Source organism: Sarcophilus harrisii, chromosome 4 (genome assembly GCF_902635505.1).
Source record: "Sarcophilus harrisii chromosome 4, mSarHar1.11, whole genome shotgun sequence".
Lineage (NCBI taxonomy): Eukaryota > Metazoa > Chordata > Mammalia > Dasyuromorphia > Dasyuridae > Sarcophilus > Sarcophilus harrisii.
In genome coordinates, this window is record NC_045429.1 from 31,460,065 (window position 1) to 31,698,463 (window position 238,399).

Sequence of the window (238,399 nt, forward strand, 5' to 3'; positions counted from 1 at the left end):
CACTGATTTCAACCTCTTTCTGACCCACTTGATTTACAGAATTGCAGCAAGTAGGAAATTAATCTCCTAGAGGTCAACCTGAGGAATCTTTTCGACTTTAACTAGGATGGTTCCTGAATGAGAAACACAGAGATTGAACTGGTCTTTCTAGCCTGGTAGCTTCTTCCAGAGCTTGTGCATCAGGGAATGTTGGAGGAAATGCCTGGAGCTGAGAGAGGAAGGTCTTGTTCAAGGAACAGCAAGGAGCCCAGTGTTCATGGATGAGCAATAAAGTATAAGAAGGCTAGAAAGGTAGGAGGGGCTAGGATATGAAGGGCTTTAAATGCCAGACAGAGCATTTTGTATTTGATTCTGGAGGTAATAGGGAGCCATTGATTTTACTAAGTAGGAGAGTAGTAATCAGAACTGCACTTTAGAAAAAAATCACTTTGGTAACTGAATAAAGATGGAGAAAGTAAGGATGGACTTGAGGCAGGTGGACTCACTAGTTGAATATTGCAGTAGTCCAGGTGTAAGATGATGAAGACTGCAGCAGGTGGCAGTGACATGTCAAAGGAGAGAACAAGATGTACTTGATTTATGTTGTAAAAGTGAAAGCTCCTACAATGAACCTGGCATTGTGCTAAGTTGTATAAATATTGTCTCATTTGGTCTTTATGACAGCCCTAGGAGGAAGGTACTATCATTATCTCTGTTTTACAGATAAGGAAAATTAAGGCAGACAAAGATCAAGCCTCTTGCCCAGAGTCACCCGGTTAGTCTCAGGTTGGATTTGAATCCAGGTCTTCCTAACACTTAATCCAATGTTCTATCTACTAAACTATCCTCTCCCTCTTAGTATACAGATATGGGGAAATGAGAAATATTAAGTGTTATCTCTCGAGATTTATGACAAAACTGTAGTATCATAACTCATAATGTGGTATCATTAACTTGATAACATCTAATTCAAACGCTTAAGTTCACAAAGGAGAAAACTGAGGTCCAGAAAATGTAAATAAGTTTTCCAAAGTCCCAAGGATTTTAAGGGCAGTCACACTTTGAAGCCAGGTCCTCGGACCCCAAAGCCAGTGCTCTTTTCACTGCCCCATGCCTCTCAGTATCTGCATCCTCTTTGTGGGCTACAATTTTTTTAAATGAAAAAGAATTTAATGAGAAATACTCTTGGAAGGGGAGAACAGCATTTTGCCAGTCCCCTCTGGCCTCTATATTTATTTAGAGACACCTACAATTATTGTTCTTGGCCAGCGATCTTGACTAGAGTTCCTAGCAAAGCTTTTGTGATGGAAGTGGGAGATGAGATGTATCTTGAAAACCAATGGTAGGATTAGGGATGGGATCTCAAAGCCCATTAGCTCAATGAAGAAGAAAACTAGGCATTTCTGGAGCTGAATATCATAAAGGCAGAAGAGTCAGTAGACTTTCCGCTCTTCCCTAAAGAAACATGTCACCACCTGCCCAACTAGAAGATCCTTTCAATGTTCAAGAAGTTACATTTTCCTAAAATGGATCTCATGTTCAAGTTTGCCAAGCAAAATGTCTCATTTCCACCTTTGGCTTTCTTTGCTTTCTATGTTATCCATCATCATAAACTTCTTTAATTCTTCCATCAGCATGGCAAGCCCCTGCAATGTTGCACATTGGAACACCAAGACTGGTCATCCTAAATAACTCTCATCTTTCTCCTCCCACAAATTTATTTAAGGAAATCCACTCAAGATGCCAAAAACCGTGCTTTTTGTTGGCACCACAAGAATACCATGGAGATGGAGCCAAGATGGCAAAGTGAAAGTAGGAACTTGCCTGAGTTCTTCCCCATTCCCCAGGGTCCCCCTGGACCTTTCCAAATACCATTAAATACTGTCTACACGTTTTAGAGCATCAGACCCCCCCCCAAAATGGAGGTAGAACCATTTTCCAGTCAACGACGACTTGAAAGGTTGGCAGGCAGAGTCTGTTGCAATGGGTTGAGTCTGGAGCACCATCTGAACAGGTACCAGCAGCACAGCTTGGGGCCCACAAAACAGGAAACAAGCAGTGGGGCCTTTGAATCTATGCCAGTGGAAGGGATCTTCTGATCTCTCAGCCCATAGAGGTCAAGGACAACTCAGCAGGAAAGGATGGGCACATTGGGGTATGAAGGGAGCCCCAGCCTGGGATCGGGCTTTGGAAGCCAGTGAATCAGAAGTGGCCACAGCACTTGGGCAACAGCAGGAACTGTGCAGCAACAGCCATTGTGACAGTTTAGTGGCAGCTTCTGGAGATCTCAGCTCACAGTTATGCCAAAGGTTATAAAATCATGCATATTCTTTGACCTAACAATATCACTACTAGGCATGAGTCCCAAAAAAAGATTTTTAAAAAGAAAAAGAATATATATATGTTATTATAGCAGTTCTTTCCTTAGGGCAAAGAATTGGAAATCGAGGAGATGTCTATCCGATGGGAAATGTCTGGATAAATTGTGATAGGGGATTGTGAAGGAACATTATAGTTCTGTAAGAAAAGAGGTGCAGAATGCTATCAGAAAAAAACCTGGAAAGTCTTCCATGAGCTAAAGCAAAGCAAAATGTATATAGTAGTGTATGTAATAATAGCAAAGTTGTGAGATGGTCAGTTGTGAATGACTTTGCTACTCTCAGCAATACAATGATCCCAAACTTCTCTGAAGGACTTATGATGAAGAATGCCATCCATAACCACAGAAAAAACTGATTGTGTCTCAATATAGACTGAAGCATACTTTTTTTTGCTCTTTTTTTCTTGAGGGATTTTTTTGGGGGTAGGGGAAATCTATGTTTTCTTTTGCAACATGATTTTTATAGAAATGTTTTGCACAACTTCACATGGATCTTCTCAATGTGTGAGTATGGGGAGGAAGGGGCAGAATATGGATCTCAAAATTTAAGAAACAAATGTAAAAAATATTTTACATATCACTGGGAAAATTTTGTGGGAAAATAAAAATGTTTAATAAATATAAAAAAGGATAACATGGAATGTCTACTGGTTATGTCCAATGATCACAATCAACAAGCATTCATCATGTAGCCACTGTATTGGACCCATGCTAGTGAATGATGAAAATAAAATAATCTGTGCTTTCAAGGAACTTACAATTTATGGTGGGTGGGGTGGAATATATACTATATAAGCAAATACAAAATATATACCAAGGAAATGCAATTTGGGAGAGCAAGAACAGCTGGGATGATCATGAAGGAAATGATACTTGATGTAAATTCTGAAGGAAGATTCTAAGAGGAAGAAGTGAGTAGGAAAGCCTAATTAGAATGTGGAGAACAACTCACTTAAAGTTACAGGTATGAGAGATGGAGTATCATACAGAAGAAAACCTGGACCAGAGAGTTTATGAAATTTGTTTTTTTTTAATTATCATCTATGATGTGCCCTCCCCCTCCTTACACACACAACTGTGATTATAACCCAAGATTCTCTCTTTGATCCTCTTCTTTCTCTACAATTTCTCATTTGGTGATCACATGAGCTGCCTTTGGGTTATAATCTCTATGCAACTAATCCTCAGACTTATAGATTTACTCTTAGTCTTTGTATCCAGTCCTGCATCACCAAATGCTAATGGGACATTTCCATCAGGATGACCTGTAGCCATCTCAAACTCAACATATCCAAAATGGAATATATTATATTTCTTCTCACATTCAAAGTGAATTTTTGTGCACATTCCTATTTCTGTGAAGATCCTCACAATCCTTCCCAATTCCCTAGACTTCCTGTAACCAATCCGCTGTCAAGACTTTTCAACAAAACCTTGACAATAACTCTCCCACCTATTTCCATATTCCCCCTCAGACCTTTATCACCTCTCATTACAACCACCTATTGGCCCGTTCTCTTCACAGCTGCCAAATTGATTTTCCTAAAACACACAGTTTCATTTTCCTGCTCAATGGACTCCACAGGCTCCCTATTAACTCCAGGATTAAATATAAGAGAAGCCTTTCCTACTCCCTTTAATTGTTAGTGTTTTATTCCCCCCAAAACATCCTCTAATTATTTTTCTATTTATATTTTGTTTCCTGCCCCTTGTCAACTATAACTTCTTGAAAACAGAGCCTGATATTGTGTTTTTATCCCCAGCACCAAGCATAATATCTTATATATAGTAGGAGCTTAATAAATACTTGTTGGATTGAATCAAATGAATGTCATTTCTTTTTAGGTAATAGTTATAGTTATCTATTGAAATTCAGCAGAGGGTCTTGTGTCCTCTCTTTGCATCTCCAGTATCCAAATTGCACTATACAAATGGTACTTTTATACTTAATATATTGCTTAAGAACTAGGAGAGACTAATAAAATTGTTCCCAAGCAATCATAATATAATTTCATTTTATCATCACACAGCCAAAGCCTGTAGAGGACATTTGCTTTAACTTCCACATTCTACTGAATTGGAATGACAGTGTCTTCCAGTCATATCACTGACTGGCTCTGTAGTGTTAGAAAATCCCAGATTGGTTCATCCCTAAACTGGAAATTCCCAGCTCCCTAAATTCTGTATTTGTAAATAAAAAGACAAAAAACTAGCTTTACAATCTTTTCAGCTATCTTTAAGGCAAGGCTCCCAGCTCTGGATCCAACCAGATAAAGAGTCTGGCACTGGAAATTGTTGAAGGGGAAAGAGAGTCATAATCTATTTGCACAAAAGCATAGTAGTCATTTATATTTGTTCCCAGTGGCCTGCTCATTGCCTCTCTCGTTCCTAGAACTGCTTTCTTAGCATCGTTAGGCTGTAATGGTGGAAATGCTGGTAACAGATGCCCATTTTACTTTAGGATTGAGACAATATAGTGTATGTAATGGAATTTTCAAAAAGTCTTTACTGATGCATTTGGTTTTACATCATAGTAAACACAATTTTCCCCTTAATCGCATCCGCCCCTTTCCCACTGAACCCTCTGGATGCTGTAGTAGATTGATTTCTGGCCCAAGTTTGGATGTTTACTCCCTGTGAGCAAATTCCTTCATCTGTCTGCCTCAGTTTCCTCAACTGAATAAATGAGGTTGTGAAGACCAAATGAGATACTTGTCAAATACTTAGTACATGGTAGGCACTTAACAAAAGGTTTTTTCTTTCCATCCTTCTTTCTTTTGAACAACAAAAATAGTTAAACAAAGTCGACAGATGCAGCTATGCAGACAGATGTGTTGTCTCTATTGAGAGGAGAAAAGCTTTTACCTCATCAGCTTCTTGGCAGTGACATTGTTGCTTACCATTCAATCATACATAGTTTTAAACTTATTTTTTAGACTTTGATCTGCCATGGTTCTAGAACTAGTAGATTATGCATGACCACGACTGCTACAAAGGATGGAGTAATGATGGACTGGTTAGGGCTCCCTCTTAGATTTGCCTGCAGTGACTAGTGACAGAGAACAATCAGCACAAATATCATCGACAATCCTCAACTCTGACTAACTTTCAGGTTGGCACTTTCTGTCATGCTGTGGCTGTTTAGTCATTTTTCAGTTGTGACTGACTCTTTGTGATGCCATTTGAGTTTTTCTTGGCAAAGATATTGGAGTGTTTGGCCATTTTCTTCTCCAGTTCATTTTACAGATGAGGCAAGAGAGAAAGAGAGAGGGGGGGATAGAGGGGAGGAAAGAAAAAGGGGAAAGGGGGGGATAGAGACAAAGAGAGACAGAGAGAGAGAAAGAGAGAGAGAGACAGAGAGACAGAGAGAGAGAGAGAGAAGACAGAGAAAGAGAGAAAGAGAAGACAGAGAGAGAGAGAGAGAGAAAAGAAAGAGAGAGAGAGAAAGAGAGAGAGAGAGAGAGAGAGCGAGAAAGAGAGAGAATACACAGCACTAGGTACTAAGGCAGTCCATTTTTTTTAGAGAACAGCTCTAAGGGGTATGAAGTGTCCCCTTGCATCAAGCATTCTCTAACTCCACGCATTCCATGCTTGTAAGGGAAATCCACTTCTTTGCAATCAGATTGTAAACTCTTTGAGGGAACGGTCTATCATGTTTTATTTTGGATCACAGTGTCTTGCATACAAAAAGCATTGGCTAACTGTTTTGCTGAATTGAATTAAATTATGTCTGAACTGTCTTCATATTGAAGCAACATTATGTTATAGTAGAAAAACACTGGAATGATAGTCACCTGATCCATTTTCTGGTCCTAGTTCTGCCAAGATCTGAGATTTTGAGGAAAAACAATGAACTCTAGACCTGAAGATGCTCTTCTGTTAAGTGAGGGGATCGGACCAGACTCCTCCTGCTCTAGAAACAGGAATCAGATCATAACCACGATTCCTAGAAAAGACATATCAATTACCCTATTTCCTCTTAGACTGTAAGCTTCTTGAAAGCAGGACTTTTTTTGTTTTTAATTTTTATACTCATCTCTTAGCACAGTGAGTGGAACCTAGAAAGCACCCAATAAATGTGTTTTCTCATCCATTCATTCAAAGGTCCCTCCTAGTTTTGAATTTCTATGACATGGATTTAGATTTTAGAACTGGAGAGGACCTCAGAAGTCACGGATACAAATGTTTTCATTTTAAAGATAAACAGACAAATGACCTGGAAAGGTAATGACTTGCTTAAGATCACACAGCAAGTGTCCTACGAGTGATTCAGTCCCAGATCTTCTTGACTCCATAAGAGAGATTTGTTCAGCACACTATGGAATCAGCTTTGAGTTGCATAAGAGCCTAAGACGACTTCATGCAAAATTGCTAAAATAATGAAAGATTAGTCATTAATTGAATAATTAATAGATGTTCCCAGCATTGGCTAAATTTATCAATGATCATGTGTCAGAAATAAATGTGAATTAGTACTATTGTCATGGGGGTAGTGTGGGGCTGTTCAGCAGAAATCAGGATGCTTGACTGATGCAGTCTCCCACCGGAAAGAGAATGGGGAGAGGCTGCTTCTGGAGGGGGTGTGACATGCATTGTGGGTACCTTGGAAAGATTTTGGAGCATACACAGACATTCTCTAACTAGTTCTGATCTGCTGGGCACGTGATGAAGGGAAGCTTTTTTGATTGGCTATGTGTCTAGAACTGGGACTCATTTAAAAGCTCAACCTGACTTACACCTTTTTGTCTGACAAACAAGTCTTCCTAAATCCAGTCTGGCTCACTATCCCTCATACTATGCTATTTTTTGGTCTTAAAGAGAAGGGTAGTCACATATATTTCAGCAGAAATAAACTGTCAGGAACCAACACCCCCTCCTTTAACAATCTTTGTTCAGGTGGCCTTCTCCCCTCCCCAAAGGCAACTGCACTCTTAGTTAAACACACCTGTTTGAAGAAGAATGCTTTTAGAGCACAATGATTCGAGGGGTCCCAGGAAGAACATTAACCACAGAGCACAATGACCCGAGGGGTCCTAGGAAGAACATTAACTACAAGGACCATGTGAACTTTGACACAGGGATAATGGTCTCACGTAGCAGTATAGCATAAAAACAAGACCCTTTGCATGAATAAAGTTGAGCCGTGACAAAATTTGCTCGGTCTCCCTCCTCTTTCTCGCCCGTTTCTCTTTCAGGCTGGGTCCCCCTCGATCCCCCGAATAACTGAGTCCCGCTGGACGGGACAATAAACAGCGTATCTAAATATAATTAAAGCAAGCAAGTGCATCTTTCTTTTGGCAGATAATTTGTCTTTCCTGCTCTAACATTTTGAATTCCTTATCTGCTTCAGAGTAGCCATGGTGTATTAATGAGAAACTGATCCAAAAATGGGTTACCAATATAGATTTAAAATGACATGCTTTAGAGTTGACATGCTTTTTACTGACACAAGCAGGTCATGGTGAAATCAGGTCAAAAAGAAGATAAGATAATGAGTCGACCTTCCACAGTAAGGATGTAAATAGATTTCTGCCAACACAAATAAAGCTTTGATTTTACCCAAGAAAAAGTCAAAATCGCATAGTTTTCTAGAAGAGTGAAAGTAATACAAAGTGATTGGCTCACTTGAATAATGTGACTGATAGCTTGTGGAACATAATTATTTCTGTTCCCTGGGAGCCATAATCCTGGTTGGGAGGTGGGACCCCCCATTCTGAAATGCCTTAGAGAATCTAGAAGGGGAAGAGAAATGGAAAGATGGGTCTAGTTTGGGGTAATATCTATGTGGTAGTCCTCTGATCAAGGGAAGAATTTAATTCAACATCATTTGAACAAAATAAATATAGGTGTTTTACTGTATCTTTCATATTTTCTTTCAGCTTGTATATTTAAATTGTAGTTTAATATTTTTTCTTAAAAAAAACTTTCAAAAGAAATGCAGAAGAGACAGTTTGAAGTAGTTTATTAAAACAGAATTATAGGATTCAGATAATTTATGTAATTAAAAATCACTTAAATTCAAGACATTCTTTTTTGCCAAAGAGAAAATCTATGTGTATGTGGGTTAAAAAAAAAAATAACTCGAAACCTACTATATGTACATACATGAATACATGGTTAGGGCTTCATGCATATATGCATGTATTTGTATGTATCTATACATGCACATGTCTTACATAAATGCACATACACACATACATTGTATGAGTATTTCTATATGGTAAGTATAAATTTTACATAGATCCATAATATATAATTTATATATCATGAATTATAATTTTATATTATAAATTCTATATTATAAAACATACAAATATGAAATTTATATATTTTAAAATACAATATTCCGTAAATGTGTTATAAAATATACCATAAGCTATATATATATACACACATATACATGTATGTGTGCATACATACTTATATTCATTTATCTATATGCATGCATCATGGATCCTTCACATACATTGTCCAGGCCTTTAATGATTGATGATGAAATTCCATGATTAAGATTCAGAAACAAGTTGTTAAAATTCTAGATCAAGATTCTCCGATACTGTCCCCCAAATGTTTGAAAATATCTCTTTTCTACATTTAAATTGTGAATTACCCAGCATGCCTATTGTCCAGATAAAGCAATGGACTGGGTCCAAAACTGAACAGGAGGGAGAGAGTCTTTGTCTTTGGCACTGTCTTTGGGACATTTTATAGATCTTTTCAGTACTCTTGAGCCTCTCCCTGAAACAAAAATCTATTTTATTTAATGCCAGAATTCAAGTAATGAAGAATCCATGTCTATGAACCATTTCCACTATCTAAACTTCCTAATCCAAGGAAGGCTAAGGCGGTTTACACTATATCATCTTGCTTCTCACTAATCACAGTCAATTTGTCAATAAACATTTATTAAGTGCTTACTGTATACCAAATGCTGTGCTAAGTTGTTGGGGATACAAAGAAAGGTAAAAACTTGGTCCCTGACCTTAAGAAGCTCATATTCTAATAAGGAAGACAACATACAAAAAACCCACAAAACTATACATACAACATAAATATAGTATGTATGGCCAAAGAACTATAAAATTGTGCATAATCTTTGATCCACTAGTGTCACTATTGGGTCTGTATCCCAAAGAGATCATAAAAGAGGGAAAAGGACCCACATGTGCAAAAATGTTTGTAGCAGCCCTTTTTGTAGTGTCAAGAAACGGGAAACTGAGTGAATGCCCAGCAGTTGGGAAATAGCTGAATAATTGTGGCACATGCAAGTAATGGAATATTATTGTTCTATAAAAATGATGAACAAACTGATTTTAGAAAGGCCTGGAGAGATTTACATGAACTGATGCTGAGTGAAGCAAGAAGAACCAAGAAAACATTGTATACAGCAACAGCAAGATTGTGTAATGATCAATTAAGAAAGGCTTGGTTTGGGGCAGCCAGGTGGCACAGTGGATAGAGCATCAGCTCTGAAGTTAGGAGGACCTGAGTTCAAATTTGATCGTAGATACTTAATGCTTCCTAGCTATGTGACCCTGGGCAAGTCACTGACCCCCAATTGTCTCAGCAAAAAAAAAAAGAAAAGAAAGACTTGGTTCTTCTCAGTGGTTCAGTGATCCAAGGCAATCCCAATAAACTTTGGATGGAAAATGCCATCCCCATTCAGAGAGAGAACTATGGAGATTGAATAAAGATCAACACATACTATTTTCATTTTTTTCTTCATGGTTTTTTCCTTTTGTTCTGAAGGAAGGGAAGGAGGGAAGAAGACAGGAAAGGAGAGAGGGAGGAAGGGAGAGAGGAAGGAAGGAAGAAAAGTAGGGAACAGGAAGTAGGAAAGAAATCCCAAATGGGGTTATGAAGAGTCAGATACAACTAAAAAAAACAGGAACAACCACAACATCAAGGATTATAACTGGTTAGTCATAGGACCTGGAGTAAAAGCCAGATCTCCTGAAAAATCATTCAGTGCTCTTCGAACAGTAGGTACTGTATCCTAGGAAATCGCCTGCTGCTTTGAGGCTCGTAAATCCATTATTTATTGAAATAAATCCATTTGTCCCTTTGAACTGCTATTTAGCTATCTTTTATAGAGAAGGGTAGAGAATAGCGTAGACCCAGCTGCTAAAACAAAAAGCAGATTTTCAGTTATGTTTCCTGGATTCAAACCAGACAGAACATGGTAGAAGGAGCCCAAAAAGAGCAAGCTCTGGGCCTCATCTGTAGGTGAGATGGAGCAAAAGTAGAATTGGAAATTTCAACGAAGAAGGAACTTCACGAGGCCTTCTAGTTGAGTCCATTCACTTTACAGATGAGGAAACTGAGGCCCAACGAGCCTCATGATAATTTGCACAAAGAAGCCCCTTAGCTTGGAAGGAGCTCTTTCCTATAGACAGACTCTGGTAAAGTAGGTTTTGCCTAAAAAGATCCCAATTTCACTTATTGTTGTTTTATCATGTCTGACTTTTTTGTGATCCCATTTGAGATTTTCTTGGTAAAGATACTGGAGGGGCTACCATTTCTTTCTCCAGCTCATTTTACAGATGAGGAAACTGATGCAAATAGGGCTAAGTGACCTGCCCAGGGTCACACAGCTACTATGTGTCTGAGGCTGGAATTGAATTCAGATGCCCCTGGCTCAGGCTGGCCACTCTATCCACTGCAGCAGCACCTGGCTGTCTCACTCTTCCGCCACAGCTTTGCTTAGAGAAGTCAGGCAGTCAGGAGGAAAACTTAAAAACATGAAAAATAACCGATTGAAGCAATTGCCTAGAATCTATCAGCAAATATCTTTTGTCGACCTCCACAAGACCCTTTGTCAGTAGTCATCCAGAATCTGCTTGAATACCTTCAATGATGGGAACTCACCACCAATCCCCACACACAGGATTCTAGACTTATTTCTCTTTACTCCTCATCAGACACTACTGTGTTCCAGAAAAATGAGCTTCTGACTGTTCCCTGAATGCAACATCCCACCTCTCATTTCTAAACCTTGGTAAGATTTTCCTCCATATCTGGAATGTTTTCCCTCTTCCTCCCTGTCCTTTAGAACCCCCAGCTGTATTAAAGGCTTTGATCAAAGACAATCTCCTGAGACTTTTCCTGGTGTTGGGATTGTTGGGACTCCCCAATCCCTAACTAGTTGTGTGCGTGTGTGTGTATATATATCATTATACGATATGATATTATAGCCGATAAGATGTAATGTGATACGACATGACATGTCATGATGTGACATGTGATGTTATGTGATAAGATATGATATGACCTTTTTATATGATATGGTATGATATGATAAAATAATATATATAATATTATTATATATTATATAATATGTGATATAATATATATAATATATAATAAAGGAAATATAAGTATTATCCATTGGAAACGAATTATATCCATGTTCTTCTTCCTAAACCAATATGAATTAGTGATGGTATTGAAACCTACTTCTGAATATTGATTTGTTATATCAAATTGCTTGCTATCATAGAGAGGAGTGAGGTGGGGGGAGGGAGAAAATTTAAAATACAAGGTTTTGCAAAGATAAATGCTGAAAGCTATCTTTGTATGTATTAGGAAAAATAAAATATTAATTTTTAAAAAAGAAAAAAGGTAAGGGGCAATGATGAGAAGTAAATCTATTTGAATGCATCAGTAAAGCATATCTACGGATACCTATCTCATGTTGCTACCTGCTCAGTAAAATTAGCTGAAGGTGACATTGCCCTCAGGATGTAAATGTGGGGAGTCACCAGGAGTATTAATAGAATCTCAACATATAAATTGAGGTAGAATTATAATACCCTAGAATGTGGAAAGAGAGAAAATATTGGGAAAAATTATGAAAATGATGATTTTTAAAAGTATTTATTTTAACTGTCCTCTCTGGTGGTATTTGTTGCAACAACTCTCATGCCTACCATTGGTTTTCCTCCCTTTGGGAAAGAGAAGAGAATAAATAAACCTTTAACCTGCCTTCACACCAGACCCGGGGAATGGCAAACAAGGACACCCCCCGAAAGCACCTGGATGACAGGTCAAGCTGGTCTCCTGAACATTTGCTTTTTATTGAGGTCAGGGATAGAAACATTTCTTTCAATTTAATTTTTATTTGATTTGGTTTTTTGCTGTTGGGTTTATCTAATAACATTGTAAAACAGAGAGGTTAAATAACCAATGGTCCAATTCACAGAAAGAAAATCTGATTTTTCAATAATTGGTTTGATCAGAGATTTAGTGATTTGGAGAGAAATCAGAATACCTGGATTCCAGTCCCTCTTCTGCTACTGCCTTTGTGACCTTAGAAAAGTCCCTTCCTATGTCCCAGTTCTCTCATCTGTAAAATGAAAGGGATTGATTAAATGACTTCAGAGGTACATTCCAGACCTTCATCAATGATCCTATATTCCTTTCAAAAGTTATTTATTGTTCAGTCATGTCTGATTCTTCATGACCTTATTTGAGGTTTTCTTGGTAAAAGATACTGGTGTATTTGCCATTTCCTTCTCTGGCCCATTTTACAGATGAAGAAACTGAGACAAACAGAATTAAGTGACTTGCCCAGGATCACACATACTTCCTTGCCTTCCTTGCCTAGGAAGTATTTGAGGACATATTTGAACTCAGGAAAATGAGTCTCTCTGACTCCTGCCCCAGTACTCTGTGCACTGTGGCACCACCCAGCTACCCTTTCAAGAGTGAGCACTTGATACATGTTTGTTGGCTGACTTTCAAAGTTGTTAATACTTTTGTTATTGTTGGATTTATAATTTTTGGAAAGAGGTACTAAATGTCTATGTATTTGTATCATCGATGTATTACTTGCTCTCTCAGTGAGTGGAATGGAGAAGGGAAGGAGAGAAAGAATCTGGAACTCAAAAATTTTTTAAATGAATGTTTAAAATTTTAAAATGCAACTGGGAAATATTTAATAAAATAAGTTTCTAAATATACTTTTAAAAGTCTCTGTTAACCTCTCCTGTTTCTCAGTCCCTTAAGGATAAAATATATACTTTTAAAATTCTTAATAAAATCTTGATTGATTAAAATGAAACATTTTAGATTATAATTATTTATTCATAATTACCTAAATTAATGTGAGGAGGCTTTAAAAAGTCATTCATCCTAGGTCTTCGTATTCAAAAAACATTGGCTCTCAGAGATGAGATGACTATACTTTTCATGAATTCACTAGAGTTTTAAAGAAGACTTCTGGAGGGAGAGGTGTTTTTAGAGCAGAGACTTTCATTCTGCCAAACCTGGGGTGGGGAAGAGGATGGCTCCCTGGAGCTAAGCTGTCTGCTGTGTCAGGGAGGTAGGATTTCAGGGGCCAGATCTTCATAGATAAGTCAGGTGGGTCAGAATTATCTACCCAGTTTGTTATGTACTTTTTACCTTCCTGTTAAAAAAATAAAAAGAAAGAAAAGTAAGTTGGATGGGTCTTGTACTGACAGCAAAATGATGAAAGGTGGACAGATAGCTGCTCCTAAAGTAAATTTACTGTTGATTCCTTGAATGGAGAAAATTACTCCCAAGGCCAGAAATCTCAATGGTCTCTACCCATTATACTTTAACTTTGAACTTGATTTCACTCCTCCTAGGGACAGTTTACTACAGAGGAGAGAGTGCTATTGTAAATAGTACTATTATCCCCATTTCACAATCGGGAAAACTGAGGCAGACTGAGGAAATCAAGGCAAATTGAGGTCAAGGTGCTTGCTCAAAGAGACACAGCTAACAAGTGTCTGGGGGTGGACTTGAACTCAAGACTTCCTAAATCCAGACCCAGTGCTCTATCTATTCTTCCACCCAGTTGCCACTAACCAAAATAGCACAGAAGAGAAAAGGGACTAGAACAGATCCTCATGGACACTCACGGTTAGCAGGTGTGACCTGGATGATGACCCAGAAAAGGATTAGGAAGACGGGCTCAACACTTAGGAGCAGAGCCAGGAGAGAAAAGCATCACCCAAACCCGAGGGAGAACAGAGGGTCAAGGAAAAGCTAACGATGGACAGCGCCAAGAGCTGCAGAGAAGTCAGGAAGGTGGAGGATGGGGGAAAGGCCATTGGTTTGACAGTTGAAGAGCTCTTTGGTGACTTTAAAGGCAGCAGTTGCTGAGAAACGATGAGGCTGGAAGCCAGATGGATGAGACTGAAGACATGTGAAGATAATTTTGATCCCCTCCTCACTCCATTTAATTAGCACTTATTCAGTTCATTGTGATTTGATGGGTATCAGTAATTGTATTAGTGAATAAAGCAGAACAGAATTCAGTGTAAAGCAATCGTATTGGTTAATGTTGTTAGGATAAGCCTTATGAATGATTAATCCACCATGCCTTCGTGATTATAATAATTATATTTGATTTATTAGAGAGATTCATTCTGTTAGCTAAGGATGTAATAAGGATATAATAGCTGTGTTTCTCCCTCACCCACCCTCCAAGCCTAGTGCTTGGAGTAAGAATCATTTGACCCTCCACCCTTATGAGTCATTATATCGCAGCCCTTAGTAACTTTCTCTCCAAAACCACAAGCTTCTGGGTCCCTAGGAAACACTCTATCAGTGCTTGTTTGCTTGAACCCCGGAAAACTGTGATGGAAGAAAGCCCCTGCTGAGGCAGCCTATACCTGACAGCTATTAGCTGATGACTTAAAGCTAATGACCTGTGAAAGGCCTGCTGACAAAGTGACTGTGACTGATGGATATTGCCCTTAGCTAATAATGGGAGCCGCTCCATTTTTGAAGGTTAACCAATCATAGGCGTCTCCCCTCTTCTGAAGGATCTGCCCAAAGACTCTCCTACATCTATAAAGTCTCTCAGCCCCTGAGCATCAGCATCTAGATCATGAGAAAGGTCTTGGATTTGATAGTTTAGGGAGTACATGCCCCCCTTAATAAATCAATTACAGCTCAGAACCTTGCCTCGATGGTATTTTGTTGCTGATTGGGATTTTTTGACTCAGAGATAAAGCGGAAGAACCTTAGATTATCTTTGTCTAAGTGTCTGGCAACAAAAAAGGCAAAAAAGATATAAAATGATAGCCAGTGGAGATGGAAGAATGAAGTAAGAGACTTTTAAGGGTGAGGGAGATATGGGCATAATTGTAGGCAATAGGAAGAGAGAGGGAGATTTTGAAGATTCGTGAGAGTAAGGATGATAGAGGAAGTAATCTTCCAGAGAAAGTAGTATGAAATAAAATCAAGAGTGTGTGTAGAAGGGTCTGTCTTACTGAGGAAAAAAGCTACTTCATTGTATAGAGCAGGGGTGAAGGCATCTTGGGAAATGGGGAATGGGTTTTTTTTCTAGAATAACCTTATTTATTTACTTATTTATTGAGAAATAGGTGGCAAGATTTTCAGTTGAGAGAATGGAGGAACCAAGAGAAGTTTGAGGAAGGATGAAAAGATTTGAAAACCACTGTGATGGGACACCAAATCAATGAGAGGTATAAAATGTCTGCCTGTTGAGATGATATTTGTAATAAACCCAGGCATGTGAATAAAGGCAAAGGCAGAAGATGGTGGGAGTGATCCAATGCTGAGACAGAGTGCTGATAAAATTAACAATCGGTTCTCTCTCTTTTTAAGTGAGTACATAACACTTTCAAATTTAAATTCCTTTATTAACATTTTCTTTATCAAAAAAATTTTTGTAATCATTTTCTTAATTTCACACAACAAAAAAAATAAATGAACCAAACCCAGATTTTTGTAGCTTCTGACAACTTCTAAAGTGGAAATGCTCACAATGAAAATTTCACAGTTAGCTTTAGTGACCCAGTTGGAAGGCATCTCCAGGACACCATGGGACTTGGGAGAGCAAGTCTGGTGAGAGAAAAAGGGGACGAAGAATTCCAAAGAAAAGAACAATGTAGAATTGGATTCTTTTGCCAAGGAGACAAGATGGGAAATGGAGGAAAAATGATAGTGGGCGCAGGGGTGATGGCCTGGAAAAGCACTGAGGAGTGGAGAAATTAGTAAACATTTGTTGTGTCTACTATGAGCCAAGCACTGTGCTAGTGATATAAAGGAAGGCAAAAGACAGTTCACGCAGAGGGGGTCAGGAACAGATTGCAAAACAAACAGGAAGAAGCAGGAATTGGTAAACCTTATTTTCAAACATAGGGGCGGCTAGATTGTCTAGAGCACTGAGCCTGGAGTCAGGACCCGAGTTTAAATCAGGGCCCAGATCCTTCCTAGTTGTATGAACCTGGATAAGCCACTTAACACCATTTGCTTCAGTTTTCTCATCTGCAAAATGAGTTTGAGAAGGAAATGGCAAATCACTCCAGTATCTCTGCCAAGAAAACCCCAAGTGGGGTCACAAAGGATCAGACAGAGCTAGGACTTTTACCTTTGCTGGGACTGATGCTTCATTTGTAAATAGTACAAAGGGCCCCAAAGGCAACAGGGTGATAATTATCCTCCTAAACCCTCTGTGGCAAGCACTAACCTTTCTACTTGGAAAAATCTTAGCTCTGCACTGCCAGAGCCTGGCGACAGCAATTCCTCAGAAGCTGCAGCTCACCTGATGCTGACTCTACAGTATATTTTAGCAACTGTTAACATACCTGTTTTCTATGTCTCCTCTGCTGGTCACCTTACCTGAAGATGATCAGCTAATGTCCTCCTTAAACATGTCTGTGAACCCACTTTATCAGGAAGAAGATAAATAGTTTTAACTTTCTATTTTGTTTTTAATTAATTCCTATCCAATGGAAGGATGCTCTCTTCCATTTGCTTAGGAAATACCATGACCCTCATGATAATCCCAAATCCTCCACATCTCTCTCTCTCTTCTCTGGTTCCTATCAGCACAGAAGTAAGTCATTCCTGCTTTTCCTCTGGAAACTCAGAGAACTGACTCATTGCAGGTAAAAGACATGGAAAATTGGTTGAGTTTTCTGGGTTCATGGTACTTAGAGTTGAAGAATCTGAAGAGGAATCTCCCCTAAAGTGACCGGTACACCTGGACATGTGTGATTTGTCAATTTGTCTTTGAGAAGAAAGGTGAGGGGAGTCAAATAATGAAGACTTTTTCTTCAGTTCTATTCAAATACTTGTTTCTACATAGTGTAGTTGGTAGGATATTGTATTTAGATAGAGAAACTGGGAGATAAGTAGTTTTCAGTCATGTCCAAGTCCTCACAATACTATCTGGTGTTTCTTTGACAAAGATACTGGAGTGGTTGGCCATTTCCTTTTCCAGCTCATTTTACAGATAAGGAGACTGAGGCAAACAGTGAAATGACTTGGCCAGGGTCACACTGCTAGTGTCTGAGGCTAGATTTGAACTCAGGTCTTCTTGACTCCGGTTCAAGTACTCTATTTACTGCTTCACTTATCTTGAGGTGAGGAATATGTAGGTTCAAATACAATTGTATGACCCTGACTAAGCATTTAACTCACTGTGCCTGTTTCCTTTTGTGTTAACTTTGGAGGGATGGACTCAAAGGACTCTAAGATCTAGGTCTAGGATCCTCTGAACATCCATCTCCTTTCTGTCTTCTCTGTTCTTGCTTCTTTCTCTTTCTCTTGAGGTAGGGAAATTAACCAACAGGCTATTATTGTATTCCATGCATAATGTGAGGAGAATCTCTACAGGTTGAGAAGACCGAAAGGAATACATATAAGAAATGTTATGGAAGTAGCATCAACAAGACTTGGCAATTTGATTAGATATGAGGTTGAGTGATGAGGTTGAGTGTGATCTTCCCACTTCCCCTGCCCACAACCTTCCTGCTTCCCTTGTCCACGACCTTACTTATTCCCCTGCCCACGACCTTACGACTTCCCTCTTCAAAGTCACAGAAATTCTGCTGGGACTAGTCTTGAGGAGAATGAAAAGTGATGTAAAATCACCGACAAAATTTATACAAACTTAAATGGTCTGACATTCTCTGGAACCAGGAAGAACCTCCAGAGAATGTCTCTTTTCATATACAAACTCAAGTGGTCTTGTGTATTCTTAGGTTTCTGTATAAGGTTGGCCTTCAGAAAAGGTCTCTTTGCAAAAATCACTTCTCTCTTGAGAATGCTATTGCCCCATGGAAGCCCTTATCTTGGCATCTCTCTAATAATAAAAGCCTTTTTATCACAGCTTTTGAGTAAGCGAATTTCCTTCTTTAGGAACCTGCACCTTGGAGAAGAAGGATGCTCCCCTACTCTTGCCACACCTCTCCTCCCTCCCCTGATGCTCAGTCTGACCTCATCAGTTCTCCCAGGTGCCGGGAAGGAGAGCAGAACTGAAACCACATGTGCTCATCTCTCCCTGACAAAGACCGTGATGGCTCTGGCTTTCCCCTGTTTTAGACAGATGCTTCTCAGCAGAGACCTCCCCCGGGCTTTTGGTGATTTTTCAACAAAGACCGTGATGGCTCTGGCTTTCCCCTGTTTTAGACAGATGCTTCTCAGCAGAGACCTCCCCCGGGCTTTTGGTGATTTTTCAACAGACCTCTCCCATAGTCATCTCTTCAAGATGGGGCAGAACCAAGTAATGGCCATTTGCCCAAAGACAATCAGGGATTTCTGGGATTCCCTCGCTCTAGTTTCTTAAATTTTGCTTCTCTTCTTGAGCCAAGCAGATGAAGTGGGGAAAAAAATGGGTAGAAACAGGATGTGAATACTCCCTGACTTTTTCTTATGCAAATGAGTTACCAGAAATTTTCTACTTTTTAAAACTTGAGTGGGGAACTTTTTTTCAGTCAAGGGCCATTTGGATGTTTATGACAAAATAGGGCCACACAAAATTAAAGTACTTACTTAAAGAGCTCAAGCAGCGGGAGCTTGTTCCCGTGGACTTGCTCCAGGTTCAGTATTCTATGTGTCTCACTGAAGGGCATATCTTCTTCTCATGAGAATCCCTGAATAAAGGATTCTTCTTTCACCCTCCAAGAGTGAGAAACTGCTCCCAGATCAGCTTGTCCCAGGCTTACTCCCAAACTTTGCTGAGTTCCATGGAGTCTTTTGATAACAATAGGAAACAGGTCTTTCTCAGATAAATGATACAAAGATTTTTTTTTCCTCAATGAGCTGCTTAATTGAGAAAATCATTGTTTCCCTTCTGATTCTATGAGCATGGATTTTGTTTGTGCAAAAGGTTTTCGATTTTACATAATCAGTATTGTTTATTTTCTCCTCCAATGCTCTCTATCATTTGGGCAGGAATTCTTTTCCAAGCCATAAATTGTGAAAGGTATTACTTCTACTGCTCCTGTAATTTATTTGTGATGTGATTTTAAAAAATATTTGTCATGTATGCATTTGAAAACTATTGCCATATGGTATGAGCAGCATTGATCATAACCAGTTTCTGCCAAATGGTATTCTTATTTTTTATAGTCTTTTGTTTTGTTTTGTTCTTAAATAGTAAGCCTTTGCCACAGCTATTGAGGTCTTTGGGTTTATTGATTACTATGCTCTTATATTTGTTTGCTACTCAATAGTGTTTCTGCTAGGCCACAGTGCTGCCACCTCCACCCTCCAGGGCTTTATCCTTACAATAGAGTCTTCAACAGTTCCTGCTTCTACTTCAGCTACAATCCTCAACTGAGATATTATTATGGTTTTTCAAACAGAATAAAGATTCTTATTATAGGGCCAGCAATAACTAAAGTGACATTGCCCTCATTTCTTACTGACCGAGATACAGGTACACTCAGATAATTTAAGTCTCTACAGCCAAAGGAAAAAGTGGATCTGAAAGGTCCCCATCCTGGTACAGGTCCAGTAATTGGACAGAACTATTATAAAAGTGTAGCACACAACTCTGCCCCTCGCCTTCTATGCAGAGTGGTGGGCTTTGGTCTATTAGACCAGTTGCATCTGGAAATGACAGATATTGGAGGTGTTACAGGATTTCTTTGGGGAAAGTTAGGGAAGAGATGCAAGGACAAAACAGTGTCTTCCACTGCCCCTGCTCTAAATGAGTTAACAGAGACCAGGATCACTTAGAAGCCCCTCCCAGAGACAGGGGAAGAGGTTACCCTTCAGAAGGGCTAGTTCCTACCAATATCCCAGGCCCTAGGCTAAGCCAAAAGCCAAGGTCAAGTTTCAGCCTTCATCTAAAGGTTGGTCTTAGAAGTCTGAGCCTAGCATCATCAGAACTCCATTACCTGTTTCCAGAAGACTGGTTGAGGGAACAAAATGAAGCCATGTGTTTATTTCCTAAAATTTCTGCTTTTTGATCAAAACTTTATCTAGAAACTGTTCAGCATCCTAAGAGAGGTTTTGGTTGTGTAACCACTTGATAGAAGCTGTATTTTGCCTTATTTTATTAATGGGAGGCTCAAAGGCCATTTGCTAATTCTCTTCATTGGCAGAGATTGATTATTCAGTGTCCCATCCCTGCCGGAGGGGCAGAGTGGTGAGAGCTGGAGAGAGGAAAAATGCTAGTCTTTTGCTTTTCCATTTTAAGGGGAAAGACATTGGGTTCTAGATTCTCTTCCTGAAGGGAGAAAAGACTCTGGGGGAAAAGCCAACATGTGGAGAAGCTGCCATGTTGATTATGTCACTATCTCCAGCCTAGTAAACTAGAGGTTTCTTTTCTTTTTCTTTTTTTTTTTTAAATATTAGCTTTTTATTTACAAGTTATATGCATGGGTAATTTTACAGCATTGACAATTGCCAAACCTTTTGTTCCAATTTTTCTCCTCCATCCCCCAACCCCCTCCCCTAGATAGCAGGTTGACCAATACATGTTAAATATGTTAAAGTATAAATTAAATACAAAATAACTGATTGTTATGGGAGCCACCTGCTAGTGGCTGCTGGTGCTCTCATTCTGACCAGCAGAATAGATCCCTTCATGTGAGACAGAGAGGCAGGTGCATTCTCTGACCTCCCTCCTCTTCCCTCTTGCCTCAGATTTATTCCATTCCCACTTCACAAGCCACATCTGGGTCAGTAAAGGCTACTTTGCAGTTCCTTCCGGTGCATCATGATTCATAGCTGTGGGGGCTTTCGGAGAACCAACTGGCCCCTTAATGGTCCCTTTACAGGCTTTCTGTGTTCCATACTTTAGGTGTGATTCTTAACAACTGACATTTTGTAGGAAGAAAAGAGAAGGGAATAAGCACTGATACAGCTCCTACTATATGTGTTAAATGCTTTACAAATACTATCTTATTTGATCCTCACAACAATGAGGTTGTGAGACAGGTGCTATTATTACCTCCATTTTGTTTTTCTGCATTTTGCTTTCTTTCTCATTTTTTTCCTTTTTGATCTGATTTTTCTTGTGCAACATGACCTTTGTGGAGATATGTATAGAAGAATTGCACCTGTTTAACATATATTGAATTACTTGCCATCTAGGGGAGGGAGTGAGGAGGAAGAGAGGGAAAAAAATTTGGAACACAAGGGTTTGCAAGGATGAATGATGAAAATTATCTATGCATATGTATTGAAAATAAAAAGCTTTAATAATAATAAAAAGATTGTTAGAGCCAGCTGTCTCCTGAAATGACATTCCGCTAAAGATTGTGGGATACTGTCTCACATCATTCTTGGGGGTGAGAGGCCTAGAGAGGTCCAGATCCTCAGTGATGGAGCTCAGTCTTCTCCTTCAGCTCCTGGTTTGGACTCTGGTTCCCACAGACACAGGCTTTGTCAATGGAGAGATTAAGGCAATTGTCATCAGGAATGATAATAGAAGAAATCTTCTCCCTCAGATATATTCAGCTCCTAAATAGTAGCCTTTTCTTTTCCATCTTCTCCTCCTTGGGTTGACACCTGCTCCCAATCCTCTTGGGGACCATGTCCATCTTCATCTCCACCATTTGTTATCACTACCATCACTTCTGAACAATGGGTGACTTGCTGGCTTTGCTGTCTGGCCTCTAGTATCTTCCTGAAGTCCTACTCTGGAATGGCCCAAGTTCCCACGTAGGGGAATGAAGAAGGGACAGGAGTTCTAGAAAAAGAGAGAGGAAAAAGAGAGGATGGAGGTGGGGAACAGAAAGAAGGGGATGTGCTTAAGGAACAGATATGCCATTGGACAAAGGCAACAACAAAAGAAGATCTATATCTTCTATCTATCTATCTATATCTATAGATACATGAGTAATTTGTGCTTTATAGGTAATGAACCAGGGGTTTTATTAAGAATTTATTTTGCTTTTAAAGGAGACATTTTCAATTAGAAGCTAGTTCAGATCCAACCCCAGCCTTCTCAATACACATTTATGCAAATCTTCTGCCGCCTGATGGCGGAAACGTATATTGCAGGATCATTATGAGAGATTTTAACTTCTTTTATCATTATTCCTTCCTTATGTTTTCAATCTAAATTTGAACATCATTATTTGGGGGGAGGGGAACAATCAGATATACGGATATATAAATGCATGTACGCAAAACTATAAAATCTGCTTTTTAGATTTGTTTTGTCTTTAAAAAGTTTATGAAATTTAACTAGATGCTAATGATAAGTATCATTTATATAGTATTTTAACATTTGCAAGGTACTTGCAAGTCAGTAAGTATTCATTAAGCACATATGTGCTAGGTCTGGGTACTATGCTAAGCCTGAGGGTTACAATAAAGGCAAAAACAATTCCTGCCCACAAAGACTCACGTTCTATTTTAGGAGACAACATGTAATTAACTCTGTATGAGCCAGAGATATACAGGGTAAATTGGGGGTGATCTCGGGACAGGAAGTGGGGGGGAGACACTAGCATCAAGAGGGATCTGAAAAGATTTCTTGCAGAAGGTAGGGTGTTGGCTTTACATACATATTATCTCATTAGTTCTTCACAATAAGCCCATGAGGTAAATGTTATTATTATCTCCATTTTACCCATGAGGAAACCGAGGCAAAAAGATTAAGTGACTTTACCTGCCCAATATGATATAGCTAGTAAGTTTCCAAGTTAGGATTTGAACTCAGGTCCAGCATTCTACCCACCAAACCAAGTGTCCTCCAACAAAATACCCTCCTTTTTTTCTTGACTTCTTAGTTGTTTGCTTTTCTTTTTAAAATTCTGGACTGTTTAATATATACTAAATAAAATGAACATTTCCACATAAAAAGTAGAATAGGAGAAGAAGATTGTGCATGAAACTGTGAATCTCTATTGTTTTCCCCTTTTAGCACATAATAAATTCGCACGTGCCTTTCAAAAGCAAACTGCTTGAACCAGGAGATGTAACGGCAACAACAAAATTATGTGATGATCAGTTCTGACGGACGTGGCTCTCCTCATCAATGAGATGATTCAGACCAGATGCAATGGTCTTGTGATGAAGAGAGCTATCTGCACCCAGAGAGAGGACTGAATGTGGACCACAACATAGCATTTTCACTCTTTTTGTTGTTTGTTTGCATTTTATTTTCTTTCTCATTTTTTTCCTTTTTGATCTGATTTTTCTTGTGCAGCAGGATAAAAGTACAAATATCTAGAAAAGAATTGCATATGTTTAACATATATTGGATTACTTGTTGTCTAGGGAGGGGTGGGGGGAAAAGGAAGAAAAAAAATTGGGACATAAGGTTTTTCAAAGATGAATGTTGAAAATTATCCATGCATATGTTTTTGAAAATAAAAAGCTTTAATTTAAAAAAAGGTATCCTGCTTGCTTGTGTAAATATAGGTAGGGGGGATGTATGAGACTAAGTGAAAAGGTTAACTTCCCAAGAGCAGAATGAATTACTTCACTTTTAGAGCATCCTTGCATTAGAAAGAATTAATAACAAAAGATAGCACTTTTACAAAGCCTCTACCTTGTGCTAAATACTGGATGCTATCTCATTTGATCCTCACAACAACCATGAGAAGTAGGTGCTATTATTATCCCCATTTTAAAATTGAGCAGACTGAGGCAGACAGAAATTAAGTGACTTGCCTACATAACTATAAGATGTCTGAGAGCAGATTTGAATTCAGATCTGTCTGACTCTGGGCTTAGTTTTCTATACTCTGTACCACCTAGTGGGTCCAAGAAAGCTTTAAGTCATCTAAGTGGAATAGAAACCTTTGATGTTCTGGTTTACATCTGTAACTATTGGCCTGTGATGGCAGGCTTTGGCAAACCTGAAACCTTTAATCTTTTAGCATCTTGACAGTAAGCATCGGGTTCTCTTCTGAGATTTTATTCATGTTGAGCCTACACATGGTTTCCTCCGGAAAATGCAGAGACTATGAACCCATTGGAAAATGAGCTAAATTGATGCCTTCTTCAAGACTGAGGCACAGCCACAAGATGGCAATGTTCTCTTGTGTAATGATGAATGCTTTCACATTAGCAATTTTGCAGGATAAGTAGGTAATATAATGTAGCATAATATAACTATGATGTAAGGTAAATATGATATAACAACACAATATAACTCAATATATAACATAGTTATAACAACACAATGCAATATGTAACATGATAACAAAGAAAATGAGTTATAAAGGTGCACACTTTTCTGATTGCATTTACAACCTCAAATTTAAGCGAATCCTTTATACTTTAGAAAGGATAGGAAGCTTTCACGAGGGTCATATTTATTATCCACAGCTATTTTAAGAGTTATATATGTTGTCAAGTCTGAACAGGTATCTGAAAAAGAATTATCTCATCAAATTTTAAATTATTTGTATTATTTCACAGGTATCTATTATACACCCTGGAAATTAAGACTGCAAATTACGGGCAAATTGTTGTTCTGCTTGAATGAAGAGGATTCTTTACTGAAAGTTCCCTCTAGGGATGAAATCACCGGTTTAGATACCGCCCCTCCAAAAAAGAAAAAATGATGGGAGCAGCTAGATGGCACAATGTACTCTGACTTCATCTACTTGCAGAACCCTAAGCAAATCACTTAACCCTATCACTTAACCCCAAAGGCCTTGAAAACAAAATAAATAAACCAACGAAGCCCCAAAAAATCATAAGAGTATTTCCTATAGGGACAGCTAGGTGGTGCAGTGGATAGAACTAGCCATGAAGTCAGGAGGACTTGAATTCAAATGTGACCTCAGACACTTAACACTTCCTAATTGTGTGACCCTGGGCAAGTCATTTAACCCCAATTGCCTCAGTTAAAAAACAAAAAAAGTAAAAGTAACATTTAAAGAAAAACTATCTCCTAGAATTCAGATATAGAAAGAACATCCAAGAAAAGAAAAAAGTTTTATTAAAACTTTTTTCAATATAAAAAACAGTCACTCCTGGGTTAGTAGAGAGCAAGGCAGTCAATTCTGTTATCTAACATGAGAAGCTGCTGCTGCTGCTGAGAAGAAAGTGCTTTGTGTCATTCTTTTCCTGCTCTGTACATGTGATTCTCTACTGAATTCATTGCTACAGGAGCCTTCCTCTAATTAGGATGATTAAGCTCCCTATTCTCACACTTCTCTGCTCATTACACCCCCATCCTAGCACCCCAGGGATGATGATGCTTTTTGGTTCCACCTCTGGGCATCCCAAAAAGAGAAGTGGGAAAAGAGGAAACTCAGTGTACAAAATGAATCGGATATGAGACAGGTAATTTATTCTTACAGAGGGAAAGATGCTAAGCATAAAAGAATCCCAGCAAACATTAACAGAATGATGAAAAATCAGGAAGGAATTGAACTAACAATTATGGTTACGATCTATTAGAAGACTAATGTTTGAAGACTCATCAGAAACACAAAACAGTTGACCAATATGTCAGGTTATCTATTTTACATTTCACCTTGGCTTGTCATTGTCTGATCATCCCTGTCTCGTGACAGTGACTGAACTCTCCAATGCAAAAGCTTTCCCTGAATTCAGACATTGCCAGTTTGGTGATGGTGGAGTTGGGATTGGTCCTTCGTTCTCAGAAAGGACCATGACATCAGGGAGATGATGCAAGTCAATTGGATTTCAATGAGGGAGGGCTGGGCGAGGTCACCTGCCTCACTTTCCCCTCTGGAACCTTTTGGGTGCAGTGACAAGACAAAGATCAGAATGACTGGAGATGGTTCTGCACCACTCTTGTGTTTGATGTAGTTGATTATACTCTCAGACTTCCCAGGACTGTCGTAACTTTTGGAACTCACAAAAATCAATGCCTGAGTGAAAAAAACTACTTCTAATCTACTCAAGAAAAGTTCAAAAGAGGTCATCCAAATTTAGCTATGTTTATGCTTGCCTAGTTAGAACATGAACTCATAGCTGTAGAGAGGCTGGGTAGAATATTTGGGCTAGTTACTCATACCCCACCTCTCTCAGGAGGCAGCTCAAAGCATCGCCTATCCTCATAAACTGAAAGGATGAGCCAGAATTAATTGTTTTGAATTAATTATTGTTCTGGAGTTTGAGTTCTAGATCAGCAATCAATTAGGGAGTTTTTCCTCATCTATTATTGCAAGACCCTAAATCATACATGGCCCAAAGTGGGCTCAATCCAAGTTTTCACATGATGAGTGAGTATGCTCTAAGGTATCTGGAGAAAAGGACTACCGATAACCTGGTATGATTTTCATTATAAATTTCTATTAGCTGGCTCATCCATACTCAGCAATACAATGATAATCGATCCCGAGACACAGCAAGTTTCCAAAGTGACACTGTAATATTATTTTTAAAAGAGAGAAAGATTAAATCATATTCATTTTCAGTATTAAGTAAATGTTTTCGTATTTTTGGTCGGGGAGGTAGGCAACCCTCATATGGAAGAGGCTAGGGAGCCAGCTTAAGGAAAGGCAGAATATGGGTAATGGCATTGCCCTGCTCTCCCATTTGAAACATGATTAGTGGATTGGAATCCCTTACAGGATACCTATGGATTCTCCAAATCAGAGAGGAAGGTACTTGTATACGATTCATAAGGCCTTTCTGGAAGGATTCTCTTCAACTCCTCCATATAGAGATTTCCCCAACCACAATTACACTTATTTTTGGAAAAGTGATGAGTTATTGCTGTTGTTTTTCCTTTATTTCAAAAAAGGACCAATGACATCACAGGCTTATGTCTCGACTCAGGGATAAGTCATGTTTAAGCAAGGCAGAATTGCCCAAAGTTGTCAGCCTCCTCTCTTCCAGTAACAAGACAAAAGTCAGAATGACTGGTGATGGCTCAGGATGCAGTGGATGACTTTGACAACTTCAATGTCTGACTAGGTTCTAAGAGTTCCACAGAGCCTCCTTCAGCTGCTTTCGTGCTCATTGGAACAAATTATTCTCATCCATCCATTCCACTGGGGGAGTCTTCACATCTTTGAGTTAGACATCCCCAACTCTTCAAGGAATCTGATGTCTATTGGTTACCTCAACTTGGTTTAGCCTGTCTGCTAAAGTGATTTACCAGGGTATGGCCACTGTATATACTATAGCTTCTTGGAGCTACAGATAAGAGTTGGGCGCCAGGTAGACCTCAAAGGTAGATGAGGAGCTCTGAAAAGGGCTCAGCAAGTCCTTACACCAGAAGTGTTAGTCTTCCTTGAACAACACACACACACACACACACACACACACACACACATACACACACCATAAGCATGGCAATCAGAATAGTGTCCTACCTGGCCATGCTAGGTGATAGAGCTTACTATATAGTCAGTCTCTGGAGCATGAATTGCCGATTCCAAAAAGTACAATGTTCAAATATTTGTCTACTGACTATTTGCTTGTAGGAACACTCAATTCATATATTTACTTACCCTTGGAATATCAATTGCTTGGGTTATGAATATTCATTTCTGTTACTTTTCTGTGGTCCGGAACCTGTTGTTCAAACAATGCATTCTTATAGAAATACTGTGATGGTAATATGACATTTTCTTCGTGTGCAGGTGGCTGATATAACCACAGTTTGATAAAGAGAGGAAATAAAATCCCAGCCCAATTTCCTCTGCATTGTTCGATTTTGGAACAGTACCGGAGTCCACCTGGGAACATCTAAACCAAGAACACTGGATTCATCAAAAGATACATCAACCTAGCCAGCTGTCTTTAATAGCTTGCAATGGTTCATTGGGAGGTTGGAATTTTTTTTTTTCACAAGGAAGCATTTTTTAAGAACAAGTCAGGCAGATTTCCATTCATTTTCTCTTTATCTCAATGATTCATCCTGGGCATAAAATTATGGCAATTCTTTCTCCATCCCAGCTCCACTCCCTTTTCTCTTCACTGCAGTGGATTAAAAGCTCATGAAAATTTTGGTCTGAAGGCTCCAATGTGAATCTATCCAGCTACGTTATGAGCACTGCATCCCAAAATTTTAGCTAGGAGCTGCCAAGGCCTGGGGCAGAGATGGAAGTCCATAGTGGGGAAGCATAAGCCTAGGCTGGTATTGGCGTGATTCCTAATGACAACAGAAAATTCTACAGAGAAACACCACTGTGGAAAATTACAACTGATAGGAAAGTCAAGTCTGATAAAATCGGAATCTCCTACGTGAGAAAGATGCAGTTATGACAATGTCAGCTCTTTCTCAATAGTTGCTTTCTATCATCTCCAGGATCAAATAGAAACCCCTCTATCTTCAAAGCCCTTCACAGCCTGATTCCCTTCTACTTTTCCAGTCTTCTTGTACCTTATTCACTCCAATGTCCTCTTTGATCCAATGACACTGGCCTCCTGGCTATTCCTCACACAAGACCCTCCATCTCTTGGCTCTGTTCATTATCACCAGCTGATCCCTAGGCATGGAATTCTCTCCCTCCTCATCTTTACTTCCTGGCTTTCCCATAAGTTACACCTGAAATTCTACTTTCTACATGAAATCTACTCTGATCCCTCTTACTCCTAGTGCCTTCCCTCTGTTGAATATCTCCAATCTGTAAGTATCTTGTCTTTATATAGTCGTTTACATATTGTTTCCCCTTCTAGACTGGGAACTCTTTGAGGGCAGGAACTGAGATTTTTGCCTTTCTTTGTATTCCTAACAATTAGCACGGTACATAACAGACAGGGCTTAGTAGATATGAACTGACTATCTATGAATAATGTAAATGGTCCTGGAAATGGAATCAGAAGATCTGGCTTCAAATTCTGTGTAATCTTGGGCATTGTCTAACCCCACTATATCTTATCTCTAAAATGGGAATAAGAATATCCATATTACCCCCTCATATGGGTTTGTCAGAATCAAATGAAATAAAAATAGGGAAAACATTTTATAAACCATAAAAAAAAAACTATGTCTTAATTATTATCATCAAATAAGACCATATGTCAATTATTTTGCAAGCCTTAAAATGTAATATATGTATTAGTCACTTATTATTATCACTACTAATAGTAAGTTTTACCTTTTTATTTTTTAATTTTTTATTAAAGCTTTTTATTTACAAAGCATATGCATGGGTAATTTTTCCAACATTGATTCTTGCATAATCTTTGGTTTCAAATTTTCTCCTCCTTTCCCCCACCCCTTCCCTTAGATGGCAGGTAGTCCAATACATGTTAAATATGTTGAAATACATGTTAGATTCAATATATGTATATATCTTTATACAGTTATCTTGTTGCACAAAAAAATCAGATCAGGATGGAAAGAAAAAAACTGGGAAAGAAAACAAAATGCAAGCAAATAAGAGAGAGAGAGAGAATTCTATGTTGTGTTCCACACTCTGTTCGCATGGTTCTCTCTCTGGGAGTATATGGCTCTCTTCATCACGGAATAAGTGGAACTGGTTTGAATCATCTCATTGTTGAAGAGAGCCAAGTCCGTCAGAATTGATCCTCATAGAGTATTGCTGTTGCCATGTATAATGATTTCCTGGTTCTGCACATTTCACTTTAGCATCAGTTAATGTATTTCCAAGCCTCTTTGAAATCCTCCTGCTGGTCATTTCCTACTACACAATAATATTTCATAGCATTCATATACCACAGTTTATTCAGCCATTCTCCAATTAATGGGCATCCACTCAGTTTCCAGTTTCTGCCACAAACATTCATGCACATACAGGTCCCTTTCTCTCCTTTAGGATCTCTTTGGGATATAATCCCAGTAGAAACACTGCTGAGTCAAAGGGTATATACTGTTTGATAACTTTTTGAGCATAGTTCCAGACTGCTCTCCAGAACGGTTGGATCCATCACAGTTCCACCAACAATACACTACTAATATTATTAACCCAGGAATGATAATGCTTTAACTTAATTCATTCAATCCATGACTTTTTTTGTGAACATACTCCAATTCATTTCATGCAAATATTCTTTAATAACAATTTTTTTTAAATCTCATCAGAGTTTGAAGGACTTAGCAATGCTTCCAAACTTTTATCTTAGGTGAAAAAATAATATAGGGTTTTCTAGTCTAAATGAAGAGATGATTTTAAAATACAACTAGGTGTCATTAAATCACTCATCTTTACTCTCAGAAAAATCTCTTGTAACGGTAGTACTGATACATTGGAAAAACATGGTTTAAATGATAGCCTCTATGAGCCAGTTCAAAATTTTCCTTATATGAAGGATGCTGTGGGTTTCTCTCACTGTAAAAAAAAAATCTCATCAGCCCAGAGAAGTTAACAAAGTAACTCAGAGTAAAAGAGTTTCCCCTAGACCAAAAAAACAAGCTCACATCTCTCAAGTTTTTGTTCCTAGTCCTGACCATTCCTAAGTGCAGAGACCTGAGGGATGCAACAAAATGGCACATTAACTTGTCATTGCTCCTTTCATGTTAATGCCCCTAAAGAAATATATTTTAAAATACATTGTAGAAAGGAAAATAATTGGCTTTTCAAAAAGAGCCAGAGAGAAAAAAGCATTGCCCTCTGAATATCTAAAACTCTCTTCCCACTAGGAGTCTAATAAACTAGTGACTTCAAAAGAAGCAATTTAACAAATTAGAGTAAGGGTAGACCTTCCAAAAATTGAAGCAGAAGCCTTTATCCTAGTTCTATTTACATCTGCCTCCAAGAAAGGGCATATGCTGAAGGTCAAGGAGAGACGGCCAGCCCATATGTACCAGAATTTTAGATGTTTGAGATGCTAAGAGACCGAGCAGGAGAGAAAGACAGGTGTGGCTGCACATCTGGGAAGATGACCTCTGTAGCAGGCAGGGTGCTTGCCAGCACTTGGGGGATGAGCATGCTGAAGAGCCTCATTAAATAATCAGAGGGCTGGCTGGCTGGCATGTGGGTAGATATAGTTGGCAGCTGGATCAAGTGCCAGGAACACGAGATGAGAGACAGTCTGAGTGGTATTAGAGCAGAATAGAAGTCAATAGGGAAAAAATGGTCAATGTTTCACCTATTATGTGCCAAGGATTTTACAAATATTATTCTATCTTTACCACCTACATATATAAGTAATTTGGGAGAATAATAGCATGTGAACACAGAGGCTTGGAGCTCTCAGCTACCATGCTTGCCCCAGAGCTCATTCATGATCTTGCTGCTAGTGCTCTCCTAATGGCATTTACCAGAATGGGGTGAGCAATGATGAAAAGTGAAAGAATAGATTTTCATCTAGATTGAACTAAACTCCCTTCTGGGTTTCCATTTCCAAAAGTGTGTACTTGGGAGGCTAGAGGAGTCCTAAGCCTTTCTCCATCTTTTAGTTTTCCTCCAAAGTAATGCTGGTAGCTTATCACCAAGGCATCCTCCTTTGTCCTGGACTTCATGGGAATAATAGCCATACTATGCCAGGGATTTTTTTTTTTTAAATATAGTTGTTTCATCAATGTAAGGAATTTTTGTATGGGAAATTTCCCACGAATCCAAATCCACGTTTTTTTTTTTTTTTTTAATTGAGGTATCAATGAGCTATCTGTTCAACCACTTTGATCTTGACAGAATCAGTTATAACACTGTCACCAGTCTTAAAAGCCTTCTATCTCCAGTCTAATTCTATTCATTCAATCAATAAGCACTTTTTTCCAATAAGCATTTATTAAGCACTTACTCTGTACCAGACACTAAATCAGATACCAAAGATACTGAACACTAAGAACTGTAGATTCACCAGGAATTATCTGGAGAGATTGATGTGAACACTAAGAACTGTAGGTTCACATCAATCTCTCCAGATAATTCCTGGTTCTTTCCCTTTATCAGAATTGTTTTTCTTTGTGCCTTCAGGATTGCATTCTTAAATTCCCAGGGGACGATGTGGGGTGAAGGAGGAGAAAATCTGAAACACAAGGTCATGCAAGGGTCAGTGTTGTCAAATTATCCCTGCATATGTTTTGAAAATAAAAAGCTTTATAAAAAAGAAAGAAAGAAAGAAATTCCTACCAGTCTTCTAGTAACTTTGCCCATAGGGTTTTTTCTCTTCTCCTCACTACTGCCTCTGTTCCAGGCAGTTGTTAACTTAGGATGGACAACTTTCTGAGTTCATCATTCTTTTGAAATTGACCTAAAAGAAGTTACTATTTATAAGATACAAAAAGAAACAGTATCAATAAAGCAATAATATATGAAAGAAATGCATAAGTGGATACAAATAAACAGGACGGTTTTGTCACTATCTGCCGAAATTAGATACTTTACAGAAAACTATATAAGAGAAATTCATAGTTTCATATAAATTTTATTGTTCTTTATTTGCATCTACTAGTAAGTAAGTGGGCAAATAGGTTTAAGAGATTTGCCCAGGTCACAGAGCTGGGAAAGATCCGATACAGAACTTGAACTTAGGTCTTCCTGACTCCCAACACTCTATCCACTGCCCCTGGCACATAACAGACATTGAATTAAATGATTGTTGATTGATTGATCCTTGTTGGTTATAATTCTATCTATTCCCAGCTTCCCACGGGTATCCTCTATTCTACCTTCCCAATATAATTAATATACATACATGTCTCATAAAACAATTATGATCAATCATAGTTTTTATATTATGCAAAATCAGGAAATAGAAATAGAGAAGAGAAAACCATACTATCTCTCTAGGACTAGAATTCCCAGAATTGCAAAATAGGTTTCAGAATTTTTTTAGTCTCTCTTGGAGTAGAGAAAAAAATACCTTGTCTCTTTTAGAAAAATCCCCTCTTTTCTTTTTTTTTCCTTTTTTAATTTTTTCTTTATTTAAAATTTTTTTATTTTTTTCATCCCTATGTGATGTCAATGTTACATTTGTATATGGAAACGTTTGTGTTTGTTGCTAATTGTGAAGTTCGTAATAGATTTTTAAAAGAAATTCTCTTGAGTAGAGAGAAAGAAAAGGGAACCTGAACAGTCAGGAACCTCACAAAAGTTGAAAAAAAAAAAAAAGATGAGAAAAATCACTCAAATTTTTAACAGGCAATCTAAGAGACTATAAATGATTATGATATACTTTCAAGAAAACTTTAATTAGAAGCACAAGTAAAAAGGATTATAATTGACTAGAAAGGAAGAAAGGGATCAAATTATAGAGAGCTTTAAAACCAAACAGGATTTCATAATTTAATATGGAGGTAGTAGGGAGTTGCTGGAATTGATTGAGTGGGAGTGGGGAGTGACAGTCAGACTTATACTTTAGGAAGATCATTTTTTTTTAGTTGAGTAAAGAATAGACTGGAGAAATTTGAGGCAGATGGACCCACCAAAAAGCTATTGAAATAATTCAGACATGAAGCACTGAATGATTGTTTCAAGCTCTTGGTAACGTCAGAAGAAAGAAGGAGACATATAGAAGAGAAGCTGAAAAGGTAGAAAGGCTGGGACTTGTCAATAGACTGGATAGGAGGAGGAAAGGAGAGTGAGGAGTAAAGGAAGACACCCAGGTTGTGAGCCTGGGTGATAAGAGAATGGTGGTATCCTTCACAGTAAAAGGTGTTGTGGTATAGATCAAATGTCTAGATTTGCGGTACCTAAATGAAATTAGGGTTTAGTTAAGGTCTAGTGGCAGGTTTGGGGTACAGGGAGTCAGAGTTCCCCTGCAACCCCCTTGGATTCAGCGCAAGGATATGGCGGTATATGAGGTCTAGTAGCGACGCAGAATTCCCAATAAAAGCATTTATTGGCCCAGAGAGCTAGATTGATAAAAGAGGTTTATTACTGAGTTTAGAAGTAGGAGATAGGTAAAGGTAGAGATAAGGAGGGTCCAGTGGACAGAGGGTCCTCACATGGCTGCCATGTTTGGAATCTCTGCAAAGAGGGGTTCCCAGTGTGGCCCTTTTATAGTAGGAGACTTAGCTCAAGGGGCTTTAGGGTGTAGCCCCAAAGTTGGCTCAGATCCGGGTGGGGCTGGGACAGGTCCAGATCTTCTATTGGAATTCAAAGGGACCAGGATTTGTGAGTCAAAGGGTAATTTACATTAACTAGGGGGGGGTTGGGAATCAAAGATTGGAATCTTTCCCGCATCAAAGGGAAAATAGGAAGAGGGTTGGGTTTGGGGGCAACACTATTAGTTTAGTTTGGACATGTTGAGTTTAAATCTCTATAGGACTTTGAATCAAGATGTCTGAGAGGAAGGTGGAACTGTGAACTGGAGGTCAGAACAGAGGTTAGGATTAAACAAATAGACATTTATGTGGCAAAGGTCAGACTGTAACACCGAAAGGTGAAAGCCAAATCCAATGCATAGACACATCATGTGAGTTCTAACAGGATTTACTGAAGGATCCATTTCAGCCAATGGGCCATTGGTCAGACAAGTAATATGGGAAATGTGAAAGCTCCCAGGGGCCCGTTGGGTATTTTTAGATGAAGAAACTTCTCTTACAGACCTGTAACACCAAACACTGACATGCCAATATAAGCACCATTGTTCATGTAAGAATCATAAGTATTTGACAGTGATGCAATTAAAGACTGGACTGTTTGTGATGTTTGGGTGGGGGGGAAATTGTCTGCATCCAATATAGTTTGCTAGAAAATATTTCATATTTGCATATTCATAAATAATATCATATTCATGAATATAGATCTTGAAGATTTGGGAGTGCTAATTGATCAGGATACAGATTCATGGATGATCTTCTATATTCACGATTGATTTTTTTTTTTTTTTTTGCTTTTTTGCTGAGGCAATTGGAGTTAAGTGACTTGCCCAGGCTCACATAGCTAGGAATGTTAAGCATCTGAGGCCAGATTTGAACTCAGGTCCTCCTGACTTCAGGACTGGTGCTCTATCCACTGTGTCACCTAGCTGCCCCTTCATGATTGATTTGAGGCAAAATTCAAAATCTTCAGGGTCCTCAGAAATGGGCAAACATTTCATGGGAGGAAATTTATAACTAGCAGTTTCTTAAAAATAACGTAAGGATGACACATATTCAGTGACCTTTGGAGGCTGCTGTTATTTCAGAGTAAACACAATCTACCCAGTTCAAGTAACTAATTATTATGAGAGTAACTTTGAAAAATCTAGCATTACCTTGGGGGAAGGGGAAAGGAAAGGGCTCCTTAACTTCTTGAAAAAGTTGTAAATAGAAAAATGTTGAATTCTTAGTATGCAAAGTATGAGTTTACAAGACTGTGTGTCTAAGAAAACAAATCTTAACATACAAATAAAAATGATCAAGAAGGTCAAAAGCAAAAATAAAGATCACACATACATCATAATATTTATAGCTTCTCTTTTTTGTGTATGGTAGCAAAGACCGGAAATGGCTAACCAAATATAACTGCTATAAGAAACAATGAATAAGATAAATACAGAAGGAGCACCTAGAGGATAGAGTACTGTCCCTGGAGTCAAAAGGACCTGTGTTCTAATCCAGCCATAGATACTTAACATTTCCTAGTTGTGTGACCCTAGGCAAGTCACTTAATCCCAATTGTCTCACAACCAACAAACAACAACAACAACAACAACAACAACAACAAACAAAGATGAATACAGAGAAGTAGGAGAGGATTTACATGAACTGATATAAAGTGAAATAAGCAGAACCAGACAATACTACAATATGACAATGAATATAATAATGTAAATAGAAGGAGCAATAACCACCACAACAAAAATAATCTACAAATTAAATGCTGTAAAATTACAATAATCAAGCTTGGTCACAAAGAGAACATATGAAAAGTCACCTCCCCTGTTATGTTGAAGAGATGGGGGACCCTGTGGGGAGTACTGTACTGTACATAATGCCACATATTTTGGATAATTTGGTTAGTTTTGATAACTTTTTTTCTTTTTTGCTCTTCTTAATTCTTTATTACAATATGTGGCTATCAGTGGGAAGTGAGGGAAAAGAGAAGGTAAGAGGTAGAAAATTTAGATGATCTTAAAACCAAAAGCATCTAAGTGGTGCTGGCACTGGAGTCAGGAGGATCTGAGTTCAAATCTGATCTCTGCCACTTACTAGTTGTGTGATCCTGGGAAAGTCACCTAACTGTTTGCCTCATTTTCATCATCTGTAAAATGAGTTGAAGAATGAATGGCAAATCACTCCAGGATCTATGCCAAAAGAAACACTAAATGGGATCACAAAGACTCGGTCATGACTATATATGTGTGATATGATAAAAAAAATTTTTAAAAACACATAAGGCAAGTGGTTATGATAATCTGTACTTATTTGAATGGGGATGTATATATAGTTCTCATAGACAATGGGAGATAAAAAGCAATGTCTTGTTCTATATTACTCCATAAGAAGAGCTTCCCCACCCCAGACCATAAAGTACATGCCAGAGGTTGAAATACAACAACCAAGTCAATAACTTATTCCAGTTCAGAGTGGGAAAAAGTAGTAGGCTTTGACTCCAATTCCTCCGGTTCCACCAGTGCTTTCACACTTATTAAGTTTTATTTTAATAAGCAAAGACCAACATAACAGCACATTAATCCATTAATTGACTTATTAATCCATTAATAACTAATCAGTAAGTCAATTAAAGATAAGAAAGCCTATCACCTGCAATGACCCAAACCCAAACAGAATTGATAGGAGGCTGGTAAAACAGGGGAGGGAAGAGATGGGGAAGCAGCATAGGCCAAAGGAGGAAGAAAGGGCTATAACGTGTCTCTCCCAGCCTTTCCCCCCACCCCCAAGGCTGCCAGTAATCCATTCTTTGGGAGTTTCTGTAAATATGTATCCATCTATATAAATATAGGTTTCCAAATCTTCATGATGCTTTTTTTGACACTAGAAAGTGACTGTAAGATAAATGCACATCACTCCTCAAGGTCATGTCCTCTTGGAAACAATTCCAGGAACATTAACTGAGAGCCTAATGAAATTGTACATTAAGCACATTTTGAATTGCCTGACAAAGTCTTTGTCCGGTAAACCGTTCCTAAAGGAAATGCTCCACTTTTGGAAGCATCTGATAGGTGCTCCCGATGCACACCCTTTCTGAATTGATGCATTATTTTACAAAGTCGGATTTTTTTTCTCCTGCCCCCCTCCTCCCTATTCCATATTTCCTTCAGTGTGTAGGCAGATTTTGCTTAGCAGGTGGTCTATAGCTTGCAATTGATAGCACTTGCCTGCTGTTGAATTTACACATAGTTCTAATTTAAATGCTTAATTGCTCTCAAGACTCTCAATTTACAGCTCATAAACCCCTCCTAGATGGGTGCAAACCTCCTTGCCTATGATAGATTCTGAAGCTAAATGATCCAAATTGTCCCTGTGTAGGAAAGGGGCTCAATAATTTTATGCTCCTTGAAAGGGAGTGAATAAGCCTTTATTAAGCACCTAATATATACAGGCACTGTGCTAAGCACTTTACAAATATTTTCTCATTGGATCCTTGAAAGCTGAGAATGTGTTTGTCTGAAGGGAGAAGAATTTAATAGTTATAGCAAATTTGGGGGCTAAATATATACCTTTGTCCTTTTGTAGATGACTTGATGAGACCCCTTCTCAAAAGATACAGATAAGCAGGAATTCTTTGTTGGTCCCCATGTATCTCTATGCATAGGACAGGGCCAAAGATGATTGTTGATTGAGCCAGAAAAAAACTGCCCACTTAGGCTTTGAAGGTAACTGATGGGGGAAAACTTCCCTCACTACTCTCTCTTTCTTCCTCTTTTTTGAGCTAATTTGGAACCAAGCTATATTATGCTACCTGGATAGACGTACAGGGGATAGTACAAATGATATATTTGAAGAGGGAAAAGAGTAAAGCTTGCTCTTTATAGTAATGAACTGGATGCAGTGGTGGAACCTTGTAACACTTTTCTTTGTTCTCAAACAGCAACCAGGCCTAGGGAACTGGGCTTTATTCAGGAAGGGCACAGCTGGTAATCTTGGAAACCTTCCCTGTTGTGGGTGCATCCTTAAATATCTCTCCTCGTATGCAGCCCCTTGGGAAGGTAGCCAACGTGTATGTCTGTCTTCTCTCCCACCAGAAATCCCATGCTGTGTCTATGCTTTGTTTCTTCAGACAGGATAGCAGACAGTACTGGGTTTGTGATTTAAAAAAAAAAAAAAAAGTTCTGATGAGACAGAACTCATGATGAGACAACATCTCTGTTACAGAATCTTCTGAGATTATCCTGCCCCATTAAGACTCCAGTCATTCTGAGAACCCCAAATATAAATAGCAGGTTCTCAGGTAAGAAGGTATTGTTCAAGATAGAAACCTGGAAGTCAACTAAGAGTTTGGTGTGTACTTTACAAACCAGCCCTTTTGTGTTGTTTCTGATGTCGACATCAGCTGTGGTGAAGCTGAAAGGCACTGGCTTGTTCAGCACTTGAGTGGTGGACAGCACTGAGCACTTCACTGCTGAAGGGCCAAGAGATCCAATCCTAGTGACCCACTTTGATGCATCATGAAATTGTTCATAGAATGCAAATAAGATGCAGGTGAGTCTTTGGGTGTGGGAAATGTACCTCTATATCTCTGGTTTTCCAAAGAAGTCTCCCCAGGATTAGCATGTCTCTTCCCAAGAGTACAGATTCATGAGGATGTATAACATGCCCCTTCTCTAGGTGGCTGATATATTGTGAACACACTTCATGCTATCCATGAAACGACAAAGAGATTGTCCTAATGGCTGCCATGAGTGATTCAGTAGAAGTCATGTGGCAGAATGGACACTTGAAATGAGATTAGTGCTGGATTCAAATTCTGGCTCAGACACTATGAGTAAATCATTTAACCTCTCAGTTTTCTCATCCATAAAAGGGAATAATAATAATAGCACTCAAATCACAGAGCTGTTGGAAGGATCAAAAGAAATAAATTATGTCAAGCACTTTGTAAGTATAAGCCATTATTAAAATGAATGTCTGAGTCTATGATGAGAAGGTTTTTCAAACCTTGGCTAAACTCTTTATAAGGCATTTTCTGGAAATACTTTCCAAATCACCATATGGCCATATTTTGAGAACTCAAACATAATGCCCTGTGAAAATATTGATTGTGTCATCCTTTGATTTTTGTTCTTAGGAGCATAAGATATTAAGCCACTTTGCATTAGGGGATTAGTGACTTGCTAGTCTTTCTCTGATCAGACCAATACAAGCTCAGAGTGCTCAGCCACAAGATGGACACAAATAGTCCCTACGAACATTTGGGCTGGCTTCTCTAATTTTGCACTTCATGTGTTTCTTTTGGGCTCATAGAGCATAGCACCTTCTTTGATGAGGGTAAACCATGCTGGGCTATTTATCTATCTACCTATCTCTCTATCTTCTTATCTGTCTATCTATCTACCTATGGATAGATATCTGATCTTCACAATAACTTCACAATAAAATATATCAAATGAGATATATAAAGCACTTCACCAACCTTAAATATAGCCTTTAAAAAACTGTGTAAATACAGCTATCGTTATCATTATTGTACCTACTTCTCACTGAAGATCAAATGAGATTATATAAGTAAAGTGCATTTCCAACCATAAAATGCTTTATAAATATTACTTGTTATTATTATTGTATTTAACTTGGAACAGATATTTAGTGAATATATAAACATGGCCTTCAATTATCTGAAGGGATATCACACAGAAAGATTAGAATTGTTTGGCTTAAACGAGACAGCAGATCTAGAAACAGGAGAATTCATTGGATGAAGAAGCCATCCTAAAATTAGAGCTATTGAAAAGTAGAATGCACTGACTCAGGAATTAATGGGCTTTCTCTCAAGGTGGCTGAATAACCATTTATTTGGTATGTTGTAGAAGGGATTCGTGTCTGGGTTTTAGGTTGAACTGACTAAAATAGATCCCTTTCAATTCTAGAGTTTTTTAAGTGCTTCATTTCACAAAGATGAAAACTGAGACCCAGAGAGAGGCCAGGACTCAAGTCTCTTCTATAGAAGTAAGTATTGGAATTTCTAGGACTCTGGCATCCTAAAGAGAAAGAAAAAAAGAAACAAGCATTTATTAAGTACCTACTATATGCCAGGCACTGTGTTGAATCCTTTTATTAATATTAACTTATTTGAATCTTACAATAATCCTGAAAAGTAAGTACTATAATTACCCCCATTTTCCAGATGAGGAAACTGAGACTAACAGAGGTTAAACAACTAGCCTGGTCACCCAGATGTAAGTATCTATGCCAAACTGAATTTAAGTGTCAGGATGGAGGTGGGAAATCATATACCTTGCTTGGGATACTCTCCATAATTATCTTCTGACACCAGATCTTTGTAAGAGCCCCAGTTCTTCCTATTTAAAAGTGTTATATGAATATGGATTATTATTTGTAAGTGACCCCCAAAGTAATATTTATATAGCATTTTAAAATTTTCAAAGAACTGTATATAAAGTAGTCTCATTTAAGTCCCACAACATGCTAAAGTTGGTGCTCTAATATGAAGGTACCATGGAAATTATTACCCTCATTTGCCCACAAGGAAACTGAGGCTTAGTGGGGAAGTAACTTAACTCAATCACAAAACTAATTAAATAGGACTTTTAAGATCTGATCAGCACTTACATACATTATCTCATTTGATTCTCACAACAATTTTGAGAGGTATATACTATGGGTATTCCCATTTTACAGATAAGAAGCTAAATCTCAGAGAGGTTAAATGCCAGTAGTCACACAGTTAATGTGTTGGAAACAGATCTTAAACTGTCTTTTTAACTCTTAAGTCTGGTACTCTATCCATTATGTCTCACTGGCTTACCAGCCGCTTGTGAATTATTTCCAGAGTTTGGGATGCAACACTGCAGGTGAACCCACAGATGTCCTGTTCTTTGTGCATATCATGTAATACTATTCATATAAAACACCATTAAGAAAAGGGAAGTATTGGTCAGGGTTTCAGGTGGTTGCCAATTTGAGTTGCTAATGAGTCAGTCTGATGAATGTCTGGGTCTTAGTAAAAGAAATGGCCATGGCCAATGTGGGAATTTATTTTGATTATGAATATTTGTTACAAGGGCTTTCGGTTGCTTCTTTTTTTCTCCAAGGAAAAGGTGGGAAGCAAAAACAGAGTAGGATAGGATTGTTCCTTAAAGAAAAACCAAAGAGGATCATCAAAGTATAATTTTAATGAACCAAAGGGAGCAGAATTAAGACCAGAAGGAATCACAGACAAGCAATCTAGCTTTGGAAGTTACATATTGAATTTATTATATATTCAAAAAAGAAAAACAAGCGTTATATAATAGTAGAATAGCAGAAGCCCTGTTCTAAACCATCTCCCTTTAATTTCCCTATTTCTATAGCACCACAATTCTCCCAACAACCGGGATCACAATTTTGGTGTCCTTACCTTCATTCTCACTCACCCTCACCCTATATATAATCAATTGGCAAGTGCTGTCAATTCCACCTCCTGTATGGGTTTCTTCTTCCTTCCTTCCTTCCTTCCTTCCTTCCTTCCTTCCTTCCTTCCTTCCTTCCTTCCTTCCTTCCTTCCTTTTTTCCTTCCTTTCTTTTTTTCTTTCTTTTCTTTCTTTCTTTCTTTCTTTCTTTCTTTCTTTCTTTCTTTCTTTCTTTCTTCTGAGGCAACTGGGGTTAAGTGACTTAAGGGTCACATAGCTAGAAAGTGTTAAGTGTCTGAGATCAAAGTGTCCTCCTTCAGGGCTGGTGCTCTATTCACAGACCCACCTAACTGCCCCTATGGGTTTCTTTCTTTCTACTGACCCCTCCCCCCAATCATCCTAATTCAAGCCCTCATCCTCATCCCTTCTTATCCAGATTATTGCAGTAGCCTCATACTTGACTGCTCTGTATCCCATCTCTCCCCTCTCCACTCCATCCTCCACAAAGGTATTAAACTGATCTTCCTAAAGTTCAGATAGGTCTGCATCACTCTCCTGCTCAGAAAGCTTCAGTAGTTTTTATTGTCTTGAGGATGAAATACAAATACCTTTTTTAGTCATTTCAAGCCTTTTATAATCTGATTCTCTTTCCAGAGTGATTACACATTAATCCCTCTCCCCCATACACTCTGTACTCAAACTCCCTGCTTTGCCAGTAACCCGAACACAATTCTACCTCCTCCCACCTCATGTCTTTGCACAGATTATCCCCCAGGATTTTAAATTTCTCCCTCCTCATCTCCATAACTTGGAACTTCTTGCTCCATTTCAGGTTCCCCTGAGGATCACCTCATTTAAGGAACCCCACCGTGGATTAATGCCCCTTCTCAGCATTGTATTGTTTTTGTATATTTACTTATCTATGAACATGTCACATCCTTGCTTCTGCCTTTCCACATGGTAGAATGCAAACTCTTTGAGATAAAGACGCACCAGCACAGTGCTTACACATGGTAGGTGGCTAATAGCGACATATTGATTGAATGACTGAGCATGTAAACATAAATAAGTCACTTAGCCTTTTCACACACTATGAAACTGCCAATGAAACCAAATTATAGATGGATTGCATTGATAAAAGAAAGCTCACAGTAGGACAAAATCAGAAAGCTTTGAAATATGATTACCTGCTGTGAGTTCCAGGAACAACAGCTTAGCCAATAGAGCTCCCACTAGCCATGATGTGCACACAGCCTCTCTTTTGCTCACTTTACAAAGTTCAGTCTAGACCAAGCTTATGCTAAAGTACTTGAGATAAGTGCCCACGTTTTCCCTCACTCAGTACTAGAAGAGGCTCCTTGTAGCACGAGCTCTGTTTTATAAAGGTTGGCCAACACGAGGATACCTCAACCCAAGTCAGTGTTTCCATGTCGGACTCCAAAATCCTCCAATAGGGAGCTCTCCTCCACAATAAATGTGTCCACCCATGGGCTATTGAAACTAAGAACTATGACAGCAAGAATCTTACCTTCACTCAATTGGTGGAACAGTCTTGGGAGCAAAGCTTGCAGTGTGCTAAGGGTGGGATGCATCCCCCGCCAAAAAATATAGATAAATAAATGATATATATCTCCATAGGTTGATGGATGGATGGATAGATGGATAGATGGATAGATAGATAGATAAATCTAGAAGATAAGATAGCTACACAAGAGACTAAGAAGGACTCTGATCTAGCTGCCTCCAAAGCAAAGGAACATCCTTGAAGGCTGTTGTGTTGCTTTCTCCAGTTTCTACTCAGATAAAAGGTCAAGGGCAGAACTCTCCAGGCTTTGACACCAAAAAACTTCCATGGTACAGAGTACCATGCCAACAGCTCAGTGTAGTATGGGTAGGACAGTCTGTAGCAATATTAATAGCTAGTATTCCTCAGTTTACAAAAGCGTAGATAGGAAAAGTGAAATGATTTACACACAGTGTGAAAGTCTAAGGCAAGATTTAAACTTTTATCTTCTTGACTCTAAGAACAACATTCTATGAACTACACCACACGTCATCCAACAAGGAGCCAACAACAGAGGAGGGGGTCTTCCAGCAATCAGGAATATAACCTGCCCTAAAGTGAAAACCTAAAAGGGACTCAGGTCACTATTGGGTGGTTGGCCATTTAATCCATTCTCTCAGTTTACAGATGAGGCAGCTGAAGCCAGAGAAACTTAAGAAATTTTCTTTTCTAGGGATGGAAGTATCTTATAAAGATCATCTAGTCATAAGATCATAGATATAAGGATAAAAAAGATTCAGTGGCTAACTAGTCCAACCCCCTCATTCTACAGATTGCCTGAGGTCACACAGTCAGGATTCTGTCTTAGGTCCTGATCCTTGGAAAGGTTTCCAATTCACCACTGCTACTTTCATTCTCATGTCTGAGGTAGCCCCAAGGTCATTGATATCTGGTTGCAGTAGATCTGTTGCCTCCTTCTCTTCTTACCACACACCTTTCTTTCTTCTTCCTTCCCCCTTCCCCCAACTCCCAAGTAGCATTCCCTGCCCTAGGTATTACCCCAAATCCTAAGAACTTAAGGCACTCCAGTTGTCCCTTCCCATTGTCTCCCAAACCCATGGACCTCTAGGCTCAAGTGGACACTACTTTTCTAGATCACCTGTTGCTCCCACATCTTCTCCAGCAAAATGGGGAGTGGAATATTCCAGTACAGAGGGAAGAAAGGAAACTTTAGTCAGAGACATATACACTGGGAAGGAGTTAAAACAGACAATCTCTAAATCCTCTAAATACCTAAAAAGTAGGAGCTTATTAAATGCTTGTTGATTTCACTCTAGGGAACCTTCCAGATTTAAATCTTTTCTTCCTCAATCTTTTCTCTTCTTCTGGGAGAAGATGGATGCCCTGCCCCTATGTCTTTAAGTATTACAAATACTCAAATCAACTACATCGGACCTGGAGTCTTAGCTAAAATGCATGATTAGACTAGACAGGGAACTAGAATCATAGCCATAAGTCATTTCATGTATGTAAATATTGCAGCCCTATCTAGTCACAGTTCCTCTTATTTCTAATGCCTTCCTCCATTAATTATTTCCTAATTATCCTGTATATAACTTCTTTGTATTCCTAAAGAGAAGTGGTGGTGCAGTGGATAGGGCATCTAGCCCGGAGCCAAGACAACCTGAGGTCAAATTCCACCTCAGACACCTTCTTAGATGTGTGATCCTCTGCAAGTCACATACCCCTGTTTGCCTCAGTTTCCTCATGACGTGGAAAAGAAATGGCAAACTACTGCAGTATCTTTGCCAAGAAAACCTCAAGTGGGGTCTCAAAGTGCCAGACACAATAAACAAATGAACATCAGCAATAAAATAGCTTGTATATACATATTTGTTTGCTTGTCATTTCTTCAACTAGATCGAGAGTTCCTCGAGAACAAAAAAGACAGTGTCTCTTCGGCATATCCATTGCTGAGCAGAACGCCTGGAACATAGTAAGTGCTTAATAACTGTTTATTGACTGACTGATTTCCATCACTGAGTAGATGGGTAGAGTGGAAAAGGAAAGTATCAAGTTCAACAACAATGTCATCCTTGTGGGAAGGGATATTGTAGGCTATGTAACCAGTGTACCAAATATTCTGAAGATTGTCCTTTCAAGAAGCTAGCAGGAGGGGAGTACATGGGCCCCAGGACAGCTGTTTTCCCACCCCAGAAGCAAAGAGTAGAAGGTATCTCCTTCTTAGGGGTAGTTAGGTGTGGCAGTGACTGGCAGGAAGACCTGAGTTCAAATGTGACCTCAGACACTTACTAGCTGTGTGGCCTTGGGCAAGTCATTTAACCCCATTTGCTCCAGTCTCCTCATATGTAAAATATTTAGAGAGGGAGAAAAAAAAATGGCAACCACTCCAGTATCTGACAAGGAAAACCCCAAAAGGGGACATGAAGAATCAGAAATGACTGAACAACATCTCTCTCTTATCTCTAGTCCCCAGTATTTAGACAGAGACAAAGAGAAAGAGCATCCAAGCATGGAGGGCAGCCAGAGAAAAGGATTTTAGTGATAGACATTGTTTACTGAGAAGCTTGATTAAGCATTAATTAGTTCCTCCTTCAGATTAGTCCGAAGCCTTCAGACCAGGATGATTTTTAAGTGTTTTTTTAGTAGTTCTAAAAATAACTGGGGAGGAGATAAGGTGATCGGTCTGTTTCCATAGAAGCTTTGTCTTTCTTAAAGCAGTTCAAGGTCACATTAGGTTTTTTGGCTACCTCCACTACACTGCTGCCTCATCTTGAGCTTGTGGTCCACTAAAATCCCCAGATCTTTTCAGATAAACTGCTGTCTAATTAGACCTACCTTCTTTTGTACTTGTGAAATGGATTTTTTTTTTTTTTGCAGCTAACCGTAAGACTTTACACCTACTGCCTTTCACCTTATTAAAATTCAGCCTAATGTTCTAGCCTCTTTGAGATCTTTTTGGATCCTGCTTCTACAATCCAGTATGTTCCCTATCTTTGCCAGCTTCCAGATATCTGCAAATTTGATGAATGTGTCATGTAGTTTATCCAAGCCATTGATAAAAACACTAACTAGCACAGATCCCTCGAAGATGCCCCCAAGAGAGACCCTATCAAGTTACTATCAAAAACTGTTAACAATTATTCTTTGATCATGGCAGAGGTAGAAGGCTGTGGGAGCATAATATTGCTTATACTATCAGCCCATCAATATGTTGGCCAGTTTGGCTAAATTTCTTCCCCATTTAAAAAAAATTGTATTAGAAATCCCTAGAATCCTTCTAGGGAGAGGGATATATTCAGACATGAAGATGATATAAAAAAAACAATATTAATAATTGTTTTTATACCAATTTTTCCTTAAATCCAGTTATTTAATCATTTCTGAATCCATCTAATAACATATCATCTAATCCATTTTTCTCCTTATTTTCCTCTCCCTGGATGACCAATGTTTCCATGTATGCATGGACTTAGTGTATGTAAATTTCTCTATCAAGAAAAAAAATCCTAGATCTGTCCTCCAATGGGTTGTCCACCCCGACTTCTAGTAGCTAGCACTGGTGTATCAATTTAAGGTTTGCAAAGGCTTTACAAATGTATCGTTTTGTCCTCATAACAGCTTTGAATGGTATTAATATCCCCATTTTACCAGTGATGAAATTGAGGCAGATAGAGATTAAGGGACTTGCCTAGAATCCTATATAAGTGTTTGAGTCTGAATTTGAACTCAGGTCTTCCTTAATCCAAATCTGGTACTCTATCTGCTGTGCCACCTAGCTGCCTCTATTGGGTCTGTGTCATCCACAAATCTAAAAAGAATGATATTTTTACTTTATCTAAATCATTGCTAAAGGTAATTAATCAACCTAGGGTCAAAGACAGATGGGTAGGATATCACTCTACTATAGTAATGGTAGTTGTTGTTTAGTCATTTTCAGTCATGCCCAGCTCTTTGGGAAGCCTTTTGAAGTTTTCTTGGCAAAGATACTAGAGTGGTTGGTCATTTCCTTCTCCAGTTCATTTTACAGTTGAGGAAACTGAGGCAAACAAGGTTAAGTGCCTTGTCCAGGATCCCACCGCTAGCATTTCAGTTGAGATTTGATCTCAGTTCTTCTTGACTTCAAATCCTACAGGTAGCTTTCCAAATTGACATTAGACCATTGGTGGCAATTTAAATTCATCCATTCAATTAAATTACAAATTCATTCAACTGTACTATTATCCAGCCTATATCTTTCCATGGCATAATTTTGGGGGGGCAATAAAAAATCACCATATAACTACTTTCCAATATTTCTCTGGCTTCTAGATAGGACTGGGGGATATATTTTAACCTCCCTCCCCTGCCTTCAGCACATTATGCTTTACATGGCTTCATACATATAAAGAATATTATAAAATTTCTTCTACAAGGTGAGGAGTGGAGGAAGAGGAGAGAGAATTTGAAACAGAAAATAAAATCGAATATTGGTCTTCAAGTCAGAAGATAAGAATTTGTATCCCAGCTACAACGCCCACTAGCTGTGTGACTGAGCAAATCACTTTCTGAGCCTCAATTTCCTTATTTGTAATGTGGAAGTGTGAGAAAAGAGCTTCCTAGACTTGAATATACAATATTTCTCTTCCCTAACCCATCCTTCACAGCTTCTAACTGGATATTTCTTGTTTCATTCATTTTTAACTTAAAGATAAAAATGAAAAAAATCATTTCCATGTTCATAGCACAATTCAAAAAGAGGATTCAGTATGAAACCATGAATCTCCATTTCACACTTTACTTTTTCTTAGAAAACAAGGTAATACATATTACATATAATTTTCAAAGCTACCCTCCTTTTCTTTTGCTTTCTCTTATGAACTTTTTTTTCTCCCTTCCTCCCTAGCCCACATTAGGAGAGGCCAGCATTAAACACAGATGTGCATACATATGTAAAACCATACTATGCATAACTTCTAAATCTCAGTTCTTCCTCTGAAGGGGAATAGCAGCTTCCTTCATAGATTCTTTGTAATTGATTTGAGTATCTGTAATACTCAAAATAGCTTAGTCATTCACAGTTGTTCTTCCAACAATTTTGCTATTACTTATTATATACAACATTCTCTTGGTTCTGCTCATTTCCCTCTTCATTATTTCATGCAAGTTTCCCCCCATTTTTCTAAAGTCATTCATCTCATCATATATGATAGCATGATGATATTCATATATCATAACTTATTCAACTATTCCACAATCGATGAGCTAATCCCCTCGATTACCACAAAGAGAGCTGCTATAAATATTTAGAACACATCAGCTCTTTTTCTTTCCCCCTGACAACCTTGAGAAACAAACTTAATAATGATATTAGTGGTCCAAAGAGTATACACAGTTTAATAACATTTGGGGCATAATTCCACACTGCTCTCCAAAATGGTTGATTATTGGTATGGTATATTAGTGTCCCAATTTTTCCACATTCCCTTTTGTCATTTACTCCTTCCATCATTTTAGCCAATCTGATAGGCATGAAATGATATCTCAAGTTGTTTTAATTTGCATTTGTCTAATCAATAATGGTTTATAATATATTTTTCTAATCAATAATGGTTTATAATGAATAATCAATAATGGTTTTTTCCATATGACTATTTATAGTTTTGATTTTTTTTTTCATGAAAAAACTGTCTTGGTCATATCTTTTGACCATTTATCAATTGGGGAATGATCCATATTCTTACAAATTTAAGAAAAGTTCTCTTTCTATTTGAGATATGAAACCTTTATGTGAGAAGTAAATGGATACGCCTAAAATAAAGGTCTGACCATTTCACTCCCTACTCAAGAAGTCTATTTGGGTCCCTCCATTGCCCTTAGGATACCATACAAATTTATATGTCATTTAAAGCCTTTCACAATTTGATCCCAGTTTCTATTTCTAGGATGAATGATACCTCACTCCCTCTTACATAGTCTATGTTCCAATCAAACTGGTTACTTACTGTTCCCCATATATGACATCCCATCATCCACCTCCAGGTTTTTGCAAAGGTCGTTTTCTATGTCTGATGCACTCTCCTTCCTCACATCTACCTCTTGAAGCTCCATGTCCTACCAAAGTTCTACTCAGGACTAGTTCCTTCAAGAGGCCTTTGCTGATTTCTTTTACTTTTTAGCAATCCCTAATCATTATTTATTTTATATAGGTGTGCATACAAATATACATAAATGTGTATACATAGAGGTTACAGAGTGTGAGGGCTGATTGAACCCTTTTCAGAGATTCTCATGCACCTTTGGTACCTGACTGATTCGCCCATCTCTCACTTATTGCTCCAAGCAGCTGTGTATATCCTGTGTAGCAGCTATACCTCAGTAAAACACTCTCCACAGATGGACTGAGTCATGTTGAGGGTATAACCAACGTGCCTCAAACTTGTATGTCAGGTAGGGGGATGTCTACCCCAAGCACAGGAAAACTTCTGGTGTGGCGGGTGGATGAGAACATTTTTTCCAATGGCTGAAACAGTGCTTAGAGTGCTTAGAGTGAATGAAGTACTTAGAGCTTGATCAGATTTTGAAGACTCCACGGTGTCTTTCTGGGCCATTCTTGGTTGTTATTAACTTCTGTCTTGCCGCTGGACCTTAATGAGTAAGTAATGAGAATAAAGCTGACTTTCCACAGCTCTGTCTCACTTAAATCCAGTTCACCCACATTGATCTTCAAAAATGAAGGGCAAACAATGACAAATACATATGGTTTGTATTCATGCTTGTAGAAAGAGAGATAGAGAAAGGTTAGGGGTCCTTTTCTCATCCTAACATTCAACCTGAATGAGCTTGGTCCCCCAAAAAAGGCTGACTATCTTTGTTCATCTGTCAGGATTCTAGAGTTAACTTTAAAAGTTATAGGGATGAATTTCAAACACTGTTGACTAAAGTCCTCATTTCAGTGTGTTTACCCCAGTATCAATCCTAAAATAGAATTTTGATATCATCTAATCAATGCTAATTAATATCTCCTCCACACAATAGCATTATCATGCCAGTATCAATTAGCCAGTTTATATCAATTAGCCTTTACCACAGGGATATTTACTGAAAAGATGCAACAAAACCAAAAGTATAAACACGTATCCTCACCCTGAACAGGTGCACGGCCTTCCCTATAGCATCTCAGTACCTGAGGACGGTGGGCTCAAACTTTTAAGTGGCTACCACAAAGCATTCTTCCCACCAAATTAACTTGTGAATGTTGGACAGCACTGATATATAAAGTTGCTTGAAGAAAGCAGCACACCCCAGCATCTAAAATTTCCCTCATTAAAGTTATTGCCTTAGGTTAGACAATGAAAGCAGGGAGATTGTGCGTGTGTGTATATACACACATATATACATATATGTACATATGTATATAATAGATGCGTGTGTATTGTGTGTGTATGTATATATGTTTTTATATGTGATATATGTTTACAGATAAATTTACCTATGTACTCTCACTAATTGCACTCCATCCTCTATTTCATTGGGTTGAGCAAGCCGGTCAGACCCTTTGCTCCTCGTTATTCTAGCATGGACTCTTGTCCCTAGACATCTCATGGACTCTCTCAACATTTCAAAGTTCATAAAGTTGCAATCATATTTATTGCTCCACCATTTAAGCAAAGGACAGCAGTGACAGAAGAGCAACTAGGTAGTGCACTGGCCCTGGAGTCAGGAGGACCTGAGTTCAAATACACCCTCAGATACTTAACACTCTCTAGTTGTGTGATCCTGGGCAAGTCCTATAACCCCAATTGTCTTTCCAAAAAAAAAAAAAAAACCAATGACGGAAGCAACAGTATGGTTATGTATTCGCCACTGCCAGAGGACTGAGACCTCTTCCCAACCTAGAAGCCTACAGCAGGTCCTCTTCCTGACTTGGATCAACCAGTAAGGAAAAACAAGTTCACTTGGCTATCTAGCAAAATACCTGACACCTACTAAATACTTAATAAATGCTTCCAGATTAATTAATTGATTGATGTAAGCTTCTCATCTTAATTAATTTTCTCCAAGTAAATTTCTAAATAGGGCATCTAGGAGGCACACAGATACAGGCCTGGAGTCAAGAAGATTTCTCTTCCTCAATTAAAATCTGGCCCCAGACACATATTTAGCTGTGTGACCCTGGGCAAGTCACTTAACACTCTCAGCAGTTTGCTCCTGGCTGTTAGGAGTGGTACACAAAATCTAGAGCTCTTTACACCATACCATGAGACTTCCACAAAGAACAAAATCTTCATTCTGGTAGCATCTATTTCCGGCCACTGGGGTCATCTTTGTCATCCATTTTCTTTTGACCGCACTAGTGTTATTCTGCTGCTCTCTGGAGAAGAAAGAGGGGAACATGACCTTGCGTTTTCCCCAGTCATTTCAGAATCAGACTGGATTAGATACCATCCCCAACCTGCCCGTGATTCAGCCCTCTGAGAGAATAGAATTCCAATGTCAATTTCTATTAATACCACTTTTCCATGACAGTGCTTGTAGTCGAATGTGCTTCATCAACTAAATCGGCCGAAACTCACAAAATATATGCTCGATTCTTTGAGGTTACGGAACAATTTTGCCGGGCCACCAAATGTCCAATATCCACTCCCGTGGCAATAAGCTGAAGTGACTGTGCTGCAATTGCCGGGACTATTGGGGAGTGCTCGCAACATTTAGCACAAGTTTGACTTGCTGATTGCATAATTTGTTTAATGCCTAGTTTAATCATTTTCAGGCTGGAGTCTTAGGTAAAATGCATGATTAGACAAGACAGGGAACCAGAATCCCAGCCCTAAGTCATTTCTGGGATCTAAATATCGCAGCCCTCTCTATTCACATAGCCTCGAACTACTTAGAGCTAGCACTTCTCTCGTGTGCAGAAAAGGATGAAGAGGAATGAAATCTGAGGCGTTCTGCGTGACCTAGCACCGTTCTCCCCTTTGTCACGACCAAGATTGTATCAGGCACATTACAGGGGGAAGGCATCTCAGAGCCCTGAATCAGAAGCGTGGCCAGCTGCTAGATCTGCAACACAGCCTGGGCACAGAGGGGCGGCCCCTGATTCTGCCCCGATCCACTTGTAGTACAACAACAAAGGGAACGGGGACGTATATGGCGGTCGTCTTCACGGAGGGTCGGAGCGACAACGGAGGTCAGAAAATACCAACATAAGTAAAACTGCCTCACAGGAAGATCATCAGAGCCACGATTCTCCACTGGCCGATGTCGCGTCCAGGACCATCTCTCATTCCTGGCACAGAACAGCTGGAGCAATTTGTGGTCAGTCTCAATCACTAGTAAATATAGATACTCTGTCCTAGTCTTAAGTGTCTCAGCTCTCCACAGCCCCTATGTATCAGACAAGTGGCTAAGTCATCTGGGAAATGGCCTCCTGCTTTCCTTTTACCTCCACTGTTGTACCCCAGGCTCGCTGGATAGAGGCCTTTCTACCTGGCCTGAAATTTCCCTCATTAAAGTCATTGCCTTAGGTTAGACAATAAAAGCAGGGAGATAGTACCTGTGTATACACACTCAGATATACATATATGTACATATATAATAGATGTGTGTGCATTGTGTATGTATGTATATATGCTTTTTATGTGTGATATATGTTTATATATAAATTTATGTGTGTACTCTCATTAACTTCACTCCATCCATAACAAAGAATTCACAATTCCTAAACTTTAATCTGTAGTCTGGACATCCAAATGATATTCTCCAATGCCTTTTTTTTTTGGCTGAGACATTTGGGGTTAAGTGACTTGCCCAGGGTCACAACCAGGAAGTGTTAAGTGTCTGAGGTCAGATTTGAACTCAGGTCCTCCTGATTTCAGGGCTGGGGCTCTGTCCACTGCGCCATCTAACTGCCCCCTCTCCAATGCCATTTAAGAAACCCGCTGTTTATTTTTCTAATTATGTCCCTAAGATCCCAATTTCTTGCCTAAGACTTCATAATTCCTGGGAATGCTTTTTTAGCCTCCTTACAAAGGTATGATTATTCCCCAGGTAAATCATCAGAAGATTATTTAGGCTACTTATTAGCAAGGTAAGCATTGCTAGATTTTTAAAATTTCTGTCTACCAGATCCTATATATATATATATTACATAGCCTTTTTCAATATTACATGATTAGTTTATACAATTATCAAATTGCCCCTGGAAGGCACGTAAGACCCAAACCCAGAGGATGGAACATAATTGCAATGAGTAAAGCAAGAAGTAAAAAAGGTAGTTGGGGAGGGTTTAAAGGTGCCCAGAGTTCTGGACTAAGAACTTCAGGGCAGATAATGTGGCCTGGGAGGCTGGGAGAAGGTCTGATGCAAAGGAAAGTATCCCAAACCCACCTCATCCACTTTACAGCTCCATTTTGAGTAGCTCCTGCATTGCTTTTTGGTGGGGAATTGGAATGGCAATGTTGAAAAAATGTGAAAATCACCCATCCAATTAAAAACTAGAAAGCACTTCAGTGGTTTGTTTGGGATTTTTGTTTTTAATGGTCTGGATTTCTACTTTTACTTGTGAAATGCCCATTGTATCTAGTTAAATGAAAATCATAAAGTATCCTTACTTTGTTGGAGAATTTTCCTAAAGATCTGATACTATTACCATTTGACTCTCACATCAATAAACTATTCTTTCAACCATTTTGTAGTTGTTCAGTTATTTCAGATTCTTCATAACCCCATTTTACCGTGTCTTGGTAGAGATGCTGGAGTGATTTGCCATTTTCTTCTGTAGTTCATTTTACAGATGAGGAAACTGAGGCAAACAGGGTTAAGTGACTTGTGCAGGGTCACCCAGTTAATAAGTATTTGAAGCAAGATTTGAATTCAGGAAGATGACTCCAAACCTGGTACTTTATCTACTGTGCCACTTATCTGCCATACTCTGGACTGAAAATATCACCTAAATAGTTCCCTGCACTTTTGCTCCATCACTGAATGTTGGAATCCTAGTGTCAACAATGTTGGAATCCTAGTGTCAACTACTGAGCTATACTTTTAGTAGATAAATGTGATGATTTAATAAAATTTGGAATAAAGATTCTACTTTGAAGCAAAGCAGACCAAAATGTAACAGCTTAGATGCTTTTCTTAGAGTTTAAATTGAATAGGATCTCACACCTATCACTGACTTTTTAATGTGATAAGTACAAAGTGAAAGAGTCAGAGGATGTAGTTCAATTGCCAATAGAGGAAGTTCTTTCATTCATCCTTTCTTTCTTTTCTTTTCCTTTCTTTCTCCATTTCTCTCTCCTTTTTCCTTTATGCTTTTCTTCTTTCTTTCTCTCCTTTTTTCTTTCCTTCTTTCTCCTTCCTCCTTTTCTTTCTTTCCTTGTCTTCCTTTTTTCCTTCCTTCCTTTTTTCTCTTTCTTCTTTTCTTCCTTCCTTCCTTCCTTTCTTCTCTTTCTTTTCCTTCCTTCCTTCCTTCCTTCCTTCCTTCCTTCCTTCCTTCCTTCCTTCCTTCTTTCTTTCTTTCTTTCTTTCTTTCTTTTCTTTCTTTCTTTCTTTCTTTCTTTCTTTCTTTCTTTCTTTCTTTCTTTCTCCTCTTTGTTTCCTTTCTTCCTGGATAAATCTGTTGCTAGGCTATACCAGATCCTTAAAGAACACATGATCACTAGAAAGATTTTGCTAGATACCCTCAGTTGGGTCTTTTATCTACTCATTTAGGCTTGTTTCTTTGTGGCAGCAACAGACTCCACTACTTCCCAGTATGGACTCAGCTGAAACCCTCCACTGAGGCAGCACTGTGCTCTTTCAAAAAGGTCAGATACTTTTACCCAAGGACTGTCTGGAGCCTTGCCAGTACTGTTTCTCTAACAGGGCTCTGAGGCCACAGGAGTTAGTGCAAATCAACTACTCAAAGCCTCACATTATCTGTCTTGCCAATTATAATGTACAAAGTTTCCAAAATTTGAAAGGAAAATGTGTCTATCTTATCTGTCTCTCTCTTTCTCAGTCTCTCTCTCCTCTTTCTCAACCTTTCTCTCACAAACATACATATTTATTGACTATAGTCATAATTTAAGGAAATATTCAATTTTAGTTACAGGTTAATGAAAATAAAGATGAAATTGTTTTCCTCCAAATCTATGGGCTCCTTGATATCTAACTCTTGGCTCCTTGGGAGTCTGTGTGACCCAGGTTAAAAACTCCTGATCCAGAAACAGTCCATCTTTATTGGGTGAGTCTTCCTAGAGGCCAGATCCACTGCTAGTGCCTGTGTGGTGCCTTTTCAGTTGGACCCAAGTCACTGCTAGTAAGTGTTTGCTGTGCTGGCAGTGTGAATACTTATTTTAGACAATGTCCATAATCATCAGAATTCTCTCCACCCACATAACTAAGTGAGAAACGAAACTCCAATATTAACCAGGCAAAAAGAGATAAAAACCAGTTCCCCTCCAAGGCCTCTAACTGATTCAATTAGCTTTGCAAAAATAAATCTTCGGTGAGAAACCCAAGCTGACTAAAGTATAGCAAGTGAACTCTGCATTGGCCCCAGTGGACCACACCCTCACCAATTATTACTCCATGACTCATCAGCAATTTGCTGAAACTTCTCCTGCAATTTCCCAAGATCCTCAGTGATGAAAACCTTTCCATTCTTCAACCTACCTGTGTAAAAGTCACCCTAAAGAAAGATTGGAACAAACTAAACCTGAGATTCTCTTACTACCAGAGTAAGTTCCAGTGCTTACCCTCATTCCTGTTCTCATTCTCTTCCCTTATAACTCTAATCTCAGTGGAATTCAACACTTCTCTCCCAAGACTTCTGAGTTGAAGGTTATCTATCCCTCTTGCATCCTTGGTCCCCTTTCCCATCAGAATCACTCCTTTCATTTGTGCTGCTTTTAAGTCTATATGTTGCTCCTGTTTTCAAAACACTATTTTTAAAAACCAAAAACATTCTCTCTTTCTCTCTCTCTCTCTCTCTCTCTCTCTCTCTCTCTCTCTCTCTCTCCTCTTCTTTTCTCTTCTCTCTCTCTCTCTCTTTCTCTCTCTCTCCTCTTTTCTTCTCTTCTCTTCTCTCTCTCTCTCTCTTTCTTTCTCTCTCTTTCTCTCATTGGTAAATGCACACAGTTTATTTTCATTTCTTTTATACTAACAACCCAGATTTTGTATTATCATTAGTAAAATCCATTGAACCCTAGTTCTCAGAATACCTTTATGCTATCAACCTGCGGAGATACAAAGGAGGTACTTATCTTACAAGGTCAGTGGGGTCTCGTTCTTTACCCCACTGAGAAAGCAGCATATGCCGCAGAAGCTTGGGAGCCATGCCAGACTCCTGTTTCCAATCATTCAGTCCCTCAAGGCTACCCTTCCTCTGTATCACCCTTTCTCCATTTCAACCACAAGGTGAACTATGAAGTCATTCTGATCAAATGTTGATAACTAATGCCAAATGTTCTGGATTGGAATGCGATGAGACTTTAGTGGACCATAAAATATTTAATAATGAGACAGTTACTCCACCCAAAAAAAGATTAAATAAGGAAACAAAATTGACTTAAGTGGACACGGCTTTCTTCTGCTTCTGTATCTGTTGTGGTAGCAATGTCCAACAAGAGAGCTAAATTGGCTCATACAATCATGGGGATTCCATTAAGCCTGAGGAGGCCTAACTTCTTAGGCTACTTTTTATATATGTCAGGTAATCAGGAAGGTTCAGTAATAGTGCAAACCTTTAGCATCCAGATCAGTGAAAGCCCAATTATAGTTTTCTCATGGTGAGTGGAAACTTGGCCCATCCTTCACACATAATGGATCCCACTATTACATATTGTTTTTTCCAGGTTTATTTTTAAATAATCTTGGATAATATAGTATAACTGTATCTAGAAGCAAGGTTTCTAGAAACTTGCTTTTCCTTCTACTCATTCTCAGTGTTTTATGAGGTTATTTAGTCAATTTCAGTCATGTCTGATTCTTCATGATTTCTTTTGGGGTTTTCTTGACAAAGATTTAAAAGTAGTTTGTCATTCCCTTCCCCGGCTCATTTTATAGTTGAGGAAGCTGGGACAAATAGGACGAAGTGACTTGGCCAAGGTCACATAGCTAGTAAATGTCTGAGGGGGGATTTAAATCCAGGTCTTCTCTATTTCAGACATGGGGCCCTTTCTACTGTGGCACCTAGCTGCCCTAAGTGATATTCTCCATAATCTTCTCATTTAATAAATAAGTTTGTAGCCTAAACCACTGTTGCTCTTGGCTGCTGTATTTCTCTTCTTGGAAAGAGATCAAGTGTTTTTTGTCTGAGGTGGTTTTCAATTGCTTTGGTCTCTTTGTGATGACATTGGTTAAAATTGCTTAGAAATGGTATGAATAGACATGAATGATGTCTATTCTTTTTTTGTTTGTTTTTTGCTGAAGCAATGGGGGTTAAGTGACTTGCCCAGGATCACACAGCCAGGAAATGTTAAGTGTCTGAGGTCAGATTTGAACTCACGTCCTCCTGACTTCAGGGCTGGTGCTCTATCTACTATACTAGCTAGCTGCCCCTTGATGTTTGTTTTTTTATCCATTTCCCATATTTGGGGGAGGGGATCTCAATTCAGATTGGAGATTACTTTATATATATATATATATCTCATAATACTTTTTCACTTTTTGTCTTTATGCTAATTTACTATTAACTCCAATACTTTTGCTACCAAGTCAGTTATCTAACTCCTACCACACCCCATTGGTAATTAGCTATTTCCTATTTGTTAAAATATAATCAATTTCATTTTTGGTGATGTTATTCAATACTTGCTATCTCCTGTGATTCCTAATTCTCTTCTTTAAGAATATGTTCATGATAAATAGGTATAAACTTCTACATAATCTACAAGCTTTTGACCATTCTCATTTCTTACTCCTGAACTGTTTTCCAACATATTTTTCATCATCTTCCTCTATGCCCTCTTTTTCATTCAAGTCACCTAGTATTAAAATATATGTTGACTTAAGTTGTAAGACTTTTTATCACATACTTTCATAGAGTGTTTCTATCTCATTGTTCCCTGCAAGAGATGTTGTCATGTAAGCTCAAGCTAAACAAGTGTCCCATAAAATGATATTTCTCTAGTTACATGATTAAAACAACCCAATATCTCCTTTATTTGTCTTTCCAAGGAACACACCAAAACCATCTGTCTCTTTAGCTGCAACTTCCTTTGTCTCCTAACTTATAGCAAGAATATCTAGACTGACAAGATTAAGTTCCCCTAGAGATATGTTCACTCTTGGTCACTAGATAAGAATCATGTTTATGATGCTATGTTAATAGCCATGTTAATAGATGTTAATTTGTCTTGGGCTTTTTACTATGATTTCATCAATGTAGGGAGCTGACCAGAGTACAGTAACAATTGCTCTAGACATTAGTCTTTTTATTTTTTGGAGAGGCAATTGGGATTAAATGACTTGCCCAGAGTGACACACCTAATAAGTGTTAAGTGTCTGTGGTTGGATTTGAAATCAGGTCCTCCCAATTTCAGGGCCCATGCTCTATCCACTGCGCCACTTGGCTTCCCCTAGACTTTAGACTTTTTTGCCAATTATTTTTTTAAAGTAATAGTTTTTTTTTTTAATTTTCAAAATATATGCAATTAGTTTTTAACATTCACCCTTGCAAAACCTTGTGTTCCAAATTTTTTCTCCCTCCCTTCTTCCATCCCCTCACCTAGACAAGTAATCCAATATTTATTTAGACATGTGCAATTCTTCTATAGATATTTCTATAATTATCATGCTACACAAGAAAAATCAGATCAAAACGGAAAAAAAATGAGAAAAAAAAGCAAGCAAACAATAACAAAAATAGTAAAAATGCTATGTTGTGATCCACACTCAGTTCTCACAGTCCTCTCTCTGGGTACAGATGGCTCTTTCCATCACAAGTCTATTGGAATTGATCTGAACCACCTCACTGTTGAAAAGAGCCACATCCAACAGAACTGATCATCACATAATCTTCTTGTTGTTGTGTACAATAATCTTCTGGTTCTGCTTACTTCATTCAGCATCAGTTCCTGTAAGTCTCTACAAGCCTTTCTGAAATTATCCTGCTGACTGTTTCTCATAGAACAATAATATTCAATAATATCCATATACCATAGCATTCAGCCATTCCCCAACTGATGGGCATTCGCTCAGTTTCTAATTCCTTGACACCACAAAAAGGGCTGCTACAAATATTTTTGCACATGTAGGTCCTTTTTCCCTTTTTTATGGTTTCTTTGGGATATAGGTGCATCTCAAATTGCTCGATCAAAGTGTATGCTGTTTGATAGCCCTTTGGGCATCATTCCATATTGCTCTCCAGTATTATTTGATCTACACAACTCTACCTACAATATAATAGTAGATTTTAGTCTTAAAGAGTTTTGTGCCCATGCAGTCTCTTTAGAGAGTTTAGAACCACAGAGATAACATGAGTCAGAAGCCAAGTCTTCCCAACTTCTTGCCCTTCTCTTTATTCATTGTGACACATTGCCTCTAATATTTATAGGCCATCTTAAAATAATGATCTTTAGCATCCTTTACCATTTTTCCTCCTCTCTATCATTGTCACTGAAGGAATAGAAAGGGAAGCTCCCTCCAGCAATTAGCACACTACCTGGCACCTGCTAGGAGGTACTTAGTGGTTAGTTGGTTGGTTGGTATCCTCCAAGAGAACTGGGATGACATCACCATGTTGAGATCAAAGTATTGTGCGTCCAATTGTGGCTGATAAAACCAACATGAGCTCAGAAGGCTCTACCACAAGTCAAACACAATTAATAAATGTTTAATGATTGATCACATGATCCTAAGAATCACTTTGTATTTTTCTTTTTTTCCCTTGGGTTACATAGCCAAACATTGCATCAACTATTGACCAGTCTACTGGAAACAAGTTTTTCTGTGGTTAATTAGTCTAGTCCTGAGAAGACAGACACATTCTATTGCCAAAATCAAACACAAAGTCTTTCCAACATGGTAAAACCCTCCTTTTTGGTTACTTTGACTTATAAGAGTCCAGGGTCACCCACCATGACACAACATGACCTTTAATTTAGAACTTCATAGGAAGAAAAATTAAAAATACGTTTTGGAAAACAAAATTGTATACTGCTGTTATGAAGAGTCATTCTTTGTCTCCTGCACAGCTGTTAGCTAACAACACCACCTCTCTGTTCTCTGAAAAGAGGATATAAGCAGCTATTTAAAGCTTCGTCTCATCAGAATCAAAGAAATCATCTTCTCCTTTTCAGAGCCACTCGTAACATTATGAATCTCAAACTTCGAGCTTTATGCATCTCTGTTTTCCACATCATTTAAACTTCAGTTTCTGGGAACACTGTCTTTTTAAATCCAGGACAAAACAGACGAAAGCTGACATTTTTTCATGAGATTCGTGTTAGTCAGCACATTTTTCATGTACGACGTGGTAAAACAGGTTGACCATAAATCTTTTTCTTGGCCAAAACATTTTTATGACCCTAGAAGGGTTTTTGTTTTTGTTTTTTTTTTTAAAAAAAGCTCTGATTTCAACTGCAAGCTACAAAGATCATTTGTAGAGCTGACAGTTCCCTCGGCTCTGCACCAAAAACAGGAGGGAAGCAGAGGGAAAAGAGAGAATGAGGGCACATCCTCAGCCAGGGAAGCTTAACATCTAAGCCAGACATTCAGCTGTGAATCCCAATTTCCTTCTCTACCTCCCACCTCTCCTGAGCAAAGATGGCACCTGGCAGGTGTTTTAATTTCGACATACCACAAATCTATTGTAGCTCTTCCATTCCCCAAAATGTCACATCATTTTTAAGCCAAGATAAATGCCAATCTGTTCCCTTGAATTAGAGTAATTGGTTCCATGTACAAAAGATCAAGCAATTTTTTCTGTATTTAGAAACTAGTTAGCACGTACTATCCTTTGGCAGAAATGTCTCCTGAGATATGTAGTATAGGATGATTAACAGCCGGGTTCGAAGGGGCAAGGATCAGGGAGAGGAAAATGCTTTGGGTTCTAAGGTTCCACAATTCTAAGAAAGCGTTTGACTCACCTATCTCTTCCTAAACATGGCTCCTCCAACCCCTGCACTTTCCCCCATGCCCACCTTCTTCACTCCATTCATCTGATACTTTAGGAAGAACAATGCTTTTCATCCTTGATTTCTTGAAGAGGACCAATGCCATCATGGGGTGAAGTCCTGACTTATGCATGAACTGGGTTTAAATGACTGGAAGGACAAAAGAAAAAAAAAGTGGACTGAGGTGTCACAGTTACCCTGTATCATGAATGAAAGATATATTTTTCTATCCCAAGTACCAATGATCCATAAATAAGAACCAAGAACACAATGTTAAAAACAAAGTTGTTGTAATGTTTTAAAGAGAGATGTTTCATTCACATGCTTATTAAATTAAGAATAAAAAACCATAAAATTCTATTTTAGTATAATGAATATAATTATGAGTGTTATAGTTATTTAACTAGATCTTTGGTTTCTTATTCTTAATTCTATAGGATGGAAGTATTCAAAAACTTAAAAAAAAAAAACCAAGCAAACAAAATTCTAACTAAAAAAGATGACACTTTTGAATGATACTTTCTAAAATGGAGCCATTCAAAGGGAATAGGGAACTAGACCTGTGATTTCACTGGTATAAAGAAAACTCCCTTTCCCTTTACCAATACAGGTCAGTACCTTCTCTACACTGAGAAGTTCAAAGACTTATTCAAACTAACACAGCCAATATGTAACAGGTTTTGAGAATGGCTTCCTATCTACTATGTTATGCTTCCTCAAAGTATTTACATGCTTTTAAAATTAATAATAGGGAACAGAGAATTATTCCTAAAAATATAATGCTATATTTCTAATTCTTTCCTTTTTTCAGCTTTTTCTCTTTTTTATCTCACTCTATGAAGGTATGAGATGAAGTAAATAATATTTTTGAGATATATACACATACATGTATATATGTATATACATATACATAACTCATGGTTCCACATTAATGGACTAATTCAAGAAATATGTATGCGTGCACGTGTTTTATGTGTGTATATGTATAATCTTTGGGTTAAAGGACCATTTGCATAGAGCTATCCTCATTGGTGGAGAATGATTGCCCAGTGATCAATGTTCAATGTCTGCATGAGGTTTGAAGTCAATCAGAACCTGTGAGAAGAAAGATCCTGTTCTTCCGGCTTCTAGCTTTCAGAAAGAAGACATGAGACTCAAACACTCTTCCAGTCACACAGCTAGTGGGTGTTGAAGCTGAGATACAAATTCTTATCTTCTGACTTGAAGGAAAAATAATATTCTGTGAAGGAGTTGACATGGAGACAAGCCGGAAGCCTCAATCATGTCAGCTTCTTCCTGACCTAAAATTGAGCAATCAATATCCACCATGCAAATGGTTCTTTGAGCCAAAGAATTATACGTTTATGTGTATGTACACGTATATATATGTGTATGTGTATGTATATTAGGTCTCCCTAGTTCACTCAGGAGGGAAAGGTGGGCTTATTTATAGCCCAATCTCACTCTGGTCACTATGGGTAATTTGATCTGTTATTTCTAACATAGTTCAGTTCATCTTTTCCTAGGACCCCTAGGACCTTCCCCTCTTCAGGGTTCACCATATTAATGCCAACCTTGTTGTAGATACCTAATTGGCTTGATCTATTGCAACTCAGAATTTTTAAGCTCAAAATTTCTATTAGCTTAATCTCCCCAAAGCAGAGATTACAGGGTAGTACAATAACACCTGCAGAATTATATTTATTAAATATACTTTTCTATATTTCCTTTTTAATTGTAAAAGTACATGGGTTTTATCTATATATGTATATAGTTAGTAAAGAAGCATTCATAAATTTTTAAAATTAAGTATTTTATATAAAACATGCTACTTAAATATTTTTTAAATCTATTCTAATTCTTCTTATTCTTGTTTTAAAAGCATATCAATACATTCTATAAAATCACAGACTATTAAATTTGGATGCGACTTAAGAGGTTATCTAATTCAACACAAATTTAAGCAGGAATTTCCATTCAATGTTCCCAGTAAGTGCTCTGGTCATTTGATGAGACAGAAAGTGGAAAAAGGAATGTGGAAAGAATAGGAATTAAAGACCACTTTGGGAAATGGTCGCATAAGAGGTTGCATGTGTCCTAATGTTCAGTATAGATTCTCAAGAACAAAAATTGAAAATTTCCAGAGAAACAATTCTCTAAAGAAAATCGGGGGTGGGAGGAAACAATAAAAGAAAGGAATAAAAGAATTCTTGCATCATGAAAAAAAATTTATCAATTCAATGAAGCAAAAGCAAAAATTCCAGAAGAAAAAAAAATTACTTAAATAATATTCTCAGAATTGGCATTAATGAAACTGTGTCTTTTTTTTAAAAACTATTTTTAACTGTAAACTGTTTAAAACTGTAAAAAAAAAAACTGCAGTTTTTTAAAAAAGACACAGATAAATTAGTAGTAGAAAGATATTACAATAGTCTACAAAATAGAAAATTTTGATTATATCAAATTGAAAAGTTTTTGTACAAACAAAACTAATGCAGGCAAGATTAGAACGGAAACAATAAACTGGGAAAACATTTTTACAGTCAAAGGTTCTAATAAAGGCCTCATTTCCAAAAATATATAGAGAATTGACTTTAATTTATAAGAAATCAAGCCATTCTCCAATTGATAAATGGTCAAAGGATATGAACAGACAATTCTCAGACAAAGAAATTAAAACTATTTCTAGCCATATAAAAATATGCTCCAAATCATTATTAATCAGAGAAATGCAAATTAAGACAACCCTGAGATACCACTACACACCTGTCAGATTGGCTAGAATGATAGAGAAAGATAACGCGGAATGTTGGAGGGGATGTGGGAAAACAGGGACACTGATACATTGTTGGTGGAATTGTGAACACATCCAGCCATTCTGGAGAGCAATTTGGAACTATGCCCAAAAAGTTATCAAATTGTGCCTACCCTTTGATCCAGCAGTGTTACTACTGGGCTTATACCCCAAAGAGATACTAAAGAAGGGAAAGGGACCTGTATGTGCCAAAATGTTTGTGGCAGCCTTGTTTGTAGTGGTTAGAAAATGGAAAATGAATGGATGCCCATCAATTGGAGAATGGTTAAGTAAATTGTGGTATATGAATGTTATGGAATATTATTGTTCTATAAGAAATGACCAGCAGGACGAATACAAAGAGTCTTGGAGAGACTTACATGAAGTGATGCTAAGTGAAATGAGCAGAACCAGGAGATCATTATACACTTCAACAACAATACTGTATGAGGATGTATTCTGATGGACATGGATTTCCTTGACAAAGAGAAGACCTAACTCAGTTTCAATTGATCAATGATGGACAGAAGCAGCTACACCCAAAGAAAGAACACTGGGAAATGAATGTAAACCACTTGCATTTTTGTTTTTCCTCCCGGGTTATTTCTACCTTCTGAATCCAATTCTCCCTGAGCAACAAGAAAACTGTTCGGTTCTGCACACATACATTGTATCTAAGATATACTGTAACCTCTTTAACATGTATAGGACTGCTTGCCATCTGGGGGAGAGGGTGGAAGGAGGGAGGGGAAAAATCAGAACAGAAGTGAGTGCAAGGGATAATGTAAAAAATGACTCTGGCATGGGTTCTGGCAATAAAAAGTTATTTTAAAAAATAGTGGAAAGATGATGAACAGAATTGTCCAATCACTCCAATTTTGTCCCCTTTACTCTATAACTGAATCATTGACTAGAAGAATTTCCTGGTATAAATATTCTTGTTTATGCTTTGGTAAGTTTTATCAAAGAATCCATAATTCTCTATCTTTTTTTCAAATCCAAGTCCAAAGGCATATGCAGCCCTGACAAAAATTTAAAACTTCAGCATCAAACTTATTCTCCCTGTTATCCCTGTGTCTAAAATGATTTATCATTTCAGAGTGAAAAAAACAGAAGCAAAACAATATAAATACTAAATATAACTATATGGCTATAATAGAATCTGGAAAAATACACAAAATAGAAAAAAAACCTTTTTTTTTAGGTTAAATATGTGCAATTCATTTAAACATATTTCCATATTTGTCATGCTGTACAAGAAAAATAAGCTCAAAAGGGGAAAAAATCAGGAGAAAGAAAAACAAACAAAAAAGATAAAAAATACTATGCTATGACCCACATTTAGTCTCTATAGTTCTCTCAGGATGCAAATGGTATTTTCCATGCCAAATTTGTTGGAATTGCCTTGAATCACTCCATTGTTGAAAAGTGTCAAGTCCATCACAGTTGATCATCACATAATCTTGTGGTACCGTATATGATGTTCTCTTAGTTCTGCTCTCTCAGCATCAGTTCATGTAGGGTTTTCCAAGCTTTTCTGAAATCAGCCTGCTTATCATTTCTTATAGAACAATAATATTCCATAATATTTATAGACCATAACTTATTCAGCCATTCCCCAACTGATGGGCATCCATTCTGTTTCTAGTTCCTTGCCACTACTTAAATGATTGCTACAAACATTTTTGCATATGTGGGTCCTTTTCCTCCTTTTATCATCCCTTTGAAATACAGATCCCATAAAGACATTGCTGGATAAAAGGGAATGCACAGTTTTATAGACTTTGGGGCATAGTTCCAAATTGCTCTCTAGAATGGGTGGATCATTTCACAACTCCACCAATAATGCATTAGTGTCCCAGTTTTCTCACATCCTTTCCAATATTTATCATTATCTTTATGGAAAAAAACTTTGGAAAGAAATATAGAAATAAACAACAATTTGTCACTATTTTACAAATATATATATATATATATATAATCTATATATAATGTTTTAATTTCTAAAAAATTATAAATAACAAGAATTTATACTTTGTGTACCATCTTTTATCTTTGTTTTGAATGTTTGTTTCAATGGCTGTTAAATTTGTGACAAAAATAAAATACAAAAATGAAAGGTACAAGTGGATGTAAAGACAACATTATCTGCCTGACAGGCAAAGATCTCAAAAATGTATGAATATTACATTTAAAAAGTTAAGCAGCAACATTTGTTCAAAAAATTTTATTGCTATCGAAAAATCAGATTATAGACATTTTTTACATCTCCTCTTCTTCCTTCAAAACAAAGTAAGCCCTTTATGTCTTGTTGTGGAAAATAGGTACTCTCAAATAAGAAGTCAAAGGCAATTTTCAAAGGAAAAAACTCCAGGCTATCAACAACCATATGAAAAAATATTACAAAATTACTTTAGCTTTAGGGCCTTGTGGTAAGCTACTAAACTGCTCTCTGAACAGAGCTAGTCACTTCCTCTTACTTGTTCTTACTTTTTTGTAGCTTGGGTTATACTTTCCCAAACATTTCTTTGACTTCTCTATGGAAGAATTGTTTTCCTTTCAAACTGAATGGTTAACACAATGGGAAGGAAAGTGGTCATTGATCCACTTCCCAAAGGCAGCCAGCTCATTATTCCTCCTCTCTACCAACCCAACAAACTTGTTGATCCATTTGCCCAGAACATTCTAAGGCTAAGTTTTCTTCTTCTCTGGAAAATGTATAAAAATTGACATAATAATTCTCTTTCACTCCCAGCCCCCAGCCTGAAAATTAGAGCTCCAGTAAAACACTGGAAGTTTGAAATCTATCTCTCTTCCTTCCTGTGTTTTCCTTCTTTGCAGTGTTTGCACAATAGCACACATGATACTTAATGGACAAAAATAAACAGAAAGATGGTTAAGAAATGGAAATTCATCAGGCAGCTTCCCACTGGTCTCATGTGACATGTAGTCTCTCATTAATTGACCACAGTCACTCAAAACTGACTGGAAAGCAACCAATGGGATTTTAGACATATTATTCAACAATTGTTCATTGGCTCCAGAGAGGGAAGAATGATTGCTAACAGAGAAAGTCTATCAGTTTTTAAATAGTGACTAGTCAACAAACAAGACTAAAATAAGGTTTATTCAATCATCTCTACAGCTTTGATTTGTTTTAATGAGCAACAGATCATTTACTCAATTTCTCTATTGGCATTTTACTACCGGAGATAGGTTGCACTGTGTCTCTGAATGAGGTGAAATAAAACTTGGCTCTGGAGATAAGGACAGTCCATGAGTGAAATCATCACTCAACAGCACAATGTCTTTTTTCTCAGATTAGTAAAAATTGTTGAGAGTGCCAGAGACCACTGTTCCTGGATTACAGGAAGTATTTTGGTTGTGCCTTACAGTTTTAGACCACAAGAACCTAATGACCCCAGTCAGAGATATTTCTGTTTCTTTGAGAATCAATATTTTTCATTCAAATCAACAAAAGCTGGCCCAAAAAAAATAGCCAAAGAATGTTTTAGCATTAGGATTGTGAGGGTACAGAATATAAAGAGATTTTAAGATTGTGGGAAGTGTTAGAAGGTAGGACTCAGCCATGAGTCTGTGTTATCCATATTAAAACTCATTTGAGGTGCTAACAATTTATGCAAAAATTAATGATCTGTGACCCTCTTAGGTGGAACAAAGATATATACATTGGAGGGAGAAAGTACAGGGAATGAATATTTATGTATGTGTATGCAAATTTTTAAACTATGAAAATTGGGCATGATTATTTTTTCTTTTTCTAACTGAAAAGCAATTGTTTACCTAGTTATTAGTGATATAAGAAGCAGCAAGCTGTCTTCTTAATGAAAATAAATCCCCTTTTGCCACACAGATTTAAGGTTTGTGAATTCTTTTGCAAGGATCTGCGACATTTAAAAGATAGAGATCTTTTGGGGGGAAGGGTTAGAAAGGCCCTGATGTGAACTGTATCCCCTTTAATCAGTGGGGGAAATGTGAGTCAGGGTCTCAAACTCTCCTGTAGAAGGGGCACACCCTTCTGTCCATAAGGGAAACTCCCAAGATAAGTAATCTCAGTTTTGAAGTGAATTGAATTGAAAATCAGTCTCTCAGATTCATCCAGAGATTAGGTCCCCTGCTCAGGGCCAAAGATCAAAGCAGATCCGATATACCTAGCACTCTGTGTCCAGACACCTTTGCAGAAATCCTAAGGATTTTGCCCACTGATGAAGATATTTTCTTCACAGTGTTAACCCACCTTTGCAAAACTAGGACCTTGCCCACTAAGAAAGCTGTATTCTTAGCAGGCTATCTTCTTAGTGAAAATAAATCCCCTTTTGCCACACAGACTTCGGATTTACAAATTCTTTCGCAAAGGATCTGCGACAGCAACCAGAAGGGATCTCTTACCCTCAATTCTCTCACCTTATCATTAGGAAAATGTATATTTTGTTATATTATTACTATGTGAATTTTTTGGGAAAAAAGTGATATTGAATTTTTATATTTTTAGTTGCTTTTTAAAAATCACTTTCATGTTAATCACTGTAGTATTGAAAACACCTGTGGTTTAAGAAATATTCACTGAATAGTCCAAACACTGGTAGGTATTGTTGACTGTTGATTTTTCATTGTCACTGCTGGACAGTGCCCTAAGGTCACAGGCAAGTGGTCACTGCAAGTTACTTGCAGAAATGGTTCACAATGTATGTTTGTGGAGCTGTTGTCACGTTAGAATTTCAACTGGAGTCTTTCTCTGAGATACTAGCTCTTTCCAGTTAAAAAAAAAAAAAAAGAGAGGGTTCTATCATCCCTACTATCAAAATTTCCCTTCCACTAGATAATAGAACGTATAGAGATGAACATGATGCAAAATAATTTGAGAAGGAAGAGAACCTGAACAATGGGGGAGACAAAGGACATTTTTACGAAAGCAGTTAGGTGGTGCTGTGGTAGAACATTGAGTTTAGAATCAGGAAGACCTGATTATGAATCCTGCCTCAGTGTGGCCCAAGGCAAGTCACTTAACATCTCAGTTTTCTCAACTGTAAACCTACCTCATAGAACTGTTGTGAAATTCAAATGAGATAACAAATGTAAGCAACTTTGTAAACATTAAAAAGGAATATAAATTCCAGGTTGAATCTTAAGAGAAGATGCAAATTCTGAGAGGTAGAAATGAGAGTAGAGTGCCCAGTTTATGAAAATATATGAAAGAAGAAAACAAAATTACAAGATTAAGTAGTGTTCCCCTCCAGGTCTCTTTCTTTAGGCCTTTGGTCCCCTGTTTGTACTTGGTTATTTTTTTCCATGCTTTTATACAAGAATTTAAGTTGCCCAAAAAAGAAATCCAAAAAACTTAGGTGGATATGGATTGTGTAAAAGGAAGATTGGCTAGAAAGGTTGGCTGGAGTCAGATTGTAGGGAGCCTTAAAAGCTAGACTTTTGAAAGAGTTCATGTTTTTATTGACTTGAATCCCTACTCCCAAACCTGGGGAAATTTCCTCACTGGACAGTCAATAAGTGAACATCTGCTCCCCACCTGTGAATGCCATGAATGCAATGAAACAAAAAAACAAAACAAAATACATACATCATCAAATACTCAGAGCATTAAAAAGAGAGAGAGAGAGGTGTATAAACCCATTATATGGCCAATAATCAATGTTTATTGAAAATAATGCATTAATGCCATCTTTTCTGGCAATAAGCTCATTTCTTTTGAAAGTACCATTACTTCTGTTCATTGATCTTCATTCAAATGCTTTCAATATGCTTCCTCTCTCTCAGTCTTGGCTTTCTTTTCGTGAATTTATCTTCTTAATATGCAATGCAGCTCCATTTCTCTTTTTATCTCTTCTGTCCCTTTTGAATAGAGCATGCCCTTCCATGGCATTTTTCCAGTCGTTTGTCCTGAACCATCCAATCCCAAAGATATCTGCCGTTCAACTTGTTTACTCGTCAAACTTTTAAATATTTGAAGCCATGTGATTTATTGATGGTGCCTTTTGGAATTTTGTCTTTTGGGTATTATTAAGCAAATTCCCATAAGAAATAATACCTGGGGTGACAGCACTAGAACTCTCTTGTTGAGGTATCTCTAAGTACCACAATGTACCCCAAGTACAAGTCCACAAGTAGCTGTCTTGCTGTGGAAATACATGTAGACCAAAAGCTATGGAAGATTTTCTAAGTCTGCACTTATCATCCAGTGCTGAGAATATGCTCAGTACTTAAACCTAGAGTGGAGAAAACATTATAGAGTCTATAATTCTCAGCCTGAATTGTGTTTTAACAGTCACCCTTGCACATGATCATTAGTCTAATATCCTTCTTCAGATTCAGAGTCCCTGAAAGGGGGGTTCACTCAACTTGAACAGACTCTCTGGCCTGAGGTGCAAACCAGCTCTCATATCTCCAGGGTTTGGGAGGGTGGAAATACGAAGGAACCAAATGGGGCAGCTGACCCTGCTTAGGGACAGTTAATGTGTATTAACATGTATTTCCAAGTGTCTTTCAGTAAAAATGAAAACTAATCATGAGTATCTTCCATTCATTAGATAATGGGAATGTTGGAAGCCAGTGGCTCAGAATAAAAATACCTTTAGCAGAAAGTCAGTGATCACCACACCCTCTTTCTTTGGTTCCTGCCAGGGATCCTGTTGTTTTGCTCTTTAGACTCTAGGAACTGTGTACCTTACAGAGCCTGGGTCTTGCCATCCATCCTACAGTGGAACTCTTAGAATATCTAGGCTTTTCTATCCACTCTGCAGCTTAATCCTTTTATATTAGGATTAGTATCTCCAATGAAAGCATGTCCCTTTGATGGGGGGAACGCTGAAGCTGTCCTCTGACTTTGGGGGGAACTCTTGAGAAACTCTCCTTGAACTCTGAGAAACTCTCCTCTGGGACAGGCCCACCTCAGGGAAATCAAGATAAAGTGGTTTCATTCTGCTATCTTAGCTATACCCTCTATTGAGTTGAGTCCAGGACCACTCCTACTTAGCCTGAACTTAAGTGGTCTCATTTATCTGGACCTGATATCTCTATTGAGCTGAAAATTGGCTCAGGACCACTCCCAGTAAGTGGTCTCATTCAACCAGAAATCTAAGCCTGGGGGCAGTAACAACATTGGAAGTAATTTCTTTCAATTGAAACTTCAGTCTCAGATTTCCTATTTTAAAGGGCAATTTTGGGGCTCATTTCTTTGCAGAGGCCCCAAAGCAGGACCATACCAGGCCAAGGGACCTCTCCTTGGCATAGCTGCCCGCAAGGACCCCTTGCCCACTAAGGAGACATTCTTTTCTCAGGATTAACCCCTTTTTATCTCTCTCTCTCTCTGCTAGGATTTCTCTGCTAGACATTTACTTCTCTCTCAGGATCTTGCCACTGAGGAAGTAAGCCTCCTAGCAAAAGCTGACTTCTCAGTGTCAATAAATTTCTTTTTTGCCAGTCTAACTTTTCAGGTTTGTGAATTCTTTCACGTTGGACCTGCGGCGACCAAAGAGGGGTTACCACAACTCTCCGCACTACGCCAAACCTCATCACCTTGATAGCAAAGATTGTCTCATTTTTTTTCCAATTTGTACCTTCCACAACTAATGCAGTTTAAAAGTAGCCCTAGGCTCTCAAAGGCATGCCAGGGAACCACAAGTTCTAGCATTACCTACTAAAATGAAGAAGCTCTTTCCCACAAAAATCTTGGGCTCTGTTCTTGGGAAGCCAGGCTCTGATAAGGGTACTTTCAATATATTTCCCAGAATCATGCCTCCATGCTACTTTCTGGCAGCTACTTCCTTGTACACTTGTTTCATTTCAGTCCCCAATTAGAAAGTAGACTTCTTGAGGGGAGAATTTGTCTTGCAAGATTGTATTAGTATCTCCAGAACTTAGTACTGTACCTAAAATGTAGTATACACTTAATAATTATTCTATCTAACCAAGAGAACATTGTACATAGCAATAACAAGATTATAGGATGATCAATTCTGATGGGCGTGGCTTTTTAACAGTGAAGTGATTCGGGCCAGTTCCAATGGCCTTGTGATGGAGAGAGCCATGTGCACCCAGGGAGAGGGCTGTGGGAACTGAGTGTGGTTCACAACACAGCATTTTCACTCTTTTTGTTGTTGTTTACTTGCATTTTTTTCCATTTTTTCCCTTTTTGATCTGACTTTTGTGCATCATGACAATTTGTGGAAATATATATAGAAGAACTGCACAAGCTTAACACATATTGGATTACTTACTGTCTAAGGGAGGGATGGGAAGAAGGAAGGGAGAAAAAAATTTGGAACACAAAGTTTTGCAAGGGTGAATGTTGAAAACTATCTCTGCATATTTTGAAAATAAAAAGCTTTAAAAAAACAATTAATGCAGGATTTGATACATGATAAACTCAATCAATGCACTTTCATCCATTTGTTCATTCATTTATTTCTCTCTTGACTTCACCTGTGTGTTTAGACTTAATTCCTTGGAGCACAAAAAGATACTCTCTCCCCAGTGCAAGAGGAGGCAGCTACAAGTGGATTAACATGAAGTTAAACCTTATATTTTAATCTCTATAGCAGAAGATAAAGTAGAGAAATTTTGCAGTTTGACCAGATAAGCCAAACCAAATTAACATATAATTTGATACTTACCTATGTCAATGTAAAGATGAGCACAGAAAAGATGATGAAAAACACACAGGACAAATGTGGTTTGGAATTAAGAAATAAAAGGGGCTCAAGATTTATTGATTACTCTGAAGCCTTCTGACTGTATAATCTGAATGTTTTTAATGTGAAGAGTCAGAAGGCACTGTTTGTGGCAAATACCAGAAAATATCACACACAAAAGAAATTGACAGGAAATGATTTGTCATAGCATGAAAATCATTCAAAAGAATCAACGGCATGTTCATCAATCATTTAAACCACAGTCCTAGTAAACATCAAGTAATAACCTGTTCAATATCATCTAAGCTACCCTATGGTGTCTGACATTTCCATGTTACTATTCAGGACATGTGGCACATTATAGCCTAACTTCATGGCTATCCTGTTTTTCCTTTTATTGATGAACACAAATATGCCCTAATTTTTAGGAAGGGCTTGGGGTGGGAGGAGAGGAGAAAGTCTTGCAAATTAATCCCTTTACAAAATCACAAATAGTAAAACAGAATTAAGACTGAAAAATTAGAAGAGGTTTTCTTTATAGATCAAAGAGGAAAAGACATATCAAGAATACAAAAAGCAAAGAAATTAAAAGGACAATTTGGAATAATCCAATTTTTAAAAATAATTTTTTTTTAAATTTCAAACAGTAAGGTCAATGGCAAAACCGCTATAGTCAATTAACCAGAAACATTGTAGGTTAAAAAAAAAAATACCACTCCATAAAAGAAATATCAAAAATACCTAGTTACAGTGGATAGAACACCAGCCCTGGAGTCAGGAGGATCTTAATTCAAATCCAGCCTGAGACATTCAACATTTACTAGCTATGTGACCCTGGGCAAGTCACTTAACCCCAGCTACTTCACCAAAAAAAATTTTTTTGAAACAACAATATATGGAGATACAGACAAGGGTATCATAGCAACAAAAATTACTTGAGAGCTGGATTTCAGGCCAGAAGACCTACTCAAAATTTGCTGGTTAGTAGACTTTGGGTCATTATTTGGAAATTTTTTAGCTGTAAAATGGAAATGATCATATTTTGCCTAACTTATCTCACGGGGTTGTTTCAACAAAAGAATTTTGTGAACCTGCTGCACAAGAGTGCTTTCACATAGTAGGTGCCAATGTTTATTGATTAACTACATAAATGTAGATTATTCTTATTTAAAAGTGGTAAGCTAAGATTATAATAGCTGATTGGAATTTATTTATACATTTTGCTTTTAAATAGCTTAGATTTTTCCCTGTATTCCTCCTGTTCTCTCTTGGACATAGCTTGGACAGCCAAGTGGCCCAATGGAGACCTGGATTCAGGAAGACTCCTCTTGCTGAGTTCAAACCTGGCCTCAGATACTCGTTTAACCCTGAGCAAGTTGCTTAACTCTGTTCTCTTCAGCTTCTTCATCTGTAAAATGAGCTAGAGAAGGAAATGGTAAACTACCCCAATATCTCTGCAAAGATAGCTATCCTTGACAAAGAATTTTTAAAAAAGAAAAAGAGGAACTAAAGACTTTATTATTCCCATTTTGTACGACTGGAAACTGAATCTCAGAGGTCTGGCAACTTGTCTAGGATCATATAGCTAGTATGTGTCAGAGGTGCAGTTTGAACCCCCTTCCATGCCAGCTCTCTCTCCTCTTGTCTCACTCCCCCCCCCCCAAAAAAAAAAACAAACATCTAGGGCTAAAGCTATAAAATCTGTCACAAAACAAATAGACTCATTAAATGTTGAGAGAAAAGACTGAGAAGGAGGAAAAGCCACTGTGGGCCGCCAACAGACTTCTTCGGGCCCATTCTCATTCCCTATCATTTGGGAAAGAGTAGAATTCATAGGAACTGAGAGACACTCAAGACAGGCGTTTCCAGTTCTCGGACTTGGAAGGTCCTTCAGGAATGTCTGACAGGTTTCCAGGTCTCAGAATGAGTAGTTTGTGTTTTCCCCAACAGGATCATGGGGAGCAGCTAAGTACAGGGAATGATAAGACCTAGAGCCAACCCAGCAGTAAATCCACCCTTTTTGAGAAGATATGGTAGACAGCATACCAGTTCCAGGTTCATCAAAGGGTCTGGGCCTATGTGGGAGGGTTCTAAAATATATATTATTTATATTAAACTCCTCAGAGTAGGAGTTCTAGGAGGCTCAAGGAGTTTAGTATAAATAATGTAATCTTTTCTCCTGGTATCATTTCCAAACTGATTTCAGACCCCTACAGCAAACTCCTAAGCTAACAACATTGCCCCGTGTACCAGAAACCACAAGTAAGTCAAAACTGGGCTCATCTCAGACTTAAGGTGTAGTCCAAGCCTACTTCAACTGAGATGATTGTCTTTGGGCTGGTCTTAAACCAAGCATTCTCTAAGAGCGTAGATTTGGACTAAGACATAGCTTGGACAGCCAGGTGGCCCAATGGAGGCCTGGATTCAGGAAGACTCCTCTTGCTAGGTTCAAACCTGGCCTCATACACTTATTAGGTGAGTGACACTGAGCAAGTCACTTAACCCCATTTGCCTCAGTTTCCTCTTCTGTAAAATGAACTGGAAAAGAAATGTCAAAACACGCCAATATTGCTGCTCTAAATGGAGTCACAAAGAGTCAGACACAACTCAGAAATGAGTAACAAAAGGACAGCTTACCAAGGCATTTGTCTTGTCATAGGCAAGTTGACAGGAAGTAAGGAATCAATACATCTACGTAAATAAATACGCATAAAAACTGGTTTATACTTGAGCTTGTTTGCTTAGTCACCTGAGTTCTCTGTCAGGGAAGGTTAAAACAAGGAAAGAAATGCACAATTGTTGTAATTGTCGTGTTCTTAAGCCTTGTTTATCTCTCCACTTCTCTTCTAGAATCAAATTGGACTCTATGAAGCCTTTTCCATCACTCCTACCGTATTGATCTCTCCCTTTTCTGAACCTCAACAGCATTTAAATCAGTAATTAATTCAGCACTTAATCACATTATAGGACTTTATTATAGGACTATATCCTCTGCATTTTTGTTTTCTGCCAGAAACAACTCTATTTTATTTAACATAAGTCTAATAGCCAAATCTTTTTAGATTTGAAAAAGAAATGGCCAAATTGGCATCATCTGCCCACTTCCCATCTTCTGAGGGCATTTCTCCACCCCTGGACAATTTGAGGTAACATTTATAGGTATTTTGAAAAAGAAAAAAGTCATGCTCTGTTAACAATTTAGGTTAGCATTTCACCACAAATCACTATGCAATTCCTTCTTTGAGCCCTACCCCTTCAAGGGTTGAATATATTCACTTCCAGTGATCAATACGACAATCCTAGGTGAATATCAGATGGAGAATACTTCCTGTGGCTGGGTCACAGGCCAATCACTCCAAGGAACGGGGAAGGATCTAAACAAGACAAAAGATAGTTTGGTTATGAAATTTGGCCTCTGTTTCAGAGACCTTGGCCTTGGTCCTTGACCTTACATATATTCTAAAGGGGAAAGTCTAGTAATGATTTTAGGCAAAAGAAAATATTGATTTCTTAATATTCCTAATTGGACAAAAAAAGAGGTTTTAATGTGCTTCCACAATATCCACCAAGAAAATATTTGAATGGCTGATGTGAATGAAATACTGGGCTAAATATTCTCATAGTCAATGTCTCTTCCCTGTTTCAGTCCACTAATTAATGGATAAGGATAGAACCTCAGAGCACTATGCCTTAGGCTAGAGTCTAAGGAAAGAGTAGACTTAGAAGATTTCTCATCACAATCTACTGTGGCTTAACTAGGTCCTCCAGCCCCCACACAAACACACAGACCAGAGTCTTTAATCTAACTCTATTCTCTGAGATACACAAATGACAAGATATATCTTTTCTGTACCAAAGGCAGAACCAACGGTCTTAGTCAAGAGTAAAACAAATGCAACTCACAATAATAGGGGGAACAGAACTAAAAACCAAGCACCACGAGGATGGGATTCCTTGGTACATCCTTCAAAAATATTGTCTACATTACAGCTGCCTGAACTCCAACTCTGAAAGGGCTATTGTAAATAATACATGAAACAGCAAGAAAGAGAGCTGGAATTGGCCAGAGTTAGCAGCATAATAGGGAGAGGGGACATTCTAGCTATGTAACAATGGCTAGGAGAGAAGGGAATGATAGTTGCCCCATATATAGGAAGGGAGTATGTGGCAGGGAGGGGGGGGGGACGGCAAGTGTACAAAATTGACAATTCAGCACCTTGGCCAGCAGCCTGCTTGCTGTCTTAGACTGGCATTGGAGATTTATGATGCATAAAATCTATTTCCTACCACCAAGGACCTTGCAATTTAGCTAAAAAACAAGACATAGCCACAAAAAAATAAAATGGAAAAAATAGCAGCAAGGTATCATGGAAGTGAGATGAGAGCACAATATCTGGGGTAACAAGGCATCTTAGGTTCACGTTCTAGATCTAACAATTGCTAGCTGTTCAGTGTGACCCAACAATCATTTATTAAACATATTTTATTCTGAACAACACTGTTCTAATACTTAAGAAAAATATCTCTGAACCTGTTTCCTAAATTGTACATTGGGGATAATAACATATATTGTGAACCTCATAGAGCTTTTCAGAAGAGGAAGACATTGCAAGTTTTTAAGTACTATATAAATGTGAATTATTAGAAGGTAGCATATACTTATGAATTGCATGGATATTAAATGCTCTGAAAGTTTGGAATGGGGGAAGAGATTACTACATGCTGATATAGTCAGGAAACACTTCACAGGGAATGAAGAGTTTGAATTGGATCTTGAAAAAAATGGAAAACTGGGAAAAAGAATAGAGGACCAATTCAGAAAATTCAGAAAAGGGACTAAGGCAAGAATGAATAAGAAATATTAAGAAGAGTATATAACTCTTAGAAACTTAGAAACTAAGAAGAGTTTCTCAGAAGACAGATAAGAATATAGTGGGATATAAGATTGTAAGGGTATCAAAGAATCACAGAATTTTAGAATTGGAAAGGAATTCAGTATTCTTCCAGTCCCAAGCATATATAGAATTCAAAAAGAATTTTTTCTACCACATATCCAGAAAATCATCATCTAACCTTTCACCGAAGGGCAACTAAACGGCATGATGGAGTGTTGAGTTTGGAATAAGGAAGATTCATCTTCCTGAATTCAAATGTGGCCTCAGTCACTTTAATCCTATTTGCTTCAATTTCCTCATCTGTAAAATGAGCTAGAGAAGAAAATGGCAAACTACTTCAGTATCTTTACCAAGAAAACTACAAATGGGGTCACAAAGAGTTGGGAATGACTGAAACTACTGAACAAACTTTCACTGAAGATCTCAAATTAGGAAGAATGCAGTATTTCCTGGTAGGATAGGGTCAGATTTTGGAGGTCTACACAATTTGGATTTGGACCTGGAAGCAATTCAGAATCATTAAAGGGTTTCATTAGAGATATGACATAATCATTGAGATATTTTAGAAAGAAGAATCTGATGATGATGCACACCACACATTGGAGGGAAGCCAATTAGAAGATGATTGTCAATGGTCTAAGAATAAAATGATAAGGTGTTGGCAGGGGAATTGAAAAGAAAATGACAGATGCTAGAAAACATTTTGAAGAAAGAATAGATGGAATTTGATAACTAAGTGGATTATCATAGAGTTAGAGCTGGAATCAATCTAACCTCTTCATTTTTTTGTTGTTGTTATTTTATTTTATTTTTTTAATAACTTTTTATTGACAGAACCCACGCCAGGGTAATTTTTTTACAACATTATCCCTTGCACTCACTTCTGTTCCAATTTTTCCCCTCCCTCCCTTCACCCCCTCCCCCAGATGGCAAGCAGTCCTATACATGTTAAAGAGGTTACAGTATATCTTAGATACAATATATGTGTGCAGAACCGAACAGTTCTCTTGTTGCTCAGGGAGAATTGGATTCAGAAGGTAGAAATAACCGGGGAGGAAAAACAAAAATGCAAATGGTTTACATTCATTTCCCAGTGTTCTTTCTCTGGGTGTAGCTACTTCTGTCCATCCTTGATCAATTGAAACCGAGTTAGATCTTCTCTTTGTCGACGAAATCCATTTCCATCAGAATACATCCTCATACAGTATCGTTGTTGAGGTATATAATGATCTCCTAGTTCTTCTCATTTCACTCAGCATCAGTTCGTGTAAGTCTCACCAAGCCTCTCTGTCTTCATCCTGCTGGTCGTTTCTTACAGAACAATAATATTCCATAGCATTCATATACCACAATTTACTCAACCATTCTCCAATTGATGGGCATCCATTCATTTTCCAGCTTCTAGCCACTACAAACATAACCTCTTCATTTTTAAAGGGTTTTTGTTTTGTTTTGTTTTGCTGAGGCAGTTGGGGCTAAGTGATTTGCCCAGGGTCACACAGCTAGGAAGTGTTAAGTGTCTGAGGTCAGATTTGAACTCAGCTTCTCCTGACTTCAGGGCTGGTGCTATATCCACTATACCACCTAGTTGCCCCCTAATCTCTTCATTTTTACAAGCTAGCATTTGAACGTTTACAATTACTTTACTTTATGTAAAGTAATTGTCCACGTCACAACCTGTGAAGCCAGTGATATTATTAGCCTCATTTTCCAATGAGGAAACCAAGGCTCATATTGGTTAACTGACTTGTTCAGTCTCATAGCTATTAAGTTGATACAAGTAGAATAATCAGAAGAGAAAGCTGGTTTGGGGTAGGGAATGCAGTAAATGTCAGTTTTTCCCAGCACTCCAGCTCTAGGACTTGAATTTGATTCCACTTCCTTATTTCTTGCAAAGAAACTATTAAAGATAATTCTAATAGCATGAGAAATTAAGCAAGAAAATGGAAAAAATTGACAATTCTACTCTGACTATGGGCTTTTGATCAGTCACATCTAAAGGCTAAAAACAGAGATCTCACAAGTCAACCAAAAAAAAAAAAAAGAAGAAATTTTCAAGATTCTTTGAAATATGGATTTATAATCCACTATTATTAATAATGACCTTCACTCTAAGTGAATATCATGCCTTGAAACATTAGCTAATAATAGTATGAAGTGCACATAATTGGCAAGGCATTTAAAAACTAAGCTTCTACTGATAAAACCAAGTTTACTTACTAATAATTCTTTATTCATTTAAAAAACTTAGAAACTTATAACTTGTTTAAAATTTTTTGAAATGAAGAGTTTCAGGATTGTTCTTAAACTTGAATTTTAAAAATATAAAAATGCAACATCTAATTAGTTTACAAATCAACTGATCCACCAGAGAAAATAAAAAGTTTACTAGGTAAATTTCAACAAAAACCTTGGCAAAATTGATGAACAGGATTAAAAAATGAGTTGTTAAGATTTAGTAAGGCCAGACAATGATGTAGTTCTTTTATTTGCATGTGTATATATGTATGTGATGCATATACAAGTATGTGTATATAAATATAGAAATACACATGTATACAAAATATACTTGTATCTATATTTCTTTACATGTATACATATGTATATGTACATATATTTAGTAATTTATATTTTTTAGCTATAACAGGCATTAAAATCAATTAGCATGACAAATTGAATAAGGAACCATATCTGTACATTATGTTATCACTATATGAAACCAAAATGTTCAAAAATAGTGAGGGATAAAAATATAAATTTAGAGCTAAAAGTGATTTTAGAACCCCACTTGGCCAGTCTTCTCACTTTACAGATGAAACTAAGGTTCAGGGAAGTGACTCAGGTGATAAGAGTTAAAGATAGGATTTGAACCTAAGTCCTGAAGCCAGAGTTAGTGTTCTTACCATTCTACCATCTTGCCCCACTGCATTCTTATGAAAAAATATTAATAGTTATAATAGTATTTCATGAAACCAAAGAGATTATAATAATGCATATAACGAAAATGAAATATTCTTCATTTCATCCTTTTTATTTATTTTTATGTAAGCCAACTTATAAGTCAATAAGTAATAAGTTTATATATACATATATAGAGATATAAACAAATAAATTTAAATGCTCAAAATTTTTCTTTCTAGTAGTGCATAATCAAAAAAATTTAGGGACCTAACCCCTCCCCCCCCCCAAAAGCATGGACATCTGGCTATCTGGGTCATAACAGTTCACTACCTTGACTTGCTTTTTGGTACCCATGGTATTCCTTACTGCTACTCAGTCTTTGGCCAGTTCCTTTACTTGTCTTTTTGGAATCTGTGTTCTCAGCTTGACTGCTTGTCAAATTTTTAACAAAATACTTTACAAAGGCGTCCCGTATCTGTGTGTGATTTCTATCTACTTGATTGACACATTTGATAACTATTGCTTAACCTAAACCATCAGCTTAACTTAACTTTCTGTCTGCTACATTTCCATTTTCCATCTCCATTGTCCATAATCTCAATATTCTGAGATTCTGTCTGGGAAAAAATATACATCTCTAACTCCTCAGAGCATGTTGATTAAGAGGCAAAAGTATAAAACATGAAGTTATTTATCTGGGCAGAAATCTCAAATCTCTTGTTTCTCCAGAAGCAAGTATTTTTTTCCAAGTCTCTGAGTCCTGATTTGGGGAATTGTTTTGGGGCAGTCTAGACTGTGGGAAGATAATAGTTCGATAATACGTCTTCCAATGACAAATGAAAGAAGTCCAATCTGTTGGGTATAGGATGTCAGAAATCTAGGAGATTGACCATTCAATAGAATGTAGGTTGCATTGACTTTCTAATATAGAGAAATTTGAGTGCTGAAGAAATTACAAAAAGCAGGGAGAGAGTGGACTCAGAAACAGAAAATCAAGCCCGAATTAAATAACAGTTCATTTCCTGGACTGTTTCCTGGACATAGGTATAACATAACTGGGAATTAGCAAACAATGAAAAAGATCAAAATGGGGAAGATAAGGACACAGAGACCAGATCAACTCTATGTATCTGGAAAGTTCCCAGGAGCAGAGAAAGGCAACAACAACAACAACAATAAGAGCATTTATATAACACCTACAATGCATCAGATAGTGTACTAAGCACAATACAAATATTGTCTCATTTGATCTTTGCAATAACTCTGGGAAACAGGTACTATTATTATCCCCATTTTACAGATAAGGAAACTGAGGCAAATAGTTTTAATGACTCACCCAAAGTTTCTGAGGTCAAATTTGAACTGAGGTCTTTCTGACTTCAGGAGCAGCTGTCTATCCACTGCCAATGTCCTGTGCAGATAGACAATCAATATCTAAGATCTAATCAAGCAAAATGGCCTAATACATAAGCCAGAACCACATGGAGAATTCTGGCAGAAGACAGGAGGCAGAAATCTTGACATAAAGTTGGTCTAAGTCATATCCAGAATCACCTCAAAGTCTCAGTGTAGGATTTCAGGTGAGGGGGAAATGAGACAAAACTCCAGTTCAAAATGAGCTGAAATATTGACCAAAGAATAAAGGCAGGGACTCAAGTCTAATGGGATAAGGCAGGAGCTCAGGTCCTGAACCCTACTTTGTATGGCTGGGAAAGAGAAGGAGAAAACCAGCTGTTCAGTCAGCTAGACTGGCACTACCCTATCCCCACCCACACTATTAGAGTATGTGTAGATAATAATTCAAACCTTTAATTTTCTAGGAACCCATCTAGATTGCTAAGGTAAAAGACTAAGCCATGGACACACACTCAAAAGCTCTCACATTTGGGACTTCCAATGTTTTCTACCTCTCCCTGTTTGTTTTTTATATAAAATGTGTGAAAAATCAGCTTCTTGCAAAAATAAGCAACCAGGAATTATTACAATATTCTTGCAGAAACGTATATAAAATGTATGTTATATAAGATATGTATATCCACATGAGTTATCTAAATATATGTGACAGACATATATACTATAGATGTACATGCATATATGTACAGACATATGCACATATACCTATATATATTCACACTCTATACATTGATAGCTAGCTTTGGAATCTTGCCCACCCTTCTAGAAGGCAGAGTGTGATTCTTGCCTTGAGGGGAACAGACGGTATCCCAGGCTGGCCACTCTGTTCTCTAGATGCTGGGAGAGGTAGTGGGCTAGAATTACATCTATTATATATGTATATGTAAATTAATATAATAATCATAAATCATAAATCATAAACACAGGTATAATATAAATTATATTTATTGATATAAAACATTAACACAATTGTAATAAGGTTAGTTTAATATTTTGATATTGTGATGTTATTTGTTATTCAAAATTATAATAAATTTATCCTAGTCTAATATATTACTTTACAATCAATAGTTATCTAGTATATTACATAATTTATGCATAAATACTAATCAATTTGTCCTATTCTAGTATATTAATTTACATATCTTATATAGTCATATTGTATCATATTGTGTCATAGTATAGTATAATATATAGTATAGGATAGTATAGTATGGTATGGTATGATATAGTATATGTTTCCCCTGAATTTAACTGGCCTAAGGGGCACAATTTTTAGGTTTAGAACAAAAACTATTTTCCACTTATATTCACTAATTTGCTTTCTTTTCACTAGGTACTCGTTACTCAAATAATAATAAAAATAATATTGAGTCAACACATTTAACCAAATAAAACCAAAAACAGCAATTGGAGAAACTAAACAGAATAAAAACATAGCAGACAATACACAAGTGTGAACAAGATGAAGTCTCAGCTCAACCAAGAGAGGGGCCCAATTCTCCCTTGGGGGAAATTCTCCAAATTCTCCAGGAAGCTCAGCTGGACGTGAAGGACATGAGGAAATAGCTTCCAGTTTCCTTTATGTGTCTCCAGCTTCCAAAGTTTTTTCTTTGTTTAAATATTTGGAATTGGTCACAGAGTCGGCATCACTCACACCAAGTTCTATAATACCTTTGTAACCTCTTCTTCTCTCTGACTGCTAAACTTGGTCTAGACCTTTACCACTTCGTGCCTCAACTATGACGATAGTCTTTTGGTTGGCATCCTGGGCCATCGCCAGTTGTCTTGCCACGGACCCGGGTGACTGGAGAAGGGGATGAGACTGATGACTTTGCATAGTTCTGCCTTCACTTAAATCTAATTCATGAGCAAATCAAGACAATACCCTCTGATGTCATTGGTCCTCTTCAACAAAGAAGGATAAAAACAATAGCAAGCCTTTTGCTGGTTTCCACACAACAAGTCTGATCATGTTCTTCCCTATCTGATAAATTCCTTGGCTCATTGTCATTTCCAGGATCAAATATAAAACCTCTGCCTTTTAAAGTCCTTCATAACCTTAGCCCATTTTCCAGTCTTCTTATACCTTTCTCGCCATCATGGATTGGTGGATTCAGTAATTCTGGAGTCCTTATTGTTTCTCCTGCAAGATACTCAATCTCTCAGCAATAGGTGTTTTCTCTGGCTGTCCCCCATTTGTGGAATTCTCTCCTCATCTCCACTTCTGGATTCCTGACTTCCTGGCTTCCTTCCAGTCCCAACTAAAATTCCATCTTCTCCAAGAAGCCCTTCCCAATCCCCCTTAATACTATTGTCTTCTCCCTTGTTGATCTTCTCAAATTCATCCTGATTATATTTATACATCATTGTTTTACATTATCTCCTGTGAGTTCCTTAAGGTCAGGAACTGTCTTTTGCCTTTCTTGGTACTCTTAGTACTCTTAGCATTTAGTAATGTGTCTGGTACATGTTAGGTGCTTAATAAATGCTGATTGACTCAAAGAAGAAATAAATGTATCTGATTCCAATTTGATCCCAATTCTGCTCTTCCTATAGGCACACAGCATTGCATCAGCATTCTCTCTACCAATCCAGACTCATACGTATGCAATGCACTATACATCACAGGTTTAGTTGGAAGCCTAGGTTACACTGAGGTCCCCACAAACTTAGAACAGAATGAATCCTTAACCAAGGCTCATTCATTGATTTATTAGGTGGAATCAGGCTCATTGATGGATCTGTATCAACCCATAATTTTTGGGCGCCAAGGATCCTGTTATTTGGCAATTTTATCAATGATTTAGATGAAAGTGTAGATGCTTATCAAATATATATAAGAAAATAGCAGGAATAGTGTATTTTCATGCCAAATTCAAAAAATATATATTAGTAGAATGGAATGATGGATTTTCGATTCAATTCAATAAAAATTTATTAGGTCTCCTACTATGTGCTATCTTCTATACTCAGCACTGGGGATAAAAATCAAAAGAAGCCATTCCTGTCCTCATGGAACTTACAATAAAAAAAAAAAAGGCAGCTGAGATGAGGGAGAGAGGGGAGCAGAGGGTAACTGGCATGAGGGTATTGTGTTCCAGTGAAGCTGAAATCCAGCAGAGCTGCGGATGGAAACTAGAATTACAAGGAAAGTTGTGGGACTATTTAGCTCTGTCTTCCAGCCCTCTAATGCCAAGAAGCAACTGAGGTGAGTTATAAAGGTATAAAGTATCAAAATCTGAGGCAATCTGCATGGTAATGAGATTTCATTTTATGAGAGGGAGAGGAAGGAAGAACAGGATGGACAGAAGCAATATTATTTCCTGGAATGGAAGTCAAGCAGAGCTGCTGATAGAAAAATGAGTAGTATAATAAGAAATATAAAGGAATAAATGCAATATAAGCAGAGCTGCTGATAGAAAAATGAATGGTATAATAAGAAATATAAGCAGAACTGCTGATAGAAAAATGAATAGTATAATAAGAAATATAAAGGAATAAATGCAATGTCCTAAACCTAGGATCAAAATATAATCTGTACAAGTACAAGACGGGGGAGGTATTGACTAGTTCATTTTTTTTTTTTTTTTACAAATGTGATCTGGATGTCGGTGAATTATAAGTTAATACAAGTCAACAGTAGAGTATCCAGAACAGAGAAGATGATGATTCTGGTTTATTTTGCCCTGGGCTGACCACATCTGGAGTATTACAGTTAGTTCTGAGTACTATATTTTAAGGACAACATTCACAAAGTGTATGTCCAAAAAATGACAGGCAGTCAATAAGCATTTATTAAGCACCAACTACGGGCCAAGGACCATGCTAAGTGCTGGAATTACAAAGAAAGGCAAAGGATAATTTCTACTTTCTAGAATTTGTAATTCATAATTTAATGGGGGAAATAATGGGGAGACATATATGTACAACTAGGATATATGCAAGATAATAAGAAATAACCAACAAAGAGAAAGCTCTAGAATTAAGATAGATTGGGAAAGGTTTCCTATAGAAGTAGGGATTTTTAGCTAGGATTTTAAAGGAATCCAGGAAGTGGATGAGAAGTGTGAGGGCATTCCAGGGATGGGGAATAGCCAGAGAAAATTCCTAGAGCCAAAAGGTAGACTACTTGTTTGGGGAGCAGCAAGGAAATCATCATCACAGGATGGAAGAGAAGGAGGGAGAGAGATAAGGTGTAAGAACACTAGAAAAGTGGCAGGATTGACTATGTTATAGAGGGTTTCGAATGCCAATTAGTATCTCGTATTTCATTCTGAAGACAATTGAGAACCATTGAAGTTTATTGAGTAGGGATGTAACATGGTCAGACCTGCCCTTCAGGAAAATCAGGATGAATTAGAGGGGAGAAATCTGAGTGCAGGTAGACCCACCAACAGCTATTATAATAGTCCAGAATTGAAGACATGAGGGTCCTCCCCAGAGATGTAGCAGTGTCACAGACCAGAAGGGGACATATTTGTGAGATGTTGCAAAGATCAGATTGGCAGGTCTTAGCAATCAATTGAATATGGGAAGTAAAAGAATGAGAAATCAAAGATGATACCTAAGTTTTTAGCTTAGAGGAGTAGAAGTATTGTCCTGAAGAATAAGAGAAATTTGAAACAGGGAGAAAGGAAGGCTTAAGGAAAAAAGATAATGAATTTGATTTTGGACATATTAAATTAAGGTTGCCCATGGGACATTCAGTTCAAGATGTCTCAAAGATGCAAGTCTAGAGGTCAGCAGAGAGATTAGGACTGAATAATTAGATCTGAGAATTATCAGCTTAGAGATGGTAATTAAATCAATGGGAACTGATGAGATGACAAAATGAAGTGGTACAGTAACCCCACCTTATTATATCCAATTAGATGTCACCCTCCCCATTAAATTCCCCCTATAAATCTCTCCATGGCCTATGCTATCTTTTCTGAATCCCTTTTGGGTTAGTCCATCATGGCTTTCTGGCTGGTGGTGTTTTTCTTTTCTCCCTCTCTCTTATATCTCATGATGTTTACTTTCTGGAGGTCCTCCAAACAGGCCTTAGTCTCAGCAGGATAGACACTAAGAGGATAATCAGGAATAGAGTCTGGAGTCTTTATTGTCTCCTTCACAGTCTGTTTCCTTTACAGTCTGTGTTTGTCACAGTCTTGATCCTAGTGGAGGAGTGCAGGAGGTAGGAGGGTCACCAAGAGGATGGTCAAAGATGGAATGTCTCATTTTTAGTACTCTCAGCTCTTAAATACCCTATTACATTTATATCATTACAGCACACTGAATATGTGGGAACTAGAGAATCATTACATCACCATACTAAGTATTAAGTATATGTGAACTAGAGAACCATCATCTCATCAATACCATTGAGTTAACACTTTGTTGTAAGTATCCTTGTTTCAAGTATACTTCTCCAGAGTTCCGGCTCTCTACATTTCTCCTTCTTATAGGGAAAGGGAAAAGGGTCCAGGACCCTGTGGACATAACCTGGATGAAGATCCAAAAAAAGGAGACTAAAAAGGAAAAGTCAGATAGATAGGAGATAAACCAGGGGAAAATAGGGTCCTGAAAACGAAGGAGGAAGTGAATATTAGGGAGAAGAGGGTGATTGGCGGTGTTAAAGGTTATAGAGAGGTCAAGTAGAATGAAAATTGAGAAAGAGATCATAGGTAACTTTGGAGAGAGTTAGTTTCAGTGATGATAATGATAATGATAAGATTAGAAGCCAAAAGAGCAATTTGGAACCATGCCCAAAAGGCGATAGTGCAAAACTGTTCAGGCCCTTTGATCTGCAGTGTCACTGTTGGGTGTATATCCAATAGTGTGTATCCCAACGAGATCATTAAAAAAGGAGGAAACTAAAAAAATAAAAAATTGACAAATAAAAATAAAAAAAGGGAAGTATGATTGACAGAGCTCTTTTCAGCAATACAATGATCTGACACAATTTCAAAAGACTCATGATGGAAAATACTATCCGCATCCAGAGAAAGAACCATAGAGTCTGAATGCAGATTGAAGCATATTAGTTTCAGGAATTTTTTGGTTTTTGTTTTTGTGGCTTTCCTCTTTTGTTCTATTTCTTCTTTCCCAACATGACTAATGTGGAAATAGGTTTCTATGACTATATATGGATAACTTATATCAGATTGCCTGCCATCTTGGAGAGGGGGATAGGAAGGCAGGAGAAAAATTAAAATTCAAATCTTATAAAAATAAATGTTGAAAACTATCTTTGTGTGTCGTGTGTTATTGAAAAAATAAAAGAAAACATTGATGAGGTTCTAGGGCTTTAGGTGGCATTGGCAGAGAAAGCCTGAAGTACTGATAAGATTACTCCTTGAGGGGGCAGCTAGTTGGTGTAGTAGAGAAGAGCACTAACTCTGAAGTCTGAAGGACCTGAATTCAACTCTGGTCTCAGATACTTAATAATACTTCCTGGCTGTGTGACCCTGGGCAAGTCACTTAATCCTAATTGCCTCAGCAAAAAAAGAGAGAGAGAGAGAAAGAGAGAGAGAGAGAGATTACTTCCTGAGGCAAGCAAGGAAAGGCACTTATGGGGCCTCACCTTACTGTATCCAATTACATTTAACTCCCCCCCTCCAAAAAAATAAAAATTTCCCCTATAAATCTGTCCATGGCTTATGCTCTCTTTTCTGAATCCATTTTGGGTTAGTCCATCATAGCATTTTACCTCTCCTTTTCTCCTTCTCTCCCATACCTCATGGTGCCTTTTTCCTTCTCATAGCCAATTAATTCTTTAGGATGCTAAATTTCTCCATGGATTTAGCCTGCAGGTCAATGGCATATTCCCATCTCCTGGTTAGTTGTAAGTTCCACTGGGAAAGTTGTCTTTTCCATTAATTGTTAAAACCCCTTTCCTTGCTAAAAGAATATATGGTCTCCCATATTTACCATTCCTGGTGCCTACTTTACTTTTTAATTTTGTCTGAAACTTTTTCTCATAAATAAATGTACCTTTTGGGAAAGAGAAAGGCCATTGTGAATTTATCACATGATCAAACCCCAAACACCAAATATTGGTGATTTTACACCAATCTCAAAGTCCAGGAGAGATGTGGGATTATTGTAAGCAATAAGGAAGCTAGCAAGTAAGCCGTGAAAGATTAAAGATTAGTTAAGAGAAGGGGAATTTAGAGGGGCAATCTGCTGGAAGAATAGTCTAATTGACTATCAACTGTGAAGGCACAGTTGAATTTATGTAACATAAACTTGAAACAGAATAAGAACGATTTTGTTATTTTCTCTACTTCTGTGCAGCAGCACATGTGTAGGAATGAAGGTGGTAAGTGGTGGGAGTGATTCAAGTCTGAGGAATGGCAGCACACAATAGATGATATTATAAGGGGGTCGGGAACTCCAAAGAAGAGGACAATGTAGTGTTGGGACGGTTCAGCAAAGGATCAAGAAAAGGAAAAACAGAGTGGTCCATGAAGGCACGATGGCCTGGGAGAGAACTGAGGAGTCAAAGAGCTGGAGATCATGATTTGGTACTGGAAAGGAGAGGGAGAAGGAGAGGTTGGAAAGTCAACAGACTGAAATCAGAATTTCAACCAGGAGGCAGTTAGGTGGTGCTGTAGTGGATGGAGTACTGGCCCTAGAGTCAAGAAAACTCGAGTTCAAATTTGATCTCAGACACTTGACATTAGCTGTGTGATCTTCGGCGAATCATTTAACTCCAATTGCCTCCCCATATCCAAAAAAAATCAACCACGCTGGCAAGAAATCTAGAAAACACGCCCCCCAAAATGGGTCAGGTGAAAGAGATGGGTAATTGGGGGAGGAGGAATGGCTGAGAAGATAGCTACACTATTTTCAATTACTTAAAAAGTTGTCATTTGGATGTTGTTTGTTCTGGAAGAGGACCATGACATCAGGGAGGTGATACCCTGACATGCAAGTGAATTATATTTAAGTGAGGGAAGGTATGCAAGGTGACCTGCCTCGCTTTCTCCTCCAGAGCCATTTGGGTCCAATGGTAAGATATAGATCAACTGGAGATGGCCCTTTGAAGATTTACCCTTGCTCTGCTTATCTCTACCTCTGTGACCTGAGAAAAAGGCCCTTTTCTAGGACTCTTGGTTGGTGTCTCTAAAATTATACTCCTCTGAAAGTTGAGAAGTAATTTATTTCCCAAAGATTTTCATTCAGGATGGTTAAAACTAAATAAACCATTTGTTGGTGGTGGTTCCGTAGAGTGAAGACTTTCTCTTTTAGATAGCTTTAGAAAAAAAAAAAAAAAGGATGGCCTCTGAAGCTACTTCCAACTTTGAAAATTTGTGAGTATGATTAGGAAGGTTGGAATCCAGTTTTGATATTTAAAGGAATAAGCTTCATAGCTCAGTAATTCTTGATGAAGAAGGCATTATTATAGCAAGCTTTTTGGAAAATCTTGATAAAGATGTCAAATCTCACTAACACTTTCAAAAATGACAGCCTTAATCATGTACAATCTTCTAGTATTATGCTTTGGGTATCTATTTATCTTTTGAAATCAGTCAGGAAACCCAGAAAATAAGAAATGTACGCCTAACTACTACTCTAAAGACATTCCCCTGAGTCTGCATTTCCCAGGTACTTCCGTACCCTTGTTGCATCTACTGAGTTGGTCTTAACATTTATTCAAATTGGATCTTGCTGGAGATTATCAGTGAGGAAACATCTGGATCCTCTAAGATCCTTGCTGGCACTTGAGAGAATTAGTTGTTTCCTGGATTCAGATAATCATTCTGACTTTCAGGAGAATCGGGAAATGCTCAGAACTCTGTCTCCTGGAGGAAAGAAGTGATCATCCATCGATCAGTACCTTTCATGAGGCTGCCGAGAAATATCTTCTGGCACCGTGTTTTATATCACTTGGCTACTCTGTAGAAAGTACCCATGTATGCAAGGAAATAGGAGGGGAAAGAGCCAAAACTGTACTGACAGGAGCTGTCCTTATACTAGGATATCAGCAGACATTCTGGGCAACCCCCTGAGACTATTGCTGAATCCTAGAAATATTTTCCACATGCCCCAGAGCAAGTGCATGACCCATTTGATTATGTTCATAACCTACTCCAACAAGTAACTGCCAGAGGGAGAGGATTCACACAGCTTTCACTCTGGTAGATAGACTGCAAGTTACTTTGAATTCTTCATAGAAAGCAAGCCTTTGGCTTCAGATTCTCATTAGGGACATTTTCAGATTAATAATATTACGCTTCTGGTAAGGCTAGCTCTGGTATCAAAGTGTTAGAAATGATTCCCTTTCTTGGGAATTGTGCCAACGTGAAGAACATCCCTTTCTTTAGGGTATATACAAATAAGAAAGAGGAAAGGCATGAAAATTATGTCATTCAAGATTCTGTTTTTCAGACTGAATTTGCTTTGAGTTAAAGACATTTTTGTACCTTTTTCCCTAATCCTCCTCACCTCGCCCTTTATCCTCCCTGCAGTATCTCATCAGGAATAACAGTGATGAGCTGGAGAGCCTAAAGAAGGAATTCCAGAATGATGAAGTGCCTAAACATTATGGCATGTGGGAAATAAAAGGAACTGAGGGGATAAGAAGAGAAGATCTGGGGGTGGAGGGAGAGATGCAAAAGCTGTCTCAAGTCAACAAGCATTTACTGTATTGTCAGGAAGCATTTATTAAGCTCCTACTAGGTGCCAGCATTGTGTTGAATCTAAGGATTCAAAGAAAAGCAAAAAACAGTTCTTGTCCTCAAGAAGCTCGTAATCTGATGGAAGGGACAATGTACAAACAGCTGCATGCATATAAGATGTATACAGGATAATTGGAAATAATGAGGGAGGAAAGACACCACCATTAAAGGAGATAGGGAAAGGCTTCCTTTCACGTATTTAAAGGGTTGTCAAGTGAAAGGAGGATTAAATTTGTTTTGTTCGTCCCTCATGGCAGAAATAAAAATAAAGTTTAGAAGCCAGATTTCAATTTGATAAAAAGAAAATTTTCCTGACAATTAAGAGCTATCCCAAAATGAAATGGGCTTTAGCAGTGTCAGGTTCCCCACCCCCGCTCTGATGGTGTTTGGGCAAAGGGTGGAGGAGCTCTCAACTAGAGATATTTTTGTTGGGATGTTGTTAAAGATAAGTTAATAACATCAATGTTCTTAACATTGGGCTACATCAATGTTGGGTTCTTAGCCAGTGACATGGAACACTTTGGCAGTCCAGTGACACCTCTGGACCCCTTTTTCAGAATCATATTTTTCTTCTAAAAACTCATAATGGAAAGAAATACAAATTTTTCAGTTACACTGTAGTGAAAACACATATTCCCTATTCAAGTTTACCAACAACCTAACTTTTTCCCAATTCCTGAAATCTAATCATTTCACCTTACCACTTTACATGTATTTCTTTGAATCTAACTAATATCAATAATAATAGGCATATTTATATATGCTTTATGGTTTCCAACACAGTTTCCTTAAAACATCATTGTGAAATAGGCAGAAAGTGGTTTATTATCCTTGTCTTCTAAAGGAAATAATCGCAAATTCTACAGTATAGATAAAGGGAAAGGATCTTTTCTTCACCTTTTTAGGTATAAAGTTTCCAGGAGCATATTCAAATGAGAATCCCAAGGCACTCCTATTAATTAGGCCAAGAGATAGTTCTCCAACTCTGTTCCTACCACCAATCTTTCTCATGTTCCATTCAGAAGTTGCTCTTTTCAGTAAACCTCAGAGAAACTACTGGTTTTCTCAATTTTCTTCTTTGCCAAAACACTGTTTCCCTTCAGTAGTCACTTCATCCATATGGTCTTCAAATGTATTAGCCTAATCAGAGAGAGGGAAGCATCGATCAGATACACTACAGAACTCAGGAGGTGTTTGGTACCTGTGAGGGGCATCCCATGGTGATTCTTGATTATGAAAGCATGAAAAAGAAAGTGTTCTTATTTGGAGTGCTTAGGTGCATTGGTCTAATTAGAAAAATTTTATCCCAAAGCTCTTGGGTTGTAAATGACTTTTTCTTTCCAAGAGCTGCTCTAGCTACCTGTTGGCTCATTCTCCTGCTGCGATAGACTATCACTTAAAAATATTTGAATGACTTGTTGAGATATTTGGGTCAACTGAACTCTTAACTAAAATATTTTAGCAATTCAGGAGCAGGCATGGAGGTTGACAAGGAACTAAGGAATTTCAGATGGGGTCAGCTTGAACACACAAGTCTCAGAAAAGGGATAAACAGTATTTTTGCACTTTGGCAATAAGTATTTATCATAATTTGGGTCCTAATACCTATAATAACATGACTCACTACTATAGGCCTGGAACTTATTATAACATAGGCCCAAGACTAATTCTAACCAAAAGACATAGGTGGGACTTGAGGGGTGTTTTGGGGTCCTGCCTGCCGGAATATAGACCCTGCTTGACATTTTCTCCAATCTTCAGTAAGTCACCATTAAAATATACATTTTATATTAACATCTATGAACACATGATCATGTATTCGCAAAGTAGATTTAGTGCCTGTAACCTTGAAGTACAGAATTCTAGAGCTCCAAGGGTATGAGACATCATCTTGAAGGAGCCAGGAATAGACTAGAGAATAAGGCAGCCACTGTCCAGAAGAGCTTCTTCAATGTAAGGGGTGAGGGCAGTGTAACAGAAAAAGAAGTAGGGAAAAGACTATTGTACATAATCAGCACGGGTCTGTTTGGGACCCACCAAAGAAACTCAATAGTTTCAATGACATCGGAACTTCATCTATAATACTCATCAAAGAAACCTCAAGGATAGTTGTGCAACAACATTTCATTGTATTCTTTCAAAGTTTATGTAGCATCTCATAATAAATCTGAACTGAAACAAGATTTGATCCCTCCTCTATGAACTCAGGGCTGGGGCTCTATCCATTGCACCAACTAGCTGCCCCATCATGTTACCTTTCAAATTAAAAAGCAAAACAAAATGTTCCTTCTTTGTGCATTTCTCTAAACCAGACTAACACTAGGAGGCTGGATAGCCCCCACTAATAAGTTTCTCCTTAACAATCTGCCAGTAGATACTTCTTTGCAAAAGCTTTTACTCAAATAGCAAAGCAAGAATAGTAGTTACAAAGTATTTCCTCCGGAAATCTAAGGCATACCCTTCCACAAATATGCTTAAAGCACAATGGTAGTGAGGCACACAAGTAGGGAACACGTGTGGCCAAGGCAACTTACAACTGAGTGCAGGACTTCCTTGAACATAGAGAAGAAATGGAAAACCATTCCAGGATCTGTGCCAAGAAAACCCCAAATGGGATCACAAAGAGTCACAATTGACCAACGACAAAAAACAACAACAACAAAAAAAGAAAAGAAAAGAAAAGAAAGAAACATTTTAACAGAGGCCCACCAAGGGAATCTGATACAGTGGAAAAAACAGGAGCTTTGTATTCAGAGGACCTGAGTTCAACTCCTACCCCTACTTATGACATATATTATCCATGAGACTTTAGGCAAATCATTGAGTCTTCTTGGACCTCAGTTTTCTTATCTGTAAAGTGGAGGCCTGAGCTCTAGATTCCTTCCAGCTCTAGAGCTATGTATGATCCTATAATGTGTCTAACATCCCAAATCTGATGGGGGAACAAAAAAGAGGGAGAATTTCCCACTCCAAATCTAACTCCAAAACGATTCCATTTATTCTTTCTTTTGTTGTTGATGTTGTTGCTGCTTTGAGGTAATTGGGGTTAAATGACCTGACCAGAGTCACACAGTTAGGAAAGGTTAGATACTCTATCTACTTTGCTATCTAGCTGCCCCAGTTCCATTTATTTACCCTCGAATGTTCTCCCCAAACTTGCTGGGCACGGAGTGTCTAATAACCTTGGGATTCTATATTCTAATAACGCATGGGATTCCTAGTTTGAAATTCTAACCGAGATGAAATATTTTAATTTAGAGGGATGAGGGTTTGGCTAATGCCTGAAATCACTTCTTAAGTCACAATGACCAGGGCCAACAGCCCAGTGAAAACGGGATGTCAGTAAGAAAGGAAATTTAGCCTAAGTCATCCGCCACCAGCAGCTGTCACTCCCCATTGTTGGGTTTTCCCTTATTTGGACCTCTCGGCCAAATTGGAGGCTGGTGCCCCGCCCTGCCTTAACGGTGCCACGTCTTAGGTCTGTCTTCACTTCTATGTGGCTGAGTCATGTTTCGTGCCCCCCTTGGGGGGGTTAATTATTGCGGTTGGGTGCTGTGGCCAGGATTTCTGTTCCTGTCAATGGTCTCCCTGAAATGAATAAAAAAACGTCTTAAATTAAAAAAAAAAAAAAAGTTTGAGACCGCCCGCTCTACCGCTTCTGGATAACTGAAGGTTTGCTGAACGTGCCCCGCTAGCCCCGCACTTCCATGCCCGGGCTCCCAAAGGAAGGGGGGCCAGTGCCCAGCCCAGGAGCAGCTCTGGCTGCGGCTTCCGAGGCTCGTCTCCGGGATGGTGCCCCCGCCTCCAGCACCGCGGGCTTGGGGAAGGGGGAGAGCGGCTCCCAGGTCCGCTCCTCTAGGCTGGGCAGCGGACCTGAGGCTCCACGTCCCGCGGGAAGGCTCTGCCCCCCAAAAAAGGCTCTGCTCCCCGCGGGAAGGCTCTGCCCCCCAAAAAGGCTCTGCTCCCCGCGGGAAGGCTCTGCCCACCAAAAAGGCTCTGCTCCCCGCGGGAAGGCTCTGCCCCCCCAGGAAGGCTCTGCCCCCCCCCTACAAAGGCTCTGCCCCCCCAGGAAGGCTCTGCCCAGCATCCTAATTCATTCAGCTCAGACACGTACGGCGTGAAGTTAAACGAAACGAAGACGGGCCGGGGGTGGGGAGGACGCCCGCCGCCAGCCCGGGCAGCTGGCCAAGCCGGGGGTGGGGCTGTGGGCGAAGGAGGAGGATGGGGCGAGGGGGCAGAGGGAAGGGCGCACGTGCCAGGCGGGCTCCTGCAGCCGCACCACCCTGTCTCCTCCTCCTCCTCCTCCTCTTCTTCCCTTCCTCCTCTTTCGATCTTCCTCCTCCTTCGCTTTCTCCTCCTCTTCTCTCCTCTTCCTCCTCCTCCTCCTCTCCTGCTTCCCCTCTTCCCCTTTAAGAGCCCAGGCGCAGTCGGATTTATGTCGGCGGAGGGGCGCCTTTAAGGCGGTCTGACAGCTGCGGCCGCCGCTGCCCGGAGGCCGGCGGGAGGGGGTGGGGGCGGCCTGTGGGGAGGCGCGCGGCCGCGGCGAGGGCGCGCGGGGCCGGCCTGCCCGGGAGGCGTGCGGGGGCGCGCGGGGGCGGGCCGGGCGGCGGCGGAGGGGGCGGGGAGCCCGGGCCGCCAGCGCTGGCTCCGGGTCCGCCTCTGACTGCGGCGGCGGCGGCGGCTCGCGGGGCTCGGCTCAGCTGGCTCGGCTCGCACGGCGGGGCGATGTGTGAGTGCCATGGCGAGGAGTCTCTGTGCGGGGGCCTGGCTCAGGAAACCCTACTACCTCCAGGTAGGCCGGCCTCCGCCGCGGGCGACCCCCATCCTCCGGCCGCTGCCCCCTCCCCGGCCCCGCCCGCGCGTCTGTCTGTCATCCCCTGCGCCGGGGGCCGGAGCAACACGTCCCGATTCCCCCTCCTCCTTCGTGTGCCCCTCCTGGCCAGTGTGCTCCATCCTGCCCCGTGTGCCCCTCCTGGCCAGTGTGCCCCTTCTGACCAGTGTGCTCCATTTTGCCCCGGGTGCCCCGTCCTGCCCGTGTCCCCTCCTGGCCAGTGTGCCCCATTCTGCCCCGTGTGCTCCATCTTGCCCGGTGTGTCCCATGCTGCCCCGTGTGCCCCTCCTGGCCAGTGTGCCCCTCCTGGCCCCGTGTGCCCCTCCTGGCCAGTGTGCCCCTTCTGACCAGTGTGCTCCATTTTGCCCCGGGTGCCCCGTCCTGCCCGTGTCCCCTCCTGGCCAGTGTGCCCCATGCTGCCCCGTGTGCCCCATACTGCCCCGTGCTTCCCTCCTGTCCCGTGCCCCATCTTGCCCGGTGTGCCCCATTCTGCCCCACGCATTCCTCCTACTCCATGCCCCATCTAGCCCCGTGTGTCCCATCTTGCCGCGTCTCCTCCTGCCCCGAGTCTGCTCCTCCTTCCCTGTCTCTCCCTGTCCTGTCCCATGATTATCCCCACTTCCCGCTCGCTCTTATTCCCCAGTCTCTCCTCCTTTCCCCCCGAATATTCAACCCCAGCCCGCCCCTCGCCCCCAGTGGGAATGGACAGTTCCAGGAGGTGCTCAGGGCGCTGAGGTTGTTTCTCCCTCTCTCGTGGGTGCTGACTATACCTGGAGTTCTACTCCTCCCATCCCCGTCCCTCCCCATCCCACTCTATTTCCTTAGGGCTCCTCTCTCCTGACACGCGTGGTAGTTGGGTCTTGCTCGGTTCGATCGCCGCCCTCACCTCCCACTCTGTGCATCACCTTTACTCATTTCTCTCCCTCTAACTTCCATTGGCTGCTGATCTCCCGGCTCAAGCCTGCAAGGATTTCCCATTATTGGCTGGTTTATTTCACTGTGAGATTAATAGCAATCAGCTTTTATTAAGTGTCTACCTAGACCCAAGGGACACAATCCCTGCCTTCTAGGAGCTGCCATTCTATAGAAAGAACAGGTAGTGTGGAATTCTCCCACATTTAAAAAAGGAAACTGTCCAGAGTACATCTTGGCCGATAGTTTTAGTTCCTTTTTAGGGTCATAAAATCGAAGAGTTGAGAGGGAACTCAAAGAGCATGTAGACCTAACTCCACCCAGTAATGTTTTGAGTTATATACGTTTTCAGAGGAAATAATTGCAGGGAACTGCTTGCTGATTGTGTGTGGGTTTTTAAAATGGGTACTTAGTGACTCTCAGAAGGAAAACCTGATGTGCTAATGAAAAAAAAAAAAAAAATGCCCACACTCTTAGCACTACCAGTTAATTTGATGATAAGACCTGGAGTGAATGTACAGCCTCCTGTCAGAGATTACTGTGTGCTTTTTTTTGGTCTGTTTCATGACATGATGATTCCTTGTATGTGCTGTTGGTTTCAGGGAACAACTACCAGGATGTGGGCCAAAGTCCATCATCACTGGTGGAAAAGCAAATGTGATTCAATACTTTTTACTTGGCCAGATGGGTCATCTAAGTGTACAAGGACAGCACTTTTAACATAAGGAATTAAAGATGTTAAAAGTTCAAAACTCTTAATTGGTGTGGGTGTCTGGAAAGTCTGAGTAAAGGTAAACTTGTATGTAAATACAATTAGTATTTAGATGGGGCCATAGGAGTTGGGTAGGTGGATATATAGGGTTTTTTTTTTTTTTTAATCCAATAGACATTGAAGAAAAACAAGAGGTTTGGACCTCTAGTGAACTTAATTGTATTATTTTGTATTGTAGTGACTTGCATTTGTGCTGTTTTTCTTTGCTTTGCCTGTGCCCCCATAACTGGCAAGTCAAATCAACAGGCATTTATTAGGTTTTTACTGTGGGCCAGGTGTAGTTGAAGTTAGACTTAAATGCTTATTTTAGAAGAGTATCTGTAGAGGATGAAATGCTAGATGTAGATTTCTGATCTCATCCCCATGAATACTCCTTCAGGGATGCTGACCTCAGTTTATGTAGGCAATCAAGGACCCTCTGCTAGTCCTGCTCAAGTCAGGGTCCAGCTCACTGGCTGACCATGAACATTCTCAGCCCAAACTATGGGGACTGATGGACATAGATAGGGCTGCAGGGCCAGCTTTGTACCTTCGCTAGTTTGGGCAAGAGTCATTCTTCCTTCCAGTATGGATAGATTATTGTCTAACCTCTTTTGAATAATGATGGGTCTCTTTTAGGGAGTTCTGTGCTGTTCTAGGGCTTAATGCAGTCAGTATCAGTATAAAACAGCATCAGTGATATCCATGAACTGGAAGAAAACGAGCTCTTGCAGTCTACAAAATCAATCAACAAACATTTGTTAGGTACTTACTATATGCCAAATCTACACTAGGAACCGTGGCTATAAGCTAGTCTTGGAGAACTTAATTTCTACAAATGCATTTCCCTCCTGAGTTTGCATATCCATCTCTCATACCCGAAATGTTTTCCAATGACCTCTGTCTTTGGATTTTTCTGGTCTCCTTCAGCGCTCGAAACTTACCTAATGGACACCTTTCCTGGTCCTTCCTAATTTCTAAGTGCCTTTTACCTACTCTATATGTATCTTGTTTTTACCCAGTTCTTCACATGTGAATGTGAAGTACCTTGAGGGCAGGGGTTTTATTTGGGGGTACCAACTCCCTGTTAATTGTTTGTTCTTTCACTTCTAATCCAAAGGTCCTTCTCCTTTGCAGAGGGTACAGATTAAACAGCTCTCTTTCTCTCCAATGTCCTATCTACACTAAGCAAAAGTCTTATCTCTTCTTTAGTTCTCCTTTTTCTCCCAGTATAACTTTTTAAAAATTAATTTTGTCATTTTTTAGCTTCCTTTGACAACTTTAGCATTCCTGACACCTTTTTTTTTTTTTTTAACAAAAACATACAAATACAAATTCATGTTCATTCTGTTAGCCAGCCTTGCTTCCATCTCTATTTATTTATCATAAAATCTAAGTTAAGTGGTTGGGTTTCCTGTGTAACCACATTGATCTCTTAAGACAAATTCTCTTTTCTCCCTCCTCATTGCAATTGTTTCCCTTTCTGTTCTCGGAATTTTATTCCTTCCTGGGCTGACTTCCTTCCGCCTGAAGCATTTTTTCCATGGAGTTCTACCTATGAAACCTTTGAAATCTGCTTTCCCAGTATGCAGGGTGCATGTGAGACTATATTTGGATTTCTTTCTTCTTTATTACAACCTCTAGGATAGATAAAACCAGGATAGAAAGGATATTTTCCCACTCTGGGGTCCCATCATTTCCACTGTAGCAACTGGTCCCTGTGGGAACCAAATCCAGAATAGAATTCCTTGTTGTTAGTTTTTCCACCTGAAAGAAAGGATATAGAGAGAGAAAAAAAAAAAAAAAGACCCACAGCTAGGGGCTGGCTATGAATATCTCTTATAAAGGATTCTGAGAAGAACAGTCAGATTGGAGAAGAGTTTAACTTGAAATGTCTTTAAAAAAAGAGCTGGTATTTTGTTGTAGGGGCAAATAAAAATCACATAAGCTTTTTTAATAGGGGGAGCAGCAAGGATTTCCTTTTTTAATAATAGTTTTTTTATTTTCAAAAAATATGCAAAGATAGTTTTCAACATTCACCCCTGCAAAATCTTGTGTTCCAAATTTTTTTCACTCTCTCTTCCTTCTCTCCCCTAGGCAGTAAGTAATCCAATATATGTTAAACATATGCAATTCTTCTATACAATTTTCCACAAATATCATGCTGCACAAAAAAAATAAGATCAAAAAGGAAAAAACATGAGAAGAAAACAAAAAGCAAGTAAACAACAACAACAAAAAGATGAAAATATTATGTTGTGATCCACATTCAGTCCCCACAGTCCTTCCTCTGGATGTAGATGGCTGTTTCCCTCACAAGTCTGTTGGAATTGACCTGAATCATCATCTCATTGTTGAAAAGAGCCAAGTCCATCACATTTTAATCATCACATAATCTTGTTGCTGTGTACAATGTTCTCTTGGTTCTACTCATTTCACTTAGTATCAATTCATGGAACTTTCTCCAGGCCTTTCTGAAATCATTCTGCTGATTGTTTCTTAAACAACAACAATAATATTCAAGGATTTGTTTTTCATAAAAATTTCTATATGTAACTTTCTGTGATTAGGCTAAAAACATTGAATAGAGACTTTTAAAATAATTTTAGTCATGGGGAATTATATATTTATATATGACTTTCACATATGTTTATCTGGGTTCTTGTTTGTCATTAGGACACTAGGACTTTCATAAAAGTTTTTTTGGATAAGATTGTGGTATCATGGAGAGGTATAGTTTCTGAAGAATACTATATTCTGAGAAGAGGACCAACCCCATTTTAAAAATAAAAATACTTCTTAAAAGTTGGCTTTGATTGCAAAATAGTAATGATATACATAAGCAAAATGAAATAAATGCCAAATATTCTTCACTTACTAATTGTTATAAATATTCTTATAATAATTATAATTGTTATAAGAATGTTTCAAAAATAGTATTATAGAGGAAAATTTTAAGTAGATTATTAATAAAATTCACAAAATAAAGATAACTTTAAAACTTTATAAAGATAATTTTATTATAATTTATAATATAATTTAAATGTTATATTGAGCATCATTTTGAAGAAATTAACAACCTCATTCATAGAAAGATTTTCAGGGAACTGGCTTTTTAAACATATTCATAGATTGAATTCTTAATCCTGTGTTGAATTTGCTCTTACTGTTTATCACTCATCCCTCTGCTACAATTCAACTGATAGAAGAGGCCTTAAAATTGCCCGGCTTTCATCTTTCCTCCCTTCCTTCACTGCCCAAATTTTCTCACCATCTGCTCTTTACATTTTCTTTCCCACCAGCTGCTTCAACTTTGAAACTGTGCTGGACAAAGTCAAAATGAAATCACATTTCTAAGACAAAATATCATCCAACTTCTTCTCTTGGTATTGATAGAGAAGTGATATATAGTGGTCCCATTGTTGTTGTTCTTGTTAATAATGCTGCTGCTGCTGTTGACATCATTGTTTGCTGGTTAAAGTAGGAATAAAACCTTGGAGTACCTGGAGCCAGGGCAGCATGTCAGAACCAGGGACTTGGATTCTATTCTCATATGTTTCACTCCTTTATTGAGATCTTAAGTCATCCTTGAACACTTTTTCATAACTTAGTTTCTACATTACAAAATTGGGGAAATAATATTTATGCTACTATCTTTGCCATTGGACCTTAATATGAATAAGTTTAATGAAGCGATTTCTCTTTTAAAAATCTACATTGTGAATTCTTTTACTCATTTGTCCCTTCAACCAAAATATTCTTAGTACAAAAATCTGTATGAATGAAAAATACTGCTTGTGTGAAATGCCTTGTGTTCCTTCAGTAATGTAATGGTTCATATTAAAGATTATCTCTTCTTCTTTCTTTTCTTCCTCTTTTTCCTCCTTCTCCTCCTCCTCCCTCTTTTCTTTCTCCTCCTTCATTTTTTAAGTAAGAAAATTATTCACACAATACAATTAAACATTGCAGATAGTCACAGATTTCCCTTCTTTACATGCCAGGTTGTTGTTTGAATATGTTTAATTATAATTGATAGACCCCTGAAATGTATTGCATACTTCAGATGATACCAGATTTTGAACAAGTTTTGGAGACCAAGTTATCCAATTTGCTCATTTTTACAGATGGGGAAATTAAGATATAAAGAGTTGAAGTGACGTGTCCAACCTGAACAAGGTAGTAACTGGCAGAGTGGTATTTGATTGCAAATGCATCACTCTTCCTATTTATACAACCTCCACTACATGAGCCAAGATTTCTGTGCTTTTGCAGTTCTCAAATGCAAGATTAAGGAGTTTGCACTTTAGTGTATACTTAGGAGCTAGAGAAAGTATTTGACCATGCAAATACTATTTGCCCAGACTATTGTATTAAGAAAAGTCTTCATGGAGCAGCTAAGTGGTGCAATGAATGGATAGAGCACCATCCCTGAAGTCGGGAGGACCTGAGTTCAAATCTAGTCTCAGACATTTAACACTTCCTGGCTCTGTGACCCTGGGCAAGTCATTTAACCCCAATTGCCTCAGCAAAAAAAGAAAAAGAAAGAAAAGCCTTCATGTAAATTGGAAAATGAAGGATGTCTATCTATTAGGGAATGACTGATCAAGTTGTGGTATATGATTGCATTGGAATTCTATTGTGCTGTAAGGAATGACAAGGAGAATGGATTCCAAAAAACATGGGAAGACTCATACGAACTAATGCAAAGTAAAATAAGAGAACTAAGAGACTATTGTACACCATAGCGGCAATATTATAATATTGACCAGCTGTGAAAGATTTAACTACTCTGATCAAGATATAATGATCCATGACAGTTCCAAATGATCCATGATGAAAGATGTTATTCACCCCTAGAGAGAGAACTGATAAACTCAGCTCAGATTGAAGCACAGTTTTTTTTTTTTTCCTTGTCCTTCCATGGCTAATATAGGAATATGTTTTGCATGACTTCACATGTATAATAGGCATCTTATTGCTTGTCTTCTCAATGAGGCTAGAAAGAGAGAGAGAATATGGAGCTCCAAAAATAAGTGTTAAAAAAAAGTAAAAATTATAAAGTAAAAAGAAAAAAGAAAATCCTCCTTGCTGCTATGTGCAGGTGTTTTGGAGCAAAATGTGCCAGGAGACATGGAGGCTAGTTAGAAATTTAGCAGGGTAATCTAGGGAAAAGTAATGAAACTATGATGAAAGAAGAAAAAAAACCTTGATAAATGATTGTAGAGGGTTCTTAAAGAGAAAGGAAATAATTCCAAGGTTTTCAGCTTCAGTAACTAACTTAGGAGGTTGGTTATTTCCTAAAGTAAGGAAGCTGAGAGCAAAACCAAGAGCAGGTTTTAGGGGTGAAGATGAAGTTATATTGAGTTTGAAGTGATCTCACCCAAGCAGAGATATCTGGTTAAGCTCTGAATTTTTTTCTTTTTTCCCAAGAGTTTAGGCAAGCCATTCTGGAAGACAATTTGAAACTGTGCCTCAAAAGCTATTTTAAAAAGCATACCGTTTGACTCAGAAATACCACTACTAAGTCCATACCCTCCAAAATATATCAAAGAAAGATCAAGAAAAACCAAGTATACAGAAATTGTTGTAGTGGCTCTTTTTACAATAGCAAAGAATTAGGAATTGAAAGGGTAGTCACAATTGGGAAATGGTTGAACAAATTATTATATACATGATAGAATCCTATTGTGCTGAAAGAAAGTATAAAGGATGTGGTTTCATAAATACCTGGGAAATTTTGTATGAAGTGGTGAATAGAACCAAGAGAACAGTTTATATCATAACAAAAATATTATAAGAACAAACAACTTTCAGATTATGATCAGCACAGTGTCCAACTACAGTTTCCTGATGAAAAATATTGCCCCCTTTCTAACAGAGGTGAAGGACTCAGAGAGGGCAAATTACATTTTTTTTTACATGACCAATATAAGAATTTGTTTTGCTTGATTATACTTGCCTATAACTGGAATTTTGGTTTTTCTTGCTTCCTCAGTGATAAAGGTGGAAAAAAGGAGGTATAAGAGGTCAGGGAGAAAATGTAGATCTTTTGAAAATGAATTTATAGTTTTGCATAACTTTACAGCTTTCTTAGAAGGAGGTGGGATGGGGAGGAAGAGAGAGCATCCAGAACTCTAAATTTTAAAACAAATGTTAAAAAAAAATTGTTTTACATGTAACTGGGAAAATAAAATGTTTTTTAAAAAAAATTATAAACTAATGGAACTCTGGACAGTAGTTCATGGTGAATATATAAATTTTGGAGTCATGTACTTAGAGGTGATAACTAAAGTTCTAAAGCCAAGGGAATAAATCATTAAGGGAGGAAATATGGAAAAGAGAAAAGAACTGAGGTCAGAGTCTTGGCATAAACCCAGACAGAGAAGGTTGGAGTACTGGGACCCAGTGAATAAGAAGCAATCGCTGAGAGAATTGTGCCCTGAGTCATAGGAGAGAATGATCAACAGTTGGAGATATCATAACATTGAGGAGCTTGAGAAATGTGGAAAGTCATTTGTTTAATTTAGCAATTAAGTCACTAGTGAAATTGAAAAGAATAATTTCAGCAAAGTAGTGGCCCCATTGCAAGAAGAAATTGAGACTATGAGTATTGATTTTTTTTTTTTTTTAGTTTAGCAGTGAAAGGGAAGAGAACTATGGAATCATAACTTGAGGGGACAGTGGAGTCACATTTGAGATTTTTGTTTTTAATCTTCTCTTAGAGAAACAAACAAGTATGTTTGTAAATAGTGGAGAAAAATCAGTAGAAAAAAAAAGGGATGGAAGTTTAGGAATGGGGAAATATCAATTAATGGAACAGGTTTCCAAGAGAAATGTGAAGAGAGAGATAGGATTAAGGATATAAGTGGAATATAAATCATGAATAAAATTGGACTAAATAAAATAATGACAATTGGTTTTTTCTTAGTCCTTCTGCTGATTTACCTCAGTAGCAGATGATTTTGTTGGCTGCATCCTTCTTGAAACTTTTCCCCTCTAGTTTCTATAATATTTCACGATCCTGGTTCTTTTATCCCTCAGTTGTGAACATTTATTTGAGATTTAGTACTTAAGTCTTTTGTGTTGCTCCTTGACTTGAAGATGACAACCCCATGGCTTCAGCTATAAGCCCTTCATAGGTTTTGGTAAGCCACTTGGTTATCCGCCTGTCATTCTACACTCAATATGTTCTAAAACCATGCCTTTCTTTTCCCTGATTCTCCCTCCTCACTGCCCTATTACGTCGGCCAGTCAACAAGCATTTATTAAAAGCATTTGCTAAGTGCCAGGCATATGGAAAGTGCCCGAGTTTGCAGACCAAGAAGAAAACAGTCCCTGCTCTTAATGACCTCATGGTCTAAAGGAGAGATAGCATGCAACTATGTACAAACAAATTATATGTAGGTTAATTTGGAGATAGTCAACAGAGAAACTGGCATTAAGGAAAATCAGGAAAAGCTGCATGTACAAAATGGGATTTTAACTAACGAAAGCCAGGAAGACCAGGGGACACGGTATCTTGTCTGAGGAGCAGCTGCTAATGGTACCACACTTTTCTCAAACTCAAAACTTCATAGCTAATTTTGGTGGTGATTGTCATACCCCGTGGGATTTCACTTCAAATGATTTATAAACAGTTTTTTAAAAAAACACATCTGACTTAATTATAAAGGAGATCCTTTAGGCTATTCTTGTAATACATGATAGATTGCATAAGCTAGGAGGTAGAAGATGAGATGCTGTGTACATAGAACAGCAATTAAGGCAACTGATACAGGAAATGTTTAATAAGTCTGGAAAGGAGGCAGGAGCAAAGAGTTTGTGTGTTATGATAGAGATCACAGGAAGCCAATGAAGCTTCTTTAGCAGGGGAGTGACATAGCTGAACTTGAATCTTTTTTTGGTGAGTATGTCAAGGAAACCAGTTTGGAGGCTATTAAAATACCAGGCAAGAGGAAGTAAGAACGTGAGCCACAGTGGTGACTGTTGAGTGAAGAGAAGTAGTTGCAAGAGATGTTTTATAGGTAGTATTGATAAAAATTGCTAATTAATTGGATATGGTGTCAGTGAAGGAGAGGGAAAAATCAAAATACACTTAGAGAGATTGAATCTGATTGACTGGAAAGATGGATTTGAGCTTTACAAAAATAGGTAACTTAGAACATTAATGGGGAAAGATAATAAATTCTGTTTGACCATTTTGAGTTCGAAATGCTTATAGAATATAATCTATATGGAAATATCCAACAGGAAGTCAATGATTCATGGCTAAATCTAAGGAGAAAGATTAGGACTGGACATATTATTTGAAAGTCATTTGCTTATGCAAATCTAAAATTATTTAGAAAAACTAAAGGAAGAAAAGAGAAGGTGGCTCAGGATAAAGTCCTAGAATATACCCATGTTTGGCCTAATTCCCCTATTATTCTATTAGCCAATATTAAGGTCTCCAAATCATTTTCTTGCTAAATAGGTGCTTCTGCTTCCTAGCCATCCTGGCTAATCTAGCATTACATCACTCCTCCACTATCTCCAATTAATTTAACAAAACAGCTTCTAGTTATTTTTTCGTTCTCATGATCAAATTTCTCTCTTAACTTTCCAAGCATTAGTGCTATCATCTTAGCATTATACTCTCTCCATGTACTAATTATAAAACAAGGAAAAATTAACACATTGTCTAATCCCAGTTCTTCTTTTATAAAACATGTCCTTATAGTGAGAATATGCTCTAATAATCTGCAATCCATTTCTGATTTTTTTTTTGCAATTCCTATTTTATCCTTATTTTCCAACTTTTACAAAATTGATAAATTTGCCAACTAATACAAAATCTGTAGTTTAAAAAATAGTCTTCTCCATTAGACTAATACCATGACAAATTTACTGATCTTTATAAAGATGAGTTAAAAATTAAGAATTTCCAAATGACAACCGTTTTCCTTCAAAAAATTCAGCTAAAGCTTCAACTTAGACTTTATCATCTTCATCTCCATAGCTTTACTTGCTGTCATATTAGCTATTCTAAAACTTTTACCATGATATACCAACACAGATTTGAACATTAATGAACTCCCTACTTCCTTTGCTTTTAACAATAATGCTGTTCTCTGGCAACAGTCTCTTCCAGGGATTGTCACTGGATGAGAAGGTGTTGGGATTATATATTGTCAATTCAATGATAGTATTCAGGAATAGTCACTAACAAGGAAGGGGAAAGGAATAAGCATTTCTTCAGTATCTATTATGTGCCAGGCATGTGATGTGCTATGCACTTTTATAAGTATTATTTCATTTGATCCTCACAACATTGCAAAGAACGTGCAGTTATAACTCTGTTTTTACAGTTGAGAAAACTGAGGGAAATAGAGATTGAATGATTTGTCCAGGATCACACAGCTAACTAGGAAGTGTTGGAGGTCAGATTTAAATTCAGATCTTCCTTCCTCCAGTCCCAGTACTCTATTCTTTGCTGCTTCTATCATAACAATACTTCCCAGAGTTTGCTATAATCGAACTGGATTTTATACTTTATACTAGTTATATAGTTTATACTAACTATAGCATGGTTATCAAGTCCTAATAATATTTGAGAATTTGAACCAGATTTTAAAACTAAAAGTGATGCTCTTTTCCTTTTAAGTCTTCTTTTTCCAGACCTTGCAGACCAAACTCAATTTGGACTTTACCCATGATCTTAACACTGTTGAAGAACTTTCACCCTACTTCCTTCAAGCACATAGTGGTAGCAAGGATTTTATATTAAGTCATTTTCATCTCATGTCAGAAAAAAATGTGATCTAAATGCTTGCTCTCTGTTTAGGCACTCCAGCAACCTTATATGCCACCATCTTTGCAACTACCCAAAATAAAACAACAAAAACTGTAGTCTTTTCCTCCTGTAGCCAGCCAGGGTTAATCATAATCACTATTGGACTTAATTAGTTTCACTTAGCAATTCTCCATGTCTGCATTCATGCCTTTTTTTTGTTTTGGCCCAAATCAATGTCATTTTTAGTTCTGCATCTATTATTTGTGGTCTAAATGAGAAACAGGATATTTGAGGGAAAGAAGGCAGCCTGTTTTACCCCATACCATGATCCTGAATAACTAGCAGCCTAACTTTGACTAGATTCTCCTTTCTTGAGGGCTTTTTTATTTTTTAATAAAAGAATTTATTGTTGAAACTCTAAATATGTAAAAGATGGATCATGTTCCAGGACAGGAAACTGAGAAGGAATAGTCAGACAAGAAAGAGGAGAACCAGGAATGTCCTGAAAACTGAGGGAAGACAAGAGTATCTTAGAGAAATGGGTAGTCGATAGTGTTAAAGTCACGGAGGTGTCAAGACAGAATAGGATTGAAAAGGGGCCAGTGGATTTAACAACTAAAGATCACTGGCACGGAAAGCAACTTCAGTTCAGTTGGGTTGGAAGCTAGAATTCTGATGCAGTTTCATTGTCTATTTACTGGGCCATCTAGCTATTTGAAAGCTAGATTTCAAAATGGAAAGAAGTGAATTAGAGGTGAAGAAATAGAACTGTGACAAAAATCATATGAGGATTTGTTCATAGGTACTGTTGCCAATAATAATTTCAAAGATGCAAAGATAGGGGAAAACTGGTCTATTATACTCAGAGTGCAGACATCATTGTATTCAAAAATCAATTAGCCTAGAATATCAAATTCAACAGTGTTATATAAGTTCTGGTTTCAGAGGTAAGATGGGTACAAAAGAATTTTGCAGAAAACAGAATGGGAAGGCAATGATTTACACATTAAAAAATATATGGCAGAAGGACAAGACCAGGTAAGTCAGGCTACCAGTTAGTAAATATTAATGCTATAACTGCTATTTCAAGCTGGAATTGGAAGATAGAACAGAGATTAATTAGATAATACTAGATTATAGTCAATGTCTCAACTTGATTTTACAGACTCTTGATAGTTAAGTGGTCAGTTTATTTTAAATAAATAGTGTTAAGAAAATTAAGTCAGAAATTCTCTTAGGACAATCTCCACTTTGATCATAGATTACATCATACATTCATCTTTCCCACCTTCTTATACATCCTATTGATCTTCTCTCTGTTACTTGCTATTTCCACATGCAAATTCAAGCATTGAGAATAGAACCAATAAATTATTAGTATTATATAACATTCTTGGCAACCAAAATCAAATATTGTAGTCACATACCCCTTTATGTTTGATCTTTTTTAGACTCTTTCCTAACTCTCTAATGCATTTCAGATGCTGGGTAATATTAAGAGTTTGTATCGGATACATATGTGCAACATTCAGTTACTGTTTATTTAAACAAAAGATTTCTCATTTTATTGTCTTAGGCTTAGTTGCCCACTGCATGAAGTCCTCTGCTTCTGGGAAACATTATCTCTTGAAATTCTGCGTCATTGGGGTTTGTTCTTGACCACTATCCAGTGTGGTCCACACAAGCTCAGGAACATGAATTCCCAACACAACATCCCAGTGCCATTAGCTGGGTTGTCAATTGCTAACAGTTCCTGGAATGGGCCTTGTTTCTAAGGCAGCTTTTAAGAGGAATTTCTTTCAGTAGATTGATTTTTCAAATTCCAAGCCCCTCACGGAAGTTTCCTGAGTAATGCTGCTTAAATCTCCTAGTGATATGAATTAATATGATTTAGGCCTGATAAAACCTAATCACATTGGTCTTCATGTGATGAAAGCCAGTTTAAACTTTATGAAGTCAACTTAATATAAACCTCATGGCTCTAAGAAGAACAATAAATTAGGCTACCTATAATTCATCGGAAAGGTTAGAGAATTTCATTCTTTATATACCACTTATTCTTTCTATTTTTACCTGAACTCTGCACATATTATGGATAATTCTGTCTAGAGGGAAGAAGAAGAGGAGAAGGAAGACTGTAAAAATAAGTCCCTTTTTTGATAAAGAGCTCAAAAAGGAAAAAAAAATCAATCTCCCATTTAAGAAAATCTCTCATTTTGTAAGCTCTAATAAGATATATATATATTTTAGTTATTTGAAGCTTTAGTAAAAACTTAGCTACAATATTAAAACCTACTCTTTATTTGTAACTCTCTAAAGTTGCCCTAATTTTAAAATTATCCTTTTAACCAAGCAACTAAACCACACCACCGACTTTTTTTTAAATTTCTATTTAACCATCTTGCATATACTGACGTACTCTGGAAAATCATCTGATGTATAAGCTTCAATAAATTAAGATAAACTTTTTCCTAAAGCTAAATGTTTTTAAGATTATGTAACTGTAAAACCTATTTTACGTTTTGACAAGAAGCCATATTTCTGATCATCTTGAGGACCAAGAGTATTTCTCTTCTTTCTTTCATAATATGTGTTCATTTAATGTTTGTATTCCCCAGTACAGTAGCTTAAGATTTGTTTTTTGTTTTTGTTTTTTGTGAAGGGTATGGGTAGCATTCATTCCTTCTTATCTTTTCACTCTAAAACAAAAATCATGGTTTAAACATTTCTTGACAAGTAATTATAATAGTTCTAGATGAGAAAGACTTTAACTTGAGATTTCTTAATTATTAAAACAGATCCAAAGACAGTTATTAAAGCATATCCAAAGCCTGCGCATTTAAGTATCCAAATGAAATGTTCAAGTGAACCTGAAAGAAGTTTAGTAGTTACCTATTACCTGCAGAATAAAATTTAAAACATTAAAAAAACTTGAAAAAATTTTAAAAATTTTACTTAGCCTTTTTCATTGTTTTGCACTGGCATAATTGCAAATGTTTTAAAGCTATTAGTATAATTGCAGCATAATTCTTTTATTCTAGTGAGAACTTTTGGAAGTCAATCACATACATCGCACTTCTCAAATGAAAACAATTTAATCTTGATATTTTTCCCAAAGTAAAGTTTGCTAATCCATTAAAAATTAAAATTTCCATATCTTTATTGCGTTATATCTTTATCCTTTTCTCTCTTTGAGGATATATGTTATTCTCATATCATTCAGAAAAAATGGGATACTCTATGGCCCTAATCTTATACATTAATATAGCACTATTTAACAAATGAACAAGAAGATGACAAGTCTAAGAACTGATATTTCATAGCTACCTAGATTAGCAAGTTGAATAGGAATAAATTCAGAACAGTAAAATCAAAGCAATAGAGTCCTTTAGACATATTCCATTATATCAGTTCAGACATGCTAGATGATAGTAACAAAAAAAAGCCAACATTTATGTTTCTATCATGGTCAGAGAAATTTGCTATGAAAGAAAGAAAGATGTGGTTATAACAAAATCAGGACTGTTCCTTCAGACCTAAGATTTGACCTATTGTATAGATACCAGGAGAAAATGTCTTTAGTTTTGTTTGATCTCAAGCAAAAGTCATAGATACTAATCATAAAACAGAGTTCTACATTATTCACAGGGTATCATAGCCAGGATTAGAACCAACCAGATGGGAAATATTCCTGTTCAGAAAGGAAATAGCACAGTAGAGAAATTGGGTCAAAAGGAATCCTTCCAAAATCTTTATAAAGTCATCTTCTCAACCTTTCGAGTTATTTTATATTCACCAACAGTGTTTTCCAGAATGTAACCTCTCTGAGTAGCTCTTGACATTTGCTCCTAAATGATGACAACAATTAATATCTGAATTCAAACCTCAGAGCAAATCAAATTATATGTCTACCTTACATAGCTTGTTTCATTGCTTACAGTTTAGAGTACAACTTTTCATATTGCAATTAGAGTTGGCTAATAATAAATCACAATAAAATATTTATTTTCAGTATTTAGTAAGTACATACAAGGTTTTTCCAAAAATATTTATTCATTTTATTTTCTAGTTTAAACATATCCTAATGTAAAAAGTCAATTAAAAAGAAATTAATAAATGATTTGCATTCTGGAGTTTATACACAACACAAATACATGATAATTCACTCAAAAGTCAAAACAAAAGAGACTGGTTACTGTAAGTTTGATCTAACACTGCTGCCAATCATTAGGTAACCCCTGAGAAAAAAGAGTCAGCTGCGTGGTACAGTGAATAAGGGGCCAGACCTGGAGTCAAAAGGATTCGGATTCATAAACTCAAATCTGGCCTCAGACACTTATTAGCTATGTGATCCTGGCCAAATCTCTTAATCTTGTTTACCTTAGTTTCTTCATCTGTAAAATGATTTGGGGAGGTAAATGAAAAGCTGCTCCAGGATCTTTGCCAAGAAAACTCCAAATGGGGTAACAAAGCGTTGGATACAATTGAAAAGCAACTGAATAACAAGGTAAAAAAAAAATCTCTTTAAACTGAGATTTGTTGATACGATACTTAGTTGGCTCAAAGATGTAATTTTTGTACATACTACTCTAGATATCAGTTTCATAATTTTCACAATCAATAGTCAGATAACTCATCATATAAATTATTTAATTTCAGGGTAAAATTTAGAAGCTGTTTTTCCATACCCCTTTCCTGTGGCTTCTTCTTTCACACAGTTAATATTGTTCTATGATGTTTAAAAATTTATTGGATTTAGCCAACCTCTCCAGATGATAAGACTTTTCAAGTAAACAAACCAGAGCATATGCATTTAAATATTAAAGACAATCTTTAAATTGAAGCACCTCCACTTTCCAGACAAAAGCCTAACAGTTCATAGATATGACATCACAGTATTCCGATCAAAAGAGGAGATAACCTCCTTCATTATATTCTTAGTATCATATCTCAGATTAACAACATTTCTTATACAATGGTTTCTCAAAATCACAATGCAAGAAACTAATTATAATAATGGATTATTAATGTGATGGATTTAGAACTTAGACCTAAAACAAGACTTATTGAAAGGTAAATGACACTAATATAGCTAAATACATTTTTGAAATACATTATAAAAATTTTATTTTATCCACCTATCAATTTAGGCACACTATACTCATTGCATTAAGAGACCAATATAAGAATAATTAAAATCTAATTGTTTATAGTTATAAAAGTGATCTAAAGCATAACCATTCAAGATAGTACAACCATGCTATGAATAATGATTATTAGACTAATTTATTCAAATCTTAAAAAAATTTAAGTTGAAATATTTTGTATGCCAGCCATTCTCATTGGTATTGTTGTGACTTACTTTGGGTAGAAAGATTATACTTATAATTCTTATTCCTGCATTCTATAAACCTTTTTACCTATAGATTACAAAAATACATAAATACGTGATTCTAGGGAGCAGCTAGATGTTGCAATGGATAGAGTATCAAACATGGAATCAGAAAGACACCTCTTGAGTTCAGATCTCAGACACTTACTAGCTATGTGACTCTAGACAAGTGACTCAGTTTTCTCATTTGTAAATGAGTTGGAAAAGGAAATGGCAAACCACTCTTGTATCTTTACCAAGAAAACCCCAAATAGGATCACAAAGAGTTAGACAAAACTGAAAACAACTGAACAAGAACATGATTCCATCTTATCACATCAATAAAAATATCCAAATAGCTTAAATAAAACCCAGAGATCATGAAATAATTATAGCAAGTATTTCTATTAATAATATTCACAATTTTATAAGCATAGAAATCTCATGATTCTCCCTTTATCTCAATGAGATCTAAAATTTTCTTATACTTTCTTTCTCTTTCTTCCTGTGGACTTTGATTAGTCTTTCAGTACTTCCACATTTAACCTTCACTACTTTCTCAGTCCCCTACATCTTCATATTTCCCAATCACTGTTATTCAGTCATTTTTCAGTTGTATCCAATACTTCATGATCCCATTTCAGGTTTTCTTAGCACCAGAATAGTTTACTATTCCTTCTCCAACTCATTTTACAGATGACAGACTGAGGATTAAGGGATTTTCCCGGGTCATATAGCTATTAAATGTCTGAGGCCAGATTTGAACTCATGAAGCCCAGTTTTCCTGACTCAAGGCCTGACCTTCTGTTCACTGTGCCACATAGCTGCCCTACGTCTAAATATGTAGATTTCTTACATATCCCTATTTCCCAATCATATCCCAAACCTATTCTCAGAACCAGCTTTCTGTATTCCACAGAATCTGCATTTTACTCAACAAGAAGATAAACTCACTGATTCTAATTTGACAAGGCTTCTTAACTCTCATAAGAGACATCCTGCCTTACCATTATATTTAGATGGACTATAGAGAGGCCCCCTACTCCAGTTACCTGATCTTTCAGTTCCTGAGATCTAATTATTTTCCCAATTTCAGTCCTTAAGAGTTTACAAAAAGAAAAGTCACTTCCAATTCCTTTTAGGCAACTTCTTCTAATTTACCTAGGCAATTAAATCATTAATAGGAAAAAATAGGTAAAAATTTTTCCCAAAATTAAATTTTTTTATTCTCTATTTAAACTAAGGATTTTGAAAAAAAGGAAGTTAATGATGTAGCACTTATATACCAGATAAGGATTAAGAGCTGCAAACCAGTTTTTGTTGATTTTTTTCTCCTTTTTTCCTCTTCTTTTATTTAAAGAATTCTCTAGGAGAATTTCTCCTAAAATCTCTTTGAACTTGCCTGAGGTTGACTTCAGTTTTATTTAAGAGTGAGCATTTTCTGTTATTCTCTAGAGAGAGATTAGCTTTTGAAACTGCAGAAAGATGTGCTGTTTGTGTGAAAGTTTCACAAAGTTTTTGGAAAAATAAAAAAAGTCTTAAGAGAACTACAACCCCTAAAATGCACTGGGACATTTCAGCATTTATAAAAAAATTCAAACTACATTTTCATAAATTGGATATTTGCATAGTAAACACATTTCCTTTCAGTTTCCAAATTTAGCATCTATTTTGTTTGCAATACTATAAATTTCTGCTAAGGGAAAAGATCTTTATCTCATTTTCTCTCTTTGCCTTTTCAACCTGGCCAGAACAAGGGACATAAAGATGAAATTATGGGCTTTTGAAAGCTTAGAAAATTTCAACTGAAAAAGTCCTCATCTTTTCTTACTTGTTCTTAAAACATCTCCCAGTGCAACTTTAATCAAAGAGTCAGTGGAAGTCCATGTTTGTTTAGGGTTTCTTTGAAGGTAAACTTGGTATCAGAATTATAATTACCTTGGACATCTTGGAAAGCTAATTTGAGTATGAAGCTTCAAAGATTAATTTCATTATGGGCAATTTTTCAAATTCAAAAGACCCTCCCCAGAGTCTCAGAGGTTCACTTGGCCTAGATATTTTTACAAAGATCTCAGAACCAGGTTTTATGCAGATTGGGGGGAGTAGATCTGACCAGGAATAATTTAGCTTCTGAATCTATAGACAATTTGACATAAAGCAGAAGTACCAAAAACAGTCCAGAGTTATGAGCAACTGAGGGATCCCAAGATAATCACTGATTATGCAAAGCAGAACTGAGACATCAGATTTAGATTATTAGTGATAGGTATCCTTTTTGACCATTTGAGAGTTACTTCAGACCAGACTAACCAAGAATTTCGTCAGGGAGGATAGCCAAAAGAGTCTAGTAATTACCAATAAGAGATAAGTAACCAGATAGGAAAGTCTCTTGTTTATTAGAGTGCAGAAAATAAGGTGAAAGGGCACACAGCTGAGATGAATCCTAATCCTATCCCAGTATTCACCCAGAAAAACAGTGGGGAGAGGATGCTTTCCTGGTAAGTTTCCAAATTTTTCAGATCTTCTTGACACTAGAATGGTGTACCATTTTCTTCTCCAATTCACTGTACTCCTAAAACCATAGCATCATACTCAGCAGAAAAATCAGGGTGGCTAACAGACTGGTCCCTCCAGAATTTTTATTCAGGTTCAAGAAATAGACAGATACTACAAATGAGTACACAGAACCTAACTCTGAAATTTTCTAAAGGGGCAGCAATTTTACCAGTCAGCAGATTTTTCCTGCTCATACATCATCTAGGTAAAATCTGCTTTGGGTGACTAGAGAGTTAGTAACATGGAAAACTGATCCCATCTGGAATTGTCAATAATTGTTTAAGATATGGGTCCATTGAGAAGCATTGCTACCAGTCATAATTTCAATAATGCAAAATTAGAGGAAAACTAGCTTATTATACTCAAAGAGCAAGTATTGCTGTATACAAGAATGTGCAAGCCAAAAACATCACTTTCAGCAATCTTATGCACATTTTATTTATATAGGTAGAACGAGTACAAGGGAATTTTACAGAAAGAAGGTAGGGATTTATATATATCAAAGAAGAAATGGAAGAAGAGGAAGATCTCTATCAAGTAAAAATGCTAGTCAGTAAACAGCCAGGCTATAACTGCAATCTCAAGCTGGAATTTGTAAATAGAACAGAAACTAACCAGGTAACATTGGGTTTATAGTCGATGTCCAAGCTTGATTTTTGAAGAATCCCAGAACTTTGGGATTAAAGGGTTGGTAGAAAACAACCAAGGTCTAAATAGGATGATTTATAGATGGATAGAAAGAACTTCCAAGTAATGCTATTATAGTTATATAGAGGGAGAGTCTGAAAACTGCAAAACAGATCAAAGCCCAATGTGGTGGGGGACATGAAGATAAGTTTATCCCATAGTGGAGAGAGTGGAAGCGGGGAATCAGTGTCTTCTTGGGGAAGCATTCACTGAGAAGACAATCCTATGAATAAATCTCTTCCTTCTCTTCCAGCCCACTGCTACTGGACACCTGTTGTGCATAAAAAGAGAACATGATGACTCAGCAAACAATTCTTTCTCTGTGTCTCCTGATATATGGGGATCACCTAGCCTGTAGTATGAGCCAGCTATTTATATGCATGGATTATTCATAAACTGGCGAATGTTATAGTGGCCTACATGAAGTGGGAGGTTTTTTTGAATACTATAAGGAGCCAGCAAGTATTTATTCTGGAGAAAAACATTGAACATGCAATCAAAACAGATTCAAATTCTTTGCCATTTAAACCTGTAACTTTAAGCCTCACTTTCCTTATCTGTAAAATCGAATAATATTTGCCTTATCTACTCCATCTGGCTGCTATGAAGATCAAAGGGAGCTATAGCAAATCTCAAAGTGTCATGCAAATATTTGCTGAACATATTATTATAGTAAAACACTATTTTGAGAATAAACAGACTGACCTATGATAACCATGAATAGTGACCCCCTTCCAACTACTGTATTTAAAATCTTAACTAAAAAATAGTGCTGATTCTGGACCAGAATCTTTCAGTGCCAAAAATATATAACAAGTCTCCCTCCATGCAGAATAACATTGCATTTTTCTGCTCCTTGCTTTGCCGGGTGTGGTAACCTAGAATGACACCTACATCTTATCTATTTTTAGGAACTTGTTTTCTACAAATCAGAAACTACTCCTATTTTAGGTTTGCAACTAGTGGATCTGCAGCATCTTAATTTCAGCTTAGGATCCCTTCTGTCCTCTTACTATCTTTAAGGCACTAGAAAAAAAAATTTAAGGAAATTGTGATAATTCTCTTACAAACTTTTCCATACCAACAATTCTATTTGTGTACTCTTTTATCTCTGAAAGGCTGGTGGTCCTAATATATTTTGAAGCCTTCAATAGCTGAGTACCTCTTTTCAAGATTTGTTGATTTAAATCTCCTAAGGTTTTCAAAAGGAAGGAAGGAGTAAAAGAAAGAAGGGGGGAAGAAGAAAAGAAGGAAGAGGAATAAAGGGAGGAAGAAAATGTTATTTTCATCAATTGTTGAATAAATATAAATTTCCTCTGATTTTAAAGAAAATTCTATAACTATTCTTCTACTTAGAAGCTAAAAATAAATAAGTTAACCAATTTATTATTATCCTAACTGGATTTTCCAGTTTCCCACAGTTAACTAGTTTTAGCAAAATACAAACCATGAAAAAGGTTGCTACAAGCTATAGCTCTATTTATTCAATTTACCTGCACTCTTCAGACTTGGCAATCACATATCAGCTGCCTTCTCCCTTCCTTTAACCTCAGTATTGACAAAGTGTTGACCAGACAAACATTCTTTATTCTCCAGATTTTATCATTACAGCTCCATGTGAGTATCATTAAAATGTAAGCGCCTTGAAAGCAGTGATTCTCTTTATTTTTGCTTCTATTTGTCTCTTTAGCACTTAGAACAGTTCCTAGAATGTAATAGATGCTTAATAAATGCTTGTTGGCTTGACTTATGGGCTAAGTAAATAGTTAATATTTACTTTTATCAGAATATTTTCAAATAGTTAGGAGTAAAGATAGCCAGATTTGAAGTGAAGAAGACCTAGTTTCAGATCCCACTTCAGACATTAATAACTGTGCAACCCTGTAAAAGTCACTTAACCTCTCGTGTTAATATTATTTGCCAATTCTCCCACCTCAGAGTCACTGGAAGCATTCTCTTTACTTGGTCAGCCACTATCCTAATTTAGATTTTAACCTGGGCAATTGCAGTTACTTCCTCATTATCCTCTCTGATTCTCTTTTCCTTTACATATCTGCCAGAGTAAAATTCCTAAAATGCATCTGACCATGTCACTCCCATTCTCAACAATAATAACAACAAAAAACACTTAATTCATCCATGCTCATTAGCATCTTATCTTATATCTCTTTCCCTTTCATGGTTAAATTCTTTGAGAAAGCCATCTACAATCAGTGCTCACATTTCTTGTCTTTTCAGTATCTTATAAACCCTTTATAGTGTGGTCTAAAGCTTCACCATTGAACTGAAATTATTCCCTCCCAAATTACCAATGATCCTTTACTTGCCAAATCTAATGGCCTTTTTTCAATTCTCAAACTTCACAATTTCTTTGTAGCCTTTGACAATAATCATCTTTTTTTTCCTGGATTGTCTCCCTACTCTTTGTTTTTATGACACTCCTCCCTCCTGGTTTTTCTAGATTTCTGACCACTCCTTCTCAGTATACTTTTCAGAATTTTCATCCAAGTCTTACCCACTATGGGTGTCCTCAATGGTCCTCGGAGTTCAATGCTTTTTACTTTTTATTATCTCCCTTGATGAACTCTTCAGCTCCTATGGATTCAATTATCATCTCTATGGAGATGACTATCAGAGCTATTTGTCCAGCCTGAATGTCTCTTCTGACATCCAGACTCACATCTTCCAGGTACTTATTGACCTTTTGAACATTTTAAGCTCAACATGCCCAGAACAGTACTCAATATCTTTGCCCTTAAACTCTCTTCTTTTTCAAATTTCCTTATTTCTATTGAGTGTGCTCCATCTTTCCAGTTGCACAGGCTCCTAGTCATAGTGTCATCCTTAGCTCCTCACTAGTGTTTATTCTACACAGTCAATCTGATGCCGAGTCCTGTGTTGTCTACCTCTGAGACATCTCTCATAATCTTCTGAAAACTACCACTGATGCTTGCCTTCATCACTTCCTGCCTGGACTGATACAGTTTTCTTCTGTTTGGCTTCCTTGTCTCAAGTCTCTGGCTGCTGAAGTCTGCCTTCTATTTTTAGCTGTCAAAGTGATCAAGTCAACAAACATTTACTAAATGCTTCCTAAAACAAATCTTAACACAGCACTTCTCTACTCAATAAACTTCAATCGTTCCTTTTTGCCTTGAGGATCAAATTCCTAGTTTGGCTTTTAAAGCCCTTCCTGACCTGGCTCCTAACCATTCTCCTTTCCTTGTCCTTTACTCCCTTTCACATATTTCATGGTCTAGCTACAGTGGCTTTCTTGCCTTCCTTGCAACTGCCACATAATTTCCTGACTCTAAATCTTTTTATTGGCCAGCTCCCAGGGCAAGCTTCTCCTTCCTTGCCTCTACCTTTGTTTATTTGTTTCAGTCGTGTTTTACTCTTCATGATACTATATAGTGTTTTCTTGGCAGAAGTACTGAAGTATTTTGCCACTTCCCTCTGCAATTCAATTTATAGATAAGGAAACTGAGGCAAACAAAGTTAAGTGACTTCAAGATCACACAACCAATAAGTTTCTGAGATCAGATGTAAAGTCATAAAGATGTGTCTCCTGACTCCAATACCTGCATTCTTTACACTGTACCACTTAGCTGTCCTTTTTCTTTACCTCCCTCCTTTCTTTCCTTAAGCTTCAAATCTGCAAGAAAACTTTCTCTCTCCTTCCTATCGCTAGTGCTTCTTTCTCAAATTTTCTCCACTTTACCCTTAATGTATGTTGTATATAGAGAGTTTTTGCATGTTGGCTCCTGTATTGAATATGAACTCCTTGAGAGTAGGGATCTTTTCTGTCTTTCTTTGTATTCCCAGCTCTTAGCCCACAGTCACACTATTTATGAATTGAATGACTGACTTCAGTATTTCCCTATTACCTCTCATATAAAATATTAATTCATTCTAATATTTAAAGCACATAGTAAGTGCTTAATAAATTCCTGTCTTATCCATCACTTATCTATCTATCATCCTTGATTATATCTATCTATAAATGCAGGCCAGTCCCTTCTCTGCAAGTTAGAGTACTAAAAAGGTTTTTCACCTCCTGAGAGGTTAGGTAATTTGTCCAGGATCCCATAGTCAATATATGTTACAGGTGGAACTTGAACCTAGGTTTTGCTAGCCTATTATCTACCTGTATCTAATGAGCATGTAATAAATGCTTGTGGAATTTAACCAGCGTCAGATCAGATTAATATTGCTGATATATATTAATTTATAACTGAAAAGCTAATGGTCTATGTACATTTGACAGGTCATATTTGATCTATCCTGCATGACAAGCCTATTCACACTTGGAATTTCCCGCCATATTTTAAAGGTCAGGGTATTTGGAGAATTTGGTTTTTCCCTCACAAAGGTAATGGAGTGGATAAGCCAATAAACGGCTTAGTTCTGGTCACTGGTCCTGCACTGCTGTTCCAACCTAAGCCCATGCCCCCATCCCAAACTGCTGAGTCTAGTTTGAACCTTCGAGATTGAGCACAATGATGTGCTTATGTACACAGAGCACAAAACGATCTGTTCTGTGTATCAAATCTTAGAGACATGTATAGCATTAGAAGGAAGACTTGTGACATTGCTCTCCCTTCACTTGCCTATTTGTGGAGAATGTTCAAAGTGGAACATTAGCGATCAAGCTGAGCATAAGCTTACGGCAAGTAGGCCCCCAATGTGTGCTTCTCTATATACCATCATCTAGGATTTTGTAAATGAATCGAGCAACATTTATTAAATACCTTCTATGTGCCAGAGCTTTGTGGGAAGAGCTTTGGATAAAAAGAGAGGAAAAGGACTGTTTCTGCTTTTAAGGAACTCGGTTTTTGAGAAAAACAACACGAAAACAACTACATATAAGCAAGATGTATATGGGATAAATTGGAGGTAATCAACAGAAGGAAGGCACCAACATTGAAGGAGATCATGAAAGGTTTCTTGCAGAATGTGGGATTTTAATGCAAAGTGGTAGTTTGAAGGCAGAGATGAGGAGGTAGAGAATTCCAGGCATGTAAGTAAGAAATGCTTGTCACTGGGAGATGCATTGTCTAGTTCAAGGAACAGCAAGGAATCAATCAATAAAAATTTATTAAGGTGGCTACCATTTGCCAGGCACTGTGCTAAATACTGGGAGTACAGATAGTCCCTGTCTTCAAGGAGTTTACGATCTATTAAGGGAGACAACTTGCAATCAAATCTATACAAACAAGTTATGTATATGCAGAATAAATAGAAGGGAGTTAAGAGAATGAAAGCACTGGAATTTGGAGGGTTGAGGAAGGCAGTTAGTAAAAGGTGAGATTATAGTTGGGACTTAAAATAAGTCAGGGAGAATGTTCCAGGAAGAGAGGAGGCAGAGTGCTCCAGGTATAGGGAAAAGTCTGAAAATTTTGGAGTGAAAAGATGAAGTGTTTTGTTAGTGAAATAGCTAGGAGATCATTGTCATTGAATCAAATAGTACCAATGAGAGTATAAGTTTTAAGCAGTTAGGAAGAGGTAATGTTATTAAGAGCTTTGAATATCAAGCAGAGAGTATTTTGTATTTGATCCTGGAGATAATAGAGAATGGGGCTTAGTCAAACCTGTGCTTTTAAAACATTAATTTGCCAGCTGAAGAGGCTGTATTGGAGTGTAGAGACTAGAGGTGGGGACCAACAAGCAGCTTTTTACAATAGTCCTCGTTTGAAGTGATGAAGACCTGAACTCAGGTGGGAACAGTATCAAAAGAGTAAAGGGTAACACATACAAGAGATTGTCTGAAGGAAGAAAAGACAGGACTTGCGAGTGATTGGTTAGGGGACGAGAGAATGAGGATGTTAAGGATGTGAGCCCTGGTAACAGGAAGGATGGTACTCCACAAATAATGGAGAAGTTAGCAACAGGAGCAGATTTAGAGGCAAAGATAAGAGTCCATTATTGAAAAGATTGAGTTAATTATGTCTGTGAAGAGAGCCAGCCTGAAAAATCCACAAAGCAGTGGAGATGTCAGACTGGAGGTTGGGAGAGATATTAGGAATGGACACATAAATCTAAGAATCAACAGCATAGAGAAGACTTAAGTTCTTCTCTAATTAGGGTAGCCACTTTGGATGTGTACGAGTAATAGAAGCAATGGATCTCAGAACTGGCACTACAGCTTTTTTTTTTTACTTAAAATATTTTTCTTTTATGATATCTTCAATTAAACAATGGTTGATTGGTTTGTTGTTGGTTTGTTTATTTTATACTTTAAATTGTAAATAGTTTTCTAGGAGTTTCAATAACCTTTCACTTTGCTATTAGATTTGTTTATAATAGTTTTTTTCTTTGTAAAAAATAATAAATTTTTATTTTCAAAATATATGCAAAGATTGTTTTCAACATTCAAAACCTTGTATTCCAAATTTTTCTCCCTCTATTTCTCCCATCTCTCCCAGACAGCAAATAATCCAATATATGTTAAACATGTACAATTCTATACATATTTCCACAATTATCATGCTGTACAAGAAAAACCAGATCAAAAAGGAAAAAAAAAATGAGAAAGAAAACAAAAAGCATGGCTTTCTAATTTTTTCAAAATAGATGCAAAAATAGTTTTCAACATTCACCCTTGCAAAATCTTGTGTTCCATACTTTTCTCCCTCTCTCCCCATCTCCCCCCTCCCCTAGACAGCAAGTAATTCAATATAGGTTAAGCACATTTTGCTATTAGATTTGAAGGCAAGAAGTAAAGACACTGTTTACAGGGTAATTATGGTACTTTTTCAATTTAACAATTGTTTTTTTTTTTAACTTTTTTCTTTCATTATTTTTCTTTTATTTGAGTCTTTTTTTTTTTAATTTAATAGCCTTTTATTTACAGGATATATACATGGGTAACTTTACAGCATTAACAATTGCCAAACCTCTTGTTCCAATTTTTCACCTCTTCCCCCCCCCCCCTCCCCTAGATGGCAGGATGACCAGTAGATGTTAAATATATTAAAATATAAATTAGATACACAATAAGTATACATGACCAAAACGTTATTTTGCTGTACAAAAAGAATCAGACTCTGAAATATTGTACAATTAGCTTGTGAAGGAAATCAAAAATGCAGGTGTGCATAAATATAGGGATTAGGAATTCAATGTAATGGTTTTTAGTCATCTCCCAGAGTTCTTTTTCTGGGCATAGCTAGTTCAGTTCATTACTGCTCCATTAGAAATGATTTGGTTGATCTCGTTGCTGAGGATGGCCTGGTCCATCAGAACTGGTCATCATATAGTATTGTTGTGGAAGTATATAATGATCTCCTGGTCCTGCTCATTTCACTCAGCATCAGTTCGTGTAAGTTTCTCCAGGCCTTTCTGAAATCATCCTGTTGGTCATTTCTTACAGAACAGTAATATTCCATAATATTCATATACCACAATTTATTCAGCCATTCTCCAACTGATGGACATCCATTCAGTTTCCAGTTTCTAGCCACTACAAAAAGGGCTGCCACAAACATTCGTGCACATACAGGTCCCTTTCCCTTCTTTATAATCTCTTTGGGATATAATCCCAGTAGTAACACTGCTGGATCAAAGGGTATGCACAGTTTGATAACTTTTTGAGCATAGTTCCAAACTACTCTCCAAAATGGTTGGATTCGTTCACAACTCCACCAACAATGAATCAATGTCCCAGTTTTCCCACATCCCCTCCAACAATCATCATTATTTTTTCCTGTCATCTTAGCCAATCTGACAGGTGTGTAGTGGTATCTTAGAGTTGTCTTAATTTGCATTTCTCTGATTAATAATGACTTGGAGCATCTTTTCATATGACTAGAAATAGTTTCAATTTCTTCATCTGAGAATTGTCTGTTCATATCCTTTGACCATTTTTCAATTGGAGAATGGCTTGATTTTTTATAAATTAGAGTTAATTCTCTATATATTTTGGAAATGAGGCCTTTATCAGAACCTTTGACTGTAAAAATATTTTCCCAGTTTATTGCTTCCCTTCTAATCTTGTCTGCATTAGTTTTGTTTGTACAAAAACTTTTCAGTTTGGCATAATCGAAATTTTCTATTTTGTGATCAGTAATGATCTCTAGTTCTGCTTTGGTCATAAAGACCTTCCCCTTCCACAGGTCTGAGAGGTAAACTATCTTGTGTTCCTCTAATTTATTTAAATTAGAGGAACACAATTTTATGAAAAGTCTTAGATATTTGGTTTGGGGGGAAGAAGGTGCAGATACCTACTATCTAATTATCAATATCTATATATACATACAGATGTATATCTAGTTGGTAATTCTTTAGTATCTTTGAAATGGCCTTTTTTCTTTACAAGAACTAAAATAAGAGGGGCAGCTAAGTTGGTGCCAGTGGACAGAGCACCAGTCCTGCAGTCAGGAGGACCTGAATTCAAATCTGGCCTCAGACACTTAATACTTCCTAGTCACTTAACCCCAATTGCCTCAGTTAAAAAAAAAGGAAGAAGAAAAACTAAAGTAAGAAGGGAGAGAATTCCACTTAAGGAACACAACAAGTATGAAGGATTGTACCTCGCCCTTCTGTGGGAGGTGATCGTGCATATATTATTCTCCATGTCTTTTATGGATGAGGAAATTTGGTTCATCAATGTTGGAGCTCACTAGAGTCCCACATCTCACTGCATTTTCAGCTGTGAATCCAGGTCCCAGTACTCTTTCTGCAATACTGTCTTTGCACTCTGCCTCCACGAAAATAAAAACCATGTTTGTTATAATAAACTGCTTTGAAGATCAGTGGAGTAAATCTTCTAAGTGTAAAGAATCCAATTGATGTAAATTTTAAATCAGTTTTCCAAACATTTACCAACCTAGTTATGTTTTGTTGGTGGTGTTATTTTTTTAATTTGTCTAGGGTGTGTGGGCTCCTGTTTGTTTACAAGACTGCAGTATCAGTTTAAGCCTTCGACAGCCAATGAGTCAGTTCACTAAAACAAAGCTGAGAAATAAGTGAGCAGCCTTAAAAGGCTTAAAGGGTAGGGTGTGATGACGCAGATTTTTCTGAAATGTTTGTGTTCAGGACTAGCACTAGATATTTAAAGTCATTTTCCTATCCATAAATCTGTGATTCCCTGAAAGCAATTTATATTAGTAAGGAAGCTACAAATAAGAGGATTAGGGCCTCAAAAACTCAGCATTAATGGTATACTTTTGTATCTGGGTTCAATCAGTAATGGATGCTAGGTCAACAGCCCCTTTCCTATTGTACTCAAGAATTTTTCTTATTAAACAGAAGATATACAGTATCATAGAAAAACTGTCTGCTCTTTGATTATACCTGGATTTTGCAAAGGACCTTTTATTCGGTAATGGGTTACCTGATCATTTCGTCAGTCCTTGAATAGCATTTTGGACAAATAAAAAGGCTTATGAGATAATTTATTCCCTGGGGATGGGGAAGAGATAAATAAGCCTATTTAGGTGGTAATAGCAGGATGGATTAGTGAATTAAAAATCCTTAATTATTATGCTTCAAGCAACAACTTAATTTGCTTCAATCTGTTCCATTAGCTCTCAAATAGATCTTTCTTAGGACATATCTGATTGCACTTTTGGTGCTTGTCATCTTCCGAGTTTTATAATCAAACTGTCTGTTATTACTAGTCATATGTGCACTCATTAGACTGAGTGCTGTGTAAATACCTAGTCTTTTGTCCTTTAAAAGTTTCATATGGCAATCCTTTAATTACCAAAGAGGATAATGTATTTCTATAATGTGCTTTATCAAACACTTCACTGCAATAGAAATAATATAGGAGGCATGAGGCTACATTTGAGGATGTCATTTAAGTGGGAGACTATAAAGATCAAAAATGCTTAGAAAAGAAAAAAAATATGCATCTGAGAGTCTTGGAGTAAAAGGACAGGGAAGGGTCAAATGGGACACATACCCATAGGGAGACCCAAGACCTTGGAGAAAAAAGCAAAACAAAGGTCAAAATTATTGTATAGTTATTGCTTTGGGGTTTTTTTTTTTTTTTTTTGTAATATTACTACCCCATAAATCTATCTACTTTTCTTTTTTAGTAGAAAGTTAAAATCACCAGTGGATAGAACACCAGCCCTGGTGTTGGGAGAACCTGAGTTCAAATCCAGCTTGAGACACTTAACACGTCCTAGCTGTGTGACCCTGGGCAAGTCACAATCCCCATTGCCTTGCCAAAAAAAAAAGTTCAAATAAAAATCAATAAAAACAAAATTAACATGATAAATTCCCTCCAAATAATAGTAGATACATTGTATATATTATTTAATAGGATATGTACAAAGAAGGTCAGTGTTGAGTCAATGCTGTCAAATGTTGAGGCAGGTATAATGGTGCTAACCATCACTATCAATTCATTTGCTCTTATGACAGAAATGAGTTTTGTTATCATGTTGCTTGTTTCATTTGCATTTTAAATGTAACATGTATAAACTTGAAATTTACAACTCTTTATGTGGAAGTTAAAAGTATAGTAATATCTGTTAAATTTCTCAATGTCATTTATTTTGTTATGTCTAATACAATAAACTAGCTTTCCCTAACTGCAACTTATGAATATATTTATGTATAATCATTTTTAAATGTCAGCAACTAAATTGAAATTAAATTTTTTTGTTGTCTCTAATTCTCTAAGAAAAATAACATCCCTTCATGTTGAATAAGTATATTACAAATCTTAAGGAAAAATGCTTTGGTACAAATTGAGTCTTATGGAAACAGTTTCAAATGGTTCCACTTGTAGATAATATGGTGGGAGAAAATTGTCCATGTTTGATGATCTATGAGATCAATTAATGGAAAAACTAAAATCTTACTGTTATACATTCCAAATAGTTCAAGCAGCAAATGTAGTTAAAGGTGTTTATTTAACTATATTTGTAGAGTATGTTGTCAAAATTAATGTTAGAAAGATTTGAAATCAAAGTTTAAAAGATATTACTTTATAAGCCTATTAATAGCAATTCCACAGCAAGAGAAATTTTTAATGTAATTGACAGATTTTCCATGAAAATTATATAATATGGAGAAATTATATTTGAAAGAGAGATTATGAAATGAAAATTTCTGACTAAGCCCAGATCCCCAAAGAAATAACCTTATAAGGAATGATGAAGAATGCCATATGAAAGAAAGATTAAAAAAAGAGAGAGAGAAACATAATTGAGCTCATCCATCTAATATCTTATTACCCTCAGATAGAGCCTGAAGCTTATGGACAAGCTAAAATCTGTGGTCATCCTGTGTAGATCTAGGCTAAGAGGTGAACTGAGGAGGGAAAAAACGACCTGAGCCTAGGTATCCCATCTAAGATTGCAAGAGGGGGCCAGAATCTGACCTTGACAATGATACTTAATCCAAGAATTTAGGTTGTAGATGTGAGTAAACAAAAGAAAACTCCAAATACAATGAAGAAATACTTTAGGTATTAAGAGAATCCCAAAATAAAATCTCAGAAGAAAAGGTATATAGAAACCCAAAAAAATGAACTGATGGGGGCAGCTAGATGCCCCAGGAGGCCCTGAAGTCAGGAGGACCTGAGTTCAAATTCAGCTTCAGACACTTAATACTTACTAGCTGTGTGACCCTGGGCAAGTCGTTTAACCCCAATTGCCTCAGCAAAAAAAAAAAAAGAAAAAGAAAAAAGAAAAGAATTGACCACAAGGGCTTTAAGATTTGATGGAATTAATAAAGAAAGAGTTGAAACAAGAGATAAAGATTGAAATTAGAATACTTGGAAGAGAATAAATATATAGGAGCAGAAAATAGAAAAGCTTACTTAAGTTTTGGTCACTCTGAAAAGAAAAATGGAACAAACGGTACTTAACAATGTTAGAAATAATATTAGAACAAAGTCAAAAAGCTGAAAAATTAGAACATTTTGAAATATTTGCTATAAAAAACAACTGACCTAGAAAACAGGATGAGAAGAGATAATTTAAGAATCATTGAACTTCTTCAAAACCAGAACCAAACAAAAAAGGCTAGACACCATATTTTAAGACAGCAGAAAAAAAATCCACCCAGAACTATTAGAAGCAGAGGGGAAGTAAAAATAGGAACACTAAAGAGATCTAAAAGCAAATTGAGCACAGTCAGAAGTGTGATAAAATCCATAGTTACCAGGCCAGAGCATTGTATTGGAGTTTGTACAGATGAAGTCCAATATACAAGTATTAGACAAAAGTACAAGTACCTCACTCAATTTGAACACATTGTCTACTTTACAGTCATTTGGATCAAGAAATGCAAGTGAGGAGGTCTTTTGTTGCATGGCAACAGCTCTATCAGGTATAGGCAAGATGGCACTGTTCAAACTGCTATACTCCATGCTCCAGCACTTCTGAGGGCTGGTCCTGCCGCTCTGGTGCTACTACCACTTCTGGCCCTCCTGCTATTTCTCTGGTGCTGCTAGTGAGGAAATTGCCACTATTCTGCCTCAGGTTCCCCGTTCGGAGAGATCTTCTGACTCAAATCAAGTGAGATCTTATTGTTCCTCAGTGCCGAAAAACCCCAAATCAATCACTGTGAAGCACACATGGGTAGCATCTTCATCTTCATTAAAGTGGCTGATGGGATTCTCCTCCTCTTCTGCCTGGGGACCTGCACAAGCTCGTCTCTATCACTGTCTACACAGCGTCTCCTAACCCCTCCACATTAGCCCTAGTACGGCCAATACTTCAAGAACAAGACAATTGACAGAACTGAAATGGACTGGTTTTTGCCACTTAGTCTCATGAGTGACAGTCACTTGCTATCCTTTTCTTCAAGTACAGTCATACAGGAGTTTTGGGAAGATGGATGTAAGGGCAGGAACTGTCTTTTTGCTTGTATTTGTATCCCCAGTACTTAATACATAGTGTCTGGTACATAGTAAGCACTTAATAAGTGCTTGTTGTAATCTGCTTATGAGTTTGTCATCCCTCAGGAAGCAGCATTCACCCTATTCCAGAGCAGTAAGGAGTGATTTTTCACAGCACCTCTAGGCTCAACAAGCAAGGGTGAGCTCACTCTTGGATGTTGTTTGAGGAAAATGTGGGCCTCTGAGTTCAGCCTGAATAGATTGTATAAACTGCAAAGTATACCAAGTCCTCAGTAACAGCAGCCTGAGTGCTCAGCCCCTCACACAGTCAGACAGCAAATCCTGCCCTCCCATCCTCCCCCCTCTTCACCCCCACCCCATCCCACCCCCATTTTTTGTCTTCTCTCCTTGTCTTTTCAAACCGTACCCCTGCTAAAACTCTCCAGACTGTAGTCTTTTGGTAGTTATTAGCATTCCTATTTGGCATAAACCTGGAGCAAGGCCCAAGTCTGTTGGGGGTGTTAATTGATGAAAACATGCAGGAGAGGACTCTTCCTGGCCAAGCACCTCCCCTGATTTAGTTAACCATTTCACTAAATAGAGGCAAAATCATTTCTTTATCTTGGAGGGAGAAAGTGTCCTTCTAAATGTGAATTTTTTTACACTGATTTTGGGCCAAGGAGAACAGAAAAGAAAGTCACATGTCTTAACCAATCTGTATTTTCAGAATTCCTTATAGAGAGCAAATGTGTGGCTCTCCAGACTCAAATAGATTTCACATGTCACGGGCCAGCAGTCATTTCAACTAGATCTCCCCAATCAGTGACCTCATTACCCTATCCTTTGTGGCCTTTCTTATTGCAATGTAGCCATGGAAAATAGTTTAACAATCAATTTACAACAGAACTCTTACATTGTTAGAGAGTATGAAAAGATGGGGTACATGTTACTTGTGAGTAGATGATTCTCGAATTTCAAAACTTCTTTCCTTCATCACATGGGAAAGGAGGACCAAGAATAGGCAAAGTGAGCCCCTGTGTGTTAGGAACTGAAGGAGAAAGGTGATGGGTTCCTTTGGTATTTCTGTGAACTCCTTATACCAGCCAATAGTTGTGTAATAATAAACTGGGACTTTGCAAAAACACAAAAACAAATGAAAGAAATATCAGGTACTTCTATTATTTCAAATTACTGCAAGGGTAATCAACATGAAAAAGAAGACTCTTTGAAAAACTGATAATATAGGAGCAGAGCATAAGATACTTATTGAAAACCATCAGTATACTTTAGAGTTAAAAAAAGAAATTGTGATAATAAATATATGATAATAAAAAGAAAGCAAATCAATTTTATAGCAAAAATTTTCTTTTGAAACTTGCATATTGTTCAGTTCCAATGGAGCCATCTGCAACCAGACAGAGAACTGTGGGGACTGAGTGTGAATTACCACATAGCATGTTCACTTTTTTGTTGTTTGCTTGTATTTTTTTCTCATTTTTTTCTTTTTGATCTGATTTTTCTTGTGCAGCATGATAATAGTGGAAATATGTATAGAAGAATTGCCTGAATATTGCACATATATTGCCATCTAAGGGAGGGGATGGGGTAAAGGAAAAGAAGAAAAATTTTAGAACACAAGATTTTATATTGAAAATTATCTATGGATATATTTTGAAAATAAAAACCTTTAATAAAAAAGAGAACAAAAAAGAAACTTGCACATTTAGATTTTTTTAAAACCAAATATTCTAAATAAATTAATGCAATGTCCTTGATTCATTCTTTGATCAGAAACAAGTTAGATATGGACAAGTTAGAGTGTGGGTAATAAATTTGCAATAACAATAACAAAAATGTTTCTTTGGTTCCCAATTTTAAAAAAATATATCAGTTAATGAGTGAGAGAGAAGGAAAGATCTGAATGTTAATAACAAAAGCAACTCTTACTTTATTGGAGAAGACAACTATTTCTAACTAGGAAGAGGTTAACTTCATTTGCCATGAACCAACTGGCATATTTGGTGTTATGAATAAGAACAATTATTATGTCTTGTGAGAATACATTAAAATAGCACTGAACTTAATATTTTTCTACATTTTAAATCTGGATAATAGATCAAAGTGATACAAGTGTTATTATTACTTGTAATATTTTATTTGTGTGAAATGGTATATAGGGACAAATGGTACTATGAATAGAGTACAGGATATGGAGTCAAGAAGATCTGAATTCAAATCTAGCCACAGACACCTGCTGTGACCCTAAGCAAGTCATTTAATTTAAATCTGCCTCAGTTTCCTCAGCTGTGAAATAGAGATCCTAATAGCATCTATACTACAGGTAGTTATAAGACTCAAATAAGAAAATATTTAATAAAAAACTCTTAATTCAGTGCCTAGCACTTAATGCATATTTCCCTTCACTTATTCTCTTTTCCTGCAGTAATTGTTAAGAAAATAAAAGAATTTTGACTGATTGAACAAAAAGAAATTTTAGTATCAATATCACTAATGATTCTGAAAAATTTTATCACAGAAATTAAAACTTTTCATATAATGTTATAGCTATTCTTTTTAAACCATAAATATGCAAATTACAAATAATTTAATCAACAAATATATATGTTGTTGCATATTTGCGCTTTGTTATAAATTAATAATAATCCTTTTGCTATAATAAAATAAATTTTGTCATACTAAAATGAGTTAAGAAAGTTATTGCACAGATTATTTTATGAAAAGTTGAGATGACATGATAGGGAGGGTGGTGAAATCACTATATGAAATTTGGAAATGGCTGATATAATCAATCTCTGCTTCCATTAGGAAGGGTCTGGGGAGAAGGGAACAGCTAGGAGATAGGGAATATAAGTGACAATGGACTCAGGTTCGTGCTCAGTAGATCCCAGAGTTGACCCTTTAACAAGCATGGCCAAAGCCACCATTCTGTCCCCAAAAGGAATCTCTCCATGTTGTTTCTATTAGCTGAATTTCTATGAGGTAATGCAATCTAAGAGCTAAAGTGCTTTAAAAAAAATGCAACTAGAAAATTAGTTAGCATATAATTAATTCACAGTAGAGCTTAATCTATCAACCAGATAATGCAATAATAATAATAATAACAACAACAACAATAGCATTCTTTCCGTACATTGGATCTTTACAACATCTCCATGAGGTAGCTGCTCTTATTATCCCCATTCTTTTTATTGTTCTGCCTAGTCATTTTTTCAATTGTGTCAGCTTTTTGTGCCCTCTTTTAGAGTTTTCTGGGCAAAGATCTTGGAGGGATTTATCATTTCCTTCTCTAGCTCTTTATACAGATGAGGAAACTGAGGCTGATAGGATTAGGTTACTTGCCCAGGGTCATTTGCTCAGGTATCTGAGGTCAGGGCTGAGCTCTTCCTGCATCTAGGCCCAGCACTCTATCCCCTATACCAATTACCTGTCGTTTACACTTGAGGAAATGAAAGTTTTAAAGAGGTTGAGTGATCTGCTAATAAGTATTTCTGGTAGGATTTGAACTCAAGATTTCCAGACTCCAAATCCCTCACACAGCGCTATCTAGCTGTCCCATGTAGTAGCGCCATCTAGCTGTCCCGTGTACTAGCAAACATTCGGATATAGTGAAAAAATCCTTGGATTTGGATTCAAATGACTTGAAGCTCTGGTCTTGCTAATTGTTACCTATGTGACATCTACTCCAAGCTTCAGTTCCCCCATCAATAAATCAAAGGGATTAAACTAGATAATCTCTAAGACTTAAACTTTAGATCCTATGAAATAAAATTACCATATTTCTTGTTTTGATTGAGGGAAGGGGGTTGGGTATGGTTGAAAAAAGCAACGAATATACCTTTAAAAGTAAAATGGTAATTATATTTAATGGGCCCTCCCCTCACTTAGGCCAAATGGTAATGATTTCACACAAATATCTCCATTCCTTTTAAGTTTAATCAATTGAAGCCCACTGGAACTTCTAGTGTGGGACTTTGCCTTTTGACAGCAGGTACCTTGCCCTATTTACTAATACTTAATACAACCCAGTTGCCATGGGGGTTGGGTCAGAGGGGCCGAAAGGGAAGCTGGGAACATAAAATTTGGACATTAAAAACTATAGGGTCAATCCTTTTTACTTTTAGTTGGGGTTAGCGAGTAGAAGAGGTACAGATAAAAGCAATTCCATAGTTCTCACATAGGAAGGCAACATTTCCTATGATTTATGAATCTGGGTTGTTGTTTTTTAAAATACTAATGACTTCATTATAAAGTAGATCCTTTCCCAGAAGACTCATTAATTCTCAAGTAATCGAAAACAGACCACATTAACACACATGAAAGGGAATGGACACAGGCACTAAATAAACACAAGAAGCACTTCTATTGTGTACTGAATTACTGCTTCTTAAAGATAGGAATGCTACTCAAGTCCTTCAAAGGAGGGCACCTCTGCCATAGAAAGAACAATAGTGACTTCTGCAGCTTAGTTAAGAGTCCATCCTTACAAGCTGCTGTGATAGAAAAATTCCTGACTCTTTAGTCCTATTATGATGCATCTCCCTGCTTAGGCCAGTCCTCTGCCCATGGATGTACAGTCTTTACCCACTCCTGAAGCCTTTCCAACCTCATTGGAGGGAACATTTTTGCTCTTCTCACCAGCTATTGGAGCTCACTGTTAACTCAAAGCCACATTAAATTGGAATCAGATTTAAATATAATAAGATAAAAATAAACCCTCTGAAATGACAACATTAAATGACAATATTCTTCTAAGATCTAGCAAAGTTCTGTTTAGAAATGTAAAGAAAAGTAAAAGCTGTACCAGAATATATCACTTGAGGATTAGAGATATAAACTGAACTCAAGTAAAAAAAGGATGCGATTTGTCTCCATGCTTCAGGGTACCTTGGAACATATACTTTGGTTTGTCTCATTATTTTCTCCATTGTCCCTGGTCCCTGAAACAGTCCTTTGCACACATATGTTCATATGTGTTCAAGTGACAGAGCCTTCAGTGAATCATTCAATTTCTCTTCACCTCAGTTTCTACAAACCAAGGAGATGATACTAAAATAGGGTTACTTCACAGGGTAGTTGTTAGACCTAAATGAAATAGTACAAGAAAAATACTCTATATAAAGTGCTAGAGAATAGGGGAGAAGAAGTTTGCCTGGACCATAGAGTCCTGAAATCAGTCCGTAAGTCAGCAATAATAATAATCGCTAATATTAACTAACACTATATGCCGAGCACTATGCTAGGTTCTTTGAATTATCCCAACAATGATGGTAGGTAAGAATTATCATTATTCTCATTTTATAGTTGAGGAAGCTAAGGCAGGCAGAGATTAAGTGACTTACTTAGGGTCACTCAGCTAGTAAGAGCTGGAGTTGGATTTGAATTCAAGTCTTCTTGACTCCAGGCCCAACACCCTATTCACTGTGCCACCTATCTGCCCAAACATTTATGAAACCTTTACTTCTTTTCAATTTCATATAATCAAAATTATTCATTTTGCATTTCATAACATTCTCTAGTTCTTCTTTGGCCAAAAATTCCTTCCTTCTTCATAGATCTGAAATAGACTATCCCTTGGTCTTCTAATTTGCTTATCGTATCACTCTTTAATGTCTAAATCATGAACTTATTTTGACTTTATCTTGTATAGGGTATTAGATATGAGTCAATGCCTAGTTTCTGCCATACTATTTTCCAACTTTCCCAGCTATTTTTGTCAAATGGTGAATTCTTATCCTAGAAGCTGGAGTCTTTGGGTTTATCAAACGCTAAATTACTATAGTCATTGACTATTATGTCTTGTGAACTTAACCTATTCCACTGATAAATTATTCAATTTCTTAGCTAGTACCAAATGGCTTTGATGACCACTGCTTTAAAATATAGTTTAGGTCTAGTTCAGCTAGGTCATCTTCCTTTGAAAGTTTTCTTGAAATTCTTGATCTTTAGTTTTTCCAGATGAATTTTGTTATTATTTTTTTAGCTCTATAAAGTAATTTTTTGGCAGTTTGATTTGTATAGCAATAAATAAGTAGATTAATTTACACAGAATTGTCATTTTTATTATCTTAACTCAGCCTATCCATGAGCGCTAGATATTCTTCCAATTATTTAGATCTAACTTTGTGTGAAAAGTGTTTTGTAATTGTGTTCATATAGTTCCTGGCTTTATCTTGGCTGATAGACTCCCAAATATTTTATATTATCTACAGTTATTTTGAATAGGATTTTTCTTTCTATCTCTTGCTGCTGAACTTTGTTGGTAACATAGAAATGTTGATGATTTATGTTGGGTTTATTTTATATCCAGCGCTTTTGATAAAGTTGTTAATTGTTTCTGGTAGTTTTTTAATTGATTCTCAGTATCATTTGCAGAATAATAATTTTGCTTCCTCATTACCTACTCTAATTCCTTCAATTTCTTTTTCTTCTCTTTATGTAAAGCTAATGTTTCTAGTACAATATTGAATAGTAGTGCTGATAGTGGGCAACCTTGTTTCACCCTGATCTTATTGTGAATGCTCCTAGTTTATGCATATTATGTAAAATGCTTGCTGATGGTTTTAGATAGATGCTATTTATCATTTTAAAGAAAACTTTATTTATTCCTATGCTCTCTAATGTTTTTAATAGGAAGGAGTTTTGTATTTTGTCAAATGCTTTTTCTGTATCTATTGATATAATCATACAATTACTGTTAGTTTGGTTATTGATGTAGTCAATAATGGTAATAGTTTTCCTCATATTGAACTAATCCTGCATTCCTGATATAAATCTATTTGGTCTTAGCCTTTTATCCTGATGACAAATTGCTGTAATCTCTTTTCTAATATTTTATTTAAAATATTTACATCAATATTCATTAGGAAATTACTCTATAATTTTCCTTCTCTGTTCTGGCCCTTCCTGGTTTAGGTATCAGCACCATATCTATGTCATAAAAGGAATTCGGTAGGACTTGTTCTTCCTATTTTCTCAAAGAGTTTATATAGTATTAGAATTCATTGCACTTTAAATGTTTGGTAGAATTCACTAATAAATCCATCTAGCCCTATAGATTTTTTTCTTAGAGAATTCATTAGCTTGTTTGATTCATTTTTCTAAAATATTTAATTTTATTTAATATATTTCCTCATCTGTTAATCTGAGCAATCTACAGTATTCATCCATTTCACTTAGATTACCTGATTTATTGGCATACAGTTGGGCAACATAAGTCCTAATAATTGCTTAAATGAATTTCCTCTTCATTGGTGGTAAGTTCACCCTTTTCATTTTAGATACTGGCAATTTGGTTTTTGTTTTTCTGCTCTGTTTCTGTTCTAATCTAATTAACCAAAGGTCTGTCTATTTTGTTGGATTTTTTTCATAAAATCAACTCTTAGTTTTATTTATTAATTCAATATTTTTCTTACTTTCAATTTTATTACTCTCTTCTTTGATTTTTGAGAATTCAAATTTGGTATTTAATCGAGGGTTTTTAATTTGTTCTTTTTCTAACCTTTTTAATTGCATGCCCAATTCAGTGATTTTCTCTTTCTCTTTTTTATTCATGTAAGCATTCTAGAGATATAAAATTTCTCCTAAGAACTGCTTTGACTGAATCCCATAAATTTGGGTATGTTATCTCATTATTGTCATTTTCTTGGATGAAATTATTGGTTGTTTCTGTGGTTTGTTGTTTCACTCATTCTTGAGGATTAGATTATTTAGTTTCCAATTACTTTTTGGTATAATTTTCAATGGCCCTTTATTACATGTAATTTTTATTGCAGCATGATCTGAAAAGGATGCATTTACTATTTCTACCTTTCTGCATTTGACTATGAGGTTTTTATACCTTAATATATGTCAGTTTTTGTGTAGGTGCTATGTACCACTGTGAAAAAAGTAAATTCCTTTCTATCCCCATTTGGTTTTCCTTAAACGTCAATCATACCTAACTTTTCTAAAATTTACTTCCTTAACTTCTTTCTTATTTATTTTGTGGTTTGATGTATCTAGTTCTGATAGAGGGAGATTGAGATCCCCTGCTAATATAGTTTTGCTGTCTATTTCTTATTGCAACTCATTTAGTTTCTCCTCTAGGAATTTGAATGCTATGTCATTTGGCATATATAAATGTTTAGTATTGATATTATTTTATTATCTATAATACCCTTTATCAAGATGTAGTTTTCTTCCTCATCTCTTTTAATTAGATCTATTTTTGCTCTTGCTTGATCTGAGCTATGATTGTTACCCCTGCTTTTTTTTTTTTTTTTACTTCAGCTGAAGCACAATAGATTCTGCTTCTGCTTTTTACCTTTACTCTATATGTATCTCTCTGCTTCAAATGTGTGTATTGTTAACAACATATTATAGAATTCTGGTTTAATTCATTCTGCTATCTCCTTCTGTTTTATGGGAGAGTTCATCCCATTCACATTCACAGTTAAAATTACTAACTTTGTATTTTCCACCATCCTATTATTTCCAAGTTATACTTTTCTCTCTCCTTTCACCATTTTCCTCCTCACCAGTGTTTTACTTCTTACCCCCACCTCCCTCAATCTGTCTTCCTTCTTTCCAGCCCCTACCCCTTTCTTATCCTTTTCCCCTTTTACTTCTGTTTTCTCTTCTATTAGCCTCACCCTTTCCTTTTCCCTTTCCCCTCCTAGTACCATATACAGTGAGACAAGTTTCTATACCAAACTAAGTATGTATATTTCCTCTATGAGCCAAATTCAATGAGATTAAAGTTCAAACAATACTCATCCCCCTCCTACTTTCCCTGAACTGTAATAGGTCTTTCATGCCTCTGCGTGTGATATAATTTACCCGATTTTACCTTGTCTTTCCTCTTCTGCCAGTACAATCCCTTTTCTACCCCTAGTTTCTTTTTTATATTATCATATTAAAGTCAACTTTTACCTAAACCCTCTAAGTATACCTCTGACAAAGATACAGTTCTCAAAAGTTATGCATATTAACTTCCCATGTAGGGATGTAAATATTTTAACCATAAAAAAATATCTTTCCCTTTCCTTTTTATCTTCTTATATGTCCCTTGAGTCTTATTGTTGAAGATCAAATTTTCTGTTCAGCTCTGGTCTTTTCATCAAAAATGATGGAAAATCCCCTTTTTCATTGGATTTTCAACTTTTCCTCTGAAAGATAAGGCTTAGTTTTTCTGGGTAGTTGATTCTTGGTTGCACAAGCTCCTTTGCCTTCTAGAATATCAGATTCCAGGACTTTTGATCCTTTAAAGTAGAAGCTGCTAGGTCCTGAGTAATACTGATTGTGGCTCCTCAATATTTGAATTGTTTCTTTCTAGATGCTTGCAGTATTTTCTCCTTGATCTGATGATTCTGGAATTTAGCTATATTATTCCTTGAAGTTTTCATTTGGGGAGCTTTTTCAGGAGGTGATCAATGGATTCTTTCAATGACTATTTTATCTTATGGTTCAAGAAATCAGGGCAGTTTTCTTGATGATTTCTTGGAAGATGTTGTCCAGGCTCTTTTTTTTCATTGTGGCTTTCAAGTAGTCCAATAATTCTTTAAATTGTTTCTTCTGGATCTATTTTCTAGGTCAGTTGTTTTTCCAATGAGATATTATACATTTTCTCCTAATTTTTTTCCATTTTTTTTTGTTTTGTTTGATTAATACTTGATGTCTCATTGAATCATTCACTTCCATTTCTCCAATTCTAATTTTTAGTGAATTATTTTCTTCAGCTTTTTAACTTGCATTTGGCCAATTTTATTTTTAAAGGAGTTGTTTTCTTTTTATCACCAAATGTAATTTTTAAGAAGTTGTTTTCTTCAGTATTTTTTTTCCACTTCCTCAATATATATATTTTAAGGAATTGTTGTCTTCAGTCAATTACTGTATTTCTTTTCCCAAACTCTCCTACCAAGCTCTCATTTCCTTTCCCATTTTTCTTTTAATGCTCTTTTAAGATCTTTTTTGAACCCTTCCAAAAGAGCCTTTTGAGCTGGAGCCCAGTTTATTTTCCCTTTTGAGGCTTCATCTGGAAAAGTTTTACCTATAGTGTCCTCTTCTGGGTTTTTGTTCTGCACTTTTAGAGAGCTACTTTCCAGAGTTCTTTCCAGTTTGCTTTGTTTTTTGTTTTGCTTTATTTTGCTCATTTTAAAAGGTTGAAATACATTCCTAGGGCACAGGGGAGATTGTCCCGAGCTTCCTCTACAGGGTGACAGGGGCTTCTCACTACCTATGCTGGAGCTTGTGGTGCTGTAAGCTTCTTCACTGCACTGAGTGGGCCTGGCCAAGTCCCTCCATTGTTCTGGAGTTCATAAACTCACTATTTGCCTTTTATATGTTGCATTGGAAGTCTCACAGCTAGTCTGCTAATCCACTGGCCTTCTGAACTAGGACAAATTAGCCAATGGTAATGTATTTTGGCTAAGATCCTCCTACTAAAAACTGGAGCCGCCCCTGCCCCATATCTGTGCTGGGCCATGTTCTACACTATCCAAAAACAAGGACCTTTCCTAAAGTCCTTCCAAGATAAGGAATGATGAAAAATTATTAAACTCCAAATTTTTGAGGGTTCTGTCACTCCAGAATCCATTCAGAGGCTTAATCTAGTTTTGATTCTGAGCAAGCCAGGAAGAGCTCAGGCAAAGTCCTGTCTACTCTCTGCATCTTGGCTCTGATACTCTACATGAAGATTTCAAAATACATCTGTAACATTTCACATATGTAATATGCTTTGCAATTGTTAAAGACTTTTGTAAATATTAGCTCTTATCCATTTCTGGGTATCACTGGCAGAAACTTTAAAGCTTTAAGCTACTAAAGAACTTAAAACCACATTAATACTTTTGGTACCCCCTGTACACTACAGTAATTAAGATTTTAAAGATAACTATTGTAAACTAGAAAGAGAACTATGTAAAACATTTTAAGTGTGAAAAGAATTTGGTGGAGTTCACTAAAGTCACATGGTTTATTGAGTAAGATTTTTCTAATACTTGTAGAGAACTTGGAGCAGGGAAAAATATTTTAACTTTGTGTCTGGAGATAGAGCATATCATTGATCAAAGCAGATCTAAAATAGGAAATGAATCAAATAAATCTTTTACTCCACTGTCATTTTCAAAATCCACAAAAGCTATCTGTTTTGCTTTTTTTCCATATCTCATTAAACACTCCCAAGGAATAGCTAATGTCCTGCTGAGCCATATGGCATCAAAGCAGGTGGACCATTACTATAACTGGTCCATATTAACACATGCCAATACTTGCACCACGTGATCCCATTCAGTTTGTAGGCCTAATTCAGCATGCTTATCAATTGTTCCATCATCTTGGATATGCATATTGAATCATGGCCTTGAAAAACATGATTTGTTTATATTTGTCAGAAATCCAACATTTATTGAATGCTTTTTAACATTTTCATCAATGATGTGTATATGAATATAGATTACACGCTTATCAAGTTTGCAAATGACATAAAGCTAGGAAGAATAACTAACATATTGGTCAATAAGGGTTGGGATCCAAAAAGAACTTAATGAGCTAGAACTTTGGACCAAATCTAAAAAGCTAAAATTTAATAGAGTAAATTTTTACATTTAATGTTAAGAAAATCAACTTTACAGGTCCAAGAAGAGAGAGGCATGACTATAGAGTCCTAAAAACATTGGAGATCTAAGGGCAGCTTGGTGGCACAATGGATAGAGCGCCAGGCCTGAAGTCAGTAGGATCTGAGTTCAAATCTGGCCTCAGACACTAAACACTTCCTAGCTGTGTGACCCTAGGCAAGTCACTTAATCTCAATTACCTCCGCAAAAAAAGACATTGGAGATCTAGTGAGTTACAAGATTCCCTGGAAATCAACAGAATAATATCTATAGCAGCCAAGACAGAAGTGATCTGAGACTAAACCAAATGTCTTGTGTCTAGGACTGGGTGTGTAGTGTTCAGTTTTGCTGCATTCTTTGTGATCAGCTCCCCATCAGGAGTATTGCATTCGGTTCTGGAGACTATATTTTAAGAAGAACCTTGTTAAGCTACAGCTAGCTAGCCTTCTCTTTCCTGAATCCTAAATAGAAACACTCATGCTACATCCTTTTTTTTTTTCTTATTAGGGACTTTCCTCTGCGATCTCCAGCCAGCTAACTGCCAACTCCTCCAGGTGTTGGAACTGGAACTGTGCTTTTTAGAATCAGCCTTTAATTAATAGTCCAAGTTTTCTCATTCTGTTAGCTGATGTTTTGATCTGACTACCCAGCCTTTCTTTGTCTCTCTCTGCACAAGGAAAAAGCCAGTTTTCTACCCCAAGGCACTTAACTAAAGCCACACAAGAGAGATGCCTGCCCTGTGTGATAGAGTCACACTGTGAATCCCACCTTGTGACCCTTTTTCCATCCAGAAAGTAATTCTCTTCAATTGGAGCATATCTCCACCCCCAAATCCCTGCTCTCTGAAGCTGTGAGTTATTTAGTATAAAGGCTATTTGAAGTGGCAGGCAAGTGGTTTATTCATCAACCTCTTCAGATTTTCTTTGCAGATTTATATCTCTGACCTTGTAGTTTAGGTGAGGTGAAGTGGAAGGGCCTCTAAAGGAGGCCCTCTGTAAAAGCTGAAACGCTTTTTTATCTTCATAACTTTCTAAGTCATTTTTAAACATAGAGAAGTTAGTCTGACCACCTCCCACCCCATCTTCTACCTCCACCCTAGGAGGTAATCATGGAAAGAAAGGGACAGGTAACAAACTGTTAAAATTAGCTGTAAAGATATGTTCTATATCTTTTGTCTAAGAAAAAGTTTCCCTGAGAATAGCTTTGTGGAATATGACCCCTGTACCTTCATCAGAGGACAATGAAGAGGCGGGAATGATTTATCTTATTTCCCTCCCCTTTTGGTTAGGGTGCTTTCTTTGCATTAGTACTATTCACCTTTCTAGAAAATCTGAAGCATATTTGAGATGTACTTGTCAAGGAGAACCGATGCAGACTTCCATCAGACACAGAGAAGTTGTGACTAGAGGGAGATAGCAACTTCAAGGATTGACCATGGCAGCAGAAAAGAGAGCCAACTATGCATGCAAAGGAGAAGTTAGCTCTAGCAGTTATGATATGGAGAACAGGCCCTGGTAGCTTACCTAAGTAATCTTCCCATCAGAAATGCTTCATCTCAGGAAGCTGCAAAGAGATTTCCACAAGGAGAGAAAGATTATCTAGACCTTTCAATACTTGAAGATGTAAAATGATTTGGCCATGTGTGTTTCCTACAAGTGTGCCTTACTACCATTGTATTCCAAACTTTGTGCCCATTTTTCTCATGAATATTGTGAGCTGTGGGGGGAAATGATTTGTAATTATTGATCTAATTTTGCTTTTAGCAATGTTAGGGAGAAGCTCACCATTGGGGCTTATGAACGGTAGTGGTAAAAGCCTACAGGGTACCCTGGAAATCAGGAGTAATAACAGTCTTCTGGGAAACCAACCCACAAGTACAAATTGGAGTAACCAAAAGGAAGTGCTATGTAAGCAACATAAATTCAGTTTAAAACAGAATTACATGATAATTTCAATCAATCATTCAACAAGCATTTATTTAGTGCCTTCTTTATGCCTTAGACTGTGCTAAGCATTGTGAATACAAAGAGAAAGCAATAGTCCCTGAACACAGAGAATTTGTCTTTTAGTGGAGAAAACATTTCTGATTCCTTGACCTGGCATTGTAGCTTCTCCTAGTCTGCTTCTAACCTTTCAAAATTTCTCACTACTATGTAATCTACACATTAACCTAATAGGACTACCTGGTGTTTTCAGCTTTCCTGCTTTTCTCCTTTCCTTCAGCTATTTTTTTAAGATTGGAATTCTCTCTTTTCCCTCTTCCTCCTCTTCATCTTACTTGTAACTTAAGGTATAGTTCAAATACTTCCTTCTCTGTTGAACTTTCCTTGAAATTTTCTCTGGCCCCCATCCCTGGAAGGAAATGACATCCCTCTTTTTCATTTGATCTTATGATTAAGACCATAAACTTTTGTTTTCTAAGTCTATGTATTTAACCCTTCCTTCTCCTAGACCATAAGCTTTTTGATATTGAAAATAAAATCTTTCTATCTTTGTAGCTCCCTCATAACCTAGTCCTGTGCACATAAAATGCATTCAATAAATGTTTGTTATATGACTGGTGATAAAATTGGAAAAGATTCAATAGAAATAAAGGTTGTAAAAATAGGCTGTATGAGTGTTAAAGGGAATTAAAATATGTGCCTTTGAAAACCACAAGTTGTCATCTTTGTAAACACTTTCACATTAATTATTGCTAAATGTGAGGAGTTAGGCAGAGAAAGCATATTGTACCCAGTTTGGGGACATAAAAATATGTACCTAACATTCTTCAATCTTGATACAACCAGTGGTAGTTACTGAATAGCCAGCCAGCAATCAATCTTCATCTTGAAAGCTCCTACTGTTGTGTGGAAAACATCCAGACTTGACTTTTGCCAAAAGTGTTCTTGGCAAATCTAGATCCCAAGGGATGAATATTTAATTACTGTGCTGTACACATAACTTAGTGGAAAAGAAAATTAATGTCGAGATATTTGATTTAAATAAATGATACTTTTATCATGTAGGGCATATACTTCAAGACTTTGGGTTACCACCTCCTCTATTCAGCTTTATTGGTGATTAAATGACCTTATCCTTAATCATATACTCCTGCTAAATTGTAAAATCTGTGAGGGCAAAAACCATTTCTTAGGCAAACTTCTTCTCTTATCCCATTGTCCAACACGAGTTGTATATTTTTCTTTTTACAGGTTTTCATCACAGAAAAAGGGTGGGATAATGAATTGTTGAACTAATTGTAAAAGTCTTGCTTCTTTAGGTAATCCCTTTATGAAATTTGAATTAGTTCTTTGAGTGAATCAGAGGAAGGAGCACAATTAAATTGAAGAATGCTAGATCACTCTTCTGTGTGACCTACAAAAATCTCTTCAGTGAGTCCAGAAGAGGAATTCAGATATTTTTTAAGAGATGAGATGAATAGAAAATCACAGAATTAGAGACATAGGTGTCAAGAGAACCTCAGATGGTGAAGAAAGGACATGGGGAAGGCAGCAAATTCTGGAAACAAGGCTACTTGGACAGATTTGAAATAAGCAATGTCAGGATAGGAGTTCTGTAACAAAAATTCCTCCAGACTAAGAAACATGAGACATGAATCCTGTATCTCTTTTTTCCCTTTGGGTTCCCTCATAGAAACCTGAAGTCTTTCCTTTTGGACATTAAAAAAAGCATATCTATCTTTCTTTGTTTTGAAATTTTGCATTGTCATTGTACACAGGATTAACTATAGGCCTTTGCTAATATGAATATAATCATTGTAAATAAAATGGAAATTGAGAGAAAATCCCAGAAAAAAGAAGGAATATATCTCATTGAGTCGATAGACATTTTTCAAAAGCTTACTGTGTGCCACACTTTCTGCTAAGTTCTGGGGATACAAAGAAAGGCAAAGGACAGTCCCTGTTTTCAAAAGAGTTCTAGACCTAATGGGAGAGATAATATGCAAACAACTATGTACAAACAAGGTATAGGCAGATAATTTGGAAATGATTAATAGAAGAGGTGGGACAGAGAGGATGTATTTTGAGTGCCAAACAGAAGGTTTTTATATTTGATCCTGGAAGTAATAGGAGTTTATTGAGTGAAAGTGGAGGCATGACATGAGCAGTCTCATGTATTAGGAAGATCTTTTTGACAACTGAGTGAAGCATAGCCTGGAATGAGAGGAGACTTGAGGCAGAAAGACCAGCCAGACCAGACTATTGCAGTAGTCCTTCTCCCATTGAGGTGGGAGATTCATCTTTACTGCTAATCCAAATCACCAAACATTTATGTTAAGCATGATGTATATGACGTATTTGTGGAATCCTATTTGCTCTCTCTACCCTCCTACTGACATTTTGCCCAGTTGGGCTTACCAATATAAACACTTCTCTGTCCCAGAAAGTTGTACCAAGTGATTTGTAGTGCTCTTTATTATCTGTAGTTGTGAGCCCCCAGTCAGAGAAAGCTTTCTCTGTAGGAGGATAGAGAGAGCAAATAGGACTCCACAAATACGTCATATACATCATGCTTAATATAAATGTTTGGCAATTTGGATTAGCAGTAAAGATGGATCAAAAATAAGATGGAAAGTGTTTGCTTTTTCTCAGAAATTAATTTTACAGATTTGTATGCATATATAGATATAAACCAGAAAGTTTTCCAGATTTGTTCATTTCAAATTCTTTTTTGCTCCTTGGCATTTGTAAAAATTCTTTCTGTTCTTTCATGAAAAATAGATATATCAAACATTTCTATTAAGCTATCAAATGCTCTTCAGACATTTCTATAAAATTATCAAAGTGTTGTTACCTTCTGGAAATCAAGATTACAATGTTTGCATTTGGCAAAGATCCCTGATTTAACTATGGGATAAAGGTCACGTTTAACATCTGGGTTTTAAACCTTGTTTGTGTCAGAAAGTTTCATTTGACTGAAAGTAATATGCTGGAAATTAAAGGCTTAAATTTCCAAAGCCTCTCAAATTATAAAGGGGGGAAAATAAACAATTGAGTGTTGAGTTCACTAAGGATGTTTTTGGTGCCCCTTCTGTCAGTGCAATACTTTTTACTCAGCCCCAACTTCTTTGAATTTGAGGTGATCTTTTGATTCAATTCAACAAGAATTTATTAAGCCTCAACTATATTAAAATCACTGTGCTAAGCATATAGGTTACACAGATCAAAATAAAAAAAAACTTTGAAAAACAAAAAGCTTTGTTCTTACTGAGCTTAAATTGTTCTGAGGGAGACTACATTTAACAGACAAATGCAATTAGACAAGGCCTCTTGTAGAAAGAAAGTGGTACCTGAGCTGAATCCTGAAAGAAGCCAAGGATTCTAATAGATGGAAATATGAGGGGACAGTTCATGCAAAAACATGTAAGTGGGAAGAGTATTTCCTGGCTCTGGACTCCAAGCACCTAAATCTAAACTGTAACTCTGCCATTTACTTCCTAGATGATTTTAGGCATCTGCTCACTGGTTTAGCTTTCCTAGACTCAGGGACCTCTTCTTTAAATGAGGTTGTTGAGTTGAATGTGCAGAGGTACCTTCTGGATTCAAATCTGGTGAGATCCCGTTTGCTAGTGATAGCATTAGGGGTATCCAGATGAAGCTTATTCCAGGAAACAGGAAAGCACTGGGTTGAGGTCATGGACTGAGGACATGAAAACATGCATGTGCCTCCAAGAAATGGTCTTGGCTTTGGGACTGAACCTGGGCTACCTCTATGCTTTCAGCACTGACTCCTTCTGCCAGGTCCTTTCTTAACCTTGCATAAGGAGTTCCAATGCAGACTCCTACTTCTGATCTGAATACTGCTCCCCACTTCTGGCTCTCTGCCTTTGACATCTGCATGCCGCGTGCTAACTGACCCCATATTCTGCAAGACACACTAGATGCTTTGAAGTCCTCTTTGAATATGGGCTAAGCAACTACAGCTCTGCTGTGAGGCATCCCAAATCCAGACAATTCCCATCTCTAATCTATCTGACAGCAAGGCTAAGAAGAACACTAATATCTGTACAGTTGTAAATAATATTCTATTTAAAAAGCATCTGATAAAATTCAATACCAATTCCTATTTTAAAACATTAGTGAGTATAGGAATAAATGAAGTTTTCCTTAAAATGATCAGTGGCATCTATTTAAAACCATTAGCAAGCATAATATGTAATGGGTTCTAGAACCCATTCCCAATAAGATTAGGAGTGAAACAAGGTTTTCCACTATCACCTTTACTATTCAATATTGTATTAGAAATGTTAGCTTTGGCAATAAGAGAAGGAAAAGAGATTAAAGGGATTAGAGTAGGTAATAAGGAAACCAAATTAACATTCTTTGCAGATGATATGATAGTATACTTAGAGAATCAACTAAAGAACTGCTAGAAACAATTCACAACTTTAGCAAAGTTGCAGGATACAAAATAAATCCACATAAATCATCAGCATGATTTATATTATCAAGATATAATGATATATTATATATTATTTAATATATTATATTATCAACAAAGTACAACAGCAAGAGATACAAAGAGAAATTCCACTTAAAATAACTGTCGATATATAAGATATTTGGGAGTCTACCTGCCAGGCAAAGTAAGGAACTAGATGAACCCAGCTACAAAACACTTTCCACACAAATAAAGTCAGATCTAATCAATTGGAAAAATATCAAGTGCTCATGGATAGGCTGGGCTAATATAATAAAAATGACAATATTACCTAAATTAATCTACTTACTCAGGGCCATACCAAACTCCCAAGAAATTATTTTACAGATCAAAAAAAATAACACAATTCATCTGGAACAAATGGGCAACAATTTCAAGGGAATTAATGGGGGGAAATGCAAATGAAGGTGACTTAGCTGTGCCAGACCTAAAACTATATTACACCGAGTGTTCTATTTATCTACTGTATAGATAAAGAGAAACAGTTTTTCACTCTTGCTTTGTTGTTATTGATTTATCTCAGTCATGTTCAACTTTCTGACCCTATTGAGGTTTTTCTTGACAGAGATACTGAAGTGCTTTGATATTTCCTACTCCAGTTTAGTTGATAGATGAGGAAACTGAGATAAACTGGTTCAATGACGTGCCTGGGGTCACACAGGTAGTAAGAGTCTAAAGAGGGATTTGAACTCCAATCTTCCCCACTCTGGACCCAGCACTATGTACTGTGGTGCCACCTAACTGTCCCAGTTTCACCATTGCTAACAGACAGCTAATGTTGCTAAGAGCCCAATATATGCCAGACATACTCACAAAAAAACATTCCCTGCTCTCAAGGATCTTAGGTTTTAGGAGTGAAACAGATGCACATAATAAAGACAGGAACGTAAGCTTGATGGTGAAAAGCTGTAGCCTTGTCACCTTAGCTCATCTTTTGTTCTAACTGAAATTCATTTATATACTAATCGAGAGTTTAGATTTGGGAATATCAAACCCTGAAAATAAGGTTTGAGTTGAATTGAGGTTGATCTGCACCCAGATCTCGGTTTGATTTTTGCTTAGGGGGAACTTTGCCTGGATCTTGCTCCTGGGATTTGGAGCAGTGGCCAAAGAGCTCTCAGCCAACCCTTACCAGAAAAGACCAGTGCAGTGATGTTAACCTAATCACAAGACCAATGAGCAGAGCAGTGCCCTGGGAGGTCCCCCAGGAGCTGGTAGCAAGGAGCAGCGCCCAGCAGAGAGACTCCCTGCCCAGCAGTCACAAGGCACTATGAGGCCAGTAGAACAACACCCAGCAAGGGATTCCTGCCCCCTGCAATTATGACAGACCATTGGAGCTGTCCTCCCAGCGGGCAGCACAAAGCCAACAAGACCATTTACCCAGAAGCCATTGGGACCAATGAGAATGGCACGATGTGATCATCCAAAAGACCTCAGTGATCCTGAATCATGGCAGTGGAACCTCCCTTTCCATATGTCTGCCCTTGGCTACAAATGTCTGTGTGCTCTTCCTGCTTGATAGCTATGCATACCCAAGTTTCCCACTGACAGCACATGTGTTTGTGGGAGAGGGTGATTTAGGTTTATAGAGGAAATGTTCTGTTGCAACTTTTATTGCTATGCTATTTCATTAAATGTTTTGAACTAATTATACCCTCTAGTAGACTAGAGAAAAAATAAATGAATTCACAGGGGGCTTGTGAAGCCACAGTTTCAAGTGGTTAACTTAGGGCTACATAGAAAATCAATGCTAATGAAATTTCAGAGATTAATTGAGAATGCAAAGTAGATTGGAGCTAGTCTGGGATGAATTCAAGTGCTGAGTCAAGGCAAGTCAACCAGCATTTATTTATTAAGTACTTATTGTGTGCCAAGCACTGTGGGGAAAGCTGGTAACACAAGAAGTGGAGAGAAAGACAGTCCCCATCTTCTAGGAGTTTACAGTCTGTTGGGAGAAGAGAGCCAAAAAGTAGGGTGGGGAACTGGCATAGAGGAAGGAGTGGTGGGTGAGGGTATTGCCAAGGTGCCGGGCAAAGCAAGTCTAGTGAGTCATTTGTACAGTGTAGGGAGCAACAAAGACAGGTTTGACCTGGGCAGCTTCCTTACAAGGAGAGCTGAGGGAGGAACCGATCTGTCAGTGGAAGGTCCTGCCCATGTAGGAAGAAACCCAGAGTAGAAAGAGCTTTCTGTGGCTTGATAGAGAAAGATCTATGGAGATGCATCAGCTACATACCTGAAAAAGAAATCTAGTTTAAGGGTTTGTATTTTATCCTAAAGGTAAGAAGAAGCCACTGAAGTCTCATAGTGCCCAGAATTAGGTGGAAGTACCACAGTAGCCACATAATCCAATCCATCTGCAAAAGTTTGTTGGTCAATTATTTTAATCATGTCCAACTATTCGTGACCCCATTGGAAGTTCTCTTGGCAGAGATATTGGAGTGGTTTGCCATTTCCTTGCCAGCTCATTTTACAGATGAGGAAACTGAGGCAAATGGGATTAAGTTACTTGCCTAGGGTGACACAGCTATTAAGTGTCTGAAGCCGGAAGATGAGTCCTCCTGACATCAAGCCTAGTATGCTGTTCACTGCACCACCTAGCTGCTTTCATTACACAGCTTAGCCTTTAATTATACATAGTCTTATATTTTTCAAAGCTTCACAGAAGAGGGGACACCTGAGCTACGTCTTAAAGAAAGAAAAAACTATCCCTGAGTCAGGAAAGCCTTGTGATTCTGCTTGATTACAACTCATGTTAAACTGTCCCAAGAACATCCACTTAGTCTCCCCTTCCACCAAACTGCCTTTGCCAAAAAAGAACTGTCTTGGTTTGAGTCCATTCCATTTCCTCAATCCCAGTGTGGCAGGCAACTAGTCACCCAATATGTTCATTAGGAAGATGACTTGGGCCACTTTGTGAAGGATGATTGGGGAAGATGAATTCAAAGGCCTTTGCAGAAGTCCAGCAGAGGGGTGATGAGGATCTGAATTGGTTGGCTTGGTCATGTCAGTTTGAACAGATAGGAAAAATATGTTACAGTTAGCGCCAAGGTAAAACAGAGACGATTAATCAGGCAATTAAGTAGATTTCATAGGCAAGGGAAAAGGAAAAGATTTAGGGACTTCAAACCTGGCAAAATAGTGAGCAAGCAGGGAGGAAGGCTGTCTTACACGTTTGATGACGAATTCGATTTGGGATGCGTTGGGGAGGCAGTGAAGATGTCCAGGAGGCAGTTAAAAATGTGGATCTGGACCTCAATGATGAGATCAAGGCTGGCTATTTTAGGAGAATCTGCATAAACATAATGAAGTCAAGGCTGCTAATGAGATCAATAATGGGACTGAGAAAAGAGGCCCAACTTGAGGATTTAGGGGATAGAAGGAAGAAAATAAATTAGGAAAAAATACCTAGAAGGGATGATCAGATAGGTAGGAGAATCAAAATAGTAAAGTATAAAATATATCTCTCTAAAGGAATTATCAGGAACAGGTTAAAGGGGAAGGTGATGATTTACTTAAGAAAAAATATATAATAATCAGATTTATTAACACCTGAAAATGCTGGCTGAACATGAACATTAGACACTTAACATTTCCTAGCTCTGTGACCCTGGGCAAGTCACTTAACCCCAATTGCCTTAGTAAAAAAAAAAAAGAAAAAGAAAGAAAGAAAGAAAAAAGAAATTCCTCTGCCTTCAGGCTCTGAAGACATTTAGCTAAGAAGCTGAAGAACCTTCCCCTGATGGAATTTGGAAGCTTTTGAAAAAGCCCTGAGCATTTCCCAATGAGACTCTATGGATACCACAAGCTTCTGCCTCATTGGAGCACTGGACCTGACACTCCTCCAGTTAGGTCAGGTTTCTTGAACGAGTCCTGAATGGCTTCCTTGCCACTGCTCAGATTACCTACCCTTCAACCCAACCTCATCTAATTCCAGGCTTGACCTGTCACCTTCCTACTCTTGGCTCGGTTCTCCTGGGCTTTAGCCAAAGTCTACAGCTCATCTGCCCAATCCTCCCTCAACTGCATTCTAGCCCTTCCCCTGCCTCCTACAGCAATGCAAACCCCAGCTCCAGTTGGCTCACCTCAGCTGACCTGCCATAATGCTCATTCTCAGTGCTCTGTCAGGCAGGGTCAATCAGCTCATTCTGGGGCAGCATGAAATACAAAATTTATGAAATGTGCTGCTTCCTCATATGAAATTTAAGCATATGAAATGTACACAACTTAAGAAATAAAAACACCATCCTTTCTCCCTCTCTCCTCCTCTCCTTCCCTTCCTATGTCCCTTAAAAATGACTAACAAACAATATCCTATCAACAGACAATTAGTGTCTAAATCACATAGTATTTAATAAATGCTTGTTGATTGAATTTCCATTATATATTTTTTCTTCTTTCCTGAAGACATTAGCTTATGTTAGGTTTTGTATGTTTTTATCTATTTAAATTTGCCTAACAAAAAGATGGGAGACTCTGAGGGCAGAATGTTGCATACATCATCAAACATTATTTAATATTTATTTACGGAAATAGTTTTTCTTTGTGTGAGGGTGCAAAAGTATAGCCAAAAATTATTGTGATAAAAAAACAAAAGACATTAATAAATCTTATTAAAATTAAGACAAATAGATTTTCCATGGTTAATAACTATTTGTCATAAAGTGAATCCTTCTGTTTACTAAGCAACCCTTTGAATCTGCCACAATCAGGCTTTCTTTTCCTGTCACACCTATCTCAAACTTTTCTCTTTATTCTTATAAACACTTGTTAACTGCATCTCTTTCTCTCTGAAATTTATTCCCCTCAATTCTTTTCCTTCACAGGTCTTTAGCCCATCACTCCTCTCTACATCTGTCATTTGTTTTCTTCATTCATTCAGCCAGTTCTGGCTATTTCTGGTCCATGAAGTCTCCGTAGAAACCACGGCAGAGCCAATGATCTCTCAATCGCATTCTACATTTTAGGAGAGTTGGATTTAGAAGAGGCCTTGGGGATTGGCATTCTTAGTCACAGCTCAAAAAAAAATCAGGTTTCCAGCTGACAGCTTGAGAATGTTTTTCTGTCTGAAAGCCTCTGTCCAAGCAGACATGAGGGTGCTCCCACCACTAAAGAGAAGCTCTGCTAAGGAAAGAGAAAACTGATCTCAGCTTTTGAAAAGAAATGATTTTTTTTTTCAAAAAAGTCTTGTCAGGGAATAAAATCCCTGAGAAATGAGCTCCTGAGAAAAGATGTGGACTTCCCTTTCCCAGAAATCTTTAAGGAAAAAAAAAAGCCAACTTTCCAGCTCAAACCCAGCTCTTCCTCTTCTCACCTGTGTCTCCTTGGACAAACTTATTCACCTCTCCAGACTTGGGCTTTTCATGAACAAATGAATAAATATTCAGTAATCTATGTATGCTATATACCAGCCACTATGCCAGAGGTTTGATATTTAATGCAAAATTGAAGGCAACACCCTTCCTCAAGACACTTATATTAAAGTTAAAATAATATGTGAGGGAAAGTAGTGATGAGGACGATATTTTCTTTTGGAAAGTGAGACCACGGAGGAGTAGGTTGACATTCTTTCCGGGATGATTGCCAATGATGGTTAGATTTCCTGGACTCCAAATCCCACCTAATATCTCACAGTTAGAAAAGTAGTTATTCAGAACGTAATCTACATGAGTTAAACTGGTGGTATTGGTGGTGTGGTCTATAGTCTTGATACATAGGATTTTTGTTTTGTTTTACTTGTTTTTTCACCGACTGAAGACTACATGAAGAAATAAGAAGCACACATGGAATGCCTTTCATTCTCTCATTGGCACAAAGGGATTGAGGGGGCCAGGGCCTGCAAGGGGTAAAATAATACTTTTCAAACATGCAAACATTTGAAAAAGAATGTTTGGCCAGCCTTCTGCTATGCTCAATCTGAATCCAAAAGGGGCTTACAACCTGAAAGAACTTTACCTTTTACATCTATCCATGGCTTTGTACTTGAAGGACCCAATCCATAATTACTTGTATGTACAAGGTAGAAGGAGAAATCTCCCATAGTAATGCTGGAAGGATGAAGGGAGAGGAGCACTTCCCTGACAGACTAAAATATATAAACATGCTTCTTTTTTATCTTTTTTTTTTCTTTTTTGGCTGAGGCAATTGGGGTTAAGTGACTTGCTCAGGGTCACACAGCTAGTCAGTGTTAAGTGTCTGAGGTCAGATTTGAACTCAGGTCCTCCTGACTTCAGGATTGGTGCTCTATCCACTGTGCCACCTAGCTGCCCCCAGACATACTTCTTGATCTCTAAAAGTAAGAAATCTGGTAATACTGTCAGCTTTTTGTAAGTTAAGATATAATGAACAAGTCACTTGACTTGGCCACTTAGGAATAATTTTTGATCACAACAATCTATGAAAGGAGTATTGTAATGTTCTTCTCTAAAATATAATGTTCTCTGAGAGCAGATTTCTTGGTGGGGGGGAGACTTCTGGAAGCAGCCTTAGTTTCAGTTCAGTGTAATAATCACCTCAAATGCAACCAGGTGTTAAAGTCCAAATCCTTTATTGTCTCCAGCAAAATCTTATCTCCTTCACTTGGGGCTCGGCTAGTTTTCTGGAAGCCTTCTGGATCTTGCCTCTAGTCCTTTACCTCTGTCAGCTTTTGCCTCTACCTCCCTCCGAATGCCTCTGAATCCAAAGATTTGTACTTCAGCCTCCAGCCAGTACAAAGGTGGAAAATGGAATGAATCTGTCTCCTCCTCCGAGAGTGGGCTTGTCCTTCTGGCCCTGAATTTCCTGGATTGAATCCTGGCTGAGGCTTCTAGCTTATATATGCTCTCTTTAAGGTGTGAATCTTGTAGAATTCTAAGTACTAAGTATATTAATGAACTAGAGAACTGTTAAGTACCATGCTCAATTAGATAACTGACTTAGCACCTTGTAAGAATCCTAACATTTCCCACTTTCTTTTGATTTTAGAACATAGGTGGTCATGACCTCATCATTTTTTCATTTTTCTTATTTTATGTAATCATTTTTTAAAAACCCAATGTAAGACATATAAAAAACTACTTGTTCTGATTATTTGAGGTAGTGGGTTATACATAAATCACTGAAGTTTGAACAGATCACAGAAGATACAATCATTTGGATTGTATAAAGCCTCTGCATGGACAAGCTACTCCAGAGTCATCCTCCAATGCCATATTATGTCATGAAGAGCAGCTAGGGTTATGGAACCTCCACCAGAAGAGTCCCCTCTGATGGGTTCCCCCGTGCCGGAAAGGCTTCTGTGGCCTTGGCCACAGGCTGATCTGCTTTCAGAGTGCCAGCCCAGTGTAAAGAGGCTCCTCTCTGGGAGTGGGACCTAAATCTTTCATTTATCCCATATTTGTTTGTGCTTAGTGGTTCGATTCCCATGTGCAACACCTTTTGGGAAAGGAACAAAATTTTGTTTTCTTTTGTTTTTCTTTGTTTTTTAATTTTTGCCTTCCTTTTTCCTCTAGCAGTTAGCACAATGCCTGACATGTCATAGATGCTTAATAATAAATATTTATTCATTTGACTTGGCCACTTAAGGGTGACATTTTGACCACAACAACCTGCAGAGAAGGGGTCACACAGTTTTTAAACCACCTATAAACTTTAATGTATTGTCATTGCTATAAATATGATATCTTTATTACTGCTAGAGGAGCTGAAACATAACAATTTTGTTAACAAAATTAGACATGAAAAGCAGTTACAGTAATAGAAGACTTTCTTTGGCAAGGCAAAAAAAAAAAAAAAAAATTCAAAGAAATGGATTTACAAAAAAAAAAAAAACAAATGGAAACAGTTCTCAATTCTCAAAAAACCTTCCATTCATGTGCTTATATACTTCTTATATACAAAAAAACATTCAAGTTAGATACAAGGAAACCCTAGGATTGTAGGTGCTAACAGCAGATGGTGTCCTTGGAGCTGATACTTGAAGGAAGCCAGAAATTGAGAGAGACAGATGAGAAAGAGAGGACATTAGCAGTCTCGGGGACAGGCTAAAGCTTGATAGTGGGAGGCAGAGTGTGCATGTGTGAGGAACAGCAAGCAGGTCAATGTGACCGGACCAGAGAACGAAAGGCACAGGGGAAGTAATGTGTAGTGAGGGAAGGGAGATAGGTAAGAAAGGAGAGAGGGGGCATAGGAGAAATGCTGTGGAACCAACAGCCTAGACTAGACATGTGGGATGAGTGAGAGTGAGGCAGTGGGAGTGACAAAGAGGCTGGTCCTTGGCAAGCAGCCCTATCCCGGTGGCAGGACCGAACCTGGCACCTCTCCATCATTGCTGAACCTACCATACTTGCCTCCTCCCAGCCTGGCTTTCAGAGCTCAGGGTCTCATCCACCACACTGAGCCTTAGAAGCAGGATTTTGTAGAAGGCATATGGACTAGGAAGGAAAACAAATTCAAGTCACTTGAAAATATGTCCTGGAAAGAGAACATAGACTTAACAAAATCAACCACTAGTTCAGAAAAGGACACAAGTGGGTGAAAGGGAGTAAGCAAAATATGTCGTTGCTCTTGCTGTTCAGTGACTTCAGTCATGTCTGACTCTTCGTGACCCTATTTGTGTTTTCTTGGCAGAGATGCTGACTGATTTACTACCTATTTCTCTAGCTCATTTTCAGATTAAAAACAACAGGATAACAGGGGTCATATAGCTTAGCAAGTGTCTGAGGCGGGATTTGATCTCATGCACAATGAGTCTCCCTGACTCCAGGCCTGACACTGTCCACTTAGCTAACTAGCTGCCCCAAGTAATGTATAAGAGTGCCCAAGCAAATCATGTTTATTAGGCATAAAATTTGTGCCTAATTGATCTATCTGGTACCTTTAGCAGATCTGATTTGTATTATCAAGTACCTGTAAACTTTGTTTAAAAATAGAAAAAAGAGATTGGTAAGATCATTACCTGCTGCCATCCCTAATCATTGCTACTCAGTATCCAAATGTTCCATTACTTTCTTCTCTTAGCATCCCAACTACCCAGTGTTATGCTAAATTATCACTACAGTCTCCCACGTACCAAATGAAGCAGGAGAGGACATATCAGAACATTCCACTTAAAATATATAGTTTCTCAAGCAGTAATTGAATGGTGTTTTTAATATTATTTTTATAAGCACTTATTATTTCTCCTACTCACTCCTCACCCACACCCCACTGAACAATAAGAGAAAAAGAAAGCCATCATATCAAATATGTAAAATATATTTCCCTGTTGGCCACAGCCAAAAAGGTGGGTCTCATCTTACTCTGACATCCATCTCCTCTCTGGCAAGAACTCCTTTCTCTTTGATCCTCAGGAATCATAGCATTAATCATTGCATTGATCAGACTTCTAAGTCCTCTCAAAATTGCCTTTCTGAATAATATCATTGTCATTACATAAATTGTTCCAGCTCTGTTCTCTTTCCTCTCCATTTTTACATAGAGTTTGCCAGTTTCCTCTGAAACCCCCCACTTTGTTGTTTCTTATGGCTTAATAAAATGGCATTACATTTACATGCCATAAATTGTTATCCATTTCTCAATAGGTGGGCATCCCCTTATGTTCCAATTTGGGACAACTTCAAAAAAAGTTGCTACAAATATTTGTGTAGATATAAATATATATACACACACACACATATATATATGTGTTAGATATATGTATAAAGATTTATATGTGTGTAGATACATGTGTGTATATATAACATACATGTACATGTGTATGTTATATATTTATATGTGTGTATCTATGTTTATATTATGTGTATATCTTTTTCCTCTTTTTGATCTTTTTGGGATATAGGACTAGTTTTTGTATTTCTGGATCCACGGGTAAATATGCTTTAGCCACTCTTTGGGGTATGATTCCATGGTTCTGCTTTCTAGAATGCCTGCAAGCAGTGATTGTAATTGATGATGAATAATTATTCATGTTTTGCTCTTAAAAGGGGAAGAGACAGTGGGGGTCTGAAAGCTCTGCAGATCAGCCCATCCTTTGGAACAACAACCCTACGGGGGAGAGAGGAATTTCCCCTCCCTCAAAGTTACATAATCACCATTTGCCTTTTCTGACATTTGTTGACATTTTTAAGGAGAAGCTGGTTAAAATTAGAAATAAGAGGAAGGGCTGGTGATTGTTTTCTTCTCAATTTAAGGTTATTGATGTTTTGATTCATTGCTCTGGTAATACAGCAACATAGGGGAAATTTTTATGCCCATATTATATATTTAGACTTATTGTCAACATTATTCAGGTTCTCATATGTGACATTTTCTGAGTTGGTTTTTGTTTGCTTTTTGTGGGAATAAAAAGTAACTTAAAAAAAAGAGAGAGAATCATAGAACTGTGACCACTAATCTGTACTTTATAGGTATTTACAGTACCTACTCCCATATATGTGTATCATATATAATATTTAGACAAACCTTTGTCTAAACCCAAGTCTAGGCTATAAATTTATCCCTGCTGTGACCGAGTCTCTGAAGTCTTCTCCATATTTTATTTCTAAGTCCCATGAAGACCCCATTGTGGGATTGCCCTTGACTTGACCTGCTGTCTATAAAGCCACAGATACTTATTGTACTATGAGATTTCAGAAAGACCAAATAGGCCAACATGATAATGTAGTCAATAATGCTGCCACTGTTGATATCAGTGATTGTCCTTGGGAGGGGCTGGTAACCAACAGGAGAACACTGGCCTGTTTGTTCTGCTTCTCAAGGTTCAGTCTTTAGACAAAGTGAATACAAAAATGAAACAAGAATATCATGTGCATGCTCAGGATAAAAGTATCCACAGCTGAAGAAAGGTGAAATGTGACCCAGAATCACCAAAGGAGTTCATTATCAAAACAGGGAAGACAAAAGAAGTTACTATGTAATATTAGCATCTGACTTATTATATATAATCAATGGTTTAGTAGTTAATGCATACAATAAAACTATGGCATAGCATCATTAATACTTAATATAATTTTTTTCTCTATTTAAATTGAGATTTGCTCCAATGTAACTAAGACATTTTGATACCATGTAACTAAGAGTTTGCAAAAACAAACCCACATCTAATATAATTGTTACTCTCATTGTGTTATATGAGCCAATTTTACTTCAAAGCAAAACTTGTGTTTTTGAGTTTATGATAGAAATATTTCAATTAACTGTTTTAAATAAAACATTTTTAAAGCTATCTATTTTGGAATTTTGTATAGATCTTATTAAATTGATTATAAAATATTCCATATATGCTATAAATGTTTTATTTAATCAAAAAAGTATCCTATCCAAGAGTATTATTTTATATGTGGACATATATAATATATATTTTATATCTATCAAAGGATGATAATAATAAAATTAACATTTACATAGAACTTAAGTTTTTCAAAATACCTAAAGACATAGTAGATAGTTGGTTGTAGATTGGGATTCAGGTTATCCTGGCTATGTGATCCTGGCAATTTATTTAACCTCTCAGTGCCCCTAGATAACTGGCTAAGATTTTAAATTGCAAAGAAAGGTTTCAACCTTCATTGAGTGGTGGAGAAAGCTCCTTCTTCCATGGAAGCTACCTATGCCAATGAGATCATAGTTCTAGGATCTATCGCTCTAGAATTTGAGAATTGAAAAAAAGACTCTATGTACTGAAGGAGTTTTAGATATGAAAGAAACTGGAACAAGCCCAAGTCTCTTACTTTTACAATTAAAGAAAATAAATACCAAGGAATGATTTGCTTAAAGTCACACAGCTACTTAAAGGTGGAGCTGGTCTAAAATCTAGGTCTCCTGACTCCTCACCCAGTACCCTTTTACCCAGATCAGTTCAGTGACTGCATTTCTTTCTCCATAAAACAATAGTTTGTATTCAATGACTTAAAATGTTTCTGTTCGCTATTAGATACTAGATATTGAAATAGGGTGTATTCGCATGAGAAACGAGGTGTGCTAACACATACCTGTAGTCCTTACCTACCAGAGAAGCTGAGGCAGGTAGATTTCATGAGCTCAGGACTTCCGAACTGACTTGAGTCAATCAGGCAGTCACACAAAGTTCAACCTCGATATGATGATGTGCCCTGGGGAACAGAGGAACACCCATTTTAACCTATGAAGAGATTAGTTGGCCCAGGCTAGAAGTGGAGCAGACCAAAGCTCCTATGTCCACCAGTGGGCATCATTGGATTTGTGCCCAGAAATAGCCCTTGTACTACTATCAACCAGGGTGAGATGGGGAGGTTTCATGGTGCTCTGTATTTTAAAAGTTAGGATCTTGGAGTTTATGTATGATAAAAGAGAATCTGAATGTTGAAGATGATTCTAGGTCAGCTAATTCTTTGAATATGCACATAGACATGTGGATATATTTATATACATATATGTACATATAATATGCATAATATATGATGTTCACGGATATATGTATATATATATGTGTGTGTGAATTCAAAGACTCAGCTGACCTGTATATATATAAGTATGTGTATGTTTATATACATACATAGATGCATAAGTATATAAATACATGTACATACATAAATGCACGTATGTATATTTAAATTTTTGTTTTCAGCTCTAATTCTCTCCAGTCCTTCCTCCGTCTATTGAGAAGGTTTCATATTTTTAAAATGGATTGGCGTGCCAGACTTCCAGATGTTTGGGTCATATTCAAAACATCAGTATTTGCTTTCACTCCATTACTTAAGCAGAAAAGGGATTCTGTTCCATGAGGAATTTTTAGGTAATTCTATGTCAGCTGTTCTCCCAATAGCAGAATGAAGCCACTGATTTGGTAGGTGTTGTTGACATTTTGATAGAGAAGCCATTCAGTACATACAGAACACCATGTATCCTACGATTTTCACAGAAAGACAGTTTGATGGTATGTTAAAAAAAAAAAAAAAAAAAGTTAGCATAATACGCTCGGGAGTCAACTTATTTTCTTCTTGGTAAAAATCAGCCTTAACAATAAATGGCCGCCATTTTGCTCATTTCAATAATCTGAAACCCTTCCAGAAAGAGCTTTTCTAGTCCTCTTTGGAATGTGTGAAGAAGTTGGGCAGGACATTTTCTATTAGCACCTGTCTTAAAAATACCAAAATTAGAGATGGCCATCTGGCTTTCATAATTCGTGATATCTGTGAAATGCGATTTTAATGATTCTAAATAAGTTTTCAGGCCTTTCTAAAAAGCTGCTTAATTTTAAAACTTTGTACCTTTTACAGTCAAAAGGAGTGAGACTAAGTGGACTGTGAAAGGGAACTGGACACAACATCCCCAGAAAGGATTCTAGCTTATCTCCTCATTTGTGGAGGTGTGGCCTTCAAGCCTGGTTCCTTGAGACCTCCAGAATTTCTCACACCAATACTGCATTCTAAATCCCTTCAGGTCCAAATTCTAGCCAAAACAATAGGCTTCTAATGAAGATCTTACAGATTTTTTCCCCTCTGCCTGAATTGAAACCTTCAGTCTTGGGGCTCCCATATCTAGAAAAAATGATGGTAGCCCATAGAGTTCTGAAGCCTCTGCTCTCTTAAGTAGCTATACAAGTGTGCTAACCTCATGTACAGAGCAGAAGAGAAATCTGGAAGGATAAGCTTCAGTTTTAGGTTTCCATTTCTCCTTGTACATTGGATACACAAATAGGATACCCTGAGAGAAGGAGCCCAGGGATGCTCTCTATTTTCACAAATTATTTTGTGACAAAAATTACAGTGAATTAATGAAAACATAGATGATGTGGGTTTTGTTAACATGGGATGTTTCTCTTCTTCTTTGGCAAAGATTGAAGAAAAAACACTTTTCAGTTTTAATATAGCCATTTAGAGAAGTATTATTTCATTACCCTGATTTTATTTTCAAAATTAGTCCCTTCCTCACATGTATTCTGTGTGTCAGTAAGCAGTATGAGAACTAGTCAACAATTGATTTAATAGAGGGCAGCTAGGTGGCACAGTGGATAGAGCACCAGCCCTTAAGTCAGGAGGACCTGAGTTCAGATCTGGTCTCAGACACTTCCTAACTGTGTGACCCTAGGCAAATCACTTAACTCCAATTGCCTCATCAAAAAAACAAAAACAAAGTTGATTTATATTGGCTTTGGAACTGACTTGGATTATGGTAGTGATTTGGTTCATATATCTTTGATTTTTGTGAACTTTATATTCAAAGGAAGTGGTGAATTTTTAGTTTTTTGAAATGAGTGATAAATAAAAAAATACATTTTCTTGCTAAGATTTGTGTAGTTGAGTACATCTGATTTTTTTTAAAGGATTCATGCAATCAAAGTTATGATTTTTTTACTTGTTTATAAATTCATTTTCTGTATTTGCATTGTTACAAAGAACTAATGAAAAACAATTCTTAGGCAAACAAAAGAGAAAATTCTTGGTTTTTTTCCTAGAATTTATAAGCTGAAATTCACACCAAGGTATCTGTAATGGAAATCTCCCTCCATGCTCCTATCCTCTTTGGGTAGGGATTAGAGCAGATAACCTCAACTGGTCTCAGTCCTGAAATTCCATTATTCTATTCTTGCATTCATGTCTAGGTAGTATTAAGTCTCATTTCTCCAAGCCTAAGCCTTTTCATAGCTAAAAATATCTTCACTGACATTTCTAGAACATTTCTACATAAAAGGGTTTTTTTTTTAAAGACACCTTGTCACTTTTTAAATGATTAATTTCTGTTGTATATAACTATCAGCCTACAATACTCACCTATTCAAATCGCCTCCCAAATTTTCTTACAGTTTTTGGCTTCTGATCTAAACAAACAAAAAAAATACAAACCCTAACTCAGGCAAGAATGAAAATAGTTCATCCCTGATCAACTTGTTACAGTTTCATATGAAGGTTTCCCAGAAAACCAAAGCTATCTTCTCTCCACCCCTCCTTCCCACACCCTAAAGTAGATTAACTGTTCAACTTTAGACCATGGTAGGAGGCTCTGGGCTCTCCCGGTGATTAGGAATATAATCAATCTACAAGGTGGCTAAATTCTGGAAGAAACACACAACTGACTAGTTGAAAAACTTGGATGAACTTTGAGAAATAAAACATTTCTGAAAATTTTTTTACTGCAAAAAAAAATGGGGAATTGTAAGACATTTTTAAATCCCTATTTTTTATTACCTTTAGGACATTTTTTTTTAAATTTCCTATTTCTACATTTTAAAAGTCAGGAAATTCCAATTATTATTTATATTTATAAAATATATAATACCATTTTTATTTATTATCCTGTTAGTAACCTTGTATTCTGGTTTGGGACACATAATTGAGTTTCTACTGCTTTCTCCAAAGACAACAATTTTCATTTAGGTCTCATTGTGAAGAATATTTTCCTTGCACCAAGTCTAATTCTGCCTTTTAGTCACTCCTTCCTAGATCTGTCCTCTGAATCCAAGTAGAGCAAGTCTGATCTCGTCAGGGGACAGCCCTTTCCATTCTAGGAGACACCTCCCTGCCTTCTCAGGCCTCTCCCCAAGCCTTCTCTTCTCCAGACTAAACACATCCCCAGTCCTGGAATTCACCCTCATTTGGCATGAGCCCCAGGCTCTTTACTGTGCTCATTGCCCACCTTGAGTGGGTGCTCTCCAGCTTATTCCCACCCATTGTTATTTATAACACCAAGAACTGAACATAGTTATTTGGATGTGACCTTACTTGGGCAGAGTGCAATCTTCAGAGTCATGTGACCCCATAGTCACTCTGGACACTGCATCTCTCAATGTGACCTAAGACTACTTTACTCCTCCTGACTCCTATGGAACTTGAAGCCATTGTCACATTTAGAATTTATCCCAACTCCACATCCCTACTTTGTATTGGCAAAGGACATGGCTATCAACATTGTATATAAAATGAGCTGAAGAAGGAAATGGTAAATCCTCCCTCCTCTTCCCCCCAGTATTGTGATGAGTGAAAAACCTAAGAGAGTTTCTTGGTAATTAATAATCAGTTTTATTATTAGCCATTTATTAGCTAATGATAAATATGACCAGTGGTTTATCTCAGTAATCAAAGAAAACCACATGGAAGCTGAAAATCTTGATATGCTTTTGGAAAGGAGAGAGCCCCTCACAATGAGAGAAAAAAAAAGTAGACATTTTAATGAAGTTGTGGTCTTGATGTCTTTAAATTCTCCTGCTGAAAATGTGCCTTGATCATAAGACTCAGCTGCCTCCAACAATCTGGATGGAAGAATCTATCTCTACCCACTTGATTTTGGTTGGTTTGCCCCTTCATGAGTTGGGTTACCCTAAACCCCAATCAAGGGACATAAGGCTTATTCCCTAAGGGCAAGAATTCACCTAGATTAGATTTTGTTTACCCTCTACACAGAAGGAAGGCATCCTAGCTGGGTAAGGTCCTGCCTGAGACAGAGGACCAAGTATCCTGAGGATTAGGTCAATCTCATCTATCAGCCTTGTCCCTCAGAGCCTGGCTGACTGATCTAAAAGGGTTGGTCCTTGAATGAAAAAGTAAAGGAAATAGAAAAATAATCCTAATTTAGTAATTAGTGGTTAATATGATATAAAGAAAATAATTTGTCAGTATATTTGCCCCAAAAAATCTAAAATAAGTTCATGACTGAACAATAAATATACTATCAATAAAAATAGTAGGGAAAGTGATAATAATCATTACTCTTGTATTAAGCACAAATAAAGAAAGAAACAGACAAACAGAACGAGAAAGAGAGACATAGACACAGAGACAGAGAAATCAGGAACAGTAAAGACCAGAAACAAAGGCAGAAACTCTCATCCCTAACCAGAGAATGCAATGTAAAAAGGCCCAATATAATTATCGTAGCACCGATATGTGGGGCACACCGGCAAAATAACAATAGAAACCAAAATTGATAATAATAACTAGTATTTATATAGGATTTTACATTTGTTAACACATCTGATCCTCACAATAACCCTGTTAGGTCGATGCTGTTATTATCCCTGTTTTACAAATGAAAAAACGGAGACACAGAGGTTAAAATGACCTACCCAGGATCTGCCTAGTAACTATTTGAGGCAGAATTCAAATTCAGTTTTTCCTGACTCCAGACCCATAGCCTATCTATTGGGCCACCTCACTACATTATAAAAGGAAATGGGTTTTCCAGCTCCTAAAGGCAAAGACCCATTAAGATCTTAGAGAACAGCCATTCTAACTTTTGATTACCCCAGTATGAATTTTCTCCTTCCTATAGCTCTGTTCCCAAAAGTACAGAGAACTATTTTATACTGTAAAGATTTGGTACAGCCTTATTCCAAATCATTATTCCAAATTCTGAGCTGGAAAAAATCTAGGACTCCATTCTAATCCATAATGCAGAGGATGCAGCTCACCAAAGGAATAGACTTGCATGCTCGCTGAGCCCAGCTCATCTCTGCCAGTCCTTTCAGAGACTTATAAAACAAGTGTGTATGTGGTTACAACCACATCCTCTTCCATTTGTCTGAATTAGTTCTCAGGAAAATTCATTCTTCCTTACAATGCAACATTGTTAGGGCCAGATTTCTTTGCAGATTTCTATGCATTTTTCAATCAGTCATTATAAACTGTTTATCTTTGAGATGCTTCCAGTCAACAAGCATTTATTAAGTGCCTGCCATGTGCCAGAAACTTTGCCAAACTGTGAAGATAAAAAGAAAAGCAAAAACCATCAATTTTAAGATTGAAATAAATTTTAATATGGAAACATAAAGAAAAGTAGTATGTGATATTTACTCTTTCAGAACAATTGATCCAACTGATTTTTTTTAAATGCTGTGTCTTGAGCAAGACACTCCATCTCTCAACCCCAGACATTTTCACTGGTTACCTCCCATGCTTAGAATGCTCCCCATCCTCATCTCTGCCTCCTTGCTTCCTTCAAGTCTCACCTGAAATCTCACCTTCTATAGGAAGCCTTTCCCAATCCCCCTTAATTCTAGTGCCTTCTCTCTCTTGATTGTTTCCCATTTAACCTCTATTTAGCTTATTTACACATAGTTGTTGGCATATCATCTACCTTGTTAGATTGTAAGCTCCTCAAGGGCAAAAACTGTCTTTTGCCTTTTGTTGTATCCCCATGTCTTAGCACAGTATCTGCCACATAGAAGCACTAATAAATACTTACTGGCCAATTGACTCATCTGCCAAGACTCAGGGTGACATAAAGAACTCGAGAACAATTTTGTAACAGCTATAATAGGAACATCATAGTTTCAGTCTGGAAGGAAAAATTTTTTTATCATGTAGCAGTGAGGATGCAGTTGAGATTACATAATATGAATTCGTAATGTTTTGGACAATGTTCAGCAAGTGAGAGATTAGGAATAGAAAATGCAGATGGGGCTGCCCCAAGCTTGAGAATTTTCAGGATATTAGATCATAACGCAATATCGATGATGGGGAGCAATACACTTCCTTGTAAAAATATCCATTGTCTCAGCCCTATAATATTCCATAATATCCTGGAATAAAAATTTGTTTTACTTCTATATTCTTCTAGATAAGGTCCTCCTGGGAAATTCATTAAGTTTTCTTTCCAAGATTTTTACCATTTACATACCATGACACTGAGTGGATATGGGAGCCAATTAGCAAATTCACCGAAATTTTTTTTTTATTTTAAAAATATATCAGAGTGCTAAGTAAAGTGAACAGAACCAAGAGAATATTGTACATAGTAATAACAAGATTATGTGATGATGAAGTGACAAACTTGGCTTTCCTCAACAATGAAGTGATTCAAAGAATTCCAATTGATTTGTGATGGAAAGAGCCATTTACAACCAGAGAGAGAATTATGAAGATTGAAGGTGGATCCAAGCATAATATTTTCACCTTGTTGTTGTTGTTTGTTTGTTGGTTGGTTGGTTGGTTGGTTTTTTCTTTTTTTCTCATTTTTTTCTTTAGTTCTGAACTTTTTTGTTCAGTATGGCAAATATGGAAATTCAGAAGAATTTAATTATCATTTAAACTATATCAGATTGCTTGCTATTTAGGGTAGGGGATAGGGAGAGGAAAGGGAGAAAAATTTGGAACACAAGGTTTTGTGAAGGTGAATGTTGAAAAGTATCTTTGCATGTATTTGGAAAAATAAAATGCCATTAAAAGAAAAATATTTTTTAGAGGAATAGGAGATAAAATTGACGGTTTTGAGTACATAAAATTAAAAAGGGTTTGTGCAAACAAAATCAAGGCAATCAAAACTAGAAGAAAAAAAAAGCAGGAAGCTTGTGGCAAAAAAAAAAAAAAATTATGGTGTGCTTCTCTGGTAAAGTTCTTATTTTTCAAAAATGTAGAAAACTGAGCCAAATTTATAAAAAACAGGAACTATTCCCTAACAAATAAATGGTCAAAGTGTATGAACAAGCACTTTTTTAGAGGAAGAAATCGAAGCTTTAAATAATCATATAAAAATACTCTAAATCACCAATAATTAAAGAAATGCTGATTAAAGCAACTCTAAAGTACCATCTCATACACGTGAGCTAACATGACAGAAAGGAAAATGATAAATGGTGGAGGGAAAGTGGGGAAATAAGGATACTAATGCACAGTTAGTAGAGCTGTGATCTAGCCTAATCATTCTGAAGAACAATTTAGAACTAGACACAAAGGGCTATACAATTGTGCATACCCTGTGACCCAACGATACCATTACTAGTTCTGTATCTCAAAGAGGGCAACAAAAAAAAAAGGAAAAGGATCTATATGTACAAAAATAATTATGGTATCATTTTTTGTGGTGGCAAAGAATTGGGAACTGGGGAGATGCCCATCAACTGGGGAATGGTTAACAGATTGTGGTATATAAAAAATGATGAAGGGAATGGGTTCAGAAAAACCTGGGAAAACTTAGAGGGACCAATACAAAGTGAAGTGAGCAGAATCAGAAGAATAATAGTAGTAGTATTATATAGAAGAATAGTAATAGCAATATTGTAAAGGTAATCTGTAAAAGACTTAGTAACTGATGAATACAGTGATCCTCCACCACTTCAGAAGGCTCGTGATGTAAAATACTATCCACATCTAGAGAGAGAACTGATGACTTCTAAGTGCAGAATGAAGCATATTTTTTGTTCCTTTATTTTCCTTGCTTTGGGAGCGAGGGAGAAGGACATACCTAATGAAGAAGTGCATTTTGTGTGACTTCATACATATAATGAGCAAAAATATATCAAGGGAAACTGGAAGATATAACTGTTTGAGAATTCTATAAAAGCAAAAGTGCTTATGGTGCTATTAAATTAGACACGCAGGAGGGAGAATCTGTGAAAGAGTGTTATCTTCCAAGAGTCTATAATGTTCAATATGAATTTGAAAAGCAGTTTCTGGTACCTTTAGTGAATATTTCTACAAGACCAGACTAGAAATATTTTTTGGAAGTCCATCTCCTCAGAAACACCAAATAGCATCAGAACATGTGACAAGAGACTGATAAAAGAGAGTGGCCTTTCTCCAACCTGGTATCTCCCAGACTGAATGGCAGAGCATATCCTACAAAGTGAATTTCTTGTCTTAGAGATGGCTATTGTCATGGAAAGTAATGAAGATGGTAGGGATGGGAACTCTTCAGATCTAGTGAATCTGGTGAGCCCTGCAAATGGCACTGGTAGTGCCAGGCAAAAAAAAAAACCACGAAGATCCTGGCAAAAATTAATCATTTCAGTACAGCAACTGAAGGCCATTTTTTGTTAAAAATATCGAATCCCTAAAATCTGCCTTTCCCATTGACTCTTGACAGTGTCCCTTCGGACTCTGCCCTAGCTCCTGATAGCGGCCCTGTGTCTGCTCCAAGTATTCCTCATTCAGTCCCTGATTTCCTGGAAACAACAATGCTCTAGCATTGAATAATGTGGTCTTGGTTCCCCTACTAATGATGTTAGTTAGCCAATAAACTTCATTCATCTCTATAGGCCTCAGTTTTTTTTATCTGTAAAATGAGAGAAATGAACTAGATAATATTAAAATGTTCCATCTAGCCCAAAATCCCATTGTCATATAGTCCTTTTCCCTTCATACTCAAACTTCACCTCTATCTTTTTTCCCAGAAAATCTTGGTAAAGACAAAAAAAGAGTACCTTCTTGCCCTAGCATTCATAACCAGTAACTCTTGGTTAAGCACAGCTCTCCCTGTGGACTTTCTGGTCTCTCCTTAAGTCTCCTCCAACCGCACTCACCTTCTCCAGTACTTTCCCAATATCTCCTTATCACCCAGCCAAACCTGATATCTCTGTTCTCTTTTCCAATCTTTCTTCTGTTCTTATGAACTCTCCACTTGATGGAGCAAAGAGTGTCCTTTCTAAAACACAAATTCTGGGACTTCTTGAGCCTGGAGACCTGCACTACTCCTTAGAAGCTCATGCTGTTGGCACCTGGTCCATCATATATTTCACATCCTTTGCACATGGTACCTTTCCTCACCAAATCCAGGAAACTTTCTAAGAGCTTGAATCTTGAGGAAAACAGATCCTAGATCTGATCACAACCTTTGACAGATGCATCTTATGTTAACCTCCCAACCATGTGATGTCATATAAATCAGAATTGTATAAGGATATTTCCATTCTATGAAACAATAAAGGAACTCATTCAGTTAGTCTGGTATGGTTAAAGCTGGCCCAGGAAAACTTGCATATGCATGGTACCATCTCCCATGGGCACACATGGAAAGACATGATCTTTATGTCTACAAAACTCCAGGGGACGTGGGAAAAAAGGAACAGGCAGCAGCTGCAAGGTAAGAACAAAGGAGTTTCAGAGTAGATGGACAGGTTGCCCTAGTTCCAGAATCCACTGCTGCTCAGCCTGTGCATTTTCATCCGAAGGCATATAGATGCCATCGGGGTCCATTCAAGAGTTCCATACTGATTGGAGTACTCAGCCTGCTACTAAAAGCTAGTCCATATTTTAACTATTCCAGCCACGGAGGTGAGGGGGAGAGATGAGAACTACTACAAAGTGAGCTTGAGGTTTGCCCCAGATGCTTGTACTAGAGCCAAGGTATGCTGAAAAAAAATCATCACCAGTTTCTCCAAATAAACATAGATAAATGGGTGGGTAAGTAGACAGACAGAAAGACAAATAAATAAATGAATGGATGAAATGGAGATAGCCAGTATAGTTTATGATGATGTTCATTTATTTTCATTGCTAAGGGACCCTACCTCTAACTCACTAGCTCATTAACAAGCTCCCACTCCAGAATCCTAAGGATAATGCTAATTATAGTTTGAATTATGGCTCATACCTGGTTTCTCTCCAGAATGGGGAGGGATGGGGTTTGAAGGCAAAAGTCCATGAGTCAACACGTATTTATTAAGTGTTGCTATGTGTCGGGTACTATGCTAAGTGCTGAGGATACAAAAAAAGAGGCAAAAATAATCCTTGATCCCAGGGAGCTTCCCATCTAATGGGGGAGACAACATGCAAAGAGTGTGTGCGTCCAGGAGGGATACTAAAGGTACAATAGAAATCAGATATGGGACAGGGAGATTGCTTGTAAACAGAAATGCAAGAATCAGTGAGCATTAGCAGAATTATTAGCATTCAGTAACTTACAGCTATGGATGTAAGCAGTTGGGAGGCTGTGTTAAGCCTTATCAGAATATAGAGCAGTTGTATAATACTGCTAATTAAGCATCTTGCCTCAGCCCCAGGCTTTACCTTCTTTCCAGTGGCGTGTGTGTGTGTGTGTGTGTGTGTGTGTGTGTGTGTCTGTCTCTCTGTCTCAGTCTCTCTCTTTTTATTTCTCTCTTTCTTCTCTCCCTTTCTCTCTTTGCTTCTCTCTGTCTCTGTCTGTCTGTCTGTCTGTCTCTCTATATATATCTCTCTTTCTTCTTCTTCTTCTTCTCTCTATCCCCTTTCCCCCCTTCTTATCTGGAAGCCTCCCTTGCTACCAACCACTGCTGCTCTGGTAACACAGTCTGATTATCAATGGACTCCTGTGGGACCTCCAGGAATCTCAAACTCAAAAGATCTTTGGGATAAGTCCCCCTTAAGGTCACTCACTTCAGATTAAGAAAAAACAGATAAAAATTCCTGCCGGCCCCTGTGCCAGCCACTTTGGTCAGTCAGTGCTGGTAGAGCCATCTTTGTATCAGGGAAGAGAAAGACCGTGCTCCACTTCTCCCTAGAATCACCGCCATGCTGATCAGCAGCCGCCATCGATAGCAAGGCAAGACCCTCCACCAGCAAAAAGGTTAAACTCACTGAAGGCTCAGCTGTTGGTTAGCACTTTTAGCAATAAAGTATTTTAATTGAGATATGTGCATTGTTTTTTAGATATAAAGCTATTACACACTTGATACATCACAGTAGAGAGTAAACATAACTTTTATATGCACTGGGAAACCAAAAAATCATGTGACTCACTTATTGCTATATTCATTTTATTGATGAATTCACTTTATTGAGATATTCACTCTATCACGATATTTACCCAATTGCAGTAGTCTGGAGTCAAACCCTCAAAATCTCCTACATATGCCTGTAGTTAAACTCGAGGGAGGGGAACGGATGCTTATAGCATTCTCATGCCTTAGGAGAACAAGGGCTTTGGGGACAATGTCTTAGAAAAGTTAGTGATGAATTTCCTCAGTGTTTCCATCTCTACTCCAATCTGGAAGGCAAACAACCTGGTCCATGAATCTCATCCAGCTAGAGTCTAGAGAAAGCTTGGACAAAGTCCCAGTCCCAACATACAGGAAAAAGGAAGGAAGAGAGTAAGCATTTATTAAGTACCTGCTGTGTACCTTATGTACCAGGCACCGGCTAAATGTTTTACAAACAAGAGCAGATGCATGGTAAAGAAAGTCCTGTGGAGATGAATCAGCAATACAGACTAGAGGGGAATAAAGAAATGGTAATTGGACCTGCTCCTTAAATCAGTTCCTCATAGAACTAGCCAATAGAGAGGCCCCAGTGGCAGGAGGGTAATGTCAATATGAGAAACAATCCAGGGATAGAGTGAGCTATGATCATGGAGAAAAAATCAGAGAGAGACAGAGCAGTATGGCAGTCTGGAGAGGAAGAATTCAGAGAATATGGAAATAAAGACAGAATAAGTGAAAAATCCATTAAAATATATATATATATACATAGCCAAGGGCAGCTAGATAGCACAGTGCATAGAGCACCAGTTCTGAAGTCAGGAGAACCTGAGTTCAAATCTGACCTCAAGACACTTAGCACTTCCCGGCTATGTGACCCTGGGCAAGTCACTTAACCCCAAGTGCCTCAGGAAAATGCACACACACACACACACACACACACACACACACATACACCCCTGTTGGAGTAGTTGAGTTAGGGCAGGTATAATGTAACCATACCACTAAGAAATTTGAATTATTTTCTCCTAGAGAGTTTCATGTTCTGTTTTTTTTCCCATCCCTCTTTACCACAGTACAAGCATCTGATAGTCATTTGCAGTTAAATTTTTCAAAGTTTCCAAACCTGTAGCTTGGACTAAAGGAGGGGGCTTTTTATTGAGAAGCAACCTGGTATAGCAGGAAGAAGGTAGATTCTTCAAGTCAGGAGACTCAAATTCAAATCATGACTTTGACATTGTGTGACCTCCCAGCACCACTTCTATAAGATGGGGATGTGATACAATAACTTAATTCAGAAGGTTCTTGTGAAAGAAGTGTTTTGCAAACCTTAAAGATCTATAAAAATAAATGTGACTTCTTATTATTGCCCAAGATCCTTATGTTCTATACCATACGCTGGTATTCTGTGATTGCAATAGGGTTGTTTTCTATCATTTTTCATTGCATGTAAATAGTATTTTCCCTACTTTAGTATTGTACATAACACAGTTTTTATGAGAAAATGCTTTCTAACTTCTAAGCAACTGCCAAACTTTAAAAATATAATAAGATTATTGCCTGGGGATAGTCTTTATGTGTGTGCTGATTAATTTGTCTCATTTTAATTATATTATAGTCTTCTAAAGGGCAGGAGGTTATTGTCTAATTTATATTATAATCCCAGAGCCCTTGGTATAGCTCTTTTTAATTTTTATAAGATGAAAATCTGCCAAAAAAGAAATTGATAGTTTTGAAAAATTAGAATGAATTTTTGTAAATTATCAAGGGGAGAGGGGAAATCTTTGGGGAGAGTTTCAGAGTAATAAATGGAGAACAATATATTCTTCAGGAAAAAGAGACCAGTTGGCTGTTCAGCCTAGGTTTTGCTTAGTGGCAGCACCCTGTGGTTTAATAGGGGTCACCTCAGGTAGAGTAGGAACCTCAGTTTCACAGGCTCAAGCATTCAGCATCATCTGTTCTAGTGACCACGAGGTTGAATTGGCTGCCAGACGGGCGTGAAAGAAATAGGTCTGAACAAGAACTGGCCCAACTCCAAGCTGTGAAATCTGATAACACACTTGCCAGCTTAAAGGAAACTGGAAGAATTATGCTCTATCCCTTCCTTCCCTAACCTTTACTGATAAGGAGCATGGGGAACATTCTAGGAAAAGGACCAAGTGTAGAGATGGACGAAAATGAATAAGATTGAGCTTTTTCCAAGACTCAAAGTGATGTTAGACCAAGAATAGTTTGAGGAAGAGATGGGATGGTGGTGCATAATGATCAGAGGAAGAAATTTCAGAGTTCAGAATCTTAGAAGTAGTAGCATTTGGGCTAATGGTGAGTTCACCCTTTAGATAGCTGAGGAAGAGTGAAGATGGGGATAATGGGAAGGAGCCTGATGAACTAGAAGACCAGAGTATTTGAAGAGAACTCAGTATTAACATTTAGGGCCCTACCAGGAACACAGAGCAGTAGCTTGAGTGCCAGGAAGATTCATCTTCCTGAATTCAAATTTGGCCTCAGGTACTTACGAGCTGTGTGATTTAACTCTGTTTGCCTCAGTTTCCTCTTCTGTAAAATGAGCTGGAAAAGGAAAGGGCAAATAGCTCCAGTATCTGTGCCAAGAAAATCCCAAATGGGGTCAAGAAAAATCAGATATAATTGAAATATCTGAACAACTATGAACACAGGGTTTGGGATGGAGAAGACCAAATCCCCCCCAAAAAAGAAGGAAAGTCTGAGAGATGGAAGCAACAAGAGACTAGTTTAAGAGGATACAGAGTGAACCTCAGAGGAGGCAGAGTGGGTCTGGGCATGGCAGTGCCGAACATGGCTTATACCGGTGCTTCTCCCCAATTAGAATGGGGACTTCTGGAGAACAGGAACTGACTTGCTTTTCTGTTTGTATCCCTAGAGCATGGGTGACATGCTACAACTACTTAATAAAGGCTTTCTCATCCATTCATGGCATGAAAGAAGGGCTTCTACAAGAGGTGGCCAGGATACGGTCTCATATGGAGAAAGCCAGATTTCTCTAGGTACAGGAAAGTCAGTAACAGGATAGGGAAAGATCTAAAATGAAGGAGAGTTTGTTAACAATTGAGTGGAATTTACAGGACCTATAGTGGAAGGAACAAATAGAGAATGATGAACATTAGGGATTATCTTGGGATGGAGGGAATAAGAACTGGACAAGGAAGAGCGTATATGGAAAGATAAAAAGCAAAGGGAGTTTATCCTTCACAGAGAGTGATTCTAAGTTATAGGTATTAGTGAATGAGGAAAGCAATTGAAAGTACCTATTCATTACAGTACTCAATTAAAGCAAAAAAGGGGAGGCTTCATAGCAATGGTGATCAAAAAGGTCCTGTAAAGAAGCAAGCTACTAATACAGGACCACAATATGGTTAAGGACCTATTTAATTATTTTGTTCCTCTCTCTCCCGTTCTTCAAAGCCCATACGAGGGCTAGTTCCATTTTTATGGCACTGTAATACTCCTTCCCATATATCGTAACTCATTCGATGATTTTCCAGTAGATGACCATCCACTTAGTTTGGGGTTACTTGAAAAAGTGGCCATAAATATTTTTGTACATCTGAGTCCTTTTCCTCTTTCTTTAGTCTCTGTGGGGTATAGGTTTAGCTGTGGCATTTCCTAGCAAAAGCACAGTTTAATAACTTGGGGATCATAGTTCTGAATTGCATTCCCAAATGGCTGGACTAATCCACAACTCCATTAATGGTACATTAGTGTGTCTATTTTCGCAAAGCCCCTCCAACATTTATCGTTTTTCTCTTTTGTCATCTTTCCCAGTCTTATAGATATGAGATGGAACAATGGAGTTTCTTTAATTTACATTTCTCTGATTATTTGAGATTTGAAGCATTTTTTTAAACATAGTTTTTAATAGTTTAGATTTTTCCCTTTGGAAATTGCCTATTCACAGTCTTTGACCATTTATCTTTTGGAGAATGACTTTTGGTCTTATAAATTTGAATCAGTTCCTTATATAGCTTTTGTATATGAGATCTTTTTTTTTTTTTTCAGAGAAGCTTGCTGCAAAGATTTTCTCACAGTTATTTGTTTCTTTTCTCATTTTTATTACATTAGATTTGTTTGTGTAAAAAAGGTTTTATTTTTATATGATCAAAGTTGTCTATTTCTCCTCTGTGTTCTTTTCTATCTGATATTTGGTTCCCAATCCATAATCTGAAAGGTAATTTCTTCCTTTCTCCTAAATTTTCTTATGATGTCACTTTGTCCCTACATTAAAGTACATATACATGCATATATATAAACACATGTATAGACCATTTTAATGGCATAAGGAATTAAAATTCTGTAGCAGAATCTCTTTCCTGGTTTTGGCAGGATTCTTATTTCAAGACTTTATATACTAGAGTCATGTAAAATATCATAACTTAGAACTAAAATGACAATTTAAAAAAAAAACTAACATCACTTTGCATTCTGACTTTTAGGAAACATGGTGACCTCATGCCCTTAGTCACTCTTAAAAAACACCCTTAAAAACAACTTTAAAACATGTCCATCAACATTTTACTTAACCTTATTTATTTTTAAATTGTTATTCATTTTGTTTTTCTTTCACCTTCATTTCTAAATATCTTTCTCCTCTACATCCAGCAAGCCATTCCTCATAATGGAGAATTTTTCAAAAAAAAAAAAAAGATTAAAAACAATTTAGCAGAAGTAAATAACATATCATCCCTGGTCCCACATCTCTGCAAAGATGGAAAAAAGAGATACTTCTTTGGGGCCAGAATTGTGATCCCAACTGCTGCAAAAGGTTTGAGGGAGGAAATGAGATGCTTACCTTGATATTTGTGGCTTTCAGTTGATATGAATTTTCCAAAGGCCTCAGAGGACCAAAATTTCCTGAGCATCCCTAGAAGCAAAATCTATTTAAGTATAGCTGAACTGACTCCCCAAATTTGATGTACAAGGAACCAGATATCCTAAATTCACCTTGTCCCTCTTTTCAATATGCTTTCTGCTTTAATTTATAATATTTCTACTGTTTCTAACATCCCATCTAGGTCAGACATTAGATGATTGAATTTAAAAAGTACCCGTGGCACATGTAATGAAAGGATAGGAATACACAATCCTGTTTCTAATTCTGGTTTTGCTGTTCCGGGAGACCTTTGGCACACAACCAGATTCCCTGTCCCTGTTTCTACAAAAGTGGTATTATCATCCTTATTCACAAAATCCCCTAAGATCCTTGTTTGAAACAGCCCTTTGTGAGTGCTTAGAAAGTCAGGACTTTATCTCCGTACCTGATCTAGCCCTGTCTCCAACCCAATCAGTGCTGTGTGCTCCTGCTTAATAAATACCTTTGGCTGATGATGGTCTTTGAAAGACTTTATGAGTCAAAGAGGATTTTGTCCCCTTTTCTTTATCAGGACCGACAGGCTTCCTTTTCCTAGCCCCAGTGCTGTTTGCCATCATTGAAAGTGCACTTTGTTCTAGAACTGCCATATGAAAGATTAGAATGTATCCCAACCGGCTGCCTGGACTCTTCCAGAGTAGAGAGGAAATCATGTTCTAGCTGCACTAAAGCCGACCATCCCTGCTGAATGAATGAGTGTTGTTCCCTCTTCTTTTATATACACAGGCTCGCTTTTCATACATGCGGATGAAATACCTTTTCTTTTCCTGGCTGGCAGTATTTATTGGAAGTTGGATTATATATGGCCAATATTCTACTTATACAGAGCTATGCAGAGGGCAGGACTGTAAGAAAATAATAGTAAGTATTGATCTTTTATGATTTAGAGTTTATTGAATAGCCTTTTAATAGTCTCAACAATATTTAAGTAATTGTCCTTTAAGTCATCACTTTCAAACTATAAAGATGCATTTTGCTTACTGTAATTTTGTTTTGCCAAATTATTCTAACAAGGATTTATAAATTATAGGAAGTCTTATAATTATTGGTAGTTTGGCATAGTACATAGAGAAAAGCTTTGGAGCAAGGAAGACCTAAACCCAAGCTGTGCTTCTGACACCAAGGCTCTCTGGCCCTGGACTTAACCTTCCAATACCCCCAGACACTTCAAAATTCTAGGTTGCAGAGGTGATGTCCTGCATGGACGAAGGAGGAATCTTCAGGAGTACTCGACATTGATGAAATCCCAGACCCAGCCTTGTCCTATACCTACGTTTTAAAAAAAAAATACATGAGATTCATTTTTATAATTAAGATAAAGGAAGGTATGATTATTCTCTTTATAAAAGGATTCTTTTGAGGGCTTCTGGGAAGATGGCAGAGAGATCTCGAAAGTAATAATAAAAATGCCAAAAAAGAAATAATTGCTATAAGTTCTCACAAGAAAATTAAAACTTAGCAAAAAAGAAATGAGGGTTTTGAATATGAGCTATGATACAATAAAAATATTATGGAGTCAGAGAGGTAAAGCAAAAAGCCCCAGAAATGCACATTGATATTTCAGAATTAGCACTGGAAATGGCATAAGAAATCCAAAGAGTCTTAAATCGGGAACTCCAAGAAATTAATGATGTAGTTAGCACATCAGTCACAAATAGGAACATCTGAAGACTTCACCCTCACAGGGAATCCCTCTTTGGTCATTTGAGAAACGTTAGCTGTGGCAAGAAGTCATGAAAATGATTTTTTATGCCCAGATATTCATAACAGCCCCTTTGTGGTCACAAAAAAACTGGAAACAAAGTGAATGTCCATTGATTGAAGAAATGAATGGACAAAATGTGGCATAGGAATGTAATGGGTTATTACTGCACTGGAAGTAATGATGAATATGAGGATTTCAAAGAAATATGAAAAAATTAATCTGAACTAATTCAGAATAAAAAAGCAACAGCCTAGTGTAATGCCGAAGAAACTGAGCAAGACAGAGATTAGAGACCAATTCAATAGTTTATTAAATGGAGAGAAATACTGGGACCAATGGATCCATGTTGATCCCAGGGCTAGACAAGACTATCATCTCAAAGAGTCTAGCCCTGAGTATCGGGCAGCAAGCTTTTTATGGAATAACAAGGACAATGACATTACTGATATTCTAAAGACATTTAAAATGGATAAACCTTTATCTTATCAAACATTAAGGAATGTCTATAAAACCTTTATCTCAAACATTAAGAGGGAAGGGTTAAAACCTAATGCAGAATAATGAAATAGGACAATTGGAGAAACTGGGTCACAACATTAAAAGGGAACCTTGGCATAACACTAGAATCAAAAGAATAGCATGTAAAATGACAAGAATAATTTAAATGAAAATGATTTAAAAAGACAACCTAACTCAGATTAACTGCAGTGACCTGCATTGGGCCTGAAGAAGGGAACTGAGGTAGAAAAAGCATTTGTATAGAACCTACTATGTGCTGTTAAGTACTTTATAATTATCATCTTATTTGATTCTCACACCAATCCTAGGAGCTAATCCCAAATCCTGCGACTACTAATCTAAAATTTTTTCCATTGCACTACTATATATTGTTGGCTGACCCAAGAGGTATCCTGTTACTCTTGGATAAATTCTAAGTTGGTACCATCTTTTTGAGGTATGAGTTAACAACATATAATGGTCTAAAAATTAATCATATCTTTGACCCAATGATCCCATTTTGCATGAGGACTACATCAAAAAAAAAAGACATATATACAAAACTATTCAAAGTTTTTAATTTATAGTTTTGAAAAAAACGATAAACAATCTAAACGTATAATTATTGGGAATGGCTGAAAAAATGTTGGCATATCAATGTAGTAGAATACAGAGAAATATAGGAAAATCAGAAAATATCCATACTGAAGAAAATAGAATTAGAAAAACAAATAGATTATATAACTTTTTTAAGATCAGCACCAAAACTTTGTAAGTTAAAAAAAAGAGATTGTGATGGATTACTTGCTGTTATTTTGTTAAAACTTAGTTCTTTTTTAAAATGTAAAAAGTTTGAATTTTATGGGTTTTTTTTATTTTTTATTTCTTTTTAAATTATTTATTAATTTATTAAATTTATATTAATTTTTTAAACAGTAAGGAAGCATTTAACAGAACCCTCAATGAACAACAACAAAAGTTTTACTGCCGACTCTTTTCTAACCAGAGTTTTAAATCTAAATTGCATATTAAAATTTTATTTCCACGAAACTTTCAAGAATATGTGTATTTCATAAAGTAAGGTGGACAGCTGATGATGCAATGGAAAGAACACTGGGCCTGGAAGGCCTGTCAGGAAGACCTGAATTCAAACCAGTCTCAGATACTTACTAACTGCATTATCCTAGGCAAGTCACTTAACCCTATTTACCTTAATCCGTTGGAGAAAGAAATGGCAAATCACTCCAGTACCTTTGCCAAGAAAATTCCAAACTCAAAAGAGTTGGACATGACTGAGCAAGAGCAACATAAAATAAGGCACACCCCAACATAAATATTCAGAACTAGGAAGCATGTACCTTTCCAATATAGTTTCATCATACTTCCTGTTGATCAAGTATCCCGAAAGCCTCTCTAGTCCACATTTTTGCTGCAAGTCATGTAATAAGATATACTATCTCTTCGCCAATAGGACAGCTGATATTTGGAGTGTTTGCCAAAATAGAGTAAATTTCATTCCTTGTTTTTTAATAACATCTTCAAAGGGGAACAACAATAAAAGTCTATTAGGGAATTATATTTTGATTAAAATGTCTTGCAATCACCATTACTCTAATGACATCTTACACGAACACTTTTCAAAACTCTTTCAAGCCCATTATTTCATATTAAATAAAGATCAGTTTCATGGTAGACAGTCTGTCAATCAAATTAAGCATATTATTCCAGTGAAGCATCAGATTCCTGAATTAGCCCGAGAGAAAATTTTTAAAGGGAAAGGAATATTGAAGGAGAGATGGTAGATAGTCAGACACCGTATGGCCTGCTCCAGCCGTGTCCCTCCCATCACCCCTGGACAGATCTGTGATTCCCAGGATTCCTCAGGGATACGGAGAAAGAAAGGAAGGAGGCAATTGCCTGTCAAAAATTGAAGAGTGCCCTGAGGTTCCCGTGAGGAAAGGAGTGTGAAGAAAACAGAACTAAAATCTGCCTAACTTCAGTGAGTGTAGAATAACAGTTTTATATGGCACTCAACCTATTTGCAAGTTCTATTTCACAACTTCTAGATGATGGAACTAAAATGAAAGAGATGAGCTGCCCCCAGCTTCTGGTGTTAATAACCACAGCCTTCTAAATACTTGGCACATCGAACGAGCCTAGCCCCTAACTGACAGCCAGAGACAGCTGCTGGCAGCCGGGCACCCTGAGCTTGAGGTAGAGGCTGGCATGGACCGGGGGGACCATCATCCAGGGAGCAAAGTCTCCCCCACAGCCAGCACAGACCAAAGCCAACAAGACGCAGGGGAGAAGCAGCATGGGTCAGACCACTGAGCCCACATCCTCTCAGAACCCCTGCCTAAGAGGTCTCAAAGCAGCAGGGCGCCCAGACCCCTGCTCCTGCTCCTGGGCTGACCCCAGAGCCAGTCCAGGGGATTCCCGTGGAAATGGGGTTTGGCCTTGGCTCCCACACATTTTGCAGCTCCCCTCGCTTTAGCAGCAACCACTGAAGGTCATTCAGCTCTCCCCACCGTCATCAAGTGATTCGGGAGCACAAACAGAAACAGTTTTAGGAATGGAAAAAACAGCTGCTTTGCTTCTGCACTATATGGGTCCCTGGGTGATTTCATCTGCCCTGCAATTGAAACCCCCCCCCCATTTGTTATTTTCTTCCTCTCCCCCCATCCCACACACACACACTAGAATGAAAGCTCCTTGAGGGCAGCAACTATTTTGCCTTTTCTACTCTAATCCCCAGAATTTAGCAAGTGCTTAATAAACACTTTTCTATTCATACTTTCTGGAAGTCTATATTGAAAGAATCCAGGCCTTTGTCTTCACATCTGAATTTTCACAACTCCCAACTAGTCTGACTGGTTCCCGTTTTTCTTCACTCTATCCCTGCACATGGTGTGGGATTTATAGGAACAGGGACTTCTGGGTAGACACGCCTTCCCCTGTGGCAACTCACATTCCCTTCATGCGTCCATCACCAGCTGATGGACCCTCTTGGGATGATCAGCTCAAGTCTTCCGGTCTGGATCTCCAGACAAAGGGAGCCTGTCCTGGAATTCCTAATAGAACCCTGGGCCTGGAGTCCAAAAGGTCTCAAATCCCACTTCATATGCATCCTAGCTGCGAAGAAGTCACTTCAGTGTGTCTCCCTCAGTTTCCTCATCTGTAAAATGGGGATGATAATAATAATAGCATTTACCTCCCAGGCCAGTTGTGAAGATCAAATAAGGTTATAAAACACTTAAATACAACAAGCACTATATGCATGTTAGCTATGATTATTATTATGATTCTATTATGAATCTATTATGATTCTATTATTGAGCAGCACTGACTACTACTCTACATTGTATCAGATTCTCATATGATCCATCAGCAAGCATTTTATTAAGCCCCTACTAGGTGCTAGGGATCCAGATTGTAAAAAATGAAACATTCCCTCCCCTTGAGGAGCTTATATTCTATTCTGTGTGTTCACGCTATGTGTGGGGGGGAATCTATGCATATACACCAGGGGTATCCAGATCAGTGTTTGCAAGGTAACTCGGGCAAGGAGCAGCTTCAGAGCTCAGGAAGGGCTGTGCTAGAGCCCAGTCGTGGGCCCAACAGGAGGAAGTGACCAGGCTGAACCTTCCAGGGATGGGGGACGGCCCCTGCAGAGGCCCCGAGAAATGAAGAAGTCTTGTTTCCCCAACTACACTCTGTGCTTCTTGAGAACAGGGACTTGACGACTGAGAGTCGCCTGGTTTTGTTATTGTGGTCACCTCTGACTCTTCATGACCCCATTTGGGGTTTTCTTGGCAAAGATTCTGGAGTGGTTGGCCGTTTCCTTCTCCAGCTCATTTTCCAGAGGAGGAAACTGAGGCAGACAGGATAAAGTGACTTGGCCAGAATCACACATCCGGTGAGTGTGTGGGGTAAAATTTGAATCCAAGTCCTCCCCAACCCTCTCTCCACTTTGCCACCTACTGGTGCCAGAAAAATAGGAGGTACTTAAGACAGTTCGGGCACTGAAATCAGCTCTGTGGGCAAAGGGAGTCTCTAGGATTCCTTCCAACTCTAAAGCTCATGATCCTATAAAAGATCTACAAGGAGGCAGGACACAGAAGTTAAGCAACAAGCATTAGTTAAGTGCTTACTGTGTACAGGGCACTGTGCTAAATGCTGGGAATATAAATACAAACAGAAAGACAGTCCCTGGCTTAAGCCACTTAACATTCCCTACCTCTGTGACCCCAGACAAGTCATTTAACCCCAAATGCCTTAAAAAAAATTTCCCCAGAATTTTTTTTAATTCTCAAAGAGCCTACATTCTAATGGGAGAAGTCAGCACACTTTGCTTAGCAGTAGATCCTGTCAGGAACTCTATGATGGGTTAAATGGCCTGGGAAGGGCGGGAGAGATTAGAGAAGACAGATTATTTTATTAGCTCCTTGGAACAAAGAGAAAGGACTTTATAGACCTAGGGAAAAAGGGCAAGAGAATTTTACAGTGCTCCAGGTTTTGGAGTTTCTCCAAGATAAAGTTTCTGAAGAATAAGAAGTTTGACCTTCAAAAAGGCAAACTGTATAAAATTTTAAGAAATAAAGATAAATCAAAAACACTTGAGTCCGAGCACCATGACATCAGAAACAATGTCCTTCTGAACACCTGAGCCCCTGCCAGATCAGAAGCAAACTATATAAAAGGGAGGAACAGAAAGATTGGCTTAGTGTGACATAAATAAATCACTATTTATGAACTTGAAAAGATAAAGAAGCTTTAGGGTTCAAAATATCCTTTTTTCAATAGGTTTATTCTATAAAAGTAGAATATCTGAATTATTAGCTTAAAACAAAAGCACTTGACAAGGGTTTTCATAAACTATCCCTATATTTATATACAATTGGATGTTAAAATAATCCTAGCAGCTTACATTTATGTATTTGATTTTTCCAGCCACACTGTGAGATGAAGAGCACAGGTATGGTTCAGCTGGTAAAGAAACTGAAGTAAGCCACGGGAAGGTTGATTTCCCCCTGTCAGAACTGGGATTTGAACAGAAGCCTGTGGATTCCTAGATTAGCACTTCTCAGTACATTAGCCTGATTTCTTCCAATTATGAGCTGTGTGACATGAGGCAAATTACATTAGGTCTCTGGTGTTCTGTTGCCTCCGTTTTACAGATAAGAAAACTATCTGTTCTATCTACATCCCAGCACCTCTGTGGGGGTGAAATAAGACATTTTTACATTGCTCTTTGTACATGAAGATGATGCTATTGACCTACCACTAGGATGTGGGATCTTTGATTGGTTTTGCCATTGATGGTGTTAGATGTGTACTCTCCTTACATTTATTTATCTCTTACCCTATGAGATTAAGTGCAAGCACTTGGAGGACTGCTCACCAAGGTCCACAGCCATGAGTCAGAACCAAACAACTGACCCACAAAGGAACTGAATCTGTGACCTTGATCCAATTTACGGGAAGGCTCTTCAGCCATAATTAATCTATGAGGCGCAACATGGCATAGTGCATCGAGCGCTGGACTTAGAAAGACTTGATTCAGATCCTCCCTCAGATCCCTAAAATCTGTATTATCTGAGGCAACTCATCATATGTCTCCAACCTTCAGTGTTGTTATGGTTGTTCAATCATGTCCAACTGTGGGTGACCCCGTGTTTTCATGGCAAAGATCCTAGAGTGGCTTCACATTTCCTTCTTCATTTTACTCATCTATAAAATGAGAATAACGAGAAAGCATCTATTTCACACAATTTTGATTTCTAATGAGGTCATATATGCAAAATCCATGGGTATATATGTATACATATATGTGTGATGTAATTATTATTCTGTGATATTGCTCTGGCCATGTTTTAATCAGACAGAAAAAATTGCCCCTGGTAGGCAGCTGGGAGTGAGCCAGTCGGGGTTCTGAGCTATGAACAGTGGATTAAGTAATTTGAATGAATGAATGGAAAAACCACTGTTAGTGCTTACGATGATCTAAGCATTGTGCTGAATGCGGAGATAAAACATATAGGTGGGAGAGTTACTTCTCTCCAGAATCGTATATTCTAATGGGAAAGATACATATAGGGAGTCTCAATCAGGGGTGTTGCTTTGGTTTGGGAAATCACAGGATAACGGGGATCCATGGGAAAGTTGATTGACATGACTTTTTCTATAGCATTTGATTCAGGTCCCAAAGATGTAAAATAGAAATGGGCAAGGAAGGAATACCTGGGCAGTGGTGACATGGCAAGGCAGATAGGCAAGGCAGCCAAAAAATGGCTGCTGTGGAATGGGAGGCTGCATTTCAGGTATTTCAAGAGGTTGTGATTACTAGAAATAATAATCTGAAAGTTGTGCAAACAGCATCTGTGCCAAGAAAGTCACCAGTGGGTTGAGTCCCCTTACAATCTGTGGAATGGCTCTCTTTCTACCATCCACGGTGTGCTTCCCATGCCCACATCCACTCTCTTCCTGAATTTCATGCTCACCCTCCATCAGTTCTCCATATTCCCCCTCCCACTTTCCTTCTCTTCTTTTCTTCTTCCTCCTTCTTTCCTGTTTTCTCTCCTCCTTTCTTTCCTTTTTCTCCCTTTCCCCTTGTCCCCCTACTTTCAAACCTCTTAACTGACACAATAAAATGTGGGGAGAGAGACAAGAGACAGAGACAAAGTAGTTGTTCCATCTCAACAAATAAGATAATATGGGTAAATCACTTTGTAGATTTTAAAGCTCTATAGAAATTCACTGATGATAATGGTGATGATGGTGGTGGTGGTGATGTTGATGATGATGTGGGTGAGGGGGCCTGGGGCTGGTGAGGAAGATGATGAAAATGAGATCATCAGGTATAGCCTCTTCCCTTGTGTTACAGATGAGGCATAGAACACCCAAATTGGGTCTACGGTCTATAACAGATCCAACACTAGAACCCAAGTCTGGTGACATCCAGACCAGTATCCTCTCCATTATACCACACTACGTCTCTTACTGAGCAAAACTGAGTGTTTCTTTATATTCACTTGCAAACCAAGCAATTAAATATATTGATCTATGCAGACCAAGCTCCCAAGTCAGTGTGATACACAGGAAATCATTCAGGATTTGTATCCAGTAGGACCCCTCCACTCCGGTAAAACATTTACATATTTTAATGTATATAAAACATTTTGAAAAATTGTAAATGCCCTTGAAGCCCTCATTATTATCATGAGCCTATAGAGTCATGTCCCTTTTACCTTTCAATCAATTAACTTCTCTGCTTCATTTTGCTTCTCTATTAATTAATGGTCTACATCAGAGGTTCTTAATTTTCCTTGTGTCCTGGACCCCTTTAGCAGGCTAGAGAAGCCTATAGATCCTTTTTCAGAAAAATGTTTTTAAATACATAAAATATAAGATTACAAAAGAAATCAATTGTATTTAAATAAAAGCCAAGAAAATACGAATTTATTAAAAGTTGCCCCTGTGTCAGGCATTGTGCTAAGTTCTAGGGAAAGACAGGCAAAAAGATCCTTATTCCCAGGAGCTTACAGTTTGATACGAGAGACAACATGCCAAAAATGGTGAACTAACAAGATATGTAAATGACAAATTAGAAATAATCAGCACAAGTTAATGTAGCCTTAAGAGGGATTGGGAGTAAATAGAGCATCAGCCCTGAGGTCAGGAGGACCTGAGTTCAAATCTGTCCTCAGATACAACACTTCCTGGCTGTATGACCCTGGGCAAGTCACTTAACCCCATTTACCTCAGCAAAAAGAGAGAGAGAGAGAGAGAGAGAGAGAGAGAGAGAGAGAGTGAGTGAGTTGGGAAAGACTTCTTGTAGAAGTGTGATTTTACTTGCAATTTGAAGGAATCCAAGAAACAAAGATGAGAAAGGGAAAAATTCCAGACATGGGAAACAGTCGTTGAGCGTGAACCCAAGAGCTGCAACTCTTGTTTGTGGGACAGCCAGGAGGTCAGTGTCACGAGATCAAGGAGTACATGTTGGGTAATCAGGTGTAATTAGGCTGGAAGGAGGAGGGCAAATTATAAAGGGCTCTGACTGCCAAATAGCATATTCTGAATTTGATCCTGGAGAAAATAGGGAGCCACGGGAGTTTGTTGAGTGGAGAAGTGTCATAGATTGGTCTTGGTCAGTTTGACTGTTGAGTGGAAGATGGACCAAAGTGGGGAGAGACCACCAGAAAGATATTGCAGCAGTCCTGGCCTTCGGTGGTGGGGCCCTGTACCATCACCAGGAATGAAGTGGCCATGTCAGAGGGAAAAGGGCAGAGCATCGATAGGATTTGGCCACAGATCACATATGGGGGGAGGGCGTTAGAGTGAGGAGTCAAGACCCCCAAGTTCCGAACCTGCCTGGCTGAGATGATGGCACCTTCAAGAACAGTAGCAAAATTAAGGAGAGAGGAGGGCTTCAGGCGAGGGGAAAATAACGAGTTCAGGTTTTAATGTATTGTGTTTAAGGTAATTTTACACTTGCTCCCCTCTTCTCTCATCTGTCTCCTGCTTCTCCTCCATCCCTGATCCCTCCAGTTCCATCTGACTCTTCATCCAAGTCACATCACTCAGGGGATAAGGAATAAGCACCTTTATGTGCCAAGAACTATGCTAAGCACCTCACAAATATCACCTTCCCAGGTCTTCACAATTACCTTAGGAAATCGGTGCTATTATTTCCCCCATTTTACAGTTGAGGAAACTGAGGCATGCAAGGTTAAGTGACTTGTCCAGAATTACAGTTAAATGTCTGGAATGAGATTTGAACTCAGATCTTCCAGACTTCAGGCCAGCTCTCCATACCAGCTGCCTCTGAGTTCTGTGTGTCCCTTCTCCCTCTGTATTATTATATTTTAGATTCCGTTACTCCGTGCCGTGGCTGAGCAGAACTACTTATGCCCTAGCCTCTCCTAGCCTCCAAATTAGAATCTCCAGGGGCCTGTTGGATATCTCAAACTGAGCATCCTGTAGACATCTTCAGTCAATAAGTAAACATGTATTAAGTGCCTACTGTATGCCAAGCACTGCTAAGTATTGGATAACAAAGAAAGGCAAAAGGCAGTCTCTTTCTCCAGGAGCTCACAATCTCTGGAGGGAGACAGCATGCAAACAGTACAAACATCCTTTAGACAAAATAAATTGAAGCTAGCCCACTTCATGAACCAAGAACATAATTGATTTTTATAACTGGGAAAGGAGGGGTATGATTGGGCATTCAGTATGCCAGCCACACTCCTGACTGTAGAATTTAAAATAGCTTTGCTTCCTGGTAGGATTTAATGGATTGGAAAAAAGAAAAACAAAAAAACTTCCTTTTGATCAGAGGACTAAGGGACTCGGCTTCCTAACCAGTTCTGAGAAAAGGCTCCACATAGGGACAAATGTACTGAATTCTTTGAAATTGGAGGCAAACTTACCGCAGTTTTTCTTTGACAAAGGGATCATTTTTTCTAGATTTTAGTCTTTCCTTTTCCACCACAGTCTTATTTATCATTTTGCCTGCACGTACATTTTCCTGACTCTGCAAGGAAAGGGTTTTGCAGCTCGTTGCCTGCGTGGACAGGATCATAACCCTCCTTTGGCATTTTTATATTCTGTGGCAAATAATTCATCTCCTAGAATCTGAAAAAGAAAAAAAAAAAAAAGATCAAATGGAAAGGGTCTATTTTCTCTGCATGGAAGTCTCCAAAGCTAAGCAAGACAGATTCAGTTAATTTCTCTGGGCAATTTCCATTGCAAGCGAGGATGATTCTGCTCGGGATTATTGATATGCAGAAGGAGGTACAAGTGTGTACCTTAAGTGAACTTCTGTGACTTCATCATGAGCATTCTAATGAAAGCTCCATTGGCACTAGAGCCTCCAGCTTTTATTACAGATTCCTCTCTGATTCAATTACTGGAAATTCTGGTGTGTTTGCTCCAGTGATTAACTTTAGCTTCATGTATATTTAAGCCTTGAGATATTCCAGCCACATCTTCCATTATATGGAAATTTATATTTGCTTATCACTAATTATTCTTTGGCTAGCATGGATTTCTTCAGTATTTGCATTTACATATCTTTTACATCAGCTGAATTGCTAGCTTTGCTTGTAAGGAAGGGAACATTCAAAAGTCAGATATTTAAATAGCTTTTTTAAAAAACTTAGTTTGGGGGGTAGCTAGGTGGCACAGTGTTTAGAGCACTAGCCCTGAAGTCAGAAGGATCTGAGTTCAAATTTAGCCTCAGACACTTAACCACTTAACCTGAGCAAGTTACTTAAACTCAATTGCTCAGCCAAAAAAAATTGAGTTTTTTCCCTTTGTGACAACTAAGTATAGCTCCCCAGTCTCTCTTTTATATAGGTTTTTGAAATGCAGACTAATTTTTATCCTGTTTTGATAACATCTAAATGCCCATGTTTTCCTCAAATCTCTTGATTGATGGTATCAACAATAATTAAAAAAAAAAAACTTTAAAGAAAATTAAGATTAAAACTAATTGGGAGGTGACCCAGAACGGATATACCAGGGTTACATGAATCCTGGTTCAATCTTCAACATGGCTTAGCAGCCATATATATTGTCATTTTTTTAGATTGTGTTGCCATCTAGTGTTTTCCCTGGGAACATCAGAATTTAGCTGCCATAGAAATTAGCTTAAAGGACCTTAATCTCCTATGCAAACTTTTAAACCTACAAAACACAGACTATAGTTGTAGGACAAGCTTTAATTATTTAGACAAATTGCACTCAAGCAGCTCCCCTTCCCTCTCTGGGAGCCCCACCTCCTCAAAGGAACTCTGGGTTCTTCAGCCTCATAGTATCATGACCCAGGGCGGCTCCATCCCCATAAGAGGAAAGTTCTGGAGTTTGCTTTATTTTACATATTATTTCCCCTCCTTAGATTGTAAACTCCTAGAGGGCAGGAACTGATTTTCTTATGTATTCCCAGAGTTTAGCCATGGACAAGGCACGTAATAGGCTTTTAATAATTGTTCATTGAGTTGAATTTAACTACTAGAAAAGCAATGCCCTAGAAAGTCCCAGAATGCCACATAACTTTCAGTACAAGTGAAGGGCCAGGCCCAGTTTTGCTCCCCGTGGTCCAGGAGCCTATGTGCCACCATCCTAGGGACGTGATCAGACTTTTCTGAGGTGAACTCAATCCCAGAGTCTCCCTGCAACTCTCCCTGCAGATCTCATGATCTCTGACTGCTCTCCTAGTTAAATGATAGACACAAGCAGATAGTCCAGTAAATTATCCCAGCAGTCTCAGGGACTGATTCTTTAGATGAAAGAGGCATTAAGGAGGGCAGTCCCTGACTCCTCCTGGGCAGATTTTTTCAATGTGTTTGTATGTGAAGGAGGAGTTGAATCTGAAATCTGAAAACCTCTATTTCAGTCACAGCTCTGACACTCTCTGTGACCTTTAACAAGTCAACCTTTCTGAGCTTCAGTTTTCTTATCTGGAAAATGGATTAATAATACTTGTGTTTCCTACCTCAAAAGGGTTATTGTGAGGCTCAGACAAGAAGATGCATACGAATATACTTTGCAGCCCATAAAGCCCTAATATTTACTCTCATTTGGTTTATTCTGATTATTCATTTAAACTCTGCAAATTTGTCCCCAATTTGCAAGGTCTCTCTTTTTTTTTTTTTATTAGTAAAGCTTTTAATTTTCAAAACATATTCATAGATAATTTTCAGCATTCACCCTTACAAAACCTTGTGTACCAAATCTTTTTTCCCTCTCTTCCCTCGATCCCTCCCCTAGATGGCAAGTAATCCAATATGTTAAACATGTACAGTTCTTTTATACATATTTCCACAATTGTCATGCTGCACAAGAAAAATCAGATCACAAAGGAAAAAATGAGAAAGAAAACAAAAAGCAAGCAAATAACAGAGAGAGTGAGAATGCTATATTGTGATCCACATTCAGTCTCCATCATTCTCTCTCTGGGTGCAGATGACTCTCCATCCAGGTCTATTGGAATTGTTCTGAAACATTTCATTGATGACGAGAGCCATGAATATCAGAATTGATCAGTCGTATAATCTTGCTTTTGCTGTGTACAATGATCTTCTAGTTCTACTCACTTCACTTAGCATTAGCTCATGTAAGTCTCTCCAGATCTCTCTGAAATCATCCTGCTGATGATTTCTTATAGAAAAATAATATTCCATAACATTCCTATACCATTCTCCAAGTGTTGGGCATCCACTCAGTTTCCAGTTTCCAGCCACTACAAAAAGAGCTGCCACAAACATTTTTGCACATGTTGGTCTCTTTTTCTCCTTTAGGATCTCTTTGGGATATAAGCCCAATAGGAAAAACACTGCCAGATCAAATGTATTCGCAGTTTGATAACCCTGGGCAGAGTTCCAAATTACTCTCCAGAATGATTAGATCAGTTCACAACTCCACCAACAAGATATTAGTGTACAGTTTTCCCATATCCCCTCCAACATTCATTATTATCTTTCCCTCTTATCTTAGCTGATCTGAGACGTATGTAGTGGTACCTCAGAGTTCTCTTAATTTGCCTCTCCCTTTCCTTTCCCCTTTCCCCTCCTACCTCCCTATAGGGTGAGATAAGTTTCTCTATGAAGCTAAATATGTCTGATATTCTCTCTTTGAGCCAATCTGATGAAAGTAAGATTCACACAATCTTTCCCTCAATTGTAATAGGTCTTTTTTGCCTCTTCATGAGATCTAATTTACCCCATTTTACTTCCATTTTCTTCTTCTAGTACAATCCCCTTTCTACCTAGAGTTTCTTTTTTATATTATCACAATAAAATCAAATTATACCCGTACCCTCTAAGTATAATCATAATAGAGATACAGTTCTCAAGATCAAGACATATCATCTTCCCATATAGGAATGTATACTTTTTAACTTTTAAAAGTAACGGTTATTTTTTTCCTTTTTACCTTTTTTTATGTTTCTCTTAAGTTCTGTATTTGAAGATCAAATTTTCTGTTCAACTCTGGTCTTTTCATCAGAAATAAATGAACTTCATCTGTTTTATTGAATATGCATCTTTTTCCCTGAAAAATAATGCTTAATTTTGCTGAATAGTTGATTCTTGGCTGCAATCCAAGTTCCTTTGCCTTTCAGAATAGCAGATTCCAGGCCCTTCAATCATTTAAAGTAGAAGCTGCTAAGTCCTGGATGATTCTGATTGTGGCTCCTGGATATTTGAATTATTTCTTTCTTGCTGCTTGCAATATTTTCCTCCTTGATCTGATAATTCTGAAATTTAGCTATGATATTCCTTGGAGTTTTCATTTTGGGGTCTCTTCCAGGAGGTGATTGATGAATTCTTTCAAAGGATATTTTACCCTCTAGTTCTAGGATATCAGGGCAGCTTTCCTTGATGATTTCCTGAAAGACGATGTCTAGGCTTTTTTTTTCATCATGATTTTCAGAAAGTCCAATAATTCTTAGATTATCTTTCCTAAATCTATTTTTCAGGTCAGTTGTTTTTTCTAATGAGGTAATATTTTAGCTTTTCTTCTATTTTTTCATTTTTAGATTTTGTTTGACTGATTCTTGATGTCTCATTGAGGCATTCACTTCCATTTGTTCAGTTCTAATTTTTTATCTCCTTTTGCATTTGGCCAATTGAATTTTTAAATGATTTGTTTTATTCATTGGATTTTTTTTCTTTTTACAAATTCTGTTTTTCAATGAGTTGGTTTCTTTTTCAAATCTACTTTGTAAGAAATTTCCTTCAGATAATTTCGGTTTTCTTTTCCAAACTCTCCTGCAACATTCTCATTTCCTTTTCACTATTTTTCTTTCTCTTTTAAGATCTTTTTCGAATTCTTCCAAGAGAGCCTTGTGAAATGGAGACCAATTCATATCACCCTTTGGGGCTTCATCTGGAGACAATTTGCCTTTGGTGTCCTCAGAATTTGAGGTCTATTCTCTTTCTCCATAAGAGCTATCTATGATCAGAGTTTTTTGTGTTTTTTGGGTTTTTTTTTTTTTTGTTTTTTTGTTTTTTGCTTTTTTTGCTCATTTTCTAAAGGTTGAGTTCTGTTCTTAGAGTAAAGGGGAGATTTTCCCAAGCTTCTTCTTTGGGTCATAATGGCTTTTCACTGACCTGGACTGGTCCTGCTGATTCCCTCTTGTGCTGGGTGGGCATGACCAAGTCCATTATTCTGGGATTCAGAGGCTATTTGCCTTTTGTATTTGTGTTGGAGGTCCCCCAGCTAATCTGGTTCACCAGTTTCTAAACCAGGAAAGTAGCCAACACTGCTGTATTCCCCAGTGAGCAGATCACCACACTGCCTTGGATCACTGTCCTGCCCCTCTTCCCCCTCCATCCCCAGCCAATTGAAACAGATCTTTTGGGAATTCTTCCAAAATATCTTCTACTGGAAATTTGTTACACTCCAAATATTTGTGAGTTCCATTGCTCCAAAACCAGTTCAGAGGCTTGACCTGGTATTGATTTGAAGGGACACCAGGAAGAGCTCACATAAAAACCTGTCTACTGTCTGCCATCTTGGCTCCGACCCTCAATATCTCTCATTTCATCAATATGCTATTCAGACGATACCCCTAAAGCCATGCCATTTATCTGCCTTTTTCCTGTTTTCAGTCTGGCTAACACAATCAGCTGTTAGCCATGTTAACTCAAGGACACCACCTGGCAGCATAATTCAGTCATGGATGGCTAGTCTAGGTTAAAGGTAGCCAATATTATTATTTTTTTTCCTTTTCTGCCCTTCCTCTTGCTAAAATAGTTTTCAAGAACACATCGGGCTAAAAAGGAAGGTTTTATTTTTAGTAGGTTATGACTGTGTTTATACTTTAGTTTACAATCACATTGATTATTAGTCCTCATTAAGGATTCTATCAAAGAAAATAGCAATTAACGTTGAAGACATATAAGTGAGCCAGAATTTAGGTGATCATTCTGCTGAGCTCTTAGTTGGGATAGCAGCCATTAGTTATATTGTGAAGGTAGATACAAACAGATATAAACAGATTCAATCTATTTACTAATACGTTGGTTTGTTGATAATTGATAGGCATGAAAACTCAGAGGGTGGGGGTGGGAGAAAATACTGCTTTAAAGCAAAGCTATTTGTTTGTAAAGAAACTGGTTTGGTTTGATTTTTTAATATTCAGAATATTGACTGGTACTGAAGTAAGTAAGTGGCAGCCCTGACATGCATGCTACACAGGATACATGTCCCTCTCTGAGTATTGCCCTTAGTCTGCCTGCTGGGTCTACTATGATATTCTGCACACAGTAGGTGTATGCATACCATGCCCCAGGACATCAGACACAGTCTCTGCCAACAGGATCATTTTAATTTCAGTACTTACTCTACCCCAGAAAGGAACAGGAGCCCTCAAAATGCAGTTTTAGTCTTGGGAAATTAAAATGTTAATATTAATTTGAATCATTCTAATTAAAAGACAGATATTAAAAGGCTTTCTTTAGGGACTTTGTCATGGGAAGTGAGCATTAAAAATCAAGATACTGGGGGCAAGTGAAAAGATGGCAGATGACAAATACGTGAGGGGAAAAAATCCAAATCATTAATAATTGGAGAGATGCAAATTAAAACTGAAACTTCATCTCCCCCTTATCAAGCTGGAAAGATGATGAAAAATGGAAATAATCAGTGTTGAAGGAGATATGAGAAGACAGGGAAGCTACTTATGGAGCTGTGAGTTGGTACATCTCTTCCAGAAAACTGTTTGGAATTATCAAAGAGAAGGAAAGAACCTTAGATGCCAGGTTATTTGTAGCAGCACTTTCAAGGTTGCAAAAGCCAAAGCAGATATTTGTTACTAGGCCAAGAGCTGAACAAGTTGTGACATATAAATTTAATGTCCTAATAAATTAGTATGACCCAGCCAAGTCAAACCACCAGCACCAGCATCTCCCTCATCCCACCCTCAGACTTTGATGGAGACAGCCCAGGACCCTAAGCCCAAGAGCCTTGGGAACAGCCGCACCCTCCAGACCACGTGTAGTCTAGCACCTACAGCCATTATTGAGGAGCAAATTCTGTGGAAAAGGGGGAAAGGAGGAAAGGAAATAAGCGCGAATTAAACACCTACTATGTGCCAGGCACTGTACTAAGTTTTTTACAAATGTTATCTCATCTGATCTACAAAACATCCCTAGGAAGTAGATGCTATTATCATCACCACTTTAGAGATGAGGAAACAAATATAGATGGCAAGTGATTTTCCCAGAGTCACATAGCTAGTAAATGTGCACAGCCACATTTGAATTCAGGTCTTCCTGACTCCGGGTCTGGCATTCCCACCACTCAGCCACCCAACTAACTCAGAAAGGGCCCACCCACCTCATAATCATCAGTAACAACTACTGACCAACAGTCAGATAGGCACAGGAACCCCCAGAATGGAATGGAACGGCAGCAATTTACAATTAGGACTAAGAATTGAGCTACTTAGGGAGTTTGACAGGTTGCTCAGACATTGACTTTAGATACCAATTTCAAAAGAATTATAAAGTGTTAAAGAATTAACATCAATTTTTTAAAAGAATCACTGAAGAAAGCAGAGCATGGAAAACACACTGACCCTGATGTTTTTAGGTGAAAATAATGGCAAAAAGAAGTTGGATTCATAATCATTAAAGTGACCAATCTTAGTCCAAGAAAACGGATCAGAAAACTGTTTGCTTAGTGAAAACTGAGGGGCCATAGGTATGCAGCGTTGCAGACAAAATCAGTTGCTTACTTGAGGTAACTTAACTCCATTTGCCTCCGTTTCCTCATCCGTAAAATGAGTTGGAGAAAGAAATACCAAATCACTCCTGTATCTTGGCCAAGAAAATCCCAGATGGGGTCACAAAGAGTCAAACGTGACTGAAAATAACTAAATTACTGTCGATTCTTTCTTTCCTTGCCTTACCCTTAAGGAGAACTGAATTTTTCTTGCCTGAAATTTGTTTTTTTGGTTACAAAGACCGGTTTCATTCATTGCAAGGCTAATATACTGGGAAATGACTTATAGAAGATAAAATGTATTAGTAAAAAAAAAAAAAAGTAAAACACATTTATACTTAATGTGATTACTGAGTGATTTGCCCAAGACATATCATGGAACATAAGTTGGGTTGTTTATTTGTTTGCAATTCTGTTATTTTCCACCTACCTCTATCTGCTCAGCTGCCACCTGGAAGAATGGAAAGCTGATGTATAAAAATTCATTAGGAAAGAGTACCCTCTGCTGGCAAAATTATGTATTTATACAGGTGTTTTCAATTCTGTCAGTCTATGAATGAGATTGTAAGTTCCTTGAGGACAGTCACAGAGCTATTTTTGTATCCCAATTTAAAGCCTAGCATAAAGTAGGCTCTTAATGTTTGTCCAATTGTTGGAATGTTGAAGTCCGACTAGAAAACACCACAGAGGTATTGAACATTCTCTCCTACTCCCAACTTTTTTTTTTTTTTAAGATGGTGTTCACAGAATATAGATTTTAGGGAAAGAATGATCAAGGCCATCTTGAGTAATCCCCCATTTTATAGATGGGGCAGAGAGATAAATGAAGATATAGAAAAATACGAAGGAGCAGTAGGCCCAGATTTCGAACTAAAATCTCCTAAACTCAAAGCCTTTTTTTCTCCTTCTCAAGTCAACAAGCATTTAGTAAGCACTTGCTGTGTGTCATACACTGGGCTAAATATTGTTGACACAAATGCAAAATTTCAGTCTCTGCCGCCCAGAAGCTCACATTCTCTCTAGAGAAGATCACATATAAAAAAGAGGGTTGAAGATCTATAAAAGAGACCAATAAACATTGTCATTTTAATTTTGAAACCATACTAATTAGAAAAACAATTGAGGCTCTCCATTACATGTAAATTAACCCCCCAAAATTGAAATGTACAAAATTCAACAATGATGAACCTAAGAAAGCAATCACTACCACTTTGGACAGAATTGTAAATTGCTGCAATATATTTGAAAAACAAGCCGAGAATGGGCAAGAAGAGACACAAAACTGATCATCATTCTTGCCAGGAATAACTCTGCTAAAGAACTTTACCCTAAGGTGGTAATAAAAAGGTATGGATGCCAAATATATGTATAGCTGCTTTATTTGTAACACTGAGGCAATAACAACAAAAACCTCATCTCTAGAGAGTGAATGTTTTGCAGAAAAATCTGGAACATCCAACACAATGCAATACTCTTCTACCATTAAAGTGACAAATGAGGAATACAAAGAAGGAAAGATGAAAAGTAATTCAATAAAAACAGAATTAGAAACAGTATATCTATTTACCATACAACATTACTTCTTCCTAGTTATTATAATTTATATGTGCAAGATGTTCTGAAAAGACCAGTATGTTAAGCAGCCTGCTTGAATAGGGTAAACCTCTCATTTCTGGCTAGTTAGTCCACTATCTCTCCCCCTCTTCTTGCCCCACCAGTTTGTTGGTGGATCATCTCAGGGTTTTTGTCATCTAGTTCCCAAGTCTTCAATTTTCTTTCGCTTCCTTTTCTAGATGTTCAGTTTCATTAGTTATAAATTTGAGTTGGGAATTTTGCAGGCATCCACATCAAAGTCAGAAGCCTACACCAGTGGATTCAAAATTCAAATAGGAACTGAGCCACTGTTCCATACATAAGGATCTCTGTAGCTGCATTTTAACTTAGTTTTTATTTGCAATGTAAATTGTCTTATTGTATTTTTCACTTATTTTGTTAAATATTTCCCAATTACATTTTCATCTGCCTGGGGCTGCAATCAAGAATGTAGGAGCAACATGGGGCCTCGGGCTGGGCAACACTTCTGATCTGAAACAAGGGTCAGCCAACTTCAGCCTCTCCTTTTTACTACTGCTCACAAAGAAAAGGTTTTTGCATTTTTTTATATTAAAAAAAAGTTTTATATTAAACTTTATTTTAAAGTGTAAAAATCATTTTTAGCTCACAGGCCCTACAAAAACATGCGGTGGGATGGATTTTTGGCCCTCAACAGTAATTTTCCAACTCCCGGCCTACATTTTTCATACTCGATTTTCTTCACTTTTAAAAAATTGGGACACACTAATACACCATTGGCAGAACTGGGAATTGGTCCAACAACTCTAAAAAGCAATTTGGAATTAGGCTAGAACAAAAATACCCATATCCTCTGACCAAAAGAACAAGATATATAGAAAAGGTCAAAGAAAGATCCAGGATAAGCCAAATATTTATAGCAATAGTCTTTATAATAACAAAGGCTGAAAACAAATGGAAGCCCACTGATTGATACATTATAAGTCTTATATAAACTATTTCAAAATGAAGTAAATAAAACCAAGAAAACTATAGAGCATGACTGCCATCTTGTATATGGAAAGAAGAGAAAAGGAAAGAATACCATGTATTTTTAACGACAAAGCTTGGCCCACCAGGCTAGTTATAGGAAAGTCAAATTAGGCAATGCTGGGCAATGAGGAAGGTGCCATGATTAGGTGGGAACCCAGGGAAGAAAAGAAGATGCCTTTGAGAAATGAAGGGAATGCTTGCCAAATGGGGAAGGGGATGGAGGGAGGGAAGAGAACAGAAGTGAGTGCAAGGGATAATTTTGTAAAAAATTACCCAGGCCTGGGTTCTGTCAATAAAAAGTTATAATTATGAAAAAAAAAGAGAGAAATGGAGGGAAGGTGGTACTTGCCCACTGGCAACAGATTTTACACAATTCAAAGTTTTCTTTGGAGCTATTTGGGAAGAAAATTCTTATGGACAATTGAAGCTTTGCTTAGGATTTAGCAGAGATCACAGATAATAGATGGGTCCCTTATGTTCTCCATCACCCATGATCATAGATGGAGGAACCTCCGAGGGCATCTACGCCAATGGTGCCAAACTGAAAAGGAAAACCCTACATGAGAATTAAGTGCTTGGCCTATAGCTGCTATGTCACTTCCACACTCTTCTGTCTCTTCACAAGATTGTTCCATGGACAAAGCCCAATTGTGTTTATGTTTATATTGCTCATCTCAAAAAACTTCTCCAATTATAAATATCCATGATGGTGCCATGACTGTAGCTTCCTATCCAAAACTTCCTATTCTCTCTTCTTCATTTTCCAGTGTGATAAATACAAGACCGGAGTCATCGATGGACCTGCATGTAGTAGCCTTTGTGCTAAAGAAACTCTTTATTTTGGAAAATGTTTATCTACTAAACCCAACAACCAGGTATGGACTTTTTGAATAAAAATTCCAGTTGCTAAGTGAGTTGTTTTTGTTTTCTTTTTTTTAATTTTGCTAGGAGACATAGTGCTGGAACTGAAGTCAGAGAGAGCCAACTTCAAATTCTGCCTCATACTTACTAGCTGTGTGACCCTAGGCAAATTGCTTAGCCCATCTCAACCTTGGTTTCCTCGTTTGTAAAATGAAAGAAAAATATCACCTACATCCCAGGGTTGTAGTCAAGATCAAATGCACATGACTTTTTTTAATTTCTAAAATATTACATTAAGTAAAGTATTATTTAAATATTGCAAATTTTTTTGTGTATCCTAGGCACTATGGAAAGAAAAATAACTGTGGCTGCCAGAAAGGATTTTATATCACCTTGGGTGAAGAAGTGAAGGGAAAGAAGACACAAATATACAAATTACTCCATAGTGTAAGACAGGAGCTGATTAATGCAATTAGAGAGAGAGGTATCAGTGCTATGGGGATCCCAGAGGAGAAGGTGCATCTATTCAGGGAAGGATTCATAAAAGAGGTGGCATTTAACTGGGCCCTTGAAGGCTAGAAAGACACTTTGAAAGACATAATTTTTTTAATACTCTAAACCCTGAGAACAGCATGGGGCCAGGACAGAATTGGGCATATCTGGCTGGAATGGAATGTGTAAAGAGTCATGGTAGAGAAGCTGGAATGTCTTGTTTGGGCCACAATGGGGAGAGGCCTGAAATGTCAAGTTGGCAAATTTAGACGTTATTCCTCTAAATAATATTTACAGCTTGTAAAAAAAAAAAAAATGTCTAACAGCCTTGAGAAAGAGAGAAATGAGAAAAGAATTTATAGTAGTTACCACTGTAATGAGGATAATTAGGTGCCCAGTGGATAAAGCTCTGGGCCTTAAGTCAATGAAGACCTGAGCTCAAATCCAGACTCAAATACTTAATAGCTGTGTATTCCTGGGCAAGTCAACTTCACCCTGTTTGCCTGCTTCCTCCTATATAAAATAAGCTGGGAAAGGAAAAGGCAAACCCCTTCAGGATTTTTAACAAGAAAATCCCAAATGGATTCACAAAGAGCAACGAAACATCTTCTAAAAAGGGTTACTTTAAAAAAAACATTTTTCAAAGCACCCTATTCTAGTGGTCTGTCCTTCCCTTATGTTTAAAGTAGCCAACTACATTTTCATTTTTTATCTTGATTTAAGAGAATGAAAAAGAAACAAAAGCAAATCTTTTTCTTTTCTTTTTTCTTTTTTTATTTATTATAATAACTTTTTATTGCCAGAACCCATGCCAGGGTAATTTTTTTTACCACATTATCCCTTGCACTCACTTCTATTCCGATTTTTCCCCTCTTTCCCTCCATCCCCTCCCCTAGATGGCAAGCAGTCCTATATATGTTGAATATGTCTCAGTATATAAAAGCATATCTTTTTAACAGACACAAAATGTGTCAGATATAGCTTCAAATTTACTCTAAAACCCTTGAATTTGCATCTGTAAAAAGGAATAGCTTCTCTTGCTGACAGTATTAAATAATGAAAATGATCCATATCCCAATAAGTCCTTCCCAGCAGCTCAAAATGATATAAATAGCCCATATTAAAAACTTTAAATTACTTCTGAAATTCATGTTTACCTCCTTTTCATTAATAGCATCCATCAGATTGACTCATTTGTTTGATTGTTCCCTTGCCCACAAAGCAATACTATTATCTTCCTTTTTTTTTTTTTTTTTTTTTAAATAATAATGGATTGAGAAATTCAGTAATGGGCCCTTAACTAAATTATTCATTTGTATGAATACAAATGCATGGTGGATCTCTTAGACTGTACTTGAAGACTTAATAATAATAAATGGCGACTACTTTTACATTATGGGTTGCACTAAATGACCTCAGATATAACTGAGGTTTCATATTCAGTGTCAGACACCAAGTTGCATAGTCTATACACATTCATGGTGGGGTAAGAACTAAGCGTCTCAATATTAGATGAGCAATTCCCTTGTTAATGGTCTTTCCTGTAAGGTGAAGGACTGAAAAACACTCGTAGGACAAGAAGTAAGTACCTTCCTTCCAGGAGGCTTCTCATGGTCACAGGTAATACTGTCTAGTGCAGGCATTTTAGGTATTCATCACTATGGAGGAAAAAATAATTCAACAAGCTTCACATGAAAAACACTCCGTCAAGCACTACAAAATGGGAGAATAATAAAAGATTATAGTATCAGCCAGGCTTCCAGAGCTTGCTCTGCTGGCTACGAGTCATCTATCTTTTTCCTAATCCTCACGTTTATACCTGTAATAGTGGTCAGATGGCGAGATGTTCTGATATCCAGATTAATCATTTTCAATATTCACATTAGGAAAGGAGGTGTAGAATTCCTAAATATTACAGAGAGGACTGTGACTGACAGACCTTTGTTTCAAATGAGATATATTGCAAATCTAGGGACTTGACACCAATTGCCATTATTTTAAAGTGGTCAGTGCTGCCCAAGCACAGAGCAATCTCTCCTAAGGCAAGTACTGTGTGGCTAGGATGAATAAACATGGGATGCAGATGAAACTCTCAATCCGTCATTTTCCCTATAACCAAAATAGGTTTCAAATCCACACTGAAAATTCACACTAGCATGACAGAGCAGGTCAACAAGCATTTATTAAGCATTGCCTATGTGCCAAGCACTGTGCTAAACATTGGGACTACAAAGAAACTCAAAAATCAGTCCCTGATCCCAAGGAACTCACAGTCTGCTAGGCAGAGCAGAACTGCTTATGACGACAAATTCTTTTAGCTTCCCTAATTTTTTGCAAGATTGCTAAAGCAATTAGAAATCACTGCAAATATTTCAACAATCTGTAATTTCATTTTTGTGATTTTGTGAAGGACAGATCACAGCTCTTCAAAAACTCAAGAAAGAGTCTTCAGGTTTAAGGTTCTGCTGCCAAGAGGGGATGAGAGATTCTGGGCAAAGAGATTGACACAGCCATATATAGCTTCACTCGAGACCAATCACAGACTCTAGAAAGACTTCCTACTCACTGAGCCCAAAATATCTTATATGGGTTTGGAGGAAGTATTTCATACCTACAACCCAAAAAGAAAAATCTGGCTCAGATCCAAACAATTCTTTATTGATAATGAAAGGACAAAGAAAAAAATCATTAGTATTTTCAGAGTAATGTGTTCATGTGTGAGCCCCAAAAGATCATCGAGCTTTTCATGTTTTTCACATAGATGTATTTAGGCGTTTGGGGAAATCTGCAGGGCGTTGTCAAGTGTCAGATGGAACAAGCCCCTCACCTTGATTTCGGGACCGAGTTGGAACCAAGAAAAGAAGTTGTTTTATTTGAGAAGCCGACTCGGGGAACAACAGTCCAGAAATTCAAAGAAATGGTGTATAGTCTCTTTAAAGTAAGCATGACATTCATAAAACCTTTTTTCCTTTCACTCTATTTGGTGAGAGAATTTCTAGCTAAATTTCCTAAATTTCTAGGATACATTTTCTGACTCTTGTGTGCTAAACTGATCAGACATCTTGTACAAGTAGAACTGGAAGGGACCTTACCCATTATAATCAGAGAAAGAATCTCAAAGGATGTAGCTGAAATCATCTGGGGACATCCTGTTTCTGGCCTATATGGCTGAGTCTAATCTTCCATTTTTGGGAGGAGCTTTTTTGAGTTTCTTCAAGCTGAACCCATCCAATCTAGTATTCAAGCAAAATGTTGACAACAGGTGTTACAGGTTTAAAGTAAAAGATATGGAACTGATTTGTGGCAAATAAGTGAAAGCCGCCTCTGATTATACAATGTACACAATGTAACACAAATTTGCTGAGAAGATATTTTCCTAGACCAAGTCACAGAATTGTTTTGGGTTTTGTTGTTTTTTTACTTTTAGTAATTTTAAAGGTGGGAGAACATAAGAGAAATCAAGATTTGGGTCAGTTTTAGTATGTTTTGTTCTTATTTGCAAGACTTTGCTAATTAGCTGGATGAAACTACATATAATACATGCTAATAAAGTATCATAAATACCAAAGATTTAGCATTTTAAATTCTTGTACTTTAAGGATCTATAATGTTCTCAAGCTGGGCAATTATTGCAGTTACTTATCAATGTGCCAGCAAGGTGAGGAGCAGAGGCAGTATGATGTTGGGCCTGTAATCAGGAGCCCTGGGTCCAAATGCTACTTACCTCACTGACTAGCTGTGTGAGCTAAGTCATTTAACCTGGGTCACCCTCCATATCTAATGTCTAAATGAGAGTTAAACTCAAAGGCCTCCCAGGGGCCTTTTCTGCTCTTAATCTGGGATCTTATGCATTAGGATATGGTATTTAAGATTTGCTGTGGCCAAAATGAATCTCCTCGTGGGTGGCCAACTTCCTAGTGACCAGCGGAAGTTCCCTTTATTGAAACAAAATTAAAGGTCAAACTGTTTTGGCACAGGATTGAAATATATCTAGTATGGCTCTAAGACCAAAATTTAATACTTTCCAACTATGACTGATTAAACATAATTTTATATATTAAAAAATTAGTCTCTTAAATACTGAAATAAGACAAGCTAGCACTGTGGAAAGTTGACAGAACAGTGAATTTTTGTAGTAAAAATAGCATGAAATATGTAGAAGACAAAGTACAAGTGTGGTTTTTAACATCTACCTCTCTGGATGGGGCAGCTAGATAGTGCAGTGGATAGAGCACCAGCCCTAGAATCAGGAGAGCTGGAGTTCAAATGTGATTTCAGATACTTAAGACTTACTAGCTGTGTGACCTGGACAGGTTACTTAACCCCAATTGCCTAGGCAAACACCCTTCTTCTCCCTTCTCTTCCCCCCGCCCCCCAAAAAAAAAAATTCTATCTTGAGATAAGCTTTGAGTTTAAATGCTATCCTTATGATTTTTCTCAGTGAATGCCTTAAATTCCTATAAAAACAGAGTGGGAAGCAGAATTCTATTGCTCCAATAGTGGAAGATGAGCAGAGTACTCAGTTCAGTGGAAATGCCGTCTCAGTAGAGAAAGGACGCATTTATTAAGCTTCTGTTGTATGCCAGATTACCATGCTTAGCTTTTTGCAAATATGCTTAATAAACATGAAAAGCTAAAGAGCTAAAAAAGAATAATCAAAAAACCAACTATGGAGTGACCTCTTCTTTATAAAGCTAACCAAGTTCTTCAGGCCCATCTCTCATCTTCCTTCCACATCTACCCATCCAAGTAAAAAATGTCCTAAAACACACATAGCAACATCTGGGAGACGTCCAAAAGAGGGTTAGAACAGTGATAAATACTAGGTAGCTCATTTGTGTAGAAATTTAGATAAAGACATTACATAGTGAGGAACAAATGCTTCCCTTGTCTCAAGAATAGATGTTTCAGAACTCAGCTGTGTGTGTGTGTGTGTGTGTGTGTGTGCACCTTAGCAATTTTGATGATTTTTTTTTAAATGTGGCTAAGAATTCTTGTCATCACCAGGCCAAGTTGGGTGACCAAGGAAATCTTTCGGAGCTGGTCAATCTCATCCTCTCAGTGGCCGACGGAAACAAAGATGGCCGAGTTTCCCTGCCCGAAGCCAAGTCCGCCTGGGCCCTTCTTCAGCTCAATGAGTTCCTGCTCATGGTCATCCTTCAGGACAAAGAGCACACACCAAAGCTAATGGGCTTCTGTGGAGATCTCTACATGATGGAAAGAGTGGACTACACCTCTCTTTATGGAATAAGCCTTCCCTGGGTAATTGAACTTTTCATTCCCTCTGGTTTCAGGAGAACCCTGGATCAACTGTTCACACCCTCATGGCCTAGGAAGGCTAAAATAGCCATAGGACTTCTAGAATTTGTAGAAGACGTTTTTCACGGTCCCTACGGAAACTTCCTCATGTGTGACACGAGTGCCAAAAACTTGGGATATAATGATAAGTATGATTTGAAAATGGTGGACATGAGAAAAATCGTGCCAGAAATGAATCTCAAAGAGTTAATTAAAGATCGTCACTGTGAATCTGACCTGGACTGTGTTTACGGTGCAGATTGTAGAACTAGCTGTGACCGGAGCAGGATGAAGTGCACTTCAGAAGTGATCCAGCCCAACCTGGCCAAGGCTTGCGCCTTGCTCAAAGACTACCTGCTGCGTGGGGCGCCCGCAGAGATCCGGGAAGAGCTGGAGAAGCAGCTCCAATCCTGTGTTGCCCTCACGGTCACAGCGAATCAGATGGAAATGGAGCATTCTTTGATATTAAATAACCTAAAGACATTACTGTGGAAGAAAATTTCTCATACAAATGACTCCTAGTCAACGTCAGACATGGGAAACTTGCCCCTTTAAGTCATCTTGACCATTAAAAAGGAGCCCCTTCCCCATCAAAGTCCCTTTAAACCCCCCTTCCCAGAAATTCAACATCCTGTGCCCAATCCCCTCGCGACCCTTTCCGAAGGTTTAGTGGAGATCAGAGCCATGTCTCTAAGCCACTGTCAGCAGATGAGGGTCTTCTACTTGTATAGTTTACAAAATTTTACACAAGTCGCTACTTTTTCTAACAGTCCTGCAAAGGGATGTGGGGCACAATGATTCCCATTGTATGTTCAGGAAACTGAGGCCGACTGCTGCTAGTGAGTGGCAGCCAGGATTCTGAGTCCCAGCTTCAGCTTCTAAGTCCCTGGCCCCTTCATGGTACCAGAAAAGTTAGGAGATGTGAATACAAGAACCTCTGGTCTGTTTCTCAGACACTTACTTGTTCTTCACTCCTAATGCTGTGAAAATCCTCATTACATGTGAATACCCATGTTAATGACAATGGTTTTTGCAAGTAATTCTTTGTTAGCCAAGAGGCCACTGCTGGAAATGTGGTCAAATCCAAGCTGCTGTTTTAAAAATTAATTTAACTTTCACATAGTTTACTAATATTTCAGCATGGCAGAATTTGCACATTAATGGGAAATTTAAATTGCTAAGCAGATAAATTAAATTCTTTGATATAAACAGGTAATGGGACTTGTTTTTTTACATTCTTACCTCATTCAGATCTTGAACGCTACACTTTTGTTCTAGTAAATTATGGATATTTCCTCTAGCTCTACATCAGAACTTTGGGGAAACTGGAAATTTTTTAAAAAAAACTACCAATACACAAGTTATTAGTCTATTTTTTACATGAGTAAATTACAAAGCATTAGAAATGGAATGTTATATAAAAGGGCCCAAATTGAAACTGTCTTAAAATCCTGCTCTCCCACAATTCTAAAAGGTCTCTTCCTCACAAGCTCTGGGCATTCAGCATTTGCAGTCCGAGTGAGATGCCTCCAAACCAGGTACTAGATACAGAATATGCATAGGAAAGTTGTCATATTTGACCCCCCCCTCCCATATAAGTAAATGGCCAACTGACCTGATCAAAACACTTTTAAAAGGTAAAGAACCAGTTGAGGTGCAAAGTCTCGATTCTACCCATTTTCTTGTTTGAGCTGTGGCAGACATGGAATTAATCACAAAATCTTAATAAGGTCTTCAGGTTATCAACTGAAAAGTACTAAGGTATCTTGTGTCCCCAAATGGCACCCCACACATCAAGTCTATGGGTATGCACACTGAAAGCCTTCCTTCATCCATCTTTCTATGTACTCAGGACAAAAAGATTAAGCAGCAAAGTAGATCCCGAGTGCATCTGACCTGTACATACTTTGTTCTGGCATGCATTTTCAAACCTTGCGCACAATGACAATCTTTTTTGATGTCTCCATAAAGTACAATGTTCTACTTTTGGAGGAAGAGCCAATGTTTGCTGCTGGAAAAGATTGCAACTGCAATTGCTTTGTGTCCTCCAGCTGTGTCTAAATTGTACATGGTGTGATCAGGCAGTGGACTTTATTGATCATGGCGTTTCCACGGTTTGGGTTTTTTTTTTTTTTCTTTTTTCAGTTTTCTTTACAGTTGTACCATTTAAGGTTTTTCCTTTCCACTAAAGCATCTGGTTTCAATAAATGACTGGAAGTATATTTCCTATTTGTAGCATTTCCTCGTCTGTCACAGCCAAAAAGGAACCTTAACTTATTTTATGGATGGCCATCCAGCTCATTCATTCCTTGATAGGCAAGCTAGCTGCCATTATCTATGTTGCTTATTGTGTCCAATAGGCTATCACGGTCACTTTAGCAGCATTAGGGACAGGCTGGTAACCATCATGGAGATGCAGTTGCCAGTCCCATTTTGCTGCAGTCAAGTTCAACTAAGACTATAATATATGTTCAGAAAATAAACAGGTATCATTACCACCATCTTGGAAAAAAGAACTCCATCCTCCTGGGCTATACTTTATAAAGCTTCATTAATAGACACAGTTGTTGTTCAATAAGTTTATTGTCTATCTGAAAATCTTCATAGAAAATTACAGATTTTGATGTTTTAACTGTCAGCTGCCCGCTCCTGAGCTCTGAGGAAACTTGCCTTCTTCTGAGCAACTCGGTCTTTCTTCTGGGCAAGGGACATTTTGGGGCGGTTCCATCTACCAAGCAAAAAAAAAGCAGATGATCAGAGCTCACAAATGTTAATCTGGAGTCTTTGAGTCTTCAGCAAATGCTGAAGCTCCTGACAGTGCAAACTGTGGTTTGTTCCACGAAATAGCACTCCAATCCCACTTCTCAGGCGTCCCATATGCCTTTTTTCTCAACCTACAAATGGATCCTGCACATGTGGGCCATCACTTGGCATTTAATTCTTTCTGAATCCCTTTCCATACTTCAGGAACCCTGACTGCTTTCAGGGTGTTAATGGCCCCCCCCTTCTTTCTTTTCGACTTTTATTTCTTCCTCCTCTTAACTTTCCCCTGACTCATCACCAGACCTGTACAGAAGATTACTGAGCTCCCTTGCTCAGTGGGATTACTACCCACCCCTTGCAATCTGACTGACACTACCAAAGCACTAATGCCTTCTTATCCCCAAAGCCATTGTTTCCCTGGCAGCTTTGCCTTTTTCATCCCTTGGGACTCCCTGACACTGCAAGCACTCTACTGGCTTCCAATTCTCACATTGTAGTTCTCTTCCCACACATACTTTTCCTCCCACTTCCTAATCCTAATTCACAGCTTCACTGTCACACTAATATTTGTAGCCCTGAAGAGTCTCCTTAGCACCTGAGCTAAGATTATCTAAATATCCTCAAGTCTAATTCAAATTGATAACATTGCAAAACTAGTCATTTTGCCCAAAACTGGCTCTTCCAGCAAAACAATTTCTGTTGATGACATCACTACTGCCATTACCCCCTTAGGAATCAATCAGCTCATAGTCTTTTTTCCCTCCCCACCATATCCACTCACTTGCCAAGTTCTTTCTTTCAACCCTGGCAATCTCATATCTTCATTCACTTTCCCTCTCACCTGCCCTAGGTCTCATTGTCTCACTAAGGGCTCACTGACATTCCCACTATGAACAATCCTTCCCCTGATGCTGCTGCTGCTCGTCCTTTGGGATCCAACTCACCTTTGTCATCCAGTTCATGTTTCAGCCAAACCAGACTCTTGTAATTCCATCCCCTGCCACCCTGCCCTTTTCTACTCTTTGTATCTGTGAATGATTTCCTACCTCAGCCCCAATCAATGACTTGGGTCAGCTTCCTTTCCCAAGGTCTAACTACTCTACAAGATCATTCCCAGCACTCCCTTCTCGACTTACTCATGTCACTTTGAAGATGTCTACTGTGGTCCCTATGGCAAATTCTTAACCAATGAACTGAATCACAAGTTGACAAACCCAAATAACCCCAAATGCTCAATTATACCAGATTTTCAAGATAAAGTAACGACCAGTTATCTTGTCTTAGGATAGAACAAGGTGCCTGGAAAATTTCAATTCCGAGGCAAATAAACTTCTATCACCACAATTACTTTTGCAAACCTGGTTCCCCTTGCTTCTGCAACGTCATGCAGAGCCAGTGATCGAGTTTGCAAATTCACACCAAGGACTCGGCAGAAAAATCAGTAGCAGAATCCAGTACAGCATTTTCACAGCATTGTACTTGTACAAAAAGAGAGACTGAGCCAGAAAGAATGTGACATACCTTTTCTTTTTGACTTCCCTCTTGGGTTTCTTTTCATACACTGGATTTTCCCGTATACCAGCATGAGCTTTCTTGTACATCTCCTCCATCTGAAATAAAGGGAGCCAAACAGTATTTGGTTTCCCTTCAAATGCCCCAGCCAACGCATCACTAAGTACAAGTTTTACCACTACAGCTTCCAAAAGCCTTTACTAATTTCAAAGGGAAAATAATCTGAAATGTTTAATGGTCATCATCTGCTTAATCCTTATGCTCATATAAAATAAGAAATACAATTTATAATTGTGTTAGTTTTCAATGTATTCTTTTTTCCCTTTAATTCAAACTTGGCTTGTATGTTATATATAGGTTAGAATGATTCTTGTGAAAGAAAAGAGGTTCAGAAAAATAGTGATTTCTTTAAATGACTCAATTTTCTTCTTTCAAAAAGGCTTTATTTTAAGACAGTACATTTCTGAAAGGACTTTTCAAAAGCAGTTAAAAAGCCAAGGGTCTTTTCTTCCCAATATCATAAAATTCTCAAGTCAAAATATTTTCAGACTGGATAAAAGGTTTAGTTCCTGTGGTCAATTGTTTCAACTATACTTTCTAAATAAAAAACAATCAAGCAAGGGCTTATTAAACAGTCCCTATAAGCCAGAAACCAGGCTATACACCAGGGATATAAAGACAGAGTTGAAATATTCTTTCTCCTCAAAGATGTTACCATTCTAACCTGTCTGTGTACATAGGAATATACAAAATACAAACCAGATACAAGGTAACCTTGGGGACAAGGGGTTTAGCAGCTCAGGGGTCCAAGAAGCCTTCCCATCAGCACATGGGAAGCTCATAAGCCAGGTCCTGCAGGAGGCCAGAATTTGGAAACGGGGGAAAAGAACCAATAAACCAGATTCCTGATGGGCCTAAATTTCATGGTCATTAAATAATTCTATCCTAACTCAACAAATCTCTTAGCACATGAGTAGCTTTTAATGCCAGAGCTACTTGCACACCAAGCGTGTTAAGTGGCATCACAATTTAGAGGAATTCTAAGTACATTCCTTTTTGTCAGACCATCACTGATGTTCTTTGTGCTGGCACCTATCAAGTACCCAAGGGTGCAGGGTAGGTGTACTGGACCTTTTTCATTAAGGTGTTATGTTAAACTATCTCAGTATTCAGTTTATAGGTGACATGCAAAAAGCTCTTACTGACAAGCTCGTGAGGGAGATGGTAAAAAATCATTACTCCCATTTTACAGATGAAAAGCTTGTGGCTCAGAAGTCACAAGCACCCCAACCCTCATTAATTTTCAAAGCTAAGTTCCTGCTTAACCTGGCTACCCCACTACTCAACCTTGTCCATTCATTAAAATGTCCACAAGTAAACTTTTAGGGTCACATTGTTTCTTTTAAAAAGCCCAAGTGCTTCTTTTATTAATGTAATGCCTAAGCTCACCTACATCTGTATCGTCATTCCTACATAGAGCACAGCATGAGCCTGTGGGATCAGGACCAGATCTACCAATGAGCTGGAAGCGTAGCTAGCTCTGCAAGAGGACATCCAGGTTTATAGATCTGACATTCACACAGAACAGAAACCCTCCTGACATGTTTGGAATCCTATGACAGCTACATTCACAACTTGCTTACAAGTAACGTACAACAAAAACTCTCAATCTTTAGAGACCAGTGGCTTTTAACATTTCTGTAAAGTCGGATGGTCCTTGTAACTAACTGGAAAATAGCCTCTCTACTATAGGCTGTCTCTACTATACAGCTCTCAAAGGCACCCATGACTGAGGTTAAGATGTGATGTCAGTTACTTTTACGTGCCAATGGTAAAAATATTTTACTCTACCCAAAGAGCAATTACTTGCCCTGCCTTTCTCCTACCTGTCCACCTAGCTTGGTAGGCACCAGGATGTGATCACGAGAATGATCAGGACCAACATACATACTAACAAGAAAAAGAAACCTCAACTAAGTTGAAAATCTGTCAACAAGCTAAGCTTTCTTTCAATCTCAAGTTTTACCTTTGCCTGAAAAAAAATCTACCTGGTACCACTCATGAATTCCTCCTTCCTTACATAACTTTCCATCTTTGGTTTTAAATACTACCTAATGCTGGCAAACTGTCATCTAGGAAATTGTGGCTGGCTCTCAATCAAGAGATTCTGGAGACTGAGGTCTCTGGTGCAGCAGCCACTCTAATCCCTGCCATGTTCTCTCCATTAGAGTTTTAGACCTGTGCCAGGGAATTGTACCTAAATATTCCAGTGACCAAAGAAGTCATGGCGGCCCCTAATGAAAGACATCCCAACAAGCACCTCAGCAGTTCTCATTCCATGAAGAGGACTAGAAAGAAACTAAGCATGGAAGAGTTCAGTACTACCCACACACCATGCACGTCTGCTATATGAAGTAGCAGCTGGGCCAAGGCAAACTATGTCCCGATAAAGTTTACTTGGGTACTGGGCTAAGGGGAAGAGACCATTTAAATCACAACACATTCATAATTATTTGTATTAAAGAGTTCTTTCGGCTTCCATTTTCCTTTTTAATCATGTGTGCATGCTTACCTAGAAAAGCCCCAATTAATGCTTATACAGTCTATTTATATGGTCATTTAAAAGTTCTTTTTTCAAGCTATTTCTTCACAGCTGTCAATTTCCTTAAACTTCGTGGTCAATTTGGGCCTATTATGGCAAACTTCTTACCATGTCAGGAGTTATATTGTTCTTTATGTACTGTGAGAATTGTTTTTTGTAAGCATCTTCATCTTCTTCCATGAGATAACGCATATAATCTGCAACATTTTGGCCCATAATATGCTTACGATGTACTTCTGCATTGAATTCTTTGCTTTCTGAATCATATCCAGGGAAGCGTTTAGTACTAAAACAAAATTTCAGAAATTAGTATTTCCACAGAATTCAGTTGTAAACAAATACTACACATTATCTGCCATCAGTCCCGTCTTGAAACTAATTGCATCATAAGCAACTCAGTCAGTGGGATATCATCATTCAGCAGCTAAGCCTAAACCACTCTAAGGTGGAAATACAGTATAAAATTCCAATGAAAAACCGTAAATAGACCTAAAACACTAAGGTCTAGAAAAATAAGGAAAAATAGCAAAATTAAAAACTACTCAAGGGCTGCCTGAGATTCCAATATAAGACTCATCACAGTCCAAAGTCATCTTTAAATACTCCATAAAATCTTTTCACAATCTCGCACTATAGTAAAACTATAAACTAGTTGAAAATTTTTGCTCTATCAAGGAAAGCTATACCCAAGTCACTAAATATAAATCACCAAATTTCCTGCTCTTACAAATCCTTGATTTTCCAACCAAAGTGAATCATAAATTTCAAAATAAATTACAAAATAAATTTTGTAGTGAGAATCTTCATCCTATCTATTTTTTCAATGGCCTGAGCATCTTTAGTTATTTTTATTCCGAGGGGAGGGGGAGGGGTGTAGGGCAAATATTAAATAGCCTAAGTTGCTCTACCTCCCAAATCTCCCAAGGAAAACTCTCCAAACCCATCTTATTTACCTGTGAGGAATAGATAGACCACCATCCACAGCTCCCTTAAGGGCCCCAAAGACTTTGTTTCCTGTGGTAGTTCTGGCAAGACCTGCATCCAGGTAACAGGTAAAAGCACCAGGCTGACCATCAATGCTTTCCACATTGTATTCATCTCCGGTCACCTCTACCTGGCCTTCATAGATCTTGTCCATGCCAAATCTGTTAAGAAGCTATTGATAACAACAAAACACACCAACTAAATATGCATTTCAATATACAGAATTGGAATTTTTAAAAAAATTTTAATTTTCTGACATTAAGTTCAGAGATTCCAAAATTAAAATTCTCCCCCTTTCAAAGTCTTTTTATAGGCCCTAACCTTTCTACGAGCTTAAAACACCTTACATATGTTTTATGTAAGAATGCTTACTTCTTGAATGCTTTCTAAGCAAAATTCACACATACTCGAAATGAAACGCAATTATTCTACTTAACAAAAAACAAAGGCAAGCAAGGGCTATATGATCAGGCTACCTAATAATACTCCTTTCAACTCCATTTTTCTGAAATTAAAATGCTGCCATCTAGGGACTGATAAAACAATAAACCACCTCCACACCTAAATGGCCAAAAAATGTCACAAAAAAGACACAGCCATGAAAAGTTTGGTCCAACCAAAGAGGTTCTCAATCAATCTTAGAATATTTTCATCATTACTTTTCATGTTCTGTAATTAGCAGGAGGATCTCAAAGCCCTCAAGTTACTGGTATAATACCATTAATGAGACTAAGATTTTAAAGAACCAAATCAAATCTTAAGGATGTATAAAATTATGCTTATTATAATAAACTCTTAACTAGTTAGCTGTGAAACACAAATGTAAGCATTTGACTGAGGGGAAAAGCCCCATCCACCCCAAATATCAATGAAGTTACCACAACATACCCTGCGGGCCAGCAGCAGGCCTGTACAATAAGCGGCAGCATAATTTGTCAGGCCAACCTTCACACCATACTTTGGTAACTCATGGGCATAAGCGGCACAGACAATCATATCCCCTTCTATACGGGCATAAGCAATCTTTTAAAAAAAAAAAAAAAAAGGAAAAAAAAATTAGAGATTAGTGTCCCACAGGAACCACATTGTCAGTTTTAATAATTATTCAGACCTGTAATTCACTACCTAAGCAAACTTCCATAATAATTAAATTAACATTGTTATTAATATGATAAAACAGCTAAGAAAGGTTAAAAAGACAAGCAAATCACTATTACTAGTAATACTGTTTAACAAAAACATGCACCATTCATTTTTCTAGATCACTATGGAGTATTAGCTTTCCCTATTTCAGGTTGAAATATCAAATGCTTGAAAACAAGCTTACAAAGCACACATATAATAAAGACTATTATCTAATGGATTTTAAAAAAAAGAATCCCAACCGTAAAAGCTAGTAAATCAGCTTGCTAGTAGACCTCAATGGTCAGAATGATTGGACCCAGTCAATAAGAAAACCCTAATAATGATAAATATAAGTAACAACAATTTATGTTGATGTAAAACGATATAGTTACTTGTAAGCATACACCATCTGTTCTTAAATGGTTCATCGATGTATTTGGTTTTTATCCTAAGCATGAAATATTTGCAGAAATGTTTTGCAACCATAAAACATATAAACATCAGTTATTAGATCCTCCCAATTGAACCTCTTGTAACAAAGTTCACCAAATATCAATACAGTGACAACTTCTGAGAATATTATGCCCAAATAACATCAAGTCTCTGGAAAAAGTGGCCGTTTCATTTATTTGAGCCAATATTAAAAATCCTGAATCTTGTTTACCCTCAAATTTTCAAGTTTTATGACGGCCTATGATGAATAAGAAAACATCGCCAGCTCTTAGGCCTCAATCAGGAGACTTCTCTACTATCCCATTTGTTTCTCATAGACTAATCTAGGCGAGGTGAAAAAAGAGAACTATGCAGAAAACACACACGAGGAGGGAAGTATTTCTGCTCATGAAAGGGAACAAGCACCAAATAAAAATCATGATTAAATGTTTCTCTAGATCACTCCCAGGAGTTAAAATTTGAAGCAGAAATAGCATGTTTTGTTTTGTTTTGTTTTGTTTTTTGCAAGATTACTTTTTGTTACTCCTTTTAGTCATTCAGCCTCTCCAGGTTCCGAGGGAGAGTGACAGGAGAGAACACCCCAGAGCGGCAAAGCATGGCTTGTAGAGGAGGAAGGGAGCAGGGCCTCCCAGAAGCGCGAGCCGAGCGCGGGGAGACGGCAGCCGCCCACTATTTTAAGGGGAGACTGGACTCCGAAGTTTCTGGACAGCCCCTCCCCTCCCCATGGCCCCGATTTTAGTCCCGAGATTGCCAAGTTTCTGTGGCCTCCAGCCCATCATTTCCTAGCCCACTGCGGGGACGGCGCCCAGGGGGCCGAGGACCACCACTTGCCTGGCAGATGATGTCTCTGTTGGTGACCCGGACGATCATGCGGTACTTGGGGGTGTTGTATTTGTTCTTGTCCTGGATGACGAGGCGTTTCCGCGCATAATAATCCGTTTTTCCCTCTGGAAAGGAGAGCTGTGTCAGCGGAGGTTCCCGCGGCCCAAGCCTCCGCCACAACCCCCCCTCAAAGGGCCCTACCTACCTCGCCTTCTCCGGAACTTCACCTGGTACCTCTTGAAGTAGGCCTTGTTCTTAACGACTTTAACAAACCCCTTGGAGAGAGAGAGAGAGACTCAACGCTGGAAAGCGCCCCCCGGGAGGGACTCGCCCACGTGTCCTCCCTGCCTTCCGGACCCGCTCCTCCGAGGGGCCCCAGACGGAAGCTCGGGCAAACACGCGGCGGCCCCGGAAGCGACCTCCGGCGGGCCGGCGTGCACCAGCGCCCTGCAACCTGGCAGGGGAGCCCGAGGCCGCGGAGGGCCCCTCTGCCCGCCGACTGACCGGGCGCCCGGCTCCCGCTCAACGCCAGCCCCGGCCGCCCGCGGGGACAGCGGCCCCCGAGAACGGCAGGCCCGAGGCCCGGCCCGCGGCCTCCGTGACAGGCCCAGCACGCCCCCCCCCCCGACGCTCTTCCCCTACCCCCGACCGATACCCTAGTGCTCCCCAGCCTGACCCCGGCGCCCCCGCGGTGCCCTCTGCCCTCCCCGGCCGGCCCGAGCACGGCCTCCCGGCAGCCGCCATTAGGCCACGCTGGGAGCAGCCTGGGCTGCCGGCCATGGCCGCTCTGCAATCGGAATCCATCCGCCGCTCAGGGGGCTCGGATGGGCTCCGAGAGGGTATGGGACCGAGCACGGAGGACCACCAAGCTCCCCGAGTGCCGAGGTCCAGCGAACACTCACCATCCTGCCGAACGAGACCCGCGCCCTCGGCACAGACCAGCGGGCCTCGCAGCGCTAGGGGAAAAAAGGGCCAGAGCCCGTGCGCAAGCGCAGTATGTACAGCCGGCGACTGACGCGATGCTACGTGGGAAAGAGAGGCACCTCGGGAAAGGACTGAGAGGAAAGTCGTCTTTCTGCCCCCCAGTGGCGCGAGGGAGACGCAACACTCTCCTCTCGAGTCACGTGAATGTTTTGGGCCGCTGCTCCTCACCAATAACGTGTCTTCCTGGCTCGTCTCTTAAATTATTTTCCCCCACTTAGCAACGACAACAAAAAAATCTCTCTCCCGCCCAGTTAAAAAACACAAAAACTTGCGACCCTTGGAACTCGGTTGCCGCGGGCTTCCCCGGCGCGAGTGCGCGGGCGGGCCGTTCGTCCTGCCCCCGTGACGGCGCCCGGCTTCCCGAGCCTTTAGTTGGCGTCCTCCGAGCCCCCGCGATGCGGAGCGCGTTCCCGCGGCCGCCGAGTCAGCAGTTCTTAGCCGCCGCCCCCTCCGGAGCAGCTCCTCGGCAGCTTTTTTTGGCGGGGTCCCGCAGCTGGGGAGCGGCTGCCGGCGCCCCGTGCGCGGCGCCGTGGCCCGGGAGGAAGCTGGGCCCGGGCTCCCCCGGCGGCCCCGTCCCGCCGCGATGCTGCGCCACTTCCCGGGCCGGCCCGCTCCCGTTCCGAGGGAAACTCCCCGAGTCTGGGCCGGGGCCCCCACTCGCGGGGCCTGGGCCCGGCTCACTAGGGCCCTCGCCATCCCTCCTCCTCAGGCCTGGGCCGGGGAGAGTCGTCGGGAACATTCTCTCTAAATGGGATGTTCTCGTGGGGGGTTTTAGGGTCTCGGGAGGCGGCCCGAGTTTCTTCAGTTATCGCCCCAAGGGCAGGCGGGGGTTAAAGCCCGGACCCTTTATTGCCTCCTTCTAAGCCTGCCTCCTTCACTCGGGGCTCGCTAGCTTTTCTGGAGGCCTCCGGACCTCGGTTTCAGGGGGGGAGCGGAGGAGGAGAGCCTGCCCGCGCTCCTCCCAGCTTCCCTCCGAGCCCCGGCTGAGGCTGGGAGCTCCCGGTGCTCCTGCCCCTCTGGCCCGAGAGCTTCTTCTCCTTACACATCCCTAGGAAACCATCACCTGTTGTAGGGCCAACTCAGGGCTAAGCTAGACTTAACCGCTGCCTCCTCGATTCCACCCAGTGCCTTGTTTCCCGTTGTGGCCCAAAACGGCTCCTTGCAGGATTAAGTCCGTCACACCGGGCCAGGCTGGGTTAGGTAGCCGTTGTCTCCATCAGCTCCGCTGACTTAGCAGCACCTAGTTTCACGCCCTGGCCCGTAACAGCCATCCCTTACCATTATGTTCCGTGCCCTGGGCCGAACGTAAACTCCGAGAACAGAAATTCTCTCGTGTGTGTGTCATCTGTGCTCCCGACGCTTAACAAGGAGCCTGGCTCGCGCTTAATAGGCGCTCAATGAGTGGTTGCCTACTCACTTAGTTAATTGAAGACACTTTTTAAAAGATGACTCTGTTTCTGGGAGAAACTTTGGACTTTGTAGTAAAGGTTTTCTATTTTTTGTTAATTTTCCACATATCTTAAATAGCAGATTTTCATTTCATAGAAATTTCAATTTCAGACATTTCATTCCATAAGGGGGGAAATGAGGTTTTACATGCCTGAAATGACCTGTTTTAGCTTTTAAAGTCTTTAAGAATTCTCCCCTAAAAATTACTACAATGGAGGTATCTACAATATAAATAACTAAGAGAGGTTTTCTGAAATTATACAAGAAGAAATCCAACAAAGGAGCCAGCAATAAAATCCATAGCATCACCCAATTATAAAATGTGATTAATAAACCAACAAGCTAGCTGTTAAGGGGCAGGTCAATTCTCCGAGAGAATCCCACAGCTGTGGGTCATAGCATCCGGAGGAGCTGCAGGGCAGCCTTTGCTGACGCAGGGGTTGCGGACTGGGAATGAGATAAATTGGAGGCAGAGGGAAGAGGAGAGAGGTCAGAGAACAGCACCTGCCTCTCAGTCTCCTTGTATCATCCTCTCACACAAGGAGATCCATTCTGCAGGTCCGGGTTGGATCTCCAGCAGCCACTATCACGTAGCTCCCAGTAGCTAGCTATCAACAAATTTGAGATCGTAGCGGTTGCTGAGGTAGGGCAATGGTTAGTGTATGAGTTCAAGTGTCCCTAACTTCAGTTTCTACATCTGCAAGATAGAGATAATGATAGCACTTGCATCCCAGAGTCGTTGTGAAGATCAAATGAGATAATAATTGTGAAAGCCATTATGGTATAAGGCATATAATAAGAGATATATAAATGTTAGCTATTATTATTTGTTGCAGTAGGAGTCATACATAACTAGAATATGACTCTTATTCCAAGGAAAATAGAATAATTGCCAAAATAAAGCTGAATTAGATCAGTTTTATGAAACTTTTTCCATGAATTGGGAAATTATTTGCATAAAATATCTGATAAAAGTCTGACATCCAAGATCTGTATAGAATCAACCAAGTATTCAAAGGAATTGTAGAATATACAAGAGAAACTGAAGGAAAGGATATATTTAAGGGGAGATGGGGAGGATGTGCATACCAGAGAGAGCAACAGCTAAAAAAATGGAAGCGATATTATAATTAGTCTGCACACATTTATGAAGTGACTACTGTGTGCAAGGCGCTATGCTAAGCACAGTTGGGATTTAGAAAGATGTCAAAGGTAACTCCTGCCCTCAAGAAGCTGATAATCTAATGGGAGAAACAACGAGCAAACAAATATGTATAAACAAGTCATGTACAGAATGAATAAACAAGAAATACTTAACAGAGGGAAAGCTCTAGAGTTCAGAGAGGTATACAACAGGTTTTATTTGGGACCTGAAGGAAGACAGAGAAACAAGGAGATGGAAATGAGAGAGCATTCTGGTCATAGACTCAGAGAAACTCCTAGGTGCTCAGAAAGGGAGGGTCTTGTTGAATGGAACAGCCAGGAGACTGCTGTCCCTGGATGGAGGAGCACATGCTCAGGAGTAAAGTGTAAGTAGATTATAGGGATGGTATTAGAGAAGAATGGCTGGGTTCTGAAGGGCTTAAATTTAAACAGAGGATTTTGTATTTGATCCTGAAAGTGATGAGTGTTTGGATTGGGGGAATGGGCCATGAGCCAACATATTCTTCAGGAAAATCTCTTTAGTGTCTGAACAGAGGAAGGATCAGAGTGGGCAGGATTTCTCTGCTTCCTCATCCTTTGAAACAAATGTTGATGCATGAGAAACAATTGCCTTCATGGTGGTCTATTTTTTTAAAACAAATATTCCTCATTAAAATATGAACTGACCAAGTTCCATGATAACTTTGAACACATGATAAAATCAACTTCTTTTTTTAAATTTTTAATAGCTTTTTATTTACAAGTTATATGATGAGTAATTTTACAATATTGACAATTGCCAAACCTTTTTTTCCAATTTTTCCCCTCTTTCCCCCCGCCCCGTCCCCCAGATGGCAGGATGACCAATACATGTTAAATATATTAAAGTATAAATTAAATACAAAACAAATACACATATCCAAACCATTCTTTTGCTGTACAAAAAGATTCAGACTCTGAAATAGTGTGCAATTGGCCTGTGAAGGAAATCAAAAATGCAGGCAGGCAAAAATATAGGGATTAGGAATTCAATGTAATGGTTCTTAGTCATCTCCCAGAATTCTTTAGCTGGATGTACCTGGTTCAGTTCATTACTGCTCCATTAGAACTGATTTGGTTCATCTCATTGCTGAAAATGGCCAGGTCCATCAGAATTGATCATCATATAGTACTGTAAAATCAACTTCTTTACTTGCTTCTTCAAGGAGAACCTATGAGCCATTTTGCAGGTAATAAAAACTGTCTTCTAGCTTTTGTTTTCATCTATAGCAAGAATGTCAAAGGCAACATGGTAAAGTTTGCATTGGTGACTAAATAAGGAGTCCATATTTAAGATTCCAACAGTTGAGGGCAGCTCAGTGGAAAGAGCACCAGCTCTGAAGTCGGGAGGACCTGAGTACACTTAACACTGCGGGCAAGTCACTTAACCCCAATTGCCTCAGTTAAAAAAAATATTCTAACACTTAATGTCAATGTTTAAAGATAGTCTTACAGTCGTGTGATTCTAGCATCCCTGTTCCCTTTTTCTGGTACATAACCTCCATCAGTAATGTCTTCTACTCTTGGACTAACGACTTCAATCTTAGACTGACTTATTTCCCACCCTCCTTCTCACTCCCAAACAGCTTTCACTTTTTCTTAGCAGAAATCAAGCTTTTCCTCCACCTCCCAGCCATGCCTTCACACTGCTGTCATCTTGAGTTCCCCACATCCTTGCCCTAATTTCCAGTTGCCCCCTTTTGAGACATTTTCCCCATTGAAACAGAAACTTTTTGATGATAGGACTTATCTTGCTTATTTGTATTTTTATCCTCAGCACTTACTACAGACCTTGACACACAGTTTGATACATAATTTGACCTATCTCTTTATATCTACCTACATATATCTATTTATCTCTCTACTTGCAGGATCTTGCACTTTTGAGTTGAAAAAAAAAAATCAGCTTTACAAGTACACAGTAGACATGCATGATTTGATAGCAATTAGTCTGAAACAAATCATGAAGTTCCAGTGGATTTTAGGCTCAGTCTGAGTCAATATGACATGATAATTAAGAGACATCCCTGTGATGTTTTCAGAATGAGGAACTCACAATCCTTCCACCAATACAGAGCAGTAAATTCTGTGTAGTTTATGGTCTACCAAGTAGATTGGAGAAGGAAGAACACTGAAAGGTTAGATCAGGGGTCCTCAAACTATGGCCGGCAGGTCAGATGCAGCAGCTGAGGACATTTCTCCCCCTCACCGGGGGCTATGAAGTTTCTTTATTTAAAGGCCCACAAAACAAAGTTTTTATTTTACTATAGTCCGGCCCTCCAACAGTCTGAGGGACAGTGAAGTGGCCCCCTATTTACAAAGTTTGAGGACCCCTGGAGATGACTTGCCAGAGATCACCCAGCTAGTATGTTTCAGGATTTATTCCCAGTTGTTTCTGATCTTGAGTTAGCCCTGTGTCTGCTATAATATAGGGTTTCTAAATGCAATGTAATTTTAGCCTACATTAAGAAAGGCCTAGTTCCATTCTCCAATTGATAAATGATCAAAGGATATGAACAGACAGTTTTCAGGTAATGAAATTGAAACTATTTGTAGTCACATGAAAAGATGTTCCAAATCACTATTGATCAGAGAAATGCAAATTAAGACAGCTCTGAGATCCCACTATACACCTCTCAGATTGGCTAGAATGACAGGGAAAGATAACACGGAATGTTGGAGGGGATGTGGGAAAACAGGGACACTGATACATTGTTGGTGGAATTTTGAACACATCCAGCCATTCTGGAGAGCGATTTGGAACTATGCTAAAAAAGTTATCAAACTGTGCATTTGATCCCTTTGATCCAGCAATGCTACTACTTGGGCTTGTATCCCAAAGAGATACTAAAGAAGGGAAAGGGATCTGTATGTGCCAAAATGTTTGTGGCAGCCCTGTTTGTAGTGGCTAGAAACTGGAAAATGAATGAATGCCCATCAACTGGAGAATGGCTGAATAAATTGTGGTATATGAATGTTATGGAATATTATTGTTCTGTAAGAAATGACCAGCAGGATGAATACAGAGAGGCTTGGAGAGACTTACATGAACTGAAGTTGAGTGAAATGATCAGAACCAGGAGATCATTATATATCTCAACAACAATCCTGTATGAGGATGTATTCTGATGGAAGTGGATTTCTTCGACAAAGAGAAGACCTAATTTAGTTCCAATTGATCAATGATGGACAGAAGCAGTTACACCCAGAGAAGGAACACTGGGAAATGAATGTAAACTGTTTGCATTTTTGTTTTTCTTCCCAGGTTATGTTTACCTTCTGAATCTGATTTTTTTTTTTTTTTTTTTTTTTTGGTGCAACAAGAGAACTGTATGGCTCTGCACACATATATTGTATCTAAGATATACTTTAACATGTATAAGACTGCCTGTTATCTAGGGTGGGGGTGGAGGGAAGGAAAGGAAAAGTTGGAACAGAAGTGAGTGCAAGGGACAATGTTGAAAAATTACCCAGGCATGGGTTCTGTCAATAAAAAGCTATAATTAAAAAAAAAAAAAAAGGCCTAGTTTCCCAGAATAGGAAGCTGATTATTCTGCTAGATTCTGTCCTGGTCAGGTCACATCTAGAATATTGTGATCTTTTTAGGGTCACATTTATTAGAACATTGATCAGTCCAAGGAGAAGTTTTTAGCAATTATTATGCCCCAAGAAATCCTTTGTGTAGACGGTAGTAGGGTTATGGAATCCAAGTGAAGAACAATAAGCTTAAGGAGTTAAATTTTAATGAACCAAAAACCAGAAATAGCAAAAACACTGTCAGCTGAGGCTCTAATGTTTGCTGGAGGCTCCACCCAAAGTAGTGTAGGTATACAATGAATGGTGTGCAGGTAAATGTTTAACAGCATTATGGGGATGCATGCAGACACACTTTTTCGGTTTATTCTTCCTAATTAACATATTCACCATCACTTTCTTAAGTCTAGACATTCAACAAAACAACAAATCAAGCCCTTGTGTGTAGCATTTGGAATTTCGGAGGTGGAAGTGCACAAGCTGAATAAGGTCAGTAAGCCTTATTCAGGTTGGCCCCAACACACCCTTAATCCAATAACTCTCGAAGTACCTAGGGCTAGGTTGACTTTTTGGGAGGGAGTTTCTCTTGACACTCTATGGCTGTAGATGTAAAATCTTACTTGGCCTTTAAACATGTAAAAAAGACTATTTTATATTTTTGAAGCCTTGTGAGTCTGACTGCTTGTAAGATGAACTGGTGGATAACTGTTGGGGAAACTCAAGATACTGAAATTCACATTTTCCTTACCAAGCCTTCCCCTCTTCCTAACTTCTCTATTTCTATTGAGAATACCTGCATTCTCCCAATCACCTAGCTTCCCAAACTAGGTATCATCCTCAATTCTTTCCTCTCTTGTCTCACCCATATCCACCCAACTTTTTCCGACTCCAAGTGCTTTTATTGGCTGTCCCCCATGCTTGGAACTCTTCCTCTTCATCTCCTGGCTTCTCTGGCTTACTTCAAGTCCCAGTTAAAGTCAGGGTTTCTTCAATAAGCCTTTCCTCTTCAATCTAAGAGTCTTACCTTTAAGACCATCTTCAGTTTATTATGTATACATCTCATTTGCAAGTGGGTCTTTGTATGTTGTCTCTCCACCCACCCAGAGACTTGAGCTCACAAAGAACAGGGACTATCTTTTGCCTTTCCTTATATCCCAGCACTTCGTCCAGTTCCTAGCACTTAGTAGGCACTTAAACGATAATTTACTGATTAATTCCAGCTAAATGGAGGCCATGAGCCAGATGAATGAGAATCTGGTATACCAGGGAGAAGAGGGGATTATTTGACTTCTTTTTCTTGGTCCCAGAGAGCAGAAGCAGGAGCACGAGTTGAACACTGAAAAGAGGAATATTTCAACCATCTCTGAGGAAAAAATTTTCAATTATTAATGTAACCCTTGGCCCAAAGGACCAATTGTTTCAGATTCTCTCCACATTGATGGAGATTGATTACTTAATACCTCTTGCCTCTATGAGGGGCAGGTAGATTTGGAGACAGCAGGAGTGAAAAGAGATCTGGACTCTTCTGACTTCTAAGAGATGTGGTTCCAAACTCCCTTCAAGGGAAAAAGGAGAAAAAGACTGTGGGAAGAAATCAACATGTAGAAGAACTGGCAATCCCTAGCATATCCCTGTCTCCAGCTTGCTACCCAAGGGACTTGGGGAATTTCTCTCTGGCTAAGATCTGGAACCCTCTATCTCTCTTACTAAGTTATCTTGCCAAAGCGAGTTAGCTCCCTCCCAGTGGGAGAGCTCCTTCATTCTGTATGTCTTTCTATCCCCAACACTTAGCACAGTGCCTAATACTTGGTATACCCTCAAATGCTAGTTGACTAACTAGATGGAGACAATGAATCAGATGTATTTTTCTACATATACTTTCCCTTATTTCTGCTTTGCCATAGACTTGGATAAATGAGTTTATTTGCTAATTTCTGTATATATTCATTGTAAAACTAGTATCTGGTGAGAAAGGTCAAGCCTTGATATATAGATAGGACCCTTGTTTCTTGTTAAGGGATAGTAATTAGAAAGTTAGCTTAAACCTTAAAAACTATTTCCCTTAGACTAACCATATTATTGTGCCACAAAAATGGTAACTTTGAAGAATACAGAGAAAAATGTAAAGATTTATAGAAAAAAATTCAGAATAAAACAATCTGAATCAGGGCAGCCCCTTACACTGACCTTAACTTTGTGAATACAAATAAAGGCAAAAATCAATCTTTGTTCCTAGGGAACTGATGGATACAATGACTATGATGATGATGACAGTAGCTAACATTAAATGGTACTTATTATGTGCCACACACTGCAATAAGCACCCTACAATTATTCTCTAGTTTGCTCTTCATGACCCTTGGAAGTTTTGTCGTTCAGTTGTCTTCACCATGTCCAATTCTTCATGACCCCCTTTGGCGTTTTCTTGGCAGAGATCCTGGAGTCATTGGGCCTTTCCTTCTCTCCAGCTCAATTTACAGATGAGTAAACTGAGGCAAACAGAATGAAGGGACTTGCTGGATTTGAACCCAGTTGAGTCATGGGGAGTCCAGACTTGGAAGTCTATGCACTATGGCTCCACCTAGTGGTCTTACCCTTCAAGGTAAGTTCTTATTCTCACCATCCTACAGAGGAGGAGACAAATAGTTAAGTGACTTGCCCAGGTTCACACAGCATTTGAGGCAGAATTTGAACTCGAGGCTTCCTAACTCAAGATCCTAATGGCATTTTATCTGCTGAACCCCCAGAATAATATAGCACTTGGGGTTTGCAGTGGACAGAGTGAGGGTATTCTGTCAAGACAGCCTGAGTTCGAATCCAGTCTCAGACACTGGCCAGCTGTAAACAGCTGGCGCTCATGCCTGGAATTCCCTCCCTCTTCATCTCTACTTCCTTCAGGAAATCTCAGCTAAGAATCCCATAAGAACCTTCCCCAATGCCCCTTAGGGTCTTTCCTCAGCTGATCATCTCCAGTTAGCCTGATATTGTGTCTGTATAGTTGTCCACGTTGTCTCCCCATCGGAGCGGACGCTTCCTAAGAGCAAGCATTGTTTTTGCCTTTTTTGTATACCCCACACTTGGGAGACGTTAAAAGATGGTTAACCGAGTTGATTCACTGTAGTTTTACATGGGGCCACTAGGTGGCACCATAGTACACTGCTACTCTCTCACCCCCTCATCTTCCTGAGTTCAAGATCAAATATGACTTCAGACACCATCTGTGTGACCCTGGACCATTCACTGAACCCTGTTTCCCTCAGTTTCCTCATCTGTCAAATGGACTGAATGAGGAAATGGCAAAAACCACTCCAGGGTCTTTGCCCTGGGTCCCAAAGGAGTCATGAAAGGACCCGACAATAACAACATTGATCCTATTGATCCTATTGATCCCAAAGTGAACCACCTTTCGACTGCTTATCATCCAACTCTCTATGGGCGGTTTGGGCCAAGTCACTTAACTTTCCTGGTCCTTGGATTCTCGAAGGCCGAGTATCCAGTGGGAAGGGCCCATCCTGCCTCCACCATTAATACTTTTGTGACTGCGGACAAGTCAGTTAACCTCCATGGATCTCTTTTAAAAAACAAGGAGATGGGTCCAGATGGTCCTTCTTGAGCCTCTCCACCTTTAAAATGATGATCTCAGCTCTTAAATCTTTGTTTATTAAACTATGATATTATTGGCTACTCTGCTATTAGCCATGAAAATACATATTCAGAGAAATATGGGAAGATGGTCCTCCTCGATCCTTTCCAAATGGAAAGCTGTGCTCTCAGATCTCTGATCCTTTAAACTATGTTATTAGCTACTCTGCTATAAGCCATGAAATATATATATATATATATATATATATATATATATATTCAGAGAAAGATGGGAAGATGATGGTCCTTCTCGATCTTTTCCAAATGTAAAGCTATGCTCTCAGATCTCTGATCCTTTAAACTTTGACTACTATTAGCTACTTTGCTATAAGCCATGAAATATATATATATATGTGTATGTGTATGTATATATAATATATATCCAGAGAAATATGGGAAAATGGTCCTTCTCGATCTTCTCCAAATGGAAAGCTGTGCTCTCAGATCTCTGATCCTTTAAACTGTTATAGCTATTCTGCTATAAGCCATGAAATATATATACATATTCAGAGAAATATGGGAAGATGGTCCTCCTCGATCCTTTCCAAATGGCAAACTATGCTCTCAGATCTCTGATCCTTTAAACTATGTTATTAGCTACTCTGCTATAAGCCATGAAATATATATATATATATATATATATATATATATTCAGAGAAAGATGGGAAGATGATGGTCCTTCTCTATCTTTTCCAAATGTAAAGCTATGCTCTCAGATCTCTGATCCTTTAAACTTTGACTACTATTAGCTACTCTGCTATAAGCCATGAAATATATATATGTGTGTGTGTATGTATATATAATATATATCCAGAGAAATATGGGAAAATGGTCCTTCTCGATCTTTTCCAAATGGAAAGCTGTGCTCTCAGATCTCTGATCCTTTAAACTGTTATAGCTATTCTGCTATAAGCCATGAAATATATATACATATTCAGAGAAATATGGGAAGATGGTCCTCCTCGATCCTTTCCAAATGGCAAGCTAAGCTCTCCATCTCTGATCCTTTAAACTGTTATAGCTACTCAGCTATAAGCCATGAAAATATAAATTTGCAGAAATATGGGAAGACTTCTGAATTAAGTGAAATAAGCAGAACTAGAAAAATGTGGCAAGTTACAGTCATGTAAATGAAAAGCGCACTAAAAGTAAACCAAACGATCTGTAATCTTGGTGATTGAGGTGTCCCCACCGAGAACAGATGAGGACACATTTTCTTTGATTAGACAGGCGGAGGCTTTAGGGGGTGGTTGACCATCAGATAAAAATCTCGTATCTTTGTTACAATAGAAGGTTCAGGGGGCCAGAGGGAGGTATGCTCATAAATTACTGTAATGTGGAAAGCAAATGGTTTCAATAAGACTTTATTTTAAAGGCAGGTATGGAGGCCAAAAGGCACACACTCACGTTAGCTGGCTTTCTCTTGGTGTTGGCTGCAATACTGCTCCTTACCAGGAGGAGGAGCAGGATCTTCAGAGCGGGATCTAGGAGGTCACCCAGCGGTGTTCCATAGAAGAGGGGAGGGAGAGGAAAGGATTTAAGTACCTACTATGTGCCAGCTCTGTGCTAAGCACTTTACAGATCTTATTTCAGCCTCACAATAACCTAGGAAGATAGAGGGGAAAGGATGAAGGAGCTGGGGTGAGAGCCATGAAATGTTTGTATTTCCAATAAAATTATGGTCAGTCAGGTTCAGTTCCCTGGGCTGGCCAAGTTGCTGATGTTCTATGGCAGGTACTCCCAGATCAAAGCTTTCCATATTTGAAAGATTTCACTTGGAGACAATTAGACAAAGGAAGTCCGTTTAAGAGCTCAACAAGTATTTATATATCTGTTAAACGCCTACTGTTTGAATCAATCAACAAACGTTCAGAAAAATAAGATAAGTAGCTTAAAAGAATTATAATCTAATCATGGAATCATGAATGGTGTGTTCAAAGGGATTTCCAGAGATTATTGAGTTGGACCCTCTAATTTTACAAATAAAACCAAGACAAAGATGATGACGAGAAAATTTTAATCAGACTTTAAAAAGCCCTTTACATATATTATTTCACTTATTTTCACAATGACCCCGGGAGATAGGTTGCATTATTATCCTCATTTTATATATGAGAAAACTGTGGTAAATGGAGCTTAAGTGACAGCCTCAGAATCACAAAGCTGTTAAACAAGTCAGTGAGGCAGGACTCAAATCTATGTTTTCAGGAATCTCCTACATTATATTATTGCCTTGCAAGGCATAAGCACATGACTTTACAGCTATGACACAGGTATATATGTGTGTGTATTTATGTATTTATACACATAATACCTGTATATACATGTATACTTGATTCTGGATTTGACTCAGATATAGGCCATATGTATCCTAACCAACCTTATTAAGGCAATAAGTGGTTTAATAAATAATAAGAGATGAAGTAGATTGATAGATGAATGAATAGACATTGCTTGGCAATTGTGAACTGCATTGAATTTCCTGAATTCCTTCTGTTATCTTAACCACATGTCCTCCAGGGAACCCCTTCCTTTTTATTCTTATCCATTGTTTAGCTCCCAGACCGAGTTGATCCTCAGGCAGGATGTTTTCTAGTGAGGTTTCATCATGTGATGATACTTTCTGGATGTGGCTCTACCGAGGACCTGGTGATCAACTTTGCCTTACCTGCATTGGGGTTCACAAGGAGTTATAGCGATTAAATCAGAACAGGTTTTGATCAGCACCAACTTGTGTGAAGAAGAGTAGAATTTCAGTTTCCTTAACAGGGATGTTTGCCATGGGTTCGGCACAGGTACACTCCAGCTATTTACCCCTTGTTCCAAGACCAGATGGATCTCCGATCTCATTGATGAGGGCAATTCCTCTAGTGAAGAGCCATCTCTACCAGCTTATCTCATTACCCATGACCACCAAAAAGTGGCCTTCACCCCATGTGACAGGAGCCTCTATCTATGGAACAAATCAACTGTCCGTTGCCTATTGTTCTCAAGCCCATCATTCCCATCATTTTCTTTTTTTTCTGATCATGCATTTCTGATGTGTTTTAAAACTTTTCTTATTGATGCCTTTTATTTTTGTTTCACTCTCATTTCCAAATATATCCTTAGCCAACAAGTTTCTCTTTGTAACAAAGATTTTGAATGGTTTGGTGTATGGAGTCCACTCACCAGCTCAACTGACCTCCTCTAGATAGGGCTGTTCTGTTGGAATACTGCAAATTATAAATAAAACATGCAAATCTTAGGGGGGGAAGGAAGGAAGGAAAGAGGGAGAGAGAAAGCAAGAAGAACAAGGGAAGGGAGAGGGGAAAGAGGAGAGAGAAAAGGAGAGAGGGAGGGGAAGAGGAAGCGAAATAAGGGGAAGAGAGAAGGGAAGATGCTTAAGCCCCTCTCAGCTATGTTCCCCCCACCTCCTCCCAGGTGCCACTTGTTAGTACCCCACGTCTGATGAACTGCTTATGAACTATATTTACTTTGAGATACAGCATGAAGAAACTTACATACATAGTGTGTTTAGCACAATGACTGGAGCACAAAAGGGGCTTAATAAGTACTTGATTTGATAAAATACTCTAGAATTATCAGAGATGAATTATAATCATCAAAACTTTTGTTTCAATTTAGAAATTTCTAAGTATAGGGACAGCTAGATGAAGCAGTGCCCCTGAAGTCAGGAGCATCCAAGTTCAAATCTGGCCTTAGACACTTAACTCTTACTAGCTATGTGTTCCTGAGCATGTTACTTAACCCCAATTGCCTCACCAAAAAAAAAAAAAGAAAAGAAAAGAAAAGAAATTTTTAAGTTTCCACTAATAATAATTCCAACTGATTTTTTTTCTTTTTAATTCTGAATTTAATAAACCTCAATAGACATGAATATTTTATAAAGAAGAACTAAAAAGAGGATTATAGACTTGTGAAACTAGGAACTTCTGTTATACAATTTGGTTTGTGTATGTGTGTATTAAATTTAATACCATAGTAACAAAAACACCCTATTTATCTGCTATACCTTTTGAACTTCCCCTTCTGTCCTTTTCCACTTATTTGTAGATTGGTAAATATTCTTTTCTTCCCTTTTTTGTATCTCCATCACCACAAGTACTTAATGCCCAGAAGCCTCAAAGTAGAAGCTACCCTTGTTAAAAATAGTCATGGTCAAGAGTAACAAATAGGTTCCTGTTTTTTTCCCTGAGCTAGACAGGCTACACCTACCCCTCCAGGTTCAAGGGTACCTCAGGGATCTGGGATACCTCTCTTGTGGACTACTACCTGCTTAAACTCCTCTCACCTATGTTCCTCGCACTGTTAGGGGCCAGTTGTTAGTACTCCAAGTCTAATGAACCACTTAAATCAGCCAGCTTTTATAAAGGGATATTTACTTTGAGATATAGCATGAACAAACCTAGAAACATGTCCTCCCAGCACTCTGGGTCATATTTTCCCCTATGTCATGCTGGTCTCAGGAGAGCGTTGTTACCTAAAACTGGTCCCACTAAGTTCACATCTAGATGAGTCTTTATCTCATTTACTCTGTCCTGAGTCCTCACCTTCCTTGTAGCATCAGTAATCTACTGCAACAAAACTGTCCTGGACTCTGAACTCCTGGAATTCTGTGGCTCAACCTATTAATCTTCTAAAATGAAAAAGAAACAAAGACAGAGACCAAGAAGAGAGGGTCCTTTACAGGGCCACATGGAGAAGACCTCCAGACCAGGAGCAAAGGAGTCAGTCACCAAAATCTCTCAAGAGCAGAGTTTTAGATAATGGGAAAAAAAGAGAAGGCAAGACTTGACTGACACTTAAATGCCTTCAGAGCCACAGAGCCTGCCATTCATCATGTGCTTAAACAAACAGAATCACTTACAGACATGCACCCTCCAAAGCATTTGCCTTACATTTATAGTCTTCCTGACTCTCCAAGAAACAGGTTCCTCAGCTTCTCCAGATGGAGAGAAACCAGCTCAAGCAGTTTATGCACAAGCCAGACTCTTTTTATAGAAGCAGAGCAAATAAACACAATGCCTGTGTCGAAAATAAGTCTAATTAGAGTCTAAAGCAATGGGTCTCAAAGTATGGTCTAGAGAATCCTGGGGATCTCTGAAACCCTTTTAGAGGGTCTACAAATTCAAAAATAGTTTTTATTTCAATATGGTAAATGTCTATAAATATAACCCAGATAAACAAAAACACTTTGGAGAGATCCTCAACAATTTTTAATAGGATAAAGATACTGAAAACAAAAGTGTGAGAACCATTGGTCTAAAGTCTCTCAAAATTGCTTTCCTTTACATTACTGTTCTTCTCATTTTGTAAGTTGTTTGTCTGGTCCTGCTCACTTCACTCTGTATCTGTCCATACAAGTCCTCTAAGGTAACTCTGAATGTGTCATATCCTTTATTTCTGACTAACTGCTTAGGCTGAGGTCCATCTTCCAGTTACTTAGTGTGTGATTCCAGAAGTCAACCCTCTCTGAGTCCTCCCTTCTTTATCTGTAAATGGGAGGATTGGATTAGTCTATCTCTGAAGTCCTTTCCAACTCCAAATCCTGTAATCTACTTAGCATCAATCAAGAGAAGCCTGGTATTTCTGCTCCTGCTCCTCTTTCTTTGTGTGGTTTCTCTATTTACTTTTTGGTCCACACCTACCTTTTTCCTGGCCTACTCTTTTATGGCCCACTTTAATGTTGGACCTTGTCTCTTTACTTAGATGTGGGGGAAATTAAGGATCACAAAAGCACCTTCCAGAGAAACAGATCAGGACATAAGTACAAAAGATATTTCTTCATGAAGTCAGTCGCAAGAGTAGACAAACATTTACCCAGTAAACCTTTAGAGCTTTAAATACGATCCCTGTTATCTGAAATTCTATCCTTAGAGTTTAATTTCTCTTAACTAAAGGCTTTCATTCCCTATTACAATGAAAATACCTCTGGAAAAGGTAACTTCAAATTAATAACAACAATAGCTGGCATTTTTATAATACTTGAAATGGTTTACTTGTTATCTCATTTGAGCGTTACTTTTATTAGCTATTTACACCTTTGTGTGAATGAATTTCAGATCATTTCCAGAGAAGTTCTGACAAGAGAACATCTATGGAGAAGACCCTGGGCCCCCAAAGTAAGGGAAAGCACAAGCAGGAGGCTGCGGATGCTGTTGATCTTTCGGAGGGCTGCACAATTTTGCCCAAGGCCAGACCCATTTTCCGGTTGTCAATCTCTATTTCCTGACTTTGCTCTAGGGCCTGCATTTCGGATCTGGCTGACTTCAATCAGACAAGTTAATGAGACAGGTGAAAATCACAGTCTGAGGGTGTTGCCTTCAGAAAAGACGCAAGGGGTTAGGCCCTAGCTCATTGCCATGCAATTTCCTGCCCATCCCTTTGGAATTCCCAAGGAGTTTGCTACAGCTGAGCACCACAGGGAAGAAGCTGGGTACTCCCAGCCTTTAACCCTTAGGCAACCTCAGAACTTTCTGTGTCCACAGGCTCAATACTGGAGACTCTCTCCAAATCATCATTATTATCAGGGGATCCACTCTGGATCAATTCTACCTCTAAATTTTTAGAAAATCTATCAAAGGGATGAGTAGAAGGATGGACCTGGAGAGATATACATCTCAAAAAAATTAAAAGTGAAAAAAAAAAATTCCCCAAAGATTTCACCCAGCACTGTAAGAATCCACAAAAGTCAGTCAAGTCAGTGAGCATTTATTAAGCACCTGTTTTGGGTACTGTGCTAAGAATCCCCTACACTAGAAATCACAAGCCTGATCTTTACCTGGAGAGTTTAGGGACCTAGCCCAAGAAACACTACAACCGGCCACCCAAACCCTCACAGACATTTCACTATATCTCAATTGGTTTCTCCTTCTTCACTCTGCTTAGGAAACACCCTTAGGTCTTGACTGGTTCTGATTCGTGCCATTTGCAAGTTTTGACCATCTAGCTGCCACAATACTTGAAGTGGGCTTTTTATTCACATAGTAAGAACATAGAAAGAACTTACCTCTTAAGATGACAATAAAGAGACACAATGCACTTTCCTTGCTAATAAGAGATCTCCTCAATCCAGGGACCTATATAGGCTTTTTTATTTTAATTTTTTTACTAAAATTATTGTTTTTGGTTTTTTACCAAAATTATTATTATTGTTGAATTCTTTGTGACCCTATTTGGGGTTTTCTTGGCAAAGATAATAATGTTTCCCAGCTGCCATTAGTGGGATTCTGGTTTGAGAGTTTCTGCTTCTCCCTGACAGGTGTCCCCTTGTAGACCTCCCTCCCACTGGTGTGGATGCTTCTCCCCATATCCCCTGTCCTTCCACAGATGATCCATCCTGCCCAGTTCTTCCCTTCAGGAAGAGCCATCAGTCTGTGGCTAGATTTAGGGAGTAGGAGGGAGGGAATTACTTTGGAATCTAAGGGGAAAGGGTCATAGCTTTTTCCCATTTCCGGGTCAAAATGCCTTCAGTCTATTTAAAGCTTCTTTTGCTTTACCCCAGGGTCCCTTATCCCCACTCCTGCCCCCCCCCCACACACACACACAAAGGGTCTCTTCAAAGCACTGTGGGAACTGTTCTTTCTGGGATTATTACTCTTGGAGCCTGTTTGCTCTTCAAGTCTGCCCCATTCATCTCTTCCTTCCTCAATGGCTCAAGCTTAGTCAGCAGCACTCCCACGGAGTTCTGGGGCTCAGGGACACACTCAGGCTCCCTTGCCAACCTCTCATCTTCTTCTGGGACAGCTGAGCCAAGTTCTGCGGGTGCCTGTTGCCTGGTTCTCAGAGATCTCAAGAAGGAGCCGAGGGAAGAAGTTGGCAGCCCCCGAAGCTCTCTCAGAAAGTGCACCTGAGAGTCAGAGGAAAAAGGGACAATCCTGTCCGTCCAAATAGTGCTTACAATTTCTGAAATGCAAGCGCTGGCAATGAAGATTTAACAATTGGCTGTCCTAGGCTATAGAACTGTTTCCAGCCATAATCTCAGGTTTGGAATATGATAGATCCCGAATGTATATCATATATATGTGATGTTTGTATTATTTAAGGAAAAAAAAAGAGAGATGTAGAAATGTGCCCAAGATCATCACATAGATCATAAATACCAGTTTGAAACATATATATATATATATATATATATATACTTATATATATAAGGTATGATAGAACAAGGGGTCAGGGGATTTCAAAGTAGAAGATAGTAAAAATTAAACTGGTTCACCGGTTGGGAGGAAGCAGAAAGTGATCACTGCAGGTGTAATAGCTAAGTGCTGGGGTACCTCATCCCTATTTACTCTCTGACCCAGCTTTTTCCAATCTACTCTAACACTGCTAGTTTTCATCACCCCATGGTTACACTCACTCCCAAATTCTCTCGTCACAGGGAATAATACTTTTTTTTTTTAATTTATTTATTTATTTATTTATTTTGCTGAGGCAATCAGGGTTAAGTGACTTGCCCAGGATCACACAGCTAGGAAATCTGAGATTAGATTTGAATTCAGCTCCTCCTGACTTCAGAGCTGGTGCTCCATCCACTGCCCCACCTAGGTATCCCTTAGAGATAATACTTTTGAAGGGAAAATACGCTGCCCCTCACACCAGTCTATCTCTTGAGCCCCCATCAATGCACTTCTATTTACATAAACTAATGAATTACTCAAAATTATGACATTTTTAGATTTTCACTATAATCATTTACTTAATATTAGGGTAAGAGAAATAATCTCACAGGAACTTCAATCTTAAAGCAAATGCATAAATAATAAATATACCATCATCTACATAAAAACCTAGGTCACACTTTTTCACCAATGCACTCAGTATTTATGTGGAAGACCCCTGTCAAAAAGATGCATGTATGAGGAAAATCTAGGTACTCCACGTAACTCACCATTGTGGACTCAAAAACTTTGAAGCTTCTTTCTTTTCTCAGAGCTTGTTTGGAAAGGTTCCTTGAAGAGTTTAGCTTTTGTGTTAAAGAGCTGCTTATATTGCTAAGCTCAGTTGATCTGGGCAGTGTTGGGCCAGCTGTCTCAGCCAAACCATTTAATCAGCTGAGTGAGTCCTTTACTCTCCGCGGCCAGGCCCTTCCTCTGCCTTCTCAAAAGCAAGATTTCCACTATTTCCATCTTTAAACTTAGCTAATAGAGTTTTGAAATCTCTCCTTTTATTTCCTCTCTCTTCCCTTTTCTTTCTGGGCTTGTGCTCTAATAGGATAAATAAAAATCAGATAAAGCCATTCCACAATCAAAACACAGCCTCGTTGTTCATATCTCCCCAGTTTATAACAGCTTGTCACGTTTAAAACCCAGCAACCGCTTATCTCAGAGCTCTCAAACAGAATTTCAAGCAGCTGTCTCTCAGCTACTGCCTTTCTTGGAGTCCTAAGCTGATTGAGCCACAAATCCTGAAGGCACAGAAGGCATATAGCCTGAGAGGGGGCGGTGCTGGAGGATTACAGGAAAGATGAAGGGTTGGAAAACTTGGAGACTTGATGATGATAAAAGATTATTCCATATTTCTACCAACCAACAGGAGAAAAGCATTTCCTTGTTTGCTAGACAGATGGATTAAACATTAAACATGTTTAATTAAACATTGTTTAATTAAACAATTAAACAGAGAAGAGTTGCCTTTTATGATCATGCTCCAGTCATTGTGTGTGTGTGATTTTTTTCTAATAAATTACAATTTATTTCTGAAATGGCTCCCGGCGTGTTGTTTTTCAGTCTTGTCTGACTTTTTGGGACCCTTTTTGAGTTTTTCTTGGCAAAAATACTGGAGCGGTTTGCCATTTCCTTCTCCAGTTCCTTTTACAGATGAGGAAACTGAGGCAGACAGGGTGCAGTGACTTGCCAGGGGTCACACAGTTAGGAAGTATCTGATTTGACTCAGGACAATTAAGTTTTCTTGATTCCAGGTCTAGCACCTCGCTAGAGTAATTTTAATTTTTGGCCTTTGAAATATGTGTGTATTATGTGTGTGTGGGCACATGTATGTGTATATAGGTGTGTGTATGTGTGCATGTGTGCATATACACACCTAACAAGCAGGTCTTGGAGAGTTTTAACCTTGTACATCTTTGTGCGGACATAGGCAGATAAGACCACTAGGCAGTGCAGTGGATAGAGCACTGGGCTTGAAGGTAAGATCTGGGTTCAAATTTGACCTCAGACACATATGTCTGTGTCACTGAGCAACTCACTTCATCTCTGACTCAGTTTCCTCATCTTTAAAATAGGAATAATAACAGCTCCTACCTCCAAGATCAAAAGAGCTAATATTTGTATGTCCCAGCATAGTGCTTGGTGCTTGATAAATACCTGTTCTGTTCCCCTCTTCCCCTCTTCCCCAACTTAGTTCCGTCTTTTACAATTCTCCTTGAGGTTAAGTTTACCAGGGTTCAGGTACTATAAGAAGTGTTAGGAGTCCCTGCCCTGAGCTTATATTCTAACTGGGGCAAGACTATAGCAAAGGTTAAAAAAAATTTTTTTTTTTTTTTTAAAAAGGGAAAGGAGAGCCAGAGATAAAGGCTGGGGCATGGTAGAATGGGTCAGGAGTGCTGGGAAGCTGTGCTTGGACTAGACACCCCCCTTAAAGTGGAGGTCCTGGGAAGAGCCGGTCCATGGGAGGGAAAGCCTATAGTAAGTAGCAAAGAGTCCCTCCAGTGTGTTAAATCCTAGGGGAGAGAGAGCTTTCAGGATTAAAAGGTTTCTCTGGTATGAGAGGGAGAGTCTAGAGATTTGAGCATCGCCTGGAGGGGAAATCACGTTTCTGTAACTGTTGTTATGATTCCGGGACATCTGCCCTGCCAGATCAGCCCTCAGCAAATGTGTGACCCATCTGTTTGGCAGACCTTGGCTCTAGCCCTTATGCCTCACAGCTGCACCTTGTAATTTCCTTAATGTGCTTCCAGTCCCAGTGGATACAAGAGTATTATTTCATGACCAACTCTCCCCCTTCCCTTCCCCGCCACTTCCCTTTCCCTTTCAAATTATCTTCATCTAGTTTGCCTAGATTTTCTATATAGATCGTTATTTATATATTTTCTCCCCTGTTAGAATGTAAACTCTTTGAGGGTCAGTCTCTTGACTTGGGATTTTTTGTTTTATTTTGTTGTTGCCTCTGTTTGGATCCCCAGGACTTAGACCCAAAGCAAGCTTTTTGTTTGTTCGCTTGTTTTTTTAGGCAGTCGGGGGTAAGTGATTTGCCCAGGATCACACAACTAATGTCAAGTGTCTGAGGGTGAATAGGTCCTCCTGACTTCACAGCTGGTGCTCTCTCCACTGCTGCCCAATAAAGCTCTTTTTACAAATATCTTAATCCATGAAAGAGCTGGATTCAGATCTTGCTTCTAAGGTTTTCTACCTCAGCTTCCTCATTTTCAAATAAGGATAATAATACCTAAGATGCTTAGCTCCCCATATTGTTTAAATAAAGGCACTGGAGGAAGGTCATGTGATAACACGGTAACAGCAAAGAATTATTTACGTATCTAACACTAACAACCTTGATGGTCAGATTCCCAATGGGCCGATGGCCTCTCCTTGGAAAGGGCAAATTGTAATTCACGTAGAAATCCCGAGAGATAGATTTTACTCAATCACCAAGTGTTGCCAATGAAGTCATATTCCCTTTGTTTTCTATAAGTCAGACTTAATTTTGGAATTTTATTTTCCCCACTCCCACCTTTGCTCTCATCTACTGTCCAATATGTGGTAGAGTAGACTTCCACGCTTTCTTCTTTCCATAAATTTATATTTCCTCTGTAAAATGAGGGGGCAGCATTAAATAAATGATCTCCAAGGTTGCTGTTCACTCTGATCGTCTCTGATTATAAGCTGCTGTATTGTATCTTCCAGTGGGGAAAAATTCTCTCAAGCCACTTGAGAGAGATCATAATTAAGAGTCTTGAGACCCATAGTCAGTGGTTCATAAAGCTGCTTACTAAAGACTTACTAATGCTTACTAATGCTGTTAGTATTAGGAGATCTGAGACCAGAGGCTCATCCTATGCCTTGGGTCAAGAATTTCCAGGAGGAGAGTATTATGGGAAGGAGCACATTATTTAGGGATGGATTTTTTTCTTAAAGAAAACAAGAAATGTTAGAATTTGATTGCAATTTGCCAGGGAATATCCTGTAAAGCAGCTACTTTGAAATAGTAAAAGAGATGATGAAGGCTCAAGCATGAATGCTTGAGGTCAGAGATGGTATTTTCTTAGTTGATGAGAGAGACCTAGAGACAGAGGCAGAGGCAGAAGGAGAGAGAGAGAGAGAGAGAGAGAGAGAGAGAGAGAGAGAGAGAGACAGAGAGAGAGACAGAGAGAGACAGAGACACAGAGAGATAGAGAGAGACAGAGACAAGCAGAGACAGTAACAGAGACAGACAGAAAAACAGAGAAATAGAGACAAAGATACAAAGGGACAAGCAAAACAGATACACAGAGATAGAGAAATAGGCAGAAAGAGAGAATTTCAGAGAGACAGACAGGGAGACACACAGAGAGACAAACAGAGAGATAATGACAGAGAGACAGAGACAGACACAGAGGGAAAGACAGACAGACAGACAGACACAGAGAAACAGAAAGAGAAATAGAGAGATAGTGAGATAGAAGCAAAAACAGACACAGGTGGGGAGATAGGCAGAGAGAGATAGTGACAGAGAGAAATAGAGAAAGAAAGAGAGTCAGAGATATGGGGCAAGGGGGAAAGAGGAGGGATAGAAAAAGTAGGGGAAGGTAGCATGAAAATTCCTGCTGAACTTGTCTGTTCCATGTATTACAAGTATGACACTAAACAAGTCACTTTCTGAGTTTCTAAATCTACAATGGGGGTTCCCTTCTAGCTCTGAATCTATGATTTTTTTATACCAGAATATTCACAGCAATACTTTTTCTGACAGTAAAAAACAAGAAGCAAAGTGCTACCCATAAGTTTGGGAAATGACCAATTGATTACAATATGTAAATGGAAGGAAATATTATTGCTATAAAAAAAAGAATATATGGAATTCAGAGAAATATGTGGGTTAATTATAGGGTTCCTATAAAGTGAACCAGAAGAATAATATATGCTAAGACTTCTTAATACTGCAAATTTGAACCTCCTACCAGATGACCTTATAAGTAGGCAAGGTGGGTATTTTGGGGAAATCCTTTATAGTTTGTATGAGCATACTGGACGGCTGTCTCTCCCACTTCAAATTCCTTCTTAATATTCATGCCTGAAGTTCCAGAATTATAACTTATCCTGTTGTTTTAGATTATTTGTTTTCTTTTAATATGCAAAAATCCCACGTGGCAGAGAGAAGATTTTGAGGGGATGTTGTATGGAAAGAGCAGCAAGGTACTACATACTTGGATGAGGAGTAGGGATAGGGAAGGTA

At 38.2% G+C, this 238,399-nt stretch overlaps 2 protein-coding genes and 1 non-coding gene across 4 annotated transcripts; 1 reads left to right on the plus strand and 2 right to left on the minus strand.

Annotated features, from left to right (window-relative positions):
- Positions 1–96,448: 96,448 nt before the first annotated feature.
- Positions 96,449–205,963, plus strand: DIPK1A (divergent protein kinase domain 1A). Its single transcript, XM_031969302.1, has 5 exons — positions 96,449–96,585; positions 176,496–176,630; positions 198,072–198,179; positions 201,419–201,595; positions 203,665–205,963. The coding sequence occupies exons 1-5, from the start codon at positions 96,532–96,534 to the stop codon at positions 204,475–204,477; spliced, it is 1,287 nt and encodes a 428-aa protein (XP_031825162.1). The 5' UTR covers positions 96,449–96,531; the 3' UTR covers positions 204,478–205,963.
- A 556-nt stretch (positions 205,964–206,519) lies between these two features.
- Positions 206,520–215,452, minus strand: RPL5 (ribosomal protein L5). Of its 2 annotated transcripts, none has more exons than XM_031969305.1 (8): positions 215,119–215,452; positions 214,422–214,491; positions 214,226–214,341; positions 212,705–212,839; positions 211,786–211,988; positions 210,941–211,118; positions 208,240–208,325; positions 206,520–206,683 (listed from the first exon to the last, which is right to left on the minus strand). In XM_031969305.1, exons 1-8 carry the CDS (start codon positions 215,119–215,121, stop codon positions 206,584–206,586), a joined length of 891 nt encoding a protein of 296 aa, XP_031825165.1. In that variant the 5' UTR covers positions 215,122–215,452; the 3' UTR covers positions 206,520–206,583. The 2 variants fall into 2 exon arrangements, with proteins under 2 accessions (XP_031825165.1, XP_031825164.1); XM_031969304.1 differs by having other exon boundaries at positions 208,240–208,328.
- Positions 207,992–208,129, minus strand: LOC111720336. Its single transcript, XR_002770053.1, has one exon. It is a non-coding gene; the product is annotated as a small nucleolar RNA SNORA66 (small nucleolar RNA).
- Positions 215,453–238,399: the final 22,947 nt, after the last annotated feature.

Bases quoted from the DNA above. Each gene is read 5' to 3' on its own strand.
- DIPK1A (XM_031969302.1), top strand. From the start codon at position 96,532: ATGGCGAGGAGTCTCTGTGCGGGGGCCTGGCTCAGGAAACCCTACTAC. The intron at 96,586-176,495 runs GTAGGCCGGCCT...TTATATACACAG, and splicing joins GGAAACCCTACTACCTCCAG to GCTCGCTTTTCATACATGCG. The intron at 176,631-198,071 runs GTAAGTATTGAT...TTCATTTTCCAG, and splicing joins AGGACTGTAAGAAAATAATA to TGTGATAAATACAAGACCGG.
- RPL5 (XM_031969304.1), bottom strand. The intron at 211,989-212,704 runs GTATGTTGTGGT...TGTTATCAATAG, and splicing joins GCCTGCTGCTGGCCCGCAGG to CTTCTTAACAGATTTGGCAT. The intron at 208,329-210,940 runs GTAAGAAGTTTG...CCTTTATTTCAG, and splicing joins ACAATATAACTCCTGACATG to ATGGAGGAGATGTACAAGAA.